The sequence below is a fragment of the Heloderma suspectum genome, chromosome 4 (assembly GCF_057233095.1).
Source record: "Heloderma suspectum isolate Gila_16-S chromosome 4, 16-S_ref, whole genome shotgun sequence".
Lineage (NCBI taxonomy): Eukaryota > Metazoa > Chordata > Lepidosauria > Squamata > Helodermatidae > Heloderma > Heloderma suspectum.
Window position 1 is genome coordinate 180,638,368 of NC_139461.1, and position 288,358 is coordinate 180,926,725.

At 45.6% G+C, this 288,358-nt stretch overlaps 1 protein-coding gene, 2 long non-coding RNA genes and 1 other non-coding gene across 6 annotated transcripts; 2 read left to right on the forward strand and 2 right to left on the reverse strand.

Moving 5' to 3' along the window:
• The first annotated feature begins 62,672 nt into the window (after window positions 1–62,672).
• On the forward strand, window positions 62,673–72,779 carry LOC146347814 (uncharacterized). Its single transcript, XR_014789900.1, has 4 exons — window positions 62,673–62,748; window positions 63,941–64,006; window positions 70,130–70,237; window positions 70,520–72,779. It is a non-coding gene; the product is annotated as an uncharacterized LOC146347814 (long non-coding RNA).
• Window positions 72,780–94,892: 22,113 nt separating this feature from the next.
• Window positions 94,893–190,392, reverse strand: LOC146347815 (uncharacterized). Its single transcript, XR_014790428.1, has 5 exons — window positions 190,226–190,392; window positions 148,512–148,574; window positions 117,406–117,481; window positions 101,373–101,536; window positions 94,893–99,954 (listed from the first exon to the last, which is right to left on the reverse strand). It is a non-coding gene; the product is annotated as an uncharacterized LOC146347815 (long non-coding RNA).
• A 52,569-nt stretch (window positions 190,393–242,961) lies between these two features.
• RGS18 (regulator of G protein signaling 18) lies at window positions 242,962–261,100 on the forward strand. 3 transcript variants are annotated; one of them, XR_014790430.1, is made up of 7 exons: window positions 242,962–243,143; window positions 243,926–244,024; window positions 247,276–247,337; window positions 251,971–252,137; window positions 256,173–256,504; window positions 257,860–257,954; window positions 260,123–261,100. XR_014790430.1 is itself a non-coding variant. In XM_084851412.1 (5 exons), the coding sequence occupies exons 1-5, from the start codon at window positions 243,028–243,030 to the stop codon at window positions 256,428–256,430; spliced, it is 702 nt and encodes a 233-aa protein (XP_084707538.1). In that variant the 5' UTR covers window positions 242,962–243,027; the 3' UTR covers window positions 256,431–256,877. The 3 variants fall into 3 exon arrangements, 1 of the variants encoding a protein (XP_084707538.1); XR_014790429.1 differs by lacking the exon at window positions 260,123–261,100 and having other exon boundaries at window positions 257,860–259,949; XM_084851412.1 differs by lacking the exons at window positions 257,860–257,954; window positions 260,123–261,100 and having other exon boundaries at window positions 256,173–256,877.
• A 25,329-nt stretch (window positions 261,101–286,429) lies between these two features.
• On the reverse strand, window positions 286,430–286,498 carry TRNAA-UGC (transfer RNA alanine (anticodon UGC)). The gene has a single exon. It is a non-coding gene; the product is annotated as a tRNA-Ala (tRNA).
• Window positions 286,499–288,358: the final 1,860 nt, after the last annotated feature.

Sequence of the window (288,358 nt, forward strand, 5' to 3'; positions counted from 1 at the left end):
AAGTAATGGGCCACCTCTGGCTTAAAATCATGCTGATCCATCGTTCTGCTAGAATCAGCTACCCACATGGATTTTTTAAAATACTGCATTTATAATCATGACTATAATTGTTATCCAGTTCCCAAGCAGTTATATTTGGTTAGGGATATATACACACACACACACACACACACACTCGGGGCCAATGGGTATCTGCAGCAAAAGTTTGTAGTTTTGTATTAATTAGCATACAAGTCAGCTCCCAGTAGGCAGTTCGGCAGTGAATCAAGTTGCAGTAGGCAGTGAGCTATAAAAAGAGATGCTATTGCTTTCTTCTTTGTGTTTCACTCTGCAATATAAAGAAAAAAGGAATATCGTTAATAATTTCTAAGCAAATTTATTTATAGAGCAATCCTATGTCCCCTAGACAGCATCGGGGGGAGATAGGATGTTTTGGTTTCCCAACTCTGAGCTCGTAGACAGCGCTTTGAGCTCGCGGCTGGGAAACCGTGGTCCCCACCCCCTCCCCCTCATAGTCAGGGCAGAGAGAACCACAGCGGCTGCCCCTCCGTGCCTATCCATGCTTGTAACATGGAGCACAGACAGGGTGGAAAGGGAGCGTTCCTAGGGGAGGGGAGGAGACCACGGAAGCTGTTCTAGACAGCTTCCTATGTGGTCTCCAGCCCTGTTCCTCCCCCCCCCCCCAGCTGTGTTTAGATGCCTGAAATCAGGCATCTAAGGAAAACTGCACAGCAGCTGGAACATGGAGGGGATCTTCTCTGTTCTTCAGCTGCCCTGCATTGGATAAGTAGTCACCTCTGATTTCAGCAAGGTCAGAGGTGACTGTGTCCATCTCAATAGGATTGTGCCCTTATTTATTTACTTACTTACTTACTTACTTACTTACTTACTTACTTACACTGCTCCCCATCTAAAACAGATTCTCGAGCAGTGAACAGAAGGAGTATAATAGTAAAAAAAGATAGAAGATTAAAACACCATATAAAAATTATTCAAAATTTATTTAAGGTGAGATATTCTGTGCATGATGAATATGAACTTGAGCACGCTCCGGGAGAGAGCGGAGGACAGGAAGGCCTGGCGTGCTATGGTCCATGGGGTCACGAAGAGTCGGACACGACTTAACGACCGAACAACAACAACAATTCTGTGCATGAGCAAATCCTACACAGCTTGTTAAATGGGCTTAATCTATAGCTCTGAACGCCTTACAGCCACCCATATAATGAACTTCTGTAAGGCAATTGGCATTGCTCTCTCTCGCCTGCAAGACCCAGGTGAGTCATGGGCCTCTTTCTCATTTATTTATTTAACTAACTAACTAACTAACTAACCAACTAACCAACCAACTTCTATACTGCCTAATAGCCAAAGCTCTCTGGGCAGTTCACAAAAATTAAAACCACAAAGTGCAGCATAAAACAATATAAAATATGAAAGCTTAAAACCACAATATAACAGTACAACCAGAATAAAACCTAGCAGCAATTCAGAGATTTGAAAAATAGATTTAAAACACTAGAGCTAGAAGACTAGGAAGCTAAAATGTTGGAAAAATAAAAAGGTCTTCTCCTGGTGCTGAAAGGAATACCAGGTGAAATTTAGGCACCAGGCGAAACTTTGTCGGGCGCTTATGCCACAGCTGGGGTGCCACAGCAGAAAAGGCCCTCTTCCTGGTAGCCACCTGCCTCACTTCCTTTGGTGGGGGCTCATGGAGAAAGGCACCTGAAGATGATCTTAGGGCCCAGGAAGGCACATATGGGAGGAGGAGATTCTTTGAATATTAATACCAGCACTTTGAGTCGGTCCCGGAAATAGACTGGCAGCCAGTGCAGCTGGAAAAGTACTGGCACAATGTGATCTCATTGGCCAGTCCCTTTTAATAATCTCACTGCCCTGTTTTGGACCAGCTGAAGTTTCCAGACCATTTTCAAAGGCAGCCCCACATATAACTCACTGCAGTAATCCAAACAGGAGGTTATTGTAGTATGGATAACTGTAGCTAGGCTATCTCTGTCCATCTCTCTCATGCCGTTCATGTCCCAGTTGGGGTGCAAGCAATGGGGGAAAGGACTCAGCCATGGCTTGCAGGACCTGTTCCTGCAAGCCCCAGCTGGGTTGTGCAGGGGAATCCCCATGTTATCTCTGATGGGAGATAACAAAGGGATTCCCCTTCATGCTATTCACCCTCCAATCGGAGATATTCCTCTTCCGAGCCTCCTACCCATCTCCAGGCCAGAGGTTGGGGAGGAGAGGGAGTGGGGCCTGTAGCGAATGTGCAACCTTCCACACCCCCCCCCCAGATCTATGAATATCAATTGCAAAGGAATATGAGGGTCCTATTTCACTCACGCATCTGGGAAGCCCACAAGCAGGACATCTGGCTGGCCACTAAAATGATCAGGGGGCTGGAGCATCTCCCCTATGAGAGAAGGTTACAACAGCTGGGATTGCTTAGCTTGGAAAAAAAGAGGCTAAAGGGAGACATGAATGAGGCATACAAAATTATGCATGGTGTGGAGAATGTGGACCAGAACACATTTTTCTCCCTCTCTCACAATACTAGAGCCTGGGGTCATCCCATGAAGCTGATTAGTGGGAGATTCAGGACAGATAAAAGGAAGGACTTCTTCACACAGTACATAGTTAAACTATGGAATTCACTTTCACAAGATGTAGTGATGGCCACCCATTTGGATGGCTTTAAAAGAGGACTGGACAAATTTCTGGAGGAAAGGATATCAATGGCTACTAATCCTGATGGCTATATTCTACCTCCATTATCAGGAGCAGTAAGCCTATGTACACTAGTTGCTGGTGAAGATGGGCAGGAGGGGTCTGTTGCACTCATCTGCTTGTGGGTTGTGGGCAGCTGGTTGGCCACTGTGTGAACAGAATGCTGGACTAGGTGGACCATTGGCTTGCACCAGTTGCTGGGGAACATGGGTGGGAGGGTGCTGCTGCACTCATGCCCGGCTTGTGGGTTCCTGGTCAACAGCTTGTTGGCCACTGTAAGAACAGAATGCTGGACTAGGTGGACTCTTGGTCTGATCCAGCAGGGCTCTTCTTATATTCTTATCCAGCATGGTTCTTCTTTTGTTTGTATGTTCACTGTGGGAATTGAATTCTGAACTAGATAGGTCTTTGGTCTAATTCAGCATGACTATTCATATGTATTTACATTTTGTCTGCACATTTGCCTACCTCTCCTGAGCTGGTAGACCTGAGGCAATAACATCCCCAAGTATGGTATGTGGGCTGCATATTTATTTTATTGTACACTAATTCTTTCTCTCCGGGAGAGAGCGCAGGACAGGAAGGCCTGGCGTGCTATGGTCCATGGGGTCACGAAGAGTCGGACACGACTGAACGACTGAACAACAACAACAACAACAAATTCTTTCTCATATTCTGGAGTTTATTTGTCCAAAAGAAAGAAAAAGTTTGCCCATCCCTGGGACAAAATGTATGATGTTTTATGATTACTTCCTAGATGATACATGATCAGTCTTTGTTATCTAGCCATGGGGAATGATTAGCTTTCTAATTAATTATTTTCAATATAACTTCTGTGTTGAGACACAGCATGATTAATTTTAACTCATTGATTAATCAGCTGCAAGCAATGCATTTAATTGACTTAGAAACTTTATCTGATGGCCTTTTCATTTTTAGAGCTGAACCAACTATTTACAACAAAGTTCCAATCTCTCCAATTGTACTAAATCAATTAGCCTGACATCAAAGGATATGGTAGTCTTTGCTTTTGTTTCCAGAGTTACTAGACAAAACAAAACTCATTTCCTATTTCAATGGCTTAATGTAGATACATCAGCCAAACACAATGGATTGTGTCCATCCGCCTCAGGGTGATTTGGGTGGTCTCTGGAGCAGATGTGCAAGTGCAGGGGGTTCAAAGGGATAAGAGAAGAAGAGGAAATCCCACCCTGCAAGCAGCATGCTGTTCGATGGAGCCCAATGTGAAAGGGTCCCAATACCAAAACAAAGACTGCACTTGATGTTATAACATTAATGATGCAGTTGGTCAGGGGCCATCAATCAAAGCAGTTTGAGCAAATTCTCACTCAGATCATAATAAACACTTTCGAAAGCTTTGGCATTGTGAATAGGGATGGCCAGATGCCTCCTCACCCAGTTCTGGTCCCCCTAGCTGCTGATGCATATGGAATAGAGAGAGAAAACACACAGGGCACCCTTGCCCACTTCTCAGTGATTCGGTAAGTCTCAAAAATACCACCAAAAGAACTTCACAATTCTGCCTCCGAAAAGTGGAGGCCTCAACACAGTTCATGCTGTTGTCACTTACAGAAGCAGTGCAATAATAAATCAAAAATCTTTAGTAAAAAAGACAGAAGCTGTGCTACAACCCCTGCCAACAGTGAGCCCTATCTGTGAGAAACTGTTGAAGAATTTCTCCTCCCTTAGGAGAAATTCAGTGAAACTGTCCCCCCAATTTCTCTGCCCACAAAAAAGCTGGAGAATTTTGAGAGGCCATTTGTGCACAGATCTACTACATTTACATGATTTCTGAGTTTTTTGTGAACCCCTTATTGAAACTTTTACCATTTCCTTGAACGTCCTTGGATGTTTCACCTGAGCAAAATGTGAATCTAGAGCCTGACTCCGAACCTGAATCTGTGGAAATGTGCCGTGGATTGTTCCAACCAGTCCATGAACTGACAATGCAGACTTCAGACTGTAAATTGTCAGCCTGGTGTTCTGAAAATGGCTAAAACCTTCTGTTGGGGCATAGCAGCAGCATCTCTTTGCATCTTGCCCCAGAATGTCCATGTAGCGCAAGGGGTGGGCAACATGCGGTCCTCCAGATCTTTTGGCTTATAACTCCCAACAACCCTAGCCAGCAGAGCCAGTGGTGAGGGATCATGGGGCTTGCAGGCCAAAACATCTGGAGGGCCACAAGTTGCCCACCCCCATAGAGCTATGCACTTGCTGAATGCTTTGCGTTTGGTGTTACAAAAGAGACTAAAGAAGCAAACAGGAAGATGTGCAGCATTGCTCCAAGGGACAGCCAGTGTTGGGTGCTTTGAGCACTGTGCCAGGATACTATATTGACAATATTTTATCAATAATCAATTTCATCAATAATAAACCAATAATATGTAATCAAGCTGGTCTGGCAACCTCACATTTCCACTGAACTTACAAGACGTTCTGCCAAGCATAATGACTTCCTGTAACCTCCTGCTAAAATAAGATGTCCGTAATCAACCTCGGATGTCAGACTATATTTTAAGTTTGAACCCTAAGACCCACACTTGTCATACAAGTAAAGATTTTGTGTCTGTGAAGTCAGCATCAATTTATTTAAGAGAACAAAGGGGCAATAATAGGCTTTTCAAATACATTTTTTTAAAAGCACCTCTTCAGCCCCTGCCCCAGTGAAGTATTTATAGAACTGAAGGAACTTCTTTAGGGTAGCGTTTAGAGATTGTAAAGTTGACTATAGTTTCTTCCTGTTATTACTGTGCCACAGGCAAATGAGTACCAAGTAAGAATTAATCCCTGCCGAATTAAGCTATCTTTGCAGCAGTGAATGGTAGTAAATAAATATGGTCTGTATGCAGCTGACAGCAGTAGCACAGCGTAGCAGAAGATTAAGCTAGAAAACCAGCAACCTTGTTCTGGTGCTGAGATCTGCCCACCTTCTCCCCAGTGGTGACACTGCTCTGGTCAGATGTCAACTGCTTGCTCAGACTGCCTCTCAGGACTGCACCACCTTAGAATGCAGATAGGGATGTTCAGAGTGTGTAAAATCCTCTTTTGTCTGTGTTTCACAAATCGTTAGGTGCCTTTTGTTCCATCATCTACCCACAGACAGATGCAGATATTATTTTTTTCATCATGTGGAAAAATACGCAAATAATTACACGACAGGTTTCATAAGAATTTACACAATTTACCTTAATACATAGCGTTTAGCCTATTGTCTGCCATTCCATTCCACTTTTCCTCAGCAGAAACGTCCATATTTTCCTAGAAATAAATATGCATAAATTTCAGGAAGGTAAAAAAATCATCCAAAAGTCCATGGACTCCGTGCGGCCTGAGGGGGCCGCTCTGCTGCAGATTCCGCAGGTCAGATTGTTAGAAATCCAAGCTCATTTTAGTCCATCTCAATTTTCTCCAGCATCTCTAACAGGTTGGAGACCACATGGTGGAACATGACTGAATGTTCCACCATGTCAAAGATTCCCTTGATATCAAAGCCTACCATATCGGGGAGCAGAGTTCTCTCAGAGAGAAGAGTTCTAACTTTGCCCACTTCCTGTTGTGCTAGATTTGTGAAGCAGGTCCATGGGTCACATTCAACCCACCTGGGGTTCCCAATCTGGGCCACCCCAGATGTCCATGCCCCCACTCGCTTTCCTCAACTGCCAATAGTTTGGTGGTTTCCTGGCTTTGATGCAGTTTTTTCCCCTTTCTCAAAGATTGAAATGCCTCTTCTAAAGTTTAGTTACTGGGAGTAAGACCTTTAGACTAAAATATGCTCCTAGTTTTGGTAGTTTTGATATTTCGCCCCCACCCCTGTTACCTTTGATCCCATCTCAATTTGAATTCAGCCCTGCCCACCACTGGAATACACCATCCCAAGAAGTTTGCTGAAATTTGGCCCTTGGGTTGAAAGAGGTTCAACACTTCTGGTGTAAAGAATTATGTATGGGGAGTAGGGATGGGGGAGAATTTCTCCCCGAAACTTCAGGGGGCCGAGCGCCAACACATTCGTCCCCCCAAAATTGGCAGTGAAATTCTCCGCCCCCTGCCCCCCCCCCCGAGATGGGACTTACCTTTCACGAATGTCCCTCCGGGCGGCGGGTCCCAGCGGCGGTTTGTCGGGTCTTCGTCAGGGGCGGGGGCGGTAGCCAGTCTTCCGACCGGCTGCTGCCGCCACCATTACAAGAAAAGTTTTAAAAAAAAAACACCCCCGTGATAGGCTACGTAACGATTAACGTGGCCTATCACGGCTAGATTTGCAAAGTCAGCTGTGATAGGCTACGTTAATCGTTATGTAGCCTATCACGGGGGTGGGGGTTTTGGGGGTTTTTTTCGCGTCCGGGTAGACGGGGCACTTCTACCCAGCCTGACTTTCGCCGGCGAGGGATGGGGCGCCTTCCGCCTGGCCTGAATTTCGGCCGGGCGAGGCGGGAAGCCTCCCCCCCCTCGCATGAACTTCGGGGGGAGAAGCGAAGCGCCTCCCCCCCACCGCGAAAAAAGCTGCGGGACAAGGTAAGTCCCTTTCGTACATCCCTAATGGGAAGTAGAGCTGTGCACAGATGGCCTGTTGAAATTCTCCACCTTATTTGTGGCCAGAGAAATTTGGGAGACAATTTCACCAAATTTCTCCAGGGGCAGGACAAATTCTCATCAGTTTCTCACACGTAGGGCTCCCCATTGACAGGGCTTGCAGCCCATCTTATTTCATTTTTCCTAAGGGGTTTGGGAGTTGTCATGTTGCAACAGCATCAACTATGTTGGCAGGCTGGCCCCCATTTTGCATCCATCACAATGCAGGGGGGGCAGTGTTGTGTCAAGCTCCAGGGATGAGGTGGAGTTAATGCTTTGCCAAAGTCTGTCCTCCAATTTCCAGAAAGTTTTCTTTCCCTCATTCTCAGACAGTCTCAAGGCTAGGGATGTATGAAAGTCACTTACCTGTTCGCGGATTATGTTGATGGTGGGGGGGAGTAGGGATGTACGAAAGGCACTTACCTGGTCCTGCAGCTTGCTTCGCGGTGGGGGGGAGGTGCTTCCTTTCTCCCCCCGAAGTTCAGGCTGGGGGGGATGGCGCCCCGCCTCGCCTGGCCAAAATTCAGGCTGGGGAGAAGCGCCCCGTCTCCCCGGCCGCGAAATACAAAAGTGAAAAAAACACCCACCCACACACCCGTGATATGCTACGTAACGATTTACGTAGCCTATCACATGTTTTTTGGGGTTTTTTTACTTTATTTTGTAATGGCGGCGGTTGTAGCCGCCCCCCACGAACCGCCGACGGGACCCGCTGCCGAGAGGGACATTCGAGGGAGGTACGTCCCATCCCAGGGGGGCGGGGGGGCAGAGAATTTCACTGCCAATTTCGGGGGGATGAATGCGTTGGCATTTGGCCTCCCCGAGATTCGTGGAGAAATTCTCCGCCATCCCTAGGGGGAGGCATTCCATCCCTCCCCCCAGAATCTTTGCTGGGGGGGGGAGGTGCTCTGTGCCTCCCCCCCCGGAATCCTGGCCGGCTGACTCCGCTCCACAGGGATTCTGCAGAGCCGCCAGCCAGTTCTGCCAGCAGCTGGACATCCGGCCGCTGGCTAGCAGGGATGCAAATGGCGACGGCCATAGCCGCCACCCTTTGCGTCCCTACAGTCAGCCATGATATGACACATAAATGTATACGTAGCCTATCACTTCTGACTTAAAAAAAAATAAAAATGCGCGTACGCAAATGGCGGCGGCCACGGCCGCTACGCCATTTGCGTTCCCCTTATTTTTGCCGTCTTAGTCTACGTAAATCTTGACGTAGACTAAGACATGCCAAAATAAGGAACACAAATGGCGGCGGCCGTAGCCGCCGCCATTTGCATATGCGCGGGATTTTTTTAAAAAAATAGTCAGACGTGATAGGCTATGTAAAGATTTATGTAGCCTATCACTTTTTTTTTTTAAACCTAGCCATGATAGGCTACATAAATCTTTACGTAGCCTATCACATCTTTTTTTTTTTTTTAACTGGAAATGGCGGCGGCAGCAGCTGGTCAGAAGACTGGCCACCGCAGCCGCCGCCGAACCGCCGCCGGAACCACCTCTGGAGTCGCCACCGCCCAGAAGATCCGCCCCAGGTAAGCCTCGTCCCAGGGGGGCGGGGGGGACGGGCCGTTCCACCACCGATTTCGGGGGGCCGAATGCACTGGCATTCGGCCTCCCCGAGATCCGTGGCGGAATTCTCTGACATCCCTACTCAAGACAGTCTATAATTTATGTTGAATTTCTTTTGGTGGTGTTTTTCAGGTTACCTAATCACAGCTAGCTTCCCAGGCTGCCTACATGTCCTGATCTGAAAAAGCCCCAAGGGAGGAATTAGCTCATAGTGCCTTAATCTGGGCTTTCACTGAAGTGTGGGACGCTGAGGAGGCTACTAGGGATGTCAGAGAAATCCACTGTGGATTCAGATGAGGCCAGATTCTTTGGAATCCAGCCTCGGGAATCCTCAGCAGATCGGGACCACTTACCTCCACTCCAGGAGGACTGGAGGTAGAACGGCACACAGCGGCTTCTTGCCAGCCAGAGCCGTTTGTTTCCTCCCCGTCCCTGCCAATGGCCATGTCTTAAAAAAAAAAAAAAGGCAATCAGGAGGATGTACCCATAGACTTATACGCAAATAGAGTCATGAATCTTACGTATAAGTCTATGTGTCCATAGGCTTATACGCAAGATTCATGGCTCTATTTTGCGTATAAGTCTATGGGCACATGCAATCAGCAGGATGTGCCCATAGACTTATATGCAAAATAGAGCTGTGAATCTTGCATATAAGCCTATGGACACGTAGACGTATACGTAAGATTCATGACTCTATTTACGTATAAGTCTATGGGCACATCCTCCCGATCACCATTTTTTTTTTTTTTTAAGACATGGCAATCAGCGGGGACAGGGAGGCGGCGAACGGCTCTGGCTGGCAGGAGGGAAGGTAAGCACCCCCAAGCCAGATCACAACACACACACACACACACACACACGGAATCCGAGCAGAGCGGAACTGCTCTGGAGGATTCCGGAAGGGAGGAATGGATCGCCTCACCCTCCCCCCATGGATTCCCCACCGGAACAGTCAGTGGGGAATCCATACACCCCTAGAGGCTACAGGCTGCCAGATAGACGATTGTACGATGAAAGACAGGACAGTTGTGCTCACTCCTTAGCCACCTGCTAAGTAAGGTAAGCCCAAGAAACCCAAACCCAACCCTTGAGAATTTCTCCGAAATTTCTTCAGTATTGACTTTCTTTTTGAAAGCTATTTTTCTTCTATCAAATTGAATGAGAATGGTTGAAAAAAAATCCAGGACAAATTTTTGGCACAGCACTAAAGGGGAGCATTCAAAAATGGGCTCCCCATCTACAATGAGAAAGGGCTGGGTGGGTGGCAGGTGTACTCGAAAGGTTTCCACTGATGTTTCCAACACAGTGTAGGAATAAACAAGTCATAGCTGGAACAGAACCTGTAAATGAATTTCACAATGGGATTCCACATTAGCAGATCTTTTATATTATTTTCAGCAGAGATTCCTGAAGCACTAACTGATCCAAATCACTGAAGGGTTATTTACATTTCAGTTGGCTTTAGTCCAGGGAAACCCGCACAAATGATCTTATAGAGTGGGATAGTTACAACCTAACGTTCTGTTTGAGATCATCATGAATAGTCCCTGAGGGCACATTCAAATATCACTAGGCCACCTGCAACCTAGAAAGGCTTGCTTTTTTGACAGGCTTTGGACAGCACATTGAATAGCTACATGATTATTGGGAGAGGCTATGTATGTATGCTGCCTCACTGTGCCTCTGTTTAACATCTGCAGAGGAAGTTGTGAATTTTGTGTCCGGAGCTCACCCATAGTTTATGCAAATGTGTGCAGCGCATTTCATTTGGGTGTGCACCCAGGTGATTTTTTTTTTAAGCAAACATTTATTGAATACTCAGTCATAAAGGACATTGTTTTTATTCATCAAACAAGCTAAAGAAACTAAAACTTAACTATTTTTTTTTAAATTTACAACTAAACTCGACTTTAAAAATACAAACTTAAAACATGAGACATGTGAAGGATGGCTGGCCCTAAACCCAACAACCCTGCAAGGTAGGACAGGTCAAACTTGGCCACAAAAACCCAGTAGCCTTCCACCCTGACCAGTAGGCACTGAAATTATGCAGAACACACCAACTAAAAGTTGGAGAAAGTTTTTTGAGAGACAAGGAACAATGGGGAAGGGAAGGGGAGAGGTGGTAGGTTGTACAGAAAATTGCAAGCAAGATTACAAGTGCAGAAAAACTCAGAAATGCTGAGAGCATTTATACGCACCCCCAATAACAAAACAATAAAGCTAGCTAGTCTATCCTATACATACCAAAGTATGGGCCTTCCAGGATAGCCTTCAGACTGCAACATGCCCCAGAATCATCAGGGCAAAAGAAGATGGGCTGCCTCTTCCTCAGCCCCCCTATTTAAGGCCCAGCCCTAGCAACTCAAGCCAGAATTCGAATAGCCAATCAAAGCTCAGTCCCAGGACACACCACCCTCACCTCAGAAGGGGCAGGATCTTCCCACCAAACCCAGCTGTTCTCTCTTTCAATTGACATTAACATGGGCTGAGCCTGGCCTTGAGCTGCAGAGCCGAGAAACGGATAGATGACACCCAGCTCCAGGTGGTTGATTTGGACGCGACAGCCTGGCCTATTCCCGTGGCAGAAAGCAGGCCTTCATTCTTGACAAGACGCAGAAGACTGTTTTTGTTTGGGGTTGTTGGGGGGGGGGGGTTTGCAGCCACTTATATAGGTCAAAGAATTTTCTAGAATAGTCATCAGAGGGTGAGGGGAGGACCACTGGTAATGCAGCACAGTAGTGGAGACGCGTGCTGCGAGCGAAGGATACATCCTATACATTTCTGCAGTATCTATATTACGCAATTAGGTGCTTATTCCATAATACAGCAATCCATACTTTAAAACCAAGAGCGTATCATGCGATTGAATTAAAATGCAAAGCCACTTTTGGGGGGCCTGGGGAGACATTAGGGTCTGCCTGGGCATACCCTGTACGCGCACCCATGGTAGGTGCACCGCAACTTTTCTTTTAGAACAAGAGGGTTTGTTGCACCCCTATCATAATCCACCTCTTGCCACAGTGTCAAGCCACTTTTGAAGCCAGACCACATGTTCAAGTACATCAGTAGCCCTGTGTTCAGGTGTCCTGTTTCAGGATTTAATTAGGGGTGTACAAAACCCCGCTTACCTGGCTCCGCTGGAGTCCGCAGGTGGGGGGAGGTGATCCATTCCTCCCCCCGGAATCCTGCCCAGCTGCCTCCGCTCCGCAGCCAGTCCGTGGAGCCGCTGGCTGGGCCTACCCATAGCAGGGCCTCCAGCCGCTGCCACCGCCGCTTCATCCACTGCCGGAGCCGCTGCCAGAGCCGCAGCCAGGTAGGCTCTGTTTCGCGGGGCTTTCGCAGGGTGGTGGGGCAGGTTGCTCCGTTCTGCCACGGATTCCGGGGGGCTGAATTCACTGGAATTCGGCCTCCCTGGGATCCGTGGTGGAATTCTCTAACACCCCTAGATTTAATGAATAAGCAAGGTGGGAGATCAAGGACGAGCACACTAATCCTCCCCCCCTCCAGTGTCATTCTTGGTGCCCTCCTCATGTTGAGAGACAATTTCTGCAGTGGGGAGCTTTTTCTACCACTGCATGACTTAGAACCCTGATTTTTCCAGGATTCTTAATCTCCCCTCTTGTGTGTTCATTAAGCTCTGAAACAGAATGACTAATCTGTTTAGGGCTAATGAATGACTCATCACTTGATTACTCAAGTCATAGGGCATCTCTACACCAGCCTAAAATCCTGCAGTTAAAATGGGGTTTTCTGCTTCCATCTTAAATGCAGGATCACAAGGACTCCCTTGTTCCCCCCGCTTCCTTCCTTTCCCCCTCCTTCTCCCTGTATCTGAGTCTTCCATTAGACTGTCATTGATCTCACTCCTCTTGCTGTTTTTCCTCTCTTCACAGAGGCAGCTCCAGTGGAACACAGAGGGGTAATTTGGGCACACTGTGTCCCCAATGTAATTTTATTATTAGAAGCAGGGCAAATTTCTGTAGAAGCTCATGCATGGGTTTATAAGATAAATCTTTGGTTGAAGATTATTTTCTTTCCTGTGAGATTGGCCCCATTAACTTTAATTGATGCCTTTCAGACAAAATGCATAAGGACATTTAATGAGAAGTTACGAAATCTGGGATTCTCCTCTAATGCCCTTGTAGCTCTCGGATACGAAAAAGCCAAAGTTACTATCCATCAGCAAATTTGGGATATTGAATTGCAAAAGCTTTTAGATTTGGCCATACTATACCCTGATTTCAGGGACAATGGGAGGGCACTCTTGCCCACAAAGTATTTGTCAAATCTGATTATTCCCAAATTCAGAAAGGCTTTTACGTTGGCCAGATTCAATGTTTTGCCATCTGCACTCTTGGAAGGAAGATTTATGAGGGTCCCATATCAAGAACACTTATTCCCTTGTGAAGCGGGGGAAGTGGAGACAGTTGGACACATTTTGTTTTATTGTTCTTTTTATCGAGATCTTCGATGCACTTTTATTACCCCAATTTTACAACAAATCCCTGGCAGATCTGTATTATCTTATTTATCATATTTTTTATCTGATCAGAATCCCCATGTAACAGCAAAAGTGGCTAGCTTTTGTGCAGCTGCTATCACTTGCCAGAGGGTGTTGACAAAAGAATTTTATTTTAACATTGTAATAATTTTTTATATTGGGATTGTATGTTTATGATCATGTTGTTTTATGGTTATGTGGTCTAACAGCATGAGTTTTGTATGTTTGTTATTATTTATGCACTGGTCTTGGTCCGAAATAAAATATTCAAATAGGGAAATTTGATTGCTCATTATCTGTGATCTTTTTCAAAATGGAACAAAGGGCATTTAGTGCAGGAGACGCCCTGGAGATTCACGGCATCATGCAAAGAGCCCATGAAGTAGCAATCTTAATCACAGAATAAAAGCTCCATGTGAAGAAAGCCATAGTGATGCACAGAGCTAGATGAATGCACTGACTCCACTAGGGATGTCAGAGAAATCCACTGCGGATTCAAATGAGGCCAGATTCTTTGGAATCCGGGCTCAGGAATCTGCAGTGGATCAGGACTACTTACCTCTGCTCCAGGAGGACTGGAGGCAGAACGGCACTGTGCTGTTTCTTCCAGCAAGAGCCGTTTGCCTCCTCCCTGTCCCTGCCAATTGCCTTTAAAAAAAGTCTTTAAAAAGAAAAAAGGCGATCGGCAGGATGTACCCATAGACTTATACGCAAATAGTCACGAATCTTGCATATAAGTCTATGAGTCCATAGGCTTATATGCAAGATTCACCGCTCTATTTTGCGTATAAGTCTATAGGCACATGCAATCAGCAGGATGTGCCCATAGACTTATACGCAAAATAGACTGGTGAATCTAGGGGTGTACGAAACCCCGCTTGCCTGGCTCTGCCAGGTTCCGCTGGGGGGGAAGGCGCTCCGTCCCTCCCCCCAGAATCCTCGACGGGGGGGAGGCGATCCGGTCCTCCCCCATGGAATCCTCGAAAGCTGGCTGTGCTCCGCGGCGGCTCCGCAGAGCAGCTGGCCAGGCCCAGGCCAGGGCCGTCCGCAGCCAGATTTCTGGCCACGGAGGGCTCTGGGTAAGGGGGGGGGGAAATGCGTACGCAAATGGCGGCGGCTACAGCCGCCACCATTTGCGTACGCTTTTTTTTTTTACCCAGACGTTTTAGGCTACGTAAAAACTTACATAGCCTATCACGTCTGGGTATTAAAAAAAAAAAATGCATACGCAAATGGCGGCGGCTACGGCCGCCGCCATTTGCGTTCCTTATTTTTCTTTGTCTTCTTTTTTTTTAACAGAGACGTGATAGGCTACGTAAAAACTTACGTAGCCTATCACGTCTCTGTAAAAAGAAAAAAAAAAGACAAGACAAGACTGCAACTGGTGGCAGCAGCAGCCGGTCGGAAGACCAGCCGCCGCAGCCGCCGCCGCCCAGAACAGCTGCTCCAGGTAAGTCTCATCCCGGGGGGGATCCGCAGGGTGGCGGGGTAGTGGCAGGCCATTCTGCCACAGAGTTCGAGGGGCCAAATGCACTGGCATTCGGCCTCACCGAGATCCGTAGTGGAATTCTCTGACATCCCTAGGTGATTCTTGTGTATAAGCCTATGGACACATAGATGTATTCGCAAGATTCATGACTCTATTTGCATATAAGTCTATGAGCACATCCTCCCGATCACCTTAAAAAAAAAGAAAGACTTTTTTTAAGGCAATCAGCAGGGACAGGGAGGAGGCGAATGGCTCTGGCTGGCAGGAGGGAAGCTAAGCGCCCTCAAGCCAGTCCCCCCCCCCCGAATCCGAGTGGAGCGGAACCACTCTGGAGGATTCCGGGGCGGGAAGAACGGATTGCCTCCCCCCCATGGATTCCCCACCAGAACAGACGGTGGGGGATCTGTACACCCCTAGACTCCACTGGAGATAATGTTTTATTCATGGTGTTGGATTAGCAGTGATTGATTCACACATGCAAGTCACTACTTGGGGCTGTACACGTCAGCTGACAAACTTGCCCTCAGAGCCTTTTACAAAAACATTATGTATTTAGGGCGCAATCCTATGGGGATAGGCAGCCGCCTCCAAACTCGGAGGTGACCGCCTATCCAATGCAGGGCAGGAGAAGCACGGAGGGCATCGTCTTCTCTGTGCTTTAGCCACCCTGCATTTGCAGCTAGATAGCCAATTTCGGCTGTCTAGCCACTGGAAGGTGGAGTGGGGAAAGCGGGTGCCAGACAACACATAGGATGTGTCGTACCCGCATTTCCGCCTTCCCCACCCCGGAACACCCCCCAGAACGCCCCATTTTGGCCACTCTGCACCCCTCTTCCAAGTGTGGAGTGTGGGGCCATTCCTTGCTGCCTGCAAGGCAGCATGGCGGGGGGGAGGTCGGTTCTCCAGGAACTGACCTCGGAGTGCGGACTCCAAGGTCGGTTCTTGGAAACTGACATATCCTATGTAGGAGTGCTCGAAAGTCACTTACCTCGTCTCGCAGCTTGCTTCGCGATGGGGGGGAGGTGCTTCGCTTCTCCCCCCGAAATTCAGGCTGGGGGGGGAGGCGCCTCGCCTTGCCCGGCCACGAAATAAAAAGTAAAAAAAAAAACGCCCCCGTGATAGGCTACGTGACGATTTACGTAGCCTATCACAGCTAGATCTGCAAAGTCAGCTGTGATAGGCTACGTTAATCGTCACATAGCCTATCACGGGTGACTTAAAAAAAAAAAAGCGCGTACGCAAATGGCGGCCCCTATAGGGAGCCGCCATTCGTGTTCCTTATTTGGTCGCTATAGTCTATATAAATCTTTACGTAGACTACGGCGAAAATAATGGCAACGCAAATAGCGTTGCCCTTATTTTCGCCGTAGTCTACGTAATCTTTACGTAGACTAAAGCGACCAAATAAAGAACGCAAATGGCGGCTCCCTATGGGGGCCGCCATTAGCCGTACGCGCTTTTTTTTTTTCAAGTCACCCGTAATAGGCTACGTGACAATTTACGTAGCCTATCACGGCTGACTTTGCAAATCTAGCCGTGATAGGCTACGTTAATCGTCATGTAGCCTATCACGGGGGCGTGGGGTTTTTTTTACTTTTCTTGGAATGGTGGCGGCGGCAGCCAGTCAAAAGACCGGCTGCCGCCCCCGCCCCTGTCAAAGCCCTGCCGAACCGCCGCTGCGACCCGCCACCGGGAGCGACATTCGGGAAAGGTAAGTCCCATCCGGGGGGGGGTGCGGGGGCAGGGGGGAGAATTTCTTCCCGAAACTACTTCGGGGGGCCGAATACGTTGGCGAGAAATTCTCTGACACCCCTAATCCTATGGCCAAATAGCCACTGGCTAGCGGTCATAGGATTGCTTCCTTAATGTATTATTTATTTTATTATTAAAGCTATTTTAGGCTGCCTTCAGGGGTTAAAAAAACAAAACAAAACCCTCTCAAGGTGGTTTCATAGATAAAAATATAAATAAGGCCACTTCAAGTAATTAATAAAAGCAAATGCATATAATGAAATCCTGAAGGCCTCCCCTAGGGATGGCAGAGAATTCCACTACGGACCCCAATGAGGCCAGATTCAAGAGAATCTGGCCCCCCAGAGTCCATGGCAGAATGGAGCACTTGCCTCCGCCTCCCTGCGGAATCCTCTTCAGCCAGATCCTCTGACTCCGGAGCGCCAGCAATACAGCCACCATGCCGTATCGCTGGCTGAGGGGGATTGACTGTGGACGCAAATGGCATCCAGTAGGCCATTTGCAGCCATAAAGGTCTTAGTTTAAGTTAAATGCAGCCGTAAATGGCTGCCTTTATCTTAAAGTAAGACCTTTATGGCTGCAACTCGTGTAGTGGACTCCATTGGTATCTGCATTCAATCCCCCTCAGCCAGCAATATGGCATGGCGGCCGTATCGCTGGTGCTTCAGAGCCGGCCAGCGGCTCCGCAGAATCACAGTGGAGCGGAGCCGGCCGAAGAGGATTCCAGGAGGAGGAAAGGATCACCTCCCCTGAAGGGCGGATTCCCGGCTGGAACGACAGGTAGGGAATCTTCCCATCTCTAGCCTCCCCCACAAATGAAAGCAGCTTTGAGAGGTACTGATTTAGAATGGAAATGCAGCAGAGGGAGTGGATACCCTTTCCTTGTTTGCCGCTTCTCCATTCTAAATCTCCCACACACACACATCTCCACCGCCAAGCTGTTCTTTTCCCAACAGGTTTCCAAAGAATTGATTTGCATGGTTCCGCTTTCTTTTGGAACCTTATGGGAAGAAAGGGGCTTGGGAGAGTAGACCTGGAGTGAAGGCTTCATGGAGGATCTAAGTCTTTTCCTTGCCCCCTACCCCAAAAGCAGAAAAGGCCATGAAACTGTAGGTGGGCAGCTAACAGCCTTTACAGAAGTATGAGTCTGGCTGACTTTCTCGGGGATTATACAGCTCCATCCCCACCCCCTTGAGGCTGGACTTGCATATGGCGGTGGTATTTTATAAGCTTTGTTTGAGCAGCAGTTGGCGCCCAGGACATCTGAGGGAAATAACATTAAGATTTGTATTGCATCCAAGGATTATGAGCTAGGCATATTTATATTAAGAACCAGATGGTTACAATGCTTGGTGACACCTCTAGGTGGGACATCTGACTTTGCTTTGAATTTCATGTTAGGCAAAATTTAGTGGCATTCTAGAAAGACACAGGACTTGCAGTGAAATCTTGCTAATGTTACTAAAAATGTAAAATGTTCTATACTTCCCTTTAAGTTCCTCGGATGTTTTGACTGATCTGGAACTTCCATATTAATGTGAAATTTGCTGGCAGCATTGCACTGTGTAATGCTTACCAGTAGGGATGCTGGAGAAATTTGAGATGGACTAAAATGAGCTCGGATTTCTAAGAATCCAGCCTGCAGAATCCTCTGTGGAGTGACCCCCTCTGGCCGTGCGGCATCTAGGGATGTACGAAAGGGATTTACCTTGTCCCACAGCTTTTTTCGCGGTGGGAGGGAGGCGCTTCGCTTCTCTCCCCGAAGTTCATGCGAGGGGGGGGTGTCTTCCCGCCTTGCCCGGCTGAAATTCAGGCCGGGGAGAAGCGCCCCGTCTCCCCAGCTGCAAACTTCAAAAGAAAAGTAAAAAAAAAAAGAAAAGCCCCGTGATAGACTACGTAACGATTTACGTAGCCTATCACGGCTAGATCTGCAAAGTCAGCCGTGATAGGCTACATTAATCGTCACGTAGCCTATCACGGGTTACTTTGGAAAAAAAAAAGCACGTACCCAAATGGCGGACCCCATAGGGAGCCGCCATTCGCGTTCCTTATTTGGTCCCTGTAGTCTACGTAAAGATTTACGTAGACTACGGTGAAAATAAGGGCAACGCTATTTGCGTTGCACTTATTTTCGCCGTAGTCTACATAAATCTTTACGTAGACTACAGGGACCAAATAAGGAACGCGAATGGTGGCTCCCTATGGGGGCCGCCATTTGCGTACGCGCTTTTTTTTTTTTTTCAAAGTCACCCGTGATAGGCTACGTGACGATTAACGTAGCCTATCACGGCTGACTTTGCAAATCTAGCCATGATAGGCTACGTTAATCGTTACATAGCCTATCACAGGGGCGTTTGTTTGTTTTTTACTTTTCTTGTAATGGCGGTGGCAGCCGGTCGAAAGACCGGCTGCCGCCCCCGCCCCTGACGAAGACCTGCTGAACCGCCGCCGGGACCCGCCACCGGGAGCGACATTTGTAAAAGGTAAGTCCCATCCCGGGGGGGCGGGGGGGCAGGGGGGGGAGAATTTCTCCCCAAACCTTCAGAGGACCGAATGCATTAGCACTTGGCCCCCCGAAGTTTCGGGGAGAAATTCTCCCCCATCCCTAGTGGCGTCCGCGGACTTTCGGATTTTTTTACTTCCCTGAAATTTACACATATAAATTCATTGGAAAATACGTATGTTTCTCCTGAGGAAATATTGAATGGGATGGCGGACAATACACTAAATGTTACATACTAGGGTAAATTATGTAAATATTAATGTAAATACTTACGTAATCATTTGCGCATTTTTCTGCATGACAAAAAATACTAATCAATTCACATCCGTCTGTGAGCAGATGACAGAACAAAAGGCACCTGACAATCCAAGAAACACAGACAGAGTGGATTTTAAACAGTCCGTACATCCGTACTTACCAGTACTTCTCGCGATACTGCTGTTTCCTCTACATCACCTAGTGACTCTGTTTCTTCTGTAGGCAAGGATTAAAGGTGAGGTCCCCACTAGGATACCTCTCTTAGTGCCACCATGCTCCCTGCCACTCCTGATGGTTCATCATGATGATGATAAATATATTTTTCTTAATTAAAACTTAAAAAAAAAAACCTGGGAGGCTAGCATGCCGCAAAGTGAAGTCCTGGCCTCCAGTACCAACAATATTTCCAATAGTAACTCTGGGCCCTAGAGGCATTCTTAGAAAATAAAAATTAGGGGTGTATGGATTCCCCACCATCTGTTCCAGTGGGGAATCCATGGGGGGGAGGTGATCTGTTCCTCCCCCCCGGAATCCTGCCCAGCCAGCTCCACTCCACGGCCAAGCTGCGGAGTCGCTGGCCGACTCCGGCCGCTTGCAGCCGGACATCCGGCCGCTGGGCAGCCCTGCAGGGACGCAAATGGCGGCTGTCGTAGCCACCGCCATTTGCGTCCCTGTATTGAGCCATGATAGGCTACGTAAATACTTACATAGCTGATCATGGCAGGGGCAAAAAAAACCCAGCATATGCAAATGGCGGTAGCCACTGCCATTTGCGTATGCTGGGTTCCCCCCCCCCCCGCTGTGATAGGCTATGTAAATACGTAGCCTATCACGGCCTCCGCAGGGACTCAAATGGTGTCCCTGCATTAGCCATGATAGGCTACGTAAGTATTTACGTAGCCTATCACAGCTTGAAGTGGAGGAAGCGAATGGCGGCCACAGGATGGCCGCCATTCGCAAAGCAGCACAGACGGGAGCAGGTAAGTGCTCCATTTCACACGCCTGTTGTGGGGTGGGGACAGTGGGGACATCGTCCCGCATGCCTTTCATGGGGGGGGGGCGGGGGCTTCATTCCACAACAGATTTCGGGGGGCCGAATGCACTGGCATTCGGCCTTACTGAGATCTGTCATGGAATTCTCTGACATCCCTAGTAGTATTTCTGTGTATGGCTTTCTCTGAGTTTCATCAGTTTGCCTCATTAAAGAGTTGGATAAATGCATTCATGCCTCAAAGGAAAGAGGGCATATCACATCCAAAAATCAAAAATAGCTGAGTTGTTGCTGAGTGGACACCTTATCCATCCCATTTCACTTTCAGGGCCCATGAATACTAGGCCATGAAAGTGAGGGCGGGGGGATCAATGGCAAAAATCAGAAAACTGGGCAGGGGAGAGCTTAGCAAGACATGCAATGCTGGATGCAGTCTCTCTCTCTTTCATGCCCAACCTCCAGTCCCTTTTGTGATCCATCAGAGAAGTCGAAGTGCAAAAAAACTGCTTTTATTACGCAAATTACAGTCAGATCAGCAGTGCCTCAGGTTACAACTGCAATTCACAAATGGCAGCAAAGTTCTAAGTCTCCAGGCAGCTTTGCATAATACAGGACCACTTAGGCTACAAGCAACTCCCTGTGGTTAATGCCCTGTGTTAGATAGTTGCATTGAAAACTGGTGCCGGCTGTCTCTTCAACAACCTGAGTGGCTGGTTAAGCCCCTCCCCTAGGGTGGGTCTTTCCAGGGGGCCTTTCTTGTGCAGCCAGCCTTTTGGAATGTCTCATGAGTTGACATTGCTCCTCTCTCCTAGCCCGACAGCTCACCCTGGGATCTTGTATTTCTAACTCCTCCTCCTCCAGCTCTGGCATTCCCATGGTAGAGGGCCTTGGCTGGCATGGCACCTTTCCAAATGATTAGTTTGCAGCTGGACAACCTCCACACTGAGACTGTTAGTCTCATGAAATCTTGGTGCTTCAGCAAACTCTTCCATTGCCTCCCCCTCTGACTCCAAATCAGTTCCTAGGTCTTGGGGGGGGGGTCCTGGGGAGGTGCTGGGCCAAAACTCTACACACTCTCTCCCTTTTAAAGCTTAGCAACAAGTTCTGATGGCCTTCCTATTGGTAGCTACCTTTTTCTTTTTTTTTTACCAATAATGCTTCACTTGGAAATACACAACGTCGGGACTGAGCATTGTTCAAGAGGCATTATAAGGCATAGGGATGGTGTGGGCGCTCAGCTGAGTCTGGGAGTCCAACGGACTCTCCCCCTCTCATGCCTCTGGGTTGCATCCACTGAACTGCTGCCCCCGCTTGGTACTGCCTTGCTCGCTGAGCTGCTCACACCTACCCTGAGCCGTTTGCGAGCACCAGTCGTTCCCACGGTCACCATTTTAAGAAAAAAAAATATGGCGATTCAGGAACTTCCATAAATCTAAAATTGTGCACATAGCCATAAAGGACACATCTTTGCAATATTACAGGTGTAAATGGCCCGTTTACTGTTGGGCTGTCATAAGCAGGGGTGCTGCTGCTTGTGATATAATGGCCAACCGTTCTTGTTTTTAAAGCAAGGAGAAAAAAAAACACAGCCAGAACCACCCTGCCCCTTGATATTTTTTTTTTCCTCTTCCTCCCCTTCTCACTGCCCCATGCCCATTTTTTCCTATCTCAACTTTAATTTCTGCTATAAGATTTTGACCAGCACAATACTTACCTATCATCTGGAACTTAAAAGAAAACAAGGGGGTCCCTTGAGGGAAATTTATTTTATTTTCATCCTCACATGGATAACTCAGTTATAAATATTATTTTTTATAAACTTCCACAATGACTGACCAACACCTGTCTTCAATGTTATCTTGTATTCAGAAATTTTAGAGAAAGCCTTTTTTATGGGCCATCAACCAGAGTATATGGTACAGACTTGTTGATAAAACAGTATCACTGTCACGGTGAACCGTTCCCCATAAATTGTGAAAATATGTAATAAAGAAGACCTGCATGCTTTTCTTTCCTTTTTCTTTCCTTTCCACCCCCACCTTGACTAGAAATACAAAAAAGTATATAGACCTTTGGGGAACTAAATTAAATTTCTAGCACTGAACTGTCAAACTCAGAACAGGTATGAATCAAAATGTATATATTATAATGTTCACTCTTGTTTTATGGAGGTGTTTTATTTATGATTTATGGTTGAATGTGCAAATGGAATATTTTGGAAGCTGCTTTTTCCCTATTTGTCAGGTTTCAAAAATAAATATTGATTTTTCTTTTGTCTCACCATTTATGTTCAAATTAACAATTTTGGGGGTTTATTTTCTTTGTTGCTATAAACTTTTGGTTGGTTTCTCTTCCCTATCACAATGAAATCTTTTAAGTGCGGTTTGGGTTTTTGTTTTGTTTTTCTAAGAAAAAAAGTAAATCCCCTCAGGAAGTGTTAGACTGTGGTGAGCTCACTCAGCAGGCAAACAAACAAAATTATTCTACCCCATGAACACGAATGTTGCCGTACAAAATAATAGAAATTATGGGACTGACAATTGGAGAAAATTATTAGTGATGCACGGTCTCATCCAAAAGTTCGATGCAACATCATCATAGAATATTCTTCTTTCAACAAATCATTATTCTACATTTTCAGAGGTAGTCGATATTGGGCAGTATCCAATGTAGGGATGTACGAAAGTCACTTACCTTTTTTGCAGCTTTGATTCGCGGTGGGGGGGAGGTGCTCCGTCCCTCCCCCCGGAATCCTCCCTGGGCCAGCTCTGCTCCGCAGCGGCTCCGCAGAGCCGCTGGCCAGGGCCATCCGCAGCCGAAGTTTCCGCCACAGCCGGCTGCTGTGGCCGCCATTTGCGGCCGCAGCAGCCAGCCGAGAGACCAGCTGCCAGCGCCGGAGCTGCCGGAGCTGCCGCCGTCGCCGGAACATCCGCCCCAGTTAAGCTTCATCCCGGGGGGGATTCCATGGGGTGGCGGGGGGTGGGAGGCTGTTCTGCCACGGGTTTCGGGGGGCCAAATGCCAGTGCATTCAGCCTCACTGAAATCTCCACCATCCCTAATCCAATGCTGCCCGCACACCAGGAGGAACCACCACTAGCACAACAGGGAACTGGCATTTTCTAAAGGAACCAGAAATGAGCAAAAATACTAGTTTCTAGAACAGTGCAAGTCAGCAGAGCTCCCAGGAGCTCTACTGATTGGTCCCGATCTGGAAACAAGTGCTTCTGCACATTTCTGGGGTCCTTTATGAAGTGGTAACTTCCCATTGCACAGTGGGCCCTGCTGGCACAACAGAATGAGCAAGATTGCAGCAGCGGTATAGGATACAGCCCAGTACATGCTCTCGTAAGTGTTTATTCGCTGGGATAGGAAGATTAGGCTGAAATCCTATACCCATTTACCAGGGAGTAAGGCCCACTGAACTCCATGGGACTTACTTCTGAGTATACATATATAGAATTGTATGGTTAGGCTCTATCACATTGTTCACATGGTTAACTTACATAGTGGATCAATAATAAAATTATTGTTGGTAATATTCATTACTGCTGATATAGGTGTAGGGATGGGAAAATCAGTGAAGCTCAAGCTTATTGAGGTTTCCCAAGTTCTTCCCTGATGCTATCCATTTCCGTTCCCAACTGTAAGCATTTCCTGTCCTTGTTCAAAGGGGAAAACTACACATTTGGGTGCCCTTTTTTTAAAAAAAGTGCACACTCAGATATGTAATTTTCCCCATTGGCTAAAGCGTAAAAATGTGTGTGTATCAAGGTTCCCCTTCTAACCTGGACCCCTTGAGCAACTCCTTAAGGGTCTCTTGCCTCCTTAAGAGTCCCACCTTCCTTCTTTAAACTCCCCCTTCCCAGTAATGTGGGATTTAGGTAGGGATGTCAGAGAATTCCGCCATGGATCTCGGTGAGGCCGAATGCCAGTGCATTTGGCCCCCCGAACTCCGTGGCGGAATGGCCTGCCACCCCCCCACCCCCTGCGGATCCCCCCAGGACGAGACTTACCTGGGGCGGATGTTCCGGACAGCGGCGGCTCCAGCGGCAGCTTCAGCGGAGGCGGCAGCGGCGGCTGGTCTTCCAACCAGCTGCTGCCGCCGCCACCGCCATTTGCAGTCTGTTTCCCCCCCCCCCATTCATGATAGGCTACGTAAAGACATACATAGCCTATCACATCTGGGTTAAAAAAAAAACGCGTACTCAAATGGCGGCAGCTACGGCTGCCACCTTTTGCGTTCCTTATTTTTGGCCGTCTTAGTCTACGTAAATATTTACGTAGACTAAGACGGCGAACATAAGGGGAACGCAAATAGCGTCCGCTACACTATTTGCATTCCCCCTTAGTTTGGCCGTCTTAGTCTACGTAAATATTTACGTAGACTGAGATGGCCAAAAATAAGGAACGCAAATGGCGGCAGCTGTAGCCGCTGCCATTTGTGTACGCGTTTTTGTTTTTTTGTTTTAACCCAGACGTGATAGGCTATGTAAGTCTTTACTTAGCCTATCATGGCTGACTACAGGGACGCAAACGGCGGCGGCTACAGCTGCCGCCATTTGCGTCCCTGCTAGCCAGCAGCCAGATGTCCGGCTGCTGGCGGAGCCGGACGGCGGCTCCACGGAATCCCTGCGGAGCGGAGCTGGCCAGCCAGGATTCCAGGGGGAGGGACGGAGCGCTTCCCCCCCAGCAGAACCCAGCGGAGCCAGGTAAGCGGGGTTTCATACACCCCTAGATTTAGGCTATAGATATGGGGTGACTGACATGCTAGACACAGGGTTTAACCACAACAGTTTACTAGTAAATTAAAAGCAAACAAATTACAGCTAAAAGTATTTACACAATATTGCTGAGTGATACAAAAGGCATAAAAAGAAAATAAAAGTTGCAAAATGCAAGTTCCTTTACGCTATATGTCCTTTGAATTTTCTAGGCTGTTTCTTCCTGCTCATTCTTCAGACTCTTCTCTCACTTCAGGCTCTGGCTGCCTCTCTCTTGCTCTTGCTCTGGCTCCATCCTGCTCTTTCTGACTTTTGGCTCTCTCCCTCTCTCTCTCTATATATATATATACCTTCCTCCTGCAAAACCGAAAGTACTGCTTCAAATCTGAAGAAATGAAACTTAAGTGGAGAATTGAAACTGACACTTAACTGGAGAAATGAAACTATTCCTCTCAGGGTTACCCACTCCCAGCAGAAAGCTCCAGGCGCCATTTTCCCTTTGCCTCTGTAGGTCTCAAGCCTTTACAGCATGTTTCCAAAATGAAATTTTAAAGTTCACATTTTTCTAAAGTATGCATTTGCAAACCAACATCTCAAGCTAAAGAATGTGTCAGCTTTATCTGCAAAATAAACTCACATTCACAAGAGGAGGAAAGATATGGTCTTAAACAAATGGAAACAAAATGCTCATACATCACTATGTAGGAGCCAGAGAATTTTACTAGGAGCCAAAGAGAAATAGTCTTCCTCCTGAGGTGTGCAGCAACCCTGGTGTCACTAGGTGCTGGTGGCTACAGGGCACCTGGTGTTTTGCACCCCTGAATGTGATTTTTCAGCTTATCCTAGACCTTGCTTACCCTTATAGCTTACAAAAGTTACTTGGTGATCCACTGTGACTCACCACAGTGTCTGTAAAATCAAATATTATTGTAAAATAAAGGTTTATTTTCTGGCCTAATCATTTTTTAAATAAATAATATTTCAGAAACATGAAAAGTAGTTGGGGATAAGGTCAAAAAGCTCTTGAACTTTCTTTAGGGATCTTTGTATTAAAAAAAACCCCAAGCCATAAACATTTTTTTTAAAAAAAAACCTAGACTTTGTATCTGAAGTCTCTGGCTCAGAGTTGTCAAGAAACGTCCAATAAGGTTATAATGGGAAGAGACAAAGTGCATGGCCTGCGGCATTCTTCTACTGACCAAACTACTGAAGGAAGACTAAAAGAAGACTTAAGCTAGTCTCCAGAATAATCAGCTTCCGAGATCTCAGCAATTCTGGGAAAAAAAACATATATCCTCCCTATATTGTGAAGTGTTTGATGTGTGCATGTAATTCCACTGGGGAACCAGCACCAGATGGAAGGGGAAGGTTTCTGCTCTTCCTCGTGCATGCATGAGATTTGAATAGAATAAAGGCCTTGGCAGTTCCCAATGTCTATTTCTTGCTTTGCTGTCTGCACTGTTCAGCAGTCCAAACATGATGAGGAATGGTGCTGCTGACAAGGACTGGGTTCCCAGGGCAGTCCTGTCAGGGGCAGGAGGAAGGCCTCACCTCAGTCAGTAAACTTGGGCTGCCATGTAAGGATGAAGATTTCTGGGACAAATTTTCTTTGAAATATGCAAACCTTGGTGCCCTAATCACATCTGCAGCCGTGTTTGGGGGGGTGTGTGTCAGGGGAGAAGTCTCAGGTGTCTGTGGTGAAAAGGCAATGTCAGCCTTAATGAGGTTCTTCTCCCCTCCCGTCCCCAACTAAAGTTGGCCTCTTTCAATTGCTTCCCACTCACTGCCATATCAGCTTTGTGTCTTCCAACTCTGTTGAAGGAGACAGACCTTCACAATGGTGAGTGGAATGCATATTGCATGCCAGTTTCCTAGAACTGTTGTTCTAGGGTGCCACCATCTTGTCCAACATGGCACACCCTCCAGTAACCTTTCTCAAAAGTCTTTCTGGAGTGCAAATGCCATCTTGGAGACGCTTCTCCCCTGCTTATGTTTCCAGCAGGGCTGGGGCAAGAAATCTGGCCCAGCTATTTTGTGAGTGTGTAAATTTTAGGGATGGTGGGGATGATGCAAAAAATGCCCTGACATTCAAAGGAGCAGAAATGTTGGGGGGGGGGTGAAGTTTGGACATGAACTTCACCATCCCACTCAGAACTCAAATGACCTAAAAAAAACAAAAAAAAACCCTAAAAATCCTCACCACCACCACCACCACGCCCCCTTTGCAAGGGACAAGTCTTCAATGCAATGGGAACTTTGACTGGCCTTAATTGCTAGCATGGCCAAAGGTGGTGTAGGGGGTCATCTATTTGATGCGCTGCCAGAGGATTGTCTTCCATTTTGAATGCATCCTCTATTTGAAGGGTTGTCCAGTCCCCCTCCAATAAAAAGATACCACCAGACAAAGAACCATCAGAAGGAAGAGCTGGGCTTTAAAATTGCTCAACAACAGCACCTGAACAGCAGACTGAGCAAGGCACACAGGTCACCTGGTCACATTCTTCCACACTGTGGTGAGACGTGAGATGTAGTGTATTTCTGTTGAAATTATTATAATAATTTCTAAATTTGCATCTACCTATCATATATCTATAAATTAGCAATGCAAATTTTATGCAAATTGGTGTCCTCTTCTGTCCTCTTTTTGGTGATTCACAAATTGCCACCCTAGATATAGGACAAGGAAGACAGGCAGGCAGGAGGAGGGGAGTGAGGAGACAAGGCTTGTCCAAGTATCCTACTATTGTCTACTTTGACTGAAGGCTCTCCAAGGCTTCAGGCAGAGGCCTTTCTTGTGACATGATCCTGTTAACCAGAGCTTCCAGAGACTGAACCTGGGACATTCTGAATGCAAAGTAGGTGCTCTACCACTGAGCTACAGCCCTTAGTTTCTTCGCTCTTTAGCAAAAAGGCTATGCTTGGACTATGGTTAGATCTACACTACTGCTTTATAGTGGTATTGAACAGCACTGATAACTGTTGGGGCACATTACGTGTTCTATATACCACTGCCATAGAGTTACTTCCTGCTTTTTATTCCATTATCCAAAATACCACAACAGATGTCATTGTGTGACTTACGAGGTAAAAATGCACAAGAGGGATATAACGTTACCATGATGGGCTCTTAATGATACAACACAAGGCGCAGATCTGGCCTTGGTGAACCCCCATACTCTTTGGCACACTGAAGAGACTCTGTCAGCAAGGCCAGCTCTAACTACAGGGCAGTGTTCTGAGCACTACTGGGAAGGTGGGTCTGGCCACCCTTTTTTATTGCATATGCTGCCCCAGGGCAAAATCCAATGGGAGGCCTACACCCCCACCATTTCCATCCATGAGTGCAGTGCCCACTGCTTGTGGAATGGAGATTTAATGCTTCTGGGGGCAACCAGAAATGAGCAGAAATGCTCATTTCTGGAATGCAGCAGCTTGGCAGAGTTCACATAAGGGAGTTCCACCAACCTCCCCTGACCCCAAAACTAGAGTTTCTATTCATTTCAGGGCTTTCTCTAGGAAGCATTAAATCGCCGTTGCACAAGTGGTGGGTCCTACTTGTGCAACGGAATTGGTTTGCACAACAGAATCTGCAGGGCGCAAGAGAACTGGTGGGGACATTGGTGCCCCATTGAATCTGCCCCCAGTGTCCAGCCACCTGGTGATGCTTAGTATGTCAAGCCAGAAAGGGGGGGAAGGATGGCCCTGGCAAGCATCTGCAATGGGGCCTTCCAGAGCCATGGCAGTTGCCCAAGTATGCCAGGTGCTAACGCTGGCCCCAACTGTCAGGCTTATGTGAGCTGACAGAGAAATTCCTGGATGCCACATGCAGCAGTTCTAGAGCATTTGCCCAAGAATGTTAGGACCAAAGGTCAGCTGTATCTGATTGTTATATTGGGATTTTGTGCATTTTTCCCATAGTGGCAAAAAGTCGCTTTTTAGCTAGGCTCTCCCTTGTCTGATCTGCCTCAAATTTTGCACATAGATAGATACGTAAATTTCCAGTGGACAAGCCAGGTTTGGTGCATAACAAAGCTTATTATAGGATGTTATCGGGGGGAAAGTTTTCACCCATCATGTAAGGCTTCATGGACAGAAATTAGTGTTCCCCTTTCAGATATAAGTCCATGGGGAGTTCTTCTAGTGCATAGGCTATGACAGATTTATTTATTTGTTTGTTTGTTTGTTTATTTATTTATTTATTTTTGAGGTGTTCATTTCAACCATAACTCACAAACCACTATAGGTTTTGCCACTCATGCACAGCATTTAGACCTTGAAAACATCCACTTTCATATAACAAAACTAGAAAAATATATTTATTTGTTACATTTCTAGATCTCCCAATAGCCAAAGCTCTCTGGGCAATTCACAAATCTTGCTTTCATAGTGTAGCACATGTGATGGGTGGTGTTTCAGAAAAGGCCCTGAATCCAGCTGCCAGTGTCCAAGGATGGACTTCCTATTGGTATAAATTACTCTACCACTTGAGGGCCTGACACTCACTTTGAGATTAAAAGCAGTGATGGCCAATCCCTGAAAACAAGGTTAAAGTATGATATGTTAGCTGTGTCCATTGCTCATGGGGATGGAAGCTCCTGTCTGTGGAAGGGACTCATATGAGCTCTCACTTCGAACTGTCAGTCTGAATACATGCAGGTTAGGACAAGACTTGATACTGGTACAAAATTTGACAGTGTTTCTTCAACTCTTTGTCATGAATCCAAAGCTCCACTGGCATTTAATTAACCTTTGGTGATCTATCATTGGCTATTATAGTGGCAATTTTTTTTAATGTGCATATAGAACTAAGGAAGAGCAGTTGTTAGGACTGTGAATTGTGAGCCATGAACTAGAATTCCCCTGTCACTTCTGCCATGAACTCACTTGCTGGTCTTTTTCTCTCAGCCCTGCCTTAGAGTAGCGTGAAGTGACCTGCTTCAGATGGCAACATAAGGGTAGGATGTTAAATGAGAGTGGGAATTGGTGTCTGAATGGTGCAGTAAGACTTTTTAAAGCAGAAATGAAAAAAAAGGATGGATTAATCTGTCCGTTTTGCTTTCTATAACATTTGCATTTTATTTCAAGCACACATTTGTTCCATCCTGCTTCTGCATACGTTTGCAATTTCTTTAAACAAGAAATCCACATGAAAATACATATGCATTTTTCTGAGTGAACAATCATACACATTTCTGTATGCAATTTCCCCTGATACACAATTTTTTTTCAAGCACTTTCCTGTAACATACACATCTTCTTTCTATCTTTCTATCTTTCATTCGTTCTTTCTTTCTACATTTTTTTCTACATTTCCACCATGCCTTTCTTCTAAAAAGAACAAAGTAGCATATATGAGGAGAGAGACTGAAAGAACTGGGCATGTTTAGCCTTGAGAAGAGAAGACTGAGGGGAGATCTTCAAAGCTTGCCACAGACAGGAAGGCCAGGGCTGTGTTTCCACCACTGATTTACTCCAACCTGGCTGTGCAGTGAGGTCTCTGTGTTTCCACGGCATTGTGGCCATTCAGCCCCAGCCCCGCATTTTATTGCTGAAAAAACACTTCTTCTGAGACTGGTTATAGTCCAACTTTTCCTGCTTACTTCGGCTAGGGATGTAGGAAAGTCACTTACCTTTCCGCAGATTCTGTTCATGGTGGGGGGGAGGCATTCCGTCCCTCCCCCCAGAATCCTCGACGGGGGGGAGGCGATCCGGTCCTCCCCCCCGGAATCCTGGACGGCCAGCTGTGCTCCGCAGTGGCTCCATGGAGCAGCCGGCCAGGCCAGAGCCGTCCACAGCTGGATTTCCGGCCGCGGTGGCTGCTGGGTTAAAACAACAACAACAACGGCGTATGCAAATGGCGGCGGCTACGGCCACCGCCATTTGCGTTCCTTATTTTTGGCCATCTTAGTCTACGTAAAGATTTATGTACACTATTACAGCGAAAATAAAGGGGAACGCAAATAACGTAGTGGGCGCTATTTGCATCGCTTCTTGATTTGCCGTTTTAGCCTACGTAAATATTTACGTAGGCTAAAATGGTGAATCAAAAAGGGACGCAAATAGCACCCACTACGCTATTTGCGTTCCCCTTTATTTTCACCGTAATACTCTACATAAATATTTACGTAGACTAAGACGGTGAAAAATAAGGAACGCAAATGGCGGCGGCTCTAGCCGCCACCATTTGCATACGCGTTTTGTTTTGTTTTTACCAGGATGTGATAGGCTACGTAAGTCTTTACGTAGCCTATCACATCTCTGTAAAAAAACAAAAAAAACAAATGCCAGACTGCAAATGGCGGTGGCGGCGGCAGCTGGTCGGAAGACCAGCTGCTGAAGCCGCCACCGCCAGATCCGTCGCCAGGGCCTCCGCCGCCAAGAACATCCACCCCAGGTAAGTCTCATCCTGGGGGGGATCCGCGGGGGGGCAGGGGGGGCAAGCTATTCCACCACAGATTTCGGGGGGCCGAATGCACTGGCATTTGGCCTCACCGAGATCCGTGGAGGAATTCTCTGACATCCCTAACTTCAGCTCCATTACTGAGCTGTTTCCACGACCGCACTGTAGGGGTGTACGAAACCCCGCTTACCTGGCTCCACCGGGTTCCGCAGGTGGGGGGAGGTGATCTCTTCCTCCCCCCCGCCAGAATCCTGCCCGGCTGGCTCCGCTCCGCGGCCAGGCCGCGGAGCTGCCAGCCAGGCCAACCTGCAGCGGGGCCTCCAGCTGCTGCCGGGCTACTGCAGACGCAAATGGCGTCCTGTGTAGGGGACGCCATTTCCGTCCCTATGCCGGCCCATGATAGACGACGTAAATATTTACATAGCCTATCATGGCTAAAGCAGGGACGCAAATGGCATTCCCTACGCATTTGTGTTTCCGCTTTAGCCATGATAGGCTACGTAAATATTTACGTAGCCCATCACGGCAAAAAAAAAGGGAATGCACATGGCGGCCGCCGTAGCCACCGCCATTTGCGTTCCCTTTTTTTTTGCCATGATAGGCTACATAAATATTTACGTAGCCTATCACAGCCTCTGCAGGGATGCAAATGGCGTCCCTGTGTTACCCATGATAGGCTACATAAGTATTTACATAGCCTATCACGGCCATTCCAAAGACGTGAATGGCGGCTGCAAACGCAGATGCCAATCGAGGAGCACCAGAACAGCTGACAAAGGTAGGATCCGTTCTGGGCCCATTTCGCGGGGTGGAGGGGCGGGTGACTTCATTCTGCCACAGATTTCGAGGGGCCGAATGTGCTGGCATTCAGCCTCACCAAAATCTGTGGCAGAATTCTCCACCATGCCTACTGTACTGGGTTCGGTATCATAGTCCTGCCCCTGGGGCGCTTAGCCCAGCCTTTGTGGGTGTGTCACTCATCTGCCCCTGTCCTCACCAGAAGCAGCTGCATGTGAAGAATTGGGGGAGATGATACTGGAGGGACCAATCAGGCAGAGATGAAGAGATGCACACATAAGCACCCTTGGCATACAAGTGCAGTGTCTGCCCACCCTGGGAATCCCTATGAAGTTCCCAGTCAAGGTGGTGGCAGGGAAATCAGGAGATCTGCAAAGATGGCTTCATGGATAGATGGAGAGTCATTAAGTCATTAAGGTGCATCCCCAGTTTAGGGGAAGATGATACTGGAAGGGGCAGTCAGGCAGAGATGAAGAGATGCACTCATAAGCACCCCTGGCATACAAGTGCAGTGTCCGCCTGCCCTGGGTATCCCTATGAAGTTCTCAGTCAAGGTGATGGCAGGGAAATCAGGAGAGCTGCAAAAACGGCTTCACAGAGAGTCGTAAAGTTCTTAAGGTGGCTTCACGGAGAGTGGGAGAGTCATCGAGAGTCATTAAGTCCTTACGTTGCATCCCCGCTTTAGGGGAAGAAAGGGTTGAAAAAGGGAGGCGATGCTGCACACAGCTTTTTCACTCCTTCATTAAAGTGAATGTGCAATTTAAAACTCACTTTAAAGTGGGGGAAAACAAAAGGGCTGGAGTGGAGCAGAAGGGGGGGCAAGGGAGGCAGAGCCATCCACTGGCTCTGTTTGCCATTTCCCCCCTGTGTTCCCTTTTAGTGCTTTGTCCCACTTTGTGTGGGCATGTGCTAGGGGTTGTTTGTTGTTGTTGTTCAGTCGTTCAGTCATGTCCGACTCTTCGTGACCCCATGGACCATAGCACGCCAGGCCTTCCTGTCCTGCGCTCTCTCCCGGAGTGTGCTCAAGTTCATATTCATTGCATCGGTGATGCTATCTAGCCATCTCATCCTCTGCCATCCCCTTCTCCTTTTGCCTTCAGGCTTTCCCAGCATCAGGGTCTTTTCCAGAAAGTTTTCTCTTCGCATTAGGTGGCCAAAATATTGGAGCTTCAGCTTCAGTATCTGTCCTTCCAATGAGCACTCAGGGTTGATTTCCTTTAGGATGGACTGACTTGACCTCCTTGCAGTCCAGGGGACTCGTAAGAGTCTTCTCCAGCACCACAGTTCAAAACCATCAATTCTCCAGCGCTCAGCCTTCCTTATAGTCCAGCTCTCACAGCCATACATTACTACTGGGAAAACCATAGCTTTGATTAGACAGACCTTTGTTGGCAAGGTGATGTCTCTGCTTCTTACTATGCTGTCTAAGTTTGCCATAGCTTTCCTCCCAAGGAGCAAGCGTCTTTTAATTTCATGGCTACAGTCACCGTCTGCGGTGATCTTGGAGCCCAAGAAAGTAAAATCTGCTTCCATTTCTTCCCCTTCTATATGCCAGGAAGTGATGGAGCCAGATGCCATGATCTTTGTTTTTTTAATGTTGAGTTTCAAACCAGCTTTTGCACTCTCCTCTTTCACCCTCAACTAGAGGCTCTTTAGATCCTCTTCGCTTACTGCCATTAGGGTGGTATCTTCTGCATATCGGAGGTCGTTGATAATTCTCCCAGCAATCTTAATTCCAAGCTGTGATTCATCCAAGCCGGCGTTTCTCATGATGTACTCTGCATATAAGTTAAATAAGCAGGGTGACAATATGCAGCCTTGTCGTACTCCTTTCCCAATTTTGAACCACTCGGTTGTTCCATGTCTGGTTCTTACTGTTGCTTCTTGACCCTCGTACAGGTTTCTCAGGAGACATGTAAGGTGGTCTGGTACTCCCATCACTTTAAGAATTTGCCACAGTTTGTTGTGATTCACACAATCAAAGGCTTTAGCATAGTCAATGAAGCAGAAATAGATGTTTTCCTGGAATTCTCTTGCTTTCTCCATGATCCAGCGAATCTTGGCGATTTGATCTCTAGTTCCTCTGCCTCTTCGAAACCCAGCTTGTACTTCCAGTAGTTCTCGGTTCGCATACTGCTGAAGCCTAGCTTGTAGGATTTTGAGCATCACCTTGCTGGCATGTGAAATGAGCGCAATTGTGCAGTAGTTTGAACACTCTTTGGTGTTGTCCTTCTTTGGAATTGGAATGTAAACTGACCTTTTCCAGTCTTGCGGCCATTGTTGAGTGTTCCAAATTTGTTGGCATATTGAATGCAGCACTTTAACAGCATAATCTTTTAGGATTTTAAATAGCTCAGCTGGAATACTGTCATCTCCGCTAGCTTTGTTGTTACTAATGCTTCCTAAGGCCCACTTGACTTCACTCTCTAGGATGTCCGGCTCAAGTTCAGTGACCGCACTATCATGGCTATCAGGGACATTCAGATCTTTCCTGTATAGTTCTTCTGTGTATTCTTGCCACCTCTTCTTAATCTCATCTGCTTCGGTTAGGTCCCTGCCTTCTTTGTCCTTTATCATGCCCGTCTTTGCACAAAATGTTCCCTTGAGATCTCCAATTTTGTTGAAGAGATCTCTAGTCTTTCCCATTCTGTTGTTTTCCTCGATTTCTTTGCATTGTTCATTTAAGAAGGCCTTCTTGTCTCTCCTTGCTGTTCTCTGGAACTCTGCATTCAGTTGGATAGATCTTCCCCTTTCTCCCTTGCTTTTCGCTTCCCTTCTTTCCTCAGCTACTTGTAAAGCCTCATCAGACAGCCACTTTGCTTTCTTGCATTTCTTTTTCTTTGGGATGGATTTTGTTGCTGCCTCCTGAACAATGTTACGGACCTCCGTCTATAGTTCCTCAGGCACTCTGTCTATCAGGTCTAATCCCTTAAATCTATTCCTCACCTCCACTGTATATTCATAAGGGATATGATTTAGGTCATACCTGAATGGTTTAGTGGTTTTCCCTATGTTCTTCAATTTAAGCTGAAATTTTGCAACAAGAAGCTCATGATCTGAGCCACAGTCAGCTCCAGGTCTTGTTTTTACTGACTGTATAGAACTTCTCCATCTTTGGCTGCAAAGGACATAATCAATCTGATTTCGATATTGACCATCTGGTGATGTCCATGTGTAGAGTCGCCTCTTGTGCTGTTGGAAAAGAGTGTTTGCTATGATCAGCATGTTCTCTTGGCAAAACTCTATTAGCCTTTGTCCTGCTTCATTTTGTACACCAAGGCCATGCCTGCCTGTTATCCTGGTGATTTCTTGACTTCCTACTTTAGCATTCCAATCCCCTATGATGAAGAGGACATCTTTTTTTGTGTTAGTTCTAGAAGGTGTTGGAGGTCTTCATAGAACTGATCAACCTCAGCTTCTTCAGCCTCAGTGGTTGGGGCATAGACTGTGATGTTGAATGGTTTACCTTGGATTCGTACTGAGATCATTCTATCGTTTTGGAGATTGTACCCCAGTACTGCTTTTCCCACCCTTTTGTTGACTATGAGTGCTACTGCATTTCTTCTAAGGGATTCTTGCCCACAGTAGTAGATATGATGGTCACCTGAATTAAATTCGCCCATGCCTGTCCATTTTAGTTCGCTGATTCCCAAGATGTCGATGTTCAATCTTGCCATCTCATGTTTGACCACCTCCAGCTTACCTTGATTCATTGATCTGACATTCCAGGTTCCTAAACAATATTGTTCTTTACAGCATCGGATTTTCTTTTCACCACCAGACACATCCACAGCTGAGTGTCCTTTTGGCTTTGGCCCAGCCGCTTCACTCTTTCTGGTGCTACTTGGAAATACCCTCTGCTCTTCCCCAGTGGTATATTGGACACCTTCCGACCTGAGGGGCTCATCTTCCGGCGTCATCACTTTTAGCCTTGTGATACGTTCTATGGGGTTTTCTTGGCAAGAATACTGGAGTGGGTTGCCATTTCCTTCTCCAGTGGACCACATTTTGTCAGAACTCTCTGCCATGACCTGTCCGTCTTGGGTGGCCCTGCACGGCATAGCTTATGGCTTCACTGAGTTACGCAAGCCCCTTCTCCACAACAAAGCAGTGATCCATGAAGGGGAGGGGTTGTTACTTCTGAGTAAACTCATTGGCTGTACAGCTTTCCTTTCCTGGGAGTAAAGGCCATTGAAATCTGTGTGGCTTGCTTCTGAGTAGGCATGCCTAGGAGTGCTTCCCCTTCAATGCATTTACTTGGGGTCTCCCTTGTCAGCCATGCAGGAGAAAGGCTTGACAGTTAGGATTTCAATGGGTATTAAAAGTGCCTTCGATTGGAAAGCCAGCCAGCCACTACTTCTTCTAGCCCACCTTGCAGTGTTGTTGGGAAGCCAGAATAAGCGGCGAGAGCAACAACAGCAAGGGCGGGGGGAGGTAGGCACTAACTGGAGTGTAGCACAAGGGGTGAGGGAGGGGGATTTGGCAAGAGGAGGAGGCGGGAACACTGATGAGATAATCAGACCCAACCTAGACGCCACCCAGCCATCAAGACAATAAGTCAATTAGAGCTCAGTGGAAACAGCACAGAGCCCCTTGCTACCGCGATGATAAACCGGGTCTTTAAGGACTGTGGAAACAGGAAAAGGAGAAGATGTGATTGGTGAAACATCACAATGAAGTTGCAAACAAAGTGAAGCCGATAGCGTGGAAACACACCCCAGGACCTCTTCTTGATCATCCCAGAGTGCAGGACTCAGAATCATGGGCTCAAGCTACAGGAAGCCAGATTCCAGCTGAACATCAGGAAAAACTTCCTGAGTGTTAGATAGGAGTGCTCGAAAGTCACTTACCTCGTCTCGCACCTTGCTTCGCGGTGGGGGGGAGGCGCTTTGCTTCTCCCCCCGAAATTCAGGCTGGGGGGGGAGGCGCCTCGCCTCGCCCAGCCTAAATTCAGGCCGGGGGGGAGGCGCCTCGCCTTGCCCGGCCGAAATTCAGGCCGGGGAGGAGGCGCCTCGCCTCGCCCAGCCGCGAAATAAAAAGTAAAAAAAAAAACACGCCCCCGTGATAGGCTACGTGACGATTTACGTAGCCTATCACGGCTAGATCTCCAAAGTCAGCCATGATAGGCTACGTTTATCGTCACGTAGCCTATCACGGGTGACTTAAAAAAAAAAAGTGCGTACGCAAATGGCGGCCCCCATAGGGAGCCGCCATTCGTGTTCCTTATTTGGTCGCTGTAGTCTACGTAAAGATTTACGTAGACCATGGAGAAAATAAGGGCAACGCAAATAGCGTTGCCCTTATTTTCGCCGTAGTCTACGTAATCTTTATGTAGACTACAGCGACAAATAAGGAACACGAATGGCGGCTCCCTATGGGGGCCGCCATTAGCCGTACGCGCTTTTTTTTTTAAGTCACCCATAATAGGCTACGTGACGATTTACGTAGCCTATCACGGCTGACTTTGCAAATCTAGCCGTGATAGGCTACGTTAATCGTCACGTAGCCTATCACGGGGGTGTGGTTTTTTTTTTACTTTTCTTGGGCTGCCGCCCCCGCCCCTGTCAAAGCCCTGCCGAAGCACCGCTGCGACCCGCCACCGGGAGCGACATTCGGGAAAGGTAAGTCCCATCCCGGGGGGGGGGGGTGCGGGGGCGGGGGGTGCGGAGAATTTCTCCCCGAAACTACTTCGGGGGGCCGAATATGTTGGCATTCGGCCCCCCGATGTTTCGGCGAGAAATTCTCGGACACCCCTAGTGTTAGAGCAATACAACAATGGAACCAATTACCTACGGAGGTGTTGGGCTCTCCCACAGTGGAGGCGTTCAAGACAAGGCTGGACAGCCACCTGTCAGGGATGCTTTGTCCTGGATTCCTACATTGAGCCTGGGGTTGGATTCAATGGTCTTATAGGCCCTCCCAACTAGGGATGTCAGAGAATTCCGTGACGGATCTCAGTGAGGCCGAATGCCAGTGCATTCGGCCCCCCAAAATCTATTGCGGAACGGCCTGCCACCCCCCCGCCCCCTGCGGATCCCCTCCGGGACTAGACTTACCTGGGGCGGATGTTCTGGATGGCGGCGGCTCCGGTGGCGGCTTCGGTGGTGGCGGCGGCAGCTGGTCTTCCGAACGGCTGCCGCCGCCACCATTTGCAGTCTGGTCTTTTTCTTTTTTTTCCCACATAGACGTGATAGGCTACGTAAAGACTTACGTAGCCTATCACGTCTGGGTTTTTTTTAAAAAAAGTGTACGCAAATGGCGGTGGCTACGGCCGCCGCCATTTGTGTTCCTTATTTTTTGCCATCTTAGTCTATGTCAATATTTATGTAGACTAAGATGAAGAAAAGAAAGGGGAACACAAATAGCGCCCACTACGCTATTTGCGTTCCCCTTTGTTTTCTTTGTCTTAGTCTACGTAAATATTGACGTAGACTAAGATGGCGAAAAATAAGGAACGCAAATGGCGGCAGCCGTAGCCACCGCCATTTGGGTATGCATTTTTGTTGTTGTTGTTGTTACCCAGAGCCCTCGGTGGCCGGAAATCTGGAATTTTGAACCAAATGAATTTTGCTCCCATTCCTACTGGGAAACCTGTGGCCTGCCAGATGTTGTTGGATATCAACTCCCATCAGTCCCAGCAAGCATGGCCAATGGTCATGAATGATAGGTAGGGATGTACGAATCCCTTACCTTGTTCCAGGTGGGGGTATCCACGGTGGGGGGGGGAGGCAATTCATCCCTCCCCCCAAAATCCTCCCCAGCCAGCTCCACTCTGCAGCAAGGCCGGGGCTGGCCACTGCCTGACTTCTGGCCACTGCCGGTCTTCGGATGTAAATGGTGTCCAGCATAGCAGACATCATTTGTGTCACCTGCCTTTTGTCATGGTAGGCTACATAATGTAGCCTATCACGGCAAAAGACAGGGATGCAAATGGCATAGCGGCCGCCATTTGCGTCCCTGCTCTTTGCCATAATAGGCTACGTAAGTATCTGTGTATCCTATCATGGCAAAAGACAGGGATGCAAATGGCATAGCAGCCGCCATTTGCATCCCTGCCTTTTGCCATGATAGGCTACGTAGATACTTACGTAGCCTATCATGGCTTTGCAGGGACACAAATGGCAGCTGGCCAATTGTGGCCACAGTCCGGCAGTGACCAGAAGAAGACCCAGAGCCGCCACCAGAGCCGCCACCAGGTAGGTCCGTTCTGGGGGGGATTTTGGGGGTGGCGGGGTGTCGTCCATTCCACTACGGTCTCCAGGGGCCCGGATTCTAAAGAATCTGGCCTCACTGGAGTCCGTGGCGGAATTCTCCAACATCCCTATTCCCTGCCCATTTTGAAACAATGGTGGGGTCATTTGGGCTCTGCTTTTAGGGAGCAAATTGTCTTGGCCTGGCACTGCTCAGCTGCAGCCTTCACCTGCAATAGAGGGAATCAAAATACTGGCCTACCTTACAAGGCTGTTTTAAGGGTTACTGCTATAAGGTGCAAAAAAACAGTCTAAGGGCACAACCCTATGTAGATGGTCAGCAGTCTCCAAACTCTGAGGCTGCCAAGTCTCCAGTGCAGGGTGGGAGGACTGTAGAGGCGATCTTTGCCTCCATGCTCCAGATGCCCTGCATTTCTGCTAGATGCCCTGCATTTCTGCTAGATGGATGATTTCACCCATCCAGCAGTGGCACTTCGGAGGGAGAGGGAAGGAGGCTGGGGTGACCATAGGATGCATTGTACTGCTTCCGCCCCGTCTCCTCCCCTCCCTGCCCCCAGGAATGGCCCCTTTCCCCTCATTAACACGTCTGCTGATGCACAATGCTTTGGGGGGAGTCTCTGCATGATCTCAAAAGCAGCAAGTGCTCACAAACAACTGCAAGTCAAAATGTTCCCAAGCTAAGCAATGCTATTCCTGTGCAGGATTGCTGAGAACAAGAGGTGCTGTAACATTAACAGCCATGCCCGTCAAAGGGAAGCAAGCAAGAAGCAAAGATAATAAGAGTTTTATCGCAGAGAGAGGCAAGAAATCAGGGATGGAAATAGCCTTGTTATGAAAGAGGGTTTATTCCACTGCTGAGGTCAGCAACAGCATTTGTGTGCTCACCTGTTTACTGCTTTTAATAGAAGCCAGAAGACTTAACTGCTGATTTGCAAAGAACTAATTTGCTAAGAGTTATTTCTGAATAACAAAGAATGGTTTGAAGACCTCAGATCGCTTTAAGGACATGTTTCTAATCTTCCAGACTCAGAACTAAATAGACGATTTCTAGGGGTGTAAGTATTCGAGGCTGATCTAAAATGAGGGCACATTTACCACTGTAGGGGTGGAAGGACAAGCGACGTTCAGGCTTGCTGAGGTTCAGTTTTTTTCTACTTGATGCTTGCTTTGGCTCCGTCTCACTCCCAGATGTGAGCTGATGCTGCTTCTCCTTCTCCTCCTTCCCCTCCTTCTCCTCCTCCTTCTTCTTCTCAGAAAAAGTGCACATTTTCAAAGAGGAACATGTGCATTTTCCCCAAGTATGCACTGATATGCACACTTTCTCCCCATTGATTAAAGTGTGAAAATGAGTCCATTCTTTTTAATGTGCGCTTTAAAATGAGTCCATTCTTTTTAATGTGCGCTTTAAAATGCCCAATTTTCAAATAGGACACATTCTGTGAATGTGATTGGAAGCTTGAGGAATGCACACATTTTAGAAAAAGTGGCCGCACTCATTTTGGGGGTTGTGAGCAGGGCATGTTCAGCTGTTTTTCAGACAGCAGTGAAATTCTTGTACATCCCTACTTTTAGCACTCCCGTTTCAGTGATCTTTCGCTATAGGCTAAGAATGGGGGTGAGAGGGTTCACCCACTGTGCAGGGGCATCCTTTGTTCTGAATGGGGAGAGGGAACACATCTCCATTATTGAGGCAGCCAGGCCAATGCTCAAGTTGTGCAGTGTTGCAGTGACAGTGAGGGCGGGCAATTAAGGGTGTCTCTACAGGAGCGAGTTATTGCACACTCATGACTGGTCACTCAAGGAAGTTTGCGGGTCCTTTACACAATGTTATCAACCTCCAGGGTGTCTCCCACACATTTTCCCCTTTATCCCACTTTCAAAAAGATTGGAGATAAGATAGTAATAAAATTTAATGGTGCCATAGTGGTGCCATAGCACCAGCGTATTGCTATGAACTTGCTGAGGAAGGACTTTCCTCAATTCAAACCATGTGTCTACCATGTAAATGCTTGAGCACATTTCTCAATCACAGGCTGATCAGAGGGAGAAGAGGGGAAGAGGGCGAAATGTCTCCCTGCAATGAAGGGAGACAGATCTGATCCCCCACCTCACCAAGCTCAGAATCAATGTCCTCTGTTGATTCAGAGCACCCCATTTATTTCAATGGGGCTTACTCCCAAGTAAGTGTGCCTAGGCTTGCAGGCTTGCAGCACAATCTTACATCTACTCAGAAATAAGTTGTAGCTTTCCTGGGGGCTGCGAGGAAACAGTACAGCACAAGTTAAGTGATGAAAACAGGACTCCCCTCACCTCTCCTTTGCATGCATGCCAAGAAGGGAGGGACGGAGGCACTCCCTCGATTCAAACCACGTGTCTGCCATGTAAAGGAGCTCATCCTAATCCCATAAGAAAACAAAATCAGAAATCCCAGGAAGGATGCATGTTTCTTCCTTAATGTAGAAACACCCTAAAACAGTCGGTGCTGGACAGGGGCCACCAGCTCAGTAGCCTTCACTGTTAGGACATATTCAAGTCCCTCACCCCCATTCTCAGAGTGAAGTCAGAACGGCAATGGCTTTGCTTGCCCTCAGTGATGTCATCATATAGCCAGACCTAATGGATTACATCATGCCGTGGCATCATCATTCTCCTCCTCTGCCACTTCATCTTTGGACTCTGAACATGTAGACACAGTGATTTCACTATCAAGTCAGCTTGCTTTTATTTTTCTTGCCATTTGCCCCTCCCACCCCACCCTGCCAAACCTACTTTTGTAACATCTTGCCTGAAAAAGTGCTCTGGAGATCTTGAAAGCTTGGACATTTTTTGTGATCTTTTGGTTGGCCTAATAAACTACGCTAATACGTTGTTTATTGATTACTGAATAAACCTCCTTGGGAGGATAATCTATCCTAAGGGGTGGTTTAAAACACCATGAAATACATAACTACATAAATACATAAAGCAAAGGGAGGGGGGAAAAAACCCTCTGGCCCGGGGCATTAGAAGAGAGGGGAAAGAAACAAAACAAAACAGGACATCTCTGACTCCTTTCTAAATTCATGTCCTGGGAAGCATCAGTGGAACAAAGCAGAAGATTTTCTTAAATCAGGTTGGGATGATGAGGCAATTGGAGGAATAATACATCCAAAATGGATCAGTGGGGATCTTCTGCTGGGGAACATTCAATCTAGCTGTGTCTTGGCTAGAGGGCCGAGGGAGGCTCCACCTTCCTCTAAGTCCTTTCTCTTAAATATTGTGCCCACTATAGTAATTGCAAGCCCTTCCGGGGGGAGAAAAACATGTACCGAGTTGGGGAAGAATATATTGCTGAGTGTGTGTCTGAGCTGCAGCTATGGTATAGTAAGTAGAATCATATCCACTGTGAGATTAAACATGTTTACATCTTGAAAGAAGGAAAGCGTTATGGTCAGCCTATTAACACTTCTGCCCGGCCTGATGTCAGCATCTGGCATCCTAGGTTGTTGAATCCCAGTGCACAGGCAGGGTATACCTGCCCTGACCCCGCATGCTAGCCTGCTGTGTTTGTGAGCGGCCATTTTAATTTTCCACAATGCCCCAGAGTGAAGCTGCATTAGGCACTCTGGGGCATTGTGGGAAATTCCAGCGGTGGTTCCTTGCTATCCTCAGAGTGCTACTGCTGACCAGCAGAGTCCAAGGGAGCCCCTGTTGTGGGAAGAGTCCCACCAGAGAGCACACACTGTGCCCATGATTTCCTCACCTCCAGAGCCAGCTGCTTCAGATCCAGTGGGGGACAGACTATGACAAAGCGAATGAATACAGACCACAACAGAACAGAGCAGAACATCCACCAGCACATAACACTGGGGTAAAATGAGGGTGCTTTTAGGGACAGAGGAGAAAAACGTTCAGTTCACATTTTAATGCAAATGTAACTAATTTCTCATTTTTGAACTGCGATGTAAGCCAAAACTCAGTTATCCTTTCAGTTTCACCTCTTTCTGAATTTTGCAATGGAGTTCTCTCCGATGAAAAAAACAATGCATACAAAAATGTGTATCTCAGAGAAAATAATGTTCAAAATATGCATTACATTAGGGAAATAGGTTGCCCAGAATGTGTATATAGGCAAAAATGCATGTATTAGGAGAAAGGTGCATAAAAATGCTTATGAACCTTCATGCAAACTTTTTAAAAAAAATTGGGATTTTTCAGTTCAGGAAGATCTGAACTCAAGATTGGAAAAATGAGAAACAGAAACTGATGGATTCATCTATCCTTTATGCTACATATACACTGTGCAATTGCTGGAGGATGTGATTTCATATATGCATCCATTGCACACAAGTATACCCAAGGTGCCTTTAAATCTACCTTCTTTGGTTCTGAAGATCTAAAGCAAAGGCATGATATGGTGACTACTCACTTCCTCTCCTTTCTTCCAGCTGTCCTGATTGGATTTCCAAGCTGGCTGTTCAGGCTGACTTCTAGTACAAGGGGTAGGCCCTTACAAGTGAGAAGCAAACAAATCCCAGGCTTTGTAAAAGACTTCATAAGGTCTGCGCACCGTATTAGAATACACAATGTTTTCAGGATGTCAGATTAGCTGCCGTCGGCTTCAGCGAAGCACATTTCTGCTACGGGCTTCTGGCACCCTGCCACAACTGACTTGCTTTTCATTCATCAAGTTCTACGGCATAGACTCTCGCTGGGCAACTGCTCTGCGTTGCTGCTGAAATCTCTTTATCACAGATTTGGGTGCCTTTCTAAGAGTCTATAATGCAGGAAAGGGTTTGCAATGCAAGGGGGGCGGGGAGAGAGGAGAGAAACAATGCTATTTATCAGCACGGGCAAGTCGCCTGCCAGAAAATGATACATTTCCTTATATGTAGCTGGAGTTTATCACCAGTTGATTTTAACTTCACCTTGCACTTATGCTGTGGTTTAGGATGACAGGCACACTTTTAATGTGTCTGCTCCATTTTATTCCATAAATACTTTGAGGATTTTTTTAACTGAAGTTGCAAAGTACATTGCCCCATGATTTAACAGTCAAAGCTTTGTTGTTGTTACAGTTCGATCCTCTCCGCCACACACACATTTTAATCAGTTTGGAAACATCATTAGCAGAAGGAATGCATATTTCAGGGACAAATTGTTTATATTAAGAGCGGTTTTTTTAAGGGATATTAGGTAATTCACAATGCAATCCTACATACATGTCTACTTCGAAGTAGGGATGGCATGGGTGCCCGATTCCATCTGGGAATCCAATGGAAACCCCCCTGCCTGCACTCCCAAGCCCCAGTCACTGAGGCCCGCTCCAGCTCACCCCCTGCCCACACTCGGTGAGTGGCTGCACTCAACCTGGCAGCCTTGTTGAGCTCTGTGGTCACCATTTTGGGGAAAATACAGTGTCAATCACAAAGAATACTCATATTCATGTATGTACGAAAATGCATATTTTTACAAAAATGCATTTTCATGCATATGCAAATGTGTACATTCACAAAAATGTGCACTTTCGTGTATACGCAAGTATGTGCATTCTGCGATTGTCATTTTATTTTTCCAAAAATGGCAACAGCAGAGCTCTACGAGGCTGCTGGGGTGAGTGTGGGCTGCTCGCCAAGCACAGGAGGGGCTTGAGCATGCTCCGGGGAATGGCGAGTGGGGGCAGGGCCTGGGCAGGCACCCAGATAACCTGGACAGGGGTGGGTTCGCACATCCCTACTTAGAAGTAGGTGTTTACCCCCTGGTAAGTGGCTGTAGAATTGCAGCTTTAATAACCACATTATTGTTATACACACCCAATCCAACACCATATATATGTATGTGTGGATGCATGTGTAGATAGAGAGATTAATTTTTAAAATAGTTTGAATTTTAATTTCAGAGAAGAAGTATGGGTTTCTCAAATTCTTATTGACATCTGAATATGCCCCTCTATCATTCTTCACAGGGGATGCCTCCATGAGTCATACTTTGACTTCCCTTGGAGCTCAGTTTGGTAGCTTAATGCACTTCAAAGCAATCTTAAGAGAGAGGTTCCCATAACCCATGGACAAGCAGAACAGCAATCCATTGCAGAATCCAGAATGAATGCAGCAACCCACTCTAAACATGCCCAGATGGTCTTCTCTACATCCTCCCCAAGGCCTCCACTGTGGTGTGGTGTCACTACCATCACTGCCCCCTCAACTCCACCTAACCACTAAATGGCTAAACAAACAGGTGAGCCTTGGATTTCTTTCAAAAACTTTAAGGCACCCGGAGGGGTTTCAAATTAGGGTACTCAGACTCAGGCTCCACTGCCTTACCTCCTGTGCTCTATTCAGCCACAAGACTTGCAAACAGTTCTGTGGTGCAGAGGTGCTTCCTAGGCTGCAGTACCAGGCTGGCTACCTGACTCAATTAGGGAACAATCTTATGCATGTTTAGACAGAAAAAAGTCCTACAACTCCCAGTATTTCCCAGCTAGCCATGCTGGCTGGGGAATGCTTGGAGTCATAGGACTTTTTCTGTCTAAACATGCATAGGATTGCACCCTTAGCTAATCCCAAGGATCAATCTCTACCAAACAGGCCCTAAAAGTCCCAGACTTGGGGCAATGTGTCTTACTAAAGGAGACTCTGCTTGGCTAAAACAAAGCCTAGGAACTTTCTCCTGCACAGCTGGCTTCTTGAATTTGCATCCTACCTGTCCATGCTCCAAGGCCTCCTGTCTGCCCTTGAATGTGGCTTTCTGCCTTGACTGTGTTACCTGCATCTGGCCTTCCTGCCCATTACTTGCTGCATTCTTGGAATATGACCTCAAGCCAATCTTGACTATTGACTTCTGGCTAGGGATGGCGCGGGTGCCCTATTCAGTCCAGGAATCCGGTGGAACCACCCCCGCCCACACCCCCAAGCCCTGCTTGCCGAGCCCCTGCCCTTGCCCAGCCCTTGCCCACGCTCGGCAAATGGCCTGCACTCACCCCAGTGGCCTTGTTGAGCTTTGTGGTTGCCATTTTTTGAGAAATAAAATGGCGATCGCAAAAATGCTCGTATTTGCGCACACACGAAAATGCACATTTTTCAACAAAAAGGCATTTTTGCACACACACAAATATGCACCTTCACAAAAATACTCATTTCACACATGCGAATATGCTCATTCACAAAATGTGCATTTTCATGCATACAAAGCCATGTGCATTTTTGTGATTGCCATTTTATTTTATTTTTTTTAAAAAATGGCAACCATGGAGCTTGACGCGGCCACTGGGGCGAGTGTGGTCTGCTCACTGAGCACTGGAGGAGCTTGAATGTGGTCTGGGGACTGGCAAGAAGGGATAGGGGCTGGGCGGGCATCCGGAGAACCCGGACAGGGGTGAGTTCACACAACCCTACCTCTGGCCCTTCTGACCTTTGGTTGACTCTTTCCTGCCCTGGGTCATGTCACTTGTATCTGGTCCCAACAGACTGACAAAGAGCTATCTGATGGACCTTGGAACCTGACTACTTGGGGAATGTGTTGGCAACATAAGAGGAAATGCATCACAAACAAAAGAGGAAGCAGATTGGCATAAAATCTGCATATACTGATTTATATGTATAGAGGCAAATTTAGAAATAATTACTATAATTTAAATCAAAATACAATACAGCTCTCCATAGTGGGGAAGACCATGACCAGGTGACCTTGTGCCTGCAGTCTGCTGCCTGAAGCTGATGGGCAACTTCAAGGCCCCTGTTCTTTTTACTTACGGGATTTTATCTGTAAACTGGACTTGGACTGGTGAGTCCTGACAGACCTTCAACTAGAGGACTGTCCTCTGTAAAGTAGGATGTTTGGCTACCCTGTTTGACTGTAACAAAGACCAGCACAGAACAGTTATGAATCCCCTCTTGGATGCTATTCAAGAGCCTCAGGGCTACTACTGAAGGCACTGCTTGTTGCCACTGCAATGGCAGATGTTACAGCTGATAAGCCCCTGTCTCACAATCTTCATCGGCGTAAAGATTCATATGGGGGAGGTGCTTTCTGAAGCATTCTTTCTTTTGAATTGAAACATGTGGTCTCTGATAGTCAGCATTAGACTAACTCTAATCAAGATGGCAGCCTTTAACTTATCAGCAACATTGTAGACTAGCAAGTGATATTTATTTGTTATTATTTATATGCTGTCCTTTATTGAAAAAGGTCCCCAAGGGAGTTTACATTAAAAAAGTCAATAAAAACATGAAATACGATCAGCATAAATACAAAGAGAACAAAACATTAATTAACAGTGCAATCGTATCCATGTTTATTCAGAGGTAGACTACACTGAGGTGAATGGACTTACTCCCAGGTAAATATGCATAGAAATGCAGCCTCAAACATCAGACTGAAGAACTGAATGAACAAGCTAACTCTTAAGTAAAATTATGGAAATTCAGATGTCAGTACTGTTACATGATAATGCAACCTTTATTATTCTCAATAAGCACAATATTACTAAGGTAATAACATGCAAAAGTATGTCTAATAGAGAGACATCAAATATATGAAAACTAGAACCTAGTTTAAAATAACACAGTGGAGTTGTATTCAGGCATACTAGTACATATTGAACCAAAGGGTTATGGGCGACTGTCTTCTTTGTCCATTGATTGTAAGCCGCTCCAGGAGCCTTTTTTGGCTGAGGAGTGGGATAAAAATACAATAAATAAATAAATAAATAAAGTAAGCGGGAACAGAATGCTTCACTTCTAGTCTTGATTTAAATAACTATTTGGATTAGAATACTTTCCTGACAGATTGCTATGGTAACTGGCTGGTAGTTATTAGCAACTTCCCTTATTTGACTATCTTGTGATACAGAAAGCGAGATGTGCAACACAAAATTAATTCCTATGTTAAGCCAAGTAGTTTCTGCACTGGTGCAAAACTAAACAGCAGAATGTCCCATGATCTGTATTTAATGGGCTTGCTAATGATCTAGCAAAAGAGTAAACAGCAAGGCAGTGGCAAAATTTGAGGATGGAAAAAAAATCAGGATAGTTAAGCACAAAATCATATGTGAAAAAGTATAGAAGGATTTTGCAAAATGAAGTGCCTGGGAAATTAAATAGCAGACAATATTCAACCTTGATAAGAGCTACACTTCAGGAAACTGAATTGATATTGGCAAAGAATACATTAGGACTAGGATGAATTTTCATGTGTTTCAATTTCCGTATTAACATTTGTCCTTTTGATGAGGGAAACTTTTCTTTAGAAATATAAGGGAACCTATGTGAAAAGAAGGGGGGGTTGAGGGTGTTTCATGGAGCTGTGGAGGAGCCAATAGATAGAGCCTAGAGAGGGATGAAACTGTCAATTTTGGGTTCTTACAGTTTTTCATTTCTATAATGTCAAGTTCTGTTCATCCTGAACTTTGATTAAAAAAAAAATCACATGTAAATTAGTACAAGTTTTTGGTGTTCAGTTCTCCAAATGCATGCATTTTTGTACTAAATTTTACCCAATATGCACATAGTTTACAAGCACTTTTCCTAACGTAAACCATGTTAGGCTCATGGTACCAGATGAGAGCAGAAGATAGTACCTGGCCAGCCAGAAGAAGTCTCTGGAGGTGCTTCAGAATGTGCAAGAAGGGTATGCAAGAATGTGCAAGAACGTGCAAGATGGGTATGACCTCAGCATGACTTGGTGAGACTTTATAAACTTTATGACACAGCACAAAGAGGTAAATCAACCACCATAGTCACATGGTCTTTTATGGAAAGATTTATTGGGTTAACAGAGTATAAACTGATAAAGAGACGAGATCAGACAAGCAACATAGTTATATGTAACAAGGTTCAAGAGAAAGATGTATGGATGCTGTAATTGGTATCTCATGTCATTAAGTCCTTTAGGGTAGGGGTGTTCATTGGAAGGACAGATACTGAAGCTGCAGCTCAAATATTTTGGCCACCTAATGAGAAGAGAAAACTCCCTGGAAAAGACCCTGATGCTGGGAACGATTGAAGGCAAAAGGAGAAGGGGATGGCCGAGGATGAGATGGCTAGACAGCATCACTGATGCAATGAATATGAACTTGAGTACACCCTGGGAGAGAGCGGAGGACAGGAAGGCCTGGCGTGCTATGGTCCATGGGGTCATGAAGAGTCGGACATGACTTAATGACTGAACAACAACAAAGTACGAAATACCCCGTTCCAGTTCAGGTGTCTGCAGGGTGGGGGGAGGCGATCCATCCCTTCCCCTGGAATCCTCCCCAACTGGCTCTGCTCCATGGCGAGTCCATGGAGCCACCGGCCGGGCCCATCCGCAGTCAGACTTCTGTCCGCTGCTGGGCTGCAGACGCAAATGGTGTCCAGCATAGCTGATGCCATTTGCATCCCTGCTGTTTGCCGTGATAGGCAAAGAGCAGGGATATTTGCCATAATAAATATTTACATAGCCTATCACGGCAAAGAGCAGGGACGCAGATGGCATAGCCATTTACGGCTGCATTTACCTTAAACTAAGGCCTTTACGGACGCAAATGGTGTCCCGGATGCCATTTGCAGCCGCAGTCAATCCGCCCATCCAGTGATACAGCAATGGCGGCCGTATCGCTGGCACTCCAGAGCTGGCCGGCAGGGAGGATCCAGCCGGCGAGGATTTCTCCAGGAGGTGGAGGTAAGTCTTCCAATCCTCCACAGACTCCAGTGGGGGGATTCTTTTGAATCCGGCCTCACTGAGGTCCATGGAGGACTCCTCCCCCATCCCTAGAAGGGGCCTGGAGAACTGATAGAAAGCTACATAACACCGGTTCATTGGTCTCCTCCTCTCCCTGCCCCTGGGATTGCCTCCTTTTCCCCATCTCCATGCACCATTGCCGAGCGTGAAGACAAAGCTGCCACAGACAGAACCACACTGGCTACGAGAGGGGGTGGGGGAGCGGGTGAGAACATGGTTTTGGGGAACTGAGGGCAGAGCACTGGCTCTGACCTCAGTTCCCAGAAACTGAATGATCCTATGGCCCTCCAAACAGTGTCTAGCGACCATAGATTTGTTCCCTCCAGGTGCAACCCTATGCATGTTAAGACAGAAAAAAGTCCTACAACTCCCAGCATTCCCCAGCCAGTATGTCTGGCTGGGGATTGCTGGGATTTGGAGGACTTCTTTCTGTCTAAACATGTATTTGATTGTACCCTTAATATATTGTTAAATTTGAAAAACCAATATAAATAGATGATGATGATGATGATAGACAGACAGACAGACAGACAGACAGAAACATGATGGGCATGGCAAAACCTCTCAAGCGAAGCAGAAAATAACGTCCCGCTGATTCTGGTTGTCACACTGATTTTTTACACCTTCCTCTGGGGACCCTGAGAAAAGGCTTATCTAATTAAGGGCATGTTTGTTTTGTTGTTCAGGCTCTTCCTTGTTGTTATGTCATCATTAAACAACGAGAGAGAAAATATAAAAGACGGTCTTTGTTTCAAACAGCAAATGGTAGCTTTGTTGATTGCATTGTAAGTGATCATACACAACCTTCTGGCAGGCACATTTATACTGAGGTTTTGCCAAATACAAATCTCTTTAAATCTGTAGTTGATAAATCAGTTAAAGATAGTAGATTAATTGGTCAAAAAGTAGTCCATTGAAAAGCTAAAGATGCAACACCCTATGCATGTTTAAACAGAAAGAAGTCTTACAACTCTCAGCATTCCCCAGACAGCATATATTGTTAATATATATATATTATTGCTTTTTTAAAATTTAACAATACATTAAGGGCGCAATCCTATCCAGGTTTAGACAGAAAAAAAGTCCTACAACTCCCAGCATTCCCCATCCAGTCATGCTAAACCTGTCTAAACCTGAATAGGATTGTGCCCTAAATGACATAACAACGTGAGATATCCATAAGAACATCCATACCTCTTTGTCTTGATCCATACAATTGTGTTGCTTTGCTTGTCTTTGCTCAGCTTTCCCCAATCCATTGCCCTCCAGATGTTTAGGACTGCAGCTGCCACCATTCCTAACCATTGGCCATGATGGCTGGGGATGATGGGAGTTGTAGTCCAAAACATTTGGAGAGCGACTGGTTGGGGAATGGTGTTTTAAATGGTGATAGCACATATCAGCTGAAGGAAAACCAGCTAGAAAGTCATCAAGCTGTTTTCTAGAGCCTTGCATAATAAAACCAACAATGACACTGAGGTGTGAGCTGTGCAGAAGTTCTTTAGAACAGTAACTCTTTACTTCTTTTGATTCAGTGTGTCCAAGCTTGAAGCAGGAGGTAGTTGCTGTAGCCTTGATGCTTATGTGAACTGCAGCACAGCAGTGCCCCTGGGAAGAGCGGCAGCTCAGATGCAGCCTGAAGTCACTGACAGTGTGGAGGCTGCACAATAGCCACTCGCCTTAGCATTGCTGCATTTTTATAAACCGGGACCTTGAGAGTAACTAATACATGACGGACAGCCATCTGCTTATTCTGTAGGTCAGGCTCTATCTCACTACCGCCTGCCACAACCTTGGCACTCATTGTCCTTTTCTGTCTTTCATTCTTTCCTCTGCTGTGTGACATCTTGCAAAATGGAGAGATGCTGCAAGAAATAAATGAAGCAGGAAAGAAGTGTGACGTATATGCTGCAGGGCATGAAAATCTCTTTGTGCCATGCCAAATATATGGCTTTCGGGGCCAATAAAGCTGTGACATCTCCCCCACCCCCTGCCAAGAAAAGCTGGGCATGATTGCTATGTCTGGACACCAGTGAAAATGTAATGCGTGAACCACTTCCAGGGGTGGAGGGAATATTTGCAGGGCCCAGTGGAAGCTGGTGGTCCGATTTTAGTGGGGCTGTGAATCCATTCTGGGTTCATGTCAGAACCAGCCAGAACCCTAAAGGACCTATCCATGGTGCTGAAACTTATACCCCAAATAGGTTCCATACCACAGATAGCTCAGTGGTGGAGCACATGCTTTGTATACTGCCAGAGGCCTCAGGTTCAATCCCTCTCATCACCAATTGAAAAATAAATCTGGTAGTAGATGATAAGAATCATATCTGCTGGTGACCCTGGACAGTTGCTGCCTGTCAAAGTAAATTATATTGCCCTTGATGGACAAATAGACTGGATTAGTATATGGTGCCTTCCTATTTTTCTAAGCATATGAGGCCCACTTTCCCAATCCTCTCCCTAGATCAGTCTTCCCCAACCTGCTGCTCTTCATATATTTGGACTTCACCTCCCATCAGCCCATTCCAGCATGGCCAGTGTTCAGAAATTATGGCAGTTGCAGTCCAAAACAGCTGGAGGACACCAGGTAGGAGAAAGCTGCCCTAGATCCTTAGGTCAGAAAGAAGGAAGTGAACTGTTCAGTCTTCTCCTTCTCCCTCCCAACAACAGCCTACCTGGTTTCTGAGGGACCATGGAGGACTCCTCAGCTTGTCCTGAATGATGGATGAGAATTCCAATTTCGCTCACAAAACATGTGAGCATGCTCTGTTTAAAGCCCTTAATGTAATCACAAGCAGATGTCCACCAAAAATGTTTGTAAATTGCTGGACATATGCTCGCATAGGATTTGCACAACTTACACAGTTTGATTTGGCACAAATGTCCTGATTTGTGAAAATCTTCCCCTGCAGACTGAATCAGCCCCACTTTAGTCTATGGAGGAAAGTTGCGCAGATTAGGAAATGTGTGCAAATTTGAGGAAATTCATGCAAATTTCATGTTCAATCGCTGCTCAATTTGTGCAACTTTCCCTTCAAACAGAGCTAGCAGCAATCGCAAACATGAACAGGAATTGGGCAGGGGACAAGCGGTGAGGGGATGTTTGGAGAATAACAGCAATCTCAAACATCACTCATTCACCCATCCCTACCTGTTCTCATAACTCTTGTCCATTACAGCCCCTTTCTTCCTAGTTCTCAAAGCAGGAGCCCAGAACCTCTTTCAGCCCAAGGGCTGAATTGAATTTTGAATAGGAATATCAGAGAATTCCGCCACAGATCTCGGTGAGGCTGAATGCCAGTGCATTCGGCCCCCCGAAATATGTGGCAGAACAAAGCCCCCCACCCCCTCCACCCCACAAAATGGGCCCGGAACAGAGCACCTACCTGCTGCCGTCCGCACTGCATTCTGAATGGTGGCCGCGTCTGCGGCCGCCATTCGCTTCTTCCATATAGCCGTGATAGGCTACGTAAATATTTACGTAACCTATCACAGCTAATGCAAGGATGCCATTTGCGTCCCTGCGGAAGCCGTGATAGGCTACATAAGTATTTACGTAGCCTATCACGGCAAAACTAAGGGAACGCAAATGGCGGCGGCTATGGCCTCCACCATTTGCATTCCCTTTTTTTTGCTGTGTGATAGGCTACATAAATATTTACGTAGCCTATTACGACAAAAGAGAGGGGCGCAGATGGCGTAGTGGCTGTCATTTGTGTTCCCTTTTTTTTGCCGTAATAGGCTACGTAAATATTTACGTAGCCTATCAAAGCAAAATACAGGGACACAAATGGCGGCAGCTACGGCAGCCGCCATTTGCATCCCTGTGCAGGCTGCCCAGCAGCCAGATGTCTGGCTGTGGGTGGCCCCGGCCAGTGGCTCTGCAGAATCTCCGTGGAGCGGAGCCAGACGGAGAGAATTTTGGGGGGAGGAAAGGAGCGCCTCTCCCCCACCGCGAATGTCACCCTTCGGAAGGTAAGTGACTTTGGTACATCCCTAATTTTGAAGAAACTCTTGGGGCCTGCATTAAGAACATGAGAAGAGCCATGCTGGATCAGACCAAGGGTCCATCTAGTCCAGAATTCTGTTCACACAGTGGCCAACCAGCTGTCGACCAGGAAACCACAAGCAGGACACAAGCACAACAGCACACTCCCACCCATGTTCCCCAGCAACTGGTATACATAGGCTCACTGCCTCTGTGACTGGAGGGAGCACGTAGCCATCAAGACTAGTAGCTATTGATAGCCTTTTCCTCCAAGAATTTGTCCAACCCCCTTTTAAAGCCATCCAAATTGGTGGCCATCACTACATCCTGTGGTAGCGAATTCCATAGTTTAACTATGCACTGTGTGAAGAAGTCCCTGCTTTTGTCTGTCCTGAGTCTCTCACCAATCAGCTTCATGGAACAATAGGGATGGCGGAGAATTTCTCCCCGAATCTTCGGGGGGCCGAGTGCCAACGCACTCGGCCCCCCCGAAATTGGCGGTGAAATTCTCCGCCCCCCCGCCCCTCCCGGGATGGGACTTACCTTTGGCGAATGTCCCTCCCGGCGGCGGGGCCCGGCGGCGGTTCGTCAGCCTTTCGTCGGGGGCGGCAGCCGGTCTTCCAACTGGCTGCTGCCTCCGCCATTACAAAGTAAAGTGTAAAAAAACAAACAAACCCATGATAGGCTACGTAATGATTAACGTAGCCTATCACAGGTTTTTGTTTTTTTTTTACTTTTTGTTTCGTGGCCGGGGAGACGGGGCGCTTCTCCCCGGCCTGAATTTTGGCCGGGTGAGGCGGGACGCCTCCCTCCCCTCGCCTGAACTTCGGGGGGAAAAGTGAAGCGCCTCCCCCCCACCGCGAAGCACCCCTGCAAAAAGGTAAGTGACTTTCGTACATCCCTATGGAACAACCTCAGGTTCCAGTATTTTGAGAGAGGGAGAAAAGTGTCTCCCTCTCCACATTCTCCACACCATGCATTATTTTGTACACCTCTATCATGTCACCCATTAGCCTCCTTTTTTCCAAGCTGAGCAATCCCAGCTGTTGTAACCTTCTCTCACAGGGGAGATGCTCCAGCCCCTTAATCATTTTAGTTGCTCCTTTCTGCACTTTTTCCAGCTCCACAATACCCCCTTTTTTGTTTTTAGGTGCAGTAACCAGAACTGTACACAGTATTCCAAGTGTGGTCTCACCATAGATTTGCAAAGGGGCAGTATGATATTGAGTGTTTTTCTCTTCCTTTTCTAATGCTGACGGACTAAGGGGTGGAACAAAACTTCCGCAATACTAGCATATTGTAGCTTGAAGCCCTTATTGCCAGTAACTAAGTCTTGGGAGTGGTATTTCAGCCTTTTAGACTCAAATTGCCAATTATCAGTGGCTTGGGCGAAAGGGATGGGGCCAGGGAAAGGGGACATGGCCTTCTGAGGAACCCCAGAGGGCTGGGACCCCAGAAGAGCTGGATCTGACCGTTCTGCTTCAGGTTCCACACCCTTTTCTTAAATGATCTGTGTTAACCAGGCATGCTTGCCCACTATTATTTCCCCTCCCTCCTTCTTGCAGCATCTTTGAGCTAAAATCTCAACTCAGATTCCCATGAAATTAAAATTATTTCCCAGAAGGCCTGAAGGGTGCCTTGGCTCCCTCCGAGTTGCAGTGGTTTTCCTCCAGCTTCCAGAAAACCTCTTTAAAGCATGCCTGACAACTGCCAGTCCACATTTGTTTGTTTCTGATAAGACTTTACCAAGATTCACCAAGTTCTTCATATTCAGGACAGAAAGAATTCAAGATTTAAAACAATGTGAATGTGGGAGAAAGTGAAACAGACAGATTCACCCATCCCTAATAGCTTAGTGGGTTGCCTAAGACAGCTCAGTAAATTTGCAGCCAAGGCCACGTTAACTCATTTCACATTTTCAGTCTTATTATTCTATGTACAGTTCAATCTAGAGCTGTGTGCAAATGGCCTCTTGAAATTCTCCATCTTACTTGTGGCTTGTGGGCAGAGAAATTTGGGAGACAATTTCACCAAATTTATCCAGGGGGAGGAGATATTCTCAACAGTTTCTCCCAAGTAGGGCTCCCCATTGGCAGGGCTTATAGCATAGCTTCTTTCTTTTTTGGTAATTTTTTTTTGGGGGGCGGGGTTCATGCTGCAACAGCATCAGCTGTGCTGGCAGGCTGGCCCTAGTTTGCATCCACAGCAATGCAGGTGGGAGCAGTGTTGTGTCTAGCTCCAGGGATGAGGTGGAGTTACTGCTCTGTCAAAATCTGTCCTCCCATTTCCTGAATTTTTCTCCCCCCATGAAAGAGGCTTCCATCGTTCTGCCTCATTCAGGATTTTTTATAATTTATTTTTGTGGTGTTCTTGAGCTTACCTAATCATGGCTAGCCTCCCAGGCTGCCTCCATGTTCTGATCTGAAAAAGCCCTGTGGGAGGAATTACCTCATGGTGCCTTAAACTTGGCTTTAATTGAAGTGTAGGAAGCTGAGGAGGCTACAGGCTGCTGGAGAGATGATTGTACAATGAAAAACAGGACATTTGCATTCACTCTTTGGTGACTTCCTGAGTAAGGTAAGCCCAAGAAACCCAACCCCAACCCAAAAGAATTTTTCTGAAATTTCTTCACCACTGAATTTATTTTCAAAAGCAATTTCTCTTTTATTAATTTGAATGAGAATGGTCAGGAAAAGTGTGAGAGAAATTTTTGCACTAGTTTAATCCTATAGATGCAGACTTGGACTTAAGTTCTACACTGTTCCAGCTTCCTCCCAGGTGAGTATACACAGGATTGTGGCTTATCTCACTAAAACGATGTTGTTCTGGCAATCTTGTTGTGCAACTCCACTGAAGTATCGGGCCTGCACCTTAGTGGGTTGGTGCCTTACCTGAGCTTTCCCTTTCCCTTTATTGTATAGGGTTGTTTTTTTAATGTGCTTGGTCAGCAGAGAGATGGTGGATGTTCTAGCAGAAAGAGTACCAAGCAAAACATGGGCAAAAAAAAAGAAAGAAATGAAAACAAAAACTGTCAGTCACATAGGAAATGTATAATGTAGAGTAAATAATTCATAGCAAGACAAGGGAGATCTAAACATAAAAATTTACACCGGAGCTTAGAAGCCCTAGCTCAGTAGTAGAACTTTGCTTTGAACATATGAAGGATGCCAGACTAAATCCCTTGCATCTTCTGTTAAGGAATCTCTCTGGTTAGGAAGATATCTGTCATACAGATAGATCCTAGGCCAATTGACAGCAATGGGCTAACTTAGAGTAAGGCAGTTTGTTAATTTTTGTTAAAGGAATTTAGATTACAGTTGAGAAACTTTGATAAGGACCGGGTCCAGCTCTTTTGGGAGTGGGGGGAAGAACTCCATCTCTTTTGGAGGGGCAACTTAACACGGGGGCACTCATAACTACCTGGGGGATGGAGGATAAAGGGTGGAAGAATGTGAAGGGAAGAAAAAAGAGGTGGCTTGTGCTAAACCACCTGCTAGATGGGTTGATCTGTTTTGTTGTATTAATATTAATGTATTTAGCTTTACAGGGAAACTGTATACAGATAAGATGGGGTTAACTGTGAGCAGGATGGGGCTTTTGGCTATTTTAGTTCTACCTGGGGGAGGATGAGTGTGGGATGTCTGAGGAGGGTTTGATTTTCAGTTTAGTCAGAGGAGTTAGTTTTAGGGGTAGATAGGGTTTGGAGTTCAACAGAGTACCATCTTGGATGGGGAGGGGGGATTTAGAAGGGTAGTGAGGCAGATTTAAGCTAATTAACAAGACCTATGTAAAATAAATTATAACCTCAGTAACACCAAAAGAACATCTCGAAAATAATAAACTTTTAGTTTCCTGAGTTAAATCCCTGTGCCAGTTTGGTCTTTGTTTACACTACCTCATTCATGAACTCATAATAGCCAGCACTAGGGATGTCAGAGAATTCCACCATGGGTCTCAGTGAGGGCGAATGCCAGGCTATTCGGCCCCCCGAACTCCGTGGCGGAATGGCCTGCCACCCCCCCGCCACCCCGCAGATCCCCCCCAGGATGAGACTTACCTGGGGCAGATGTTCCAGACGGTGGTGGCTCCAGCGTAAATATTTACGCTACATAAATATTTACGTAGGCTAAAACAGTGAATCAAAAAGGGACGCAAATAGTGCCCGCTACACTATTTGCGTTCCCCTTTATTTTCGCCGTCATAGTCTACGTAAATATTTATGTAGACTAAGACGGCCAAAAATAAGGAACGCAAATGGCGGCAGCCATAGCCGCCGCTATTTGCATACGCAGTTTTTTGTGTGGTTTTTTTTACCCAGATCCCTGTGCAGCCGGAAATCCGGCTGCAGATGGCTCTGGCCTGGGCCTGGCTGGCTGCTCCGTGGAGCTGCCGCAGAACACAGCCAGCCATGGAGGATTCTGGGGCGGGAGGAACAGATCACCTCCCCCACCATCAAGGATTCCGGTGGGAGGGATGGAACGCCTCCCCCCCACCATCAACATAATCCCGTGGAAAGGTAAGTGACTTTCGTACATCCCTAGCCAGCACTCACTTCCCAAATTAGAAGTAACAGTATCAGTGATAGAATCAACACGTACGATGGAGGGACTCACCCATGGCCAACTTCGTTGGGCATTCACTGAGCTGTCACTGCCTGCCCCTGCTGGCGACACTGCTCAAGCTTCTTGTTGCCTCAGTGAGTGCCCAATGAGGCCATGGGGCCATCTGCCCTCATTGAGAGTGGCCATTTTGTGCAACCATGGAGCTCAGACTCTTCCAGGAAGGGAATGTTGTGGAAATGGCAGCCGTAAAGGGGCCATTGATGCAACATTTCAGGCATGAATTCACGCCTGTGATGTTGCAGTGGGGGCAGGCAGCTGCCAAGCACTTGCTGAGGCCCAGGGCACTCGCCAAGCAGGTCTGTGAGCAACCCGTTGCTCAGCAAGCAGGGTCTGGGGGGCAGGGGAGTCTGTCGGACTCCACCCCCCATCTCCCAAGAATGCTCACAACATCCCTATCAACATACTTGGCATTAATTTGGCTGGGTAAGAGGTTAGAGAAGTCCATGGGTACAGCTGACATGGCAGTTCTGTCCCACTCCTTTCGGCTTCTTATCCTAGGTATGAAGGGATAATAGGGGAAAGCCTGAGTGAGAGGAGGGGCGGATGTCACATGAGTCTTCAGGCGTTGTCTAAATGGGGGGGGGGGGTACTTGCAGAATTCAGTGTTTTGCAAATTCTGATATGAATTGAATGTGATCTACACTTCCTGAGGTGATGTAATTATTTCTGATTTATTAAGTTCTGAACTGGAACTTAGTTATACAGCAGGTGCATTTATTTTATTTATTTATTACATTTCTAATCCTCTGAATAAGTAATATTGTCTAGGCAGATTACAGACAGATTTCACACTTCCTGAATGTTCCATCACAATTTCGGCCATATCTATCTATCGATCATCTATCTATCTATCTATCTATCTATCTATCTATCTATTTATTTTGAGAGGAAATACATCTAGAAATGCATATCTCAATCTGTATCTCAACACAAAAGTTTGTTCATATCTGTTTAAAGAAAAGTTTACAGATGACTGTAGAAACAAGAAGGAAAGGATTTATGGGTGAACGCTTGTGAAAATGACATGGACCATAATTACACTGAATAAACAAGCCCTAGTTTAAATATGAGGTCAGGTAAAGGCCCAATCATTTTCTTCAATTTTGCAAGTGGGTGAAGGACAAAAAATGGCCCCAGGATCAGAATAATCTTCAGGGACATGCTGAAATAATGTAAATTGTGGCGGTGGGGGTTCCATTCCACTGAGGCAGCCAAGCTTTTTCCTCACAATAAAGGCACTGCTGCTGCTTGAAGCAGTTGCCGTGCAGGATGTCAGCAATTCTTCATTATTAAGAGAATGCTGCATGGAAATGCCACTATGTCATGACATATCATTGATCCTAGGTGCATTCTTGGGGAGTTGGGGAAGCTGGCTGCCCATTGGCCAATTTTGGCAAGACCCTCAAAGTTTTATTTTTTTACTTATTTTTATTTTATTATTATATTTATATCCCGCCTTGCAAGGAGCCCAAGTTGGTTCACATTGTCCTCCCCCTTTCCATTTTATCCTCACAACAACCCTGTGAGATTGATCTGTGGTGGTGCCCCCTTCTCTGGAATTCACACCCTAGAGAGGTATACCCAGTATCTAATTGACAATCTTTTCGGCATCAGTTTAAAATAAATAACTTTTTTTGTGTGTGGTGTGTTGTTAATGTATTAGAGTTCATGTGCCCATTGATACAACACTGTATAAAAAAGAAGCTCGATGCAAGTTTCTATTTTCTCCTGCTCACCCCTGCCCCATCTTCATTCATTCATTCATTCATTCATCATATTACATTACATTTATATCCGTGTTTTTCTTCTTGCAAGGAACCCAAGGTAGCTTACATGGTCTTCTTCCTCTCCATTTTATCCTCACAACAACCCTGTGAGGTAGGTCAGGCTGAGAGTCAGTGACTAGCCCAAAGTCACCCAGTGAGCTTCATGGCTGAGTGGGGACTAGAACCCAGGTCTTCTGAGTCCCAGTCCAATGCTTTAACCACTAAACCACACTGGCTCTCAAGTTGCTGAAAATCCCTCCCCCACTTTTGCAAGGGGAGAAATGTGAGAGGAATATTCAGCCTAGCCACTCTAGGTCACATAAAGATGTCTCTGTGTTAAGAAGTTGGGTGTTCCACAAGAATGGAACTTGGGGCCAAATTAAACATTCTGCTTACTTACTTGAGTGTAAGCATGAGAGGGCCTGATTTGGATTGGTGATTTGGATTCCCCTCCCATTTTTATCCCACATTTCTGTATTACCCTGGCTGTGGGCTTTGAAGTCTTAGGTTAGAATTGCCAAGATAGTGATAAATCAGATCCAGGTTTACTTACAAGGAGTACTTTATTGAGTAACTTACAGCACACAGGCGTACCCAATAGTTGGATCAGACAGCTTCTCTGAACCCAGAGCCATGGGGTACAATGGGTTTTATACCATATATGTTAGCAATGAGGCAGCATGACAGCAGCAAGCGCTACCTAGCATTCAATCCCAGCATAGACTAACAGTGCTTGGTTCTCAGCACAGGCACCTGCAGCTCAGCATAAACACATAGCTTCATTTCTCAGGCACAGCCTGATAAGGCCTTCTACTCATTAGTAAGGAATGTGCTGAGGCAGCTATTATCGACCTTTGAGTCATCTTCACATGATCAGAGGCTTACTAGCAAAGGAATTGCACTAATAATGAACTTAAGCAAGGCATTATGGATCTCTAGTCCCCTCTAACACTACAGGTGACTTGGTTACACTCCTGGGGCCAATACAATTCCACACACACCCTAATGGGGTGGGAGAGAGAAAAACCTTCCTGATTGGAATCAATAGGGACATTTTTTAACTCAGGGGTAGGGATGGATGGATTCACCTGAGTCTGCACTTGGTGAGCACTCGAGGAGCCCCCACTGCCACTTGCCCACGTGAGCTGGGCTGCATGAGCCCCTGGAGGCCTTGGCGTGTGGCCCAGGAGCATCCCACAGCTGCCCACTGCTCCATGACAGCCACCATTTTTATGGAAGGTGAGGGCTCTAGATTTTCATATATCTAATATTGCACACAATGGTGGCTGTAAAGGGCCATTTCCAGAACATTAGATATATGAAAAGGGCAGAAATTGCCCTTTATGGCCACCATTGTGCATAACATTAGATATATGAAAATCTGGAGCCCCCATCTTCCATAAAAATGGTGGCTTCCATGGAGGACGGGTGGCTGCCTGTTGCAAGCAGATGGGTCCGGTAAGTCCTGGCCACTGATGTGGCTCGCGGGGAGGCTGCTCACTGAGACAGGTGAGGGGGGTGGTGAGGGGGGGAGTCCAATGGACTCCCAAATCCAGTGGGGCACCTGCAAAAACCCTACTTGGGTGGGGATTAAAAAAATATTAGCAGATTGTTTAGTTTGGCCCAAAGAGAGCAAATGAAGGGAGTTGGAAGAAGAGCTCTTAAGTAGAGGTGTGTGACTCAGCAAAACTCGAGCTCATTGAAATCCTCCAAATTCTACATCAAAGCTTGTTCCAGCTTGTGTCTGTATCAGATTGTGAGATTATTTTTTCTATTCGCAGGAAAATGTGTGTGTCTTTTCACGCAGGATTTCCCAAAGGTATGCATGAATTGTGTGTGTATGTGTGTGTGTGTGTGTTTTAAATGGATTCATTTTCTCCCATTGATTAAGGTGCACAATTCTCAAAAGTATGCATTTTTACACATGCACTCTTCAAATGCATGTATCTTTTGAGCTGAGTTTTTTGTTTCATGAATTGCAACGGAAGCATGGAAACTTTGACCACATATTGCATGGGTCCATGTTCAGTTCTAAACTGAACTGAAATTCTTATACCTCCCTAATTTTAGGCTTGAAGAGTGCCTGCAGAGCAGGGAGAATGTGAAGAGACAAAAAGCAAGGCATGAGAAAGAGTGATATTGAGAGGTGAGATCATGTACAGTACACTAGGGATGGGCAAAGTCCCCAACATCTGATCTGGGAGTGGCGGTGTCCGCCACAGGGTAATTTGGGCCGCTTGGGGCCCTGTGGACATCTCTGGAGCCCTGCTGCATCTGCCATGGTTGGCAGAGTGGATCTTCAGCTTTCTAAAAGACGTGGTAGAGATCACGGGAAAATTCCAGCCATAAAGGGCATATCTTATGCCATTTGCAGCTATGAAGTACTTACTTTTACATAAATTCCAGCTCTTTACAGTTGTATTTATGTAAAAGTCAATGCTTTCCAACCACAAATGGTGTACAATAGGCCATTTTCGGCTAGAATTTTCCTGCGATACGCTAATGGCACTTGCCATTAGCGCATCACTTTTTTAGGGAGCTGGAGACCCGCCCCATGGGAACTCCTCTGGAGCCAGAGGAAGCGCAGCAGGTCTGCTGTGGACTCCAGAGGTCAGATCCTTTGAAATCCAGCCTCATTTGAGTCTGTGGCAGATTTCTCCAGCATCCCTAATGTACACTCCTGAAAAGGAAGAGGATGTGTTTGGCTATTTTAAAAATAGACCCTTTTCACTGCCACTGCCACTGCCACCACCATCCTGCAATTCTATTTTGTATGACTACTTGCTTTCTTTTTCTGAAGCCAGAATATTTTCATCTTCCCCTGGACACCTTGCTCTCTCACAAATCTCTGAGAAATGTCAGGCCCTGCTCTTACATTATCAAGAAATAGCATGGCCACGGCCTTTCCCAAGCTATTTCTGAAGCGATGATTGTGTTATTTCCAACTTTGGAAGGCAAATAGTTTGAGAGAGGCCATACTGACACACTCTCTTTTTTTTCCTTTTGAAGACAGCACAGCCTTAAGACTCTAAAAGACTCTGGGCAGATTGGATTTACTACCATCTTCAGATCAGAGTTAAAGTGAGAGATAAAAGTTTTGAAAATATTTCAAGATCTGTGCGATAAGATTATTTTTTAGGCCTTCTTCAGGCAGTTTTAACATTAATGGTAATAAAAAATAACAAATAGGACAACACATAACATTAAAACATTACTAAAATACAAATTGCCACAGGGGCTTACATATTATAACATTCCTATAAATCTTCTTCTTAAAGAATCTTCTTTGTGATTTACTTTGGATGCTCACCTCCTTCTGTTTTCTTTGTTTTTCATAGAAAAGATGGAAGAGGCGCCATAATCAGTGAACAATATATAGCTGGGTCCAGAAACAAATGGGACAAGTAAGTCATGACTAGAACGTAGTTTAGGAGAAAGATCTATAGCTGTATTGGAAGCTTTGGGGAGGAGTGTTAGCCAAGCATGGGCATATTTCAAAAAAATTGCAATGACTACCTGTTTGGTCTTGGCTAAGTGGTCAATATTGTACATGTTCCAGCTTTCCAAAGTTACCACAGACAGTGCCGATTTTCTTGCATCAGGCCATGGTATAACATGACCTATATTTTGCCTATGTCAAAGATATCAGGAATGGGTATACACACACGCATGCACGCACGCACACGCACGCACGCACACACATGTGTACATTTTTCAGGTTTCAGCACCACCATGACCAATTCTCTGAAATTCAGGGGTAGTATCCAATGCTGTCATTCCATAAATTCAGATAGCAGTAGCTAGGGATGGTGCAGGCACCCGATTCCATCCAGGAATCTATCAGAACCTAGGGATGTCAGAGAAATCTGCTGCGGATTCAAATGAGGCCAGATTCCAAGGAATCTGGCCTCAGGAATCCACCGCGGATTGAGATGACTTACCTCCGCTCCAGGAGGACTGGAGGCAGAACAGCACTCGGCTGCTTCTTGCCAGCAAAAGCCGTTCGCCTCCTCCCTGTCCCTGCTGATTGCCATGTCTTTAAAAAAAAAATTAAAAACATGGTGATCGGCAGGATGTGCCCATAGACTTATATGCAAATAGAGTCATGAATCTTGCATATAAGTCTATGTGTCCATAGGCTTATACGCAAGATTCACCGCTCTATTTTGTATATAAGTCTATGGGCACATGCGTTCAGCAGGATGTGCCCATAGACTTATACGCAAAATAGAGCCATGAATCTCGCGTATAAGCCTATGGACACATAGACTTATACGCAAGATTCATGACTCTATTTGCATATAAGTCTATGGGCACATCCTCCTGATCACCATGTTTTTAATTTATTTTTTAAAGACATAGCAATCGGCAGGGACAGGGAGGAGGCGAACGGCTTTGGCTGGCAGGAGGGAAGGTAAGCACCCCCCAAGCCAGTCCCCCCCCCCGGAATCCGAGCGGAGTGGAACCACTCTGGAGGATTCCAGGGGCGAGGAACGGATCGCCTCCCCCCTACACAGATTCCCCACTGGAACAGACAGTGGGGAATCCGTACACCCCTATCGGAACCTCCCCTTCCTGCACCCCTGAGCCCTGCTCGCCAAGCCCCTGCCCCCACTCGCCCCCTGCCAATGCTCGGCGAATGGTCTGCACTCACCCCGGTGGCCTTGTTGAGCTTTGCGGTCACCATTTTTTGAGAAATAAAATGGCAATCACAAGAATGTGTGTATTTCAGGCATACACACCTTATTCTCTCCCACCTATCACTTCTCTGCTCTCTTCCCTGTCTTCATCTCTCTTTCTCTCTCCTCCTAGGGATGTCACGAGCGCCCAAGGAAGCCAGCAAAATCCCCCATGCCTGGCTCCCCAGCCCCCACTCATTGAACTCCAGGGCACTGTCGGGCCTGGCTAATGAGAGACCTGGAGCTCAGCAAGCAGCCAGGAACAAGACTTGGCCTCTACCGGCACCCTGGCCTCTAGCTGTCTCCTGCTCATGAGCAAGAGAGGCTAGGGGCTGTGGCATGCGCCACGCCTCCTCCTGCTACTGGCCAATGCTGGGATGTTGCAGGCACCCTCCCAGATGCTCCCCACACTCTCCCAAGCCCCATCCAGTGAGCACCAGCCAGCCATTTTGCTGACTAGTTTTTTTATGAAAAAAGGAGCTAAAAGGAACTGCACATATTTAAATGTGCAGATTTTAAAGCTTTTTTCATTTTAAAAAAAGGCAAAATGGCAGGTGGTCGCCGGACGGGCTCGGGTGTGGGTGACTTGCTGAGCTCCTGGGGGCTTGAGCACAGGTCTGGGGTGGAGACAGGTGTGGGCGGCACTTCAGGAGGCACCTGGAGAACCAGGATGGGTTCTCATATCCCTATCTCCTCCTTTTTCAGCATTCCCATTAGAGCTTTGCAATACAAGTGCAATACAACTAGGGATGGCAGAGAATTCCACCACGGATCTCAGTGAGGCCAAATGCCAGTGCATTCGGCCCCCCAAAATCTGTGGCGGAACGGCCTGCCACCCCCCGCCCCCCCGCGGATCCCCCCCAAGACTTACCTGGGGCGGATCTTCCGGGTGGCGGCGGCTGCGGCAGCGGTGGCTGCGGCAGCGGCGGCTGGTCTTCCAACCAGCCGCCGCCATTTGCAGTCTTGTAGGTTGGGTTTTTTTACAAGACGTGATAGGCTACGTAAAGACTTACGTAGCCTATCACGTCTGGCTTTAAAAAAAAAAACGCATACGCAAATGGCGGCGGCTACGGCTGCCGCCATTTGTGTTCCTTATTTTTGGCTGTCTTAGTCTACGTAAATATTTACATAGACTAAGACAGCGAAAATAAGGGAAACGCAAATAGCGTAGCGGATGCCATTTGCGTACACGCGTTTTGTTTTGGGGTTTTTTAAGCCAGACGTGATAGGCTACGTAAGTCTTTACGTAGCCTATCACAGCTGACTACAGGGACTCAAACGGCGGCAGCTACAGCCGCCGCCATTTGCGTCCCTGCTAGCCAGCGGCCGGATGTCTGGCTGCTGGTGGAGCCGGCCGGTGGCTCTGCGGAATCCCCGCGGAGCGGAGCTGGCCAGCCAGGATTCCGAGGCGAGGGACGGAGCGCCTCCCCCCCCCAGCGGAACCCGGCGGAGCCAGGTAAGGGGACTTTCGTACATCACTAAATACAACATCAAATGGGCATTGCTTTCCATTTGTATACTTTTAGTGCTGATGATATTGTATCTCATTTTATACACAATAGGAATGAGGCTGACCTAACAAGAGCTGTATCTATTTTGTGAAAAATTCATGAGGCCTTATTGACAAACATGTGTTTGATCTGAGTTTCCAAAACTATCGAAGTCTGTCCGCAGAATTCCCAATGAATCCATTGATTTTTTTAACATCTCACAGTGTGAAGTAGTCATGAATATTAAGATGTAATGTGTAAAAAAGAGAGAGAGAGAGAAACCTTTAATTTTTAAAAAAGTCTGTAATGCAGCAAGATCAATGAAACAAGGGTGATGTTTACTCATTGTATTGAATGGAGGACAGCGATCCAACCCACCTTTCTAATTCTAATGAACCAGATAACTCTGGGAAGCAGGACATGTTTGACCTGCCTCTGAGCACAGAGAATTCATTTAGCTACCATGGGCCATGGCTAGAGATGCTGGAGAGTTTTGTTTGGTCTGCATTTTTAAGCAAACAGACCTCATTTGTATTTCCTGGGCCAGACCTACATGGTAATGCATATCCCTCTTGTGCATTTATACCTCATAGGACACACAGTGACATTTGTTGTAGTATATTGGATAATGTGGAATGAAAAGCAGGAAATAACACTACAGAAGCGGTATATCAAACGTGCAATGTGCCCCGACAGTTATTAGCGCACTTCTATACCGCTATAAAGCAATTGTGGGATCTAGCCTTAGACTAATACACAGATCGGAATGCAGTTATCCTTCAGATTGAACAGTTCTCTGGATTTTGCGCTGCAATACTCGGCTCAAAAAGATGAACATAAAATGTGGGAAACAGCATGCAAAAAAAGAGAAGTGTCCTTTATAGACGAATGTGTGCAATTTAAATGCAATGTTTATAAATTTGTTTCATAAATATTTGTTATAAATATGCAATGTTCATAAAAAAAAAAAAAAACCAGCAACGACCAGGGATGGGTTTAGGGATGGATGGACTCACCCACACCTAGCTTCATTGGGTGACCACTGAGCGGCTGCCACCTCCCACCCCTACTCACAGCGCTGAGCAAGCTTCGTCATGTCCCAGTGTGCACCTAGCGAAGCCCTGGAGCTGCCCGTCCTCCTGGCGAGCCACCATTGTGCTCAACAACGGTGGCTCAGGCACCCCCAGGTAGGTAATGTTGCATCATTGGTGGCAATACGGGGCCCATTTCCGCAATTTTACCTACCCGGAAGCGCCCGAGCTGCCATTGCTTCACACAATGGTGGCTCGCTAGGAGGATGGGGCAGCTGCTGGGTGCTCACCGAGCTGTGGGGCATTGGCCAAGGGGGTCCACGAGCACCCCAAGAGGGGTTCAGGAGGGTAGGTGAGGGGAAGTCTGTGGGATTCCACACACACGCGTGAGGACTCTTGCGACACCCCTAGATGGGATAGACTTATAATTAGTGATGGGCAGACTTACCCCAACAGAAATCAGAACTTGATCATCAAGGTACGCATTCCTATTTCCAATCTCAAATGAGAGTCCTCCGTTATTCTGAGAACTCACTGCGCATATACAAATTGTTGCACATAGGCATCAACACAATGCATCATGGGAACTGTAGTATGGCATCATGATGTCATACATCACTAGGCTATGTTCCCCTCTCTGACTGTTTTCATGTGCCCCAATGTCTGCCCTACAATCAGCATGACAAGCTAGAGCCGGAGGGAGTGACTGTGGCACAAGTAGTGCAAATAGGAGCTACTGAAGAGGTACGTCTATTTGCTGAAGCCCAGATCTTCTCCTCACTCACCAGTGCCCTGAGTTGCACTGCTCCCCTCCTGACCTCCTCCTCCTTGGATTCCTTTTCCAGTATTACCTCACAGTGCCACCTAACAGCACTCAGGTCTAAAATGACCTTTCCATTACCAAGTGGTGGATATTAAGCTATATGGCTGTTCCTTCAGATATGATTAGTTTGTTGCAGGATGTCAAATCCACACTTCTGCACTGATTGATTTGGGAAACAGTAACTAAAGGGTTAAAGTGACATCATTCCATCTTCAGAAAGTAAAGGATTAAACCAACCAATAACAGGATATGGACAGATACAGCAGAATTTAGATGCGTAGTCATGTAGGCCATGCAGGCACAAAACACAGATACAAACTCGTAATCAACCTTGTTTCCTTGGATAGCCGCTCAGACTCATTACACATATGGGCATTATGAATGGAATAGATTCTACCAATGAATCACCTAATTTCAAGTTTTGGCAGCATCTCTACTTACAAAAGAATAAATGAGAAACTGACACAGACTGGAAATAGACTGATCCATCCATCCCTAATCATGGTTAATCCCTAATCACTGATTGTTTTATCATCCATGAATTTGTCTAATCCCCTTTTAAAACCACCTAAACCATCAGCCATTGCTGTAAATTGTGGCAGCCAAGTCCACGTTAATTCTGCATTTTCTAAAAGTAGAGAAAACTCCCTGGAAAAGACCCTGATGCTGGGAAAGACTGAAGGCAAAAGGAGAAGGGGACGGCAGAGGACGAGATGGCTAGATAGCATCACCGATGCATAGGGATGTACGAAAGTGACTTACTTTTCGCAGATTATGTTGATGGGGGGGAGGCATTCTGTCCCTCCCCCCAGAATCCTGGCCGGGGGGGAGGCGCTCCGTTCCTCCCCCCGGAATCCTCGAACGGCCAGCTGTGCTCCGCGGCAGCTCCGCAGAGCAGCCGGCCAGGCCCGGCCCGGCCAGGCCAGAGCTGTCCGCAGCTGGATTTCCGGCCGCGGAGGGCTCTGGGTAAAAACACACACACACACACACATAAACCGCATATGCAAATGGCGGCGGCTATGGCTGCCGCCATTTATGTTCCTTCTTTTTGGCCATCTTAATCTACGTAAATATTTACGTAGACTATGACGGCAAAAATAAAGGGGAACGCAAATAGCGTAGTGGGCACTATTTGCGTCCCTTTTTGATTCCCCGTTTTAGCCTACATAAATCTTTACGTAGGCTAAAACAGGGAATCAAAAGGGGATGCAAATAGCGCCCGCTACGCTATTTGCGTTCCCCTTTATTTTTGCTGTCATAGTCTACGTAAATATTTACGTAGATTAAGATGGTAAAAAGAAGAAACGAAAATGGCGGCGGCCGTAGCTGCCGCCATTTGCGTACGCAGTGGTTTTTTTTTTTTACCAACCCAGCCGTGATAGGCTACATAAACATTTACGTAGCCTATCACATCTTTTTTTAAAAAAAAACCTAGCCATGATAGGCTACGTAAATCTTTACGTAGCCTATCACGTCTTTTTTTTTCTTTTCTTTTTTACACAAGGCAAGCCTGGAAATGGCGGTGGCAGCAGCCGGTCGGAAGACCGGCCGACGGAGCCGCCACCACCGGAGCCACCACTGGAGCCACCGCCGCTCGGAAGATCCGCCCCAGGTGAGTCTCGTCCTGGGGGGGATCCACGGGGGGGCGGGGGAGCAGGCCGTTCCGCCACAGAGTTCGGGGGGCCGAATGCACTGGCATTCGGCCTCATCAAGATCCGTGGCAGAATTCTCTAACATCCCTATGATGCAATGAATATGAACTTGAGCACACTCGGGGAGAGAGCGGAGGACAGGAAGGCCTGGCATGCTATGGTCCATGGGGTCATGAACAGTTGGACATGACTTAATGACTGAACAACAAATCTGCACATGCATTTCTTTCTTTCTTTTGCAGAATGCATCACCAGCCCAGTACTCCCATCTCTTAAAAATTTGCCACAGTTTGTTGTGATCCACACAATCAAAGGCTGAAGAGACCATAGCCTTTCTTATACAACTAGAGTCTCCAGGATTCGCTACAGACAAGGAATGACTATAAACCAGTTTAAGCCTTGAGTACAGATGTCAGCTCTGGCAAACCTAGACAGCATAGTAAGAAGCAGTGACATCACCTTGCTGACAAAGATTCATATAATCAAAGCTATGGTTTTCCCAGTAGTAACGTATGGCTGTGAGAGCTGGACTATAAGGAAGGCTGAGCACCGAAGAATTGATGCTTTCAAACTGTGGTGCTGGAGAAGACTCTTACGAGTCCCCTGGACTGCAAGGAGGTCAAGTCAGTCCATCCTAAAGGAAATCAACCCTGAGTGCTCATTGGAAGGACAGATCCTGAAGCTGAAGCTCCAATATTTTGGCCACCTAATGCGAAGAGAAAACTCTCTGGAAAAGACCCTGATGCTGGGAAAGATTGAAGGCAAAAGGAGAAGGGGACAGCAGAGGATGAGATGGCTAGATAGCATCACCGATGCAATGAATACGAACTTGAGCACACTGCGGGAGAGAGCAGAGGACAGGAAGGACTGGCGTGCTATGGTCCATGGGGTCACGAAGAGTGGGACACGACTTAACAACTGAACAACAACAAAAGTCTTGCTAAATTTCCTTCTGATCAATTTCATGGGGTGACAGTGAATTCTATTGTAATAAAAGAGGGAGAATAATGTATATCAATTCTCTTCATATTTTTTTCCAGCTCTATAGTATCCTTTTTAAGATGAGAACTGTGCACTGAGGTGTGAGGGTGGGGGTCAAATATGGCAGCACCATACATGAGGGCCATATGATACTGACCATTTTATTTTCAATTAGAGCTGTGCAAAAATGGCCTCCTGAAGTTCTCCACCTTATTTGTGGTCAAAAAAATTGGTGGGGACAATTTCACCAATTTCTCCAGAGGAAACAGAAATTCTCAAACAGTTTCTCACATATAGTTCTCCAACAGTTTCTTGCCATTGGAAGGGGTTGTAGCACAGCTTCTTTCTTTTTCCACAAGGGTTTTTTTGGGGGGGAGTTATGCTGCCACTGCAAGTTGCAGCAGCAGCAACTGTGTTGATAGAGAGGCCCTCATTTTGCAACCACCACAATTCAGGTGTGAGGGGGGCAGTGTTGTGTCTAGCTTCAGGGAAGAGGTGGAGCTAGTGCTGGGCCAAAATCTGTCCTCCAATGTTTTGAAAGTATTCTTCTTCCATAAGGGAGGCTTCCATTGTTCTGCCTAATTCTCATTTTCTAATTATTTTTTTTGGGGGGGGGTTGAGCTTGCCATCACTGTGAGATGGCTGAGGGTGTTGTGTGTGTGTTCCTTTTTATTACACATGTCTCCATTGCCCTGCAGCCTCCCAGGCTGCCTGCACTTCCTGATTTGAAAAAGCCCTATGGGAGGAACTGCTTCATAATGTCTTCACCTGGGCTTTAATTGAAGTGCAGGAAGCCGAGGAGACTACAGGCTGCCAGAGAGATGATTGTACATTGACAGACAGGACACTTCCATCCATTCCTTCGCCACCTCCTAAGTAAGGTAAACACAAGAAACCCAAACCTATCCCATTAGAATTTTTCATGAATTTTCTTCACCACTGAATTTGTTTTCAAAAGAAAAAGAATTTTGAGAGGCCTTTGCACACAGCTCTAATTTAAATGCAGATTTCCATGCAGATTTAAAAAAAATAATAATAAATCACAGCTCAATGCAGAAAATGTGATAGCATGGGCTAATGAGTGAACATACATATGCAAAAGTGGAATGGACTGGAAATAGCTTCAAGTCAGAACATGGGCTAAAGTTATCTCAACATTGTTGGGAGGGGGCTGAACTTTTTGGCAGCTGCCCCATAGTGCTTGAAATATGTAGTTCCTCCCTGTAATGTCCGGTATTGTGCAGTGAAAAATTATTTGGTTCATACCAGGTTGCACATCATTGTATTATTGTTTATAGTCATAAACTATGATTTAAGGGAGACTGAAAGTTACACTGTAGAACAGATTGAACAATGTTATAGTTTGTAGATGTTGCCAAATGTTCATACAGTAACATTCATTGTACAGAAGTATGTGCTCTGAGGAAGTCACACTCAAAGAAACAAAGCTACATGAGAAGACATCTGGCATTTGTATTAGAACTTTCTAAATTTAGAGCAACAGTCTGTAGACGTCTGTATAAAAGCAAATGTTTTTTTTTGTGTGTGTTTTTTACAGCATTTCATACATTGTCTACAGTGGTAGACACTACATTCTCAGACAGGAGTCTTCTGGGATGAGAAGTCATGGTGATGACCCCCATGCCCCAATATGAAGAGCTGGAAAGTAAGTTATACAGCTATGAGGAAAAGAGGTCCTCGGGGACCCAGAAGAGGAAGTAATCTCTGTGCCTGGGTGGAAGGTGAAGCTTTAGGCTATTGGTGGAGAGGGAAAGAGAAGAGAGGAAACTGGAAACAAACCACCTGAGAAAAAGGAGGAAGAGGAAGATCCGGTGTTGACACTGAAGACTTATAGTGTTATAATAAACATTCCCTTTTGACTGGGAAGCTTGTGAGGTGGCCTACAAATAGGATTGTTGGAGAAATACCTAACAGAATAACATGGGTTTGGATTTCTCTTAATCTGACCCATGGATTCTCCAGTGGACTGGCCTTTCCAGAGTTGCATACCTTCCACAGACCTGCAGACCAGTTTTACTTTCTGGAATTTTACACAAATTTAGTCGTAGACAAAAATACATAAAATAAAAACCTCAGCCAAAAATGTGAATTTCCCCTATAGGCTAAAGCATGAAAATGCATAGTTTGGGGGGAGTTGCACATCGGGGGGGGGGAGTTGCACATTTTTGGAAGTATGAATTTGCACAAATGCAAATTCATGCAAATTTGGGAAACAAAAATCCAATTCCATTAATGAGCGAACCATGAAACGAAAGGCATCTGACAATCCATGAAATGCAGATGGAACATATTTTACAAACTCCATACACCCCTAGCTACAAATCTTGACAATGAATTCTCAGCCTCTACACCAAACTATAATTCCCAGGATTCTTTGGGAGAAGCTAAAATGGTTAAGCTGATTTAAATCTGATATATTTGCAGTACAGAGATGCCTAAGATGCCATCTCCTGGTTTTCCTTTAGCACTTTAATATATTCCTGGGTTCTTGCCCTATTTAACAGCACAGAACATATTCACATGTCTTTTTGTAATAACCTATATTTTCAAGAAATTGCTGTATTGTTTGGCTCCGAAATAGCAACCTGTTTTCTCTTTTGACCTCTGCTGTTTCCAGGAGCTTTTTAAACAGTGTGCATCCATTAATGTCTCTTCAGCTTTCTGTGTGCCAGAGTTGCAGAAAAGGTTGTTGCCAGAGTGGATAAAGAGTTCTTCCCTTAGTTCTCTTTGTCACCTGTTAAAGAACCCAATACCTGGTTAATCAATCTCTGTCTTAACACAACTCCGTTGCTGAATGTTTAAAAAAAACTCACACATCCCCAACAACTTCAGTGGGCATGGGGCAAGGTTAATCTTTCAGTACTACCTTACTGCAGAAGTCTTTAATCCCAACCTGCTACACACACACACACACACACACACACACTTTTACCATGTTATAATTCTTGTTTTGAGTCACATCATTAAGATTGTCTAAAAGCTAGTAAAAGTTGGTATCACACAACCAGTAATATCTCTATTTCTCCTTCACTCTTTCTCTTTCTCCTGCTCTTAAAAATAAATGTAAACAGTGGCAATATAAAACAGTGGTACTCGTAGGGATGTCGGAGAATTTCTCCACGAATCTCCGGGAGGCCAAATGCCAACGCATTCGGCCCACCGAAATTGGTGGAGAAACGGTCTGCAACCCCCCCGCCACCCCCCGGGATGGGACTTACCTTTGTCGAATGTCCCTGGCGGTGGTGGCTCCCGGCGGTGGTTCGGCGGCAGGTCGGCGGCAGCGGCAGCGGCCGGTCTTCTGACCGGCTGCTGCCGCTGCCATTTCCAAGGTGAAAAACAAACAAACAAACAAACGTGATAGGCTACGTAAAGATTTACGTAGCCTATCACAGCTACATTTTCAAAAAACACCGTGATAGGCTACGTAAATCCTTACGTAGCCTATGACGGCTGACTTTGGGGGGGGGGAAGCGCGTACGCAAATGGCGGCACCCATAAGCGCTGCTATTTGCGTACATGCTTTTCTTTTTTTTTCCCAAAGTCAGCCATGATAGGCTACATAAGGATTTACGTAGCCTATCATGGCTGACTGCAGGGACGCAAATGGCGGCGGCTACAGCCGCCGCCATTTGCGTCCCGGCAGGAGACGAGATTCGCGGCCAGAGGGACAGGGCGCCTCCCCCCCGGCCAGAATTTCGGCCAGAGGGATGGGGCGCCTCCCCCCTGGCCAGAATTTCAGGGAGAGGGACGGAGCGCCTCCCCCCCACCGCGAAGCAAGCTGCGGGACCAGGTAAGGGACTTTCATCCATCCCTAAGTGGCAGTACTTCTGGAATGATTGCTTCAAGTAGAGCCCTCCCATGCTCGGTGACCAGCTTGAGGCTTTACTGAACCCGTTCACCTCTGCGCCATGTTTTTTAAACACATGGCAATCAGCAGTATGCGCCCATAGACGTATATGCAAAATAGAGCCGTGAATCTCGCATATTAGTCTATGTGTCCATAGATCGTTCCACTCGCCCCCTCCCAGACCAGCTATGTGAATGCACCAGCTTGACATGAGGAGGCTATTGCTCCTGTCAAGCATCTGCATTCACATAGCCGGGATGAGAGGAGGAGAGTGGATCTTTCCAGTCACCACCACCACAACATCCTGGGCCAGCTACATGTGGGCAGGAGCTTGACAAGAGGCGGAAGGCAAGAGGGAAACGCCTCTTGCCTTTCTCCTCTTGTCAAACTGCTGCCCCCATGTAGCTGGCCTGGAATGGGAAGGGGAGACTGGAACGATCTACAGACACATAGACTGAAATGCAAGATTCACGGCTCTATTTTGCATATAAGTCTATGGGCACATACTGCCGATCACCATGTTTTTAAAAAACATGGTCATCGGCACAGAGCTGAACAGGTCCAGGTAAGCCTCGAGCCAGTTGCCGAACACAGGGGGTGGGTGGACTGGGCCCCAGCCAGCTGGGGGGGGGGGTCGGAGGGTGCAGCTTGGGGAGCACGGGTGCCAGCAGTTCAGCAAATTTGCAAACCAAATTGGGAGCCCACGACATCCCTATCCTCAGGTACAATGAAGCAACTAAAAAGTGCTTATTCTATAGGTTAAGAGTATAAACAAATCTGAGAGTACATTTATGCAACCCATAATTAAACCCAAACTAGACATATGCAGCATCATACTAAGCAGAAAGATTCTTAGGGCAGCAGTCCTCTGAGGTACTAAAAATATCTTCACGGCTACTCCTAATCAACATGCATGCAAGCATGTCCCTCAATGCTCTGTAGTGTTGTCTCACTGGAAATCAGTTCGATAAATGATTAGACGGACCTCGTTAGTGCAATGAGGGGCAGACTTAGCCCACCAAGAAACCACTTACGCTGCCTTTTTGTGCAAATAAACTTTAAACATTTATCCATTGGCGACATGGAGTACACAGCGCAGTGTTCACCTTGCCTGTCCTTTTTCATTGTGAAAGATGCCTAGGAGAACATTTTTCTTCATGTTCCAGTTATAGGCATAAAGCCTGCAGATCCATAGCTACCAGTGAGAGGGACAGAAACATTTTAATCTACTTTGCTTCAAGGGGATGAAATACTAGATCTTTCAGAATCACAGTGGCCCTCCTCCTTATTCTTTCACTTACACCAGAGACCTACAGCCATTCTTTTTATATGGGGGGGCGGGGAGAGAGATTATTTCAGATCTGTGCATGAACTTCAGGCTTCCTCATTCCTTAAGCTCCGAATCATATACTACATAGGAACATAGGAAGCTGCTTTATACTGAGTTAACCCCTTGGCGATCTAGCCCAGTAGTATTGTCAACACTGACTGGCAGCAGCTCTCACTGGTTTCAGGCAGGAGTCTTCTGGAGATGCCAGGGATCGAACCTGGGTCATTCTGCATGCAAAGCATACTCTCTACCACTGAGCTATGGTCCTTCCCCATAGTCAAAGTAGGGATGGGTGAATCTGTCTATTTCATTTTATCCCACATTTGAATTTTTAAAATCTCAAGTTCTTTCTCTCCCAGATATGAAGCACGTTGCAAGGATTGGTATATTCATATTAAAAATGAACTGATAACAAATTCTCGCCCATCTGCATTGGCCAAATTCAACAGGTACAGATATGTCCAGCATGGAGGGGACCGTGATGTATCTGCCTGCCATGTAGCTGTTGAAGAGAAGAAGCCTTTCAGAAAAAATGAGGTGGCAACCGTAATTAAGAACTACAATTGTGGAATGCACAGGGATTCAAACTCAGACTGTTATGAGCAATCTATTCAATGGGCCTGGATGGACAGATCTGACAGTTCTGGTTTCTCCCGCATTCAGTTTTTGTTTTAATCTCAAGTTCTTTTTGCCCCAAATATGGAGAACTTTGCATATTTTAGTAAATCCTTATCAAAACTGAACTGAAACAAAATTCTCACCAATCCCTGATATGAAGTAAGATTCCAGTCCTCATCATTCTGAATAAAGGGCTTATTTAAACAGGAACATGGAGAGCTGCCTTAGACCAAGCCAGAACATTGGTCCATCTCTGCCTGACCAGTGGTGACTGGTACCAGACAGGGATCTTCCCAGTCCTACCTGAAGATGTCAAGGATTAAACCTGGGACTTTTTGCATGTAAAGCAGATGCTGTGCCAGTCCTCCCCCTATTGCCCTTCTCTCTATCCATTCTCAATCCCAGTTTTCCTTCCCATCTCTCACCCTTTTCTTTGGCCTTCTTTTCCCCTTATTTTTCTGGACCAGTCCCTATTGCAACCTTTCTTTCCTCAACAAACCAGCTTCTCTTTGAAAGAGGGCTCATCAGCCTGAAGGAAATATGACCATTGCCTTAAATACGCTTTTTCTTTTCTTTTTTGCATTTGCAGCCCCCTTCATCTACACACACGCACGTGCGCGTGTGCACACACACACTGTTACAAAGTCAGAATGACTCAGAATTCTGAGTTTCAAAAACTGTTATTTTTATGCTGTTTTAAAGTGAAGCCTGGCCTAATATTTAACTCTGCATCAAATGGTCTTTCTTGAGAGTCAGTGTTAGTATTTTGCAATTTGGAAGCAGTTTATGAATCCTTCTGTTCTTTGAACTATGCTTTAATTATGCTCTTCCTTTCCTGTTTTTATGGTTAACCTTTTTTTTTATGGTGTTTGCAGGCAAAAGCCATTTTTAATCATTCTAACTAATTAACTAATTTTCTACTGTATACATTGAAAAATTGTAAACTTTCCCCCCATTCCCTCAGTCACTTTATTCACCTTGTTTCCAATATAAGCTCACATATTTGCTATGGTCTCTATATCTACACTGTTCATTATTGCCCTCCCCCCCCACACACACACACACACAATCCACCTACAACATTTCCAACACCCTGTCTGTGTTTCATCTGCTGCTGCTGTGACCCATAGACTTTTTGCATGTGGATACTTCCTTGATTCTATTGTTGCCATGTGCTGGTTGTTATCTTGAGATAAGTTCCTCACTGGGGGGAAATCTGGATACGCTGATAGCAGCTAGTTTGAGAAGCAATTGAATTGACACAGTCTGATGTTCCACTGCTACAAATACAGCAGAGTCCTTTTGCAGCACTGTACTTCCCACATTAAAAAAAAATCACATCTTGCTCAGGCAATGTTTTGGTGCCTTAGACCAAGTACTGTTAACTGTGACAGGGTCACGGACCAAACATTGGTTGTTGATATGGTAACTGTTGTGGTCTTGGGGCAATTGGTACTCAGTTCCAATTGGGGAACTGGTCTTACATAACGGTTCTGGAACATTTTGGTAGGTCAGCTTGCACCTATTCAACAATTGGAAGGTATTCCCATACTGGTTAACATACAATTTCAAAAGTTCTCACTTGCATCAACTTTAAAATCCCTGCTTCCCAGACAAAGACAGATTCCCAATGGAGACATTTTCCCCACCCTTTTTTAACCACCCCACATGAAGGGGAGGGGATTTCCTCTTGAAAAATCAGAAAGGAAAGTTAAACTCCCCTCCCCCAAATCACCATGATCCTGATCCATATCGGGCTCAGGCACTCTTACACTAAAGTAAGTAAGGCAATCACACATACCTGTGCTAGGCGTGATTAGCAGAATGTTTAGGTTGGTCCTGAAGGCTTCCATCTTGGGTTGTGATTATGAGGTGGAGATCTAACAAAGTGCTTTGGCTGTGCTGAATCCTTGCCTCACATGCATGAACCCTTGCCTCGCTGAGGCATGAACGGTGAGGCAAAATGGTTGTTTCTATGTGTCCAACTTACAGAGGAAGGAAAGTTACCTGTTTGAAGCATTGTCAGAGGACACTCCTCTATTTCAAGGTGTCCTCTATTTGAAGAGGTGTCCAGGCCAAAGCCTTTTTAAAGATAAAGAACAATAAGAAGGAAGCATAAGAGTTAGTACCTGGACAGCAGACTGAGCAGCGGACACCCAGGTCATCTGATCACAGCCTCTCCCCTTATGGTGAGAGGCATTTGTATTTCTATTTACATTGTAGTAATTATTTCCATAGTTGTATCTATACATAAGCATATGGAATGTCATGCAAATCTGCATCCTCTTTTGTCCTCTTTTTTTTGGTGATGCCTAAGCAAAATACCGCCCCCGCCCCTTCAGCATTGGGCTTTCCATCAATTCTGGAGTGGATCTGGAACCCACAGGAAAACAGTGGGTTCTAGGTCCTGTTAAGAAATACCTCGGCGCCTATCAGAAGCCATGTTTCCCTTGTGGATTCCAGTGGGGAGCGCCAGTTCACCAGATCCCTATTTAAAGGTGATTTTCTTGCCACAGGTGACCACCCTAGTGGCTATTTACAAGCATGTCACAGTATTGATTTGGATTTTTAAAACATAGCTAATTGTATTGATAAACAATAATTTGGTCAATCAACATTTTTTCACTGTAGGGTAGGCCTGTTTCATACAGGAAATAAAGTGCCAGTATGAGCAGCTTTCTTACCTTTGTGCCAATACATAAATTGGACAAATGCTAAATAAGTAACAAACACCCCTTTGAGCTGACACATTGGATTTATTTTTGTTTGGCAAGCTGAGCAAGCAGTTATTAACACTGTTGTGTTCAGCCTTATTTGAATATTATTATGGCGGAGAAAATGGTCTTTCATTTTCTCCCCAAGAGAAGGATTATAAGAAGGAGTAATGATGGTCATTGTTGTTGTTTTTTTTAAAAAAAAATCCTTTTGAAGATTGCAAACACTTAATTTTGTGCTTGCAATTTATCAAAAATACAGCAGACAACTTTGATATCCATTTTCTTCTCAGGAAATCAGTGTCACATAGAGTTCCATTACTTGTTTAACAGGCAATAATTATCTTCAGTCCTAGAACTGTTAAATTTGTCACATGGCATACATAAGCAGGAGATGAAGAAGGATGAAGTTCATGCTAGATCTGAAATAATCTACCAAATATTTGGCTGCAGATCTCCTTTTTCTTTCTCTTTCTTTACACTTTGTTTACTTGCTGCCAACAAAATAAAGTCAGCAGCAAATCAAATTACTACAGTTAGCTGAACCAAATAATTGGGATGGGTAGTCAGAAGAATCTGAGTATGTCTCCATTCATACCTGCCATTCATGGCCACCACCACCGTGTGATCACTAGCCAAAGGACTGGCAGCAGATCTCCGATATAAATGGGAGGAGGAAGAGGAGCCATTGTGATTCTGAAAGGATCTAGTATTTCATCTTCTCCTATGCAAAAGTAAATAAAAATGGCATCTCAAAAAACAGGGCTGCCATGATCATGCAAACTGCGTGGCCAACTCCTCACATGGAGATGCAGTTCATACAGTCAGCACCTCCATACGATCTCAGTTAGTAGCATGCCTGGTGACTGCTCCACACATCCAAAAAGGCCATAGCATAATGGTTGCCGGCTGTATGAACTGGCTCACAGAAAGGCCTCAACTAAAGTTCATCTCATGCAGCCAGGGTATCAGGAGCACCCTAGCGGCCTCTTTCAGTACACTCCAATAGCCAACTCAAGACACAGACGAAAGGATTCTTTTCAAGGCTTTAATCCAATTACAACTTAATGACTCTTTCAGATGCTAATCACCAGCGACTAAGCAATGAACAGCACAGTAGCCTATGCTCCGGGTAGGCAGTTGGTCCCCGTTTGAAGGAGAATCACTTGAAGACCCTGAACTTATGGGCTAGGGAGAGATTCTCCCTCTTTCCCTTGGGTCCTCGGGACGCGGCTGTTGCTTGCGCACCAAACGGGCGCTACGCCTCCTTTCCGCGCCCTCCATTGCTCGTTGCTCTTTGCATCTGTGTCGAGCGTCTAGCAAGCCCCGTTCCCGCACTTTCTCACTGATAGGATCACTATCTATCTCAGGAATGCCGGCAGGAGGAATCTCTGCCAGCTGCTGTGCCTGTGAGGGATGAGCTGGCTCCTCTCCTACGGATTGCTGATCCTCCTCAGAATCAGAACTGCTCTGGGGTTCTATCAGCTCAGTTTCCACCCTGACACAGGGAGTCTTTCCACTGATTCACCAGTGGAAGAGAGGAATGGTGGGAGTGCTGTACAAGAGATGTCCTGCATGCATGCCTTTGGATGCTGGAAGCAGAAGAGGGTGTTCAGGGAGCCGCCTCCTATGCACAGAAGCAACATGTGGTTGGAGAGGTGCAACGTTGCAAGCTCTTCTTTCTAGTGGCTTGACTGAATTTTAATTTAATAGCTATGGAAGCTATGGAGGGGCTGCAGCTCAGTTACAGGGGCCATAGCTTGGTGGCAGAGCACATGCTTTGCATCCAGAAGATCCCAGGTTCAGTCATCAGCATCTCCAGGTTGGGCTGGGAAAACTACTACCTGAAACCCTGGAAAGCTGCTGCCAGTCAGTGTCAACAACACTGGGCTAGGTGGACCAATGGTCTGAGTCAGTATAAGGCAGCGTCCTACGTTTCCAATTCAACTGTGGTATAGTCAGGAATGGAAAGGAAGCAAAGACATTCTGTAATGATCTTATCAAACTGTTCTTGAATTACTGTCCTGTGCACATCCTGGAAAGGCAAAAGAGTACATTCATTCTCAGTTGTCCAGTAAACAGCTATCTACCATGTGAGTGCACGCTGCATGGGTGAATCAATCTGTTTCCAGTGTATGTTGCTTTCGCATAAGTTTACCCATAAGTTTGTTCCATGACTTCCATCCCATTTCTGCATCCATGTGGCTTTTTGTTTAATCCACACAGAAAGTCATATTTAAATATGTATTTTAATCAATTTTCTCTCAAAATACATGTTTCTAAGTGCATTTTCTCTCAAAATATGACTTTCTAAATGTCTTTTTTTGACACATTTTTGAGACCAGAACATTGAGGAAGTGTGAAAGTCAGCAGATAACTGGGTTCCAATCTGCATGTTAGCCCATTCAAATTGGAATTCAGAAATACAGAATTCCTCAAGCATCCCTAAGTGCACATGGTCCATTCTTGTGAAACTCTTAGTACTAGTTTGTGCCAATTTTAATATAAATCCTGACCACCCATGGCAGATAGTTCTGGCTCCTGGACTAATGTCTGGAAGCTACAGTGGACCCTGAAAAAACATAACAGTTGACTATCCCTTCTCTATACTATACTTTGCCTTGCCATTAATGCCGTCCACCATGTTGTGGGGTATCCATCTTGAGCCCACCCTGCTCGAAATGAGAAGATAATTGGCTTGGTTGTTGATAACAAATAGAAATGGTTGCAACTGGATTCTTTCCCCACTAGGACACAGAAAAGGATGCACCTGAGATATGCCATATGGCCTGGAACTGATTTTCCTTCCCACAGGGTTTAGAAATTATCCGATAACATGCCCCTTCCTTGATGTTTAGTGTACCTGGACAAGCATTTCACAGTGTCTTAAAAAAAAAAAAAAATCCAGGCAACCAACTCTTTTCTGCTCTGTGATTGTGAGTGCCTTGCCTTTGATCCAGTTGCAGAGCATACACACTTCTGAACCACCAGAAAAGCTACTTCTAATCTATCAGCCCCCACAGCTGATAAATCATGGATCAAATGCACACTCAGATTATAAAGTATCTGTGGTTCTAAAACAGCCTATCAATAAGTTAACTCGGTTCTGACAGATGTTTTTATCAGCCTCGCTATTCCTCATTGTTTAAGATGTGAAGCTATTTACACAGAGTGCTATGTGTTAAACCATGCCTTTCTTCTCCATCCTCTGTGCTGCCATCTCTCCCTGAGACCCTCAAAGAGGTCAGAAGCAAAGGCATTTGGGTTTTACTGTTGTGTAGATAGTAAAATAATAATAATAATAATAATAATATAATTTTTAGAATGATCATAGAGGCTACAGTCCTGTATCAAGCTGAAATGAAAGCATACACAAAAAGATGCAGGATTGCAAGAAAAATAAATGAAATTAATATTCTAATGTGAGGCATTGTTATTTTCCATTGCTCTTTTGTAACGTTTCGTGATGAGCTTGTGAAGAAAAAGATATGGAGTTATTTCAAAGGAAAATAATAAGCTTAGCATGCATATAGTGCTTTTTGAGTGTTCACAGCTTTTCACATGAAATGTATTGCAGTAATTTTTTGAAGCCTAACAACAATCCTGTATAGCTAGTATTATTGAGGGAGAACCTGGGGGCCCACAGAGCAGGAGAGATATAAGCCATTAGCAGAATCATGCAAGACTGCTGATTCCTGGGGACAGATGTGTTGCTTCCTGCTCATCTAATCCTGAACCTTTTTGTTACAGGCTGCTGTTAAAGGAGCAGAGCGACACACATCCAGTGGGGGCAAGAGAAGATCAGTTGGCGTTAAGAACCAGCAAGACTCAGGTTACTTGAGATTCTCCACTTTTCTCCTCAAAGCTCATTTTGCCTCATTCCCATTCTCAAACACAAGCATTTTTTTTCTTACTTTTTTCCAACAGGAAACATTTTTGGAAGAGAACAGTGTGTATTTTTTAAAAGCATGCACCCAAGGGCACACTTTCCCCCCATTGACTAAAGTGTGAAATTCATTTAAAAAAAAAAAAATCACATTTTAAAGAGCACATTTTCCCCACATGACACATTTTTTGATCCCAAGCTTGAGCATGTGTATTTTTTTCAAGAAATGTGCTCCTGTTCATGTTCGCACTTGGGTTGCATGTTCATGGTCTGATTTGTGAACCGATATTTATTTATCTGTTTATTTATTGCATTTGTATTATGCCCTTTTCCTTCAAGGAATTCAAGGCAGCGTACATAATCCTCCTCCTCTCCATTTTATCCTCACAACAGCAACCCTGTGAGATGGGTTGGGCTGAGAGTCTGTGACTGGCCCAAAGTCTTATGGTGAGCTTCCATGGCCAAGTGGGGACTAGAACCCGTATCTCCCAACTTCCAGTCCAACACTCTAGCCACTACACCACACTGGCTCTTGAGAAAGGGCATTCTTGAGTTGGCTTGTTCTAGTTAGGAACAGGTGTCTGGGGAGCATTACACTGTTTTGTCCAGCCCAACTTTAGCCAGTACGTCCAAGGGCTCTCACATGGGGTTACTTCCAAGGAGTATGCTTTACACTGTAATGTGAGATCGGATTTCCTGGCTAATTCTTCAGCCCATTCAAATACATCTGGGAGGTGTTGGTGACTTCTCAGATAACTTCAGTCACTTTGATGCTCAACATTCCACATATACCATTTTTTTCTTTCCTTTTTTTTTTCTTCTAACAGGAGCCACCATACTCTCTTGACAAACCCCCCCCCCCCAAGTGCTAACTGGGGAGTTAATGTTTTCTTGAGATTTCTTTCAACACTGATCAACATGTATTTCCCTCCAATACTAATCCATCCCACATGCAATCCTTTAATGCCCTTGGAAGATGAGAATGAGATTTCCCAGCAGAAATCCTTCTCATTCCCATTTTCAGGGTTGTAGCATCTGCTGCCTGGCTATAACCACTGTGAATTGCTGAATTATCAGATGCAGTTCTAATGCTCTGTAAAAAGCACCCAGCACTTATATAACAGCAAAGAACAAAGGGAATAAGTGTTTTGCACTCTATCTTGTTGGTGCAAATCCAAAAACCGTGTACATCACCCATTTCATACAAAGAACTCCTGATTTATGCTTTGTGGAGATTTAGACTTGCCAACCACTAAGTTCAAATCACTAAGTTGAACTAGTGTTACTGGGTTCTTTCAGGTTTTGTCTCTCATAGGTAATATGATTAATTCAGGCCAAAGGGATCATTCAGTCAGGTAGCTTTTACAAGCCTTTGAGCAGCAGTACAAAGCCTAAAATCCCACATTTACAATGGGGCTTTCTGCTTCTGTTTTAAATGCAGGATCTCAACGGACTCCCTTTACATGTGCTTCCTTCTCCCCCTTCTCTGAGTCGGCCATATGTTTCATTGGTCTACCTCCTCTTCTTGTGGCTTTTCCTTTTTCATGGCGGGAACTCAAGCAGAACACAAGCAGGGTAATTTGATAGCTCATTATCTCCTATCTATTTAAAAACAGAACAAAGGGCATTTAGTGCAGGAGACGCCCTGGAGGTTGATGTCATCTAAAGTTTGCCAGCAAACTTCTGTGAGGGAGCAATCTCAATAGCAGGATTAAAGCTCCGTGTGAAGAAGCCCAGAATCATCTTAATAGAAATGGAATGACGATGATTATTATGATGATGGTGATGACGACAACAACAACAGCAGCAGCAGCAGCACATGTAAAATTAATAGGGATCCTGACAAAGTTCACCAGGTTAAACCCAGAAATGAGCATGGAGGCTTATAATCACCGCTAGGGAGGGGAAAGCTTTAGAAGCTCCCAAATTCTTCCAGGTCTTGGATTAAAATCTGAGCCAGAGAAAACCTCCCAGCATATCCTCCATTCCCAAAACAATTGGTGGGGGCAAACAGCAACCTACCACTGAAGAACCTTGGACCAAGAGGATCTCCTGCAGTAGGTTGCTATTTGTACCTGTCAGCCATTTTGTAGACTGTAGCCTCTATAAACACCACACTGAAACCCATGGAGACATCAATGTCTCCATGGATTTCAATAGGAATTTCAGATGAGCTCAGAAATAGGTCAGGCTATTTCCTGATTTATTTTTTTTTGGGACGTAACTCAGCTTATCTATGAACCCATCCAACGCAAGCCATGGGGAGCTTGTCCGTCGCCATACATTAATTGACTCAGTTTGAAACTATTTGATGTACAGATAACATTCTCTCTAGGTCATGATTGTGCCGTGAATAGTGGGGAAGATAAGCACTGTGTTCTCTGCCACATCGTAGCTCACTCCCCTGCTGAGAACTGTAGAAATTGACTGCAAAACTAAACTCCATACTGTGGACACCTGAACAATAAGAGTAAAGTAGGCAAGGCAAACAGGCGCACTGTTTCCACTGCAGCAATATATATGAGTGCTATATATCAGTTTCTATTTCCATTTAGGCACATCCCCTACAGCTTCCGGAAGGCGTTTTCTTTTCAATGTAAACCAAATAGACTTCATTTTGAATGACAGATTCTGTGGAGAGGAAACCAAGTTTGCCAAGGGGTATTCTTCCAGGTGCTGTTGATGCAATAAAGCCACAAGCTGTTCAATGCAGCATTGTTAGCATCGCATGATCCAAGATTGGGGCACTATTGGGTAAACAACAATGAATTCTTGAACTGTAGTCCAGCACTGAGATTGGAGTGTGACATTTGAACCATCTTGTATAGTTGAAAACTATCCTGATGGTCACATAGTTCTTCAGACATTTCATACTGTCAGGGTCCCCCACACCCTCTCTTTTTCTGGAGGAAAAGGATAGAGGAAGAATTTTTTCCCAATGCTTCACCTGGCAAAGCTTCATCAGTTGGATTTCTGTTTTGTCACACAGCTGTTCTGGTGAAGGAAGATGTAACCTTGGGACCAGGATACCTGAGCAAGCGCCTTCTTCTTCACCAATCTGCCCAGTCACTGAAGTCATTGGAGGACTTGCTTCTGGTGGTTCCAGATGGACGTATGGCCTGGTAGGAGTCCACCAGGAAGAGAGCCTTCAGCATAGTGGCACCCTTCCTGTGGAACTCCCTGCCTTTAGAGGTCAGGCAGGCGCCAACCTTGTGTTGCTTTCAGGACCTCCTGAAGACGTTATTATTTTGAAAGGCTTTCCCTGAGTGACCAGCCACGATTTATTATGTTCAGAATCTGTTCTTTTAAAATGTTTGTTTGTTTATTTATTTATTACATTTCTATACCGCCCCATAGCCGAAGCTCTCTGGGCAGTTTACAATTACAACCATAAAAAAATGATAAAATACAATATAAAAGTGTAAAACTACAGTATGAAATAACAATAATAACCAAATAAAAACTAGCAACAGTGCAAAGATTTAAAATACAGCAACAGATTTAAAATAACAGAAACCGAAAGACCAAGGCTACAATCCTATGCACGTTCAGACAGAGAAACGTCCCACAACTCCCAGCATTCACCAGCCAGCCATACTGGCTGGGGAATGGGGAGAGCTGCAGTGTCCCTGTCCATCCAAAGATGCATAGGATTGTGCCCTAAAATGCCTGGGAAAATAAAAAAGGTCTTTGCCTGGTGACGAAAGGAGCACAACACAAGCCTCTCTGGAAAGCTCATTCTACAACAGCTATGTTCAAAATATTGTGAGGGAGTTTATCTTTTGTAATCTTTCTCTCTTTTACCAAGTTCTTAGACTTGCAAAAATACATGTTGATTTTGGGACAGTGGTATATACAAATTGAAAATAGAATTTTTAAAGATTGCAATGTGTGTTAAAAAAAACCTCTCTGTTTTTAGAGAGAGAAATAATGGCTCTCAAGTTATATGTGGTGTAGTGGCAAGAGTGTTGGACTGGGAGCTGGGAGATCCGGGTTCTAGTCCCCACTCAGTCATGGAAGCTCACTGGGTGACTTTGGGCCAGTCATACACTCTCAGCCCAAACTACTTCACAGGGTTGTTGTTGTGAGGATAAAATGGAGAGGAGGAGGATAATGTAAGCCGCCTTGGGTTCCTTGCAAGTGGAAAAAAGGCGGGATATAAATGCAATAAATAAATAAATAAATAAATATATCATCAGATACATCTGTTTTGCATTAGTGTATTAATTGTCTTGAAAAAGGTATGATGTATGTAGCCTCTTAGGGCCTTTTCAAATAGACCACTATGAACCTATGTTTGGATTAGCTTTAAAGTGGTTTAAAAATGCTTAAATCTGCCTTAGTTCAGTGAACTACAGTGGGGTTGCCCACATGTGACTATTAAAAGTAGCTATTAAAAGTAGCTGTGACATAAACTTACATTAAAATTTCTATACACCTGAAAAATAATCAATTTCTCAAATACAAAGTGGCAAGACTCACTTGTCTAGAAGTGCGCCCATGTACTCTCAAAAGGAGGAGACAAAAAAATAACAGTAATGAGTGACTCATAAACTTTATTTATTGTTGGCAATACATTTACCCAAGACTTACACAATAAACTACACATCCTTGCATGCCTTTTGGAGTGCCAGGTCTCCCAGCCTCCCATGTATTTAATGGAGGGAGCAATCCTATGGCCTCTAGATAGCAGCTAGACAGCCATGAGATATCTGGGTTTCTGGGAACCGACCTCCCCCCATTTCTGCACTGCCTCGGAGGCAGAGTGGAACAGCCCCATGTTCCGTGCTCTGAAGAGGAGTGCAGAGTGGCCGAAAAGGGGCATTCCCAGAGGGCCTTCTGGGTGAGGAGGGTGGAAATGCCTGTACGACACATCCAATGTTTCGTACAGCAGCTTCCTCCCCCACTCCGTCCTCCTGCAGCTACACAGCCGCAATCGGCTGTCTAGCTGAAAACGCAGGGCAGGAGAAGCGTGGAGAGAACGATCCCCTCTGTGCTTTGCCTGCCCTGCTTAGGATAGGCGGCTGCCTCTGAGTTCAGCAGCAGCAGCCTAGGGATGTCAGAGAATTCCGCCACGGATCTCGGTGAGGCCGAATGCCAGTGCATTCGACCCCCCGAACTCCGTGGCGGAACGGCCTGCCACCCCCCACCCCCAGCGGATCCCCCCCGGGATGAGACTTACCTGGGGCGGATGTTTCGGACGGCGGCGGCTCCAGCGGCTCCAGCGGCAGCTTCGGCAGAGATGGCGGCGGCGGCTGGTCTTCTGAACGGCCACCGCCATTTTCAGTCTGTTCCCCCCCCCATTCATGATAGGCTACGTAAAGACTTACGTAGCCTATCACGTCTGGCTTAAAAAAACAAAACAAAATGCATGTACACAAATGGCGGCGGCTACGGCCGCCGCCATTTGCATTCCTTATTTTTGGCCGTCTTAGTCTACGTAAATATTTACGTAGACTAAGACGGCGAATATAAGGGGAACGCAAGTAGTGTAGCGGACGCTATTTGTGTTCCCCCTTATTTTTGCCGTAGAGTTTACGTAGACTAAGAAAATTTACGTAGACTAAGACGGCCAAAAATAAGGAACGCAAATGGTGGTGGCCATAGCCGCCACCATTTGCATACGTGCGTTGTTGTTTTTTTTAAGCCAGACGTGATAGGCTACGTAAGTGTTTATGTAGTAGGGATGGCTACTATTTATGTAGTAGGGATGTAAAAAAGATTTACGTAGACTACAGCGAAAATAAGGGCAACGCTATTTGCATTGCCCTTATTTTCGCCGTAGTCTACGTAAACATTTACGTAGACTACAGCGACTAAATAAGGAACACGAATGGCGGCTCCCTATGGGGGCCGCCATTAGCGTACGTGCTTTTTTTTTTTTTTAAAGTCACCCGTGATAGGCTACGTGACGATTGACGTAGCCTATCACGGCTGACTTTGCAGATCTAGCCATGATAGGCTATGTTAATCGTCACGTAGCCTATCAGGGGGCGTTTGTTTTTTAAAAAAACTGTCACGTTCGCGGCTGGGCGAGGCGGGAAGCCTCCTCCCCGGCCTGAATTTCGGCCGGGGCGAGGCGGGAAGCCTCCCCCCCCCGGCCTGAACTTCACAGGGGGAGCAGCGAAGCGCTTCCCCCCCACCACGAACATCCTTCGACGACAGGTAAGGGACTTTCATCCACCCCTATTATGTAGCCTATCATGGCTGACTACAGGGACGCAAACAGCGGTGGCTATGGCAGCCGCCATTTGTGTCCCTGCTAGCCAGTGGCCGGATGTCCAGCTGCTGACAGAGCCAGCCGGCAGCTCCATGGAATCCCCGCGGAGCGGAGCCGGCCAGCCAGGATTCCGGGGGGGGGGAGGCGCAGAGCTCCCCCCCCATTGAGGATTCCCGGGGGAGGGAGGGAGCGCCTCCTCCCCCAGCGGAACCCAGCAGAGCCAGGTAAGGGGAGTTTCGTACATCCTTACAACAGCCTATCTGAATAGGATTGTGCTCTAAATTAATTAAAATAGTGGCTTGGTAAGGAAACCCCTTTAAATACTGCTGACTTGCTAAGTTGATATGGCTGCCTTCTTTTAATTGTTTTAGTTACGGGTTTTTATTCATTTATCTCGCTGTTCACCGCCCCAAGATCTTTGATGTAGAGCGGTATCTAAATATTGTAAACAAATAAACCTTTGTAGAGAAGGGGGGCCAATCTGGAACTGCCCTCCCCACGCTCAGTACAAACTAGGGGCACTCCGAAAATTTCTTCTTGTCAGAAGAAATGGCATTCTTCTTGGCATTCAAAATTGCACAGTCCTCTTTCCAATGTAGAACTAATGGACTGGGAACCTAAGGTTGCTCCTGGAATTTCTTCTCATCTGAATTTCTTCCAACCAGATGTTGGCATTCAAAATTACAAGGTCTTCTTTCTAAAGCAGAAAGTTAAAAAGTTTTTTACAAGAGTTTAAAAAGTAGAACTGATGCACTATGAATATTCCATTTTTCCATTTTTTTTATCTTTGAAAGTTGCACAGAACACTGTGTATGTCAGTTTGCTGAAGTGTTCAGTTCCTTCAAAACACCCCCCCGCCCCAATGCATACACACAAAACAGCCATTTGTTAGTATGATTGCATCTGTGGCGGTGCCCCCTTCTCTGGAATTCACTTCCTAGAGAGGTACACCAAGCCCTAAATTTACAATCTTTTCGGCATCTGGTTAAGACATATCTATCTAAGCGAGCATTTTAATTTATATAGTTTCTCAGTCTGCCTTTGTAACTGAAATGTTTTTCTATGTTTTTCTGGGCCAGAGTGAGAGGCAGGTTGCCATGGTGAAGAGGAGCATGGGACTCTTGTTAGTGGACCACTGCTGGGGTGTGGGCCACTGCTGGGGTGTGGGCCTTCAGCAGGTGCCTGGCCTTGCCTACCCTTGATACCAGCCATGCTGTGGAGACATATCATTGTTTCTCCAATGTTATAGGTGAGTTTCTGAGACAGAAAGATCAAGTCCACCACCTCTGCTAGAGTCAAGCATTGAACCTGTTTCCAAATGCAGCACTCTAGCAGCCCACCAACCTCCCTTCGCCCAGCCCACCAACATTTGCCTTTAGAATTTACTGTTCACCTGTTACAGAACAGTGAACCATCACTGACTGGGCAGGAAAAACATTCTGGAAGATGCCACCATTGTGCTTGTTCCTATTTAGTGTGTGTGTGTGTGCGTGTATGTGTGTGTGTGTGTGTGTGTGAGAGGGAGGGAGGGAGGGAGGGAGAGAGAGAGAGAGAGAGAGAAGTAGGAATTCATAAAAATCTGTACCAAGAAAGTTGCTTAGCAAGGAAACTGAACGGAAAATTATCTCCATACTTGTCGGCCTTAGGAGAGCTCAATTAAAGCTAATTGATGCTCCTTTGAAATAGACCCCATTCCCTTGCTGAAGCTTCTTTGAGGTTCCTGCTGTGTCAATACAGCAGGTATGAAAAAGTATTGCTTCTTTGCCCCCCCCCCCACTTGCCTCCCGGAATACAAATCCCCAATGTGCTAAACACATTGATTTATTTTAAATGAAAACAGGGATGTAGCTTCGTCCTCCTTAGATGTCCAGCATCATCTCATCCCTGATTAGCATAGGTATTGATTTAAACAATCCCAACAGGGAATGAAAACTCCTAACCTTTTTGTCTCCTAGAGTCTTCACTGTACCAATACACCTTTAATCATAGAAGAGTTATCTTTTAAGGGCAGTGGGAGGGGGGCTTAAGGGGTGTGGGGATTATGTTTCTTTTATTTCAGTTTCCAGATCTCATCATTCCACTGCAGTCGATAATGCAACAGTTCTGTGCGCTGCAACCTCTCTTGTGGGGCACCTTTAACTATATAATAGGGGTGGACGAAAGTCCCTTACCTGTCCTCGAAGGTTGTTCGCGGTGGGGGGGAGGCGCTTCGCTGCTCCCCCTGCGAAGTTCAGGCTGGGGGGGGGAGGCTTCCCGCCTCGCCCGGCCGAAATTCAGGCCAGGGGGGAGGCTTCCCGCCTCGCCCCGGCCGAAATTCAGGCCGGGGGGGAGGCTTCCCGCCACGCCCGGCCGCGAACTCGAAAGTTTTTTTTTAAAAAAAAAAACGCCCCCTGATAGGCTATGTGACGATTAACGTAGCCTATCACGGCTGACTTTGCAAATCTAGCCGTGATAGGCTACGTTAATCGTCACGTAGCCTATCAGGGGGCGTGGTTTTTTTTTCTTTCATTGGAATGGCAGCGGCGGCAGCCGGTCAAAAGACCGGCTGCCGCTCCCGCCCCGCACGAACACCCGACGAACCGCCGGCCGGACCTGCCGCCAGGAGGGACATTCGGCGAAGGTAAGTCCCGTCCCGGGGCGGGGGTGCGGGGGGTGGGGGGGTGCGGAGGATTTCTCCCCGAAACTTGTTCGGGGGGCCGAACACGTTGGCGCTCGGCCCCCCGAAGTTTCGGGGAGAAATTCTCTGCCATTTCTACTATATAAGCATCTTAAACCAAGGACCCAACCTGTGTTTAAATGCCAGTCAGTTCTATCTCCAGGGGTTGTGGGGGGGAGTCGGGGGGGGGAGGCTTCAGCAAGACACCTTTAATGGGTTCCCTCCCGTAGTGCATTTACCTTTTCAGAACCATCGTCATCAGCTGCTGCTGCCACCCCTACTCCTTTTCCTCATAGTTGCTATCATCTGCTTGCTTGTCAGGCAGAGAGCCAGTAGGCCGTGGCACCTCCTGCTCCTCCTTCTCACCACCACCATTGTTTGGGCCAGAGCAAGAGGCAGGTGAAGAAGAAGGTTGCAATGGTGAGGAGGATGGGCTCTTGTCAGTCTGCCCCCTGCTGGAGTGTGGGTCCTGGGCAAGTGCTCCACCATACCAACCACTGACGACCTGATGCCAGTGAAGAATAGTTAGGCTGGAAGCAGACATTACAGCAGATGTGGGGTGCTGCTGCAACAGTAGGGATGTAAGAAAGTCACTTACCTTTTCGCAGCTTGGATTCGCGGTGGGGGGGAGTCCCTCCCCCCGGAATCCTTCCTGGGCCGACTCTGCTCCACTGCGGCTCCACGGAGCCGCCAGCCAGGGCCGTCCGCAGCCGGAGTTCCAGCCACGACCAGCTGCTGTGGATGCAAATGGCGGCCGCCATAGCGGCCGCCATTTGCATCCTGCCAGGCTGCCATGATAGGCTACGTAAGTATTTACGTAGCCTATCACAGCAAAGAGCACGGGCGCAAACGGCGGCCGCTACACTGTTTGCGCTGCTGATCTTTCCATGATAGGCTACGTAAGTATTTATGTAGCCTATCACAGCAAAGGCAGCTACGCAAATGGCGTAGCGGCCACCGTTTGCACCCCTGCTCTTTGCCGTGATAGGCTACGTAAATACTTACATAGCCTATCACGGCAACCTGGCAGGACGCAAATGGTGGCCGCTACGGCGGCCGCCATTTGCGGCCGCAGCAGCCAGCCGAGAGACCAGCTGCCGCCTCCAGAGCTATTTGCGTTGCCCTTATTTTCGCCGTAGTCTACGTAAATCTTTACGCAGACTACAGGGACCAAATAAGGAACGCGAATGGCGGCTCCCTATGGGGGCCGCCATTTGCGTATGCGCTTTTTTTTTTTTTAAAGTCACCCGTGATAGGCTACGTGACGATTTACGTAGCCTATCACGGCTGACTTTGCAGATCTAGCCGTGATAGGCTACGTTAATCGTCACGTAGCCTATCACGGGGGCGTTTGTTTGTTTTTTTACTTCTAATTTCGCAGCCGGGCGAGGCGAGGCGCCTCCTCCCCGGCCTGAATTTCGGCCGGGCGAGGTGGGAAGCCTCCCCCCCCGGCCTGAACTTCGGGGGGAGAGCAGCGAAGCGCCTCCCCCCCCACCGCGAAAAGCTGCGAGACCAGGTAAGTGACTTTCGTGCACCCCTAGTTTTAGCCTACGTAAATATTTACATAGGCTATTACGGTGAAAAAAAAGGGGAACGCAAATGGCAGCCACTATGCCATTTGCGTTCCCCTTTTTTTCACCATAATAGCCTATGTAAATATTTACATAGGCTAAAACGGTGAAAAAAAGGGAATGAAAATGGCAGCCGCCATAGCCACCGCCATTTGCGTCCGCTGTTTTGTTTTTCCGTGATAGGCTACGTAACTATTTACGTAGCCTATCATAGCTATAATGAGTAAGCAAATGGCGGCCACAGACGCGGCCGCCATTAGCAAGTCAGCGCGGACAGCAGCAGGTAAGTGCTCCATTTTGCGCACCTTTCGTAGGGGGGGCTTCGTTCTGCCAAGGATTTGAGGGGGCCGAATACACTGGCATTCGGTTTCAGCGAGATCCATGGGGGAATTCTCTTACATCCCTATTAGAGTCACTTGCCATGGGACCTTACTTATCATTGTTCAGAGTTTATTAAAACTGGCTTTCCTAAAATTAGGGATGTACGAAAGTCACTTACCTTTTCGCAGCTTGGCTTCACGGTGGGGGGGAGGCGCTTCGCTTCTCCCCCTGAAATTTAGGCGAGGGGGGGAGGCGTCCCGCCTCGCCCGGCCGAAATTCAGGCTGGGGAGAAGCGCCCCGTCTCCCCAGCCGTGAAACAAAGTGTAAAAAAAAAAAAAAGTGGTAGGCTACGTAACAATTAACGTAGCCTATCACAGCTAGATTTCCAAAGTCAGCCATGATAGGCTATGTAAATCATTACGTAGCCTATCACGGGTGACTTTGAAAAAAAAAAAGGGGCGTATGCAAACGGCGTAGTCTACATAAATCTTTACGTAGACTACCGGGACCAAATAAGGAACACAAATGGCGGCGCCTATAGGGTGCCGCCATTTGCGTACACTTTTTTTTTTTTTTCAGAGTCACCCGTGATAGGCTACGTAACGATTTACGTAGCCTATCACGGCTGACTTTGGAAATCTAGCCGTGATAGGCTACATTAATCGTTATGTATCCTCTCATGGGGTTTGGGGGTTTTTTTACACTTTGTAATGGCTGCTGCCCCTGCCCCTGACGAAAGGCCGACGAACCGCCGCCGGGACCCGCCGCCGGGAGGGACATTCGCCAAAGGTAAGTCCCATCCCGGGGGGGCAGGGGGACGGAGAATTTCACCTCCAATTTCGGGGGGCCGAATGCGTTGGCGCTCGGCCTCCTGAAGATTCAGGGAGAAATTCTCCGCCATCCCTACCATCCAGGGTATGCATTTGGCTACACTCAGCTTTTGCTTCCTTTAGAACCAAGAACTCAAGTATAACATGGTCACTTTCCCCCAGAGTTCCTGTAACTGCTACTTTGTCCCCTAAGTCATCTCTGATGGTTAGGATCAAGTCAAGGATAGCCAATCCTCCAGTTCCTTCCTCCACTTTCTGTAGGACGAAGTTATCAGCAACACAAGTCAGGAATTTCCTGGAGGGGCCATGTTTTGCTGAATTTGTCTCCCAACAAATACCGGGGAAATTGAAGTCCCCCATTACTACTACATCATCCTTCCTTTAAACATTGGCAATTTGATTTTCAAAAGTTTCATCCTCATCTTCTCCTTGATTGGGTGGCCAGTAGTAGACTCCGACCACCAGGTTCCTTTTATTCTTTGCTCCATTTATTTTGATCCAGATGCTCTCGATGGGGCAACCAAGCTCATCCTCCTGTATTTCTGTGCAGAGATATGTATTTTAAACATACAGTGCAACTCCACCTCCATTTCTGTTCATCCTATCAAGTGAAATGAAGCCCATCAACAATGTATTGTGACCTGTCAGCTGCTTGACAACCCTTCTGTTGTTGCAGTCCTAGGCAACAGTAAAAAAAGGGAAGATTACGAACTCCTGGTGGACCACCACCATACATAGAGGGTTTGGCTGTAATGGTCACAAGTTGAAGAGGAGCTGCTCTGCAGGACTGGCCATCTAATATTCAGGATGCAATTATCATCTGGGTCCAAAAAATCTACAGTTCCTTTTTCTGGCCAGCTGTCATGGTGTGTTCGGAGTTTTGTAACTGGAGACTCGTTGTAGCTGAAAAGGGGTCTTCACATCAGTTGCATTGAGAATGTATATGAATTTGCCCTTCTGTTGCTGTTCCAAATAGCTGTCCATAGCTTTACATTTCCCAACCCCTTTTCATGACTCTCGGAAAGAAAAATGCTAGAATGGGCTTCACAGCTCAGTGAGTTTATTGCTGAACACATTGCACCCATGGGTTCTTCATTCCATCCATTGTTCTGTACTTCAAAACGCACAAAAATAGTACTTTTGTTGTTACTGTGAAATAAAAACCTGAATCAATATCTGAAATTGGCAGATGGTGCCCAACACTGGACATTTTGGAGGGCTTGCCCTTCTTGTTCAATGGAATATATAGGTTGAATATTCTAGAACTAAATCTCACTCACACAGAGACACTTACTAGATTAACTGATACTCCATTTCAAGAAGATCCCACAAACCCTGTGATCCCTCTATACTCCCATAGGTTCAAACTAGGGGTGCGCACTGACCCCCAGATTTGATTTGGACCCTGATTTGGTGCTTTGGACAATGGCTGAATTCTGCTCAGACAGATTTGGAGGCTGCCTGCATTGACTTGAGCACCAAACCCAAATCGAGATTTGGAAACCCGAGGCTTTGTGCCTCCCATTGACTATCATGGGGCATTTTAAAAAATGGGTATAACTTTTTTCTGTTGCTTATGACTGGACAATATTTGCATATATAGTAGCCCCTTGGTATGGGATCACACCTGCCAAATGTTAAAAAGAAAACGTGGAGGAGTTTTTGTGCTTTACATTTACATTTACATTTTTTTATTATTTAAAGGGAACTGCTGATAGCTTTTTTAAAAAGTGTCCTTGTTTCCCTTTCTAAAAGAATGTAACCTGTCAGATTTGAAAATGATAGCTGCATCAATGTTTGTGCAAGAGCATCTGTGACATTTTGAGGGTATCCAAAAGAGGATGCACTTGTCCCCTTATGTTCCTTGTGGACTATTGTTCTGAAAATGACAGACTGTCTAGAGATATCCCTAAGTTTAAAAAAAAAAAAAAACTGCAAAGTTTCAGAAGGATGGGTCCCTGCTGATTTTGCAGGGGAAATTTGTATGAAATTGGCACACATCATAGAAGTGTCCTGAGGCACAAAACCTGCAAAGTTTTAGAAGAATAGGTGCAGGGGCTAGGAAGTTCTGAAGACTAAAAATCAGTTTAAGCCTTTTTTCATAGTGAAGCCTGGTGACATTGGAACAATGACCACCTTTTGGTCCCATCATTGCCTTCTCCCAAAGCCCAGTGATTGGAGAGCCTCTGGTAAAATGTATCATAAGATTAGAAGGTAGACCTGTCAGTCACCAGCTGCACTCCCTCCCCCCACCCTTATAATCAGTGTTTTAGAGAGATGAAACCAAAAGACACTAGTTGGAGAGGAAACATTGGGGGATAATATAAGCCGCCTTGAGTTCCTTGCGAGAGGGAGAAAGGCGGGGTATAAATGCAATAAATAAATAAATAAATAAATAAACAAACAAACATTGGGCACTATCCAATGGTGTCATTCTGCAAACTCAAATAGCATTAACAAAGCTGTGCTGAATATTTCCCTTACACAAGCACTACCATTCTGGTGACTTTGCAGGGAAGCCAGCTTCAGTGCCGGAAGCAACAGAAATGGTCCAGAAGGGCCCAATTCAGCTTATGCTTTGGACTTTGGCCAAATCAGACACATTTCCCTAGTAGCTCTGTTTACTTACTGCATCTGAGCTCTTTTAATAATAATTAAAAGGGCACTTATCTCTCTCTGACTGCAAACTACAGGATCTTCCATTAAGTTAGGATGGTTTAGTAATACATCTTATGAAGCAAGGCTTTGCCCATGTGGTTCGAGAACTATTGAGGAGCTTGTTTATTATCATGTATTGTTTTGTTTGCTTCACAGAGCTCCTAGAGAGGGGTGGGGATTTCTTGTAATCCTCATCGATACCAGTCCCATAATTGCACTTAATTTCATACTCAATTGGTAGAAGAACGGGAATTGCTGTTATTGTTTCCAAGAGAACTATTATAATTTCCAAGAAAATGTTCTTTAAAGTTTGCCCAGTGACACCCCCCAAATCCTGTCCTGTCAGGATCTTAAGTTGAAGTTCTTGGGATGGGGAAGCTGTTTATCCAGCCACTGCTACTGTGCTGGATTTTCAGTGTGCCTCTCCCCTGTCTCTCATCAAGCGCAGAAAACATTTGTATATAGATTTAGGTTTATTTTGTATCTATTAAGACTCCACCAAAAACTTTTGATGAAGCGGGTATGTATGTATGTCTGTATGTATACATGAAAAAATACATGAAAAATGCATGTACCGTACTATCCCTTTATGGTATGCCAGTAAATTAGGGACAATGAATTATGGAAGTGATTTTATACCAAAGCAGACCATTGATCCAGCTGGCTAATTTGGTGTAGAGCTTTTCTACATGAGGCTGTTAAATGCTGTACCTACTCTCAGTTTTGTTGCAGAACTGAGATCTACTCGAAGAGCTTTTCCTTTCTTGCTTGTCGACTACATAGCCTCTACGTGGCACTGTGCTATAGCAGAATAGCACAATACACAAGTAGTTCTTTCACTTTCAAAAATAATACCCCATTTTCCCCACTCTGAAAAAAAACACACCCAGGAGCGTGCTCTTAAAAAACTGAAGCAAAACTGGAGGATCACAAGTCATGACATTGTCTAAATAGCCCATAAACAACTGTAAGTAAGCACACAATAAATGCCTCATATAGAAAAGCTTGTAGTTGTTAGTGTGTCGCATTAGGACTGGGGAGATTGAGGTTCAAATCCCCACTCAGCCATGAAGCCACCTGGGTAACTATCCCTCAGCCTAACTTACCTCACAGGGTTGTCTGGAGGATAAAATGAGAGGAACCATGTAAACTGACACTGCCTTGAGCTCCTTGAGTAAAAGGCGGGAAATAAGCAAATTAAATAGCTCAGTATTGTCAATGCTGCCTGGGAGCAACTCCCCTGGCTTTCACATGAGAGAGTCTTTTCCAGCCATACCTGAGGATGTCAGAGAACAAACCTGAGTCCTTCTTTAGGCAAAGCATGTGCTCTACCACTGAGCTACAGCCCTTGCCTTTGTGGGTAGCTCTTGTTAGATACAGGATCCAGCAGAGTTTTTCTCATGTTCTTAGATATGGCCTACTGTGACTGGGCAGGGACCTGATAAAAAACCAATTAAGAGGAGCCCTTGGAGAGTTGCAAGAAGCCAGCTGGAAAAGGTGAAGGTATGTTCTGACTCTTGGCCAAGGGCTGGAAACACCTCCCCTGTGTCCCAAAACAAATGTTATGTTGCATTTCTTTTTTAAATATTTTGACTTATTTATGAAACGAGCAATCATTGCAGAGTACTGCCAGCCATGGCAATACGATAAACAGATGGTTAACACAAGAGAGCTTCCCTAGATGTAACTTCCATAAAACTAGTGTTTGCGTTCAGCCTGAACATTAGCCCATTTGCCCCCTCATTATCCCTCTGACCCCTACAGATCAACATTAATGGAACCATTACCCCCAGTGCTGTAGCCACCATTCCTGTTTCCGCAGTGTCTCAGTAATGATGTAACTGTTAAGTGCAATTATATTACTAAACTATGCATTACATACCCACAGCATCAGTCCTACACAGTTGCCGGCTTTTGACTTGTGTTGGTAAAGTTCTGGAATGAACTGTGCTTATTAAAGCCCACCAGGAAAGCAAACTTCGTAGTCTAATTAGATCCCCTGAGCATGTTGGATGGCTTCACAGCTGGAGAATTAAAAGAAAATCATTCCAGAGTGTGGTTAGGACTGCAAATGTACCTGTAATTACATCTATTTCCCCCCTGCTAGAAGATCAGTGGAATGGAAAAGAACATTGATTATGCTGAAAGAGATCCTGAACACACACATCACCAGCACTGCATCCTCTTCTGCATTCAGGACTCAGGTATTTGACATGGAAACCGGGGGCTCGAAGTTAGCCTAGTACTGGGGTGGGCAACCTATGGCCCCCTAGAAGTTGTCGGAATGCAACTTCCATCAGCCCTAGCCAGTATAGCCAATGGGGAGGGATGGGCCTGTAGCCAGGGGTGACCTAGGCGGGCTGTCCCCCCCTTTACAAACAAATAATTAAAAAACAGTTTACAATATCTATTTTTATTGCATTCATATCCCACCTTCTTCCCTCTTGCAAGGAACCCAAGTCAGCTTACATTATCCCACTCCCCACCATTTTATCCTCACAACAACAACAACCCTGTGAGGTAGGTTGGGCTGATAGTCTGTGACTGGCCCAAAGTCACCCAGTGAGCTTCCATGGCAGAGTGTGGACTAGAACTCCCCAGTCCCAATCCAACACTCTCGCCACTATACCACACTGGCAAGACTTTTACATATTGTCTTTAAAAGTCATGCAAACGAGTTGAACTGCACCCTACTCTCCCCCCTTCATTTTTAGGCTGGCTATGGACCTGGTGAAGGATCATGGGAGTTGTAGGCCAAAACATCTGGAGAGCAACAAGTTGCCCACACCCTGGCCTAGTGAAATACTTGGGACTCTGTATGCAGCAGTCTCACTGCTCTCTTCAGGTTGAGAAGGGAATAGGTGTGTGTATAGCATCCACCCCTGTGATTGGCAGAGAGTATGGAGCCTCTCCACTGGGCAGGCCTTTTATAAGTACTAGAAGTCTAAACTTCTGTCTCTATCTGTGCAACAGAGTAGCACCTGCATGCTTCAGGCTCTTAGAGCATCTCTACACCAGCCTAAAATCCGGCATTTAAAAGGGGGCGTTCTGCTTCTGTTTTAAATGCAGGATCACAACAGACCCCCTTGGCACACGCTTCCTTCTCCCGCTCCCCTTTCCCCCTCCTTCTCCCCCTTCTCTGAGTCTTCCATATGTTTCATTGGTCCAGCTCCTCTTCTTGTGGCTTTTCCTTTTGCATGGAGGGAACTCAAGCGGAACACAAGTGGGGTAATTTGATGGCTCATTATCTCTGATTTATTTAAACAACAGAATAAGCATTTAGCACAGGAGACACCCTGGAGGTTAACGACATCATCTAAAGGGCCCACAAACTTCCATGAGTGACCAATCTCAATAGCAGGATAAAAGTTCCATGTGAAGAAGCCCTTGGTTACAGCTCAAAACCCAGTTACAGTAGAACTCATACTCAGAGAACACATACTCAAGAAAGGTTGGACAAAGCAGTCTATTTCCAGTCCATGTCAGTTCCTCATGTGTTTATTCCTAAATTCATTCTGTCCCAGTGCTGCCTTCCACATCCTTGGCCTGGTATTATAGCTACCCTTGTTACAGCACAACATTTTCTTCTGTGCAAGAACGTCATGCCTGAAATGCAAGACAAAAATAACAGCCAGCTCCTAGACATTGCTCACATAGGCTGCCTCTGCTGAGACTCCTCAATCTCTTTGACACCACCACCCCCCTCCTGTTGCAGGACCCAGTTCTACATCCCAGGCTTTTCAGGGTCCCCCAGTCTGTCAGGACTCAGGATGGGCTTTTATGGAGGCTGCAGTGAAGAGGAGGGGGACCAGGATTCTGCTTGCAAAAGAATCTACCTAAAATCCAGAGGTTTCCTTGTGGATTATTATAAGCCCCCTTTTTCCAGATGGGGAGTAGAGATATGTGTCAATAGCATTATTCCAAACTAGGGGAATGACTCTTGTTTTTCAAATAGGACTTAGAATGAATTTAGGCTTGGAAAAAGGCTTATTTTCTCAAACTTCGAATTATATGTGTAGAGATTTGTATGTCCAAGTCTAGATTTCAAATGTTGAAAACTGACCTGAAAGTGACATTATATAGAACAAGTAAACCTATGAAAACAAAACAAAAAAATCATAGTGTGTATATTTATCTTTTTTAAAAAATATCCCAGAGGTTCCTTTTTCACTATAAATTAAACACAATCTTGTTTTGATTTATAAGGCAGCAATCCTACGGCTGCTAGACAGCGGCTAGACGGCCATAGGATATGCTGTTTTCTGGGAACTGACCTCGGAGCCCACGCTCCGAAGTCGGTTCCTGGAAAAACAACCTCCCCCCACATCCGCACTGCCTCGGAGGCAGTGTGGAGAAGCCCTATCCTCCACACTCAGAAGAGGAGTGCGGGGCAGCTGAAAAGGGGCAAGGCTGGGGGCGTTCTTGGGCAAGGAGAGTGGATCTACAAGAATGACACATCCTGTGTCGTACAGCAGCCTCCTCTCCCACCCCCACCTCCACCCCCACGGCTACACAGCTGAAATCGGCTGTCTAGCAGAAAAAGCAAGGCAGGATAGGCACGGAGGGAACAATCCCCCCATGCCTCTCCTGCCTTGCTTTGGATAGGCGGTTGCCTCCGAGGTCAGAGGTGGCCACCTATCTAGATAGGATTGCGCCCTAAGTGTGTCTGTGTGCTTTTGGTTGTTCTGTGAACAACTTTTTTATGCTTTAGGGTACAATCCTATGCATGTTTAGACAAGAAAAAACCTACAACTCCCAGCATTCCTCAGCCAGCCATACTTGAACTGAACACCTCACTTTGAAAACAACAACAGAAACAGAAACACCATATTGTTGGCTTTGATTTGTTCCTGATTTTCTTTTTCCTCTTTTTCGATTTCTTTGTTATATAAACATATTTCTATTCTGTTCTCTTTCATTCTTTCACTTTATTCTATATTCCAAAATGGTTAGCTGTCTCTTTGTTGTGAACATTTTTTCCTCAGAGGTTCTTTTTGTGCAGTCACACTGAGGTCTTTCATCTCCTGATTTAATTTCTTCAGTTTGTTTTCTGACTGTTATTAATTGCTGTTGTCAAAACTTAGACACCTTATCTACAGTTTTCTAACTGCCACTGCCTTATTTTCTTCTCTCTCTTTTTCTTAATATACAGTGTTTCCATCTGTATTCCTCTTATAATTTTGCTCCCTATCATTCTATTTTTATGAATTTTTCCTCTTCCCTATGGACTGTTGTCTACTTTATGCAACTCTTTCTTTATGCAGGAAAGAAATATGGGAGGTGGAAAAGCATGGAACCTGGGCAAAAATGTAATAGAAGCATTTTTCTACTCAGAAATGATAGCTGGTTAGCATATCCAAAATCTGCCAAAATTGAAGCATGCAAACACCTTCAACTTTGCATTTCAAAATGGTGGCTACATGCTAATTTGCAGCTAAGTGTAATTTCTCATTAAACTTATATTTTACAATTTTGCAGTGTCCCAGTGACTGATAATTAATTGTGAAGGCCTACAAAATAACCACTGCAGCAGGCCCAGGAAAATGGAATTGCATTTTTATACATAAAATAAACTACAATCATGTAATAGCTGCAGTTTATCCTCATACCACTGGATGCAGTTCATCCTCATACCATTGCCCTAGAATAAGTGTGTGTGTGTGTGTGTGTGTGTTCATTCCTAAGTCTCTGAAACTGATCTCTGGTTCAGCCCATACTTGTCCTTTCTCTCAGCTTTCCAAATATATGTAACAGCGAAGCCAACGGTCACGTTCCCACCCTTCTAATCTTTGCCAAAACTTCCTTGCCATCATTTTTTTTTCTTTCTGAGCTCCTCAGATGCTATAAACTTACTTTACAAAGTAAAGTAAACGGATTGGGACCAAGGCACTTGAAGGACCGCCTTCACCCATATCAGCCTGCCTGAGCTTTAAGATCAGAAAGAGAGGCCCTTCTCATTTGACCACCCGTGAGAGCAGTCAGGTGGGTGATCACACATGAGATGGCCTTCTCTGCAGTGGCCCCACACCTTTGGAACAAGTTGCCATTGGAAGTCTGCCATGCTCCATCATTGCAGGCTTTTAAGAAGGCCTTGAAAACGTATTACTTTACCATGAGCTTCTCTTGCTGTGACTGCTATTATTGCTGTTACTGCCGTTGAAATTGTTGCTGGTTTTATTGTTGGCTTTTATTGCTGTTTTTATTGTTTTTATAGCTTTTAATATTTTAACTGTTTTTATGAATTTTTTTGCTGTAAGCCGCCTTGGGAGGGCTTCTGCCCTGAAAAAGTGGCCAAGAAATGTTTAAAATAATAATAATAAAAAAGAATTATTCCTCCATGCATGTTCAGAAACGTGGACATGCTTTTTGTTATATCCCTTTGCTCTAGGTTTTGTTGCTGTTGTTAAAATACAATTTAAAATAATAAAAAATGAAACTTGTGCATAAACACTCCAGATGTTCTGGTAATGTTGTGTTTCCCCTTTTAAAAAATGTGCAAACACTACAGATAGCATTGAAAATGACACCTTGACTTGCATGGGCTGTGGTTTCAAAATGGAATAGCTAGCTGGAATGATCTCTTTGCTTGCAATCCACTCAACCTCCTTTCCCTTCAACCTATTGTGAGGGTGAGCAGAATATGAATGAGGCAATGTATTTTGATCATTTTCTTACCTTTCCTTCCCACCCATGTTTCTTCACCTGTGCCAGTGCACTTCACTCAAATGCTGTTGTTCATCCCTCAGAAGCCACCAACTGCTCATTTGCAAACAAATGTTTCCCCTATTTTTCTAGGGATGTCAGAGAATTCCACCACGGATCTCGGTGAGGCCGAATGCCAGTGCATTCGGCCCCCCGAAATCCGTGGCGGAATGGCCTGCCACCCCGCGGATCCCCCCCGGGACGAGACTTACCTGGGGCGGATCGGATGTTCTGGATGGCGGTGGCTCCGGTGGCGGCAGCTGGTCTTCCGACCGGCTACCACCACTGCCACCATTTGCAGTCTGGTTGTTTGTGTTGTGTTTTTTTTTACATAGACGTGATAGGCTATGTAAAGACTTACGTAGCCTATCACGTCTGGGTTAAAAAAAAAACGCGTACGCAAATGGCAGCGGCGTAGTGGGCGCTATTTGCGTTCCTTTTTGATTCGCCGTTTTAACCTACGTAAATATTTTCGCGGATCTGCTTTGCAGTGGGGGGGAGGTGCTCCGTCCCTCCCCCCGGAATCCTTGATGGGGCGGGGAGGCGCTCCGTCCCTCCCCCCCGGAGTCCTGCCCGGCCGACTCGGCTCTGTGGGGATTCCACGGAGCCGCCGGCCGGCTCCGCCAGCGTATTTAAATATTTACATATTTACATAGGCTAAAACGGCGAATCAAAAAGGAACGCAAATAGTGCCCACTACGCTATTTGCGTTACCCTTTATTTCCGCTGTAATAGTCTACGTAAATATTTACGTAGACTAAGACGGTGAAAAATAAGGAACACAAATGGCGGCAGCCGTAGCCGCTGCCATTTGCGTACATGTTTTTTTTTACATAGACGTGATAGGCTATGTAAAGACTTACGTAGCCTATCACGTCTGGGTTAAAAAAAACAACGCGTATGCAAATGGCAGCGGCTACGGCTGCCGCCATTTGCGTTCCTTATTTTTCACCGTCTTAGTCTACGTAAATATTTACGTAGACTATTACAGCGGAAATAAAGGGGAACGCAAATAGCGTAGTGGGCGCTATTTGCGTTCCTTTTTGATTCGCCATTTTAACCTACGTAAATATTTACATAGACTAAGACGACGAAAAATAAGGAACACAAATGGCGGTGGCCGTAGCCGCCGCCATTTGCATACGTGTTTGTGTGTTTTTTTAACCCAGACGTGATAGGCTACGTAAGTCTTTACGTAGCCTATCATGGTTGAATACAGGGACGCAAACGGCGGTTTGGTATTCAACATTTACCATTTGGTAAATGGTGGTATGGCAGCCACCATTTGCGTCCTTGCTACCCAGCGGCCGGATGTCCGGCTGCTGGTGGAGCCGGCCGGCAGCTCCGTGGAATCCCCACGGAGCCGAGCCAGCCAGGCAGGACTCCGGGGGGAGGGACGGAGCACCTCCCCCCCCATCGAGGATTCTGAGGGGAGGGACGGAGCACCTCCCCCCCCACTGCGAAGCAGATCCGCGAAAAGGTAAGTGACTTTCGTACATCCCTATATTTTTCTTTCTTTTTGTGGAGTGGGGGGACACAAAGGGTTTTTTAAAAAAATCCTTAATTTTGCAGCTGCATACTTTAGACTCCTCCTCCCCTCCATCAACAAGAATCCACTCCTGTCTTGGATACCTTAAGACAGGACACATCCCTGTTTTAGTGCCCAATCAGTGTGTATATACTTGGAATGTGCCAGAATTTTATTTTGTTTCCAAGTCATGCACGTGTTCCATTTGCAATCCCGAACAGGAACGCAAAAAATAACTGTATTTTTTTCTTCAAGAAATGTTCGCAAGTTCCCAAATTTGAAACTGCATTCCGAACATATGGTGTGTTTTTTAAAACAACAGCAGCAGCACTTTGAAATGCATATTTTCCCCAAAGCGCACATTTTAATACTTTAGTCAATGGAAGGAAAGAAGTGCGCACTTATGAAAAATATACCCAAAAATGCACACTTCCACCATTCTAAATGCCCACTTTCCCCATGTGGACAAGTCAAAAAACAGGTCAAAAATGAAAATGGGAGTGACCTGAAATGTACTCCAAAGTAATTTTTTGGAGAATTTAGGCAAGCTTGAAAATCACTGCTTCTCATCCCTAATCCATATGCAACCTACTTTACTATTTCAGAGAGTGATTTTTCATCAACTGCCGTATTTTTCCCCATCCCCAGTGTCTTCTATTGCAGTGAGCAGTCATAAAATTAGAGGGAAATGCTCTCTTGGAACCTGGGGGATAATACAACCTTGAGCATCTGACCATCTTTGACATGCAAACCTGGAAACACAGGGGATGGGGGGAGGGAAGAAACCAGGACACTACTAGTTTTAGGCACATGGGGTAGCTTTGGACTTTTGTTTCTCAACCAGCAGCTCCTCATACTACATGGCACCCCGCTTTTGAGAGGATGAGATTGGGGTTTGAAAGCATTGGGGTCTCAGTTGATTTGAAAAAGTCAAATATCCATTGGGTGCACCTCATGCAATTCTTTCCTCCTGGTCCAGGATTCCACTCCACTTACCCCAGAGTTTCTATCAGCACTTGATTTAATTAAAATGAGCAAATCATAAGGAAAAGAATGAGTTCCTGACTCCATTACAGTAGCTATGAGATTGTCCCATGTTCCTGAAAACAAGGGCATAGTACAAATCTATCTTTTAATATTTCTCTGTTTGCTGTTCCCTGTCGCTGGCTGCTTCTGGGGCATTTTGACTCAGACTCTGATATAATTCTCTCTCCAGACTTTTCTTCTTTATTTACATCTTCATTGTAGCTTGCATGTTGATTTTGGACAACGTGTTAGCTCTTGCCATGAACAAATTATTCTGTGGTTGTAAGAGTGGCTATCTTCTCTCCAGTGACCTTGTGTGTCATTAAAGCAATCTAAGCCAGAGACACATTCATTCCAGTATACCGAGGGTTCTTGATGATCTGATGGGCTGCTGTACTTGGCATTCCTGAGTTGCTCTTTAAATAACAGCATGTGCTATAGCCTCCCTTTGTGTGATATCTATCAGGAGATGGTTCTGTCTGGTGCTGAATAAACGGGTTTCATGAGCTTGTTTAGCCTTGGTGTGATTAGTGGAGCGCTTTGAGTGTTGTGGTTTTGAAAAGATGCACTTCATCCATCAAGGCCTGTGTAGGACTGGAGGAGGAATTACGGGGGGGGGGGGGCGTTAAATGTTAGCAAACACAAGAAATCTAACCTGTATGGGACTGGGCTGCATGCAGCCCCCATCACCCCCCAGACCCTAAAAAATATTAGCAGGACGTCCCTACTTTTACATGATAGGCTACACAGATATTTGCGTAGCCTATTGCGTTAATTAAAAGCATGGAAGCAAATGGCATCCCAGACGCCATTTGCGTCCGTAAAGACCTTAGTTTAAGGTAAATGCAGCCATTTACGGTTGCATTTACCTTAAACTAAGGCCTTTACGGCCACAAATGGCGTCCGGGATGCCATTTGCGGCCGCAGTTAATTTGCCCAGCCAGCAATATGGCAATGGCGGCCACATCGCTGGCACTCCGGAGCCAGCTGGCAGGGAGGATCCGGCCAGCGAGGATTTCTCCAGGAGGCGGAGGTAAGTCTTCCGATCCTCCACGGACTCTGGGGGGCCGGATTCTTTTGAATCTGGCCTCACTGGGGTCCGTGAAGGATTTCTCCCCCATCCCTAAATTTGACCTTTTTCTTGCTCTGTAGTGCTACCGACACTATCTATCTATCTACCTATCTATCTACACACATACTTTTAAAAATCAGTTTTGTGTCACCTGGCAGTCTGAGGCCTGGGTGGGGTGGGGGACACTCAACCTCCTGAAGTTGCTCATCCCCGGATTGATGGGATTTAATTGGTATTGCTGCTTCCTGGTAAAAAGGCAGTTAGCAGAGTAAGAATAAAAGGCAGAACAGAATGAGCATTTATCAGTCCCACAAAGGCTAAAAAAAAAGGACACCACACCTTTCTTTGATGAAGCAAAGACAAAAATGGTTTACCCACAATATTCTTGCATATAATATGCAGGTACAGCTTACAGTTTCAAGGAAGAGTTTGTTCAGTCCATTTCTTTGTTCTACTACACTGGAAGGAGGGACGGAGGGAGAGCACATTATGTGCTCCCAGCAATGGTGGAAGGCGCGGGGGGGGGGGAGGGGAGGAGTAGGAAGCAGCACTGTAGGCTATAGAGATTCTAAGGCTAGCTATGCCCCAAATTGCCATGCAATAACTAGATAACTGCAACACTGCCCCCTTCCTGCAACTTGCAGATCAGGTTGTAATATTCCCAACATAGATGAGGTGGGTGACCACATACAGGCCCTTAAACTTGTAGGAATGTGCATATCAGTCTATTTCCAGTCCGTGCAAACTTTCCATAAATTGGTTCTGTCCCATTTCCACATTCATCTGTGAATTTTTAATAATCCACAGGAACATTGCATTTAAATGCGCATTTAAATGTGTATTTCTCAACATATTTTCTCTCAAAATAAGTATTAACAAGGTTAAATGCTACTACAAGATTTAAAAGGCCAGGGAAAATAAATGGTCTTTGCCTGGCATCCAAACCCGGACCTCCCGCAGTTGTCCGCCACTGTGATGGGAAAGAAAAATGGCCAATCCTGTTTAAAAATGATATACTCTGAGCATGTGCAGTTTGTACTTTAAAGTCGCTTAAATCAAAGCACCATCATGACTACATGAATAGAATGCAGTTTGCTTCTAGGTATGGATGAGCCCATCTCCGTCCAGGACCAGGGAGGTTGACAAACTGCCCCCCGCAGCTCCCGCAGCCCTATCTGCCTGTGAGCTGCGCAGGCTGCCCCTCTTCCTCGTGCCGGCTGTCAAAGGCCAGTGCGGGGAAAGAGGGCCTCGGCACAGCCACCCCCAGCCTCTCGCTCTTCCCTTCTCTAGAGGAGGCCAGGGAGAGAGCTCTGGGGTGCCACCGTCGCCCCTCTTCTGTGCGCCGGCTGTCAAGGGCTGGCGCAAGGAAAAGGGCTTGGGCAGCCAGCCCCCAGCCTTTCGCCCTGGCCTCCAGCAGGTGGGGGGGGGAGAGGATAGGTGTCTCCTTCTTCCCTCCATCCCCACCTGCTACAGCAGCGGCTGCAAGGGACAAGCTGGTCATTTTCTGTAAGGCCAGGAAAACGTACAGAAAACGACCAGCCTGTCCCGCGCCACTGCCGCTGTAGCAAGAATGGGGGAAGGAGAGGCGCTGCCTTCTTCCCCTCTCCTGGCTGAGGGAGCAGGCGCCCTAACTCTTGCCCAACTCAGCACACTGCAAGTCGGGCATGAGCTCAGGTCAGCGAGCTGGTGTCCAGGGGGCTGAACCAGCAACTTCTCACCAGGCTTCGAGCCCCAACTGGACACTCGCGACATCCCTATTTGCTTCTGCTTCCCTAATGCTAAACATGTTTTCTTGGGAATAAACACCATTTTGTTTTAGAAAAGGATAATATATATTTAAAGTAAACAAAATAAATCTGTGGTCAATCATATACGTGCTCAGCCAGCTGGCCCCTGACTATAAAATGTTTTTTAAACATAAGAAAGGATGCTTCAGTGAGCAACATCAGCCCCGACGGGTCCTCGATATGCTGATGCCAGCCCAGGTGTTGCTGCCTGACCCAATTGCCACTGCTTCCATCACTTGCCTCTTTCTGGGAGCTCCCCTGGAGTATGGACACCTGGTCCTCTGCCCAGAAGTCCTGCCCTAGCTGCACCACTGGAGCTACAGGCCCTATTCATTGGAACTATCTCTTGGATTTTTACAAAAGCTGTTATGTAGAGAAGCTCTGTGCACAAAGCCTGATTGAAACATGGAAGATGGAGGCCAGACCTGTTGTGGTGATTCCAGGGCTCCCTCCACACATGAATTGCATTCATTTTAAAGATGTCTGCATGGCACTTGTGTATATACAGAATTGGAAGGATCTACGCTGGCTGCCCATGTACTACCGAGCTTGGTTTAAGATCTCGGCATTAGTATACAAATCCCTTTACAACTCAGGCCCAGGTTACCTCAAGGAACGTCTCCTCCTAGACCAATCCCTCAGGCCTCTATGGTGTTCAGGGGAGGCCCTGCTGTCTGTGCTGAGGCCTAGAGATTCCCATTTGGCCACGACATGGTGATGGCCTTGTCTGCAGTGGCGGCCATCCTACGAAATGATTTCTCCTCTGAGGTATGTCAGGCCCCAAACAGTGGCATGTTTTAGGTGTTTATTGAAAATTTATATGTTTGATCTAGCTTTCCTCCAGCCGTGAGCTGACAGCTGGACTATAAGGAAGGCTGAGCACCGAAGAATTGATGCTTTCGAACTGTGGTACTGGAGAAGACTCTTATGAGTCCCCTGGACTGCAAGGAGGTCAAATCAGTCAATCCTAAAGGAAATCAACCCTGAGTGCTCATTGGAAGGACAGATACTGAAGCTGAAGCTCCAATATTTTGGCCACCTAATGCGAAGAGAAAACTCTCTGGAAAAGACCCTGATGCTGGGAAAGACTGAAGGCAAAAGGAGAAGGGGACAGCAGAGGATGAGATGGATAGATAGCGTCACCGATGCAATGAATATGAACTTGAGCATGCTCCGGGAGAGAAGGCAGGACAGGAAGGCCTGGCGTGCTGTGGTCCATGGGGTCACGAAGAGTCGGACACGACTGAGCGACTGAACAACAACAACATGATACCAGTTTGCGCGTGTGTGTGCAGCGTGCACGTAACCCCCTGGTATATTTTCCCTTTAAGAATTTCAGAGGGGGAATATTCCTGCACATGCTCAGTAAGGGAGTGAGATGGGGAGTGGCCACCATTTTAGGCAGTTACCAAAATTGCAGCGTGGAAGAAGCTTGCTTTCTTCTCCCTGCAGGACCCTGAACCCTTGAGACAGGTTAGTAGGGTGGTTTCCTTTTGAATTTTTTTTAATGAGTCATGATTTTTTTTTTCAAGCATGATGAGTTCCTTGTTGTTATGTTCTTTTATGTTGTATAAAGGGCTATTTACAAAGTTTGCTCCTGTGTTATTGGACTCATCCACCCTGAGAAGATTGCTGTGGAGCTGGAGTGAACTGAGTAGAGACTGTTTTCTTTCTTCGGCCAGCAGAAAAATCAAGCTTCACAGAGAAGTTTTATTTATACTTCTGCTGTGGACTCAAGCTAAAGACAGAACTTTGAGACAGCTGTGCTCTGTTTTATTGTTTTAGTGATAAGTGAACTGTTATGCATGTAAAATTATTGCATGTGCATTATTATTGATTTAATTAAGAAATTAAAATTATATATGTTAATTGTCCCTGTTCAAGGCCTTTGCTGTGAGTCCTTTAGATGTGCAGCCTTTTTTGCTGATCGCTTTTGCTTTGTTTGTTTTTAGACTTTTGTAAACCACTTTGGGATTTGTTTCAAATGAGAATGGTATATAAATATTGTGAGTATATAATAAATTAATAATAATGATGATAATAATGATCCAGCTTGCACTGTAAAAGAACAACAGCAACTCATCTCTTGTAATGCAGCACTCTGTTCTCTTTCCAATCCCAGTGTGTCTGGTATGTTATCTATACAAGCTAGATCAAGTTTATACAGCACAGCTCCATCTGGATATGGGTAAATCGAAAGCTTTACATTCTTTAGAAGAACCTCCCTCCCCGCCCCCCCACAACCTCCTCCTCCTTCCAGCCCCGAAGGAAACCAGCCTCCTGCATTCCTCTCTAGAAATGAATGGGATAATATTATATACTGCTTGCTTTCCCTCTATGTAGGACAGAGATATTCCAAGGGGTGACTCTGCCTCCCAGACATAAAACTCCATTATACACAGAGCTGCCGTCTAATGCGAAGCCAAAGATATTCAAAGGAGAAAACTTGGCTGCCACTAGGGATGTCAGAGAATTCTGCCACCAATCTCAGCCCCCCGAAATCCGTGGTGGAACAAAGCCCCCCGCCCCCCCACCCCACGAAAGGTGCGCGAAACGGAGCACTTACCTGCTGCCGTCCGCACTGACTTGTGAATGGCGGCCGCGTCTGCGGCTGCCATTCACTTCCTCATCATAGTCGTGATAGGCTACGTAAATAATTACGTAGCCTATCACAGCTAACGCAGAGACGCCATTTGCGTCCCTGCAGAGGCCGTGATAGGCTACGTAAGTATTTACGTAGCCTACCACGGCAAAAAAAACCACAAAAAAACAGTGAATGCAAATGGCGGCAGCTACGGCGGCCGCCATTTGCGTTCCTTTTTTTTTTGCCGTTTTAGCCTATGTAAATATTTACGTAGGCTATTACAGCAAAAAAAAAAGGGAACGCAAATGGTGGCCGCTGTAGCCGCCATTTCCGTTTGCTGTTTTGTTTTGTTTTTTTGCCGTGATAGGCTACGTAAATACTTACGTAGCCTATCACAGCAAAATACAGGGACGCAAATGGCGGCAGCTATGGCAGCTGCCATTTGTGTCCCTACAGGTTGCCCAGCGGCTGGGTGTCCGGCTGTGGGCGGCCCCGGCCGGCGGCTCTGCGGAATCTCCGCAGAGCGGAGCTGGCCAGAGAGAATTTCGGGGGGAGGGACGGAGCGCCTCCCCCCCACCGCGAATGTCACCCTTCAAAAAGGTAAGTAACTTTTTTTTGTACATCCCTAGCTGCCACCTCAGGAACTTTGAGACAAAAGCTCCGCGCAGTTCACTTTCAGGAAAGAAAAATGCATGAGCGCACTTTTTTTGGTCCCATTTCCCTGGCAAGCCTCTCTTTGGAGTGCCACGCTGGCATCAGTGTGGCTGCAGGGTGCTGTTCTGATGGCTGTGAAGAACATTTACATTTTGATTAAGGAACAAGACTGAGTCAAGCATCTTCGTCAGTATTGTCGTCAGGTATATACAGAACATGACTCAACTGTGTGTAGGGACGGGAAGCATCAAGAAACCCTGAAGGAAGATGGATAATTTGTATATGTCAGTGCAGATAATGTTAAGCTAAATTGTGGCTGAGTATTTTCAATATAGTTTTGTTTTGTTTTTCTGCACCAATGTAAAAATGGGCTGAAGCCCTCTTGTCATGCTCTCTTATCAGTTGTTGTTCAGTTGTTCAGTCATGTCCGACTCTTTGTGACCCCATGGACCATAGCACGCCAGGCCTTCCTGTCCTGCGCTCTCTCCCAGAGCGTGCTCAAGTCCATATTCATTGCATCAGTGATGCTATCTATCCACCTCATCCTCTGCCGTCCCCTTCTCCTTTTGCCTTCAGTCTTTCCCAGCATCAGGGTCTTTTCCAGAGAGTTTTCTCTTCGCATTAGGTGGCCAAAATATTGGAGCTTCAGCTTCAGTATCTGCCCTTCCAATGAGCACTCAGGGTTGATTTCCTTTAGGATTGACTGATTTGACCTCCTTGCAGTCCAGGGGACTCGTAAGAGTCTTCTCCAGCACCACAGTTCGAAAGCATCAATTCTTCGGCGCTCAGCCTTCCTTATAGTCCAGCTCTCACAGCCATACGTTACTACTGGGAAAACCATGGTTTGATTAGATGGACCTTTGTCGGCAAGGTGATGTCTCTGCTTCTTACTATGCTGTCTAGGTGTGCCATAGCTTTCCTCCCAAGGAGCATGTGTCTTTTAATTTCATGGCTACAGTCACCCTCTGCTGTGATCTTGGAGCCCAAGAAAATAAAAATCTGTCACTGCTTCCATTTCTTCCCCTTCCATATGCCAGGAAGTGATGGGGCCAGATGCCATGATCTTCGTTTTTTTAATGCTGAGTTTCAAACCAGCTTTTGCACTCTCCTCTTTCACCCTCAACAAGAGGCTCTTTAGATCCTCTTCGCTTTCTGCCATTAGGGTGGTATCATCTGCGTATATGAGGTTGTTGATAATTCTCCCAGCAATCTTAATTCCGACCTGTGATTCATCCAACCCGGCATTTCTCATGATGATCTCTGCATATAAGTTAAATAAGCAGGGCGACAATATGCAGCCTTGTCATACTCCTTTCCCAATTTTGAACCACTCGGTTGTTCCATGTCTGGTTCTTACTGTTGCTTCTTGACTCTTGTACAGGTTTCTCAGGAGACAGGTAAGGTAGTCTGGTACCCCCATCTCTTTCAGAATTTGCCAGTTTGTTGTGATCCACACAATCAAAGGCTTTAGCGTAGTCAATGAAGAAGAAATAGACATTTTTCTGGAATTCTCTTGCTTTCTCCATGATCCAGCGAACGTTGGCGATTTGATCTCTAGTTCCTCTGCCTCTTCGAAACCCAGCTTGTACTTCCGGTAGTTCTCGGTTCGCATACTGCTGAAGCCTAGCTTGTAGGATTTTGAGCATAACCTTGCTGGCATGTGAAATGAGCGCAATTGTACGGTAGTTTGAACACTCTTTGGCGTTGCCCTTCTTTGGAATTGTAACGTAAACTGACCTTTTCCAGTCTTGTGGCCACTGTTGAGTGTTCCAAATTTGTTGGCATATTGAGTGCAGCACTTTAACAGCATCATCTTTTAGGATTTTAAATAGCTCCGCTGGAATACTGTCCTCTCCGCTAGCTTTGTTGTTATTAATGCTTCCTAAGGCCCACTTGACTTCACTCTCTAGGATGTCCAGCTCAAGTTCAGTGACCGCACTATCATGGCTATCAGGGACATTCAGATCTTTCCTGTATAGTTCTTCTGTGTATTCTTGCCACCTCTTCTTAATCTCATCTGCTTCTGTTAGGTCCCTGCCTTCTTTGTCCTTTATCATGCCCGTCTTTGCACAAAACGTTCCCTTGATATCCCTGGTTTTCTTGAAGAGATCTCTAGTCTTTCCCATTCTGTTGTTTTCCTCGATTTCTTTGCATTGTTCATTTAAGAAGGCCTTCTTGTCTCTCCTTTCTATTCTCTGGAACTCTGCATTCAGTTGGATATATCTTCCCCTTTCTCCCTTGCTTTTCACTTCCCTTCTTTCCTCAGCTTCTTGTAAAGCCTCATCAGACAGCCACTTGGCTTTCTTGCATTTCTTTTTCTTTGGGATGGATTGAGTTGCTGCCTCCTGAACAATGTTACAGACCTCCGTCCATGGTTCCTCAGGCACTCTGTCTATCAGGTCTAATCCCTGAAATATATTCCTCACCTCCACTGTATATTCAGAAGGGATATGATTTAGGTCATACCTGAATGGTTTAGTGGTTTTCCCTACATTCTTCAATTTAAGCTGAAATTTTGCAACAAGCAGCTCATGATCTGAGCCACAGTCAGCTCCAGGTCTTGTTTTTACTGACTGTATAGAGCTTCTCCATTTTTAGCTGCAAAGGACATAATCAATCTGATTTCGATATTGACCATCTGGTGATGTCCATGTGTAGAGTCGCCTCTTGTGCTGTTGGAAAAGAGTGTTTGCTATGATCAGTGTGTTCTCTTGGCAAAACTCTATTAGCCTTTGTCCTGCTTCATTTTGTACACCAAGGCCATGCTTGCCTGTTATCCCGGTGATTTCTTGACTTCCTACTTTAGCATTCCAATCCCCTATGATGAAGAGGACATCTTTTTTGGTGTTAGTTCTAGAAGGTGTTGTAGGTCTTCACAGAACTGATCAACCTCAGCTTCTTCGGCCTCAGTGTTTGGGGCATAGACTTGAATTACTGCGATGTTGAATGGTTTGCCTTGGATTCATACTGAGATCATTCTATCATTTTTGAGATTGTACCCCAGTACTGCTTTTCCCACCCTTTTGTTGACTATGAGTGCTACTCCATTTCTTTTAAGGGATTCTTGCCCACAATAGTAGATACGATGGTCACCTGAATTAAATTCGCCCATGCCTGTCCATTTTAGTTGGCTGATTCCCAAGATGTCGATGTTCAATCTTGCCATCTCATGTTTGACCACCTCCAGTTTACCTTGATTTATTGATCTTACATTCCAGGTTCCTAAACAATATTGTTCTTTACAGCATCGGACTTTCTTTTTACCACCAGACACATCCACAGCTGAGTGTCCTTTCGGCTTTGGCCCAGCCGCTTCACTCTTTCTGGAGCTACTTGGAAATACCCTCTGCTCTTCCCCAGTAGTATATTGGACACCTTCCGACCTGAGGGGCTCATCTTCCGGCATCATATCTTTTAGCCTTGTGATACATTCTATGGGGTTTTCTTGGCAAGAATACTGGAGTGGGTTGCCATTTCCTTCTCCAGTGGACCACATTTTGTCAGAACTCTCTGCCATGACCTGTCTGTCTTGGGTGGCCCTGCATGGCATAGCTTATGGCTTCACTGAGTTACGCAAGCCCCTTTGCCACAATAAGGCAGTGATCCATGAAGGGGCTCTTATCAGTTAGCTTTATTTTATTTATTTATTTCAATAATGCATTTTCTACAGTAGTTTCCAATTATGATTTTGAAACCTCAGGGTAATATTTAGAGCTGTGTGCAAATGGCTACTCAAAATTCTCCAGCTTATTTGTGGACAGAGAAATTGGGCGGACAGTTTCACCGAATTTCTCCTAGGGGAGGAGAAATTCTCCAACAGTTTCTCACAGATAGGGCTCACTAATGGTGGGGCTTGTAGGACAGGTTCGTTGTTATTTTCTGAGTGTTTTCAGTTTATTGCACTGCTCCTGCAAGTGGCAACAGCATCAACTATGTTGAGGCTTCCACTTTTCTGAGGCAGAATTTGAAATTTCTTTTAGGTTTTTTAGCTCACCTAATCACTGCGAGGTGGCCAAGGGTGCTGTGTGTGTTTTCTCTCTCTAGTACACAGCTTTCCATTGCTCTGCAGCCTCCCAGGCCACCTGCCATTCCTGAATTGAAAAGCCCCATGGAAGGAATTACCTTATGATGTCTTCCTCACGATGGCTTTGACTGAAGTGTGGGAAGCCGAGGAGGCTACAGGCTGCCACAGAGATTCCTATACAATGACAGACAGGACAGTCATGCACACTCCTCAGCCACCTCATAAGGTAAGCACAAGAACCCCAGCCTATGAGAATTTCTCTGAAATTTCTTCTCCTTTGAATTTCTTTTCAAAAGCAATTTCTTTTCTATCAAATTGAATGATAATGGTAAACAATAATATGGGGAATGTTTTTTGGCACAGCACTAGTAATATTATTATTTATTACTACCATGGCTTACCCACCTTTTAGAACTTTCCATTTTCCAAAGCCAGGTTAAAGTTAACTTACAGAGCAATCCTATGGTACCTAGGAGAGCATCCCAGGGGCCATAAGATGTGTCAGATTTCCTCCTCCTGAAGCTGTAGACACTTCTATGTCTTCAGGAGGGGTAATCCAATATTAGGGTGTTCCCCTGCCCCTGCCTGTAGCCAGCATGGAAAGAACGGCAGCAGCTGCTCTTCTGAGGTTGCAACAGTGACCTTGGAAGACAACAGGGAGAGAGGAAAGGGGGCATTCTGATAGGCAGAGGAGGAAGAGACAGGAGAAGACAGGATCCTTACCTCTCTCCATTGCCGCCCCCCCCCCCCACTGCCAGTAAGTCAGTGAGACAGGTTCATTAAAACAAAATTGAGGAGGAGGAATGGGAGGCAAAATTGTTCCTCCTGCCCTGCCTGGCTTTTGCTGGTAGGGCGTAGGATAGATGTGGGGCGCCAATCTTGGAGCTCTCCATCTATCAGGAGCACAATCGGCCCAGAGAGCTTCAGCTGTGGGGCGGTATAGAAATATAATAAATGAAAAGAATGAAACAAAACGAAATCCGTAGGACTACAGTCTTAAAAATATCTTGTAGAGTAATGGTATTTGCCAGCATTTTCCTCTCATTTCTGAACCCCCAAAAGAGCTTCAGCTATGGGGTGGTATAAAAATGTGATTAATTAATTAATTAATTTCCTTTGGGTTCCCCCCCCCGCTTATTCTAGATTGTACACTGCTTGGGAGCATGGACATGTCTGTGTTGCTTATGTAAGTCCATTTATTAGCTTAGTGGTAGAGCTTTACATGCAGAAGGTTCCAGGCTCAATTCCTAGCAACTCCAGGTAGAATCCTGTCTGAAACCCTGGCAAGCTGCTATCAGTCAATCCCGACAATGAATGAACAATGGTATAGTGGAGCCAGGGCTCCAGGGATGCAGCACCGGGACTGTTTTTATTAGCAGGGATGCTGATGTTATCTCCCACCCCAGTCAGAATCCCCTGTTTCCTCTAAGCTTAGCTGCAGTTCTCACAGGAGCTGGGGAGAAATGGAGTTCCTCAGCAACAATATCTCATTCCTTGTAATGCAAAGGGATTTCGGGATAGTGTAGCTTTGAATGGGCAGGTAAGACCCATTAGCTTTACAAAAGACTTGCTCCTGGTGAAGATGAAAATTACTAGAACTGGTTTATTGATGTGGATCAGCATAGCAGCAAGAATTTTTGGACTCCCCTTGGAGAGTAACTTCAACATATACACTTCAACATATACACTTCAACATATACCACTTCAGCAGTGTAAATGCACCAATGTTCTGACACAGTAGGAGGCAGCTTCCTGTGTTCCTACTGCGCTTGCCCTTACAACAATCCTGAGAGAGAGGACGCTGGTGGACATTCACCACAAGGGATGTTACCGTGCTGTGCAGGAACCCACTTGGGAAGCTGCTTATCCGTAAGGCAGGGTGGAGAGAACACAATCCCTTGCTTCCCCAGATTACTGATAAGCCGCAGAAGTGCAGTCAGCTCTCCTCACACTTTGGCAGAATAGGGCCTATGACTTGCATACCCTCAAGGATACACCATTGTGGTAACGCTACTACCACTTAGCATTTAGCACACGTTCAGTGTGCTTCACATACATAGGTTGTTTCAATTCATGTTTTTAAAAAAGCCCAACCTCATAAGATTTTTTTTCCTTATTAAAGATTTGGGTCAGTGAGTGGGGGATTGTGGTTTGCTGGTCTACCAACTGAATTTGATCAAAGAGGAGAGATTAGACATGGAAACTTCCTGATCCAGTCACTTAGCCACTATGCAACACCAGCTCACAAGTTCCCACTCTGAACCCATGTAGGTGGCCAGGCTTTCCCCTTGTGGTGAGCTACCTTATTCTGAGGTAGCGTGGCTGTCTGTATTATCTGTCAGGAGAATTTTGCTATTCATCACATGCAGATGCATGGTAAAATGGTGGTCTGCAACCGCTTTGGCAAATGTTTGCCAGATTTACCAACTATTATTCTCATTTCAGAGAAGAGGATGTGAAGCTGAAAGATAGTGACATGTTCAAGGCCATAAAATGTCAGTGTCAAGTTCAGTGTGAGCCATAAATCAGTTACTCATTAATTTAGATGGGACTACTTAAAGTATTGTATTCACTCAGACACCTTGCACACACCGCCATGGGGCTCTTTCTATTTCCTGGATCAATCTGGACTGTGGCTGTAACCTTCTCAGCCTTTCCTTAGCACACCCTCTCATGACTTGGGTGTTGTTCTGATATCATACTCAAGCACTGAAGGACACTCCTTACTTGATTACTATCCATAAACTTGTCCCAGTGATTCCATTCATCTGAAGAACCGACTGCTCAGGCCTATACAGCATCTTCAAAAAATTCAGCGAAGTACTAAACTATTACAGACACCATCATATAGAAAAGAATATCATTGCCTTCTATTATTATTCTTAAACTCACCAGAATGTACTTATGCTAGCTTCTTTGTTGCCTTTTCATAGCTGGCTGTGCCTGGTCTCTTCTGATCTCGGAAGCTAAGCAGGGTCACCCCTGGTTAGTACTTGGATGGGAGACCTCCTGGGAATCAGGCTTCCTACACTGAGCAGGGGGTTGGACTCGATGGTCTTGTGGGCCCCTTTCAACCCTATGAGTCTGTGAGGCTTCTGTGGGTCTTTATCTGCAGTTTACACAAAGGATTATTATGGAACCAAAATGCAATAGGCATAGTCATCATTCATCCTACTGTTAAAATCAAGTGACTGCCAACAACTATATGGCACATCTACTCCTGGCTTTTTTTCTGTGGGTGTCAGTTTTGTCAAGGAAAATGTCACTTTATAATATAAACAAATTAGCAACAAAGCTACGGCAGCATGGATCTGCAGGTTGCTTTTCTTCTTTCCCTGGAAAAGAACATTCAGCAACAACTGTTTTACCAGGGCCAAAGCCACATGCTATGCGTATGTGGCACAACTATATTTAATTGCTGCCATTTGCAGCCTGTTAAAAGGATCTCTGCTTGAGGAGTTGGGAAAGATGTCTACTTGACAGCTGCTGCTAGTCAGAGAATATAGTAGTGAGGAAGATAGGCTAATGGCGTGACTCAGTATGAGGCAACTTTTTAGGAGAGGGGTGTTGCACCTCATGTCCAGAAGCCAAATCCAGCCAATCTGGCGGCCCAGTTCAGCCCTCTAGAGTTCGCTAGATGGCCATGCCCACTGCCCCACATCACCAGGTTTCCGCTTCCTCTGCAGTTGCCGATCATTGGCTGTTTTCCTGGCTTTCACAGGATTTCTTCCCCATTCACCAAGGTTGAAATGCCTCTCCTAAGGCTTAGTTGCTGGCAGTAAGAGCTTCAAGCTAAAATATGCTGGGCTTTAGTGTCTTGATCCCACCCCTTTATCTTCAGCCACACCCACCACTGGCATGCACCTCCACTGCTACCCAACCCCGAGAGCTCCTCCAACATTGAATTTGGCCCTTGGTCTGGAAGAGGTTAAACACCCCTGCTTTAGGGGGCACATGCATGAATGAACATGCAGTGGAGGCCATGGGCCTACGTGGGTTAGCCCCACTCAGTGTCATTGCTGCACACTACTGACATGTTCCCCTGATGAATGTCCATAGAAGGAGTTCTCCATGCATACAGGTGTACATGCAGACAACTCCTACATGCAAAGAGGGGCCCTGGCAAATTAGAATCCTTCCTCATGTCACTCTGAACATGCAGAACACTTCCCCTGATGAACATCAAATAGATGCTCATTGGGGGAGCATGGCAGTGGTTTGTGGTGACATTGGTGGATGGGACTAGCCTGTGCAGCCCCATAATCCCCTTCACCTATTTATTCAATGCATGGAGGGGGACATGTGTACCTCTCTTTTATATCCGTATCTCAGATATTATCAGCTGGTGTCCCACAGCCTAGATCCAGACACTGAAGCAGTTTCATTTAGCCCATTGTGGTCCTACTAAATTTTGATTAAGATGTGTCCCTTGCAAGGGAAGGAAAAACGCTTTCAAATGGTAAGAGATTGGAATAACCTCTTTTTTTAGACTTTGCATATAACATTCTGGCTATGCCTGGATTTACATTCCCCATTACTGCTAGGTGACACTAAGTTTATTATAGAGCTTGACCATCTGGGAGGAGATCATGTTGTGTGGCTGTATACACTTCTGGTCCCTGTCTGACATATAGAATGGCCTCCAAAAGTGCAGAAGTTGGCCTTAGCCAGTGGTTTGGATGATGTTCATCATGGACTTGGAGTTTAGTCCAGTCCATTTCTATTGCTCTGTTCAAGACTCTTTGTCACAATTTCTGTGAGGTAAGTCTCTTATTTTCGCTCTCCATGTTTTGGATGGGGAACAGAGACTGAGAGATGATCACTAGGGCATGGAAGTCATGATGTTACATGTTAGGTGAAACAAAAAATGAGATATAAAATGGTCAAAAATACAGCTGTGTTTTTTTATTATTATTATTCACAGAACAAGAGGCTACCCTGAAAAGTCCCCAGGGGCCCAGTTCTGTGGTATCATAGTTTCATACTGTTGGTAGGTTTAGATTTATAGAAAATTTGATTTCTTGCATTTGGCTTTTAAGGAAAAAACCTTTTGGATGACTGAAAAGATATAGCAATAAACATGTACACACCTCCACAAACAGCTGTTAGGTCAATAAAAAAGTAGAATTCAACTGTGCAGTAACTGGAGAATATGTATTTGCACTGTTATCTCAGGTCATTCTGACCTTCTTTCGTTCTCTGCTGCTGTTCCATCTATTTAAAGTTACTGATGCTCTCCAGCATGGGTCCATTATTTAAAGTTACCCTGACTTAACTCTTTTACTATGTACATAATCTTTTCTTTAGAGAAAGAAAAGAAATAATGATATTTAATCTCCATCTCTCCATACCAGGTGCTCTCTCTCATTTAATTATTACTAGCAAAATGGCCCAGTGGTCCTATCATGAACCAATGATGCCGTGTTCCATGTGTGGAAGGGAACCCCAGCAACATAGTGTGCCCCACTCTTTTTTGCCCTTCCCTTCTGGTGGCCTTTTCCACTGCCACCAGATGGAAATATTTTCTTTTGGCCACCTTCACCCAACCTCCTTGGGTATCAAATGTCCACTTTTAGGTAGTGATGAGGATTGGCTATTAGATGTGAGGTGGGTAACCCAACAAAAAGAGACCGAAAAGTTTAAACAACAAAGTTTAAAAGCTTCCTGAAAAAATGCTAATAAGAAAAAGGTTTTTTTTTTAAATCTCTGAATAGACCAATACAACACAGAGATAGTTGTTGTTCAGTCGTGTCCGACTCTTCGTGACCCCATGGACCATAGCACGCCAGGCCTTCCTGTCCTGCGCTCTCTCCCGGAGCGTGCTCAAGTTCATATTCATTGCATCCGTGATGCAAATAGGGTAATATAATAAGCAGGGATAATAAACACATCCACCAAACCTAACTAGACTGTGTCCCTATTTTATCCAAGTCCCTTCCCACCAATATCTTACTGTCCTGGCTCCAACATTCTCTTAACCAGTTCTCCAGTTTCATCAGCTCTTTCCTCCCTATAGGACTCTGGGCTTCTCTCTGTCTCTCTCTCTGTCTCTCTCTCTCTCCCTTCTGCCTTTTGCCTAGGGATGTTCGAAAGTGACTTACCTTTCTGCGGATTATGTTGATGGTGGGGGGGAGGCGTTCCGTCCCTCCCCCCGGAATTCTGGCGAGCCGGCTGTGCTCCGCAGCAATTCTGCGGAGCCGCCAGCTGGCTCCACCAGCAGCCGGACATCTGGCCGCTGGCTAGCAGGGACGCAAATGGCAGTGGGCATAGCCGCTGCCGTTTGCATCCCTGCAGTCAGCCGTGATAGGCTACGTAAATGTTTACATAGCCTATCACGGCTGATTAAAAAAAAAAAGCGCGTACGCAAATGGCGGCAGCCATGGCCACCGCCATTTGCGTTCTTTATTTTGGCATGTCTTAGTCTACGTAAACATTTACGTAGACTAAGACGACAGAAAAAAGGGGAACGCAAATAGCGTAGCGTCTACGCTATTTGCGTTCCCCTTATTTTCGCCGTCTTAGTCTACATAAATGTTTACGTAGACTAAGACGTGCCAAAATAAGGAACGCAAATGGTGGCAGCCATGGCTGCCGCCATTTCCATACGTGCATTTTTTTTTTTTTTTAAGTCAGCCGTGATAGGCTACGTAAACATTTACGTAGCCTATCACGGTGTTTTTTTTAAAATCTAGCCGTGATAGGCTACGTAAATCTTTACGTAGCCTATCACTTTTTTTGTTTGTTCATTTTTTTTAACTGGAAATGGTGGCGGCGGCAGCCGGTCGGAAGACCGGCCGCCGCTGCCGCCGAACCGCCGCCAGAGCCGCTGCTGCCAGGAAGATCTGCCCAAGTTAAGTCCCGTCCCGGGGGGGCGGGCCGTTCCGCCACCGCTTTTGGGGGGCCGAATGCGCTGGCATTCGGCCTCCCCGAGATCCGTGGCGGAACTTTCGTACATCCCTACTTTTTCCTCACATTTTATATCTAAAAAAAGCCTGCTCCTTCCCCTCTCCAACCAATTAGAAGATTAGTTTCTTGTTCACCTTTGCCTTAAATTCCTATCTCCTTCTCCTGACCTTTAGTTGCTTGCTGTAAACCTGTTTTTCCTTCTTCCTCTACAGACATTCTGGCACCAACATCCATGTAAAACTTTTTGCAAACCTCATTGTCTCTCTGACCTTCTGTTGAACCTCCTGCTCACTTCCTTTTTTCCCTCTTCTTCTCAGACTCCCTGGATCCATTCACCTCCTGCAAGCCCTCAGCCTCCTGAGCCAACTTCCTAATTTCAATAATCTTTAAATAAGAAGAGCTATCCTGGATCAGACCAAGGATCCAACTAATCCAGCATTCTGTTCACACAGTGGCCAACCAGCTGTCAACCAGGAACCCACAAGCAGGACATGAGTGCAAGAGCATCCTCCTGCCCTTGTTCCCCAGCAACTGGTGTACATAAGCTTACTGCCTCTGGTACTGGAAGTAGCACATAGCCTTCAGGACTAGTAGCCATTGATAGTCCTCCTCCAGGTATTTAACCCCCTTTTAAAGCCATTTCAATTGGTGGCCATTCCTACATCCTGAGGTAGCAAATTCCATAATTTAACTATGTGCTGTGTGAAGAAGTACTTTCTTTTATCATCCTGAGTCTCCCACCAATCAGCTTCATGGGATGACCCTGGGTTCTAGTATTTTGAGAGACGGAGGGGGTTGACTTTTTGGCAAAAACTGACCAGCACACGCGCACGCACATGCACACACACATGATTTAAACCCATAACATGCAAAAAGGTAAAGCAGTTCTGTTCCTTCACAGCAATCCCATTATGAAAAGCAAGGTGTAGAGAGATCCAACCAGTGCCAGTATCCTATTGATCTCAGTGGAAGACTTAAGTGTGTGCTTTTATGCTTAACTTTCATTGGAAAGGAAAAGGAAAGGTTCCTCCTTTGCAAGCACCAAGTCATCGCTGACTCCTAGAGGGATGCCACTTTCGCTGGCGTTTTCTTGGCAGACTGTAGCGGGGTGGTTTGCCATTGCCTTCCCCAGTCGTGACTACCTTTCCCCCAGCAAGCTGGGTACTCATTTTACCGACCTCGGAAGGATGGAAGGCTGAGTCGACCTGAGCCAGCTACCCGAGACCCGGCTTCTGCTGGGATCGAACTCAGGTCGTGGGGAGAGTTTCAGCTGCAATACTGCCGCCTACCACTCTGCGCCACACGAGGCTCTTTAACTTTCATTGGACTATGGCCATATTGTACCTCTGCCAAAAGATGCTCAGGTCTGAGCCATGATTTCAAAGCTGAAATGCAGCCAATCAGATGTGGGCCTGTTAGGTTTGTACTTGCTTCAAGAGGGTGCCACCAAACATCCTCCAACCTCCATTGGCTGACTATTGACTTCACACAAGAGGGCATTGGAAAAGATGCATGTAGTCTCTGAAGATATTAAGCATGCAGTATATCATCTACTTGACCCCAAGGGAAAGCTGAGGCTATAAGATGAAATGCACAAGTAAATAAATTCAGCCTAACAATTCATTGAGGGTTAAAATTATAGGAAGTTAACAACATGGTCTCATATTTATAGAAGCCCACAACTCTTAGTAACACTCAGTGAAATAATACCATGGATAATTATGGGGAGAAAGTGTTGTAGAAATTATCTATGAAAATGTGTCAAGATTTATGGAATGCCTTCTTATTCTTTTTTAGCTTTTCTTGTCATTGTAATCCCATTTATGTCTCCTGGTAGTACAATGGAGAAGAGAAAAAGATGGGAATTTACATTGGTTAAAACCTGTAAAAAGGCATAGATTAGCTTCCTGATTAGGCAGGAATCTGATAGCATTACTTATTCATAAGAATTCTGTCAAAATATTATGCTGGAGAATTCACAGTGAAGGCAGACTGAATGCTATCTTTAAATTGCTGCATTTTCTGCAATAAGCAGAATATGAAATAACTGGAAAAGGTTGCAAGCTATTCTATTGAAAGAAGCAAAATTGAAGCCATACTTCCAAACTCCTTCTGAGCACTTGTGTAGCATCAAGGGAAAGGCTTGTACATCCTACATAGGGCTAATTTTAGTAGGTGCATGGCAACGGGGAGTAGAGACCCTAGTAATTATAGAAGCTAGTAACACTTAGCAGTTATATAGCACTATATCATGCATGAAGAGCTTAATATACCCTTACAACAGCAGTGGGCAACCTGTTCCCCTCCAAATATTTTGGCCTACAACTCAAATCAGCCCTAGCCCCCACAGCCAATGGTGAGGAATAATGGGCCAAAACATCTGGATAGCCACAAGTTGTCCCCTGCCGTACAACACCCCTATACAGTAGTATTTGTTATCTATATTTGTTATCTTGTCAGGCTGCTGACAAGACAGTGACTTATTTGGGGCCATTTAGAGCACAGTCCTATGGGGATAGGTGTCCGCCTCCGAACTCGGAGGCAACCACCTATCCAATGTAGGGCAGGAGAAGCCCAGAGGGGATCATTCCCTCTGTGCTTCTCCTGCCCTATATTTGCAGCTAGATAGACGATTTCGGCTGTCTAGCCGCAGGGAGGCAGAGCGCAGGAGGAGGCTGCCGGACGACACATAGGATGCTCCGAAATTTCCAAAAATGCACAAAATGCCCAGAAAAACCGCAAATTGGCCTGACTAGCTGCAGACCAGTTTGGACGCTGCAGCAGGAACCAGAGGCCGAACCTAGGAAAACTCATCTAACGCCACCCCCCAAAACATTTCTCTAACATCCCTACTGTTAGGGAGAAGTGATATAAACACAACTTCCATGATGAGAAAAATGTTCTTGAGGCATCAGGAGTCTGTAATAGGAAAGGCAGCAGACCCTTTCTTTTGCTAACAGATGGTGCTATAATACATTGTACCTGTGATGGTGAGCCACATGTATAAGTTAAAAAACAACATCTGTTTTAATATATTCAGTTCATGCAAAACTTAAACTGATATTGTCTGTGCCAGAGCTATTGAAATTAACCATTATTCATGTATACATTTAACTCACACCTGCCATTCATTGTTGTCTTCTGTTAGAAAAGACATTATTCATTCCACCTTATCCACAGTGGAGAAGTTGATTGGTTTCTCGAAGTGATATTGAAGAAGGTTAGCAAGCTAGAGGAAACAGACTACTCTGTGATTATTATCTTACCAGTAAAATGTAAAGCTGTGTGCAAATGGCTTCTTGAAATTCTTCACCTTACTTGTGGCAGATGACAATTTCACTGAATTTCTCCAGCAGGAGGTGATATTCTCAACAGTTTCTCCCAGGTAGGACTCCTCATTGGCAGGGCTTATAGCATAGCTTCTTTCTTTTTTGGTAAGGGCTTTGGGGGGTTTTGTGCTGCAACAGCATCACCTGACTTGGCAGGCCGGCCCCCAGTTTGCTTCCACTGCAATTCAGGTGGGGACCATGTTATATCCTGCTCCAAGGATGAGGTGGAGTTAGTGATCTGCTGAAATACGTCCTCTGATTTCCTGAAAGTTTTCTCCCCCCATGAAAGAGGCTTTCATTGTTCTGCCTCATTCAGGATGTTTTATAATTTATTTTTGTGGTGTTTTGACCTCACCTAATCAGAGCTAGCCTCCCAAGCCGCCTGTATGTCCTGATCTGAAAATGCCCTGTGGGAGAAATTACCTCATGGTGCCTTAAACTGGACATTAATTGAAGTGTAGGAAGCTGAGGTGGTTACAGGCTGCCAGAGAGATGATCGATGGTACAATGAAAAACGGGACATTTGCACTCACTTCTCGGCCACCTCCTAAGTAAGGTAATCCCAAGAAACCTAACCCCAACCCATGAGAATTTCTCCTAAATTTCTTCAACATTGAATTTATTTTTGAAAGCAATTTCTCTTCTATCAAATTGAATGAGAATCGTCAGAAAAATGTGTAGGAGAAATTTTCAGTACAGCACTAGTAAAAAGTCATGGGGATGATGATGGTGGTGGTGGTGGGAGAGAGTGTGTGGAGGAAAGACTGTATCCCTGTGGCATCACCGTCAGCAGGGATGGGAGAAGCAGGAATGTTCAGCTTGCTTTCATTTTCAGCCTGTTTTCCACTTCCTTCAAACAGGAAAAGTGCACATGATTTCAGACTGGATTAGTGCATTTTTCTGTGTGAATTTTTCAAAAGTGTGCACCTCCCCCCATTGGAAAAAAATGCACATTTCTTTTAAAATGAGCATTTCAACATGAAGATTTCCCCCTTGAAATTCACATTTTTCAAATGTGAACGCAACTTCAGGAACGCGTGAACGTTTTAAAAAAAATGCATTCCTGTTCACACATTCACGTTTGGGGTTGTAAATGGGGCAAGTTTAGGTGATTTGTGAACTGAAAGGTAGCAAGGCAGGTTTTGTCCCCACCACAATATTGTTCCTAGAGATGGGTGAACAAGTGATGTTTGTTTGCATTATTTTTGTTCATTTTGCTTGAATGGGAAAACTGCATTTCAAACTGGGAAAATGCTTTTGCTTTTGCTTTTTAACACTACAGCAAAAAAATGTACAATTTTTAGTGCACATTGAGAGAGCGCAAGACAGGAAGGCCTGGCGTGCTGTGGTCCATGGGGTCACGAAGAGTTGGACACGACTGAATGACTGAACAACAACAACAACAACAATGCACATTTGGGAATTTGTGAGCAATTTCAGAGAACATGTTCTCCTACTCATGTTCAAGTCCACGGTTGTGAATGGGACGTGTTTGCATGATTTGTGAACATAAACAAAATTCCCATACATCCCTAAACCTTTACTTCCCCCCGCCCCAGAAGGATGGGTGTCTTAAGAGGCCATCCCTGATTCTGCCAGCTAGCTCTTGCTCCAGTCACCCACCCCCTGCCTGACCAAGAAAGCTGGGTGCTTGCAAGCCATTTCACCCTAGCCCCATTGTTAGAGGAAGAGTAGGTGGAGGAGGACAAGGAGAAGGAACCAGCAGCAGCTAGCTATGTTGTGGGAGGGGAAGAAGGAGGCGGATCCAGCGACGCATGGAGTGTACAGTAGAAGGGGGAGGAAGCATGAAGTGGGTGTCCTCCTGTGCATGCCCCCATCCACTTCAGAAGTTCAAAACCAAGGCCCTGCTTCAGATCTGGGTGGATAATGAATTTGGGGGCAATTGATTTGGGGTAGGATATCTTGGTAGGATATTATTCTGGAAACAAATTAATTGAAGAGGAGTTTATTTAGAGATGATTCATCATATGGGTGTAATGATGATTGGGGATAATTAAATGAAGGGGAATGTATTTGTAATTAGATCAGGCTCAGTGTGTGGTAAATTAATTGGGGATCAAGTCATTGAAGGACTGCAATGAATTAAGCTTGGGAGGGGATGAAGGGAGCTAGGGAAAGAACAGGTAGTTTCAACTGTGGGTGGATACATGGACAGAAGGTCTACACACTTAGAAACGATGGAGGGATAGAACTGGAATTCAGGTTTCCCAGAGGCATGGACTACTCAACTTCATAAATCTGGTGCCCAGGACTCACTTGGCATTCAGTCACCAGATCTACCAGAATAGTAGACCTGTTTTCTGATGCTGTTCATTTGTTTTGTTTGTTTGTTTGTTTGTTTGTTACATTTATATCACACCTCTTTTCTCACGGAACCCAAGGTGGCATATGTCAGGAATTATTCTGAGCATGTGGAGATAGCAGCACAGATTCAGATTGGGAATAGTCAGAACTGGGGGAGGTTTCTTGTTCAAACTGATTCAAACTTCTCTGATTCCCACTTGGCTCCTCTATTGATATTCGTAATTATATGGAGTAGCTGTTTTCCTTTGTAGTCTGACAGTCTCCGAGGATTTGCATTTGTAAGGAACCTGGTAGCTAACTAATAAAGTAGTGAGTCTGAAGCCTGATGCCTTGGAGTATGTGATTGCCAACGGAGAGAACCAAGGGACCTAGGGATGTCAGAGAATTCCGCGATGGATCTCGGTGAGGCCAGTGCATTTGGCCCCCCGAAATCCATCACAGAATGAAGCCCCCACTCCAACCCACGAAAGGCGCACGTGATGAAGTCCCTGCCACCCCCAACCCACAAAAGGCACACAAAACAGAGCACTTAACTGCTTCCGTCCGCACTGCTTTGCAAATGGCGGCCGTCCTGCGGCCGCCATTCGCTTCATCTTCATAGCCATGATAGGCTACGTAAATACTTACGTAGCCTATCATTGCTAATGCAGGGACGCCATTTGCGTCCCTGCAGAGGCCATGATAGGCTACGTAAGTATTTACGTAGCCTATCATGGCGGGGGGGGGGAAAACCCAGCGTACACAAATGGTGGCGGCTACCGCCATTTGCATATGCTGGGTTTTTCCCCTCTGCCATGATAGGCTACGTAAATATTTACGTAGCCTATCATGGCTCAATACAGGGATGCAAATGGCGGTGGCTATGACAGCCGCCATTTGTGTCCCTGTAGGGCTGCCCAGCGGCCGGATGTCCAGCTGCGGGCGATTAGAGCCGGCCGGCAGCTCCACAGCTTGGCCGCGGAGCACAGCTGGCTGGGCAGGATTCCGGGGGGGGAGGACCGGATCACCTCCCCCCCTTGAGGATTCTGGAGGGAGGGACGGAGCGCCTCCCCCCCACTGTGGATTGCCTGGCACGGAGCCAGGTAGGTGTTTCGTACATCCCTAAAGGGACCTGACAGCGTACATAATCCTTCTCCTCTCCATTTTATCCTCATAACAACAACCCTGTGAGGTTGGTTGGGCTGAGAGTCTCTGACTGGCCCAAAGTCACCCAGTGAGCTTCCATGGCTGCGTGGGGACTAGAACACAGATGTCCTGACTCCCAGTATACGACACTGGTAGTCATGTATGTATATATTTTGACTCCAACCCCACCAGGAAAAATTCCTATGGAGGTCCATTGTGACATAGCCCTCCCTCAGGTCCATCTGCCTCCACTTTGGGACAGCTGTCCTCACTGTCCCACAAGCTTCAGACCCTAAATTCACCAGGTAAAAGGTCTCTCACCCAATATGCCCAATTGGTTCCCTTTACCCAACCAGGAGAAGTACTCAGGAAATATGATCACTATTGGTAGTGCAGAAAGATGAATGAGACATGGGATTTTATAATTCAGAAACAATCCATGAAAATTATTTAATACAGGAGATGTTATACCTTATAATTAATCATTCACACACACACACAATCCCCTCCCACCTTTCACTCAATTACTGCCAATCAGTTAAGGCAGTAAAGCAGCCTTCCCCAACCCAGTGCCCTCCAGATATTTTGGGCTACAACTCCCAGTATTCCTGAACATTGCCCATGCTGGCTGGGGCTGACGGGAGTTGAAGTCCGAAACATCTGGAGAGCACCATGTTGGGGGAGAGGCTGCTTGAAAGGGGTGCACATTTACTTGAGGACAAAATTGGGCTGAGAGTTAAACCTGTCCTATTTCCCAATGGCCCACAATGTCTGAGCTGAGGGAAAAGTTTTGTTCCTTCTCAATGGTGCCTTAGATTGCAGCCCAGCTACATTGTCCCACATAATTCATTGGGAGCCACTGAGCTTGCTTCTATGTACCTACGTGGTCTCAACTCCTCATCTGCACAGTTGCACCCTGGTGTTGTTGTTTTTAATCACATTAGCAAGTGGCAGAAGAACCCAGGAAGCTGACTTTATGTTATAAATCCTAATACTCTGATGACATTAAGAGAGTCCCCCACTTACAAGATTTCCAAGCTAGTTTTAGCATTTGCTTTTGATGATACTTTGTAAATAAGTCTTGATTTGACTAGATGCTTTATGGAAAGAGGAGAGATATTTATACACTGATGTCTGTCTCAAGAGCCTTGAGCGAGCGAGCAAGTTGATGGAAAGAAAATCATCTTCTTTTCCCCTCAAGTGTGGATAGTGATGGAAATCTTTTTTTCATTCCATGTTCATCTCAAAATGGTCACATGTTTTTTATCGTGTGTGTGTTGTTTTGTGGATTTATAAGCAGATATCTGGAATCACCATGGGCCATTTTAAACAAAACAACTTATAAGCAAATGCCTTGTCGCTTTCGGTTAGAATCCCAACGATGATTAAAGAGGCAGCTGTAATTGTTTGCCACTTGTTGTCTGAGAGAACAATTATTTAGAAGCTATTAATGAGAATATAAAACGAGTCCACGAAGCATCATATCATCAAATTAAGTTCTCTTGCCAAAACCTGGACTCACTTAACAATTATTGCCCAGGGCGTTCTTGAACTTACGCTAATTTAAAATTAGTTTGATATAACAGAGTGTGATATTTAAAAAAAGAAAAAGAAAGTAATGAAGGTGCATCACTTGCTCTATATTTTGTTCATTGGCTTCTTACCCAGATTATCCATCATTATCAGGACTTAACCTTATGACCTGAATGAGGAAAGCATATTTCCAGACACTTGAAATATCATCTGTTGCAACTAATATTTAAGTTACCTAGGGAGGTTGTGGGCTCTCCCACACTGGAGGCATTCAGGACGAGGCTGGACAGCCATCTGTCAGGGATGCTCTGACTTGGATTCCTGCACTGAGCAGGGGTTAGACTCGATGGCCTTGTAGGCCCCTTCCAACCCTACTGTTCTATGATTCTATGATTCTAAGTTGCATCCATCAAAATGTCAGTGAGCTGGGTAAAAAGTAGAAACTAACATCCTCTCATTCTTAGGGAAGTTTCGTGGGAAAATGCCAACTTCCTAAAGGAGACAAGAAGCAGTGAAACTCAGAATCCAAAGGCATCTCTATTGTTGTTCAGTCGTTAAGTTGTGTTTGATTCTTCGTGACCCAATGGACCATAGCACGCCAGGCCTTCCTGTCCTCTGCTGTCTCCCAGAGTGTGCTCAAGTTCATATTCATTGCATCAGTGATGCTATCTAGCCATCTCATCCTCTGCCGTGCCCGTCTCCTTTTGTCTTCAATCTTTCCCAGCATCAGGGTCTTTTCCAGTGACTTTTCTCTTTGCATTAGGTAGGGATGTGCGAAAGTCACTTACCTTTTCGACGAGGTGATTCGCGGTAGGGGGAGGCGCTCGGCACCTCCCCCCGAAATCCTTCTCGGGCCAGCTCCGCTCCACAGAGATTCTGCGGAGCCACCAGCCGGGGCCACCCACAGCCAGAAATCCGGCCGCTGGGCAGCCTTCCTTCCGGAAGAAGGGGAAAAAAACCACATACGCAAATGGCGGCGGCGATGGCTGCCGCCATTTGTGTTCCCTTTTTTTCGCAGTTTTAACCTACGTAAATATTTACGTAAGCTATTACGGCAAAAAAAAGGAACACAAATGGTGCCCACTACGCTATTTGCATTGCCTTTTTTCGCCGTAATAGCTTACGTCAATATTTACGTAGACTAAAACTGCGAAAAAAAGGGAATTCAAATGGTGGCCGCCGTAGCCGCCACCATTTGCGTATGCGGGTTTGGGGGGTTTTTTTCTTGGCTTGCCGTAATAGGCTACGTAAATACTTACGTAGCCTATCACGGCAAAGGGCAGATGGCAATGGTGGCCACGGCAGCCAGTCGAAAGACCAGCCGCCCCCAGAGCCGGAGCCACCGCCATCCGGAACATCCGCCCCAGGTAAGCCTCGTCCCAGGGGGAATCCGGCCGTTCCACCACGGATTTCGAGGGGCCGAATGCCAGTGCATTATCCGCCATCCCTAGCATTAGGTGGCCAAAATATTTGAGTTTCAGCTTCAGTATCTGTCCTTCCAATGAGCAGTCAGGGTTGATTTCGTTTAGGATGGACTGATTTGACCTCCTTGCAGTCCAGGGGACTTGTAAGAGTCTTCTCCAGCACCACAGTTCGAAAGCATCAATTCTTTGGCACTCAGCCTTCCTTATAGTCCAGCTCTCACAGCCATATGTTGCTACTGGGAAAACCATAGCTTTGATTATACGAATCTTTGTTGGCAAGGTGGTGTCACTGTTTCTTACTATGCTGTCTAGGTTTGCCATAGCTGGCATCTCTGTACTCAAGGCTTAGACTGGTTTATAGTCATTCCTTGTCTGTAGCGAATCCTGGAGACTCTAGTTCTATAAGAAAGGCTGTGGGTCTCTTAAGCCTTTGATTGTGTGGATCACAACAAACTGTGGCAAATTCTTAAAGAGATGGGAGTACCAGACCACCTTACCTGTCTCCTGAGAAACCTGTACGAGGGTCAAGAAGCAACAGTAAGAACCAGACATGGAACAACCGAGTGGTTCAAATTTGGGAAAGGAGTACGACAAGGCTATATATTGTGGCCTTGCTTATTTAACTTATATGCAGAGTACATCATAAGAAACACCGGGTTGGATGAATCACAGGTCAGAATTAAGATTGCCGGGAGAATTATCAACAACCTCAGATACGCAGACGATACCACCCTAATGGCAGAAAGCAAAGAGGATCTAAAGAGCCTCTTGTTGAGGGTGGAAGTGGAGAGTGCAAAAGCTGGTTTGAAACTCAACATTAAAAAAACGAAGATCATGGCATCTGGCCCCATCACTTCCTGGCATATAGAAGGGGAAGAAATGGAAGCAGTGACAGATTTTATTTTCGTGGGCTCCAAGATCACCGCAGACGGTGACTGTAGCCATGAAATTAAAAGACACATGCTCCTTGGGAGGAAAGCTATGGCAAACCTAGAAAGCATAGTAAGAAGTAGGGATGTCAGAGAATTTCACCACGGATCTCGGGGAGGCCGAATGCCAGCGCATTCGGCCCCCCGAAATCGGTGGCGGACGGGACTTACCTTGGGCGGATCTTCCTGGCGGCGGTGGCTCCAGCGGCAGTGCAGCGGCGGCCGGTCTTCCGATCGGCTTCCACTGCCGCCATTTCCAGTTAAAAAAACAAAAAAACAAAAAACGTGATAGGCTACGTAAAGATTTACGTAGCCTATCATGGCTAGATTTTTAAAAAACACCATGATAGGCTATGTAAATGTTTACGTAGCCTATCACGGCTGATTTAAAAGAGAGAGAAAAAAAGTGCATACACAAATGGCGGCGCCCATGGGCGCCTCCATTTGCGTTCCTTATTTCGGCACATCTTAGTCTACATAAACATTTACATAGACTAAGATGGCGAAAATAAGGAGAATGCAAATAGCGTAGACGCTACGCTATTTGCGTTTCCCTTATTTTCGCCGTCTTAGTCTACGTAAATGTTTATGTAGACTAAGACGTGCCAAAATAAGGAACGCAAATGGCGGCCCCCATGGGCGCCGCCATTTCCGTACACGCGTGGTTTTTTTTTTCTTTTAAATCAGCCGTTATAGGCTACATTAACATTTACGTAGCCTATCACAGCTGACTGCAGGGACGCAAACGGCGGTGGCTACGGCCGCCGCCGTTTGCATCCCTCCTAGCCAGCAGCCGGATGTCCGGCCACCAGCGGAGCCGGCCGGCGGCTCCACAGAATCCCTGCAGAGCAGAGCCAGCCAGCCAGAATTTCAGGGGGAGGGACGGAGCGCCCCCCCCCTGCACCGCGAATGTCACCTTTCGAAAAGTTAAGTGGCTTTCGTACATCCCTAGTAAGAAGCAGAGACATCACCTTGCCAACAAAGGTCCATATAATCAAAGCTATGGTTTTCCCAGTAGTAATGTATGGCTGTGAGAGCTGGACTATAAGGAAGGCTGAGCGCCGAAGAATTGATGCTTTCAAACTGTGGTGCTGGAGAATACACTTACGAGTCCCCTGGACTGCAAGGAGGTCAAATCAGTCAATCCTAAAGGAAATCAACCCTGACTGCTCACTGGAAGGGCAGATACTGAAGCTGAAGCTCAAATATTTTGGCCACCTAATGCGAAGAGAAAACTCCCTGGAAAAGACCCTGATGCTGGGAAAGATTGAAGGCAAAAGGAGAAGGGGACGGCAGAGGATGAGATGGCTAGATAGCATCACCGATGCAATGAATATGAACTTGAGCACACTCCAGGAGAGAGCGGGGGACAGGAAGGCCTGGCATGCTATGGTCCATGGCGTCACGAAGAGTCGGACACGACTTAACGACTGAACAACAACTCTTACAGAACATTCTCACCAAATGACAATTCCCAAAACTCAGTGTTGGATGAAACCATAACACTGTAAACTGACATAAAACCTATATAAGTTTGTAATGTAGATGTCCTCCACTGTTGGGTTACGTCCAATGTTAGTCTAGAGTAGACCCATTGAAATGAATGGGACTTCAGTTACATTAGCATTATATATAACCCTTTGTTTTGCCTAATAATTTCTGAGAAGGACTAAGTTGTGATGAAATGAACTCTGGGCTAGATTGTTACCTACCAGCATTTCGCTAGTTCTCAGTAATCAATAGTGATAACTGCCACTCATTGGAGTCCAGAAGCATTAATGATCAAGAAGCAACAAAATACTCACAATCATGATGAGTGGGGTGTGACAACTGAGGGCTTCACAAATCCCTGTTAGTGCAGGCTAGGCCATTCAGAGTCATAAATAGAAATGCCCCATTTGCCTCCCTAGATATGTGCTTGGACAAATGAGTACCTGATCTGTGATCACAAGTCAATATATGATAATGATATGTTTCTAAATAGGTTTCATATTAACACACACACACATTGAGTATTTACATGGTTCCTGACACATTTTTTTCAGATATGGTGACAGTCTAGGGACAACTTCCTTACAGAGATTCCAAGAAACTTAGAAAGGGTGTAAGGAAATTGAGAAGTGACTATTTCATGGGAAGTCTCTCATCATTCCACAGGCTTTGCTTTACACTATATAGGTATGGAAATGGCACTGATTACAGTTATAAAGGATACCACCGCTATTTACATGCAATAGAAGTTAGGGATGTCAGAGAATTCCGCCACGGATCTCAGTGAGGCCAAATGCCAGTGCATTCGGCCCCCCGAAATCTGTGGCGGAACGGCCTGCCGCCCCCCTGCAGATCCCCCCCAGGACGAGACTTACCTGGGGCGGACGTTCTGGTGGCGGCGGCGGCTGGTCTTCCAACCAGCTGCTGCCGCCGCTGCCATTTGCAGTCTTGTCATGTTCTTTTTTTTTTTTTTTTTACAAGACATGATAGGCTACGTAAAGATTTCCATAGCCTATCATGGCTGGGTAAAAAAAAAAAAAAACCGCCTACGCAAATGGCGGTGGCTACGGCCGCCGCCATTTGCGTTCCTTATTTTTGGCCATCGTAGTCTACGTAAATATTTACGTAGGCTAAAACGGGGAATCAAAAAGGGACGCAAATAGCACCCGCTACGCTATTTGCGTTCCCCTTTATTTTTGCCGTCATAGTCTACGTAAATATTTACGTAGACTAAGATGGCCAAAAATAAGGAATGCAAATGGCGGCGGCCATAGCCGCCATTTATGTACGCAGTTGTTGTTTTTACACAGAGCCCTCTGCGGCCGGAAATCCGGCTGTGGACAGCTCTGGCCTGGGCCTGGCCGGCTGCTCCGCAGAGCTGCCGCGGAGCACAGCCGGCCGTGGAGGATTCAGGGGGGGAGGAACGGATCGCCTCCCCCCCGTCGAGGATTCCAGTGGGAGGGATGGAACGCCTCCCCCCCACCATCAACAAAATCCGCGGAAAGGTAAGTGACTTTTGTACATCCCTAACAGAAGTATGCCTTTCATTCTGAAATGCTAGGCACTCTTTTTAGCAAAGGTAATATTAAACTTGTCCTGTGTTTCCTGTAGGATGTTAAAGCAATTTATACATTCTAAACCTTGCAAGAAAATAAAGATTGACACTAGGTTCACTTTACATATCTGACCCCTGCTGAGACTGGAATACATATTTCTCAGATTATTTAATAAATTTATTATATTTTTTATCCACTGTTAAGTAGAGATATATGGACTGTGTAAAATCCGTTCCATCTGCATTTCTCAGATTGTCAGGTGCCTTTTGTTCCGTCACCCACCCATTGATGGAATTAGATATTTTTTCCAAATTTGTGCAAATGTGCACATGCAAAATGCAGAAATTTCCCCGAAATGTGCATTTTCATGCTTTAGCCTATGGGAAAAATGCACATTTTGGCCCAGGGTTTTGTATTTTGCATATTTCTCAGTGATGACATTTGTGCAAAATTTGGGAAAGTTAGAAAACCAGTTAGCAAGCCCACGGAATCTGCCTGACAGGGGAAAAACCGGTCCACTGCAGAATCCACTGTTTAGATTCATGAAAATCCAAACTAATTTGATTCCGTTGCGGGTTTCTCTGAAATCCCTACTACATCCCTACTTTTAAGAATGTATGAAGAGCATTACTAGACCAGACTAAATGTCTTTAGTTTAATATTCCCCACACACCGCAAAGTGGCCAACCAGTTACTTCAGGAAGTCCACAAGCAACTATGAAGGCAATAGCCATCCTTTGCTGTTTTCCTCCAGCAACTAGCATTCAGCAGCATATTGATGGCCTCGACAATTGCTGGCTCCAGATTTCAGAGGGCCTGGGCTTTCTGTTAAGCCCCTTCTGCATCACTAAGCCTATCAGATTTACTTGGCAGCAGCAACAGTTCAAGAGCAACATACATTTATTTATTTATTTATTTATTTAGTGCCCCACCTTTCTACCAAAAAATGGCACTCAAGGCAGCTTACAGAATCAATTACATTGATTAAAGCAATATATTGAAATACAATAAACACATAAGAATTATAGAAAAAAAATCTTAAAACAGTGCCCAACCCACTTACAGGCTAAAGGCTTTCTTGAATAAAGTGGTCTTTCCTTGCTGGCAGAAGGACATCAAAAAGGGAGCAAACCAAACCTCCCTTGGTTCCACAGCCTGGGAGCAGCCACCAAAAAGGCCCTCTCTCGAGTCACCACCAAACCTGCCTTGGAAGGCAGCAGTCTCAAAAGTACCACCTCTCCAGAAGATCTTAGGAACTGGGTGGTAAGGATGGGCGGATTCCCTACCTGCTGGTTTGGCCGAGAATCCATCCTTGGAGGGAGGCAATCCATTCCTCCCCCCGGAATCCTCTTCGGATGGCTCTGCTCCACGGCAATTCCACGGAGCCACCGGCCAGCTCCAAAGTGCCAGCGATACGGCCGCCATTACCGTATTGCTGGCTGAGGGGGATTGACTGTGGATGCAAATGACGTCCAGGCAGTAAATGACATTTGCGGCAGTAAAATTCTTAGCTTAAGGTAAATGCAGCCGTAAATGGTTGCATTTAGCTTAAACGAAGACCTTTACGGCCACAAATGGTGTACAGGGTGCCATTTGTGTCCCTGCTTTTTTTTTCATGCGATAGGCTACGCAAACATTTGTGTAGCCTATCGCATGAAAAAAAAGCAGGGATGCAAATGGCACCTCATACACCATTTGTGGCCGTAAAGGTCTTCGTTTAAGCTAAATGCAAATATTTGCATAGCCTATCGCGTGAAAAAAAAGCAGGGTCGCAAATGGTGTCCAGGACACCATTTGTGGATGTAAAGGTCTTCTTTTAAGCTAACTGCAGCCATTTACAGCTGCATTTACCTTAAACTAAGACCTTTACGGCCGCATATGGTGTCCTGGATGCCATTTGCGTCCGCAGTCAATCCCTCTCAGCCAGCAATACGGCATGGCAGCCGTATCCCTGGCGCTCCGGAGCTGGAGGATCCGGCCAAAGAGGATTCCGCAGGGAGGCGGAGGTAGGTGTTCCATTCCGCTACGGACTCCAGGGTGGGCAGATTCTAAATCCGGCCTCATTGGGGTCCATGGAATTCTCCACCATCCTACTGGGCAGGTTCATATGGGAGAAAGCGGTCTCTCAGACACCTGGTCCTAAGCCATATAGTACTTTATAGATCACGACCAGCACTGTGAATTCTGCCTGGAAATACACCAGTAGCCAGTAAAGCAGTTGTAACAAGAAAGTCACTTTAAGTGGCCCCAGTCAACAGTCTGGCTGCAGCATTCTGGAGCGGCTGAAGTTTCTGAACAGTTTTCAAAGGCAGCCCTACATAGAGTGTGCACTGGTTACCAGTTGTTTTCCGGGCCAAATTCAAGGTGTTGGTTTTGACCTTTAAAACCCTATATGGTTCCGGCCCAGCCTATCTTAAGGAGCGCCTCCAGCAGCACCAGACAGGCCGCTTAACAAGATCAGCCTCGGATGGCCTTCTCTCTGTCCCATCAGCCAGGACAGCTAGACGAGGGAGAGGGCCTTTTCTGTGGTGGCCCCCACTCTGTGGAACTCCCTCCCTAGGGAACTCCATCATGCCCCTTCTTTAATGAGCTTCCGTCGTGCATTAAAAACGTGGTTGTTCAGGCAGGCATTTGGGGTGGGTTAGGGTATTTTAGGAAATGTTTTTATTGTAGAATTTTATTGTTTAAAACTGTTTTATTGTATGTTGTACATCACCCAGAGTGGCTGGGTGACCAGCCAGATGTGTGATTAATAAATTTAATAATAAATAAATAAAATAAAGAGTGTGTTACTACTGTCCAAAGAGGATGTAACTAAGGCGTGTGTGACCACGGCTAGATCAGATGTTTGTAGAAATGGTCGCAGTGGGTGCACTAGCTCAGCTCTGCAAACACTCCTGGCCCCTGCCGAGACCTGCAGAGCTCCCATTTAAAATTCCCACAATCCACTGGATTGTCTGATGAGAATACCCCAGAGAATTCTGGGAAATATGTCTTATTTTTATTGATCTCATGGAAGCTGCTCTGGGAACCTTTTTGGCTGAAAAGTGAGGTAAAAATGTTTTAAAGAAAGAAAACAGTGGGGTCCTACAGTTTGGCAGCAGCATTAATAGTTATTGTGCATTTCTGAGCAAACAGCTTGTCTTGAAGCAATCTGTAAACATCTTGTTATCTGCAGTATGAAGAAATAGCCAGCAGGCGGCATTCCTGCTTAAAGTCTCTGAGATGCTTTTGTTGTTGTTTTGCTATCACCTAAAATTCTCCCTCTTCAATGGACACTAACCTTTCCAAACTCCCCATTTTCCTTGGGGTTGTCTTAACAATCTCCCCAGCTAATGCTTTTCTTTACCTCTTGATTTTTCTTGGACTTGATCTGTTAAAAAAAAGAAGACAGCAAAGACGCAAGGGAAAAAAAATGTCCATAAACAAAGAGACTGGACTTGACTAAATTGCAATTGCTGCAGGTTTCAGTATTGTTCCCTTATAGCTTATAGCAGAAAGTTGTAGGCTGGTTGAGATGTTAAACATAAAGAGAATTTTAAAGGGAGAGTCGGGGAGAAAGAGCCACTTTCACACCGCATTTTGAATTTATATTCTCTTTAAAAACCTCCTCCCGCTGCATCTGCTATGTTCTGAGGCTGTGGACTTAGCAGTGTTAAGCCCAAGGAGGGAAGCTTTGCTTTCCGTCTGACATCCAAGAATGACACAAGGCAGATCTCCACCATGACTTGTACCAGCTTTCACCTTTAGCCAGTCCACACTAAATAGCTTCAGGGAATGAGCTGTTCAAAGCAGTTAGTACTCCCCAGAGTCTTGCCTGTTTATCACACTTCATTAGGAATGGGGAGGGGGGAGCTTTATCATTACATTTCTGGGGAGGCTACGAGGTGTCTACCTGGTCCCTTTCCCCGAGTTTTGTTTTTGTTTTGTTTTTTGTCTAGGGTTTGCTAGGCCTTCCCTACATTGCATGACGAGATTATCATGGTGTTGACATCCCAGAAGAAAGAACCTCCCAAGAATCCAGAAATCAAGTCCACTGCCCCCTGTCATTGTCAAATGGAATTCTGTGTTTTCATTTGATGCACATTTGCTTGCTTCACTGTATGCAAGCATCATTAGATTAGTCCTTGCTGGGTACAAAACAGATTTGAAGTTACGTCAAGGGCTACTGGGACAAAGAAACAATCATGGCTGTTTGTCCCAGCAAACTCAACAGGTTCTTTGTGTCAGCAGCCATCAGTGCAACCTGAAATCCATTTTTGTACCTAGCAGACACTAATATAATTAAGGCTGTAATCTTATGCATGTTTAGACAGAAAAAAAAGCATGGCTGGCTGGAGGAATGCTGGGAGCTGTAGGACTTCTTTTTGTCTAAAATTGTGCTAAGTCTGCTTAACACTTCCTGTTAATACTTCCACCATAAGACTGTTACAAATATTTAGGTTGGATCCAGACTTAGTCATACTTAGAGTAGACTCTTTTAAGTCAATGGGACTTAAGTTAGCCACGACTAACTTAAGCCCCACTGATTTCAGTGGATTTACTCTGACCATGACTAGGTCTGGATCCAACCCATAGACCTTTGGGTTCCATGCCCAGATTTCTCTCTCTCTCATGAGCACGTGTGTGCGCACACACACACACACACACACACTTCTGCTTATCCAGGCTGAAGAACTCAGCAAAATTCAAAAGCTTGTTCACCATTTTGTGACATCCTGTAGTTGCTCAGATGATGGAATTGCACCTGAAAGGCCAAAATGGAGAGACTCTTCTGGAAGACATCTGTGCTGTGCTACCTACCTTACAGCTCCATTGGGCATGTGGCAGGACCCAAACACCCCTGTGTCTGCTGCACCCAATGATCATTCCAAGCAATGAAGATCTGGAATTTCAACAGAAGTAATCCTAAAGGACAACAACCATCTGTAGGTCATCCTGATGCCAATTTGGTAGGGGAGATTAGTTACTACAGAAATGAACAGTATTATACCTGAAATGTGCATAATATAAGCTGCCATGCAAAAGCTGTTCAGCAATAGCCTTCATGCAGTAAGATGTAGTAAGACTTAAGGGAGGAGGGAGTTGTAGGAGCAGGTGAACAGCAGACGGGGGAAGCAGAACATAGTCATGTTCAGCAAGTTACCAAAGAATGAAAGCTACTCATGCTACATTCACAATGGGGATCGTCATCCCAATGGTGAGTTTCATGCTCCCCAGCTTACCACTGTGAGAACCTGCACATGGTGTTGTGAGTTTCCTTACCCACTGTTCACACCAGTGATACTCACAGGGAAACTCACTCCGTGATGGCCCCCAAGCACAGTAGGTTGAATCCAGACTTAGATCTGAGGTTCAGAATCCTAAACTTCAACAGGCGTGTAACCATGTCAGCTAAAGACTTATCCAATGGTGGGAACGGAACTGGAAACAAGAGAAAACACTGTGGGCAGTTGCCCCATTGTACTAAAAATATTAATTCGGCTCTGCTAATGGTTGGTGTGACAAAAACTGTACAGGTTGGGGAGGGAAGCTAAAAAATGAGAGCAAAATATCCTAGAATGTTAAGTACTACCCAGTGAAATGGAGACCTTTGGAAATGCATAAATGTGTATTCCTCCCTCCCACAATATCTTGTTTGTACTCCCTGCTCAGCTTGTCTCAGCTTATAGCCACACACCATTCACCCACCTTTTTATGTATTTATATATTTATTTAAAATATTTCTGTCCTACATAATTTACACATTTGCGTAAATACATAACGGCACACATAACAGCACACATGCCTGATTCACATACGTACTTCTATACATATCTAGTTCATATACTCAACCCCTCCCTCCCAATTAAAACACACTTCCCATTCACATAATCAGCCTAATAGTGGATAATTGCTGTGATCAAATTGCCTCCTTGGTTCTCTATACTTCTTCCCCCAACAGTTCACAGATTCTTTTGTCCCCTTGGCCACTTATGCTGACACGTTTAGCAGTTACCTTGCTCAAGAGCATTTCACGACACTACAGCATTTTGGCCAATGGCTATGTGGGTTTGTTTCTCTGATCCCCAGACTTCTGTGACATTACAGCATCTCAGCCAATGGCTTGGAAATGGAAGTCTTAAAGATACAACCTACATTTACCTCAGGCTTTGACCTTTTTTAAAAAAATAATTCTTTTCCCCACCCACCCCAATTAGAAATGGGTTCCTAGGGTAATTAGGAACAAATTGTCAAAACAGCAACTCTGCTTTGGCAAATCTGTGTGCTGCTCTGTGCTTTAATTTGATCCCTCAATACTCAAAACAGCAGCCATGGAGTGGGATCCTACCTCTGTATAAGAGGGAGTCCGCTTGAGCAACAGGACTTCCACTCATGCAATGGGTCCCCCCAACTCTGGGGCAGATTTGCAGGGGGGAGCCTGCAGGTGGGGAGAGGAAATCTATTCTGCAAGTGGCTCCCTTCAGCTGGTGGAATGGCACCATGGGATAGAACCCGTAATATGTAAGAGGAGACCAGAAATATAGATGTGTTAAGTCTCCCTGAATGTTTTTAATTGACAATAGACACTAGCCTACACATGTGTAGATCTAATGCAGGGGTGCAGAACCTCAGACTCAGGGGCCAAATCTGGCCCTCCTGGGGACCCAATCTGTGAAGAGCTTCTCTGAAATGGAATTTGGCCCTCCAGCTGAAAGTGGTTCAACCCCGCTGCTCTAATGCCTAAATAGAAAATGAGAATGCCTAAATATGAGAATTCAGCCCACAGGTTGAGAGAGGTTCAACACCACTGGTCTAATGCCTAAATATGAGTCCAATTCTCCAAATGTAATGATAGGGACACAACAACAGGAATCTAAATGGTCCACATGTGGTTGTGCATACAGCATCACTTTTTGAGAGCACCAAGCAAGGACTAGAAACCTCAAGGCAAGCAGCAGCCATTTTAGTTTTTCAGTCTTAGGCTTATTTGCTCTACACTCCAGTCTCATGTTTTCATAATTCATCTAGTTTATGGCAGCAAATACTACAATACTGTGATTTCCAGTATTATATAACTACATAAAAGCAGCCAGCTGCCTTTTGGGTTCTACCTGCAAATATTAATGATTCCTAACAATGCTGTTAATTATTGTTGATTTTTTTCTCTTCCTGATTCTTCCTTTGAGCAAATAATAGCACTTACATTTTCTATATAGAGAAGTGTCTTACATGGCTAATTTCTGAGTTCCATTCCAAAAAAAAAAAAAAAGCAACAACTTTTCTTTCTGTTTTGACTTTGGGGATGCTGTGAAATAAAATAGCAAACTTCTTTTCAAAGCACACACGCGCACACATGAATCAACGAATCCACATTTTTGTTTGTTACTAGTTTCATTTGACAAGAATTCTGGATGAGGGGGAGATCCCAGTGCCTTAAGCAAACTCTTCTGGAGTTGCATGCTTCAGAGCCTTGCTTAACAGATTTCAAAACCCCTGTGTTCCTCACTCCAGCTTTACTACACATTGTGTCTTACTGCCAAAAGTGCTAATGCAAGCACGGGGGTGGGGGGGGGGCAGGGAGGTGCATCTGTCAGCATTTCAGTGGATCATTGAACAAAGGCTGAAAGATGAGCAGAGGGGGAAAGCTTTGATTTCCATTCTTATGGAGCTTCACTTTCATTTCCCTTCTGCTTTCAGAGTTCTCAGAGAATATAGAGAATATCCAGGGGCTCCTTAATGAGGCTATGTCTACGGATGGCACAAAACATCTCGATAGCAACCACCCCAATGCCATTTTTGTATGGTGTGGTATGGTATTGTATCAAGCTGCCTGATGATTTTGAAGTTCTTAGCGGAATAATCACTTGCCTTTTCACTGATTAATTCAGTGTTTCCCAAACATCTGATAGCAAAGTCATATGTCTGCTGTGATTCAAAACTGGAGGCACATTGTACTAGGGATGTACGAAATGTACTTACTTTTCAGCGGATTATGTTTATTGGGGGGGAGGCGCTCCGTCCCTCCCCCCCAGAATCCTCGATGGCCAGCTGTGCTCCGCGGCAGCTCCGCAGAGCAGCTGGCCAGGCCCAGGCCAGAGCCGTCTGCAGCCGGATTTCTGGCCGCGGAGGGCTCTGGGTAAAAAAACAAAACAAAACCGCATACGCAAATGGCGGCGGCTAAGGCCGCCGCCATTTGCATTCCTTATTTTTGGCCGTCTTAGTCTACGTAAATATTTACGTAGACTATGACGGCGAAAATAAAGGGGAACGCAAATAGCGTAGTGGGCACTATTTGCGTCCCTTTTTGATTTGCCTTTTTAGCCTATGTAAATATTTACGTAGGCTAAAATGGCAAATCAAACAAGGACGCAAATAGCGCCCGCTGCGCTATTTGCGTTCCCCTTATTTTCGCTGTCTTAGTCTACGTAAATATTTACGTAGACTAAGACACCAAAAATAAGGAACGCAAATGGCGGCAGCCGTAGCTGCCACCATTTGCGTACGCGGTTGTTGTTGTTTTTTACCCAGCCATGATAGGCTACGTAAATCTTTACGTAGCCTATCATGTCTTGAAAAAAAAAAAAAAACACAAGTCTGCAAATGGTGGTGGCAGCAGCCGGTCGGAAGACCAGCTGCCGCAGCAGCCGCCGCCGCAGCCGCCGCCGCCCGGAAGATCCGCTCCAGGTAAGTCTCGTCCCGGGGGGGATCCACAGAGGGGGCGGGGGGTTGGCAGGCCATTCCACCATATTCGGCCTCACCGAGATCCATGGCGGAATTCTCTGCCATCCCTACACTGTACACTTACAGCCCAAAGGCTTGTTTTTAGTGTGTGTCTGTCCTCATAGGAACCCATCTCTGATGGGTCTGCATGTGTCACTGATCTGGGTAAGCTGCCTGATTGTAATAGAAATGCCTCTTCCTAGTACTCATGCAGAGATAAAATGGGCAGCCTCCACTGAGAGCAGGAAATTCTAATATATTCCTGTACCTAAGAGAGAGGAGTTCTCTCTCTCTCTCTCTCTCCGTATCCATTTATTTTGTTATTTGTCTTGTCATTAATTTCTTAAAATTGTCATGCATTTGTTCTATTACTTACATTAATGATGCTGATGCTGATGATGATTTATAAAGCGCTTTGTTACGAAGTGCTGTACATAAAAGAAATAACCCAACAATTTAAAATACATAATTACATAGATTCAGACGATACCACCCTAATGGCAGAAAGCGAAGAGGATCTCAAGAGCCTCTTGTTGAGGGTGAAAGAGGAGAGTGCAAAAGCTGGTTTGAAACTCAACATTAAAAAAACTAAGATCATGTCATCTGGCCCTATCACTTCCTGGCATATAGAAGGGGAAGAAATGGAAGCAGTGACAGATTTTACTTTCTTGGGCTCCAAGATCACCGCAGACGGTGACTGTAGCCATGAAATTAAAAGACGCTTGCTCCTTGGGAGGAAAGCTATGGCAAACCTAGACAGCATAGTAAGAAGCAGAGACATCACCTTGCCGACAAAGGTCTGTTTAATCAAAGCTATGGTTTTCCCAGTAGTAATGTATGGCTGTGAGAGCTGGACTATAAGGAAGGCTGAGCGCCGAAGAATTGATGCTTTCGAACTGTGGTGCTGGAGAAGACTCTTACGAGTCCCCTGGACTGCAAGGAGGTCAAATCAGTCCATCCTAAAGGAAATCAACCCTGAGTGCTCATTGGAAGGACAGATAATGAAGCTGAAGCTCCAATATTTTGGCCACCTAATGCGAAGAGAAAACTCCCTGGAAAAGACCCTGATGCTGGGAAAGACTGAAGGCAAAAGGAGAAGGGGACGGCAGAGGATGAGATGGCTAGATAGCATCACGGATGCAATGAATATGAACTTGAGCACGCTCCGGGAGAGAGCGCAGGACAGGAAGGCCTGGCGTGCTATGGTCCATGGGGTCACGAAGAGTCGGACACGACTGAACGACTGAACAACAACAAATGTGTCAAGGGAGAGTGTATGCTTGAAAATGATGAATTAGAAGTGTGTGTGTGTGTGTGTGTGTGTGTGTGAATAAATTGCATTAAATGTGTATTCAATTTCATTAAAGCAAATCAGAGTTGAGCTACATATTGCTCAGAGACATTTATCAGGCATCTGTGGATTCTTTCTTCTGCTTCTGCTTCTTCCTCCTCTTCCTCTTCCCTCTCCTTCTCCTGCTCCATGGCCATAATCTAGCACCCCACACCCAAAGGACAGGGTGCAGATTTAACACATACCTCTCTTCTTCCCACTATGTGGGCCACAACACAGTACACCAGGCTATGGCACAGCAACATCATGTGGTTTGGCATCTTCATATTGTGTCCATGAATGTGGCAAACAATATACAAATAAATTATAAATTTAGTTCCTCTGGTTTGGGCCATTGGGATGAAACAAGATTTCTATCTCCTGAATGTGTGGTCCTGATTTTCAACTCTGCACTCAGTTCCCAACCTCTTTTATTATCAGATCAATGATACTTTCAACATCTAAGCCATGGTTATCTACAGCCTTGTTCACCTATGCCTTCATTGCATGCCTGGACTCCATGGTCCAGAGGCTACCATGTTTGGTCCTTTACCTGGGTTCAAGTCCAATTCATCTGCAGGAGATGCTGGGTAAATTTCTCCAGTCTTCATATCTCCTGTAAAATATGGATAAATGTTATCCTACTTCATAAGCCTTAATGTGCAGATAAATGAAGTAGGGACTGTAAAGTAATCTATAAAGTATTATTATTAGTAAAGGACTGTAAAGTAATCTATATAGTATTATTATTAACAACAAATAATGATAATAATAAATGTTTTAATGATAATAAATGTAATAAAAATGACACTGCTCCAGATACAGCACTGTCCCAGACACAACAAAGCAGTTATTTTAGCACGAAATGTAACAAGCTAAATGTTATTTGTGTTTCTCCCCGTTCCTGGAAGTGTCAAGAGCAGAGATCTATCTATCCAAGGTGGAAATCAAAGTTTCTTCTTTCCTAGCTTTCCCCATGCTAGAGATGACAGCTGCTTCAGCAATAGGCAGCAAGATAAACTCCCTGCTTTCAACCCAAGTCATCTTTGCCTAGAAGACAGTAAGGAAAGTTCACATCTATCGAGGGACTACCGTATCACAGAAAATGAGAGGCTTGTTTAAATCAGGTGGTTCTCCTACTCCGATATGGAGAAAAAAAAGCTCCATCCCTCCTAGACTTGCCATTGTGTTCTACCTGCTAGTAATGACATCACCTTCAGAAAGAAGCAGATTTGAAAATTCATTGATTTCAGCCTGAGGCTTTGAGGGGGCTCTGAGCAAATTTCTTCCCTGGCTTTCCACAACTGCTTCTAGTCAGAAGCCAGTCCACAGCCCGCCATTTTTAATTAACACATATGTGTGTTTTTTTCATGTTTGAGTAACCATGATCTGAACCAATTAGATGCTGTCTCTGGGATAACATGGCCAATGAAGGCACAGGAGCAGTGAAGGGCCGCTTCCTACATTGTTCCTGTGCCCTCGTCGGCCATGTACCCCCAAAGGTGGTGTCTGATTGGTTCAGCTTGCTGCTAGTCAAATGTTAAGGGGAAAACCCTGCTCATTTAAAATGGCATGTTGTGGTGTAGCCAAGTAAGGAGGAGCAGTTGTGGCTGTCACTTTTGCCACTTTCAGGGGGACAAGTTGGAGACCCTCCTGGTCCATTGGGCCAGGCCCTGGAACTTCACCCCATGGTTCAGGCCTAGTGGTGCAACTGCTGGCTTGTTAATAAGTACTACTGAATTCAGTGGAATGTAATTCTGAGTAGACATGTATAGATTTGGCCCACTCCAGTGGCCTCCTCCTTTTTGTAACATGAGTACAAACTGAAGAATAATCATCTCTTTTCCAGTATGCAGTGTAAGGTGATACATTGATGCATTTCTCTCCCCTTCCAAGAAAAGCATAGTTGCACCCCTACTTGAAGGTGGAATAGGAGTTGATTTTGTGAAACAACAAGGGTCACTGGGAACATACAAGGTGGCATCCAAAGTTGTCCTTTGGGTCCTGGATCTTAACTGGGTAAGGGAATACAATCTAATCATTTGGCTGTGGCAGAGCTAATCATTTTCACAAATATAGTCCAACTAGTGGCCATTTACACAGTGCCAAAGAAGAGGAAAAAGTGGACACTGATCAGTATAAAATTTGCATATGCTAATTTATTTGTATAGATGCACATTTTGAAACATGTACTACAATTGAAATTAGAGCTGTGCACAAATGGCATCTTGAAATTTTCCATCCTATTTGCGGGCAGAGACATTGGGGAAACTATTTCACCAAATTTCTCCAGGAGGAGAAGAAATTCTCCAATAATTTTTCACAGATAGGGCTCACTATTGACAAAGTATCACAGCTTCTTTCTTTGTTCCTAAGGGCTTTGGGGTTGTTTGTTGTTGTTGTTGCTGCTGCTGTTGTTTTGCACTGCCACTGCAAGTGGCAACATCATCAACTGTGATGGCAGCCTTGTTCCCATTTTGAATTTTCCACAGTACTTCACACATTTCTGAAAAATTTTGGCTCAGTTCTAGTTGTCACCCCTCAGGGTTTAGCACCTTCCCCAGGATCTTCCAAATGTTAAATTTCTGAGAGGCGATTGTGGATACATCTTGTCTCTAATAATGCTATGCTAGACCTTCCCTGAAAGCCCTGTAGTAGTAGATGCGAGCGGGTCAGTGTTGTGTCCAGCTCCAGAGAAGAGGGGGAGCCAGTGCTGTACCAAAATCTGACCTCCAATTTCTTGAAAATTTGCTTCCCCCATGAAATCGGGTCCTGGGATTTTTTATCGTTGATTGTTAAAATTGTTAGGTGTGTGTGTTGTCTGTTTATATGTTTGGATGTAAATAGTTTTTAATAATACAGGCAATGTTGTCTTTTATGGTTTTACTTCTTGTGAACCGCCCACAGAGCTTTAGCTGTCGGGCGGTATAGAAACGTAATAAATAAAATGAAATGAGATCTCTTTTTTTGCCTCCTTCTCAGCACATTTTATAATTTCTTTTGAATTTCTTTTGGTAGTGTTTTTGACATTACCTAATTACTGTGAGGCAGCTGTGTGTGTGTGTTTCTTCTTCTTCTTTGTATTACAGACCTCTCCATTGCTCTGCAATCTCCCAGGCTCCCTGCACTTCCAGATCTGGGGGCGGGGAGAAGCCCTATGGGCGGAATTGCCTCATGATGTCTTCCCCTGAGTTTTAATTGAAGTGCAGGAAGCCAAGGAGGCTACACGCTGCCAGACTTTCGTACATTGAAAGACAGGACCCTTGTGCACACTCCTTGGTCACCTCATAAGTAAAGTAAGCACAAGAACCCTGAACCCAACCCATGAGAATTTCTCTGAAGTTTCTTCTCCCTTGAATTTCTTTTTGGAAGTAATTTATTTTCTTGAATGAGAATGGTTGAAAAAATGTGGAAGAAATTTTCAGCACAGCGGTAATTGAAATAGAAACATGTCTGTTCATAGTGGGGAAGACTGTAGCCAGGCAACTTGTTATGCCTGCTCAGTCTGGTGTCCAAGTGTTAACAGTTGATGGGCAACTTCAAGGCCCCTGCTGTCCTTTCTTAGGGTTTCTTATCTTTAAGCCAAACATGGAGTAGGCAGCCCTTCATATATAGTACACCTTCAAATAGAGAACTGGCCTCCAACAGTCCTTCAAATAGGGGACTGGCCTCTGTGAAGTAGGATATATGACCACCCTAAATCTAACTATGCTGTAGGCCTCACTCAACTTGCTCCCCTCGCCCCTTCATACTGGTAGTGGAAGCAGAAGGTTTAACTTGAAATGCAACCTACTGGTAATTAAAAGAACAAAGAAGACTTGGTAAAAATGCTCTGCTTATATTAGCTGTGGTGCTAATTAAGAAATTATGAACTAGGAGCCCATCTATAATTATTTATAAAATAGATTGCATTAAAGTTTTGTTTTTTCTAGCTGGATGAATTATCATGAACTATAATTATTAGTCCTAGCTTTGGACCTCAAACTGGAAAATTAATTTTAACCTACTTTTATTATGCACCATAATATAAATTAATTACTCTTGTGGCTGGTACATTGTGGAATGAAAAGGCACACTTTTCATTAACTGGCACTAATTTATTATAGGTTTTTGATACTGGGTTGCAGTAAGTGGACATACATTCTAATTAAAAAGGCGACAAAGGGTTCACTTTAATTCAGACATTTACATGACCAGCCCTCCCTCAGCCTCTGTGGGAATTAAAAAGAACAGTTGATACATAAAATGAATTCTTCAAGCCTTCTGCATTTTAAAAACATGGTTGTTCAGGCAGGCGTTTGGGGTGGGTTAGGGTATTTTGAGAAATATGATGTTTTTACTGTAGAATTTTATTGTTTTTAACTGTTTTATTACACACCCTGTACATCGCCCAGAGTGGCTGGGTGACCAGCCAGATGGGCAATTAATAAATTTAATAAATAAATAAATTTTCTTCGGTGTGTGATTAAAGAAAACAAAAAGCTTACAATACGTTCTTGTTCTCAATTCCCCTATTAAGCATTGAAATTTGTAGCTAGCTTTCAAACATTTTAAAAATTAGTTTGTAGGTAGCTTGCTTTGTTTGTTTGTTTGTTTGTTTAATAATCAGTAAAACCTGCTACTGAGCAGCAGCCCCAGCAGCTCAAGCTCTTCCGCCACCTGAGGCAGGAGGGTACACATGTGTATACACCACTGCATGCCCCCCAGCGCCCTTGCCATTCCCACCCCACCCCATTTCCGCCACCACCTGACCTCTGGAGTGCCATGATGGCTGGAGAAAGCAGCTTCCTCAGCTCCAGTCCTTGTGGAAGGGGAGTCCCAGGAGACTGCCCATGGTACAGTCTCCTGGGACACCCTTCCCATAATGCTTGGCTCTGAGGAAGGACCCCCTCAGAGCCAGGCATTTGGGCATGGCTGGCTCTCTGAAGAGCCACACAAGCTGCTTCCTCTAGCCAGTGCTGGTCTCCAGAGCCTTCTGGCTTATGCTGAGACGACTCTTGTCAAATCATGATTGTGGATCATGTTCATAGCTTGGATTGTATGACAAAATACCATGGTCACGAAGAGTCGGAAGCGACTGACCGAATAAACAACAAATATTCATTATATACTCATCATCAGTAAGTTCTGATTCATGCACGGAATTTGCAACATGGAAGCCCCTTGAAATGGAATCATGTTGGCACAACAACAACAGCAGCAACGTGAGTCGATATGACATTATTCCGATACGGCAGGTGTGGGGCCTATGGCTAGGAGACAATAGCTTGCTGTAAGGGCCTCACTGTTAGTTTGTGGCTGAGGGGGGATTTGAATCAAGAACTTCCTGTTTCAGATCTCAGAATCTTAAGATGGGGAGGGGGGTCACTCATGTTAAACTCCCAGCCACCTGAGTGGTGGCCTCATGTCTCTCATGGTGCCCTGTTCTACTCTTAACCACTATACAACATTAGCTCTGTCATGAGCTACACCAGACATAGGATGATGAGGTTCAAACTGTAAATGTTTTGGTGAGAAGAAAGGCTTGAAGAGTTTGTATTTGAGACAGAGAGCGTAGGAAATAAATAGATAAAGAACTAATCATGCGTATACACTCATTTGATGAACAGCTTAAGGAATTTCCAGGTATGTATTAAGAAAATCCTTTCTGCCATTACTCATGGATACTGTTTTTCCAACATTTCACCAAGTGAGCAGAGCAGAGGCAGTTAAATGCAGATAAACGCTGCAGATGTGGACACTGCCATCAATATGAAGCTGTGCTCAGTATAAAGCAGTGGAGTTTTGTTTTCCTCTCCGTTTTGGTTTTGATAAGGATCATTAAAAAAATTTAGTCAGCATTTTTCTTCACAAACTCCATCGCACTCCATCTTTCCAAGTGAGGAATGCTCAGTCATTAGCTGTGCAAGACAATCAGATTAAAGTAGAGGACACCAGCATTATCAAGGTCACAGGCCTAATTCCTGCCTTGTTTGTGCTGTGCCTCTGAAACAAAAGAGTAACTTCACTGGTTTTCCAAGAAGTTGGCTGAATATGAAAACTAGGTTTCTAAGGATATTCGTGGCAGGATCCTCTCACAAAATGTCCTCTTCTGAAGAGAGTGGAATTCTTTACTACCTGAAGATGCTTGCTCAGTGACCTTTGTTGGCTGCTAACTGGAGAGCATACTGCACCTGCTTGGGTGGGGGGCTGGAGAGAGAGAAGAAAGTGATTTGGAATGTAACCAGTGAAGGAGACAGAGGGTTGTATTCAATGGTGTCAGCCTGCTGATCGAAGCAGCTCCATTAGTGGAACTGGGAGGGAGGTAATTTCCACTCTCCCCTTTCAGCCCCCACCCCTCCCTTCAAAATCTGCTGGGGGGGGGGCTGGGAAACCATCCAGAGCAGATTTGGGGACAGTGCAGAGGGCTCCAAGTAAGAGGAGAAAGGGAGAGCGTCACATCATACTAGCGGACACCCACTAGCATGATGTTGGATGTAATGCAGAATTTAGAGTTTTGTGGCTGCCTACAAAAAAAAAGAGCCTTGGGAACTCCCAGTGGGAGGATCTGGTGGTGCATTAGATACTAGCACTGGTGATCTGGGTGTTTTCTGCTAAAAGCATACTCAATTTGGAGGAGGAGGAGTTGTTGTTTTGTAATAAGTCTCCAGTATATTATTATCACAAGGGAGTGACCCTGTAGAAGACTACCCTTGAAACCGAGGAAAATAGGGGACATTTTATTTATTTAAAATATTTCGAGGCCACCTTTCAGGGCAAGAGCCCTCCCAAGGTCACGCGCAACAATAACATTCACATAATATAAACTGATACAATAAAAAACCAGCAAACATTCCTAAAAGCAATGAATACCAGCATAGGACAAAGCCTACAACACACAATTGAAGCTACAACCCAATAAAGCATAATCAGTGGAAGGCCAGGGTAAACAAGTACATTTTCAGGGCCTTCCTAAAAGCCTGCAATGGGGCCTGGCGGACTCCTGATGACAACCTATTCCAGAGGTGTGGGTCCACTGAAGAAAAGGCCGTCTCTCATGTACTCACCCACTGCAAAGGTGTGCATGGGAGAAGGGCCTCTGTTGCTGTTCTTAAAGCATGGCAGGCTGATATGGATGAAGGTGGTCCTTCAAGTCATTTGGTTCCAAACCACTTAAGGCTTTAAAGGTCAACCCACAGTTTAAATTGGGCTCCAAAATACACCAGTAACCTGTGCAGCTGGTGCACTATAGGTATTGTATGATCTAGTCTCCTCTCTCCCACCAACATTCAGGCAGCTGCATGATGCACCAGGGGAAGTTTCCAGACCACCTTCAAAGGCAGCTCTATGTACAGTGCATCACTGTAGTCCAGCCTGGACCTCACTAGTGCCTGGATAACTGAGGGAAAAGCCGTCCTTTGTAGATAAGGACACAGATAGCATACCAGCCTAAGCTGGTAAAATGCGCTCCTGGGCTTCCCCAGTCAGATCAGAGATAGATAGCAGTGGGGATGAGAGAGGCAGCAGGACTCACCCATGCAGGGGGAAGAGTGAATGCTCTTCCCTGCACGTGGGCGAGTGCCAACCCCCACCCTCTCATCCCCACTGTCATCTCTGATATCAGGGATCAACTTGCACATTGCCCCACATCCCTGCTGCAGCAGTGGGGGTGTGGGGTGACCTGGGCTTTCCCCATCCTGGGAGGGGACACCATTATGTGCCTCCTTCCAGTGCAAAGAAAGGGGGGAGTAGGATGACTTCATCCAGTTCATGGTGGGATGCAGTCTACCTCCAGCCCAAAACTGTTCTCCACCCTTGTGGTAGACATTGTGCAGAGGAGGGTGTTTTGGTGGGCATAGTTGGTCATGTAGGTGGGGCAAAAATGGCACCTGGTCAAATTGTTATCTTCTGGACAACTTTTAAAGGTCTCCCTTCCCAGTGGGTCACTGTAATTTTAGGGATGCTAGCACTCTCCTGCTTACATGCGTTGCCTTAAAGACAAGACCCCTATCCTTTATGTGAAATCAAGACTGCAGGGAAGGTTTCCATGCCACTGCTTCTATCAAACCTGTATTTTGCCTTCTCGCTCAGCTGTAATCTTTACAGCTTCTCTCTCTTCATGGCTCTACGGCAGGCTTCCCCCAACCTGGCACCCTCCAGAGGTGTTGGATTGCAACTTCCATCATCCTCATCCAGCATGGCTGGCTGCTTGTGGTGGGAGTTGTATTCCAAAATATCTGGAGTTAGGGAAGGCTGCCACCATGAACCAAATTTTGCTAGGGGCCGGGCAGCTGTATTTCAGAGATGGGGGAACCAATGTGATCCATTTAGTACTAGGGTTGCCGTGTGTCCTACTTTACAGAGGACAAAGGGCTGTCCTGCGTAAAGAGCCTGCAGAGGAACATACTCTATTTGATGGTGTTTTCTGTTTGGAGAGCTGGCCTATCCAAGTCTGGTTTAAAGATAAAGAACTAAGGAGGGAGTGCAGGGGCGTTGAAGTTGCCCATCAGCAGACAGAGCAGGTCACATGGTCCCAGTCTTCCCCACTACAGGGAGATGTATTTCTATTTCAATTGTAGGAATTAATTTCTACAATTGCATCTATAAATACGAATGAGCATGGGCAAATTCTATGCAACTCTGTGTCCTTTCTTGGTGCTCTTTTTGGAGGGTGCATTTCTTCCTTTTCAGCAATGCATAATGGCCATCCGTTTGAGTAGAATGGGTTCTTATTGGCATCCTCTTTGGATATTCAAAATGATCATCTCTCATATAGTTTGCTAGCAGAAGGAGCTTTGATAGTTGGTGACTATGACCACCTGGAACTTCCTGTTTGGACAGGGGCCAAAGGAAACCAGTTTCCTGTTTGAATGTGGCTACTACGGAGAGAAAGATAAACCAGCCTGATTTTTTGCAGCCTCTGGGCAGAGGTGCAAGGGGCATGCTGTTGTTTTGTGGAACTGATGCTGCTTAATAGACTGTCTGTGAACCTGTCTGCTCAACTTGCAGGTAAAACAATATTACAAAAACTCTCCCTGTGTCCACAGCACCATCTCCTCACAGGAACATTCCCTTTGTCAACGGCTGTCCTTGGAATTTTGGGGTAGTGGGAAGCCTAAAACAAACAATATATTTTGCTGTTCTGCAGACCACTCTGAAGTCCCATAGAAATCTCTATGTAAATTAATAGCAAAGTATCCCTATCCATCTCTAATGCCAATAAAAGGAGAGCATTCTTTGGGAAATCAATGCCTTATTTGATAGGTTTAGGCTTTAAGGAAGCTATAAATTGATGTGATATATTCCTGATCTAACAAAAGGGCGGGGGGAGAAAGAGAGAGCATAGATGGACCTTTTTCTCTTTTCTGATACTTGTATGAAATAGTTGTAAAGTAGTCCCCCCTTTCTACCCTCTTCTATATTGCTCACAAGGAGTTTTTTGACCATTTAAAAGCATTGCTATTCATTACTATTTGCACCAGGCCTATGGGCACACTGATCCTCTTAGAAGAGAAAGCCAGTTAAATCCGAACTGCCAAGGATTTTGCACTCCAGAATTCAGGCTTGAAGTAATTGAAAATGAGTGTCCAAGTCTGATGCATTTGGACAGGAATAAGATATATTGGTTTGTTTAATCATCTGTCTCACCGGAACTGTGGCCGGAACGGTGACTCGAGGCATGATCGTTCATTTTCTAGCTCTCTTTTTTATTTGGACAAAATAAAAGACCCTACATGAGGGTAAATAAATTGAAATTGAATTCAGATAAGGAAGAGATGTTGATGGGATAGTGGTGGGGAGGGGTATCCTTGTTATTTTGGAATGATGAGACTGTCTGTTGTGGATTGGATCACACACTTCCTAACGAACAGGTTTGCAACGGATTTACTAGATACTTGTGCTTAACCCATAGATGGAAGGAGAGCTTGTGCAGTGTAGTGGCTTGCTTTGTGAATTCCAATACAAACGGACCTGATCTGCACTTCTTGGGCTAATGTGCAGATCAGGACTTAGTTATCCATCGGATTTCACATTTTTCCAAATGCTGCAACTCTGTTGGCATCTCAAAATCCATGTAGAAATACATCTTTTTGAGAAAACAAATACATATTAAATGCAAAGGTTTGCACAGATTATGTAAATGGCAGATTAATATAAAATGGAGCAGAACAAACATATGGGTGAAGACATCTGAAAAATGACACAGACTGCAAATACTGATTTGCCCATCCTTACTAGCTGCTCCCTGACACACACACACACACACACTCCTCTCTCTCTCTCTCTCTCACACACACACACACACACACACCCTTCTCCTGCCCAAATAGGCTGGAGAAAGCAGACACATGTTAGGACATGGGGCAAGCTGAATGAGATGTTTTAAGAATGTAAGAACCTTGCTGGATCAGACCAAGAGTTCATCTAATCCAGCATTCTGTTCACACTGTGGCTGACGACCACCTGTCAACGAGAAACTCACAAGCAGAACATAAGTGCAACAGCACCCTCCCGCCCATGTTCCCCAGCAACTGGTGTATGTAGGCTTACTGCCTCTGATCCTGGAGGTAGAAATGGGAGGACAGGGCAGTTGACAAAGGGTTGCCATTTTTGGTGCCAGCCTCATGTTGTTTGTAACATGCAGTTCCGCTATCACAGCGCTGCAATGAATATTATATGGAGAAACCCCATGTGTCCTTCCCTGAGCAGCATGGAAGAAGGATGGGGGCCCAAAACAGTGAATAAATGCCCATGAAAGACCAAATGCACTTACTAGGGCACAAATCCCATCGACCTCCACAGAGTGAGTAAACATGTTTAATATTGTGCTGCAGGTAAGCATATTGACTACTTAAACATCACCCAAAAAAGGGCACAGCTTTTCATAACATTTGCTTATGATAATTCATTTCTATAGATGCACATTTTGAAATAATTACTTTTCCTTAAATAGAAATATATATCCCCATAGTGGGGAAGGCTGTGGCCCGGTGGCCTACGTGCCTGCTCAGTTTGCTGTCTAAGTGCTGTGGATGACAACTTCAAGGCCCAGGTCCTCCTTCTAATGCCTCCTTATATTTAAACTGGATTTGGACTAGATAGCCTTTCAAGTAGAGGATGCTTTCAAATAAAGGACTGTCCATTGTAAAGTAGGGCACTATTACAGGGTTGAATTAGATGCTGCACTGGATAGTACTCTTCCTAATGCTTCAGTGCATTAAAATGAATTGTGCATGTGCTTTGGGCACTATGTACCTTATATTTAGCTCTTAGTAGATACAAGCACTGAATTAATTACTGTGAACTGCTGTGAACTGCTGGGAGGAACAGTCAGGGGTTGCCATGCAAAACCACAAGTGTTCTCTGGTTTACAGTGAGAAGAGTCTACAACAATTAAGGCTAAGTGAACAGAACATATAGGACAAGGGCTCTTTAAAAAGGCTCAGTGACTCTGAGAGATGGAGAAGGTGGGGCAGAGGCAAAGGATAAAAGGCTGGATGCAGGTGAAGTGAGGGGAGGAAATGAAGAAGCTGAGCAGGGGGAACTCAGCTTGAGTGAAGAGGCCCAAAGGCAGTGGGTCTATAAAAACACCTTTTTTCCCCAGGGAAAAGCAAAGGGCTGAAACAGATACCTGGAGACTGGGGAAGACCTATCCGTGTAGACAGTAGTGAGGGATCCAATAAAAAGAGGCTTGGATATGGAGGGAACTTACTGCAATCAACTTGGTGAACATTAGGCCTGATCTGGCAATTACTAACCAATGGCTTACTCTAGGATGCAGGCAATCAGTCTGATTCTGCATGTACTTGACCATATTGCCTTTTGGGTATTCAACTAGATCCTGTGTACAGTTCCATCATCCAGTGAGTATGCATCCTGGTCCTGCTAGTACTAACCTGTATGAGCTCCAGGGGTGGAGCCTGATCCTGCATTAACTTACCTTGCCTTGGTGAACATCCAGCCTGGTCCTGCAGGTACTTACCAGTAGCAGCACACCGATAATCAGCCTGGTCCTGTGAGTACTTACATAGTAAGGGCAAGGAGTGGTTCTGATTCTGCAACAACTGACTTTAATGGCCCTGTGAGGTAACAAGGACCAATAACGTTTATAGTGGCTATATTCAAGTGGTCAAGTTGTTTTTTTTCTCTTTTAGATGGAAGTCATGGGAAATGACCCGTTCCCCCCAGAGGGAGGGAACGCATTTTGCAACAACTGCCCAGAGAGCTTCAACTACTGGGCAGTATGGAAATGTGATTTTAAAAATTAATGAACACGTATTCTAGAAAATTTGCAAGAATATCATGGTAAATGGTCCCTTTTGGTCATGTTGAATGATTTATGGCCTATTCTCTGTGGCCAGGGAAGGAAAAGTAACCAGAAAAAAACATAAAACAGTCTTGCACATGAGCTGTTGTTGTAGGCTTTCAGTGTCAGGAATTCTGGGATGCATTTCCTGGGCTAAGCATGCCTGGCAGATCAATTTGGGTGGAGCCTGATGGGGTGGGGACAACTGGTTCCTGGGAAAGACAGGAGGTAATGCTAATGTAACACTCTTCTTCAGGGTCTCTAAAGGGATTCACAGCAAAGGCCTTGTACAGGGACAATTCACATATCCCTTTTTAATTAATTAATTCAAAATAATAATGCACATGTAATAATTTTCCATGCATAACAATTCACTTATTGTCACAACAATAAAACAGAGCACAACCCTCCAAGGTTCTGTCCTTTTTTCAGCTTGAGTGCACTCCACAACAAAAATATAAATAACACTTCTCTCTGAAGCTTGATTTTTTTTTTTTCTTCTGCTGGCTGAAGAAGGAAAACTCTCTCTACTCAGTTTACTCTAGCTCTGCAGCAATCTTCTCAAAAATTAAAGGCAGCCTGTGGCAAACCGGTTTTGTGGGATAGGTTCCAGCTTCTTCCTCCTGATGAAGTAGACAAGGTGCTTTCATCTGTAAGGCCGACCACCTGCTTACTTCATCCTTGCCCATCTTGGCTCATTATGAGCTGCAGAGAGAGGCTGGGTGAGGGGATCAAGGTGGTGGTAAACACTTCCCTTGAGGGGGGGGTGATGCCATCAGCCCTCAAGGAGGCAGTGATAAGACCGCTCTTAAAGAAGCCCTCCTTGGATCCTCAAGTTCTGAACAACTTTCGCCCAGTCTCAAATCTGCCATTTTTGGGCAAGGTGATTGAGCGGGTGGTGGCGATGCAGTTGAAGGCACACTTGGAAGAAACTGATTATCTAGACTCATTTCAGTCAGGCTTCAGGCTTGGGCATGGGACAGAAATGGCCTTGGTCACCTTGTTGGATGATATGAGGAGGGCTTTGGACAGGGGTGAATGCTCCTTCCTTGTTCTCCTCGACCTCTCAGCAGCTTTTGATACCGTCGGTATCCTCCTGGACCGCCTGGAGGGGTTGGGCATTGGAGACACCGTATTGGTTCTGGTCCTTCCTCTCTGGCAGGTACAGAGGGTATCACTGGGAGAGGAGGTTTTGGACCTGTGGCCACTCACTTGTGGGGTGCCACAGGGTTCCATCCTCTCCCCGATGCTATTTAACATCTATGTGAAGCTGCTGGGCTATCATCAGGAGGTTTGGGGTGCGGTGTCATCAGTATGCAGATGACACGCAGCTCCACCTCTCATTCAAATCTTCACCAAGGTTGGCCATAGAATCCCTGTCCAAATGTCTGGAGACGGTGAGTGGCTGGATGGGGAGGAATAAGCTGAACCCTGACAAGACTGAGGTACTTTTGGTGGGAGACAAGAGGAGGCTGGGGGATGTTGACCTAGTGTTGAATGGTGTACGGTTACCCTTGAAAGACCAGGTCCACAGCCAGGTCCATGGAGGCTCAGGTGTCAGCTGTGAGCCGGACAGCGCTGTATCAACTCTATCTGATACGGCGGTTGAGCCCCTTCCTTCCCAACCATCTGCTCCCATCGGTAGTACATGCCCTGGTCTCCCCTCGTTTAGACTACTGTAATGCGCTCTACGTGGGGTTACCCTTGAAGACGGTTCGGAAGCTGCAGCTGGTACAGAACGCGGCGGCTCGCCTGATTAAAGGCAGCCGCCGGCGAGATCACATCACTCCAGTGCTGAAGGAGTTGCACTGGTTACCAGTTGTTTTCCGGGCCAAATTCAAGGTGTTGGTTTTGACCTTTAAAACCCTATATGGTTCCGGCCCAGCCTATCTTAAGGAGCGCCTCCAGCAGCACCAGACAGGCCGCTTAACAAGATCAGCCTCGGATGGCCTTCTCTCTGTCCCATCAGCCAGGACAGCTAGACTGGTGGGGACGAGGGAGAGGGTCTTTTCTGTGGTGGCCGTGGCCCCCACTCTGTGGAACTCCCTCCCTAGGGAACTCCGTCATGCCCCCTCTTTAATGAGCTTCCGCTGTGCATTAAAAACGTGGTTGTTCAGGCAGGCATTTGGGGCGAGGGTTAGGGTATTTTAGTAAATGTTTTTATTGTAGAATTTTATTGTTTTAAACAGTTTTATTATATGTTGTACATTGCCCAGAGTGGCTGGGTGACCAGCCAGATGGGCAATTAATAAATTTAATAAATAAATAAATAAATAAATAAATAATGGGTCAGGATCCAGCAACACACAATGTAAACAGCCCTTTATACAATATAAAAGAACATAAACAAACAAGGAACTCATAGTGTTTTTGGGGGGGAAACATGACTCTTAAAAAAAAAAAAATTCAAAAGGAAACCTCCCTACTACCCTGTCTCAAGGGTTCAGGGTCTTACACGGCTCAGAAAGCAAGCTTCTTCCATGCTGCAATTTTGGTAACTGCCTAAAATGGTGGCCACTCTCACTCCTTTCCTGAGCATGTGCAGGAATATTCTCACTCAGAATTCTTAAAGAAAAATATACCAGCCGGTTATACTAACAGCAAAAGCTCCCGCAAAGTGGGAAGTAGCCTAGCCTTTGATTCTGACTCCTGAAGGGGCTCAAACCCTCAAATATAGGGATGTACGAAAGTCACTTACCTTTCACGGATTATGTTGATGGTGGGGGAGGGAGGCGCTCCGTTCCTCCCCCCTGGAATCCTCTGTGGCCGGCGATGTTCCACAGCAGCTCCGCAGAGCAGCCGGTCAGGCCCAGCCAGGCCAGAGCCGTCCGCAGCTGGATTTCTGGCCACGGAGGGCTCTGGGGGGAAAAAAGAAATCTTAATCTACATAAATATTTACATAGACTAAGACGGCGAAAATAAGGGGAATGCAAATAGCGTAGCGGACGCTATTTGCTTTCCCTTTATTTTCGCCATCTTAGTCTACGTAATTATTTACGTAGACTAAGACAGCCCAAAATAAGGAACGCAAATGGCGACGGCCATAGCCGCCGCCATTTGCGTATCCCTTTTTTTTTTTTTACCCAGTTGTTTTAGGCTACGTAAAAACATATGTAGCCTATCACGTCTCCGTAAAAAAAAAAAAAACTGCAAATGGCGGCAGTGGCAGCCGATTGGAAGACCAACCACAGACGCCCGGAAGATCCGCCCCAGGTAAGTCTCGTCCCCGGGGGGGACCCACAGGAGGTGGCAGGCCGTTCCGCCATGGAGTTCGGGGGGCTGAATGCGCTGGCATTTGGCCTCACCAAGATCCGTGGCGGAATTGTCTGCCATCCCTACTCAAATATCAAATTAAACCCTTAGACCCTAGTTGCTCCTTGACAGGGGATGCTCTTTTTGAAGCAGGGTATTGCTAAGCTAGGGATGTCAGAGAATTCCCCCTGAAATCCCCCTGAAATCCATGGCGGAATGAAGCCTCCCTGCCCCACCACCCCGCGAAAGGCGCGCGAAATGGGACAATTACCTGGTGCCATTCGCAATGCTTTGTGAATGGTGGCCGCATCTGCGGCCGCCATTCGCTTCCCTATTTTTGCCGTGATAGGCTACTTAAATACTTATGTAGCCTATCACAGCTAACACAGCGACACCATTTGCATCCCTGCGGAGGCTGTGATAGGCTACGTAAATATTTACGTAGCCTATCACGGCGAAAGATAGGGGCGCAAATGGTGTAGCAGCCGCCATTTGCGCCCCTGGTTTTTTTTTGCCGTGATAGGCTACATAAATATTTATGTAGCCTATTACAGCCAAAAAACAGGAACACAAATGGCGGTCGCCGTAGCTGCCACCATTTGTGTCCGCAGGCTCTACACAGTGCCTGCGAATGCACTTGGCCGGCAGCTCCACAGTGCTGCCGGGTTAGGATTTCGGGGTGAGGTGCGGAGCACCTGCCCCCCTCCCGCGAATCACCCCATCGAAAAGGTAAGTGACTTTCATACATCCCTATGCCAAGACTGGGCCCATGAGTATCCAGTCCCAAATCTATTTCCCTGTGCCCCAGACCTACTCCACAGAGCCCTGAGTGTCCATTGGTGCCAATGGAAGGGGGGGTTCAGTGTAATTGCCAAGTAGGGGGTCACTTTCAAGGCAGATTGCTGGTGGGGGGGAAAGGGTTAACTCTCGCCTGCCCACATGCCGCAACAATCTGCCCCCCCTCCCAATTTTCCTAGCAATTAAGCTTAAAAATATTTTCCATTGGTTTAGTATATTCTGGGTCAGGGTGCAAATGAGTGGAAAAATTTGTTTTATTTGAGATAATTTAGATGAGAATTAATTGACTGGCTTTGCCTCTTGTTAAATTTAAATACAACCTAATTTATAAATTTACATATATAGATATAAATTAGCATATGCAGATTTTTCGCAGATGTGTGTCCCGCTATCTGGGTCCCGCATCTTTTAAGTGCCTAACAATGCTTCTGTTTGGAAGGTAAATTGATTAAAGCATTTGGACTCTGGATCACCCTGATGCTTCATGAAACAGAGTCATGTATCTCCATCAGCTGACCTGCTGTGAGAGCATCATGTTTACATGGTAACTGACTCAGCTAACCACCCCTAGCAATTTTGCAGAGCCAGCAGGGGACTGAGATGCCTTTAGAAACATATTGGGTGTATGCGGGGTGGGTGGGCGGGTGGAATCAAAGTGCTTCAGAGATTAAATGAAACCTGGCATCCACTTTGAGCACTGGAATATGTTTGAGAAATGCAGCCATTTAATTTGGTGCATTCGGCCTCCCCGAGATTTGTGGCGAAATTCTCTGACAACCCTAGTATGGGTAGATGATAGTGTGTGTGTGCTCATGCATTCCTTAGCGTTGTTCCTTCTACTTCTTTGATTTTGATGGCCATTAGGCTTTCCTCAATATTTAAATTAAAAGGAAACATCTTGGTTGTAGTGAGATCATTCCGTCACTCCTTGCTTGACCTTCCCCTTTGGGATGGTGTCTTTTGCAGCACCCCTTCCAGCTGCCTTCTCCTATTTCTACCTCTGACTCATTTCTAATTTGTATTAGATATACAGTCAGGGCCAGAAATATTGGAGCAAGGATAACTATTTTGGCAGTTGGCCTCTGTGCACCACTACATTGAAGTTGAAAGGAAACACACCCAGATGGGAGCGAAGTCAGGACTTTCAGCTGTAATTCAAGGGGTTTGACAAAAGTGGGGCACTAACCATTCAGGAAGGACAGCCAGTGGCATACACACGACCCCATCGTTGGTGGCTCATAAGTAATGGAATGAATGGCTGACAAGCAGCTGCATGGCCAGGTATGGCCTGTTTCCTGGGTACCCCATGACCAATTCAGCAGATAAAAGGCCTGGAGGTGGTTCTGAGTGTTACATTTGCATGTGGTAGCTTTTCACTGGAACTCCCAACATGAGGTCCAAAGAGGTTCCATGCGAGTGAAGGAGGCCATCATTAGGCTGAGGAAACAAAAGAAACCCATCAGAGAGATAGCAAAAACAGTGGGAGTGGCCAATACAGCAGTTTGGAACATCCTGCAAAAGACGGAATTAATGGCAAGCTCAGCAACAGCAATAGGCCTGGAAGACCACGGAAGACAACTAAAGTGGATGACCGCAGAATTCTGCTCATGGTGAAGAGGAACCCTTTCACAACATCTAGCCAGGTCAAGAATGCTCTTGTGGAGGTAGGCATGTCATTGTCAACATCTGCAGTCAAGAGACGGCTTTATGAATGTAAATACAGAGGCTTCGCAACAAGGTGCAAACCACTGGTAAGGCTCAAGAACAGAAAGGCCAGATTAGCCTTTGCCAGCAAACACCTAAAAAAGTCTGCCCAGCTCTGGAATAAGATTCTTTGGACTGATGAAACCAAGATTAACTTGTACCAGAATGATGGGAAGAGAAAAGTATGGAGAAGGAAAGGAACAGCTCATGATCCAAAGCACACCACATCATCTGTCAAACATGGTGGAGGCAGTGCTATGGCATGGGCATGTATGGCTGCCCATGGAACCGGGTCACTGGTGTTTATTGATGACCTGACTGCTGAGAAAAGCAGCAGGATGAATTCTGAAGTGTATAGGACTATACTTTCTGCTCAGATTCAGCTGAATGCTGCCAAACTGATAGGACACCGCTTCATATTGCAGATGGATAATGACCCAAAACATACAGCAAAAGCTACCCAAGAGTTTCTGAAGGCAAAGAAGTGGGATGTTTTTCAATGACCAAGTCAGTCACCTGATCTCAACCCAATAGAGCATGCTTTTCACTTACTGAAGGCAGAAAAACCTACAAAAAAGCAGCAGCTGAAGGCAGCTGCAGTAAAGGCCTGGCAAAGCATCTCAAGGGAGGAAACTCAGCATTTGGTCATGTCCATGGGTTCCAGACTTCAGGCAGTCATTGACTGGAAAGGATTTTCATCCAGGTATTAAAGGCGATTCTCCAGCAAAGGAGATCGTAACCTTGTCGTGGTGCTGGAGCTTGAGCACCTCAATGACGTCATGAGCTAAACCATGAAGGGACACCCAAGACGGGAAGGTCATGGCAGAGAGGTCAGACTAAATACAATCCCTGGGGAAGGAAACGGCAACCCACGCCAGTATTCTTGCCATGAAAACTAAATGGATCAGTACAACCAGAGATATGTCGGTATACCATCGGAAGATGGGACTCCCAGGTCGGAAGATGGTCAAAATGCTACTGGGGAAGAACAGAGGATAAGTTCAACTAGCCCCAGATGTGATGGAGCTAGCCCAACTAGCCCCAGATGTGATTTTGAGCTAGCTCAAAGCTGAAAGGACGGCTAGCAGCTGATGGTGCTGGTGGTGAACGACGAATCAAATGTTCTAAAGATCAACACACCATAGGAACCTGGAATGTAAGATCTATGAGCCAGGGCAAATTGGATGTGGTTATTGGGGAGATGTCAAGATTAAATATAGACATTCTGGGTGTCAGTGAACTGAAATGGACTGGAATGGGCCACTCTGTGGAACTCCCTCCCTAGGGAACTCTGCCATGCCCCCTCTTTAATGAGCTTCCGTCGTGCATTAAAAATGTGGTTGTTCAGGCAGGCATTTGGGGTGGGTTAGGGTATTTTAGAAAATGTTTTTATTGTAGAATTTTATTGTTTTAAACTGTTTTATTATATGTTGTATATCGCCCAGAGTGGCTGGGTGACCAGCCAGATGGGCGATTAATAAACTTAATAATAATAATAATAATAATAATAATACTTCACATCAAATGAAAACCAGATCTACTACTGTGGACAAGAGGACCACAGAAGAAATGGAGTAGCCTTCATAATTAATAATAAAGTGGCTAAAGCAGTGCTTGGATACAATCCAAAAAATGACAGAATGATCTCAATTCGAATTCAGGGTAAGCCATTTAACATCACAGTGATCCAAATATACACCCCAACCACAGATGCTGAAGAAGCAGAAGTAGATCAGTTCTATGAGGATCTGCAGCACCTACTGGATAGAACGCCAAAGATGTTATTTTCATTACAGGAGACTGGAATGCTAAGGTGAGTAGTCAAACGACATCTGGAATTACAGGCAAGCATGGTCTGGGAGAACAAAATGAAGCAGGACATAGGCTGATAGAATTTTGCCAAGACAACTCACTGTGCATAACAAACACTCTCTTCCAACAACCTAAGAGATGACTTTATACATGGACTTCACCAAATGGTCGACACCGAAATCAGATTGACTATATCCTTTGTAGCCAAAGGTGGCGGACATCTATGCAGTCGGTAAAAACAAGACCTGGAGCTGATTGTAGTTCAGATCACGAACTTCTTATTGCACAATTTAGAATCAGACTAAAGAGAATAGGGAAGACCCACAGATCAGCTAGATATGAGCTCACTAATATTCCTCATGAATATGCAGTGGAGGTGAAGAATAGATTTAAGGGACTAGATTTAGTAGATAGGGTCCCGGAAGAACTATGGACAGAAGTTCGCAACATTGTTCAGGAGGCGGCAACAGAAAACGTCCCAAAGAAAAAGAAAATGAAGAAGGCAAGATGGCTGTCTGCTGAGATACTGGAAGCAGCCCAAGAAAGAAGGAAAGCAAAAGGCAACAGTGATCGGAGATATGCCCAATTAAATGCAAAATTCCAGAGGTTAGCCAGAAGAGATAAGGAATTATTTTTAAACAAGCAATGCGCAGAAGCAGAAAAAGGTAATAGAATAGGAAGGATAAGAGACCTCTTCCAGAAAATTAGAAACATCGGAGGTAAATTCCAGGCAAAAATGGGTATGATCAAAAGCAACGATGGCAAGGACCTAACAGAAGCAGAAGAGATCAAGAAAAGGTGGCAAAAATATATGGAAGATCTGTATAGGAAGGATAATAATATCGGGGACAGATTTGACAGTGTGGTCAGTGAGCTAGAGCCAGACATCCTGAAGAGTGAGGTTGAATGGGCCTTAAGAAGCATTGCTAATAACAAGGCAGCAGGAGATGACGGTATCCCAGCTGAACTGCTTAAAATCTTGCAAGAGAATGCTGTCAAGGTGATGCATGCCATATGCCAGCAAATTTGGAAAACACAAGAATGGCCAACAGATTGGAAAAGATCAACTTATATCCCCATACCAAAAAAGGGAAGCACCAAAGAATGTTCAAACTATCCAACAGTGGCACTTATTTCACATGCCAGTAAGGTAAGGTGAGAGCCAGTGTGGTGTAGTGGCAAGAGTGTTGGACTAGGAGCTGGGAGATCCGGGTTCTAGTCCCCACTCAGCCATGGAAGCTCACTGGGTGACTTTGGGCCAGTCACAGACTCTCAGCCCAACCCACCTCACAGGGTTGTTGTTGTGAGGATAAAATGGAGAGGAGGAGGATAATGTAAGCCGCCTTGGGCTCCTTGCAAGAGGAAAAAAGGCAGGGTATAAATTCAATAAATAAATAAGTAAGTAATGCTCAAGATCTTGCAAGGTCGACTCCAGCAATTCATGGAACGAGAATTGCCAGATGTACAAGCTGGGTTTCGAAAAGGCAGAGGAACTAGAGACCAAATTGCCAATATCCGCTGCATAATGGAGAAAGCCAGGGAGTTTCAGAAAAACATCTATTTCTGTTTCATTGACTATTCTAAAACCTTTGACTGTGTGGATCATCACAAATTGTGGCAAGTTCTTGGTGGTATGGGTAGGGGTGCACGAAACCCACTTACCTGGTCTCGCAGCTTTTCGCGGTGGGGGGGAGGTGCTTCGCTGCTCTCCCCCCGAAGCTCAGGATGGGGGGGGAGGCTTCCCGCCTCGCCCGGCCGAAATTCAGGCCGGGGGGGAGGCTTCCCGCCTCGCCCGGCCGCGAAATTAAAAGTTAAAAAAAAAACACCCCCGTGATAGGCTACGTGACGATTAACGTAGCCTATCATGGCTAGATCTGCAAAGTCAGCCATGATAGGCTACGTAAATCGTCACGTAGCCTATCACGGGTGACTTTAAAAAAAAAGAAGAAGCTCGTACTCAAATGGCGGCCCCCATAGGGAGCCGCCATTCGCATTCCTTATTTGGTCGCTGTAGTCTACGTAAATCTTTACGTAGACTACAGCAACCAAATAAGGAATGGGAATGGCGGCTCCCTATGGGGGCCGCCATTATCCGTATGCGCTTTTTTTTTTTTTTAAGTCACCCGTGATAGGCTACGTGATGATTTACGTAGCCTATCACGGCTGACTTTGCAAATCTAGCCATGATACGCTACGTTAATCGTCACGTAGCCTATCACGGGGGCGGGGTTTTTTTTTTTAGTTTTATTGGAATGGCGGCGGCGGCAGCCGGTCAAAAGATCGGCTGCCGCCCCCGCCCCTGACGAAGACCCGACGAACCACCACCGGGATCCACCGCCGGGAGGGACATTCGGCAAAGGTAAGTCCCATCCCAGGTGGGGTGCGGGGGGTGGGGGGGTGAGGAGAATTTCTCCCCGAAACTTGTTCGGGGGGCCGAACACGTTGGAGCTTGGCCCCCCGAAGTTTCGGGGAGAAATTCTCTGCCAACCCTAGGTATGGGGATACCAAGTCATCTTGTCTGCCTCCTGAGGGATCTGTGTAACGACCAAGGAGCAATGTTAAGAACAGACCACAGAACAACGGACTGGTTTAAGATTGGGAAAGGAGTACGGCAGGGTTGTATACTCTCACCCTACCTATTCAACCTGTACACAGAACACATCATGCGACATGCTGGGCTTGATGAAGCCAAGGCTGGAGTTAAAATCATTGGAAGAAACATTAACAGTCTCAGATATGCAGATGATACCACTTTGACGGCTGAAAGCAAGGAGGGGCTGAGGAACCTCATGACGAAGGTGAAAGAAGAAAGTGCAAAAGCTGGGTTGCAGTTAAACTTCAAAAAAACCAAGATTATGGCAACCAGCTTGATTGATAACTGGCAAGTAGAGGGAGAAAATGTGGAGGCAGTGACAGACTTTGTCTTTCTAGGCGCAAAGATTACTGCAGACGCTGACTGCAGCCCGGAAATCAGAATATGTTTACTTCTTGGGAGGACAGCAATGACAAATGTTGATAAAATAATTAAGAGCAGAGACATCACACTGACAACAAAGGTCCGCATAGTTCAAGCAATGGTATTCCCCGTAGTAACCTATGGCTGCAAGAGCTGGGCCATAAGGAAGGCTGAGCAAAGGAAGACAGATGCTTTTGAACTGTGGTGCTGGAGGAAAATTCAGAGAGTGCCTTGGACTGCAAGAAGATCAAACCAGTCCATCCTCCAGGAAATAAAGCCAGACTGCTCACTTGAGGGAATGATATTAAAGGCAAAACTGAAGTAGTTTGGCCACATAATGAGAAGACAGGATACCCTGGAGAAGATGCTGATTCTAGGGAAAGTGGAAGGCAAAAGGAAGAGGGGCCGACCAAGGGGAAGATGGATGGATGATATTCTGGATGTGACAGACTTGACCTTGGGGGAGCTCGGGGTGGTGACGGCCAACAGGAAGCTCTGGCGTGGGCTGGTCCATGAAGTCACGAAGAGTCGGAAGCAACTGATCAAATAAACAACAAAATTAAAGGCGATCCTTAAGTTTGAAATAATGTTGGTTTGTTCTATTACTTATGAGCCACCAATGATGGGGGTGGGTGTATGCCACTGGCTGTACTTCCCAAATGGTTAGTGCCCCAATTTTGTCAAACCCCTTGAATTACAGCTGAAAGTCCTGACTTCGCTCCCATCTGGGTGTGTTTCCTTTAGGGATGGACGAAAGGGACTTACCTTGTCCCGCAGCTTGCTTCGCGGTGGGGAGGAGGCGCTTTGGTTCTCCCCCAGAAGTTCAGGTGAGGGGGGGGAGGCGCCCCGCCTCACCCGGCCAAAATTCAGGCCGGGGGGGGAGGTGCCCCATCCCTCACCAGCGAAATTCAGGCCAGGGAGGAGTGCCCCGTCTCCCCGGCCGTGAAAAAAAAAAGTAAAAAAAACCCACACACCCGTGATAGGCTACGTAACGATTTGCTTAGCCTATCACGGCTAGATTTCCAAAGTCAGCCGTGATAGGCTACATAAATCATCACGTAGCCTATCACGGGTGACTTTGGGGGGAAAAAAGCGCGTACGCAAATGGCGGCGCCCCATGGGCGCCGCCATTTGCATTCCTTATTTTGGCATGTCTAGTCTACGTAAAGATTTACGTAGACTACAGTGAAAATAAGGGCAACGCAAATAGCCTTCCTTTATTTTTGCCGTAGTCTACGTAAATCTTTACGTAGACTACCCCGTCCAAATAAGGAACGCAAATGGCGGCGCCCATGGGGCGCCGCCATTTGTGTACACGCTTTTTTTTTCCAAAGTCACCCGTGATAGGCTACGTGATGATTTATGTAGCCTATCATGGCTGACTTTGGAAATCTAGCCATGATAGGCTACGTAAATCGTCATGTAGCCTATCACGGGTGTGTTTGTTTTTTTTACTGTACTTTTTTATTTTGTAATGGCGGCGGCAGCAGCCGGTCAGGAGACCGGCCGCCGCCCTCGCCGAAACGCCGCCGGGACCTGCCGCCGGGAGGGACATTCACCGAAGGTAAGTCCCATCCCGGGGGGGGGGGGCGGGGGGCCGGTGGAGAATTTCCCCAACACTTTCGGGGGTCCGAATGCATCGGCACTCGGCCTCCCGAAGATTCGTGGAGAAATTCTCCGCCATCCCTGGTTTCCTTTCAACTTCAATGTGGTGGTGTACAGAGGCCAACTGCCAAAACAGTTATCCTTATTCCAGTATTTCTGGCCCTGACTGTAATCATCTCTCCTTTCCATATTTTTTAAATGAACATAGCTTATCCTTGCTTGTTGCTGCTACGTTCCCTCCTCCCCCACCATTCCTGTGTTTGTTTATGTCACTTTTGGACTCTGGAAAAGGCTGTGTTTGTTGTTTAAGGTCACCCCTCACTTCTGCTTTCTCCATTCTATTTCCTTGTTGTTTTTGTCAGTCAACTCTGTCTGTTTTAGTTTTTTAAAAACCCAGTCTTATTTTGATTTTTAAAAGCAAACATTGACTTCTGGGCATATCCATCCCCCCACCTTTTAAGTCATATTCAAGCATTTAGTCTTTTCTTACTTTCTAAATTCTTAAAGAAAGGCATATTATAGCAGCCTATGTGTGTAGTGTAGGGATGTCGGAGAAATCTTCCACAGACCCCAATGAGGCTGGGTTCTATTGAATCCAGCCCCCCAAAGTCTGTGGTGGATCGGATCTCTTACCTCCACCTCCCCACAAAGTCCTCGGAATCGCCGCGGAGCCGGCCGGCAAGGTTTCCGGGGGGAGGGACAGATCGCCTCCCCCCCCCACGGATGCCAGAATGGCAGGTAAGTAATTTGTACATCCCTAGTGTAGTGTTTGGTTCCACCCTGCACCACCACCACCACCACCGTGCTGAAGTGAACCATCTGTGTCTTCTCTGTGTTGATCGTCCCAAAACAGAAATTAAAGAAGGTGGTTTTTTTATTATTGTTGTCGTTGTTTGCTTGCTCTTGGCTCTTATCTTATTGCCTCTGCTGTCATCCTGTATTTCTTGAAGTTAACCTGCCTTCCATAAAAGAACATGAAATATAAAACAATAAATTAAAGACACTCATTTGCTTTGGTAGTTCTGCTTTCCTTTAGCTCTTGTGTGTCTTTGTCCATGTGTGTGTACATGCTAGGTTGTTGTTCCACCAACACTATACGTCCAAATTTCAAGACAGTGTTGAAAAAGCACAAGACACATAGTATTTATATTAATTACCTTCTTAGTCCAATAACACTCCACTGTGTGGCAAAGCAATCCAGCACAATATGAGGCATCTTCGGGGTGTTGACAGGGCAGAGGTGGGCGAGGTGCTGCTGTCAGTAGCAGCACCGTTAGGCAAGTTGTCTGTCCCCTAGTCCAGATAGTGAATCCCGGTGCAGTAGGGCAGCAGAGTGCAGAGTCCAGCTGCAGTGCTCAGAGATCACTGTTCGAGGAGGCTGGCATGGGCAGGTGCAGTAGTCACCCTCTTGCCCAAGGCAGAGCAGCATCTTCTTCTGTAGTGGAAGAGGGGAGCCCACTGATGGACATTAGGTCAGAGGTGTCTGATGTCCTCAGCATGGTAGAGAGCAAAGAGGAGGAGATTCTCCAGGGTGTTTTGGAGGAGGAGCAGCAGGTAGAGGCTCCAGCACCCAACCCCTCTTCCATTGTTCCCCCCACTCGTGTGGTGCCCAGCCAGACTCAAGGCAGGCAATCTGCATCTCCTTTTCCCCAAAAACTTCAGGGCAGCATTGTGTGGGAGCACTTTGAGTTGGGAGTGGATCCCAGCACTGCCATGTACTGCCACTGCAAGGCATTTCTGAGCATGGGGAAAGCAGCCAGGGAACTACAGCACCATCAGCCTGCTCCTGTACTTAAGGAGGCAGCACCAAGCAGTCTTGCTCAGGGAAGAGGCCCCGACATCCCAGCAGGCCACCAGCAGGGGCGAACATAAGGCTGGTAGTGCTGCCTGAACTCCTGCAAGCTCTCTGTCTCTCACCCCCAAGAGGCTTAGGCAGGCCACCATGGAGGAGATGGGTTGGGGGAAGTATGGGTCCACCAGGTGGAGGTTTCCAGCATTCAAAAATCAGTGGCCCCTCTGGGCTAGGCACTGACCATGTTCATTCAAGATACATTCAAAATACCCATTTAGTGTGTGCTAGAAATAAACAAAAGCAGATTAAAAAATTACCTCTTCCGGCCTGCCTGCCAGGTAATGTGTGTATTCAGCCATAGAGAGGCTGAGCTGGTGATTCTTCTGAATGACTGTCAGTTTGCACTTCAGAGAAACCTGCAGCAGAGATTAGGGATAATGACCTCTGCCTCAACACACTTTCCCTTCTGAGTTTGGTCTGAGTTTCTGGGACTATCCAATTCAACCTGCACCTAGCACACAAGCCAGTGGGCCAAAGTGCCTGGAATTTGGTGGGTGGGATGCCCTTGAGGGATGCTGGGAGGGACACAGGTTTCGCACACATCCATGGAAACAGGGAGAAGTTACAGCTCTTTGCTTTGGGAGTTTTTGTGGAAAAGATTGAATTTCACCAGCACTGTGCACACAAGCCAGTGGGCCAAACTGCCTGTACTTTGGTGGGTGGGATGCCCTCGAGGGATGCTGGGAGGGGGCCAGGTTTCACACACATCCATGGAAAGAGGGAAAAGTTACAGCTCTTTGCTTTTGGAGTTTTCCTGGAAAAGCTCAAATTTCAGCTGTGCCTAGCACACAAGCCAGTGGGCCAAACTGCCTGGGCTGTGGGGGTTGCAATGCCCTCAAGGGGGGCTGGGAGAGGCCAAAGTGTCACGTGCTTGTGTGGAAACAAGGAGAAGTTACAGCTCTTTGCAAGTTTCTGTGGAAAACATCAGAATGTAACTCTGCCTAGCACAAAAACCACTGGGCCCAACTGTCTGAAATTGTGCAGGTAGCCTCCAGGGAGGTGGAGAGGCCCCCAAATTCTATGCCTGCATCATGAAAACTAAAAAAAAGTAATGACTGTGTTTTCCCATACAAGTCAATGGGAAAATGCCAGAAACAGGTGATCTGGATATCTGAATCTTGCTTCAGATTCGGATCTGAGTCAAAGTGGAGGGGGTCTGAGTTAATCCACAGCAGATAGGGGTCACTTCAGAGGATCCAAAGCAGCATACGAAGTGGATTGGGGGGGTCTGTGTACAGCTGTATTAGATATTACTTCAGGGTGGGGGTGGAAGGAGGAACATGGCCAGAAGTCAATGTTCATTTTTAAAAATCCAAATAATACTGGATTTTAAAAAGCTAGAAAATACAGAGTTGGACGATGAAAAGGACATGAATGGAATGGAATGGAATGAATGGAACCAGAAGCTGTGAGGGTCTAATTAACAGGTAACTTTATGGAGTCCCGAGGTGGGTGCCTCGTAAAATGGTGGAAAGGCGGTGGAGGGAAGCGTAGCAATGAATGAAGAAAAGCTATGTTTGTAAAAATATTGAAAAGAGATGAATACACGCAACAAAACAGTCAGAGGACGACAGAAATAGAAGGAAGCTTCAAAGGGGGCCCAAGCAGAAAACAAACACTCCCAAAGGGGCAGCTTATGCCCAGAGCAAAGGACCGATCCCAGGACAAACGTAGCTGTTTTGCTTTTAGAAATCTAGGAAAGCCTGGCTGATAGCAGTCGAGGACAAAGGAATAGAAGGAGGAGGAATTACAAGGACTGCACACACGTGCACGCACCAGATCAGCAAACCATACGCCAGCTGTCTCCCAAGACACAGCTTGTGCAATAAACAAATGCAGGTGTTCACTGAACTATATATACCCCCCTCCTCCACCATTCTCTCTGATTGGAGACTGCTGGTGTCAGTTCTGCCCAAGAATTCCCATTTGCCAAAGCACACCCCCTTCTCCTCCTCTGCTTGCCTATCCTCCCGCCTCCTCCTGCCTCCAGCCTCCACTCGCCTTTTATTTATTTATTTATTTTATTTATTTATTTATTACATTTATATCCCGCCTTTTTTCCTCCAAGGAACTCAAGGTGGCGTACATAATCCTCCTCCTCCTCCATTTTATCCTCACAACAACAACCCTGTGAGGTAGGTTGGGCTGAGAGTATGTGACTGGCCCAAAGTCACCCAGTGAGCTTCCATGGCTGAGTGGGGACTAGAACCCGGATCTCCCGACTCCCAGTCCAGCACTCTAGCCACTACACCATGCTGGCTCCCTCCCTCCTCCTCCTCCTCCTGTCCCTCCACATGAGCATTGAGAAGGTGATACATTTTGGAGACAGCCTGCTCAGGCATTCAAAAGAGTTCCGAATATATGAGGCAGAGGAGGCATTTCATGGGGGGAGGTGCCTCGCAGAGCCTTGGTTCTGCTCTGATCCACTTCGTATCATGAGGAGGGTCCTCTGAATCAGCCTGCTTCACTTCATTATTTGGGCTTCATAATGAGGTGGTGCACAGCCCTACTTTTATCACATAAAATGGCAGTCAGTGCGAAATAAGGCAGGAAACAATAGGCTTATTCAGCCAGAGCCAGTGTGATGTGGTGGTTACAGTGTTGGACTGGGGAGCTATGTAGCTCACTGAGTAACTTTGGGCCTGTCACTGATTCTCGGCCTACACTACCTCACAGGGTTGTTGTAAGAATATAATAGCGATTGTCTTGGGTTCCATGGGGGATCAACCATCATTTGTTTCTTTTTCCCAGCAACCCTTAGGAGGGTCACACAGATGCAACTGAAAACCATTTCAATAACTGGTAGAACTTAAAATGAATGTCTTCAACCTGCTTTCACTTTCCATATTAAAACCATAACCAAATGGTAGGGATGTGCAAAACACTTACCCCGTTCTGGCCGGCAGTCCGCAGTGGGGGGGGGAGGTGATCTGTCCCTCCCCCCCCGGAATCCTCCCCGGCCGCATCCTGACTTCTGGCTGCTGCCAAGCTGCGGCCGCAAATGGCAGCCGCTACGCCGCCACCATTTGCGTCCCTGCCAAGCCATGATAGGCTATGTAAGTATCTATGTAGCCTATCACGGCAAAAGGCAGGGACGCAAATGGCGGCCACTACGCCATTTGCATCCCTGTCTTTTGCCGTGATAGGCTACATAGATACTTAGGTAACCTATTACGGCAAAGAGCAGGGGCGCAAATGGTGCAGTGGCCGCCATTTGCGTCCCTGCTCTTTGCCGTAATAGGCTATGTAAGTAGCCTATTACAGCTACTTACTGCCAGGTAGGTAGGTCCGTTCTGGCACCGCCAGGTAGGTCCGTTCCGGGGGGGGATTTGGGGGAGGTAGCCCATTCCGCCACAGACTCCGGGGGGCCAGATTTTAGAATCCGGCCTCACTGGAGTTCGTGGTGGAATTCTCCAACATCCCTACCAAAGGGAGACTGCATTGCTTGAACATCAGCCACCCTTTTTCCTCCTTGCCTCCCACATTTACTTTATTTACAATCTTGCCTGATGAAGAGTTCTGAAGAACTTGTAAGCTACTTTGTAACCTCTGAGTTGGCCAAGTAAAAGGTTTATGCTAATATGGATTTTAGCATTTTTCTTCTGGACTTTTTCTTTGATTCAACCTTCACTTTCAATTTGGATCACATTAACTAAGGTTGGGTGAGAATTTCATTTCATTTTAGTTTTGTTAGGTTTTCCATATTCAGGTAAACAAGACTTTCAGAAAGTCGTTTACAGTGCCCTGTAGTTGAGACATACAAGTAATGGTACTTCAAAGTCATCATTCAAATCAGATTGCTACTCTTCTTTTAAATCTTAAGAGAATGTTGTCTAGCAGTTCACCAAAGTGGCTATAAGTCTTTGCTGTCATTCTAAATTTGGTGGGGAGGGGCTGAAAATGTTAAGAATAGATGTGCTCAGTCATCAAACATAGAACCTGTCATGTAAAATAGATATTCAATAGTCTTGTGGAGGTCTTTGCAAAAAAAATGTGGTCCAAAAAGTTCATAAATAATTTGATTTCATTTCATTTTTGTTTTAATAGGTTTTCCATAGTCAGGACAAAAAGAATTTGAGATGTTTTAAAAAATGGGGAAAACAAACATGGGAAAAACTGAAACTTTACAGATTCCCTCATCCAGGCTCACAGCTTTGAGTGTTTAGTCCTTAAGGGAGCAATCCTATGGCCGCTAGTCAGTGGCTAGATGGCCATAGGATATCTGGTATTCTGGGAACTGACGTCGGAGCCCATGCTCTGAGGCTGGTTCCCGGAGAACCAACCTTCCCCCCTCCCATGCTGCCTCGTAGGCAGCACGGAACAGGTCCGTGCTCCAAAGAGGAGCATGGAGCAGCCAAAATGGGGCTTTCTGGGGCAGGGGAGGCGGAAATGCTGGTACGATACATCCTATGTGTCATCCGGGAGCCTCCTCCCCCACTCCACCTTCCCGCATCTATACGGCCAAAATCAGCTGTCTAGTCGCAAATTCAGGGCAGGAGAAGCACTGAAGAAATAATCCCCTCAGTGCTTCTCCTGCCCTGTATTGTATAGGCAGTCACCTCTGAGTTCAGAGGTGGCCACCTATCTCCGTAGGATTGTGCCCTACAAGTCTGTGTTTTAATTTCAACCATGTTTATGGGGCTGGATTAGGATTGCCACCTCCTTTCTGTCCAGGCTCCCCATCTTTAACAGCTATGTAGCAAGCAAGTACATCTGGGTCCTCTCCATGCTAGGAAGAGCTGTATCTATTGAATTTGACTTATGGAGAATTTCACTTCAGTTAATTTTTGATATGAATTTACCAAAATCCACAAAGGTCTTTATATTTGGGAGAGAAAGAAGTTGAGATTTTGAGAAGTTGAATGTGGGAAAACACAATACTGACAGATTCGCACATCTCTAATGTTAACTATTTTTGTTAAATTTCCCCATGCTTTATAATATTTATTTATTTATTTATTTATGTACAATATTTATATAAGGTTCCACATCAAGATATTTTGGAGTGGTGAACAGCAAAGATTAAAAAAAAATTAAACACCATGTTAAAACAATTAGAATATTTTTAAAAGAAACAAGTTCTGATAAGACTGAATTTAATAAACCAGAATATTTTAGTCAACCATTGGCTGATCACTCCAAGAAGGCTTCCCAAAATGACGATGTCTTCAGGAGAAACCAGAAGCAATACAACGTTGGTGCCTGCCTCACCTCCAAAGGCAGGGAGTTCCACAGGAAGGGGGCTACCACACTGAAGGCTGTTTTCATGGTGGACTCCAATGGGTCCATGTGGAACCACCAGGAATATATTTCTCATATTGCCTTATCTTGCTAGATACTGGCCTTTAAAGAAGAAATTCAAGGGGAAGGGATAATCTCCAGTGGATAGCTTAATGTTATTGTACTGTTCTGATGATTGACAGACCCTAAAAAATTGCTTTGCTAATATTTCACATTAGCACTTTCCATTAATGCACTGTAAACGATTAGCTGCATTTCATAAGTGTTATCTTTTTCTATGGATAAAAGCTTTTTAATAAACGATCAATATGTGAGTGAGCATCACACAAAGAGCTACCAAAGTCATCATTTCCAGCTGTAGCCATTTTTAAAATTGGGTTTTCATGCATGCCAATGTCAGCAGTTACAACTTACAAGAAAGTGCGCACGAGTAAACAGGATATTCAGAAAGCAGTTTACAATGCCCCTTAGTTGAGGCATACAAGTAATGGTACTTTGAAGTCATCACTCAAGTCAGGTTGCTATTGTTGTTTTAAATCTTAAGAGAATGTTGTCTAGCAGTTCACCAAAGCAACTGTTAGTCTTTGCTGTCATTCGAAATTTGGTGGGGAGGGCTGAACATGTTAAAAATAGATGTGCTCAGGCATCAAACATAGAAACTGTCTTGTAAAATAGATATTCAATAATCTTGAATTAGGTGTTTGCAACAAGATATGTGATCCAAAAAAGTTCATAAAGATGATGAGTACAGTCATGGATTCAAAGACTCTAATCTAAGAGATAATACCCCCACACAAACTAAGTGCAGCAGGGGGAGATTGTTGTGGGGGAAGAGGCCGCACCAGCTGAACCACACTGAGCTTAGCAGCTGCCACAGCTTGGCGCTTGGTAGGGATGTTGGAGAATTCCGTCACGGACTCCAGTGAGGCCAGATTCTTTAGAATCTGGCCCCCCGGAGTCTGTGGCAGAATGGGGCAATCCCCACCACCACCCCGCAGAATTCCCCCAGGACGGAGCCTACCTGGCTGCAGCAGTGTCTCCAGGTGATCTGGCTGCTGCCGGACTGTGGCCGCAAATGGCGGCCGCTATGCCGGCCGCCATTTGCGTCCCTGCCAAGCCATGATAGGCTACGTAAGTATCTATGTAGCCCATCACAGCTAACGCGGGGACACCATTTCCATCCCTGTCTTTTGCCTTGAATGGCTACGTAAATATATACGTAGCCTATCATGGCTACGGCAGGGACGCAAATGGTGGCCGGCATAGCGGAGGTCCGGCTGCGGGTAGGAATGTCGGAGAATTTCTCCACGAATCTCCGGGAGGCCAAATGCCAACGCATTCGGCCCCCCGAAATTGGTGGAGAAACGGTCCACCACTCCCCCGCCACCCCCGGGATGGGACTTACCTTGTGTGAATGTCCCTGGCGGTGGCGGCTCCCGGCGGCGGTGCGGCGGCGGTGCAGTGGTGGCGGCTGCGGCAGCCAGTCTTCCGACCGGCTGCCGCCGCCGCCATTTCCAAGTAAAACAACAACAACAACAAACGTGATAGGCTACGTAAAGATTTACGTAGCCTATCACGGCTAGATTTTCAAAAAACACAGTTATAGGCTACGTAAATGTTTACGTAGCATATCACGGCTGACTTGGGGGGGGGGAAGCGCGTATGCAAATGGCGGCGCCCATGGGTGCCACCATTTGCATTCCTTATTTGGGCGCGTGTAGTTTACATAAACATTTACGTAGACTATGGCGAAAATAAGGGCACCGCCATTTGCGTATGCGTTTTTTTTTTCAAAGTCAGCTGTGATAGGCTACGTAAACATTTACGTAGCCTATCACGGCTGACTGCAGGGACGCAAACAGCGGAGGCTATGGCCGCCGCTATTTGCGTCCCGGCAGGAGAAGAGGTTTCACGGCTGGAGGGACGGAGCACCTCCCCCCCACTGCGAAGCAAGCTGTGGGATCAGGTAAGGGACTTTCGTCCATCCCTAGCTGCGGGCGGCCCCAGCTGGCAGCTCTGTGGAGTTGCCGTGGAGCAGAGCCGGCCAGGGAGGATTCCAGGGGGGGGAGATGGAGTGCCTCCCCCCCCCAAGGATGGCCCCAGTGGAACAAGGTAAGTGTTTCGTACACCCCTAGTGCTAGGGAAGGCAGCCAAATTTCATGATGGCTAGAACCATGGCAATCACGAGATTTGGTAAAGAAAATCATGTGAGATGCAGAGATTGCATCTTGCAAGTAAAGACTGGGCCATAGCAACGGTGCAAGATATATATCCCACCTCCTAAGGCAGGAGGATGTGCACCGCTGTTCCCCGCATTGCCACGCCACCACTACCCCGTCCCTCCGTCCCCCGCCTTGCCACCAGTCTCCCAGAGTGACAAAGCAGGTAGGCAGGCTCTCTGGAGGGCAATCCAGACTGAATGCCTCACTCTGAGAGTTCCTTCCTCAAAGCACGGCATAGAAATTCCCACAGTGCATCACTGCAGGGGAAGTACTCAGAATGAGAAATCAAGTGGCAACTGCTTTGGAGAAACCACCCGCCTGATCTCTCCCTCTAAGGACCCCCTTAGAGGGAGAGATTGGTAGGGCAGCTGCTTTGGGGAGCCTGCTGGCTGCTCTCCCACTTTGGTATTTGCCACAGTGGAAGATGGGGGTCGATTTAGCAGCAGTGCCCATGGGGGACCCTCCCAGCTGGGGTGTATGATCCCCTGCCCGTCCTGAACTGCCAACTGAAGAGGGGATTCACCCTGCCTCATGGGAGAGCCAGACCTGTTTGGGCAAGGCCAGTGGTGTCTGCCTCTTCATTCTCAGATGCAAAATGTGTACACAAAGAAAGAGGGGTGTTTGTAATTTATTGAGCTGAAATCCCAATTTAGGTAAATACAGTGGTGGCTGGTGATTCCAGTTCTGGAAGGGCAATGATTCTATGCAGGATCTTAGTAACCACCAGCCAAAATGCTAACAGTGTATCCAAGGTGCTGAACACATTTTGGGGATAGGGTTCAGCACCTTGGATAGCACCATTAGGATTTTGGCTGATGGTAACAACAACCCTGAGAATGGAATCACAGCCCCTCCGGAATTGGAGTCACCAGCCACCACAGGGTACATGTGAAAACAGATGACATTCTCTTCTTTCCCTGTCTCCACCATTCCATGCTTGACAACTACTTCGACATTCCTGGAGAGCAAAGAAAGACACATCAAAAAACCCTAGTTTGACAACCCTGATTAAAAATAAGAACAAGGGCATGTGCAGTTTTGCATTTTAAACTCACTTAAGATCATAGTAGTATCATGCTTGCAGAAATAAAATATTTGCTTCTGCTGTCCTGATGTTAAACACATTAGTGATAGAAAAGGATAATGTATTTTTCAAGGAAAATAAAGTGAGCATCTGTATCCATATACATTGTCAGCCATCCACAGCTATCAAATCATTTTGTCAGCTATCAAATCGTTTTGAAAATGACAAGAAAGACAGGTCACTGCAGCAAGTGGTGCCAGCCTCAGGGGGTCCCTCCCAGCATGCCCAGCTCAGGTGTTGATGGCGGTCCTGTTTGCTGCTGCCTCCCTTACCTGCTGTTCTCTGGGTGGTCATTTGAGAGCCAAACTACACATTCCAGTAATCGTGGAGTATGTAACTCAATGTTATATTTTTATCGACTCTAGTGTAAGCATGTGTGGTCCCAATTCACACTGGGACCACCACTCTGGGAGAGAGGGATTAAACCTCCCCTACCCACCATTTCCCTCTAACCCCCGTCCCTGCAGGGGGATTAGCAAAAGAAAAAAGCTTCCATTGGCATCTGCAAGGGTTCCCCTTATGACCTGGACCCTCCCTGAGCAACTCCCTAAGGATCTCTTGCCTCCTTAAGAGTTCCACCTTCCTTCTTTTCAACTTCTTCTTTCCAGTAATGCGGGATTCAGACTGTATACGTGGGGTGATTTGCACTCTAAACACAGGGTTTAACCACAACAGTTTACTGGTAAATTTAAAGCTAGCAAATCAAAACTAAAGGTATTTTTACAATAGAGATGAGTGATACAAAAGGCATTAAGAGAAAATAAAAGGTGCAAAGCACAAGTTCCTTTACCCTAGCTGTACTTAGACTTCTCCAGGCTGCTTCTTCCTGCTCCCTCTTCAGGCTCTGGTCTCCCCAGCTCTGCTCTTACAGGCTCTCTCACTCTCTTTATATACCCTCCTCCCTCAAAACCAAAAGTACTGTTTCAGATCTGAAGCAATGAAATTTAACTGGGGAAATGAAAATGAAAACTGGGAAATGAAACTACTCCTCTCAAGGATACATCCTCCCAACAATAACACCAACAACCCAGGCCTTTAAGCCTGCCCATTTTTCCCTTTGCTTCTGTAGGTCTTGAACCTTCACAGCATCAATGGGAGCTTCTTCTTTTTCCTTTTGTTAATTTCAGGAAGCAAATATTGGCTGTAGGTATAATCCTCCTCTACTGGGGCACAGTAGCCCTGATCCAAATTGGGTCCATGCATGCTTACAATAAAGTCAATGAAAGGAGAACCCTGAGCGACACACTATATGATTAGCGTAACGTGTGGGTTGCCTCTGAAAGTAGGGTGGCCAGGTGTCCTCGTTTACAGAGTACAGTGTAACACTATTTTGAAGAGCTGGCAGAGGACACTCCTGTGTTTGAAGGTCTGCCCTTTTTGATGGGCTGTCCAGTCCAAATATGGTTTAACATCAAGGAACCACAAGAAGGTAAAGCAAAAGGGGCCTTGAAGTTGCCCATCAATAGTTAGCACCCGAAGGGCCAACTGAGGGCCACATGGGTCACCTGGTTCCAGTCTTCCCCCATGCGGTGAGATGTATTCCAATTTATATTATAGTTATTATTTCTAAATGTGTGTCTATACACATAAATGTCCATATGTAACTGGTATGCAAATTGGTACCCACCGCCCTTCAACCTGACCCGCCTCACAGGTTTGTTATTGGGACAGAAGGGAGGAATCTATGTACAGTATGCCATCCTGAGCTCCTTGGTGGATGGACAGGATAATGTTTTTATTATAATTATAATTTATCCTGCCCATCCCCCAAGAAACTCAGGATGGTGTTCATCAGCATCATTATAAATAAATATGTATGAATCACCTTACAGATAAGGCTCAGCATTGTGTGCTTCCACCTCCTGGGAAAATGTCCAAAATGTGTATTGGAGAATGGGAAAGGAAGGGTGAGTCAAGCTTCCTCCTCTCTATACATAAATTTAGACTGTTTATGCTGAATTATTTCTCTGCTACTTTCCTCTGCAGTCTGCCAACAGTGGGGGGGAGGCCTTGTTTTTCTACTGCTCTACAGGCATAATACAAATCAAAAAGAGGAAAGACAAGAAGCATACAGGGAAAAATAATAGCATTACTTGAAGTCCAGAGGGAATATTTCCATAAGAGCGTCCTTTATACCTTTAATTTTCACATACTGATCTAATTATCCAGCCACTAGATTCCAAGTGTCATCTAAAGAAACCAATTACTGCTTATCATTCCGAATACCAGAAAGTGACTTAAACAATATTTAAATTAAAAAATACCACCATTGCTGGATTGCTTGATAATAATAATTTTAAAAGGTGCAGTAATGTAATTACGGCTAAGTAAGGTTTGATTCTCCAGACGGCTCATGAGAATTTCACTTCACAATAATTCAGGAAATGTACACAGAAAGCCCCAGTCTGTAGCACATTAAAGGATGCTAAGGGAAAAATACTTGATACTTGCTGTTTATGACTGATAAAAATAACAGCTGTCTTAAATGCTCTTAACACATCCACAAGTCCTCCAGGAAATGTTGCAAACTTTCAACACTTCCATCATTTTAATGGTCAATTACCAAAGAGGATGCAAGTTTTTAATGTGTGGTACTTTTACAGAATGCAGTCAGAGCAACTTTGACACAAAGTTTTCTCCCATTTATTTCTCGAACAGGTTTGGATTTTGCAAGGCATTCTGCATTATTCTAAGGCTGAATCTACATATAGTATTTCTACCATTATCATACTGCAGTGATAACTATTGGTGCCCACTGGTGTCATGTGCACCAATAGTTACCATTGCAGTATGATAACAGTAAAACTGCTGTGTGTAGATTCAGCCTAAGACAGCCTTCTTCGACATGGCGCCCTCCAGAGGTTTTAGACTTCAACTCCCATCAGCTCCAGCCAGCATGGCTAATGATCAGGAATTCTGAGAGTGGTCCAAAACATCTGGAGGACACCAGGTTGGAAAGGCTGTTCGAAGACATTGCCATTGGGCAAGAAGAACAGGATGTCTTACAGCCAGGAGAAGTGCTAATTAACATAACAAGGGTTTATATGCTGAGATGCTCAGAGTTCTTACACGTGTTTTCCAGGTGGCCACACATTTAGGCAGCTTATAGTACCAAATCTGCTCAGCTTCTGCAGAAGAACTGCATCATACACCTTTAGATCATTGCATGGACCAAGAGAATGTGCTCCATACTCTCCTGTGTGATAGGAAGTTCTGTGAGCACCCTTTTAGGGAGCCAGTTTCCTTGCAAGGAGAAACTAAGCCTTATACTGTTGCTTTTTATATTTCTTTAACTGAAAATATGCATGTTATATATGGAGTAACAGGCAACCACCCAAACAGATAGTGCTAGTCCTCTTACAGCAACGTTCCCCAACCAGTTGCTTTTCTGATGTTTTTGGAGTTCAAACCCCACCCACTCCACTCAGTATCAGGAATTCTCCAGCTGGTCAGGAATTGTCCTGTCCAGCTTCGTTTCCAAAGTGCATACAGGCAAGGACCTGGCAAGTCAGGTCAGGGCAAGGCTAGGGGTGGATGAAAGTCCCTTACCTGTCATCGAAGGACGTTCACGGTGGGGGGGAGGCGCTTCGCTGCTCCCCCCGCGAAGTTCAGGCCAGGGGGGGAGGCTTCCCACCTCGCCCTGGCCGAAATTCAGGCCGAGGAGGAGGCTTCCCGCCTCGCCCGGCCAAAATTCAGGCTGGGGAGGAGGCGTCCCACCTCGCCCGGCCAAAATTCAGGCCGGGGAGGAGGCTTCCCACCTTGCCCGGCCGCGAACGCGAAAGTTTAAAAAAAAAAAAGCCCCCTGATAGGCTACGTGACGATTCACATAGCCTATCATGGCTAGATCTGCAAAGTCAGCTGTGATAGGCTACATCAATCATCATGTAGCCTATCACGGGTGACTTTAAAAAAAAAAAGCGCGTATGCTAATGGCGGCCCCCATAGGGAGCCACCATTCGCGTTCCTTATTTAGTCACTGTAATCTACGTAAATCTTTACGTAGACTACAGCAACCAAATAAGGAATGGGAATGGCGGCTCCCTATGGGGGCCGCCATTATCCGTACGCTTTTTTTTTTTTAAGTCACCCGTGATAGGCTACGTGACGATTGACGTAGCCTATCACGGCTGACTTTGCAAATCTAGCCGTGATAGGCTACGTGAATCGTCACGTAGCCTATCAGGGGGCTTTTTTTTTTCTTTCTTTTATTGCAATGGCGGTGGCGGCAGCCGGTCAAAAGACCGGCTGCCGCTCCCGCCCCGCTCGAACACCCGCCGAACCGCCGGCCGGACCCGCCGCCGGGAGGGACATTCGGCGAAGGTAAGTCCCATCCCGGGGGGGGGGGTGCAGGGGGCGGGGGGGTTCGGAGGATTTCTCCCCGAAACTTGTTCGGGGGGCCGAACACGTTGGCGCTCGGCCCCCCGAAGTTTCGGGGAGAAATTCTCCGCCATAAGGCCAGTCTGGCATAACGGTGCTGAAGGTCAGGCAAGTTAGACCAGGTTGGGTCTTCCAGACCTTGGCTAGCTCCCCGTAGGGATGTACGGACTATGTAAAATCCTCTCCGTCTGTGTTTCGAAGATTGTCAGGTGCCTTTTGTTCCATCTAGGGATGGCAGATAATTCCACCACGGATTTCAGTGAGGCCAAATGCACTGGCATTCGGCCCCCCGAAATCCATGGTGGAACGGCCTGCCACCCCCCGCCACCCTGGGGATTCCCCCCAGGATGAGGCTTACATGGGGCTGATGTTCCGGACTGCAGCAGCTCCAGCGGCGGCTCCGGGAGCGGCTGGTCTTTTAACCGGCTGCCACAGCTGCCATTTGCATCCTGGTCTTTGCCGTGATAGACTATGTAAGTATTTACGTAGCCTATCACGGCAAGCCATTCCAAAAAAAAAAAAAGGCGTACACAAATGGCGGCAGCTACGGCAGCTGCCATTTGCATTCCCTATTTTTTGCCGTTCTAGCCTACGTAAATAAAAAAAAAAAGTGATAGGCTACATAACGATTAACGTAGCCTATCACGGCTAGATTTCCAAAGTCAGCCGTGATAGGCTACGTTAATCGTTATGTAGCCTATCACGGGTGACTTTGGGGGGGGGAAGCACGTATGCTTTTTTTTTTTCAAAGTCACCCGTGATAGGCTACGTAACGATTAACGTAGCCTATCACGACTGACTTTGGAAATCTAGCCATGATAGGCTACGTTAATCGTTATGTAGCCTATCACAGGGTTTTGTTTGTTTGTTTGTTTTTTACACTTTGTTTTGCGGCCAGGGAGACGGGGCGCTTCTCCCCGGCCTGAATTTCGGCCGGGCGAGGCAGGAAGCCTCCCCCCCCGGCCTGAATTTTGGCCGGGCGAGGCGGGACGGCTCCCCCCCCTCGCCTGAACTTTGAGGGGTGAAGCGAAGCACCTCCCCCCCACCGCGAAGCACCCCTGCGAAAAGGTAAGTGACTTTCATACATCCCTACATAACATTTAGTGTATTTCCCCCCATTCCATTTAATATTTCCTCAGCCACAACTTATGTATTTTCCTATGAATTTATATGCGTACATTTTGGGAAAGTAAAAAAATCATCCAAAAGTCCACAGACTCCACACAGGCTGTGGGTGTCGCTCCGCAGCAAATTCCGCAGGTCATATTCTTAGAAATCTGACCTCATTTTAGTCCATCTTGAATTTCTCCAGCATCCCTAGCTCCCAGTTAGCTGAGATTCAAGCAAGGAGAACTGTTCACTCAGCAACAGTCAAAGGCTTTCTGAAGCCTAATAAAGGCCAGCAGCTCAAGACCTGCAGTTACGGTTGTTGGAGAATCCCACCATGGACTCCAGTGAGGAGAGATTCTTTAAAATCTGCCCCCCCACCAGAGTTCGTGGCGGAATGGACTACCCCCCCCCCAAATCCCTGGAACAGACCTACCTGGCAGTGGCTCCAGCGGCAGAGGCTCCAGCAGAGGCTCCAGGTCATCTTCCGGGCTGCTGCAGCTGCAAATGGCGGCCATCGTAGCGGCTGCCATTTGTGTCCCCGCTTTAGCCGTGATAGGCTACGCAAATATTTACGTAGCCTATCACGGATAAAGCAGGGACCCAAATGGCATAGGGGACGCCATTTGCATCCCTGCTTTAGCCTTGATATGCTACATAAATATATACGTAGCCTATCACGGCCTAGCGTAGGGACGCAAATGGCGTCCCCTAAGCAGGACACCATTTGCATCCGCAGCCGCCCAGCAGAGGATGGAGGCCCCGCTGCAGATCGGCCCAGCTGTAATGGGGCTGTAATGGGGGAGTGTCTTCTGCACCAGAGGAGTCGGGCAGAGGCACATCCTCTGGTCTGGGAGGCCCTGGCCTAGTGGGGACTGGATTAATGGATGAAGTCTGCTCTGCCTCTGAGTCATCTTCAGAGCCAGAGGACAGGTCAAGGCTGGGGAACATGACAGTAATCCTGGAAGTTGTCTTTCAAAATCAAAACATCTGGAGGATACCAGGTTGATAAAGGTTGCTTTAAAGCATTAGTTCTCCCAGGGCAGCAACATACCAGTGGAGAACCCAAGGCACTTTCTTGACAAAGCTGCAAAATGGTGTGACTCCAAGGTGATCTTGCATCCAAATAACCCCGCCAACTTTCAGACTATCCCCTCCTATTCCAGCTTCCACAGAAGTCTCAGATTCACATGATACATCCAAATAGATTTGTGATCATGCAACCAAAGTATCCCTTCATGGTTTCGATTATCATGTGAGAACCAGAGTCATGCAGTTCAGACCAAGGAATTATTGCATTTGTCTTCCCCTCATATTGTGATTATTCTTACACTGAGACAATGTCCCAGGCTGCAGAAGCTTTGCAAACGGTCCCAGGCTGTTGCAAACAAGAAAAAAAATGGACTTTCGGAGCTTTAAAAAAAATTATCTTGCTTGCTCTATGTTGCTGCAAGGAAGAAGATAATTTTTCTAAAACTCTAAAAGCCCCATTTGTTCTTGCTCTGCAGAGCTTCTGCAGCCTGGGAGCCCTTCCTGAATGTCTGTACGAGAGGGCATGGTCATGTGGTCTCCTGGGACTTCAGAAAGAGCTGCTCGGCTGGAGCATCTTCTCTCTAAAAAGAACTGGGCAGCTGCAAGTGCGGAGGTGGGGGGTTAAAGTAAACAAAAATGGAAAGGAGATCCTTAGCCACCACCTACACTTAAAATGGTCAGAGGAAATCCTGCCCTCTTCCCCAAGAAAAAAGTTACTTGAAATTCTCACCTCCCCAGCCTCTTTTGCCAGAATTTTTATTTGGCCCTCACCCCTCCACGAAATGCCAAAAATGGAAGAACTGAATTTTTCAGCACAGCACTAATTAGACGGTTGAAGAAGGAAGGATTAAGGGCCTGCAGAAAGAGCTGGAAGGAGAGTTGGGGCGCTGGCCTGTGATATATTTTTTTCTAAGCTACCGCTGAAAGAGAGAGAATTACCTGTGCAGCCATGGCTAGGTTCTGCTGTACAGCTGAGCAAGGAGACGGCACTGAAGGAATGAGAAGAATGGTAGCTGCTGGAGGCAGGTTTTGGAGTTCCTTGCTGAGTAGGACAAGCATAAGTCAAGGTCTGTGTCTGACTCTGTACAGGGTGGCTTTTAGAGAGGAAAAATGGTTTTCCTGTTTTCCTTTAAACTATAAGTATGCTTGTCACCCCTGAGCCCACAAACACCCAAACAAGAATACCATATGGTGTCAAGTGATACCCTGTTTCCTCTAGGGATGTGAGAACTCACCCCCGTCTGGGTTCTTTGGACTCCTGCCTAGCCCCTGCTCCTGCTTGCCGGTCACTGGATCGTGCTTGAGCCCCTCTCACACTCGTCGAGCAGCCTGCACTCACCCCAGCAGCCTTGTGGAGCTCCGCAGTTGCCATTTCTAAAAAAAAAAAATGGCAATCAGAAAAATGTGCATGTTTTTGCATGCGTGAAAATGTACATTTTTGGAAATGCGCATATTCTCATGTGTGAAATACATATTTTTGTGAAGGCACCCATTAGTCTGTGTACAAAAATGTGAATTTTTCATAAAATACGCATTTTCACACATATGCAAATAGGCACATTCGAAAAGTGTGCTTTTTCGTACACGCAAATATGTGCAGACGCAAAATGTACATTTTCGCGTGTGTGGAAATTTGCACATTTTTGCGATTGCCACTTTATTTCTCAGAAAATGGCGACCGTGAAACTCGATAAGGCTGTCGGGGGTGAGTGCAGGCCATTCACCGAGTGCAGGTAGAGGGTGAGCAGGGACAGGGCCTCGGCGAGCAGAGCTCGGGGGTGCAGGCAGGAGCAGGTCCACCAGATTCCCAAACTGAATCAGGTGCCTGTGCTACTCCTAGTTTCCTCTGCGAGTTAACAGCAGCCAGAACTGAAACTCTGCAGCCACTATTGATGGCAGTGCAAAATGGGCCAGTTTACACAACCCAGTGCCAGCTCCAGGCTTTTGAGTGCTCTTGGGCAAGACACCCTCAATGGGCCCCCTCCCTGAGTCTACATTCTCACTGCTACTGTCACCAGTTGCTATTGCTTCTCATTCTCTTCCTCATCATTGCACCCACTTGCTTGCTTGACAGGCAGAGAGCCAGTGTGCAAGCGGAAGTAGCATCTACTGCCCCTCCTTCTCACCACCACCATTGCCTGAGCAGGTGAACAAGTAGGTTGCAATTATGAAGAGGAGCAACTCACAGGGGCTCTTGTCAATGGGCCCCTGTTGGGGTGTGGGCCCTTGACAGGTGCCCAACTATGCCTACCCTTAATGCTGGCCCTGCTGTCACCAGCTGAGTTATGCTTAACAGGCAATCTTGGCAAAACCGGAGAAGGTGGGAGCAGAAGGTTCAGCTGTACTTAACAGTCACCAAAACAAATCACTCAGCCTGAAGGTATTATAATTGCCCATATGCTTCATTTCATTGGGGATAGGGCATTGGGACAGAAATTTATAACATTATGAGCTTGCAAAAAACCCTGCAGAATCTTAAAAGCATTCAAGGATAAGGTGGCCACTCGCACATCATCAAAAAAAGAGGACAGGCATCACAAAAAAGAGGGCAGAGAGGATACAGGTTTGCATAATATTTGCAGATGCTTATTTATATGTATAAATGCACATTTTGAAAGAATTACTATAATTTAAATAAACATACAGACTGCTGTCCAGGTGGCAGTTAGTGATGGGCTATGTCAAGTCCTCTTACTTCTCCCTTGTTTTATATTGATTGATTGATTGATTGATTGCCAGACTTGAACTTGACAGGTCATCAAACAGAAGATGTCTTCAAATAGTCGACTGTCCTCTTTAAAGTAAGACACATGGCCATCCTATCAAGAATTATTTTGAACCTAGAGGGGAAAAAATATATTGAGAGATACCAGTTTTGGCAGCACCAATTTGATGAGGCAGCAGGAATCAATAGATAACTTGGTTACTGAACTAAGGCAGATTCATAAATGAATTTTTTGCTGTACCGTAGCTAAGAACTACTGACTGCTGTGAGAAACTGACACTGATACAGGGTGCAAGCAAGGAGCAAAGTATGCTTTGTGTTTGTTTGATGCTTTTTTGTTTGTTTGTTTTTTAGTGTGGGGTGTCTGATGGGGCATTTGTGCAGCTGGAAAATCTGCTTTAAAAAAAACTCTGGTTCATAGCTCTATCCCCCACAAGCAAGGTTGAAGGAGCTTGAATAGGACCATTTTCAGTGCTGGGGCTGGTGTGACTGCATCACCTATAGGCTGCTTCTAGAAAAAGAATGCAACCCTTAGGACTCCAGGTAAACTTCTTGCTACCCTATAACTACTTGTGTTCCAAAATCAAAGTTATTTTGTTTTTCCTCAAATTTTGTTGTTCAGTCAGTCGTTCAGTCATGTCCGACTCTTCGTGACCCCATGTACCATAGCACGCCAGGCCTTCCTCTCCTGCGCTCTCTCCCAGAGCATGCTCAAGTCCATATTCATTGCATCAGTGATGCTATCTACCCATCTCATCCTCTGCCGTCCCCTTCTCCTTTTACCTTCAGTCTTTCCCAGCATCAGGGTCTTTTCCAGAAAGTTTTCTCTTCGCATTAGGTGGCCAAAATATTTCAGCTTCAGCTTCAGTATCTGTCTTTCCAAGGCGCACTCAGGGTTGATTTCCTTTAGTATTGACTGGTTTGACCTCCTTGCAGTCCAGGGGACTCATAAGAGTCTTCTCCAGCACCACAGTTCGAAAGCATCAATTCTTCGGCGCTCAGCCTTCCTTATAGTCCAGCTCTCCCAGCCATACGTTACTACTGGGAAAACCATAGCTTTGATTAGACGGACCTTTGTCGGCAAGGTGGTGTCTCTGCTTCTTACTATGCTGTCTAGGTTTGCCATAGCTTTCCTCCCAAGGAGCAAGCGTCTTTTAATTTCATGGCTACAGTCACCATCTGCGGTGATCTTGGAGCCCAAGAAAATAAAATCTGTCACTGTTTCCTCAAATAGCCAACGTGTATTATAATCCCCCCCCCCATAGCCTACACATATAACAGAGGTTGTGAAAAGAACATAAGAAAAGCCGTGCTGGATCAGTCCCAAACCATATCTAGTTCAGCATCTTGTTTCCCACAGTGGCCAACTAGATGCCTATGAGAATTCCACGAAGAGGGCATGAATGCAATAGTAGCCACCTCCGACTCATGTTCCCCAGGAACTCACATTCATAGGCATACTGCTTCTGATGCTGGAGGTAAAATACTGCTATCATGACTAATAACCATTGATAGCCTTATCCTCCATGAATGTTTTTTTTTAATTATTATTATTATTATTATTATTAACAATAACAACAACATCTGTATACCACTCCATATCTAAAGCAGATTCTGGAGCAGTACATATAAAAGTAAAATAGTAAAAAAATTAAAACACCATTATTACAATTATTCTTTTGTACAACAGGGATTTGGAGAACCAGGGATGGTCAAGCATGCTGAAATTCTTTGAACTTCACTCCAAGGTCCAGTTTCACTTGCTCCCATTCTCATTTGCAACCTGCTTTTTCAGTTCATTCAAACAGGAGAAGTGCACATTTTGAATGGGGAAAGTGCATTTTTCAAAAGTGCAAAAATGCCATTGACTAAGGAATGAAAACACAATTTTTTTTTAGAGTGTGCATTTGTTAAAGTACGAATTTTTTAAGTGCAGGTTTCCCAAATGCAAGTTCAGGAATTTGTGAAGATTTTCAGAGAATGTGTTTCTGTTTTTGTTCACGGTTGCCAACAGGGCATTTTTGAGTGTTTTGCGAACTGAACTGAAATTCTCATACATCTCTACTCTAATCCCCTTTCGAAGCTATCCATGTTTTTAACCATCACTTACATTTTCTGATAACAAATTTCATAGCTTAACTGTGTGAAGAAGTACTTCCTTTTGTCTGTCCGCTATTCAGCTTCACTGGATGACCCGGGGTTCTAGTGTGAAGACAGAGAGAGAAAAGCTTCTCCCTGTCCACTTTCTCCACACCAATTGTATATATCTGTCATATCCATCCCCATTACTTGTCTTTTTTCTAAGCTAAAAAGCCCCAGACATTTGAAGCTTTCCTCATAGAGGAGTTGCTCCAGCCCCTCGATCATTTTGGTTGCCTTTTTCTGCACCTTTTCCAGCTGAAATCCTATACCAATTTACCTGAGAGTAAGCTGCATTGAATTCAGTGGGGCTTACTGCCAAATGGTCATGTATAGGACTGAGCTGTTAATCTGCTTTCTCTCCCTTTTTATATGTTTATTTTTCAAACTCCCAATACACACATCTCACCCTTGATAGAAAATATTGAGCTAATGCAAATCTCCCCTGCCATTCAGGCCCCTTTTATCCTTTCTCAAAAAGGATATATAGCACAAAATAATGTCAAACTTACTTCCTGCGGAGCCTTTGCAAGTTTCCCTGGGGGTGAAAAGGAATGTTTCCAAAAATCAGATTGATATTTACTCTGTTTGGTCCAAATTGCATTTTGTAACATTTAGGAGGCACAGAGTCTGATGTCAGATTCCACTCAGGCAGCTTGTTTTGATGAAAAGAAATGGACAAAGCTAGATCAGAGGAGGCTGTAACTATGGGTTAGATGAGTCTGTTATAATGCCCCCTAGAGTTAGGGATGGCAGAGAATTCCACCATGGATTTCAGTGAGGCCGAATGCACTGGCATTCGGCCCCCCGAAACCTGTGGCGGAATGGCCTCCCACCCCCTGCCCCCCCCACGGAATCCCCCCGGGACAAAGCTTACCTGGAGCAGATGTTCTGGCAGCAGCGGCAGCTGGTCTTTTGGATGGCTGCTGTGGACTCAAATGGCGGCCACCACACCATTTGCGTAGCTGCCTTTGCCGTGATAGGCTACGTAAATACTTACGTAGCCTATCACAGCAAGCTAAAAAAAAAAAAAAAAACAGTGTACCCAAATGGCGGTGGCTACGGCAGCCGCCAATTGTGTTCCATTTTTTTTTTTTTGCTGTTTTAGCCTACGTAAATATTTATGTAAGCTATTACGGTGGGGAAAAAAAGGGAATGCAAATAGCGTAGTGGGCGCTATTTGCATTCCCTTTTTTCCCACCAAATAGCTTACATATTACATAAGCTAAAACGGCAGGGGGGGGGGAAGGAACGCAAATAGCGCCCACTACGCTATTTGCGTTCCCCTTTTTTTCACCAAAATAGCTTACGTAAAAATTTATGTAGGCTAAAACAGCAAAAAAAAGGGAAGGCAAATGGCAGTCGCTGTAGCCACTACCATTTGCGTATGCTGTTGTTGTTTTTTTCCGGAAGACTGCCCAGTGGCCGGATGTCCGGCTGCGGGCGGCCCCGGCCAGCGGCTCTACGGAATTTCCGCGGAGTGGAGCCGGCCGGATTAGGATTTGGGGGGGAGGTCCTGAGTGCCTCCCCCCCACCACGAATCACCCCGTCGAAAAGGTAAGTGACTTTCGTACATCCCTACCTAGAGTAGATTGGATGGAGACAGATGGAATCCAAGTAGGCTTTTAAAAAAGAATGTTATTGTAAATGCTGCAAAAGAAAGAGCAATTGGCAGAAAATAAATTACTTGTTAAACCAATTTTCACCAAACGTTATATCCAGCCTAAATTCTCTTAGCATGTGGGGAATTTGAAAAGATTTTAGAAGAGATGGGGTGGGGGGTGAACATTTATCTGTTTACCTGTTTTAGAAATGACTGCTAACCTATATAATGTTTTTGGTGGGGGTGTTTTGTTTTGTTTTAAGCTATACTTGTGTGGCTGAGCTAAAAGTGCTGTGTTTACTGACATGCTATCTAGGGCAGCAAACATCCCATGTTGAGTAATTTCTCTTGATTTGAATAGAACTTTACCACACTTACGAGCCTCTTGTGGCGCAGAGTGGTAGGCGGCAGTATTGCAATCAAAACTCTCCCCACGACCTGAGTTCGATCCCAGTGGAAGCTGGGTCTCGGGTAGCCGGCTCAGGTCAACTCAGCCCTCCATCCTCCCAAGGTCGGTAAAATGAGTACCCAGCTTGCTGGGGGAAAGGTAGTCACAACTGGGGAAGGCAACGGCAAGCCACCCCGCTATAGTCTGCCATGAAAATGCCAGCGCAAGCGGCGTCCCTCTAGGGGTCAGTAATGACCCGGTGCTTGCACAGGAGGAACTTCTCCTTTCCTTTACCACGCTTACCTCTGGAGCCCAATCGCAATCTAATGCAATAGAAGAAGATTCAGTAGCGAATAGGGAAATACATGGCTCTCCCTATAACAGGACACTGAGTAGGGGAATGTTTTTCCTAGTAGAACACTTCAAGAATTTTCCATTTGAAATTCTTTCATTTAAAAGTGTTGCTTGTTCTTAATCTCAATCTGGATAGATTTCTCCAGATTGAAAAAAAAAATACTTCTTTGGCTTTCCTTGGAATGCCTCACTTTTTTAAAAAAAATTGAGTGAGGAAGGACATCAAATTTGCCTCTGATTTTTTTTTTTTTAAATGTGATCTGTTGATAAGGTAGGACTATAGGTTTGGACTATAACTCCCACCATCCCTGACCATTGACCACGTTGGCTGAGGCTGATGGGAGTTGTAGTCCCAAATATCTGGAGGGCACCAGGTTGCCTACCCATGGCAGAGTAGGTGGACCCCTCCCCCCAGACTTCCTCTGCTTTTATAGAAACTGTTTCAGATTCTCTCAGCACACATCTGATGTTTCACACAAAGAGGAAACTCCACTTTTGCCTCTAATTTTGTTTTAGGTGAAATGTTAGTGGCAACTCAAACATCATGACCAGAATTCCTGATGACATGGAGAGAACTTTTCCATGTACAACTGCAGGCACAGGGGGTCATTTGTACTTTATAAAGGACATGTGGAGGTCAGGCATGCATGATCCTGTTCTGCCCAACTCTCCCACTCACATTCATATCATGTTGATTTTAATTTTAAAATAGGAACAAAAATATCACTAAACTATCAAAACAATATAACAGCATAGCAGGAAACACCGTCAAAAGCAATGCAAATTAAGAATAGTGTCTGAATAGAGGTAACGCTGGGGTCTCGAACATGGTGCCTGTGGGTCCTGCCCCTCCAGATAGATCTTTATTTTATTTCTTAACATCTTTTTAATTAAAAGAAAGTAATGAGGAGGCTGGCAAAGTGAGGGGCTGCACTTCAATGCCATCTTTATTTGGATGCAAAAGAGTGGTTTTGTGTTTTGGAGCTCTGCCTTGTACTTAAATTCTTGGGCAAGTTTGTTTTCTTTTAATCTCACCAGTTCTCCTTCTGGGAAAGGACTGTTTTCTGAACAGCTATTCCCACAACAGCAGCCATTTTATGAATGGGCAAGTGGGCAAGTGGCCATGTCAGCCATTTTGTGAGAGCACCCACAACATTCTCAAAATACCAAATGTGCCCACTGACTGAAAAATGTTCTGGACCCCTAGGAATAAGGTCTTGGGGGGGGGAAAGTGTGGAGAACCAGTGCAGGTGCCAGCATCCAAGATGGTGGCAATTGCTTAACCATGAGCTATGTCAGTTAGCGTTTTTCTGAGCATGTGCACTTCACCCTTCCTGCACGTTGCCGCTAGGTTCTTCTGACCATGCTTTCAATGTTGGCTGTCATCCTACCCGAAATGAGGAAGAGGCCCTAAAGGTGCAGGGCTTGGTTGGCCAATCTGCCACTGCTGAGGCCATCAGAGGGAGAGGAAGCAGCAGCCCAATGTGCATAGATCCCACTCTATGACCTGCTGAACTTTGCAATGAATAATCTAATGCCTGCATTCACCTTTTTTCTTCCCCCCTCCCAATACCCTTTTGTGTCATGTCTTTTAGACTACAAGCCCGCAAGCAAAGGCTGTCTTATTTCTGATCTTTGTAAGTTGCTTGCTCTGGGAGCCGTTAGGCCAAAAGAGAAGGGTAATGCTTTGAACTGGTTACTGGTCTGCAGAACTTGCCCATCAAATCTGATGCAAGCCATGAGCCATACTGTGGCCTGTCAAATGCCTGACAGCCCCCTTGTTTTCTGCAATTCCTGGGAGACAGGGAAAAAAAACCTGGTTTACTGAGTGCCTGTTGGGTAGTCGTATGTGACAAGTGGGCTGGATTTGACGGCCTGCCTGTCTAGCTCTAATCCTAATCCTAGCTCCTAGTTTGCTGCCCTAATCTGATTGTTCCAGCTCTAATCTGAACCCTCTTTAGCATCCATTTGGAATGATATAACGACTGTGATAGGAATATCACTTGTTTTAAGAGCCAGTTTTCACTGATTTTGTGATGGAATAATTCAGCTATTTTTTATGACTTGGACTCCCCAGGCAACAAACCTGGGGACCTTGTCATAATTTGAACAGTTGCAGTAACTGTATCATTCCCTCTATTTCTGAAGTTTGGGGATGAGTGCTGGTCTGTCTGTAAACAAAATGGCACCAGCCACACACAAGAGAGGGGCATTGGCAGGCTTGGGAGAATCCCTCAGTTTGCAGAAGGAGAAAGAATCTTTGTGGGGGGGGACTATAAAGGGGCACACACCTTCAAACCAGCTCAGTGAGAAGAGTGGGAGAATGGAAAACTGGGAGGAGGGCTAATGGAATGGAGCATCCAGAAAAAGGCCATAGCTCGCTAACTGGTTGGAACACTGAACAGGAGCACACCATATTGTTGCAGATCCCACCTGTCATTGCTTATTGACCAAATCTCAGTAAACACAGATGCAACTGCAAGCTTAGCAACCAGTCCTCTGACACTGCAAGACCTCCATGTGAGTAACCCATATTTGCTTACAAGTTCAGCTCTTAGTCTATCCAGGGAGACTCACTTGCTCACTTGCTTTCACTCAAATGAGTACCTGTGAGAGGAGGTCCTTCATCATTGTCATCACAGCTGCAAACTGGGAGAAGTTCCCTGTTTGGTCTACCCAGGAGACTCTCCTGTAGAAGAAGCTATCAATCTTTGTGCCACTGAAATACATGCTATTTTCAGCAGGGGTGCAACAAAGGGAGTAATAAAGAAAATCTTTTACTAACTTTCATCACTACAAAGTTTCTTCTTACCCTGGTTACTGTGACTTGTATCCAGTGATGTTCTTCCAGCAAAGCTTCTCCTGCTTACACAAGTGTCAAATCCAGTATGTTGATTCCACTCGTGCAACCATAGCACAAGCTATTCCACAACCCATTACAATTTCAATAGGCTAGGTGTTGCTTGTGCCAGTTGTTCTGCTAACACTTGCGTGACTGCTAGCAGAACAATGCCACCTCTTGTACTTTTCCCACTAGTGTAACACTGAACACAACTCAGCAGATTAAAGAGGAAATACAAGTACACCATTTATTGAGCTTCAATCACTTCACAGATGACCAGCCAATTAGGCAAATCCAAAATGTATGTAGCCCAAGAAGGATAACTAAAAGTATGATCCATCCTCATGAAGAGATTAGCAGAGGGCTCAGTGCGGCCTCCTTGCCTCTTTCAGAGAGTGACAGCTGGAAAAGCATAAGGAAATGTGAGTGGGCCTCATGGTCTATGCAATCTCTAGAGCATTTGCCGAGGGCCAGCTGGTGAGATGGCAGCAGAGAAGAGGGTTCCACTAAGGTCTTTGCAAATCCCTCTCCATGTGCACAGCTGTGCTTGTACAAGGATGGATCATGCCCTTACTGATATGGTACAAATCCACAGAAGATTCTGGAAGATATCTGTTAAAGTAAACTGCAGAGCTTGGTTCTGTAAACCCTTGATCATCTTAATCAAGGATGATTTTACCCATACCACTGATCTGAAACATTTACAGCTTGGTCCTACATAAAATTGCACCAGAAGTGGCATCTGAGATGATCCACTACCAGCAAGTTGCCACTGTGTTCCTGAATAGGCAACTTGCCTTCTCTTACTGTGTCCTACCAGTATGGTGTTGTATAAGTTTTTCTTGTCCTCAGAAGCCACAGAAGAGAGCTAGAACTTAGTCTGGTATGTTAAACAAGTTAAGAAATGGGAGAGGTGGGGGCATCCTGTGAAGCAAAACAATGTTGTAGATCTCTTTTCTCTTCCTTGTCTAGCTGCAGTTTCTTTCACTTCTCTTCTGGCCTGTCTCTTTTCTCCCTTCTTCAGTTCTAAGGTCTTGCTGTTTCATCAGTTTCTGTTTATTTGTTCGTTTGGATACAGTTATGGTGGCCATTTATACATTTCCAAAAAAGGAGTAAATGTATCACCCAAAAACAGCAAAAGAGGATATAGATTTACCATCGTGGGAAGGGCATGAGCAGGTTAGCAGATGCTAACTGTTGACGGGCAACTTCAAGCCCCCTGCTGTCCCTTGTTATGGTTCATCTTCCTTAAACCAAACGTAAACTTAAGTCACTTAGCCCTTCAGTTAATGCTCACCTTCAAATGAAGGACAGCCCTTTGTAAAAGTGGACTCATGGAACAGTTCTTCCTTTCTTCTTTTCTTACCCTCCTGCCTTTTCTTAGGAGCAGAGTATAGCATATGTGGAATTCCCATGCAACAACATTGTCAGGTATATTATGGGATGGGAGAAAATGACTGAGTCAAGTCAGCTTCCTGTATGAGCAAGAATTTGAACTCATGTCTTTCTGGCCAAAGGCCAAGATTGCATCCATACTAAACCTTCTAGGCCAATTCCTCCAGAATTTGGCCACGTGTTTAACATGCTAACGGTGTCCCTCCTGTTTAACATTTATATAGAATTCGGGCAAGTGGAAACCCTCTTGCCTCAGCTGACACTTTGATAAATTCCACTGTTGCAGCTCAGTCAGAAATTGTTACGGCGTTGACAGAACACCTAAAGTGGCTACACATTTTACATGCAGTTCAACAACCACCTTTTTTGAGCTCCAAGATTTTAGTGTTGTTCTTATTTCAACATGCTTGGTATTAACAGTGAAGATACATAGAATCATAAATGGAATTTGCAGAAGTGATAATGGCTCCTGGATTAGTACATTTATGGAACAGAATTGGCATAAGGAGAAATTATATTTGTCAAGGGTTCAAAGTTTAGAGTTTTCCATCTCAAGCACAGTCGATGAGACTTCTTACAGGCTTATTAAAAGAGTGTTCTTGAATTACCCATTAAACTGGTCTACTTGAATTTAATCCAATTTAATCATACTAAAATGAATATAAACTGGGTTCAGTTCATATTAGTGTGTCTTAAGTGGGACCATCTTTGAAGATGGTTCAGAAACTGGGGACACTTCAAAATACAATGGTCAGATTACTGTTTGAGACCAGCCAAGTGGAATGCATCATATCAGTCTACTTAACTACTCTGGTTCCATTTCTAAGCACAAATGGTAGGTCTTATTTTTAAACTTCAGCACTTGAAGCTTGGGCCTAGGTAGCTTGAGGATCTTTTCTCCCACACAAATCTGTCTGAATTTTGAGACCTGCCTCAGACCCTTTCATTGGATCCATGTACTAGAAGTGACTCTGGTGAGCAGTGATCCTTCTCTGTGGTGGCCCCCTAGTTTTGGAACTCCCTCCTCAGTAAGGTCAGTTAGGCACCAAACCTGTTGCCTTTTCAGTGTCAGATAAAAACCCATGCCTTTAATTTTCTCAGGCCTTTTAGCTCTGTCATTTTTAACTCTGCTTTTGAATAGTTCTAAGCTGTTTGGGGGGCCTTCAATCAGAAAAATGGCCTGTACATTCAAATATAAATATGTAATTAAATGCTTAGCCCATGGAAGCCAAAATGAAAAGGTGTTATAGTTTACAACGTAATGGCATGAGGTGGTGTGTATTTTTGCCCGCAAAATGAATAAACACAATCCATCAAAAGTTTGTTGCAACTAAATTCCATTGAAAGCAACAGAGAGCCACAGCTAACATAGGTTCCATTGGTTTCTTTCTATGGGAGTGATTATTAATTTTTGCTGGATTGTACCCTGCCAAAAGTGTTTTCTCAAAGGGAATTTTTCTGCTATAATAGCAAAACATTCTTCCTGGAACACCTTGAACTAAATTTGCTGATCATTTATGGAAGGGAGGACTTCCAAGTGTGGTCTTGATCAAGAAACCGTGTGACCGCCCATATCTTTTTCCTCTTTTTTGGCAATGCATAAGTGAGCCACCCTACATCAAAGTCCATTGTGTGGCACAGCATCTACTTGTGTCCATGTGGCGGATGAAAGGAACAAACCAGAGACACCAGCTTAAATGGGTTATTAAATTGGCCACAATTTTATTAATTTTTGAATAGGATTGGCAGAGGCATAGTGTGTGGATCCTGCCATCAGGCCGCCTGACTGCTCTCTGATTTTCCTTCCTGGCCCACCTGCCAGGAGCATTAGTTGCGGGTGAAAGGGTCAGAGGCCCACCACCGTGCAGACTGCTAACGTGAACCCTTTCCCTCCGCCCTGGATGTGGTGCACTTGCAGCCACTGTGTTGGCCTGGTCTTGGTGCCACACCCACCCAGATCCCTTAAGAGGATCCCACCGCAGGGAAGTGGGGAGCCCAATCCCGCTCTCCCTCCCAAATCGATCCAGCCCAATGCCTATCTCGCCCCACAAACACCACAATTCCACCAGGACAGCACACAAAGAAATAGTTCAACTTATTTACACACGAGCTAACCTTGCAGTGAGGAAGGCGAAAACCCTCCCCTCCCCCTTCCTTGACAATTAGAAGGCAGGTAAAATCCCTTCCCAGCCCTGTTAACTGGTGACTGACTTCTGTCCACTGCAAGATCTACTGTTACCAGGTGTAGGTGGGCAGGGAAGCCAGCAATGGCAATGATGCCAGCCGACGCACAAGCCCCGCTCTTTTGTGCGCCAGGCAGACCAGAGAGGAAACTGCCTGCCACTGCTCCCATTTAGCTCGTCTCCTCATGGCCGCACCCTGGCTGAGCCAATCAGCCTTTCGATTTGGTCGGTGCTATCAGACTGCAGGGAGGCGCCGCTGCTGCCACACAGACTCCTGCCAGCTGCCTTCCTTTCCTGCTACAGGACCCCTGCGCGCCCACAATGGTGGCTCCTCGGGAAGCAGGGAACTCGATTTCAAGAAGCATGTTAAGGTAACAACCTCTATAAAAGCATTGTGAGGTATCAGGAGTTGTAGTGAAGATATATTCAGTGCCAGTAAAGTCATCCAACTTTACCACTGAATTTTGGTTAGGGATGTTAGAGAATTCTGCCACGGATCCCAAGGGGGGCGAATTCCAGTGAATTCGGCCCCCCAGAATCCATGGCGGAATGGATCCCCCTGCCCCTCCACCCCACAGAAGCCCCGCGAAACGGAGTCTACCTTGCTGCGGCTCCAGCTGTGGCTTCGGCTCCAGTGGCGGCGGCAGCTCCGGCTGCTGCCAGGCTGGTGTGGATGCAAATGGCATCCTGAGTAGGGGATGCCATTTGCGTCCCTATGGTAGCCCGTAATAGGCTACATAAATATTTACGTAGCCTATCACGGCTAAAGCAGGGACACAAATGGTGTCCCCTACGCCATTTGCGTTCCCATTTTATCCGTGATAGGCTACGTAAATATTTACATAGCATATGACGGCTAAAGCGGGAACACAAATGGCGTAGGGCCCATTTGCGTCCCTATGGTAGCCCGTGATAGGCTACGTAAATATTTACGTAGCCTATCACGGCTAAAAGAGGAATGCAAATGGCATCCCCTACTCAGGACGCCATTTGCGTCCGCACCAGCCCAGCAGCGGCTGGAGGCCCCACTGCGGGTTGGCCTGGCCGGTGGCTCCGTAGCCTGGCCACAGAGCGGAGCCGGCCAGGCAGGATTCCAGGGGGGAGGAACAGATTGCCTCCCCCACCTGCAGAACCTGGCAGAGCCAGGTAAGCGGGGTTTCGTACACCCCTAATTCTGGTCTTAGGCCCAAAGGAACTACAGTCAGATCCTTTGCATGCTTGCCCAGAAGTAACTCCCACCACGTTCAATGTGACTGTCTCCCAAATAAGTGTTCACAGCCTTGCAGCCTTTAGTCTTTCACATCTTGAAATCACATCCTAATAACAGTAAATATTTTCACAATGCTCAATTCCACCTCCAGCAATGGAGTCAGCAAGTTAAAGCATTAAGAAGCCTGACATGAACAGATATTGTAGCAGCAACAGCAATCCAGTGCTTGTTTCTTGGAGTCGTGATGTATCACTGCCAGTCTTTCAGTGCTTTATAGTTTATCTTTTATCACAGATGGTGACATTCAAATTATATCTGTCACATTGCAGCAATGCCAAGGAATACAAACTTCAAAGTGAATTAATCCCATTAATGGGGAGGCTGCAATGACAAAAGACAAACAGGAGTGCCAAAGAAAATCCTTGACTCACCACACCCCATCTGCCTTTCCAGTTCCACAGCAGGTGGCAGGACCAGTCAAACAGATTGCATCTCCGCACTAACTCAATCTTACTTCTTGCCCTTATTCAATTTGGTGGAGAATCCTTGTCAGTCTGGATAATTATATAAAAGAAAATCTAACTTTGCATTTGGGTGGGATGGGAGTTGGAGGAGATAAACTTTCAGAAAGTATGCGTCACTTCAGGAGACATCTTCCTTGGGACAACCTCACTCGATGTTTTTCATTAGAGTCCTTATTTTATCCTTCATTGTTGTTGTTGTTGTTGTTCAGTCGTTCAGTCGTGTCCGACTCTTCGTGACCCCATGGACCATAGCACGCCAGGCCTTCCTGTCCTGCGCTGTCTCCCGGAGCGTGCTCAAGTTCATATTCATTGCATCCGTGATGCTATCTAGCCATCTCATCCTCTGCCGTCCCCTTCTCCTTTTGCCTTCAGTCTTTCCCAGCATCAGGGTCTTTTCCAGGGAGTTTTCTCTTCGCATTAGGTGGCCAAAATATTGGAGCTTCAGCTTCATTATCTGTCCTTCCAATGAGCACTCAGGGTTGATTTCCTTTAGGATGGACTGATTTGACCTCCTTGCAGTCCAGGGGACTCGTAAGAGTCTTCTCCAGCACCACAGTTCGAAAGCATTTATCCTTCATACTGAGAAGCAAAGAGAGTTTTTCCAACCTCTGGAACCTCCAGGTAGGACTGGGAAAGACATCTGTCTGAAAGCCTGGAGAGCCACAACCAGTCAGTTTAGACGATAATCAGCTACACAGACCAATGGTCTCACTCAGTGTAAGGCAAGTTGTGAGGTTCATTTAATGAAAGTCCACCAACCAACTTCCTTTCAGCTTAATTATGCAGCACTGAAATAGGCCTTCTACTAAATAAATAAATATTTATGATTGAATCATGAACATTATATGACATTGAACAGATATGAATGGCAATAATGAAGGTTGTGCTACACAAACAGGGCCCTAACAAGAACCGATCATCAACTATTAATCTGCTTACTGTTGTAGCGAAGGAGCTCAGTTTTCACACCATCTTCAAATGTTTCCCTACCACCTTGACTCCAAAAAGCTTCCATTTGCCTGAAACGGTGAGCCAGTAGAGAACTGGCCATGTAGGGCACATTAGGTTGTTTGTTTGTTTGTTTGTTTATATGCCACCCCATAGCCGAAGCTCTCTGGGTGGTTTACTGAAGTTAAAACATTAAAATACAATATGCAAAGTTTAAAAGCCATTTACATAAAAACACACAGACAATATACACAAACAATATATAACATTGTAGATGTACTAAAACTTTCCTCTACTGGCATATACAAACTTTACTGGCATATACCAGCCTCTGCTGGCATATACAAACTTTCCTCTACTGGCATATACAAACAGAGTGGCTCCTGCCCTCTATCCAGCTGGAATGGGACCTCCTGAAAGTATAAATTCCCTATTCTCCACCTGCTTCGAATCTAAACAGCTTACACAGTACACCTACTGAATGGGCATTAAGAGCCCTAAAGAAGTAAACTGCACCATACAGGAAGCACTGCGACTCCAGGTTAAAGGTTCCAACAAATGTCGTTTGGGTATATGTGTGTTGTCCTATCCACCTGTAGATGAGGACAGGTGGTAACACCATCCTTTATTTTTCCCTCCCCAGGTGGGTTTGCAACTTCACATCCCATTACTCCTTGAGAAGATAAGGTTTAAAGGTGTTTTGTATCTGTTTAAAGTAATCTCCCCCTCCCCAATTTCTGGTTATTGGCCTGGAAGATATATGTGTAACATGCCAAAGAAATTGCATGTGGAAGACTCAAAACACTGTGATATTTTTTTAAAAAAAGATATCGAGAAACAAGTTTTCTGTTTTAAAACCATCTATCTGAAGTCGATTGGATTCTTTTCAAATGGCAATACCTTTGCTCTTCAAAGGGATTTTTTTTAATGAGGCATGAGTAATGTTTGGCAGAGGAAGCGTAATGTGATTTCAGTAGGAGATACTTTAGAGAAGCTCCAGAAAGCTCCTTTCAGCACTTTTCACTGGGGCAGTTGCCAGATGGGGTGATAGGTTCTGCTCAGGCTGGAGCTGGGGGCATGTTTGTTCAAAGAGAACCTATCAGGCCATTGGGTGGGCATGACATTTGAGATTCTGTACAGTGACTAGACCTAACATACAATCTCCATGATGCCAGTAGAGTGAAAACATTTCAAATAGCTGAGAATCAGATTTACAGTTCCTAGGATGGCCAGAGGTCCTACTTTACAGAGGACAATCCTCTATTTGAAGGTGTCCTTACTTGATGAGCTGTCCAGTCCAATCCACGTTTGGTTTAAAGACCAAGAACCATGAGGAGAGAGAGCAAACAGAGGCCTTAACCAATCAAGATGGTTTTTAATGCTCTTCCAGTAAATGCGTTATGAAAAAAAATTGACGAAGTCACGTGTCTAACTTGAGCCCTGGTCCAGATTGAGGTCCCATTCAGTTCCTGTTTGTGGCTGGAACTAGACACTATGATGAGGGAGGCAAAAGCAGAAGCCCTGCATTCAAACCTCCTGTATTCCTGGCATATGAGCAGAGAAACAAAACGTGCGATGATAACGTTGCTTTCCAAATCTCCCCCATCACCACCTACAAAAGTAGCCAATGAAGTAAAGTGAGACTAGGGAAACATGAAGTGCAATGACAACAATTCACATGTTTTGTTTTTCTACAAATTACTGAAAGAACAAGGTGGAAGGCAAGCACTTTCGGTGGCAACTACTCAACTCTTGTATTGTAGTTCGGCCCTGTTTCTCTCCGTCAATTTCTCTTCCCCTTCAGGAAATCACTGTTTGGACTCCACGCCCCCTTTTGAAACCTGTTCTGCTTTCAATATTCATGTACAACCAGGACTTCTGTCATTTGTAATTCTAAAAATGGATTTCATTTGGAGGGAGGGCTGGAGACACCAAATGCTTTTGGCTAATTATTTTTCTAACTGACTCCCACCAGGTCAACAAATCAGTGGAAAAGCCAAGGATCTCTCTACAACTCCAACTGACCCTTTCAAAATCATAACAGCAAATGCAAAAGAACTCTGTTCAAAGGTTTAATTACTCTAACAGCTGTAACTAGGCGAAAGCATACAAGTTACCTTAAATCCCAGCATACCAAACAATGGAACCACCTGAATCAGGCATGACATAATCTCTCCTGCTTTGGGCATTATTAATCTCAAAGAAGCAAATGAATAAATGCAGCTCCAGACAGGATATATCCCAAGGTGGTAATAACTATCCAGATTAAAAGAAATATTCTACCTTCAGTATTAAGGTTTGCTAGCACTGCAAAGCTGTAAGGTTTAATTAAGAATAAACCATCTTTAGCTAGTTCCAAGCAGACAGGTATGTTTATACTCAACTATATAGTGCAGAATTGGGGAACTTCTTTCAGCCTGGGGCTGAATTCAATTTTTGAGAAGCACTCAGGGGTCACATTCCAGTGGTGGGTGAGGCAAAAGGGACAGGGCCAAACATACCAGTGTGCAGTAACTTAAAGCTCTTACTGTCAATACCTCAGCCTTAGGAGAGGCACTTCAACCTTTTAGAATTGAGAAAAACTGCACAAGAGCCAGGAAACCACCAAATTATATGTGGTTGGGAGAAAGGTGGTGGGGCCCTCTGGGACACCCAGAGAGCCAGACTGGGAGCCCAGGAGGGCCAGATTTGGCCCCAGAGCCTGAGGTTCCCCACCCCTGATACAGTAGTTCTCAAACAATTGAAATGCCACAAGTTGAGTTAACCCAATTGGGGGGTGGAGGGGTGGGGGGACATATTGAAGCTCCCCAATAATTGCTTAAATATAGAACCAGGACAAACATCTCTCTGCTCTCTCTCTCTGTCTTCTTCTCAGTTTTGAGGTAAGCAAATCAAGGAATACTGAAGACTGGAGAACCGTTTGGCATAAAATCCTATCTACTGCCCACACAAATTCAAGTGGCTCTGTGCCCACCCCGCACTGAAACACAGATTCATAAAGCAGCTACCTCTGTGGGATCCTGACTGGCCTGCAAGCCCACCAAGAGCACTGCACACTCTTGCAAATAGTCATGGGAGAGAGCCGCTGAACGTCTGAACTGGCATAGAGTTATTAGGGCTACCAATAATAATAAAAAGCTCAAAGTAAAAAAAAAAATCATAATCATCAAGGTTTAAAAACTAGATGGAATAATAATTGTGGGGTTACAATATAATTATTGTGATTAGTGGCAGTATATGAGCAGCTATATGTCTGCAAGTGTGCTTAGGCTGCAGTGCTACAGCTGGCCAGAAAAAAGGTGCATAAATGACACTAGGAATTCCGCCAGTGCCATGGCAATGTCACCCTGGAGAAGTCCCCATAGGCCTGCTTGTGTGGGTGTAGATCAAGGGCTGCAGATCCTCAGGCCAAATCCCTAGGTGGGATTACCTTGATGGCCATGCCCCTTCCCTTGACCCCTTTCCTTTCCCCTAAGCAATGATCTTCTAGCAATTTCCCAGCTATTGTGCAATTTATTTCCCAGTCTAAAGGGTTGAAATGAGTGTTGTGCTGAAAATTTCTCCCACATTATTTTGAGCATTCTCATTCAATTTGATAGAAGAGAAATTGCTTTTGAAACGAAATGCGATGGTGAAGAAATTTCTGAGAGATTCTTATGGGTTGGGGTTGGGTTTCTTGGGCTTACCTTACTGAGGAGGTGGCCAAGGAGTGAGCAGAAGGGTCCTGTTTTTCATTCCACAATCATCTCTCTGGCAGCCTGTAGCCTTCTCAGCTTCCTAAACTTCAATTAAAGCCCAGGTTAAGGCACTATGAGGTAATTCTTCCCACAGGGCTTTTTCAGAACAGAATGTGCAGGCAGCCTGGGAGGCTAGCTAAGTAAGCTCAAAAACACGACAAAAAATTATAAAACATCCTGAATGAGGCAGAACAATGGAAGCCTCTTTCATGGGTGGAGAAAACTGCCAGGAAATTGGAAGACAGATTTTGGTGCAGCACTAACTCCACCTCATCCCTGGAGCTCAACACAACACTACCCCCACCTTCATTGCAGTGGATGCAAAATGGGGGCCAGCCTGCCTAGACAGGTGATGCTGTTGCAGCACCCCCTCCCCGAATACTTAATAAAACAAGAAAGAAGCTGTACTACAAGCCCTGCCAAAGTGGAGCCCTACCTGGGAGAAACTGATGAGAATCCCCCCCCCCTGAGAAATTCAGTGAAATTGTCTCCCAAAGTTCTCTGCCTACAAGTAAGGTGGAGAATTTCAAGAGGACGTTTGCGCAGAGCTCTAGTTGAAATGTCTCTCCTAAGGCTTCATGACTGGTAGTAAAAACTTCAAGTTAAAATATGCTGGGATTTGGGGCATTTTGGTCCCGCCCCATTTTGTCTTTGACCCCCCTGCCACTGGAATGCAGCCCCTGAGAGTTTCTCTGAAATTGAATTCAGTGCTTGGGCTGAAAGAGGTTCAACACCTCTGGCATAGATGTACCTTTGGTGATGTTATGTCAGCGGTGGGGGAACGTAGGGATGTACGAAAGTCACTTACCTTCTTACAAAATTGATTCGCGGTGGGGGGGAGGCGCTCCGTCCCTCCCCCCGAAATTCTGGCCGGGGGGGTAGGCGCCCCATCCCTCCTAGGGATGGGGGAGAATTTCTCCCCGAAACTTCGGGGGGCCGAGTGCCAACGCATTCGGCCCCCCAAAATCGGCGGTGAAATTCTCCGCCGCCCCCCCCGGGATGGGACTTACCTTTCACGAATGCCCCTCCCGGTGGTGGGTCCCGGCGGCGGTTCGTCGGGTCTTTGTCAGGGGCGGGGGCGGCAGCCAGTCTTTTGACCGGCTGCCGCCGCCGCCATTACCAGGAAAGTAAAAAAAAAAACCGTGATAGGCTACGTAATGATTAACGTAGCCTATCATGGCTAGATTTCCAAAGTCAGCCGTGATAGGCTATGTTAATCGTCACGTAGCCTATCACGGGTGACTTTGGGGGGAAAAAAAAAGCGCGTACGCAAATGGCAGCCCCCATAGGGAGCCACCATTTGCGTTCCTTATTTGGTCCCTGTAGTCTACGTAAAGATTTACATAGACTACGGCGAAAATAAGGGCAACGCTATTTGCGTTGCCCTTATTTTCGCCATAGTCTACATAAATCTTTACGTAGACTACAGGGACCAAATAAGGAACGCAAATGGCGGCACCCTATGGGGGCCGCCATTTGTGTACGCGCTTTTTTTTTTTCTAAGTCACCCGTGATAGGCTTCGTGACCATTTACGTAGCCTATCACAGCTGACTTTGGAAATCTAGCCGTGATAGGCTACATAAATCGTTACGTAGCCTATCACGGGGGTGTTTTTTTGTTTGTTTGTTTTTTTCGCGGCCGGGTAGATGGGGCGCTTCTACCCGGCCTGAATTTCGACGGCGAGGGATGGGGCGCCTCCCCCACGGCCTGAATTTCAGCCGGGCGAGGCGGGGCGCCTCCCCCCCCTCGCATGAACTTCAGGGGGAGAACCAAAGTGCCTCCCCCCACCGCGAAGCAAGCTTCGAGGACAGGTAAGGGACTTTTGTCCATCCCTAGTCCCCCCCCCCGAAATTCTGGCTGGGTGGGAGACGCCCCGTCCCTTCCCCCCGAAATTCTGGCCGGGGGGGGAGGCGCCCCGTCCTTCCCCCTCCGAATCCTGGCCGGCCGGGTCTGCAAATGGCGGCGGCTGTAGCCGCCGCCGTTTGCGTCCCTGCAGTCAGCCATGATAGGCTACGTAAATGTTTATGTAGCCTATCACGGCTGAGTAAAAAAAAAAAAGATGCGCATACACAAATTGCGTGTACACAAATTGCGTGTATATTTTGGCACGTGTAGTCTACGTAAACATTTACTTAGACTACGGCGAAAATAAGGGGAACGCAAATAGCATAGACGCTAGGCTATTTACGTTCCCCTTATTTTCACCGTAGTCTAAGTAAATGTTTATGTAGACTACATGTGCCAAAATAAGGAACACAAATGGCGCCACCATGGGCGCCGCCATTTGCGTACGTACGGTTTTTGTTTTTGTTTTTTTACTCAGCCGTGATAGGCTACGTAAACATTTACGTAGCCTATCACGGTATTTTTTAAAAATCTAGCCGTGATAGGCTACGTAAATTTTACGTAGCCTATCACTTTTTTTGTTTGTTTGTTTGTTTGTTTGTTTTACTGGAAATGGCGGCGGTGGCAGCCGGTCGGAAGACCAGCCGCCGCAGCCGCCGCCGCTGAACCGCTGCCAATCTGCCGCCAAACCGCAGTTGGAGCCACCGCCGCCAGGAAGATTCACCCAAGGTAAGTCCCGTCCCGGGGGGGCGGGGGGGGCAGACCGTTTCGCCACCGATTTCGGGGTGAAATTCTCTGACATCCCTAGGGGGAAGGAACTTGTTGGGGGGGGGGAATCAGCCTAGAATCCATAGGATCCAAGGCTTCCTTGTTCCACTGAAATGTAACCCTCCACCCCTGCCAAGAACAGCTCCAGCTCTGGAGCTGGAGAAGTTAATTCCTCTCCCATGAGTGTTACTGGGAGGAGAAAGGGGACAAAATACACATTTGTGCAAGGAACAAAAAATAGAAAAAACCCTCGCCATCATCTCCTACCCTGGCTGCATCAAATTACCAGGACATAGGAGGAGGCTTTAGCTTAGCTCCTGCATGGATTCTCCATAGGATTACTCTTTTAAAGTCTCCATTTGTGGGGAAATCAGTTTAAAGTTTTATATAACTGGTGTTTTAACACCTTAAAAACAAAAGCAAAATGAATAGGTTAATTGACAGTTATGTGCTGGAAATGTGCTTTACCTGGAGCAAATGACTTTCATATGTGGTGTGGATGTATAAAAACCCAAACACAATGGAAGGAAATTGTAGACATTATTAGAAGAATTACTAGGCACGTGTGACCCTTATTACCATTAAGATTTGTTCTGGGATACATTGAGGATGTAATACCAGCAGAAAAAGAATATTTGGTAGGCAACTTAATCATTCACAGCTCAAATTGCAGTGACAAATAAATGGAAAAATGCACATGTTTTACAGATAAAGGATGGGCTGAAAAGAGTAAGGAATATAGTGTATATGATAAAGCTTACATATTCAGTTCCGTTTAGTGAAAGCGTTATCAGTATTTATTTGAAAGTGAAATTTATTTGTCAGTTTGGGGAATGAATGTTATCAATGTTCAGTGATATAGCTACTAATATTTTAGCAGCTACTGATATTTTACATTTTTGAGGTAAAAATCAGTAAAATGAGGAGGATTGTATTTTTATTTATTATTGCGTTATTACCATTATTAGCTTGCATCTCCCTTCTCTTCTCTCTCTCTGTAATTGTAATTGCAACTGAGGACTTTGCAATAAAAGCTTGGCAGCCATAAAGGGGCTATTTATGCAATGTTACAGGCGTGAAAGGCCTACAATGTTGCGTAAATGGGCCCTTTACAGCCGCCAATTATGCAATGTTACCTATACGGAAGTGCCTGAGCCACCACTGTTGCACACAGTGGTGGTTCGCTAGGGAGGATGGGTGGCCCCATGGCTGTGTCAGGCGTTTGCTGTACTGTGACGAAGCTCGTATGGTACCATGAGCAGGGGTGAGTGGCAGCGGCAGCTCGGCAAGTGCCTGACGAAACCGGGCACAGGTGAGTCCATCTTTCCTTCCACTTCAGTCAATGGGAGAAAGTATGCACTTGGGTGGGCACTTAAAAAAAAGCTGTGCACCTAAATGCACACTTTCCCCATTTGAACAGCAAGTTCTCATTCATGAATGGGAATGAGGTGGACTGAGCTTTGAGGTGGAACTCATAGAACCTCAACAAGCTTGAGCCTCACTGATTCTCCCATCCCTAGTATCTTCATCACCTACCAGCTGCCTTTCCCCTGTGAAGGCTATTCTCAGCAGACTCAGAGGGACCATTCATGGGGGCCTAGAGAGGAACTGGCAACAGAACAGCTGCGACTGAATGGCTAAGAGTAGTAGTGCACAGAGGCAACTGGTAGCAGCCACTCTGCACCCTGCACTCCGAAAGCAAAGGATGCAGAATTGCATCCAACGCAGATGAGAAAGCTGGCCTCTTCTTCTAGAATGAGTGGCAGCATTTGGATTTAGGATTATAAGATAACTTATCTTTCAGTGGATCATAGCCAATGTTAGTCTAACGTAAGTCCCATTTATTTCAATAGGGCTAATCTAAATAAGACTAACATTGGATACAACCCAATATTTCAAAAAAGGCGCCCATGAAGAGGTTTTGTGGTTATGGCAAATATGGAGAGGAGCTGCAGGATGGGATGAGTGATGGAGCATTGCCCAGGAGACAGGTAGTTCTTCACTCTCTGGTCCTGGAATGCTCCTCCTCTCCAGCAGCAGTGCCAGCTGTCAGTGTTGACTGTTGGAAAGGGCACTGCAGAGTAAGTTTGACTGAACATTTAAACTCACAAAAGAGTGAAACAGAAAGCAGAAGGCCATAGCTCAGTTGTAGAGCACAAGATTTGCATGCAGAAGGTCTCAGGTTCAATCCCCAGTATTTCCAGGTAGAAAAAGTCCTGCCTGAAACTTTGGAGAGCTGCAGCTAAGTAGTGTTGACAATACTGGGCTAGATGGACCATTGATCCAACTCAATATAAGGCAGCTTCCTATGTTCCTATGATCTGGTTGCACTTATTACAGAGCAGATATAATTCAAATATAGTCAGCAACCTTTGCTATCTCAATAGGCAGTTAGAGGTGTGCTCTGGAAGAGAGACAATGCACAGTAGGAATCGGTATGCAATCTTTTATAAAGGCACCTCCAGCATCTCCCAAGGAACAGGGAACTGAAAATACTAAGTAAAATACCAGGATATTAGGACAGTTGGAGCATATGGGATGTCAAACCATTTGTGTTCCTTCATTTGCTCAACAGAACGTTGAGAGAGCCCAGCCACATAATATGCAAGACATTAATCAGACAGTTGAAATGCAGTTTATTACAAACTTTTATTTCCAGCCCCTTATAGGCGAAATCTGCCACCTTCCCCAGCTACATGGCTAAAAATAGTTGGCATTTTAGAGAGTTTCTATAGAAACAAAGATAATAGTATCACATAATAGCCCTACTCCAGCAGAGTTTAATGTTGCCTTTAGATTGCCTACACAACTCAGTCTCAGTCTTAATGATATGGCTCCTGTTGTTTCAAAAGAAGACTAGGCCCTCTCCTGTTTCTGAAGAGTTAACATTTCCCAGAGTAGCTTAGGCTAATCCTTCAAGTACTCCTACTGCTGCAGTCCTGGAAGGAATTAATAGCAAGGCCCATTTTCCAGAACTGCTAGCCACTAACAGGTAGCATGTCAAAGCCTTAAGCCAGTAAAAAACCAATGAAATTTGGATGATATTTTAGAAAATGGGATTTAGGTCTGCAGTGGTATCAACCCACTAAACTCAATGAGATTACTTTGGAGTAATACTTTTGAGGATTGCAAGCATAGGTAGGGTGCGATCCTATGCATGTTTAGACATAAAAAAGTCCTACAACTCGCATCATGCCCCAGCCAGTTTGGGGCATGCTGGGAGTTGTAGGACTTTTTTCTGTCTAAACATGCATAGGATTGCGCCATTAGTTTCAAAGGGCTGGATTCAGTTTTGTGCTGGATCAACTGCAGTGGCAGAAGTGGACTTCCCCACTCCTTCCTTCCTTCTTGCCACCTGAAAATACTACACAGAGGGTCAGGAGTCCCTGCTGAATGTGGTCAGCTGTGGTGTGTGTGGGGAGGTATCCCCCCAAACCAGGCAGGGGCAGTGGAGGCTGGTGGCTCTGATGTCATGAGGCGGTGAATCCGCTCTGGGTTTCAGTCTGAACCAGTCAGAACTCTAAGGGAGCTATCCAAGGTGCTGAACCATTCACTGGCCCACTGACATCAGAGCCACCAGCCCCCATTGGCAGAGGGAGCCCTTCCTCTCATGGAAGTTCCCTTCCTCATACAGAAGGCAGATCTTGGATCCAAGCCAATATGTTTGCTTGAAGTCCATATAAGATTTTTTTTTATAGGAAAAGTAACTGTAACAAAGCCTCTGACATTGGTCTGGTGAAAATATGTTTACCTGAGAGAGTAACAGTGGAACAGAAAGCAAGCAGTGAGAACAAGATGTGGTTGTGATTAGGGGTGATTCACACATTGCATATACATTCCTTGATTAGTTTACACTCAATGATCACTGGCTTTGAAGTGTACTGCATTTGATGTGATATCAGGTATTATAAACATTCTGTCCATAGGTTTAAAGCAGGGGTGGGCAACGTGTGGCCCTCCAGATGTTTTGGCCTACAACTCCCCTTGCCATTAGCTATGCTGGCATGGAATAACGAAGTCTGGATCCAACCTGGTCACTTGCACTGGAGTCCCACCATTACATTTTCTGTATACATAATTAATGTGACCTCATAACATTTTCATAAATATATGGCAGGAGTGTAGACCCTATTTTAAAATATCCTTATTCTAAAATTGGTGCACAGAAATGAAAACCCTTGATGTGTCATCTTATGAATCATGAGTTGGGAGGTATAATGAAGTTTTCCTACTTTTTAATTTGCCACTTTGGTTTTGTTTCTTTTAATATTTTAGCCATCATAATGTCAAGCTTATTTCCATAATAATAATGAGTAGGATCTTGCAGCTGGCATTCTCAGAATTCTGACTCTGCTGCCAAGAAAAAGGCTCACTGACATAATATTATCATACATATAAGAATGATTCGATATTATTTATGCTTTCATAATTATATAAGTAAAGCAAAATGTATACCACATGCTTCATCATAATGTATTTGGCATTGTCTAAGTCACCCAAAAAGCAAAGGTAGCCATGCTGGCCACCTCCAGGTGACAGCTGGATTTTATATTTTCAAAAATGGGGGATAAACCATCATTTAATTATTGCTTCATCCCAGCAGCCCTCAGGGACAGTCCTAGGTGCAAACTCAAAATGCAGAACCTGATCTGAAGGTCTGCTACTACCTCCTCCCACATTCCATCTTAAGACGGTAACAAAATGCAAACTCCATGGCTTCAACACTAACTTTACTTCTCCGCCCCCTGCCCATTGTCAACTTTTTACCATCTAGCCTGATGGAGAGTTCTGGAGAACTCAAAAGCTTGCACACTATGTTGTGACATTTTGGTTGACCTAATAAAATATTGTCCTAATATGGATTTTGGAATAATTGTGACTTCTTAATGTGTAAATTCTGTACATGGAGGGAGCAATCCTATGGGGATAGTCGGCCACCTCCAAACTTGGAGGTGACCGCCTAGCCAATGCACGGTGGGAGAAGAATTGTCTCCTCCAGGCTCCAGCAACCTTGCATTTGTGGCTAGATGGCCGATTCCTGCTGTCCAGCCGTGGAACAGAATAGCGCAGGGTGGGGAGGCCGGACGACACATAGGAAGTGTTGTACCAGCGATTACCAACTCCACACCCCACCCCTGGGAATGTCCCCCTTTCCCCCGCTCCGTGCTCCTCTTACAAGCATGGAGTACAGGGATGATCCATGCTGCCTATGAGGCAACGGGGGAGGAGGTGGGGAGGCAGTGCTCCGAGAACCAACCAATCCTATGGCAGTCTAGCCGCTGTCTAGTGGCCATAGGATCGCACCCTTATTTCCTTCCTTCCTTCCTTCCTTCCTTACTGCAAGGTTGATTTTAAATGCTAGAATTCATGGGGACTTGTATGCAACCAGTATTCTACTTGAAAGGATATTGAAAGTATCTCAGAATACGCTTCATGTGTGTGTGTAAGTTTGTGTGTATACTAAGAACACAAAGCAAACAAACAAACAAAACACTTCTGGATATACAGACTGAATACTCTAATACCCCATTGGCTTTATCTTAGAGGTTAATGCAGCTTTTGTCTTTGCTTTTAATTTAATTGGGGGGGGGGGTTGTTTGTTTGTTTGTTTTAAAAAACCTTTCTTGCAGTCTGTCAGAAACAACAGCCTGTTTCCCACCATGAAACCAGGCCTGGGCATCACATCCCAGGCACCCTCCTGGGATGGTGTGTGTTATCTGCCAGCTCCTTGGCCCTGCTGCTCAAGGCCAGGCTCAGTCCCCACAAATTGGGAAATAGATAACAGCTGGTGGGAAGATCCAGTTGTTCTGGATGAAGGTGGTCTCTTTGGAGGCTGAGCTGGTGATTGGCTAAGAGAGCTCTGCCCTGGGGTTGTGGGGCTGGGCCTTAAAAGTAGTTCGAGGGCTAGGTGTGGTGTCTCCTTTCACTATGGTGGTTTGGGACCTTCTGTCAGCTGGATGCTATCCTGGGAGGCCCATACCTAGGTATGTGAAAGGATAGGCTTGATAGTTTGGTTATTTTGCTTGGGGGTGTGGTATAAAGGCTCTCTGTGTATGTTTGGGTTTCCTTGCAAGTTTTCAGCTTTGTAACCCTTTGTACAACCTATCATCTCTAACCCTCCCATTCCCTCTATCTCTCTCCCTACATTAAATGGATATCCCAGTTGGTGTGATCCTTTCTGCTCAACCACAGTGCTAAATTCGGTGCCTCTTGGCAGGAGAGGGTGGTTACTGGGTGCTTTGGGGGCTTGAGGCCAGGTCTGGCCTGTCCTACCTTGCAGGCACATTGGGGTTAGCTCCAGCGCTCCTTCACACAGTCTTATACTGTTACATGGCAACTTCTAGAAAAGTATCTCCATCCTCAAAATTCATAGCACTGTTCACCTTGGATTGGATCCTGATTTAGTCATACTTAGAGTAGTCACATTGAAATCAATAGGACTTAAGTTAGACATGATTAATAAGCTCCATTTATTTCAGTGGGTCTACTTCAATTAGATCTGGATCTAGCCTCTTGACCCTCAGTGCCTGTTTTGAAATTCAGCACCTCAGCATTACTAATAGATTCAGAAGCTGAAAAACATGTAATAAATAATGTTAAACTTACCTCTGTTTTCCAAGTCATCTCTCTCTCTCTCTCTCTCTCTCGCACGCACACACACACACACACACACACACACACAAATTGAGCTTTCCATTGTTATTTGTAGCCCTCCCTTGCTAAAAACTTAATAACTTGTATGCAAGAATGCTTCCTGGGGCTATAGAAAAGGTTAATAGCAGTAATTTTCAATTGAATTCTGTAAGCAGTAATTTGTGAATACAGCAAATTTGTGTAAGCTTCAAGTATCTTTGCCTCAAGAACAAAATGTCTGGATGATTTATTTTATTTATTGCATTTATACCCCGCCTTTTTTCCTCTTGCAAGGAACCCAAGGCGGCTTACATGATCCTCCTCCTCTCCCTTTTATCCTCACAACAACAACCCTGTGAGGTAGGTTGGGCTGAGAGTCTGTGACTGGCCCAAAGTCACCCAGTGAGCTTCCATGGCCGAGTGGGGACTAGAACCCGGATCTCTGGGCTCCCAGTCCAACACTCTAGCCACTACGCCACACTGGCTCTCTCGAAAAAAAGGCCCCAGGCCTTACAGTGGTATATCAACAGAACTCTGCTTCCACTAGAAAAGAGAACTGTTGCACAGGAAAAGAAGTACCATTTGCTTGTACCAGACTATGGCATATCTACTCTGAAGCCAATTATTTGATTATTGCAGGTCAGATTTCCACAACAATCAACACAGCTATATAGTCTATGTCCATGATTATCCCAGCAGCATCTTTGTTTAATGCATCCTAGAATGCAATTTGGAGCTCACTAAAAAAAGAGTTTGCTCTAACAAATCATCAAAGTTCTCCTCTGTGGATTTTGCTGCCAAATACATGGCCTTTGTCTGAATATTTCATATCTTTATTTTTCATCCTAGGGGCAGTATCCAAGTCAACATGAGCAATATCTGACATCTTATAGGTTTTAAATATATTAAGTATTGCCAAAGTATAAATAATTGAGAGATGTCAATGTCTAAGGCATGCAAATGTCAGTGTACAATTAAAAAAAATGTGAATTTCAACTTCATTTGTTAATTATAGTAATACATGAGAATCAAAATTGTTGTTGTTTTCAGGGCTCAGTTCAAGGTGTTGGCATTGACCTTTAAAACTCTATATAGTTCTGGCCCAGTCTGTCTTAAGGAGCGCCTCCAGCAACACCAGGGATGCCACTCAATGAGATCGGCCTCAATAGGCCTTCTGCCTGTCCCATCAGCCAGGACAGCTAGGCTGGTGAACACTAGGGACAGGGCCTTTTCTGTGGTGGCCCCCACTCTGCAGAATTCTCTCCCTAGTGACCTCCACCATGCCCACTCTTTGATGAGCTTTCTCCAGGCTTTAAAAACCTGGCTGTTCAGGTGGGCATTAGGGATTTTTAGAGCAATGTTGGTTTGTTGATTGTTGTATTTTGTGTTATTAGTATTGTACGCCACCTAGAGTGTCAAGGTAGCTGGCCAGATGGGCGGCTAATAAATCAATCAAATAAATAAATAAATAAAATTGTCTCAAGAATAAATGAGTGTGCTCACAGTTTAAATTTTCTTTCACCAATTCATATTGGCTTCCATTGATTAATCACCTAACATTTTCGGAGATCATTTTCGGATTGTCTATTCTATGCCCTTCCAGCAAGAGTCAGGCAGTGTGGGAGGAAGACAGAGGCAATTTTGCCTCCCATTCTTCCTTTAAAAAAACAATTTCAGCTAGATGGGCCTCTTACCAGTGGTAGGCAGGGACAGCAGCAGAGAGGCTGTGGGGTCCTGTGGATCCATGCTTCCTTTCTCCCCTCCACTGCCTGCCCCACCCACCCACCATTTTCTGCCTTCCTCAAGCTCTTTTGAGGTTGCTGTTGCAGCCTCAGAAGGGTAACTGCTGTGGTGTCTTCCACAGCGCCTCTGAGGGAGACGAGAACTGGTCCAGTCTTGGATTCCCCCTCCTGAGGTTGTAGCAGTGTCTACAGCCTTAGGGGCGGGGGGGGGGGATCTGCTATATCTTATGATCCCTGTGACACTCTCCCAGGGACCATAGGATTGTTCTCAGATTATTATACTTCCAATTAAACTGATTTACAATTGTGTTCCTTGTTCATCCCAGTTTTCTGGTCCAAATAAAAGGCTGTTATCTGGTGATAAATTAGATACATATTATTTTCTGACTTTTCTTTTGTTAATTTTTTGTTAAATCTTCACATTTTGCCTTGCTAAGACATTTTGTATTCTTTATAAATCAATTCTCTTCTGCATTTCCTGCCAAAGTATCATATTGCATCACATGTTTAGGGCACTCAACCAATCAGAATTTGATCCCTGGCAGGTGTAAGTTAGTTACTTCATTTCGTCATTTGATCATGTTATCTAGTGTGCTTGGCTGACATTCAAGAGAGGCCCTGGAGAATTGTGCTTGTGTGAAGCATGCAAAATAGGAAAGGATCTTCCCAGACAGATTCAAGACACTGAAATTTGGTACATTGGAGGGATATGAGCTTCCTTGCAAATATTTGGCTCGGCTCTACTAAAAATTTGCTTGTTGTTGTTCAGTCGTTAAGTCTTGTCCGACTCTTTGTGACCCCATGGACCATAGCACGCCAGGCCTTCCTGTCCTCTGCTGTCTCCCGGAGTGTGCTTAAGTTCATCTTCATTGCATTTGTGATGCTATCTAGCCATCTCATCCTCTGCCATCCCCTTCTCCTTTTGCCTTCAATCTTTCCCAGCATCAGGGTCTTTTCCAGAGAGTTTTCTCTTCGCATTAGGTGGCCAAAATATTTGAGCTTCAGCTTCAGTATCTGTCCTTCCAATGAGCACGCAGGGTTGATTTCCTTTAGGATGGACTGATTTGACCTCCTTGCAGTCCAGGGGATTTGTAAGAGTCTTGTCCAGCACCACAGTTCGAAAGCATCAATTCTTTGGCGCTCAGCCTTCCTTATAGTCCAGCTCTCACAGTCATACGTTACTACTGGGAAAACCATACCTTTGATTATGCGGACCTTTGTTGGCAAGGTGATGTCTCTGCTTCTTACTATGCTGTCTAGGTTTGCCATAGCTTTCCTCCCAAGGAGCAAGAGTCTTTTAATTTCATGGCTACAGTCTCCGTATGCGGTGATCTTGGAGCCCAAGAAAATATAATCTGTCACAGCTTCCATTTCTTCCCCTTCTATATGCCAGGAAGTGATGGGACCAGATGCCATGATCTTCGTTTTTTTAATGTTGAGTTTCAAACCAGCTTTTGCACTCTCCTCTTTCACCCTCAACAAGAGGCTCTTTAGATCCTCTTCGTTTTCTGCCATTAGGGTGGTATCGTCTGCGTATCTGAGGTTGTTGATAATTCTCCCAGCAATCTTAATTCTGACCTGTGATTCATCCAACCCGGCGTTTCTCATGATGTACTCTGCATATAAATTAAATAAGCAGGGTGACAATATACAGCCTTGTCATACTCCTTTCCCAATTTTGAACCAATCGGTTGTTCCATGTCTGGTTCTTACTGTTGCTTCTTGACCCTCGTACAGGTTTCTCAGGAGACAGGTAAGGTGGTCTCGTACCCCCATCTCTTTCAGAATTTGCCACAGTTTGTTGTGATACACACAATCAAAGGCTTTAGTGTAGTCAATGATGCAGAAATAGACGTTTTTCTGGAATTCTCTTGCTTTCTCCATGATCCAGTGAATGTTGGAGATTTGATCTCTAGTTCCTCTGCCTCTTCGAAACCCAGCTTGTACTTCCGGTAGTTCTCGGTTCACATACTGCTGAAGCCTAGCTTGTAGGATTTTGAGCATCACCTTGCTGGCATGTGAAATGAGCGCAATTGTACGGTAGTTTGAACACTCTTTGGCATTGACCTTCTTTGGAATTGGAATGTAAACTGACCTTTTCCAGTCTTGTGGCCACTGCTGAGTGTTCCAAATTTGTTGGCATATTGAGTGCAGCACTTTAACAGCATCATCCTTTAGGATTTTAAATAGCTCAGCTGGAATACTGTCCTCTCCGCTAGCTTTGTTGTTAGTAATGCTTCCTAAGGCCCACTTGACTTCACTCTCTAGGATGTCTGGCTCAAGTTCAGTGACCACACTATCATGGCTATCAGGGATATTAAGATCTTTCCTGTATAGTTCTTTTGTGTATTCTTTCCACCTCTTCTTAATCTCATCTGCTTCTGTTAGGTCCCTGCCTTCTTTGTCCTTTATCATGCCCATCTTTGCACAAAACGTTCCCTTGAGATCTCCGATTTTCTTGAAAAGATCTCTAGTCTTTCCCATTCTATTGTTTTCCTCGATTTCTTTGCTTTGTTCATTTAAGAAGGCTTCTTGTCTCTCCTTGCTATGCATTCAGTTGGATATATCTTCCCCTTTCTCCCTTGATTTTCGCTCCGTTCTTTCCTCAGCGACTTGTAAAGCCTCATCAGACAGCCACTTGGCTTTCTTGCATTTCTTTTTCTTTGGGATGGATTGAGTTGCTGCCTCCTGAACAATGTTACAGACCTCCGTCCAGAGTTCCTCAGGCACTCTGTCTATCAGGTCTAATCCCTTAAATCTATTCCTCACCTCCACTGTATATTCATAAGGGATATGATTTAGGTCATACCTAAATGGTTTAGTGGTTTTCCCTACATTCTTCAATTTAAGCCGAAATTTTGCAACAAGCAGCTCATGATCTGAGCCACAGTCAGCTCCAGGTCTTGTTTTACTGACTGTATGGAGCTTCTCCATCTTTGGCTGCAAAGGACATAATCAATCTGATTTCAATATTGACCATGTGGTGATGTCCATGTGTGGAGTCGCCTCTTGTGCTGTTGGAAAAGTGTGTTTGCTATGATCAGCGTGTTCTCTTGGCAAAACTCTATTAGCCTTTGTCCTGCTTCATTTTGTACACCAAGGCCATGCTTGCCTGTTATCCCGGTGATTTCTTGACTTCCTACTTTAGCATTTCAATCCCCTATTATGAAGAGGACATCTTTTTTTGGTGTTAGTTCTAGAAGGTATTGTTGGTCTTCATAGAACCGATCAACCTCAGCTTCTTCGGCCTCAGTGGTTGGGGCGTAGACTTGAATTACTGTGATATTGAGTGGTTTGCCTTGGATTCGTACTGAGATCATTCTATCGTTTTGGAGATTGTACCCCAGTACTACTTTTCCCACCCTTTTGTTGACTATGAGTGCTACTGCATTTCTTCTAAGGGATTCTTGCCCACAGTAGTAGATATGATGGTCACCTGAATTAAATTCACCCATGCTTGTCCATTTTAGTTGGCTGATTCCTAAGATGTCGATGTTCAGTCTTGCCATTTCATGTTTGACCACCTCCAGTTTACCTTGATTCAATTAGGGATGGGGGAGAATTTCTCCCCGAAACTTCAGGGGGCCGAGTGCCAACACATTCGGTCCTCCGAAGGTTGTTCGGGGAGAAATTCTCCGCCCCCCCCGCCCCCCGCCCCCCCCCCCGGGATGGGACTTATCTTTCACGAATGTCCCTCCTGGCGGCAGTTCCCGGCAGCGGTTCGGCAGGTCTTCGTCAGGGGCGGGGGCGGCAGCCGGTCTTTTGACCGGCTGCCACCGCCGCCATTACAAGAAAAGTTTAAAAAAAAAAACGCCCCCCTTGATAGGCTACGTGACGATTAACATAGCCTATCACGGCTGACTTTGCAGATCTAGCCGTGATAGGCTACGTTAATCGTTACGTAGCCTATCACAGGGGTGTGTTTTTTTTTCTTTTGAAGTTCGCAGCCGGGGAGACGGGGCGCTTCTCCCCAGCCTGAATTTTGGCCGGGCGAGGCAGGAAGCCTCCCCCCCGGCCTGAACTTCAGGGGGAGCAGCGAAGCGCATCCCCCCCACCGCGAAGCAAGCTGCGAGACCAGGTAAGTGACTTTCGTGCATCCCTAATTGATCTTACATTCCAAGTTCTTAAACAATATTGTTCTTTACAGCATCGGACTTTCTTTTCACCACCGGACACATCCACAGCTGAGTGTTCTTTCGGCTTTGGCCCAGCCACTTCACTCTTTCTGGCGCTACTTGGAAATTCCCTCTGCTCTTCCCCAGTAGTATATTGGACACCTTCCGACCTGAGGGGCTCATCTTCCTGCATCATATATTTTAGCCTTGTGATACTTTCCATGGGGTTTTCTTGGCAAGAATACTGGAGTGGGTTGCCATTTCCTTCTCCAGTGGACTACATTTTGTCAGAACTCTCCACCATGACCTGTCCCTCTTGGGTGGCCCCGCATGGCATAGCTTATATGGCTTCACTGAGTTACGCAAGCCCCTTCGCCACAACAAGGCAGTGATCCATGAAGGGGAAAAATCTGCTTATATTATTTCAAATTGTGGTAAGCTGGCTTGATATAAAAGTTCATATGCATTCCTGCAAACATAATTTGCAGTTCAAGCCTGTGATTAAACAAAGTGAACTGAAAAACAAAGATCTGGAGGGAGTTTTGCACATCTGGTTTGGAACTCAGAGCTGCCTCATAGACTGCAGCATCAAGTGGTACCTTGCATGTGTAAAGAAGGATGGATGGATCTCCATTTTCCTTTCTATCTATGTTTCACAGTTTTCATGTTAAATTCCATCGAAATAGTTTTTCTAAATTGCATATAATAATTTGGAGTTATACATGCAGTATTTATACAGTCCATTATACTCTTTCCTCAGTGTTTGCAGCATGCCATTCTGGCTTGTGACAAACTATTTCTGAGAGATTACCCACACCAGCTGAGAGAAGAGATAGTATTTGCATCCTGATCTCTTCCCTCAACCCAATTTGGCTTCCTCCTTGCCTTTGTAACTTCCTTCTCTCCTCTTATCTCCTTCTTTGGGGCACCATCTTTAACTCGCATGAATAATTGTCTCTATCTTTCTCTATGTTTTTAACCCAATCATTGCTGGTCTAACTTAAGCACTGTAAATACACTTTCTTTCATATCTCCCTGCCTGGCCAGCTGAGGCATCTGCTTTCTCTATGGCTGTACTAGTTGCTGGTCTAACCTAAGCAACTGCATCTAAGGATTTGATGTGGCAAGTAAATTTATGGGAAGAGATAGTCTGATCTATTCATCATTCTGTGTAGCGTGAAAATGATTTCATCCTGCACAGCTTCCTCCAGCGTCCCTGTGTGTGAACATATCATAACAGAGCATACATCACAGACAGAAATGTCTGTCATCTCACATGGCCTCAGATGCAATCTTTTTCAATTGGGCCAGCATGAATCATCATGTGCTGCATAATCCTGTGACGCCTATACATGTGTGAACCAGCCCTGCAGTAGAGCAGTTTGGAAAATGTCTCCCCATCTTCACAGTCCCATTTTATACTCCTCTATCATGTCTCCATTCACTCACCTTTTTTACAAGCTAAACAGTCCCAGATATTGTAACCTTTCCTCATAGGACAGGGACAGGAGTTGCTCCAGTCCCTTGATCATTTTAGTTGCCCTTTTCTGTGCCTTTTCCAACTCTACAATATTGTTTTTTAGGTGTGGTGACCACAACTGTGCACAGTATTCAAAGTGTGATTTCCCAATAGATTTGTATAAGGACAGTGTGATACTGGCAGTGTTATTTTCCTTTCCTTTCCTAATTATGCCTAACATGGAATTTGGCTTTTTCACAGAAGCTACACACTGGGTTGACATTTTTAGGGCTTGTTGGACCAATGGTCTAATTCAGTATAAGACAGCTTCCTATGTTCTTCAATCACCTAGAAATCCACCAGTACATCCAGATCTACCTTCTACTCATCCCTGTTCTAGACCAGGCCATTAGCAGTCAAGGGTGCTCAGCACCATGGCTGAGAGAGGCTGAAGAATTTGCTGGTAACTGTCTAATTTGTCTGTTTCATTAACACCTCACAAGAGATGGATGGCTTCACATGTTGAAATGCTAATGGGCCACGTAGTTGTAGTGCAACCGACTGTGAAATCCCCCAATAAAAGGCTGCTTGTTGCCAATGCAAGCTATATTTAACTGTACACTGAACCATAACCATGGCTTTCACAATCACTCAGCCATAACAACTTTGTTCAAAATGATAGCTATCAAAACAACTGGCTTTTTGTTTACATCAGAGTCAGGTTCTTATAACATGAATGACGCTGGTTCATCTTGATGGATTTCTGCCTTCAGAAGCTGCCAAAATAATTCTGTCTTATCAACTGAAGCCCCATGAATCTCTCAAAGGCACTGCTGAAAAAAAGTCACCAACTGTGCCGAATTAGGGCTACCAACTCTTGAAAGGAAACAAGATCTGACTCCTAGATGGAATCTCTAGGTAGAGCCCTCTGGTTAGGGGCTGGAGACAACAGCAAGAGGTGGAGCTAGGGAGTAGGGACAAATGCCAGCATGAAAGCTACGTATGATGTACAGCTAAAAGAAGGCTAAGAGAAGTAGAAAAATCCCAGTCTTGGCAGTAGGGATGGAGTATCTGTCTAATACATTTCCACAGATGTCCTCCTTTTCCCGCCTCCAAGTTCATTCTGTGCCATTTCCATGCAGATCATTTCTTAACAGGAAAATACAGTTTTCTTAACGGAAAAACCCTATACAGATTTTTGTGCACATTTTTCACATAGACACATGTGCTCATTGACTAAAGCATGCTTGTGCACATTTTAGAAATGAATGCGGGGGGGTTGCACATTTTTCAAATTTACACATGTTGTCAAACACTTCTTTCTCTTTTTCACAAAATGCATTGCAAGCCTGGAAATGTATGAATTTCCACCTGCAAACTGTTTCTATTTCCACATTCAGTTCAAGGAGGCATGGACTGGGGAAATTAGTAAAACAAACAAACAAACAAACAAAAAAACACTTGGTGCAGCAAATTTCTCACCAAACCCTAATTAGCAACTGACCCAAAAGTATAAAGCAAAAATATTAGCTAGGTCATTTTATTTTCCTGGTTGGTTGGCAAACTTGCATCAAGTGTTCTCATTTGGATATACAATAACACTATTTATTTTTCACACAGGCATCGCTCTGTGAAGTAGAAATGGCTTTCCTCCGAAGATTAAATAAAGCAGCCATATGCTGGCAGAACATTGCTTATCGTATCATTACAAAATAGTTGGTCCAATTACAGTTCCTTCCAAGAGTGAGCAAACCCATCATAAATATTCATCCAATTTTGATAAATTGTGGAAACGTTTCTCGCGAGCCGCCAAATTAATTTTTACATGCAAATGCATTCAAAATATGCCGTTTTAATTTTCAACTCTTCACCTCCCACTGCAGCAAGAAGGGGGAAAGAAAAAGAACTCTTGATGCTCATCCTTCATAACATCTCTAAATGAAACTGCTTGATGAGATGATGAGAGGTCTGTGTCCTCACCTAGGCAACACGGCATTTAATGAAATGTAGTTAGAGAGCATGCTTCAGTGGGGGGTATCTCAAATATTACACCACATTTTGTTAACTGTGCATTACAGACCTCTTTTAAAATACAGCCATTGTGGGAAAAACTGCCCTGCATACATGCCTTCAGATTCTCTCTAACAACTTACAAGAGATACATTTATTTATTTATTTAGCTAGCTAGCTAGCTATCTCCTGCCTTTCAGCCAAAGAATGGCAAGGAGGCTTACAATACAAATTGAATTAAAACAAAATTGTAATTAAAACATAGCATACAAACAAATAAATCAAAGGCACAATTAAAACACAATGATCGAAGAAATTAGTAACACCAGCGAATTAAAAACAACAACACAGCAACAGACCAGTTTCTATGCCAAAGGCCTGCCTAAATGAAAAGGCCTTTTGCCTGTTGATGTAAAGACAACAGAGAGGGAACCAAGCTGGAGCTTTGCTCTGCAAGGCATTTATTGTGCACTCATCATTCCTTACTCACAGTTGTTTACAGATTCTCTAGACAATGGCATGACCCTCCAGTTTCGTTTTTGTTTTTAAGAGCACTTTTGCAGGGGGGGTTAGGTTGGAATGGAGTATTATTTGCAAAAGTGAAAGAAAATGTATTTTCCTACTTGTCTGATTTCATTATTCCACTACAGCACAGAGCTACCTAGAGGTTATGTAGCATGAAAGGAAAATATCTTTGTGTAGAGCTACTATCTCAGTTCTGTGACAGAACCTAAAGTGGGTACAGTGGATTAACAGCCTCATGTAGAAAAGCTCCTAGCCTTCCCTCGGCAGGGAATTCCAGTGCCTGGGTGCAGCCACTGAGAAGGCCTTCTCTCACATCCCCACCAAATGTGCCTCCAGTTGTGGAGGTACCAAGAGAAGGGTCTACCCCAAAGATCTTAAAACCTGGGCAGGCTCGTATGGGAGAAGGCAGTCTTTCAGGTAGCCTGGTCCCAAGCCATATTGGGCTTTATCCTGGACTAGCTGCACTGACCTGTCCTCTACAATGTCAGGACTCAAGGCTACAGTGGGTATTGACCTGAGGGATGTCCAATGCAGATTCAACATAGGAATCACCAATTGGCTCTCAGCAAAGGAGAGAACTGCAAGGAAACACATCAGCTATAGAAGCCACCTTCCACCAAGACACAAGTGTGGATCAGCTGATATTCCCTGATTCCCGTCCTCCACCCTCATCTGTAGGATTCCTGAACAAAGTGGGGTTCTTCCAACAACTGCACACATTCCAGCCCACAATGCTTGGGGTAGGTGCCCCTCAGTCCTATGGAGATGCTAGGCTGGCCATTTATGGATCAACCAAAAAGAGGAAACGCGTCACCAAAAACAGAGAACAAAAGGGATAAATTCACATATGCAAATGTATATGTATAGATGCAAATTTAGCAATAATGGTTATAATTCAAATAGAAATATAATACATCTCATCACAGGGTGGAAGTCTGTGACCTGTGCACCTTGCTCAATCTGCTGACCAGGTGCTAGCTTTTGACAGACAACTTCAAGGCCCCTGTTGCTCCCCCCTTCTTGTAGTTGTTTGACTTTAAACCAGACTAGACACCTGTTCAAACAGAGGACACCTTCAAATACAGCTCTCCAATTTATTTATTTTTATTTATTAAATTTATTAATCGCCCATCTGGCTGGTCACTCCAAAACAGAGGTCCTCTGTGAAGTAGTTCACTTGACTTGACCACTCTCAGAGATGCTAATAGCAGCAGGAAAACACAACAGTGATCTTCATCAGGATCATTGGGGGATTTATCCTCCCCCCACCCCCGCCAACTGATCCTGGTGCAGCCACAGTGCACAATCACTGTGTGTATATGCGTGCATGGATGAGTCTCTCTCTCTCCCCATCTGCATGCACGTGGATGAGTGTGTGTTTGAGGGGGGTGGAAGGAAGAGTGTGTGTGTTCACCTGCATGCATATCTGCATGAGTATGTGTAGTCCCTGACCCATGGCCTATTTGGCCCTTTGGGGGGAGGAAGGTTGCCCCCTGATTTAGAGTTTCCTCATCTGGTGGAATACCTTGAGAATTTTGAAGGTAACCAAACAAGTTTCAGAAAGGTGAGAAATATTCCTCAGGACAGGAGAGATTGCACATCCCTAGAATGAATGATCATCTGGAGCTGCAAACAGCAGAGGGATAACCATCACCAGAAACAGAGAACAAAAGTAATGAAGAACTATGTTTACCTGCACTCATATACAAGTACAACCTGGGGAATATCCTGTGTATTTTAGCAATTCAAAGGTTGAATATATTGACATTCTGTTTATGTGGGATAACATTCAGGCAAAATGACTGGCAGTGGGTGTACCCAAAGATTTCATGAGGTAAAAAAATTCCTACAATTAAGATTGAAGTGGGATTTATTGAAATTATGTGCTATCTGGCAAAAATGATCAGCTGCCCTTTAAAATGATGAGAATGACAGTGCAATCCTTTGAAATACATACCTGTGCAATACAGTGCAATACATATCTACTCAAAAGTAAGCCCTACTGAGTTCAATGGGACTTACTCTCAGATAGGTTTGCAGTCTTAAACTTGGTTCATGAAGAGAGCTTCTTTTCTGCACTTAATTACTGTATCGTTGACTTGGAGATTGAATGTGCAAACTGACTCTGTTCAAGAGCATTGCATTCAAGCCTGACATCTCTCTCTGTGGTAGCTGATGTGTGATCACGCATTCACACATGCATGCCACCACTTCATGCTGCAGTCATTAAGCGATAAACATGCGTATGTGAACCAGTGTTGTTACATGAAGAACCCTGCCCTCATATAATATATTATTTCACTCTGCTTTTTATCAAAGATTTTACTGGCTTGATTTTTGGTCCTGCTGTATTTGAATTTTAAATCACTTTTATTTTCATTGTTTGTTTTTAATGGTTGTCTTTTAGTGTTTTTAGACACCTTGTGAGGTTCCTCCCTAAGTGGGATATAGATTTATGCAATGAAATAAAATAAAAATGCACTGCCACATACTTACTTGGGAAGAAATATCACTGAATTGAGCCAGACTTCCAAGTAAACACATTCAGCAGCCTTCCCCAACCTTGTGCCCACTAGATGTTTTGGACTACAACACCCAGGATTCCTGCCCATTGGACATGCTGGCTGGGGCTGATGGAAGTTGAAGTCCAAAACATCTGGGGGGCACCAGGTTGTGAAAGGATGACCTACAGGATCAAAATGCTCATCTCATTCCAATGCTTTTATTGGAACTTCAGATGCAATCCTAAGCACATTTTACTTGGAAGTTAATCCCATTGAAATCAGTGGGACTTACTTCTAAATAAACATGGAGATAATCAGGCTGCACATCAAGATTATGTTCTCCTTGAATAGACTCCCTGTATTGTTACATCTTGGAAATAAGAGATTGAACTAAACCACCTTGGAATTAAATGCTGGTACAACTGCACCCCAGTCCTGCAATTAAATTCATCAAGACAACCTCCTGTGCTTATGGGAAACCCTGCTATGCATCTCACTGCAGGACTGAAGCATTATTATATGTTCAGAAATGATAACCATGAAATGCTGGCAGTACATAAGCATGTCTCTCTGGAATAATTGAAATACTCAGAGGATAAGAAACTTCAATGGTTGTAACTCAATAGCTAGTGCCCAGAGACCATGCAATTGACAAGTTAGCATCACTGATAACCAATGGTATTACTGCATGACCATTGGGGATGTGTGGATTTTGTTAAATCCATTCTGTCCGTGTTTCACGGATTGCCAGGCATCTTTCATTATGTTGTCTGCTCATTGACGGCATCGGATTTCCCCCTCCCCCAGAATTTAATTCTACTTGCGCAGATTTGCATTAGGGCTAAATTTGTATTAGTGTTAATGCACACTTACGCAAATGTATTAATGTACATAAGTCAATGCGAATCCATGCTAATGTGCACTTCCGCTAATGTACATTAGCGCAAATCCCCCCACAGATGAAAAACTGGTCCACAAGTCCATGGAATCCATGTGACTCAGAAAAAACTGATCTGTGGGATCTGCAAGTCGGATTCATAGAAATACAAACTCATTTGAATATGTTGCAGATTTCTTTGACATTTCTAAGGACCATAGATGAGGCTGAAGATAAATTATAGATTTGTAGACTGGTAAACAGACTGATGTGGTGATCAGACGCCTGATAATTGAACAAAACACTCAATTACTGACAGAGTGAGAATAGTCCTAGTCTTCTCAGTAATCAGGAAAAAAAAAACCCTTACCTTAGTAATACATGAAGAAGAATATAAGAGGAATTGCTCTTCTCATTTTGTTTTCTGAGCCCCAAGCAATCAATTTCTAATGGAAATTAGTGGTCCAATTCTCATTTCAGCCAGTTCCATACTTCAGTACTTTCTTAACTGGAGTCTTCATTCAGTCAGATGAGTGTTTTTGATTGCAAGCATAGAGCATCATTGGACTATAAGACATCCCATCTGCATTGGATCTTCTGCCTTGGTCTGTTTTGTAATCTTCTTGATGGGTTCCTCTCTCTAAATGGATGGTATTAGGTTCTAGATATGCAAGAAAGCATAGGGTTCCTCCCACATCTGGCGTATAATGTCATGTTAGTTACACTACACATAGCAGTTATACCGTTATCATACCATTATCATAACTATTGGTACACATGACACCAATGGGCACCAATAGTTATGATAACAGTACGATAATAGTATAACTGCTATGTGTAGATTCAGCCCAAGTGTAACTAACATGACATTATACACCACATGTGGGAGAAACCCTATACTGTTCCATTCTTTCTTTTCCCCCACACCTTTTTTTTGGGGGGGGAGGGATAATCTGAATTGTTTTAAATGGCTTTGACTACACAATGACCGAGTGCATAATTTGTACTCATTTCAATCACCTTTATGCAGTGAGTGACAGTGAACTTCAACAAGAGTGTCTTGTTAATCTTCACACAATAACTGCAAGAGGATTGAAAGATAATGCAAGCACTCCAAAGTAACCTATGGAAAGCATCAGAAAGGCAGCCTTAATGTGTGAAGTCAGTTTTAAAGGCTTGGTTTCTAACACCAAGATCTGGATGATAATTGCATCCCAATCTAAAACGTGGAGTGGGACATAAGAGGTGAATGAATCAGGAACACGCAGTGGAGCTGCTCTCCTCAAGGAGACTCTGTATATTGCCATGAAATACATTTTGCTTTCTCTCGGAAAAAGGAAAAGGAAAAAAAGAAGAGAAAACCTGTGGGTACACTCAGATCTGAATAAAAACATCTGCAGGTCTCCGCTGTTCATAAATAAGTTGCTGATAAGCAGTGCAGGCATGGGGATAAAGGAAATGAAGCTGTTGCGCTGGCTTGCGGGGTAGATGCCTGCTCAGCAGGAAACAAAAAGCTGGGGACTCAATGCTAGCAAACTAACTGTAGAAACAGATGATGGCTCACTGCTAATCTAACACAAGATCCAACTTCTTGTGCAGAAGTCTAGCTAGAAAAGTTGCATTGAGGATAGATAAGCATCTCCATACTTAACAAATTTGAAGCCCCAGGAGAGTGGGAGCCTGCCCATTTCCTAAGATCATCTTCAGAGGTTCTTCTCTGAGTGCTGCTGCCTACAATGGTGCAAAGGATGACTACCAGGCAAAGAGCCTTCTCTGTAATGGCCCCCCTGTCTGTGGAATGCTCTTTCTAGGGAGATCCAGCTGGGGGTTTCACTATTGATGTTTAGACTAGAGCTGTGCAAAGATGGTTGCTCAAAATTCTCCACCGTATTTGCAGGCAGAGAAATTTCACCAAATTTCTCCAAGGGGAGGAGAAATTCTCAACAGTTTCTCAGAGGTAGGGTTCATCAATGGGAGGGGGTATAGCTTCTTTCTTTTTTCATAGGGTTTTTTTTTGGGGGGTGAGGTGCAACTGCAAGTGGCAACAGCATCCATTGTTTGCATCCACTACAATGCTGGTATGAGGAGGGCAGTGTTGTGTTCAGTTCCTGGGAAGAGGTGGAGCTACTGCTGAGCCAAAATCTGACCTCCAACATCCTGAAAGTTTTCTTCCCCATGAAAGAAGCTACCATTGTTCTGCCTCATTTGTGGTGTTTTTGAGCTCACCTAATCACTGTGAGGCAGCCAAGGGTGCTGTGTGTGTGTGGTTTCTTTTTTCTATTTCATATCTCTCCATTGCTGCACTTCCTGATCTGAAAAAGCCGCATGGGAGGAATTACTTCATGATGTCTTCTCCTGGGCTTTAACTGAAGTTTTGCGATCTGAGGAGTCTACAGGCTGCCGGAGAGATGATTGTACAACGAAAAAATGACACTCGTGCACACTCCCTAGCCACCTCCTAAGTAAGGTAGCACAAGAAACCCAAATCAAACCCGTGAGAATTTCTTCAAAGTTTTCTTCACCATTCAATTTCTTTTCAAAAGCAATTTCTTTTCTATCAATTTGAAAGACAATGGTAACAAAAAGTGAGGGAGAAACTTTTGGCACAGCACTAGTTTAGACACCAGGTTAATATCTTCCTCTTCCAGCTGGCATTTAATTTTGAATCTGTTGCTCTGATTATAAACTTTACTGCTGGCTCTTTAATATTTGGAGGGAGCAATCCTATGGCTGCTAGACAGAGGCTAGACAGCCATAGGATATGGTGTTTTCTGGGAGCAGACCTTGGAGCCCGCACTCCGAGGTCGGTTCCCGGAGAACCAACCTCCCCTGACTTCAGTGTTGCCTCGGAGGCAGAACAGAACAGCCCCATCCTCCGCGCTTGCAAGAGGAGCGTGGATTGGCCGGAAATAGGTGTGCCTGGGGGCGTTCTGGGGCGGGGAGAGTGTAACTGCCTTACGACTCATCCTACAGCAGCCTACTTCCCCGCTCTGTGCTCCCGTGGCTAGACAGCCACAATCAGCCGTCTAGCTGAAAAAGCAAGGCAGGAGAAGCACAGAAGGAACGATCCCCTCTGTGCTTCTCCTGCCCTGCTTTGGATAGGGGGTCCCCTCCGAGTTCGGAGGCGGCCACCTATCTAGATAGGATTGCTCCCTAAATTTTTTAATATTTTTACATTATATTTGTATTGTTGTATTTATTGTTTTGGCTGTTACTGTATTGTTGCTTTGATTTTTTATGATTGCAAACCACCCTGAGGTCATCTGACAGTTGGGAGATATATGCATTTGATAAATAAATGAATAAAATAAACCAGGACTACTATTTAGAGTGGGCAAAGGGATCCCCCAACTCTGTATAGGGATGGCCAAACTCACCTCCATCTGCACCACATGCTGCTTGCTGGACCCTCGCCAGCCAGGTGACCTTGTTCGCCACACACAGTGAGTCACTAGGCAGTCTGTAGGCAAGCAGTGTGCAGCTGCCTTGCCAAGCTGCCATTTTGCATAAAAATGGTGGCTCAGCCTTTTTCATAAATGCCCATTTATGCAAAGGGCGGCCATAAAATGGCCATTTATGCAAGATTACAGGCGTAAGTGGTCCATTTACGCCTGTAATCTTGTGCAAATGGCCCCTTTATGCAAATCTTGGCCAGATGGCTGCTTTATGGCTTCCATTTGCATAAATAGCCAGTTATGAAAAAGGCCAAGCTGCCATTTTTATGCAAAATGGCAACTTGGCAGACCAGCAGGGACCATTGTGCAAGCATGGCAGTCTGAGGACTGGAGTCCGGAAGGCCAAGCGGGGGGATGTCCACCAGACGCCACTCCATTCCTGGACTCCCACAACATCTCTATCTCTGTGTTTCAGAGCCCATATGATTCCTAGGAACTTCCATTGCCAACTTGTTCTACATACAGATTTCTACATACAGTTCTAAATAATGAAAAGGGCCTGTTCTCTGGGTATTCATTCCAAAAGCACCAAATATTTCTCTTTAAAAAGAAGGTATTGACTTTTTTGACTAATGTGTGAGAACTACAGTGATGAGATACAAACAGGACTCGATCCGCTCAAAAGACACTGTTCCTTAGCAATTTACTATGCAATCCTATGTATGTCTACTCAGACATAACTCCCGTTGAGTTCAATGGGACTGATCATGTCAGTGCATATTAGATTGCAACCTCAGTTTCAGATATAGAGAGAGCCAGTGTGGTGTAGTGGAGAGAGTGTTGGACTGGGAGTCGGGAGATCGGAGTTCTAGTCCCCACAGTCAGCCATGGAAGCTCACTGGCTGACTTTGGGCCAGACTCTCAGCCCAACCCACCTGATAGGGTTGTTGTTGTGAGGATAAAATGGAGGAGGAGGAGGATTATGTACACTGCCTTGGATTCCTAAGGAGGAAAAAAGTGGGATATGAATGAAATGAATGAATATATCCAGGAGCAGGTCTTTAAACCTTGCAGAGCAGCTTGATCTTCCTTAAGTCTCTTCAACCGCCACCACCCCTTTTTGCCACTGTAATACGATATGGCACCCCTGTTGTCAACCAATTAAAGTTAGTTAATCATCTGAGATTTATCTGATCAATATATTCTATTTCAATGAATATGGATATTTCCAAAAACTCAATATAGGTACCTTGCTGAGATACTGAGGAAAGGGTGAGTTACCTATAATTTTAAAAGCAAAGGATAGGATCCTGGTTTAGTCATAACAGACCAGCAGCAGGAAGGCAAGCAGTCAGCAGGGGAATCCCCTCACAGTGGGAAGGCAGGATGTGAGTAGGGTAATCCCCTTGTTGTCCCCAATTATAGATCAGGGTATGCCCAGAGTAGGTCCAGAGAAATCAGTGGCACAAGTTAACTTAATTCATGTCATAATTAACTTAAGTCCCATTGATTTCAACCTGGGTGAGAATTGTGAAGGGTGAATGGCCTTACAACATGCCTACAGGGGAAATATCTGAGAAAAGAGGCAGCAGCACTATCCCCAGGTATTTTTCTAAGTTAAAGTGGATTAAGGAGCTCCTGTAAGAAAGTCAGGATAGATGTGGGAGAAAACTAAAATTGGAGTTTCTCACCCAGCATTATGATAATTCTGAATAAAAATAAAACCAAGGATTTTGCAGCTCTAGGATGAAGATTCAGAACTGCTGAATCTTCAGTAGGCATGATGAATTACCTCAGACTAGAGTGGCCACTGAATTGCCAAAGAAGAGGAAATGCATCACCAAAAAAGAGGACAAAAGAGGACACCAATTTTCATAATATTTGCATATGCTAATTTATACGGATAGATGCAAATTTAGAAATAATGGTTATAATTCAAATAGAAATACAGTACACCTCACCATAGTGTGGAAGTCTGTGACCAGGTGACCTTGCTCAGTCTGCCGTCCAAGTGCTATTGATGGGTAGTTTCTGTATCTTTAAACTGGACTTGGACTGGCTGGCCCTTCAAATACAGGATGCCTTCAAACTAAACGACAGTCCTCTGGCAGCCCTTCAAAGAGAGGACTGTCCTCTGTAAAAGAGGACACATGACCACCCTACCTCAGATACCATGACCACCCTACCTCAGGGATTGAATCTTTGCATGTTCCCACATGTAAAGCAAAACTTTGCTTGTTGTATCCTAGAGCTTTCTCCCTGACTTTTTTTTGTTTTGTTGTGTTGTGGCTTTTTGTGTAGGGTGACGGTCTGCATGTGTGTTCAGGGCCAGCATCAGGGGTTGGCTTCATTTGGCATGCGATGAGGCCTACACCCAGCTTGGGCTCCACTGCCACCCCATGAGCCCCTGGACCTCCTCCCCTTTGCTGTTACTTCCTGTTATTTACCTGCCCTCTCCGAGAGTACGAAGCAGTAACAAGCAAGGAGAAGGAGCAGCAACCTCCACTTGTCGTGCTCTTTCCCTGTGGTTGGCCGTGCAGATTAGGCCCAGAGGAAAAGGGCAAGTGAGTGGGCAACCAAGAGATGGGCCCCCTCAGGCAGAAGAGCCCACTTTCCTAATTTTTCAAACCACTATGTGAACTGAAACTGAGTTATCCTTCAAAATTTGCACTTTCCTTAATTTTGTAATAGAGTTCTTCAGTCAAAAACGGCATCCAAAAATGTGTATATTAGTGGAAATAATATTCAAATATGCATAATATTAGGAAAATGGCTTGCAAAAACTGTGTATATCAGGCAAAAATGCATGTATTAGGGGAAATGTGCACAAAAATGCTTATGAATGTTCATACCAAAAAAAAAAAAAAAAAACTTTTAAAGAAATTCTCAATGTTCGGGACAAACCGGACTTAAGTTGGAGAAATTCTCAAAGTTCGAGACTGGAAAATGTGGAAGTGAGAAAACTGAAATTGTCAGATTCATCCATCCCTAGTTAAGACATGTTTCAGAATATACTCTCCTTGTTCACCAGACTTAAATGGCATCGTTTTACTTCTCACTCAGCTCCAAAACACTGACATGAAATCAATGTTAAATCTTATAATTCATGTTCCATGTGTGAAAACGGGGAATATATATATTATGGACTATTTCTCAGTAGCATTGCTCCTCAATTGAGACAAATGAACATGGGAAAGACTATTATCACCTGGACAAGTGTGTGTGTGTGTGTGTGTGTGTGTGTGTGTTTAAACCCTCTCTAATCCACATTTTCCCTCATTCAAATTCACACATGGATAGAAAGCAAGAAATAACAGGCAAGGGGCCTGTATCTATCAAGTATTATTAGAGCTGCATGTTTGGGAATGAATTGATTAACAAATTCTTCATTTTTAGCCAGTCATCTCTAACATCGCTTTTACAAAGTGAGATGATGTGAAGGCAACATAGTCTACAAATTATCTAAGAGGATATAAGCAGAGGGCAGTTGATATCATGATTCAAGCACTGTTGTTATTTGGAAAAAGTGATTTAAATTAGATTTGCTTCATTCAAGGAAATTAGAGGCTGAGAGCAGATAACACTCTGCCATATACAAAAATATGAAGCTAGTATGGGAAGAAGAGACAATTCAAGGCCATCTCTTTGGAGTGCAAAGGTGTAACAGAAAGCAGGAGGCTGTAGCACTGGCAGAACACCTGCTTTGCTTGCACAAGGTCCCATGTTCAATCCCCAGCATCTCCAGGTAAGGCTGGAAAAACTCATGCCTGAAAACCCTGGAGAGCCGCTGCCAGTCAGTGTCTATAATACAGGGCTAAACAGAACAATCGTTGGATTTAGTATAAGACAGCTTCCTATGTTCCTATATTCCTTCAACAGCATGGGTACTTTTTCTTAGCACAAAGGAGACCTAATATTCCAGAAAAATGCAGCATAACTGCATTTGCTCACATTATTTCCGTTGTTAACTCTTCTTTCTCCCTGTTTCAGGCGCCTTCTGTGTTATGTTGTTGTCTCTTCCTTCCTGTGGTTAAATACACAATGCTATTTCTGATATAAGCTTGGTCTGTTGTCTCATTCCCCGCCACTGCCACCATCCATCACTACTGTCTTTGTTTAGCTTTTAAGTCTTCCAGGATCTGCTTTGTTTTTTTACTAGAACCCTGAAGTCCACTGACTAGAACCAGGTACATAGAAGCGGCCCAGGGCACCTTCTGTACACTTAGAATGAAGGACCAGGAACCCCCTGAGCACCTGTTTCGCCCAGGAATTTGTGCTCCCAGCTGCAAGTCAGAAATCCTTGCCAATCAACTGCCAATTGCCTAGAAATCTATTAGTCAATCCCAGTCTACCTTCTGCCCTGTTTTAAGACCTAGGCAAGGGTATTAAACCTAGGTATTGCTTAAGTTGCTCTGTAAATGCTCTGTACAGTCATGGTGTTCAATTAATTAGTAATAGCCACCCAAAATCCTTGACTTCCAGCCTTAATTGTTTCACCTGCCAAGTTGTATATATCTGCCATAGACATGTCTGCTAGTTTAAATGAAATAGTTTTGAAATCTTGACCGTAAATTTGGCAATAGCTTTTCAGAAAGATTTTTTTTAGTTCACAGATTAATATGGAGATGTAATGGAATGGAACTGCGTGTAAAAAAACAAAAACGTGCAAGAGTGACATGGACTGGAAATATACCAGTTTGCCTATCCCTAGTACAGAGTGGATTATTAGAACTGAGTCAGGTTGCCCAGATTATCTTTGAAAATACAGCTGCTGGTTCACAGTTGGAAAATAAAAAGCCCAACTAAAAGAAAAAGAGAGAGGAAAAGGAGTTTAACAGGCATGCATATAGGGGTGCACAGCTCATGTCGTGTAAATTTTATATGCAGGAAGGAACACCAAAAATGTCAGTGTGTGAAAAACGTAAATATGAGAAATTCTAAAAGATATATCCAGACAGCAAGCAACAAAGTGAAATGTAGAGGGAATAGGAGAAGGGAGAGGAGCTTCTTTTTATCTCTCTGTTAGATGCATGTCTGTGGCTAAATTTGAGTTCCAGGATATGAAACAGACACGAACACCAAGACTGAGGTTAAACATGTGATGCTGTTTCTCATATATTCACTTCTCAAAACTGGCTTTCTACTGGATATCCCCCAGCTCATCTAAAGCTAAAGTTAATGTAAATATTCAGAGATAATACTAGATATTGCCTTAGATACAGACTTTGTCATACTTAGAATAATAAACTCACTGAACTCATTGGGAGATAAGTTAGTCATGACTAATTATGAATAAGTCTGGATCCAACCCATTAATTATCCAAGGGCTCCAAATGGCAACTACTATTTATTTATTTATTATTTATTTCCTTTTTATACTGCCCAATAGCCAAGACTCTCTGGGCAGTTCACAAAACCATAAAATACAACTCGACAAGACATAATATACATTTATTTATTTATTTAAAATATTTATTGGCCACCTTTCAGGGCAGAAGCCCTCCCGAGGCAGCTTACAGCAATAAAATACATAAAAACAGTTAAAATACTAAAAGTGATAAAAACATAAGAACAATAAAAACAACAGTAAATGCCAAAAGTAAAACCAGCAGCAATGTAGGGATGTACGAAAGACTTACCTGGCTCCATTCCGGGGTATCCATGGTGGGGGAGAAGCACTCCGTCCCTCCCCCCAGAATCCTCCCTGGCCAGCTTTGCTCCACGGCAGCTCCGTGGAGCCACCAGCCGGGGCCGGCTGCAGCCAGAGTTTCAGCCACTGCTGGACTGCTGTGGCCACAAATGGCAGCCGTCGTAGTGGCCGCCATTTGCAACCTTGCAGTAAGCCATGATAGGCTACGTAAGTATTTATGGAGGCTATCACGGCAAAAGCCAGCCATGCAAATGGTGGCTGCTATGCCATTTGCGTGGCTGGCTTTTGCCATGATAGGCTATGTAAATACTTACGTAGCCTATTACAGCAAAGAGCAGGGGCGCAAATGGCGTAGCAACTGCCATTTGTGCCCCTGCTCTTTGCCGTGATAGGCTACGTAAGTATTTACATAGCCTATCACGGCAAAAGCCAGCCACACAAATGGCAGCCACTACGATGGCCTCCATTTGCGGCCACAGCAGCCCAGCAGTGGCCGGGACACCAGCCGGAGCCGCCACCACCAGCGCATCCACCGGAGCCGCCGCTGGAGCTGGAGCCGCATCCGCTGCCAGGTAAGCTTCGTCCCGGGGGCATTCCGCAGGGTGGCGGGGGCTGTTCCACCATGGATTCCGGGGGGGGCGGATTCTTTAGAATCCGGCCTCACTGAAGTCCGTGGCAGAATTCTCTGACATCCCTACAGCAATGTTAACAGCAGTAACAACAACAATAGCAGTCATATCACAAGAAGGCCAAGGTAAAATAATATGTTTTCATCAAGGCCTTCTTAAAAGTCTGCAATGATGGAGCATGGCAGACCGCTGATGGCAGCTTGTTCCAAAGATGTGAGGCCATGGCAGAGAAGGCCCTCTCATGTGTGATCACCCACCTGACTTTTAAAAGTTTAAAAGCACCATGTAAAACCAAAAAAAAACAGCAGCAGTTACAGCCCAGGGAAAGCCAGTGTGAAAAGGTGTGTTTTCAGGAGGCATTTAAAAGATGTTACATTTTCTGCCTCCCAATCTGCACAAGGGAGGGTTTTCCAGAGGGCAGGTGCCACTACAGAGCAGTGTATGAGTGTATGAATTGCCCCACACCCAAAGCTCCCAGGGCAAAATACATAATAATAAAAACAAATGCAATAAAACCAATGGTAAAGTACATTGACAGCACAATCCTATGCATATCTATTCAGAAGTAGGCCCCACCAAGTTAAATGCGACTTACTCCCAGGTAAATGTGTATAGGACTGCAGCCTAAAAGAATTTAAAAGTGGCCTACATTCCACCAGCCTGGACTGTGTATGCTCATGCTGTTCTTCTGACGAAGTGGTGGTTAGTGGTGGTGGAGGATGTCAGGTTGATTATGTTCCTGTCATACAATAGGGACTTGAAGGAGATGTCAATAAAAGCCACTGTATTGAACAGAGTTCTGGGGAGGTAGAATTCAAATCCCCAACTGCCAAAAAGCTCACTGGCTGAGAGCTAATTGTTCTCTCTCTCTCTCTGTCTCTCAGCCTCACCTACCTCACAAGGTTTTTGTCCATAGAAAAGCTGTTTGGAGAAATGTCTACATACAAATTCAAGGAGTCCCTGAAGCTGTAGCATGGCTGAAGCTTAGACGGTATAATCCCCATCATTGCATGAAAGGAAGACCACTGTCCGTCCATGTAAGCCATTCTGAGCTTTGGAAAGGGAATCAATACATAGGAAATAATACCATTTCCCTCTTTCTTCCAGCTCTGTGACTCCATTTTGCTGTTTTGTTTTGTTTCCAGTACATGTTATACCAAATGCCATCCTGTGTTTGACAGAAGATCATGTTCTAACCACAAGCTACATCTAACCACAAGCTACAGCTGTGGGAAGGCCTATGTTTATCTTTATGACTTGCAAAACATTGTCCAGCCTATTACTGATCTTGCCTTAAAAAGAAACGACAGCTGAAAGAAGGCTTCTCTGAAAGACTGAATGTACTTGCCACTTTAGCTGGGCCAATGGGGAAAAACCTTCTTCCCACAAACTCAGCCAGCCTCTAACCAATACCGAATCGAGCTTCAGCTGAGTGAGAAACTGCATATAGGAAACCAGACTTGGAGGGTGCGTTATGCACAACTGAAGAAAGGGAAGAGTGAACTACAATCTGACGGAGCCTGTCAAGAGGGGAGAAAAAATGGAGAATCCTCTGCTTTTATCCCCTCAGCTGAATACTGCTTCAAAAGTGAAATCGCTGTATAAAATCATGAAATCTATGAACAAAGAGGGGGCAAAGCCAGAAACGAAAAGCAGGTAAGAAACGGAGGGGGGTGCTTTTAAAGGTTTATTATTTTGTTACTTGTATCTTAAATATGAAAAAAAGAGAAGATACTTGGGCCAGGATGCATCCCCCATGCTCTGAGCACCACTAACTTGTCTGAGGCTCTCTCTGGGAGAGCAAAGGGAAGCTGGGTACATATAAGGCAGCTGTACATTGACCTTCTGTTGCAAATGTTGGGCAAGCCAGTGACGGAGGGTGAAGTATTCCATGGGGCCTAATGCTGAACTGTTCTCCTGCATCCAGGTGCAGCTATGGGGAGGACAAACCTTCTTTCCTCAAGACATCATAGGGCAGTGGGTGGGGAGAAAGAGAGAAGAGAAGAGAAATAGCTCCTTTCAGTGGAAGCCACAGGCCTACTTTAACGTCTCCAGAGTCAAGAAAGAAATTTCAGCTGCAGAGATTCATGGCACATTTTATTTTTAAAAAATATCACCAGAAGACCTTGACCCTCTCTTTTGGCTCACTAACATTAACTTCTTTTCCCGCGCTAGCCTATAAACCAAATGTGAGTGTCAAAATGAAAAGACTTTCATTTACCCTTTGCAGATGGTTTGGCATGTAAATCTGTGCAAAGGTGTAAGTGAGAAATTCATTATTCTCTATAGCAAACGTGGGAGAAATAACAGCAACATTAGTGCAATTGCATGTGAGAGGGATATGATCAGTTTTTCAGCGATGTTATGCACTGGCAAAAAGGGAAGTCTTTGAAAAACCTTTGCAGCAATGATATGTGATGGCTTAAATTCTCTCCTAGGACTGAGGAAAAGAGGAACCGGTTGAGTCTTCTGCAGAAGCCAGAATTGCACCCAAATGTCGACTTTGACAAATTTGAGAAATTGACAAAGGCTTCAAGGTGAGCACTGTTTATATATATGTATGTATGTATGTATGTATATATATTCCAGAGAGTAGCCAGCTCTAATCCAGAAACTTTCCAGCATGTGTATCTTATACATTGTTTTGCATTATGCACCTTTCTGAGCAATGGGAAGTGCCATGGGGTCAGTTTCCCTGTGAGAAGATTACTGGAGCCCTATGATATTTTTAAAATATCTTCTTTGTTTACAAATGTACAGGTTGAACAGGTGGGAAGCAAAGAGATACTTAAACAGGCTATTTAGTCCTAAATAAGCCCCAAAACAGGGGTGGGCAACCTGTGGCCCGCCAGACGTTTTGGCCTGTCAGCCCTAGCCAGAATAGCCAATGGTGAGAGAGCATGGGAGTTGTAGGCCAAAACATCTGGAGGAGTTCACAAGTTGCCTACTCCTGCCCTAAAGCAATAGCACATCACTGCAATTTTCCAGCACTGCTTTTTGCAGCAAGCACTAACATTCGGACCTTCTCTCTTTTTTGGCCTCTTTCAAACCTGCCTTGACAGCCCTCGCAGATCAGAGTTTCACTTCCCACCTAACCATATGTGTGTGACATTTCTTGATTTTCCTAGATAACATTGATGTGTGGAATTTATTTTATTTATTGATTTATTTAAAACATTTGTATTCCACCCTATATCATTAGGATCTCAGGCCAGCGTACAGAAAAAATCAATTTAAACAGTCTAAAACAATAAATAATTTAAATAGTTAAAATATATATTAAATCATTGAGCTAGTTAATACCAATTTAAAATCTAAAACAATAAAACAGTTAAAAAAGTGTGCAAACTCAGGGAACCCAGTTAGCCCTCGAAGGCTTTGATAAAAAGTTGTGTTTTAACTTGGCACCGAAATGAAACCAGTGTCTGTGCCAATCAAGTCTCCAAGGGGTGGCCATTCCACAACCAAGGTGCCACAGCTGAGAAGGCCCTCTCCCACGTCCCATCATAGTGTATGTCTTACACTGGTGGGACGCAGAGGAGAGCTCCTTCAACAGATCTCAGTTCTCGGGCAGGCATATATAGGGGGAGGCACTCCCTCAAATATCGAGGTCTCAAGCTGCTTAGGGCTTTAAATGTCATCACTTGCACCTTGAATTCCAACCGGAAATGTATTGGCACTTGGCAGCCAGTGCAATTCCTTTAAGACAGTTAAAACTAAACTGTCCCTTAAGAATATAGCTGAACCAAGACAGGGGCTGCCTTTTGGGAACACTTTCACACCCCAAGCACCTCTCTGCAATGTTGAGAAGCTTCATGGTCTGCGAAAATATTAAAGCGTGCAAACTGAGGGCAATATGAGGAAGAAAGCATACACCTATTTGTATGCCCTCAGTGATGTCATCATATAGCCAGACCTGACTGGCTACATGCTAAAATCACTGTTGCCAGGAGGAAGAAAAAGGAACGGAAACAGTGGTGCTGAAGCAGGAGCCAATGGGAGAGCAGCCGATAAGCAGACAATCTAAAAGCAAGGTGATGAAGAAGAGATGGGTATGTTGCATGGCTGCCTGCTCTAAAGCCCAACAATATTCATGGGCGATCACCCAGTGCAGTTATTATGAGGGCTGGGGGTCGCATTTCCATTTCAAAGGGCCTGCTCCAACTGGACTGACTCCCCCTCATCCCACCCCTGGGAGATGAGGGGGGAAGCAGGGCCATTCCACCACCCCTGCTGAGAGTCTACCTCATTTTTTTCCTCTTCCCTCCCCATCCATTTTTCCTTGTGCATCATGTCTTTTTAGATTGTAAGCATGCAGGCAGGGACTGTATTTTTTGCTGGTCGATTGGAAGCTACACTGGGAGTCTTTTTTTGGCTGAGGAATGGAATAAAACTACAATAGATAGATAGATAGACAGACAGACAGACAGACAGCTGTTTACAGGCTTATCCTCAAGAATGTGACTAAACCCCTTTTAAAGCTGTTCAACTTGGTGGCCATCACTGTGGTGGTGGACTTAACAGATTAACTATGTGCTGTGTGAAGAAGTACTTCCTTTTATCTGTCCTGAATTTTCCACCAATCAGCTTCATGAGATGACTCTGCGAATGTCTCCCTATCCACTTTCTCCACACCATGCATATTTTTGTACACCTGTATCATGTCTCGCCTTACTCACCTTTATTCTAAACTAAACAGTCCCAGATGTTGTAACCTTTCCTCACAAGGGAGTTTCTCCAGCCTTTTGATCATTTTAGTTGTCCAGATCTTTAAGAACCCACTGATCTGTGTTTGCCATCGCATTTCTGTAAGTGCTGTTCTCTTTCCCCCTGCCTGCTTCCCTTCTTATCCTCTCTGTTGTCTCCTCCTGCCAAAAATGTCTAAATTTATATTTTAAGCTCCTTGTGGATTGTGGTCTGTATTTTGCTGACGTTACTTTATGAAGTCCCATATAATAATTTATCTTAATCATAGTTCCACAGCTACCTAAAATGCAATCAAGCAAATATTCTAAAAGGTTATTTCCCAAACTTTTATTTAGTCAGAAGAAGGAATGAGAATTTTCTGCTTACCTTCCTGTGAAATACAATATCAGAGATCAATAAACACAATTCACAATATATTTGATAAAAAATACACCCTCTTTCCACCACCACCACCCTAAATAAAATAAAATCCAGTGCTTCAAAAATTGCTTGACATCTGAAAAAAAAAAGTTCTTTTTCCTGTAAACAAAACAACAGACTATATGTTGGGGTATCATTGCTTTCTCATCTTTGTTTCCGTATACCATAGAGCTTCCTGTACGCTGTTAAAAATAGCCTGTGGTCACCGAGTCTTGAGACTGCTGTATTTGAAACCTCAGCTCAGTGCAAGTAGTTCACTATAGCTCCCAAGCTTTTGTGTTTTCAACATTTCCAAAAGAAAAGACAGCTGACCTCTTTGTCTTATGATCTTTACCATACAGAATGGTTTAATTTTTCTTGAAAGACCAGGGGATACAACAAAAATACCTAAGGGACAATGCTTCCTTTCAATCCGGGATGGGGGGAGAGGGAGGGGGAGGGAGAAAACTCTTTGTATAATTCAATAAGAAAAATGCCAGCAAAATTAGACCAGCTGTTTTTGAAGGCTCAAGAGAAAGAGCTTTCTTCTGTAAAGTAATCTAATTCAGTACCCTGTGAAATATGACAAACTGAAAGCAACAGGAGGTAACATGTGTTAGGAAAAGCCTCAAAAATATACACAACACATGATGACTTCTTTGTTTTTTTTGGTCTGGTGCAGTGAGTCCCCCGAAACTGTAAAGAAGTGGGGTGAATCTTTTGACAAGCTGATTTCACAGAAAGGTTTGTATTCATATTTTCACCAGGAAGTATGTTTCATTAAAGTTCTATGTCTTCTCTTTCCTTTCTACAAGTGGACTCAAAACTTTTGCATGCTGCAATGTCTCGTTATGATTATTCTTCTGTGGTTATGGACTAACCATGTGTAAAGTGAAGGAGTCTATTAAGTTCAGCTTCCGACGATAAATGGATTGCTGTGTGGGAAATGGTCTTGAATTTTGATCAGAAAACAGACCTGAGAAAACTGAGAAGTAACTGAATTTCTCCAGAGGAGAAAATGATTCAATGGGCCATATTGCTCAAAGATGAAGGTGGGGAGGTGTTATGTAGTGCTGACGGAAAAGTGAATCATACATCATATGTGTTTTATAACGCACTATAAACAGTTAGATATTAGAACCTGTGACTTTTCACCTCAGAGAGAACCTTCAAAAGATTGTAAACCATATCAACTAGATCAGTCAACTAATACCCACTGGTATGCATATATAATTGTCTAGGGACAGTATGTAGGGTGGCCACTTATGCATCCCCAAAAAGAGGACAAAAAAGGGCACCAATTTGCATAACATTTGCTTATGCAAATTTGTGTAGGTGCAAATTTAGAAATAACAATGAAAATTTAAACAGCAATACAGTACATTTCACCATAATGGAGAAGATGGACCAAGTGACCTGTGTGACTGACGGCTCAGGCTGCTGTGTGCTAATGGCCAGCTTCAAGGCCCCTGTTCCTCTCCCTCCTTATGATCCTTTGACATTAAACCAGACTTGGCCTGGACACCCCTTCAAATAAAGGACTGCCCTCTGTCAGCTATCTAAAACAGAAGACTGTCTTTTGTGGACATATAATCACCATAATTTAAATGTCAACATTATCACACAGAAATAGAATTGACTTATGTTTCTAAGAAACACTGAAGTGGGCATCCCTATAATGCCATCAACATAATTTCATTGATTAATCTACAAGAGGGGGGAAATCATAAAGTTTCTTTCTTGTTTCCCCCTTAGATTTCAATTTTTCCCATAATAAGCAGCAAAAAAGGGGACACTCTCTCGCTGAGGTTATAAATCTGTGTCTGAACTATACCTCTTCATATAGCAGGTGGGGTTCATACAATTGAATGCTTTTCAGTATAAAACAAAATTCCCTCCACATAAAAAAGTTGATATCAGGGAGAAGGATCCTGGACTGTCTTTCTTCTAATTTCCCTTTACCCTTGTGGGGGCATTCCATCATGTGAGTCTTCACTTGCCAGCTAAAGTGATACAGTCCAAACTGGAGATTCTCGAAGATTTTGTTAGGTCTGCATTTTGAAATGAATTAACCTGATCTGCACTTCCCAGACTAATGTGCAGATGAGAAAGCAGTTATCAAGAAGTTATCAATATTTGGATTTCACACCTTTTCTGAATTTCCCAGTGCAGTTCTTGGCTCAAAAACATTCCAACAAGAATTTAAAAAATTAGAAATTTGCACTTTCAGCAAGAAAATATGTTCGGAATTGTGCATTTGTTTTGAAATATATAATTAAGCATGGATTTAAATATGAATTTCCATGTGGATTTTTTTTTTTAATGCAGATTCATCCAGAAATAGCACGTTATAGATGTATGAATGTGATACTGATATGGACCAGAAATAGACCGATCCATTAATCCCTAGCCCAAACAAAGGGCACGTTGGAAAGGATGCTGACCATGTGCTATTTTTATTTTTAAAAGCTGTAAATGTTTCCATCTGGGTTGGTTTTTTTTCCAGGATAGCTTTTTAAAATAAAGAGCCACTTCTGGAAGTTTTGTCCTAGATTTTCTCAGGTCATTTAACCATGTAAACTAGGGGTCCCTAATGTTTTTTTGCCTGAGGGTTCATTTAGAATCCTGACAAAGTGCCATGGGTGCCAGTGACAAAATGGCTGCCATGGAGGGGGCATGGCCACTCATAAAATGGCCACCATGGAGTGTGTGGCTACTCACAAAATGACCACCATGGGGGTGGTTCAGGGCAGAAAGGAGTCAGGTGGGCAAGCAAGCAAGGAAAGGCTCTGGCTTCCCCCCTCCCACATAAAAGTTCTGACTGGCACTGCACATCACAAACAACAAACAAACAGGGCTGGGGGGGGGGGCAGCCAGCAAGCCCAGAAATGATGAAATCTAGCATGCAAAATGAAGAAAAATAGCAAAGGTGTGTGAGCAAGCATACAGCAAAATATTTAACTTTGCACATGCTCCCCATATATGCACCAAACATCATCCAGAGTGCCATAGCAAACACAAGGCAGGCAGCCATGGGGGAGAATGGGAAATGTCCCCACATCACCACCTCCCCAAACACAAACGCCTGGATGCAAAGCAACTAGGGGTGGACGAAAGTCACTTACCTGTCCTCGAAGGATGTTCGCGGTGGGGGGGAGGTGCTTCGCTGGTCCCCCCGCGAAGTTCCGGCCGGGGGGGGAGGCTTCCCGCCTCGGCCCGGCCGAAATTCAGGCCGGGGGGGAGGCTTCCCGCCTCGGCCCGGCCGAAATTCAGGCCGAGGGGGAGGCTTCCCGCCTCGGCCCGGCCAAAATTCAGGCTGGGGAGGAGGCTTCCCACCTCGCCCAGCCGCGAACGCGAAAATTAAAAAAAAAAAAACCACGCCCCCTGATAGGCTACGTGACGATTCACGTAGCCTATCACGGCTAGATCTGCAAAGTCAGCCGTGATAGGCTACGTCAATCGTCACGTAGCCTATCACGGGTGACTTTAAAAAAAAAACAAAAAACGCGTACGCTAATGGCGGCCCCCATAGGGAGCCGCCATTCGCGTTCCTTATTTAGTCGCTGTAGTCTACGTAAATGTTTACGTAGACTACGGCGAAAATAAGGGCAACGCAAATAGCGTTGCCCTTATTTTTGCCATAGTCTACGTAAATCTTTACGTAGACTACAGCGACCAAATAAGGAACGGGAATGGCGGCTCCCTATGGGGGCCGCCATTATCCGTACACACTTTTTTTTTTTTTTAAAGTCACCCGTGATAGGCTACGTGACAATTGACCTAGCCTATCACGGCTGACTTTGCAAATCTAGCCGTGATAGGCTACGTGAATCGTCACGTAGCCTATCAGGGGGCGGGTTTTTTTTTTCTTTCATTGCAATGGCGGCGGCGGCAGCCAGTCAAAAGACCGGCTGCCGCTCCCGCCCCGCTCGAACACCCGCCGAACCGCCGGCCGGACCCGCCGCCGGGAGGGACATTCGGCGAAGGTAAGTCCCGTCCCGGGGGGGGGTGCGGGGGGCAGGGGGGGTTCGGAGGATTTCTCCACGAAACTTGTTTGGGGAGCCGAACACGTTGGCGCTCGGCCCCCCGAAGTTTCGGGGAGGAATTCTCCGCCAACCCTAAAAGCAACGTGGGTGGATGAGTGAACGTGCTGGAAATTCTATTGCTTTACTGACCCACCCCCAACAAACAAACAGAAGGGCACCGAGGACATGCACCGCATATCCCAACATATAAAAATAAAGGGCTGGAAACCAAGCATCACTGCCTCACCCCAAAAAATACAGACAGGAAGATGAGAAAGCAAGCAGGAAATGCCCTCCCTTTGCCTGTGCTCCTCTCTCAGATGGAAAAGACCTCAGCCCACTCAGTCCCATCCCCGTACTGCCAGTTTACATTCAAAGGGAACACATACCATTCCCTTCCAGCACAGCCACCCACCACTCACTCCCACTCCTAGCAGGAACAGAACGGGAGTAAGGAGGACAATGGTTTGTAACCTATTACTCTGGCCAATCAGCAAGGGGACATGTCAAAACAGCAAGCTGAGGTACATAGTCTTAAAATTATAGAGAAATCAAATCCATAGACTTAAAAATATAGAGCAACCAGGAAATTAGTAGACATGCTTTGTGTATACATAGAAATCACCATGAGGGCACAATTAAAGGCCTCAAGGGCACACCTGTGCCCTTGGAATCCCTGTTAGGAACCCCTGATGTAAACTGAAGCTATTGCTCCTAAATTTAACTTAGGGTGCAATCCTATCAGGATTGGGAGGCGATATCAGAGGCAACCGCCTATCCAATGCAGGGCAGGCAGAGTGCAGAGGGGATCTTCTCCTCCATGTGCCAGCCGCCCTACATTTGCGGCTAGACAGCCAATTTTTGATGTCTAGCCATGGGACTTCGGAGCGGAGGGAGGAGGCCAGACGATGCATAGGAAGTGTTAAACCAGCACATCTGCACTCCCTGCCCCTCCCTACCCCAGGAACGCCCCCTTTTGGCCCAATCCTTGCTGCTCTTCTGAGCATGGGGACAATCTGTGCTGCCTATGAGGCAGCGGGGGAGGGGAGGGGAGGGGAGGCGGTTTTCCGGGAACTGACCTTGGAGCACAGGCTCCAACATTGGTTCCGAAAACCCAAACGATCCTTTGGCTGTCCAGCCGCTGTCTAGTGTCCATAGGATTGCGCCCTTAGAAACATAGCAAAAAAGCATGCTCTAAGAAGAACTCCAGTAGTTTGATGTTGCTAAAAGCAAATCTGAAAACAGATGTGTTTGCATTAAAATTGTGACTGGGAAAATGTCACTGTGTATTATTGTCTAGTAAGCTTTTGCTATGTATTTGACAATGTTGTTTGTTTGTTTTTCCTTTGTAGCTGGATTAGATGCATTCACAAGGTTCCTAAGAAGTGAGTTTAGTGAAGAGAACATTGAGTTTTGGATGGCATGTGAAGATTACAAGAAAAACAAAGACACTTCTCAACTTTCACAGAAAGCAAAGACAATTTATGAGACGTTCATTGAAAAAGAGGCTCCAAAAGAGGTACAGTGAAAATGGTCCTATTGGCACAATCTAAACACATGTATCGAAATGTCATCTAACATGCTGGAGAGTAACCACCATTCAACACAGCGAGACGTATTTCTAAATAAACATCATAGCATGGTGCTGCACACGGCTTAAACTTTGGATTGTACCTGTTGTTTCAAAACATTCAAACGTGTCAGGAAAATTATAGCACATGCTACCACAACAGCATCAATGGCAAGTAGAAATATTCTTTCCCGTCCCAAGAACTGGATCTGCCTATATTTGATGCTAGCATGTTACAATTACTCTTCATCAGTCTGCTAAACCAATAATTACAGGTGCAATTACGACTACTATTCCATTGGCAAGATTTCAGATAATAAGCCAAATGAATAAAACAAATCACCAGTTTAAACACACCTTCGGAGTAATAATCATAATACTTTAAGCAGCTAAAAAAGATGGATTGCTGATTTGTTCCCAAAGGCAGCATTAGGGATGGCATATTAGTGATATATCACATGTAAACAAATGAACACATGCTTGACATATTAGTCTAGGTTTTCACTTACATTTTACGAACAAAATGCCTATCATTATGTCAGGCAGGGTGTATGTGAAGGGAGGACCTGTACATTTGGGTATTTCAAGGACATAGGGATGGATGGGCGACCCCCTTTCCAGGTTCTCTGGGCTCCTGGCCAGTCCCTGCCCCTATTTGCATGCCCCCAGACTCATGCTCCAGCCAAACACCCTCTCGCCAAGCTGCCTGCACTCACCCAGGCCCCATCCTCCTGCACCACAATTGTCATGTGGCAAAAAAACATGGCGATCGCAAAAATGTGCACGTGGACATTTGCAAATTGGTGCCGTGAATTGCTCATATAAGCAAGATTACAGGTGTAAATGGGCTATTTACACCTGTAATCTTGTGTATAAGGGCGATTCACAGCGCCATTTTGCATATAAGTCTATGTGCGCATTTTTGCAATCGCCATGTTTGCCTGCAACATGGCGATCGTGGTGCAGGAGGACGGGGCCCAGGTGAGTGCAGGCAGCTCAGCAAGCGTGAGGAGGTCAAGCAGGGCAGGGGCTCGGCGGGAACCACTCAGAGCACACAAGCTGGACCCCCGGACTGAAACGGCTGCCTTACACTATCCCTAGACCAGCTCCATCGCTATGTTCCACTATGACCAGGAAGTCCCTATGCACTAATCAGATCAGGGAAAGAAGTGTTCTTTGACATTCTCTTCTCCTGAAGTTGCACCCAAACTCATGCCTATTCATCTTTCAGAAACTGTGTAAGACTGTTTTCTTTCAAACTGGCTTTTGGTTGGTGTGGATCAAGAGTGGGGAGTTTCAGGCCTGGGACCCAGATCTGGCCCTCCTGGGGTCACACTCCAGTCCTTCCAGGTTCAGCAGATAACCATGCCCCATTCCCCTGGCTCCACTCCCTTTCCCACAATGACCAATTGTTTGGTGGTTTCCTAGCTTTTGTGTAGGTTTTTCACCCATTCTAAAAAGTTGACCTTCCTCTCCTAAGGCTGTCAGGAAGAGCTTTAAGTTAAAATATGCTGGTATTTTTGGCCCAACCCCTTTTTCCTTAGCCCCCACCTACCACTGGAATGTGGCCACCAAGTGCTTCTCCAAAATTGAATTTGGCCTTCAGGCTGAAAGAGGTTCTCCATCCCTGGTGTGGAAAGTGTCAAATAATTACCTGTCCAAGCTCTGGGGATAGTGTCAGTTAGCTGTCCAATGTATAAACAGCTCTCTCTCACACACCACATGGTCCTTACGAAGAAAATGTATTTCTGTGCCACTTCCCGGCCAAAGCACCTGAAGTAGCTTACAATTAGTGCTGTGAAGAAAATTTCTCCCACATTTTTTCGACCATTCTCATTCAATTCAATAGAAAATAAATTGCTTTCAAAAAGAAATTCAAAGGTGGATAAATTTTGGAGAAATTCTCATGGGTTGGGTTTGGAGTTCTTGTGCTTACCTTACTTAGGAGGTGGCTGAGGAGTGTGCATGAGTGTCCTGTCTGTCATTGTACAATAATCTCTGTGGCAGCCTGTAGCCTCCTTGGCTTCCTGCACTTCAGTTAAAGCCATTATGAGGAAGACATCATGCGGCAATTCCTGACATGGAATGGGGGGGGGGTTCAGTTCAGGAAATGCAGGTGGCCTGGGAAGCTGCACAGCAATGGAAAGATGTGTAATAGAAAGAGAAAACACACAGAGCACCCTCGGCCACTTCACACTGATTGGGTAAGCTCAAAAATACCACCAAAAGAAATTCAACATTCTGCCTCAGAGAAGTGGAAGCCTCAATATAGTTGATGCTGTTGCCACTTTCAGGAGCAATGCAATAAACCAAAAGCCTTTAGGAAAAAAAGAAAGAAGTTGTGCTACAACCCCCTGCCAATAGTGAGCCCTACCTGTGAGAAACTTTCGGAAAATTTCTCCTCCCCTAGGAGAAATTCGGTGAAGTTGTCCCCCCAGTTTCTCTGCCCACAAATAGGCTGGAGAATTTTGAGAGGTCATTTGTGCACAGCTCTGCTTACAATCATAAAGCAGAATAAATTGCTACACTTGGGAATAACTTTGAGTTGGAGGGAAACCCTCTTAGTACACCTGATCAGAGGATGGGGAAGTGGTGCACTGTGGTTGTTTGTGATGGTTAACCTAAAGCCAATCCACACATGCCTGTGATAGGTCACATGACCCCTTCAGCATTTACTGCTGAGAGGGTCGGAATTTTCCAGCAGTAGCCATACACAGCAAAAAAGATGGTCATTTTAATAAAAGGGAGAATAGAATGATTCATTTATTCATCCATCCATCCATCCAGGAGAAATCCCATAAAAACTGGTGACACAATTTTAATAGTATTTTACCCTTCCTACATACTATCCTAAAGGCCCAGATCATATCACCATATGTTCTCCAATTTTAAACTCACAGAAACCTTTTGTAGTACATTAGATGGAGAGGTAGTGATTTCCCTAGTCACCAAATGACTTTGAAAAGGACATACAGTAGAACCTGAGTGTAGCAGACCACCAAAAAATAAATTTCATGGGACTATATGTTGCCCATCATCCAAAGGTTTTTAAAACAAAAATGTCATTGGCCATATGCAGAAAATCTAGTGTATGGCCATATTTGTGTGTGTGTGTGTGTGTGTGTGTGTATATATATTTGGCCACACACGCACACACTTCTTTTTTGACAATTTGTTTGGGAGCATGGTGGTGAAAAGAAACCCCACTGAAAGTTCATTGGGGAGAAAAGAAGAATTTTCTCTGATTCTTCAAGGAGAGTACCACTTACTTTACTTCACCTTACAAGGTGGCCAAGCATTTCCCATTTTACCCGTGACTCTTTAATTACAAAAAGGCCTAGCACCAGCCTAGCATGAGGCTATCTCTGCAGTTTCCTGCTGGTCACAGTTCCTAGAATTATTTGGGAGCAACACCATGTCACACCACATTGTGTCATTCCCAAGGCATTCCTGGAAGTGCAACCAGCAGGAAGTGGTGTGAGGCTTCTCCACAGCTTCCCACCCACCACACTTCCTGGAATGCCTCAGGTCAGGAGTGACAAGATGTCACATCACTCCCAAGGCATTCCAGGAAGTGCAGCCAGTAGAGAGCTGTGGAGAGAGCCATGTACCACTGGGAATGGGGCATCTTTTAAAAGGGTTTGTTTTTTAAGAAAAAGGGGGGGAAAGGAAAACCCTTGTCCATCTCATAAGGCTAAACAAGATAAATGGTGCCACCCCCTGATAATCTCAGCAAAATTTCTCCCCCCTCAAAGAAATTAGTAGAAATCCCCCCCCCTTTCCATAAGTAGTGAATATTTTCAGAAAACTGCAGGGGGTGGGAGTCATTTTGGCCCAGCCTTAAAAATATTACACAAGTGCCCATTTGTACATGCTGCCTGGGTCCACAGAACCTGGGTAAGAATTCCTAGCTTAAGCCACCCACATATCACAAGCTTGAGAAACATCATCACATTTCTTTGTTTCTTTGTTGTTACTTTCTAGGTCAACCTTGACTTTAACACCAAAGTCTGCACCAGTCAGAGCATGAATCACCCAACACTCAACACCTTTGATGCTGCACAGACCAAAATCTATGCCCTGATGGAGCAAGACTGTTACCCACGCTTCCTGAGGTCCAGCCTTTACATTGACTTGGTCCATGGCAGACCTCATGGCTGTGCTGCTCTTAGAAGGCGATCACGCTCTTTTACCTTCAACGAATTCAAAGATGCCCAGCCAGATTTTGCCATCTGGCTGTGAAATGTTAATCCCCCTTTTTGACTCTGCCAGTTTGGGAACATCGTCACACCAGCCGAGGGGCATCATTGCATCAGGTGACTTGCCATGGAATTGTGACCAGTTTCACATGTTGATGATCCAATCCAAAAGTCTTTAGTTTCATTCATTGCATGGATGGCCAACAGCTTTTGTTTATTCTCAGATCCACTCTATCCTCCAGACAGTGGTTTGGGGCCCACAGGTGGTCAGATACCTAATAAAGCTGGAGGCATCATTTAGAAAGAAAGGCCTCACAGAGTGCCTGCACTCAGATATAATGTTTTAAATACAAATATGTATAATTGCTTATCACAATCAAAATCCAAATAAGAGGTGTAACATTAAAGTAGTGAATCTCTATTTCTTACAACGTCAAAACATTTTTCTAGGGGACCAAATAAATTCCCAGGTAGATTGTGAGTGCGCGTCACTATCTGCTGTCTGTCTGCTTCTACAGAGAGATTCGTGTTTTGCCTCTTAGAGGGACCCAGGCTTGTCTGCGGACTTAAGTTCCTGCTAGATTGCACCAGCTTGCAGGCTCACTGCTGGCAGGGACACCACTGAAGGGACCACACCAAAGGAAGTCAACCCCTTTGAGGGTGAAAAAGGGAGAGGGCCACCCCACTTTTCACATGGAAGGAAGGAAGGAATTGATATTCTTTGATTATTTATAGGTTAAAAAAAAAACCTGTCTGTATTTTACATCTTTATCAGCTGACAGAGCTGTGGGGCTATTGCCTGCTGCTTGCAGGAGAGATGTGTTTTAAAAGAGATGGAGTGACGCAGGGAGCATCTGGTGGGAGGGCAGAAGTTGAAAGGTCATTATAGAGGAAAGGAGTCCAGCAAGTTGTTGATTGCTCCCAGAAATGCAAGGGATCTCACTGGCCTTGGTGACAGCCCCCCTGGGCTGAAGGCATTGCTATTGAATGGGAGGTTCCTGAATGGGAAGACAACAGCCATTCAGGCATTGACGCTGCATGGGTGAGCTGACCTGGCTTGTATCTTGGACACCTTGTTTGATGAGAAGCTTTGCCTACCTAGCTTCTCTGGGAAGCAACAGGCAAGCCCTGGGGGATAGAGAGGCAGTGATACTGTAGTCTATCATGACTCTATTCACGTGACCAAGTTGCCCATCTCCCATTCTTCCAGTTTTGAGCGTGTGTATCTGAAAGTGTGTGTTCGGGACAAAATGGGGATTCTGTTGATGTGCAGGCCATCCCACAGCCCAACAGTCTCCCTTTCTAAACTAATGATGGTGATCTGGGGGTGGGGGGTGGAATTCCCCCCAGCTTGTTTTGCTGGGCAACTCCAACATACACGCTGAGGCTACCCTTTTGGGAATAGCTCAGGACTTCATGAGCTCCATGGTGACCCTGAATCTGTCCCATGTCTTGCCTCACTTATTCTGCAGGGCATACTCTGGATCTGGTTTTCTGTGTTGGATGATGGTTATCTGGATTGGAAGAATTTTCTGTAGTTTCATCATCATGGATAGATCACTACCTGGTGAGAACTTACTGGAACTCAGAGCCTCTGCAAGGTTGGGGGACCAATTAAGATGGTCTGGCCCGGAGATTGATGGATCCAAATGGTTTCCTTACAGATCTTGGGGATTTTCCTTTCACCTCAGAAAACAATTCTGTCAAAGCCCTGGTTGACCTCATGGCTAGGGAAATGGCCCAGATGTTTGGCATGATCGCTTCTGACAATCAGTGTGACAATGGCTATAGTGGCATTGACAGAAAACTCAAAATGAGTCTGACTGAACATGGGCTAGAACTTGAAGCCATTTGAAGGTCCACTCCTAGAATTTCACTGTATTAGATAATTTCTGGCCAGTCTCCTATATTCTGTTCTTCATCAAGCTACTATGGCATGTGGTAGCATTTAATTTCCAGGGTTTCTGGATAAGACAGATTATCTAGGCCCATTTCAATCTGAATTCAGGCTTGGTTATGGGACAGAGACTGCTTTGGACACCTTGGTGGATCATTTACACTGGGAACCAGACAAGGAGAGTGTGTCCCTGTTGGTTTTTCTGGACCACTTGATGGCTTTCAGTTGACCATGGTATCTGTCTGGACCACCTGGCTGGCATGGGACTTGGATTCACTGGCTCCAGTCCTTCTTTTTAAGTTGATTTCAGAAGGTGGTTCTGGGAGATACATGTTCAATGCCAAGGGCATTGGCCTGTGCTGTTCAAGGTGGAATCCTGATATTCCCCATGCTATTTAATGTATACATGGAATCACTGGGAAAGGTGTCTGGAATTTTGGGGTTTGATGCCACCAGTATGCTGATGACATTCAACTTTATCTCTCCTTTCCATCTAAATCCAAGAAAGCTGTTCAAGTACTAAATCAGTGTCTGATATCAGTAATGGACTGGGTGGGGACAAATAAATTGAAGCTTAATCCAGAGAGAGTTGCTCTTGGTCAGTCAAAAGGCAGATCACGGAATCTGTGCTAGATGGGCTTACACACACACACACACACTTGCAAAGTTCAGGTTTGCAGTCTGGTGTACTCCTGGATTCAGCCCTGAAGCTGGTTGCCCAGGTTTCAGCAGTGGTCAAGAGTGTGTTTGCACAGCTAAGTCTAGTGCACTAGCTGCACCCATTCCTGGAGATGTTGGATCTAGCCATGGTTACATCCCATTTGAACTACTGTAATGTGCTCTACATGGACCTGCCTTTGAAAAATCTGCAGAAACTTCAGCTGGTCCAGAATGCTGTGGCCAGACTGGGGAGTTATGGCCTGGGCTAGTTATGGGGAGTGTGTGAGGCCCTTGTTAGAGTAGCTTCACTGGCTATCAGTCTATTTCTGGGCACAATTAAAACTGCTGGCTATATAAAGCCCTATACAAGTTCAGCCCAGGTTATTTGAAAGACCACTTTCTCCCATATGAGCCTGCCCAGGTTTTAAGATTCTTAGGAGACACCTATCTCTGTGTCCCACCACTATCAGAGGCACATTTTGTGGAAATGTGAGAGGTCTCCCCAGTGGCTGCTCCCAGGCTCTAGAACTCTTGGCCAAGGGAGGCCAGGCAAACCCCATCTCAGTTGTCCTTCCATTGGCAAGCAAATATATTTTTATTCATGCAGGTTTTGACTTTTACACTGACTGGTTTGCCAAAGTTGGTTATTTCCTTTTATTAATGTGTTTTAAAAGGCTGTTTCCCTTTATTAATATGTTTTCCTTTTATTAATGTGTTTAGTTATAATTTTGTTATTTTATCTTCTATTTCATTGTTGTTGGCTGCCTTTAGCATTATTTTGTAGTGGAAAGCAGGATATAAATTCAGTTGTTCAAGGATGGATAGATAGATAGATAGATAGATAGATAGATAGATAGATAGATACTCATTCAGCCGAAGGGCTACCAGTTCACCCTCCCTTGTGTATTACAAAGTGATGCACCACCTCTTTTTAAGAGGTGCTGTATGCAAACATATTCATGTTCAACATTTTGCTTTTTAATATAGACAAAATAGTTCATCCTTCCAAAATGGCTTATGCTAGCTTCCTTTGCATGCCACATGTGGCTAGGACAAATATGGCTGCAATCCTATTGGACACAGTAAGCCTGACATTTGAGTAACCTGTTGAGTGCTGTTCAGTAAAGTGAGTAGAGGTCAATGGAGTACAAGATTTTCCATCTCCTTTTGTGTTTCAGGCCCACATTTTATCAGGATACTGTTGTAAGATTGGACAGTTGGACAGGAGACTGTTCATGAGCCAGAAAGACTGCTTGGTCAAGCCTGCTGGCCAGATCTTGCCAGGCACATCCTTTTCTTAGGTAAACCAGGGTGCCGGCTGTCTCCTTGGAGGGTCAGATATGGGGCAGCAGACTTTGGCTGTCTGTTGGAGTGTTTAAGCTGTGCCTCCACCTGTGCTCAACCTATCAGTAAACTCAACTACTGCAAAATGCCAGTAAGCCTCCAGTGACCTCCTTCCAAAGGAAACCAAACCTGCCCCTAGAACTCTCACTGCCCAGAAAACTGGTTGATTGATTTCATTTCTATACTACCCAACAGCTGAAGCTCCCTGGGAGGTTCACAACATCGCCGTTCACAGAATTAGGGTGGGCATAACAATACAAAAGTACCCAAGTGCTGATGTGTCCCCTGTCTTTAAGCATCTGTCTTTACGTGCAGAGCGGCCCCGAATCCTCTATTTTTTCTCTCTCTTCCCAAGGGTGAATGCTAGCCATTCCCTTGTATGGTAGGAAGTAAGGAGGTTCACATGCACTTGCATCTGTAAACTGAGGAAGAAGCTAGCACTTCCTCTTGTCCCAGGTTGACACCAGTATCTGGGACAAGGTGCAGGTTCTACCCTCTCTTAGCTGTGTCTCCTTCTTTCTTTTCAGCCACTTTATTCTATTGCCCCTCTCACCTGATTGTCAGTCTCCTCTCAGTCTCTCAACATTCCATTCCATGTTGACTCCTTATGGGACTGTTTGGGAGTCCCCTGCTTTAGGGTCCCCTTTCGAAGATTGTTTGTACATCTGCAGTCATGGGGTTCCCCTGAATCTGACAATACCTCCCTCTTGTGAATGGGTACTTCTGTCTTGTCTACATAATGGCAGACACTTTCCCATGAATTTCAGAAATAGAATACATATGAGATACATACTCAATAAACAAATTACATTAAACAAACAATATATCCTCCTTTCCTTCCAGGGGTGCTGCTAGATACCTAAAAGATCCAGAGCAGAGGCAAAGAGCACAGGATGGGTCACTAGAGGCAGGGCCAAGGGGTCATGGGAAGCAAAGGGCTGATCCATAGAACTACACCGGAAAATATTCCTTTTTGCCCACAATATCCTGGTCCACCAGCAGCAAACCATTGCACAGCATCCAAAATCCACCTCTTGGAAGCATTCTCACCAATTTAAAATCATGAAGGCAAAACATTGGGGGAGAAACCATACAGTCACACAAGATGATGATATTCTCAGAGCCACACAGAGATGCAGACTTTGGAACCAAGGAGCAACCCATTGCAAAAGGTCCACAGAGGTGGGAGGAGGAAGGGGAGGAGGATAATATCCCCAGAGCCACACACAATGTCATCCAAATTGCTGGTAAGCATGGCCAGCGGTTTCTGAGCATCCCTTTACATGGACATCCCCCTCTCCAGACCTCCTGAAAAGCAACAGCAAGAAGCAGCACACACTGTCTAAAAAAAATAAATCCATCTTATAAATGCCTACTCTGAAGCAAGAAGGACTGGATTACTCAGGAGCAAGCATGGCCACAAGTTCTGACTGCATCAAAAATGCACCCACCCTGCAAGCAACCACAAGCAGATGTGGTCCAGGCACACGTTCTGGCGTGCAATTCCCAGTAACAGGCATGAAAGGGCTTGCGGGGTGGGGGGGAGGCCACCAACCAGCACAAAACGGCTTGGGGGGGGAATTAAATGATTTCCCCTAGCTGCAGAAATGGCTTCAAATTATCTTTAACATGGCAATAAAACAGCAAGACCCCCAGAATAAAAGCAATTAAGGAAGATACACACACCTGGGAGTAAGTCTTATTGGATTCAAGTGGGCTTACTTCTGAGTAGACATACATAGAATTGCACTGTACATTTAAGTTGTATACAGTTGCTGCAAAAACATCCAAAGCCATGCCACCAGAGACTGTTTTTGCTGTTTTGACCCTTCCAAGCTGTGGACTGTTACTTACATAAAACTAACAAGGAGAGAAGAAAGGTGATCAACGTGCTCAATTTTTAAGCTTTCTTTTCCTTTCTTATGCATGAAAACTTGCTGAAACTAATCCAGGGCTTTCTTCCCATGGAGCTGATATCCTGCAATTGAGATTGCTCCTTCACGGAAGTTTGTGGGCTCTTTACATGACACCGTGACCCTCTCGGGTGTCTCCTGCACTAAATGCCCTTTGTTCCATTTTTAAATAGATCTCAGATAATGAGCTGTCAAATCACCCTGTTGCATTCCACTTGAGTTCTCTCCGTGAAAAGCGGAAAAGCGGTAAGAAGAGGAGGGAGATCAATGAAAGATAATGGAAGACTCAGCTATGGGGAGAAGGAGGGAGAAAGGGGAGTGGGGAAAGGAAGCGGATGAAAAAGGGAGTCGTGAACCTGCATTTAAACCAGAAGCAGACAGCCCCATTTTAAATGCAGGATTTTAGGCTAGTGTAGAGATGCCCCAAGTGAAACACTTACAGACACAAAGAAGAAAAATCTGCTTGAATCTAATCTTCTTCATCTCTTAAGAATATACAAGATAACTTATCTATATTAGGGATGTACAAAACTCACTTACCTTTTTGCAGAATCTTTTGCGGTGGGGGGGGATGTGCTCCGTCCCTCCCCCTGGAATCCTCGACCGGGGGGGGGAGGCGATCCAGTCCTCCCCCCCAGAATCCTCGACAGCCGGCGGATTCAGTGGCGGCAGCTCCAGTGGCTGGTCTCCTGGCCAGCCGCGGCTGGGCTCCTGCCGCCACCATTACCATCCTTGCAGCCGTGATAGGCTACATAAGAATTTACGTAACCTATCACGGCTGGGTAAAAAAAAAAAAACAGCGTATGCAAATGGCGGCAGCTACAGCAGCCACCATTTGCGTTCCCTATTTTTCGCCGATTTATCTTAAGTAAATATTTCATTAGATAAAACGGCGGAAAAATAGGGAACGCAAATAGCGTAGTGGGCGCTATTTGCGTTCCTTTATTTTTCGCTGTTCTAGGCTAATATATTATTATACGTATATTATACGTATAATAATACGTAAATATTTACGTAGGCTAGAATGGCGAAAAATGAAGGAACGCACATAGCGCCCACTACGCTATTTGCGTTCCCCTTTTTTTTGCCGTTTTATCTTACGTAAATATTTACATAAGATAAATCGGCGAAAAATAGGGAATGCAATGCTGGGTTTTTTTGTTTTTTGTTTTACCCAGCCGTGATAGGCTACGTAAATTCTTACGTAGCCTATCATGGCTGCAAGGATGACAATGGCGGCAGCAGCAGCCCAGCCATGGCCGGCCAGGAGACCAGCCACCGGAGCTGCCGCTGCCGCCGAATCCGCCACAGGTAAGTACTGTCCCGGGGGGATTCCGTGGGGGGGCGGGGGGCAGGAGGCCGTTCCGCCATGGATTCCGGGGGGCCGGATTCTTTAGAATCTGGCCTCACTGGAATCCGTGGCAGAATTCTCTGCCGTCCCTAGTCTATATCCTATTTGACTACATGTATGCAATTTCTTATGTGTCAGATGAACTGACTAAAGAGCGTATTCCTTATGCTCACTTCAACATGAGTGATAGAAGTAGAATCATAGAATCATAGCGTTGGAAGGGGCCTATAAGACCATCGAGTCAACCCCCTGCTCAAAGCATCCCTGAAAGATGGCTGTCCAGCCTCATCTTGAATCCTTCCAGTGTGGAAGAGCCCACCACCTCCCTAGGTAATTGGTTCCAATGTGAGTAGTATATCTATAATGCACACATGAATTAATCACTGGGCTACATTACAGCAGCCACATAAGAACATAAGGAAAACTAGGCTGGATCAGACCAAGGTCCATCTAGTCCAGCATTCTGTACACACAGTGGCCAATCACCTGCCCATGGGAAACCCACAAGCAGGACAGGAGTGCGATAACACCCTCCCACCCATGTTCTCCAGCAACTGGTGTTCATGAGCATACTGCTTCTGATACTGGAGGTAGCATATAGCCATCAGGACTAGTAGCCATTGGTAGCCTTATCTTCCTGGATTTGTCTAATCCCCTTTTAAAGCTGTTCAACTTGGTGGCCTTCACTGTGGCAGTAACCTCCATAGATTAACCATGTGCTGTGTAAAGGAGTACTTCCTTCTGTCTCTCCTGAATCTCCCACCACTTCACTTCATGGGATGACCCCCCGTTCTAGCATTATGAGGGAGGGAGAAAAAGTCTCCCTAACCACTTTCTCCACATCATGCATAATTGTGTACACCTCTATCATCCCTTGCCTCACTCAGCTTTCCTCTAAGCTAAGCAGTCCCAGGTGCTGTAGCCTTTCCTCATAGGGGAGCTGCTCCAGCCCATTTAAGGTACTTTAAATTCCTCCACAGGGAACAGTGTGATCATGAAGCACACCATTCACATGGAACCATCCACTACTATTGGCACATTTTTCTTACGGATCATTTTCAGCACTCTGAAAAACACTCAGCTGCATAGAAAGACACTCTGCATGAATAGCTTGCCATCCTACATGGCACCAGCTTAATTATAGATAGAAGTGAAACCAGGGATGCCTCTACACTGGACTTTTACTCCGGGGTGGGTGTGAGTTGAGGTCGCTCATGATAGATGATGCAGTCACGACTTCACAGCCATCCGTGGGTTTTGCCCGGAAAAAGCAGAGTTCCAAGGAGTCATTTACCTGCAATTTTGGGGGTTTGCTGCGGGTTCCCCCATGGATGCGGGCCATCTGTTCGTTACCTGACCTGACTTCGCATCATACAGTGGGCGTGTTATAGGCATGCGTAGTGCCTGTGTCACTCTGTGACACCCCTTTGCTCCCCCATCCCTTTGCAGCTGCGCAGTTACAGAGGCACAGAGGGGTGTTTTCATCTATTTAATCACACTTTCACACAGTTTTGCAGCTTTGTATCTTCGCAACGGTTGCTTTTGGACTCATTACCCAAGGGCCAGGGGGTCTTGGGGGAGGAACAACATCGCTCTGGCCACTATTTCGGAGCGATGGCTAGGCACGTATTGCTCACGCATGTGAGTGCGAACCATCGCGAGAGTCTCGGGCTGGGGAACTGTCAAACTGATGGTGTGGAAATGAAGGAGCACAAAACATCCACTTTTTACCTAAAAAGGGATGGAAAGACACAGCAGAGCCCCTCAAATACAAACAGCCACTGATTTGTCGCACGCCCACACTCACGGGACTGCACAGCTGCACATTTCAGTATAATGGCCAAAAAAAGAGGGCATGGCGAGTCTGTTAGGGAAGCACGCAGTACATCCTGAGTGTATTTCAGGGCATGCTAACTCGAAGCTGCATTGCTGCGCAGTTGCAACGGGGTGGGGAGTCAAAGCAGTGGCATATAGATGGGGCCCAGGGTACGGATGACTACAAAGCAGATTGCAAATACATGACTTACGCAAGCCTTAAAAAAAAAAAAAAAAGTACACACCATCAAATTCCTTAAAAAATGAAATAATTAATGTGGCCACTGGCCACTGTGAGAAAAATATCGTTAAAATTATAATAATCAGTTTTGGCCACACAGAACCAAATAGATCGTTTTCCTTTAAAAAAGAAAAAAGGATCTGGCTAGACTGCGCCTCCTTCAGCCAATTTTCAGCAGGTAGAGGCTTTCTCGCTCCCGATGTAAGTCTAAGGATGCATCACTCCTCTGACTTACATAGGGAAGGAGACAGCCCCAGCTTCCATAAATTGGCTGGAGGGGGACATCGCCCACCACACCAAGGACCCTATTGCCCTGCATAACTCTGCATAAAATCATATGTTTTCTCTCTCTCTCTCTCTCTCTCTCTCTCTCTCTCTCTGTTCCTTTCTCCTCAAGACAAGAGGGTTGAGCAATAAACTAAAACAATCAGCTGCTCTGAGAAGGTCAACACCTGCTGCTCTGTTCTGGGGTGCCTCCCATGCAACCATGCCAGTTTTTCTCTCCTTCCTTCCTTCCTTCCTTCCTTCCTTCCTTCCTTCCTCCTGGCTTTTACCTCATTGCCCAAGTTGGTCACATGTGGAATCTGTGACCACCTCACAACAATCTGGGTGCCCCTCAGCGACATCTTTTACCAGCTCTGGTAGAGGCAGCCCCTCCCTTGCGTTTCACTTTGCTTTTGGAATGGGAGTGGGGGGCAGACGGCTCTCCAGAGACCAGGGCCACACAGCAAAGATCTCCTGGGCCATAGCGGGCCCTCCCCCTCCCCCTCTGTCTCTCCTTCCTTCCTTCCTTCCTCCCTAATGTGGCAGTAGCACTATATTATAACTCCAGTATACAATTAACCCAGCTACTAACTTTTAATTAATTAGCCTTTTAAAATTAATTAAAATTAATTTTATTTTTTTTTCTTCCAGCATTGGGGGGAAAAATACCTCATCAACTACAGTCCTATTCCCCCAAAATTAAATCTGCCTTCCCTAATTCTCAGTAGATAAGTGAGGTTTAACTAAAAACAAAACAAAACAGCATTTCAATTCCCACAACAGACTTGATGGAATTTACACCTTTTCCCAATACTGGGCAAATAGGATTCTTGCTGCCATCAGCAACAGCAGCCCTTCCAAACACCCCCAAACAACCATTACTGGGCCCAACGGTATTGTTTTCATGCTACCTTTTGTATTTTAGCTCATATTTGATTCCAAAATCCTTAATGTCTGGGCATGAACACCATATGTGCAAATGATCTTCTCTGGAATGATTACAGTGTCAGCAATGGAAGATGCTGAAAAATATATTTTAAAAAATCTCCAGAGGGTTAGATACTGACAACACACCATAGTCATATAATTATCGTCTATAAGTGTCATACATGAAGACATTTTCATCTCTTACTCCTGTATATGGCCAAATCTGATAATCTGTTTCTCTATACAGATCTTTATTCCCTTGTAAATAAAAAAATATTATTATTACTTTTGATTTCCATCAACAGATACATCCTAGAAACATTCCCTTGTTTGTACCTGTACCTAGTTGTTATTGTTTCCCTTTTTCCTAGTATTTTTTTAACCACCTCTTCAGTGAGTGTTAATAATTTCTTTTTCCATGTTACAGCATTGTAGGAGATGACTTTTCATTCATTCAATATAAGTGAATCAAGAAGATGGTGTATTTTTTTGATCATAGGCTTGATGATATATGCTGAGGCATTTGAAAATAAAGTAAAGATGCTGAAACTAAGAGAGAGAATTACTCAGAAACTGTGACCACAGGAACCCTGCCATTCTCGTTTTCAAATTAAGCTGTTTGCTGAATATGCTGTCTACAGAGAACTGGCAGCAGGGAGGGAGAGTTCCCTCTCTTTAAATATTTACCATTCAAGTCATGCTTCCAATCCCAGAGTCAGCATGTGTCAATTACTCAGGCTTTTTGCTGCAGGGTGTCTGGTAAGGATATCTTGTACTGCAAGGCAATTCCTAAAATATTAAATGTGTGTTTCATTCAATAATTTAAACAATGACAGGATTTAATAAGTATGACTGGTATAATCAACAGCACTGGATAGAAATTGGATCTCTCCCCCCCCCCTTCAAAAACCAATCCAAGTGAAAAGAAGCCATTCATGAGGACGTTAGTTTGTGTATATTATCCATACAGCCTGTAAGTAGGTCTTGGCGCCAAGAAGACTTACAGTACCTTTACGTCAAAAAAGAAAGAGGAAAAAAAGGCCGGTTGAGAAGCTAGGCTGGTGGTATATTCTTCCGGTTTTGTAAGGCATGGCGTATTCAGTGCCCATGAGACCATAACTCCGTGGTTCAAACTGGATATTGTAATAATCACACAGCTGTAACCAAAACCAGCAGTGTGTCTAGTGATGCGGGCTACAGGTTTTTGAGGCAGCATACCTTGGGCAGCACATCTTCAATGGGCCCCCTCCCTCAGTGAGTCTACTTTCCCAACGCCATTGTCGCCAGCTGCTATTGTGCGCCTCGCTCTCTCTTGCTGCCACTTGCTTGCTTGGCAGGCAGAGGGCCAGCGAGCAAGGAGGCCGTGGCATCTCCTGCTCCTCCTCCTCACCCACCACCATTTTCTGGGCCAGGGTGAGAGGCAGGTGACCAACAGGCTGCAATGATGAAAAAGAAAAGCAAGTCCAGGGGGCTCTTGTCAGAAGGACTCTGCTGGGGTGTGGGCCCTCCAGGGGAGGCCAGTGGCTCCAATTGTGGTGGAGCAGAGATTCCATCCTGGGTTTTAGTTACAACCAGCCAGAATTATCATCATCATCATCTCTATACCACCCCATAGCCAAAGCTCTCTGGGTGGTTTACAGAAGTTAAAACATTAAATACAATATAAAAAGTTTAAAAGCCATTTACATGAAAACACACAGACCATATACACAAACAACATATGACTAAAAACAACTTTGAACAGTCAGTCATAACTGAAGACACATCCAGGACCGATTAAAACTCATCATGTGCTGCCAAATGCCTGGAAAAAGAGATAGGTCTTACCCTGGCACCTAAAAGATAATAATGTTGGCACCAGGTGGACCTCATTGGGGAGCTCGTTCCACAGATGGTGGGGGGCACCACTGAGAAGTCCTCCCCTTTGCTGCCACCTTCCCTTGGAGGAGGCACCCAGAGGAGGACCTTAGATGCTAAACATAGCGTACGGGTTCATTTCAGGAAAGGCGTGCCATCAGGTATTGTGGTCCCAAGCCAAGTAGGGCTTTATAGGTTAAAACCAGCACCTTGAATTGAGCTCAGAAAGCATATAGGCTTCTAGCTGTAAAGGAGCTATCACGTTGCTGGACCCTATCCCCAAAATGGGTCCAGCCCCTCAGATAGCTCCTTTAGACTTCTGGCTGTAACTAAAACCCAGAATGGAGTCTCTGCCCCACTGAAATTGGAGCAACCAGCCTCCCCTGGGGCCCTCAGCTGGGGCCCATCCATGCCTACCCTGGTGTCTAGTTTGCCCCTCCACCTCTATAGTTGTATCCTGGCTCCTCTACCTCAGGGACCCTCACCAATTATCCCAGCTGCAGTGATCTAAGTGACTTCAGAGTACAGCCAGCCAGCCACTTCAGCCAAGCCCTTGCCTGGATGGCCCCAGCCTAACATCCCACAGCCACATGGCTGAGGTAAATGAGGCTGACCTACCCAGTGCTGGGGAACAATTGAATAGGGTGGCCAGAGCAGCAGGGAGAGAGCAGGGCCCATCGGCGTATGAGGGGAGGGGAGTGCAGGGCCTTTAAATCCCCTCTGCCTTCTTCCCAGCACCTGAGGGAGGGCTGGAGAGCAGCCATGGAGGTGGCAGAGGGAAGGCAAGAGATGGGCATACGTCAGTACTAGGGGTGTACAAAACCCCGCTTACCTGGCTCCGCCGGGTTCCGCTAGGGGGGGAGGCACTCCGTCCCTCCCCCCAGAATCCTCAAGCGCCTCCCCCCGGAATCCTGGCCAGCCGCCTCCGCTCCTCGGCCAAGCCGCAGAGCCGAACCAGCTCCGGCCGCCCGCAGCCGAACATCCGGCCGCTGGGCAGCCCTGCGGGACGCAAATGGCGGCTGTCATAGCCGCTGTCATTTGCATCCCTTTCTTTCACCGTGATAGGCTACGTAAGTATTTACGTAGCCTATCACGGCAGGGGGGAAACCCGAGCATACGCAAATGGCGGTAGCGCGGCGGCTACCGCCATTTGCATACGCTGGGTTTTTTTTCCCCCTGCTGTGATAGGCTACGTAAATACTTACGTAGCCTATCACAGCCTCCGCAGGGACGCAAATGGTGTCCCTGCATTAGCCATGATAGGCTACATAAGTATTTATGTAGCGTATCACGGCTGTAAAGGAGCAAGTGAATGGCAGCCGCAGGATGGCTGCCATTCACACAGCAGCGCGGACGGGAGCAGGTAAGTGCTCCATTTCGCATGTCTTTCGTGGGGTGGGGGCAGCGGGCACTTTGTCCTGTGCGCCTTTCATGGGTTGGGAGGGTGGGGGCTTCGTTCCGCGACAGGTTTCGGGGGGCCAAATGCACTGGCATTCGGCCTCACCGAGATCCATCGCGGAATTCTCTGACATCCCTATTCAGTACTGCAGCAAGAGCTTGAGCAAGAGTCGGGGGCTGGATCTACACTACTGCTTTATAGCGGTTTTGAAGTGCACTGATAACTGTTGGGGCACATTACACATTTGGTATTCCACTTTTGTAGTGTTGTTTCCTGCTTTTTATTCCACGTTATCCAAAACACCGCAACAAATGTCATTGTGTGTCCTACGAGGTATAAACACAACAGGGGGATTATAGTGTTACCATAATGGGATCGTAATGGTATGACCCAAGGTGGAAGTCTGGCCTGAGTGAGTCCTGGCAACCCAGGTGGGAAGAGACTGTGCGGACCTGGCTGCTCATGCCCTTTCCTGCCTTGTTGAGCCCGATTAAGGGCACCAAAACAGGGCATGTGGAGTTCCCTCACTTCAGGTACTGAGCCAAGGAGGCTTCCTTTGTCCTTTGAGTTAGACTGGAGGGAACGTCTCCCTTTTCCTACTCTCAGGAAAGGTGTTCTGTATTTGAAGAGGTGTCCAGTCCATGTCTGGTTTAATGTTGAAGCACCAAAAGGTGGGAGATTAGCCAGGGCCTTGAAGTTGTCCGTCGGCACTTAGCACCTGAACAGCGGACAGAGCAGGCACACAGGTTGCCTAGTCAGTCCTTTCCACTATGGCGGGATGTATTGCCTTTCCATTTAAGGGCACAATCCTATGGGGATAGTCAGCTGCCTCTGGACTCAGAGGCAGCCGACTATCCAATGCAGGGTAGGCGGGGCACAGAGGGGATCCTCTCCTCCATGCTCCGGCCGCCCTGCATTTGTGGCTAGACAGCCGATTTTGGCTGTCTAGCCGGGACACGTTGGAGCGGGAGAGGGGGAAGCTGGATGGTGCATAGGAAGTGTCATAACGGCATTTCCATGGTCTCCTCCCCGCCCCGCCCCTGGGAATACCCCCTTTTCACCCGTTCCATGCTGCTCTTACAAGCATGGAGCTGGGGACAAACTGTGCTGCCTATAAGGCAGTGGGAGAGGGGGTGGGGAGTCAGGTTTCTGGGAACCGAGCTTGGAGCCCTGGCTCCGAGGTCAGTTCCTAGAAACTGAAAAATCTTATGGCCTTCTAGACACTGTCTAGTGGCCATAGGATTGCACCTTAAATTATAGTAATTATTTCTAAGTTTTCACCTAGACAGATATATTTGCATATGCAAATGTTATGCATTTGTTCACACCCAAGCCTTGTTAGCTTTTCATGTCCCTCCTTTCCTTTTGTTGTCTTGCCCACTGCTGAAATGTAAACTGTAAGCTATTTGGGGCAGGGAGCTGACTTTTTCTTTTTCTTTGCTTTTACTTAGGTTACTTCATAAAGTATCTTGAACACTGATGATGCCATACAGTTAAATGAAGGAATCGTAACAGCCAGACAAATAGAGGGGGGGGGGTATATGGGCTCCCACTTTGAATGATCAAAGTTCTCAGCAAAACCATCTCAATCCATATGGGGAGAACCATATAGATCCATGCTAAATATTAATGTGCGTAAGCTTATGCTCTTGAAAAATATATTATTTCAGCTATTTCCGAACAAGATTGCATTATTTATGTAGTACACATGGAAATCAAGGTTAGTTCCTAGTTTTCCTGACATCATGATGACCTCTTACATTAGCAAGTCCCAGAGAATTTAAACTGAAAAACTGCTGATATATTTTATCTATGTTTATTCACTTAAGTTTTACATCATCTGAACCTAACCTGTGCATGTCTAAACGTACTCAGATATAAATATCTGCAAAGAGCATTTCCACATGAGGCTTTTATTGCACTCTCATGTCATTCATGGAAGTTCAGAGATAATTTAGTATTTAAATGTAAATCCATTTGATTGGCCATGTGAAATTGTGCACTTTCACTATAACCACGGCACCCTGAGGTAAATATAGGGTGGCTCCATACGATAAGCTAATCCATCATGAAAGAAGGAGAGATACTGGGCTAGTCTACCCCCTGCCCTCCTCTGCCAAAGCAACCTTGCAGGGTTGTTCTTTAATAGAAGGAGACGATGATGCTCTGAGCTCTTTGGAAGAAGGGCAGGATAAACAAGTAATATGGAGTTGATGGAGTTACATATTCTGGGTGGTCCCTCTGACTGGGTAAATTGGGGTGCCCTGTATGCTACATCAGTGGAGTCAGCAGGATGAGGAGAAAGGAGAAAGCAAATTCTGACAAAGCATCCCCCCTCTCAGCATTTTCTCTCCCCCTCCCCCCACTCCACCCAATTCCTAGACCAAGCAGAGAGAGGCAGCAAATTCTGAGGAGGTGGTGGTGAAGAGGCTGCAGAGAACTTGCTGAGAAAGACAGCCCCGAAAAAACAGCGTCTGTCAACCCATGTAAGGAGCTGATCTTAATCCCACAAAGAAACAGAAGCTCCAGTAAACTTGGGGATTAAAAAAAAACAAAAAACCCTGGTGAAGGCCTTACACGAGGCTTTTATTGCAGTGATTGGTCACTCACAGAAGTTTGTGGGTCCTTTACATGATGTTGTCAACCTCCAGAGCATCTCCCACACTTTTTGAGCTTTTTTATCCTGCTTTTTCAAAAATTGGAGATTAGCTAATAAGAAACATTAATGAAAGATATTGGCAGTGTGTAATGACAATGTTGCGCTATAATACAGCCCCTAGATGGTACTGTATAATGAAACATATAGAACATTGTTGAGAAAGAAAGTTTTCAATTCAAATCATGTCCCTCAGGTAAAGGAGCCCATCATAATCCTGCAAAGAAACCAGAAGCAGAGAACCCTGGTAAGGATGTGGGATTTCAGCTTCATGTGGTGAACCTCAAAGACAAAAAGAACATTGATGCATAGGTGTTTGTTTACGAACCCTCCCTTAGTAGTGATGCGATTCATATCTGTAGTTTTCCAATCTCAAAGTAATAAAACAGACTTGCTTCTATCGATAAGTGTTCTGAATAAGCAGCAGATTTGCTAATAATTTCCAGTAGATCTGCAAGAAAAATGTAGCAGATTGAGAATCAAACTAAAGTGAATTCTTATAACTACTTCCTCTCTTCCTTTCACACAAAGCAGCTGGAAGGGAGATGCCCAGATCAGAGCTATGGCATCTAGAAAGGGGGTTAGCTGTTTTTGCTCTGTACTATTTTCTCACTGAAAATTGCCCCGTGATGCTGCTATCTGCACCCAAAGGTACTTTTTACTGCAAATAGTGCCTTCCAGGGCAATTAGCAGCACCAGGGGGCAATTTTCAGTGGGAAAACATTACATAGAGAAAAGAGTTAACCAATGTGAAATGAAACCAACAGAACATAAACTGCACAACAGAGATAATACTGTGCTTTCCAATGGGCAAGGAAGAGCAATCCAGTCAGTTGTGCATGCAATCCCCAATAATGGTTTGGTTATAAGAAAAAGTCACGTATCCACTTTTTTAGTGGAAACAGTGTCCCAAATCTGTGTCACCAGTGATCAGGAAAACAGATATGATGTATCTGAAAGTTGTCATGCGAGTCCAGAACAAACAATTGTATATTTCACATTTAAACTGGAGCACCATTCCTAAATCAGCTTTCAGGAGGAATAGGAATCGGGGTGTGCTTTACTAGACTTTTGTGCTTCCACATAATTAGGGTGTTCTCTGTTTACTACAGCTCTCAAATGATTATTTGGTAAGGAAGCAAAAAAGCCAGTGCCCCACAACAAAAACTTTGGGTAGAAAATGTTAAAAGTCAAAGTCTGATGGGTTCACATTTACAAATTTCTGATGGGTTTCCAACCACATCCTCTTCTTGTAAGTTTAGTCCAGATATATACAAAGAAATTAGAATCACAGTCCTTTTACCAAAGGGCCACAACCACCCTGTTAAGCATGTTCCACCCCCTAGAAATCAATGTGCTTGAGCATACCTTGTGGCAAGGTCTTTTTTTAATTGGCAGCCCCTCTTAGAAAATACAGACATTTGCAGAACATGTTGAAGACCAGCCATTTCAAACCATCCAATTTTTGCTTGCAGGAATTGCTTAATGAATAACAGAGTCAGGAGAAACCGAGAAACTCAAATGAAAAATGTGATATAAGGGTGAAGTTAGATTACATTTTTGGCTGGGGAAACTATACTGCTGACTGCATTCCTGCACAAGCATTGAGATCACCATGTAAAATGTATGAACTTTGGTAAGCAGAGGATGATCCTTGAGAATACAAGATTAAAAAAGTAAGCCAGACTTGCTTCTGCTCCCATGAGATTTCACCATGGAGTGTGAAATGAACAGATCATGGCAAGGGGGAGATAATGGGGGAGAAAAGAAACAAGAAGCACTGCACAACTAAATAAAACCAATATAGATATATTATTAATAGCTAAATGCACAAATATAACAACTTGTCACAGAAAGGTCAGAAAAAACGATCCATCTCTTCCAGTTACAATAGTGGATAGCAGAAGCACGAACAAAAACAGCTACAGACAGACATGAGATTTTAGCTTTCTGGCAAAGAGAAACCCTAATACTTAGGGATGGACAGAACACTTACCTTCCGTTCCATTTTGTTTCCGCTGGGGGGAGGTGCTCCGTCCCTCCTCCCAGAATCCTCGACGGGGGGGGAGGCAATCCAGTCCTCCCCCCCAGAATCCTGCCTGGCCAGCTCCGCTCCGTGGCCAAGCCGCAGAGCCGCCGGCCAGCTCCGGCCGCCCGCAGCTGGACATCTGGCCGCTGGGCAGCCCTGCAGGGACGCAAATGGCGGCTGTTGTAGCCACTGCCATTTGCATCCCTGTATTTAGCTGTGATAGGCTATGTAAGTATTTACATAGCCTATCACGGCAGGGGGAAAAAAACCCAGCGTATGCAAATGGCGGCGGCTACAGCGGCCGCCATTTGCGTTCCCCTTTTTTTCGCCGTAATTGCTTACGTAAATATTTACGTAGGCTAAAAACGGCGAAAAAAAGGGAACGCAAATGGCGGCCGCCGTAGCCACCGCCATTTGCATATGCTGGGTTTTTTTCCCCCTGCCGTGATAGGCTATGTAAATACTTACATAGCCTATCACAGCCTCCGCAGGGACGCAAATGACGTCCCTGCATTAGCCGTGATAGGCTACGTAAGTATTTACGTAGCCTATCACAGCTATGAAGAGGAAGCGAATGGTGGCCGCGGGACGGCCGTCATTTGCAAAGCAGCACGGACAGCAGCAGGTAAGTGCTCCATTTCGCACACCTTTCGTGGGTTGGGGGGGCGGGGGCTTCGTTCCGCAATGGATTTGGGGGGGCCGATGCACTGGCATTCGGCCTCACTGAGATCCGTTGCAGAATTCTCTGACATCCCTACTAATATTGTGATAACATTTTCAGTTTAACCCACATGACTAGTATCCACTCGTTCAGTATTGAATCAGTACATTGATTACTGAAATGCTTCTATGTATGGCTACTCTTACAGATGATGAGTGCTGAACGTGGCCTCTTTACTGATACCTGAATGCAACTGGGCATGGTTTAAAGCAGTGGGAATAAACTTTGAAGCCCCAAATTCAGGGGTGGGCAACTTGTGGCCCTCCAGATGTTGTTGGACTGCAACCCCCATCATCCATTAAAAATTGCTATGCAGGCTGATGGGAACTGCAGTCCAACTGTTGGACTGCAGTGGCTGTTTTGTATCTGAAGGGCTCTGCTGTGTCTTTCCATCCCCTTTTAGGTAAAAAGTAAGTGTTTTGTGCTCCTTCATTTCCACACCATCAGTTTATCAGTTCCCCCGCCCGAGACTCTTGTGATGGTTTGCACTCACAAGCATGAGTGCTCCATGTCATCACTCCAAAATGGTGGCAGGAGCAACGTTGGTCCTCCCTCAAGACTTCCCCCCAACCCTTCGGTACTGAGTCCACAACCGTTGCGATGATACGAAGCTGCAAAACTGTGCAGAAGTGTGATTAAATAGATGAAAACACCCCTCTGTGCCTCTGTGACTGCGCAGCTGTGAAGGGATGGGGGAGTAAAGGGGCATCACAGAGTGACACAGGCACTACACACGCCTACAATACGCCCACTGCAAAATGTGAAGTTGGTTCGGGGAAGGGACAGACGGCCCACAACTGCAGGGAAACCCACAGCAAACCCTCTAAATCGCAGCAAAATGACTCCTTGGAACTCCACATTTTCCAGGCAAAAAACATGGATGGCTGCAAAGTGGCGACTATGTCATCTATCACGAGGGACCTCGACTTGCACCTGCCCCAGAGTAAAAGCTGGGTGTAGATGTGGCCTGAGACTCACCAGATCAAGAGAGAATACAACAGCTTTAAGGACAGACTCCACACCGTGATAGATTTACAACTCCTTACCAAGTGCTTTGGTTTTCAAGTAGGGACGGCGGAGAATTTCTCCCTGAATCTTCGGGGGGCCGAGCGCCAATGCATTCGGCCCCCTGAAATTGGCGGTGAAATTCTCCGCCACCCCCCCGCCACCCCCGGGATGGGACTTACCTTTGGCAAATGTCCCTCCCGGCGGCGGGTCCCGGCGGCAGTTCGTCGGCCTTTCGGCGGGGGCGGGGGCGGCAGCCAGTCTTCCGACCGGCTGCCGCCGCCACCATTACAAGGTAAAGTGTTAAAAAAAAAAAACGTGATAGGCTACGTAACGATTTATGTAGCCTATCATGGCTGACTTTGGAAATCTAGCCGTGATAGGCTACGTTAATCGTTACATAGCCTATCACGGGGTTTTTTTGTTTTTGTTCTTTACACTTTCGCGGCCGGGGAGACGGGGCGCTTCTCCCCAGCCTGAATTTTGGCTGGGCGAGGCGGGAAGCCTCCCCCCCTGGGCTGAATTTCAGCCGGGCGAGGCAGGACGGCTCCCCCCCCTCGCCTGAACTTCGGGGGGAGAAGCGAAGCGCCTCCCCCCACCGCGAACCACCCCTGCGAAAAGGTGACTTTCGTACATCCCTAGTTTCAAGAATTAAAGTATGGGTAGTGGTCCTTGGAACTTCTCTCAAAGTAGACAACACAAAGCTGGTATTAAAGAATATATATTTATTGCTCAAACAGTCTAAGAAAATAACTTTAACTAAAATGAGACTGATTACAAACATATCTAAATACACACAGGTTATGATGGTTCAAAGTATAATAAAAATAGTAGCCAGCATATTGTTAACGTAATAAACTTACGTTCCTCTCAATCTAACAGTCAATCACAAAGTTTCATAATTACCTAAATGGAAGGCATGGTGGGCAAAGCCACCCTCAACACATATGGCAGGTGTCTTGGTCTCCCAGGATCTCTCTGCTAAGCAAATCTAACCCTGGTCTATTATAACTCTTACAATGTCGATGACCTCCATTTCAGACCTGGCTGTACCAGCATTCTCATTGTTCTCAATGCAGCCAGGTTTTCCAGCAACACCAGCAACACCTAGATAAGGGCTTTCTTGGTAAGCTAAGCAGCTTACTGCTTTCTCTACTTGACCGACCCACACATGGCAGCCTTCCTTCATTTCCAAGAAGACAAGCCATTACTCATAGTTAAGACCATAAGAACAGCCCTGCTGGATCAGACTGAGGGTCCATCTAGTCCAGCATTCCATTCACACAGTGGCCAACCAGCTGTCAACCAGGAACCCACAAGACGGGCATGAGTGCAACAGCACCCTCCCACCCATGATCCCCAGCAACTGGTGTACATAGGCTCACTGCCTCTGGGACTGGACGTAGCACATAGCCATCAAGACTAGTAGCCATTGATAGCCTTTTCCTCCAGGAATTTGTCTAACCCCCTAAAGCCATCCAAATTGGTGGCCATCACTACATCCTGTGGTAGCGAGTTCCATAGTTTAACTATGTGCTGCGTGAAGAAGTCCTTCCTTGTATCTGTCCTGAATGTCCCACAAATCTTCTTCATAGAATGACCTCGAGTTCTAGTATTTTTAGAGGGGGAGAAACATCTCTAACAAACTCACACGCATCTGGCTTGGCCCTTAGTCTAATAAGAGCATTGATTTTCCATAGAAACAAGTGTGTTATCTCACAACACACACATAGAACTAGTCATGTCTACAAAATGATGGTTCTGGAAGCCTTAACAACTTGCCCTCAGGTCTGGTGCTGCTGCTGCTGAATGCCAGGTTGGTCCAAATTAAAATTTCCCTCATCCATGATTTGATTGTGGATGAGGGGGCTGACCTGGTATATATTACTGAGACCTGGGAGGGGGAACTGGGAAGGGTCACTCTCTCCCAGCTGTGCCCTCCTGGGTACTCAGTGCAGCACCAACACCGACTCGAGGGTCGGGGAGGGGGGTTGCCATGGTATATACGAATTCGATCCCTCTCTCTAGGTTTCCTGCTCACTCGAGTGCAGATCTTGAGTACTTGTACCTTGTGTTGGGTACCTGGGACAGATTAGGGATTCTGGATTCCAGAGGACTCTGGGGGATTTTCCTGCTGGTATGGCTGGTGCTCCTGTCGAAGCCCAGGTCGCTCTGTGGAATCCAGAGATGACTTGGGCAGTTGACACAATCGTGCCCAAGCCCCCTCTCCCTCTGAGCAGAGCCTGGCCAGCTCCTTGGTATACACTAGGGATGTACGAATCCCTTACCTTGTTCCATTCCGGGGATCCGCGGTGGGGGGGGAGGTGATCCATCCCTCCCTCCGGAATCCTCCCCAGCCAGATCCACTCCGCAGCAAGGACACGGAGCTGCCGGCTGGGACCAGCCGCAGCTGGACTTCCGGCCGCTGCCAGGCTGCTGCGGCCGCAAATGGCAGCCATCGTAGCGGCCGCCATTTGCATCCTTGCATTAGGCCATGATAGGCTATGTAAGTATTTATGTAGCCTATCACGGCAAAAGGCAGGGACGCAAATGGCGGCTGCTACGCCATTTGCGTCCCTGCCTTTTTCTGTGATAGGCTACGTAAATACTTACATAGCCTATCACAGCAAAGAGCAGGGGCGGAAATGGCGTAGCGGCCGCCATTTACGCCCCTGCTCTTTGCTGTGATAGGCTACGTAAATATTTACATAGTCTATCATGGCCTAATATAGGCATGCAAATGGTGGCTGCTACGACGGGGGGGGGATTTCAGGGGGTGGCGGGGGGGAGGCCATTCCACCATGGCCTTACTGGACTCCGTGGCGGATTTCTCCAACATCCCTAGTATACACCCAAGCTGAGGGCAATGAAGCAAGGAGGGAGACGGCTAGAATGCAGGTGGAGGAAAACTTGTGCTGAGTCTGACCAAACACAGGTTAGAAGTCATTACTGGGCCTACTCTGTAGCAGTGAGGGTGGCAAAGAGACAGTGCTTTTCCACCAGCATTGCATCTTCTCAGTGTCGTCCAGCAGAGCTTTTCCGAGTGGTTCGCGGCCTGTTACATTCTGGGCCAGGGAGAGAGACTGTGGAACCCATGGTTGCATGCTGTGATGAGTTTGCACGGCACTTTGAAGATAAAGTCACTCAGATTCGTCATGAATTGGACACAGAGCACCGTCTGGTCCAGTTTCATTGGATGAGTTTCAGTTACTGAGGCCTGAGGATGCGGACAAGGTGCTTGGCCAAGTCTGATCAACCACTTGTGTGCTTGACCCTTGTTCTTCATGGCTTATTAAATCAAACAAGGAGGGGATGTCTGGCTGGGTCCAGGAGGTTGTAAATTCCTCCTTCAGAGAGGGAGTGGTGCTGGCCGCTTTAAAAGAAGCGGTAATCAGACCACTCCTGAAAAAGCCTAACCTGGACCCAGAGGACGTTAACAATTATAGGCCAGTGGCCAACATCCCCTTCCTGGGCAAGGTGCTTGAGTGGGTGGTTGCAGGACAGCTCCAGGCACTCTTGAATGAAACAGATTATCTAGATCCATTTCAATCGGGCTTCAGGCCTGGTTTTGGAACGGAAACTGCCTTGGTCGCCCTGTGGGATGACCTCTGCCAGGAGAGGGACAGGGGGAGTGCGACCCTGTTGATTCTCCTGGACCTCTCAGCGGCTTTCGATACCATTAACCATGGTATCCTTCTGGATAGGTTGACTGGGTTGGGAGTTGGAGGCACTGCACTGCAGTGGTTCCGCTCCTACTTGGATGGCTGATTCCAGAAGGTGGTACTGGGGGATGATTGCTCTCTGCCATGGCAATAGTGCCATGGGGCTCCACAGGGCTTTGTTTTATCCCCCATGCTGTTTAACTTCTACATGAAACTGCTGGGGGAGGTTATCCAGAGGTGTGGGCTGAGGTGCCATCAATATGCGGATGATACCCAGCTCTACCTCTCTTTCTCATCAAACCCAGGTGAGGCAGTCGCTGTTCTGAATCAGTGCCTGGGCATGGTAATGGACTGGATGAGGGCCAATAAACTGAAACACAATCCAGACAAGATGGAGGTACTGTTAGTGGGTGGTTTGTCTGCCCAGCTAGGTGATATTCAACCTGTTCTGGAGGGGGTTGCACTCCCCCTAAAGGATCACGTTCATAGTTTGGGGGTGCTCTTGGACCCAGAACTGTCACCTCAAGTGAACTTGAGCACAGGTGAACTCAGTGGCATGGATCACTTTTTATCATCTTAGGCTAAGGATGGACGAAAGTCCCTTACCTGGTCCCGCAGCTGTTTTCAGTGGGGGAGGGAGGCGCTTCGGTTCTCCCCCCGAAATTCTTGGCGGGGGGAGAGGCGCCCCGCCCCTCCCGGCCGGAATTCAGGCTGGGGGGGAGGTGGCCCATCCCTCGCTGCCGAAATTCTGCCTGGGGGGAAGTGCCCCATCTCCCCGGCCGCAAAATAAAAAAGTTATGGGCGGGGGAAACTTGATAGGCTACGTAATGATTTACGTAGCCTATCGCGGCTAGATTTTCAGTCAGCCGTGATAGGCTACGTAAATCTTTATGTAGCCTATCACGGGTGATTTTGGGGGGGGGAAGCGCGTATGCAAATGGCGGCGCCCATGGGCGCCATTTGCCTTCCTTATTTAGGCACGGGTAGTCTACGTAAAGATTTACGTAGACAACGGCGAAAATAAGGGCAACGCAAATAGCGTTGCCCTTATTTTCGCTGTAGTCTATTTAAATCTTTATGTAGACTACCCGTGCCCAAATAAGGAACGCAAATGGCGGCGCCCATGGGTGCCGCCATTTGCGTACGAGCTTTTTTTTTTTCAAAGTCACCTGTGATAGGCTATGTAAAGATTTATGTAGCCCATCACGGCTGACTTTGAAAATCTAGCCGTGATAGGCTACATAAATCGTTACGTAGCCTATCACTTTTTTTTTTTTTAACTTTACTGGGAAATGGCGGCGGCGGCAGCCGGTCGGAAGACCAGCCGCCGCTGCCGCCCCCCCCCGCCGAAACGCCGCCGAAACACCGCCGGGACCCGCCGCCGAGGGGGACATTTGACAGAGGTAAGTCCCATCCCGGGGGGGGGGGAGAATTTCCCCACCAATTTTGGGGGGCCGAATGCGTTGGCATTCAGCCTCCCGGAGATTCATGGAAAAATTCTCGGCCATCCCTATCTTAGGCTGGTATACCAACTACGCCCTTATCTGGACAAAGATAGCCTAGCTACAGTTACACATGCTCTGACCACTTCTCATCTGGATTACTGCAATGCATTATACATGGGGCTGCCTTTGAGAATGGTCCGGAAATTTCAGCTGGTCCAAAATAGGGCAGCAAGATTGTTAACAGTGACTGGTCAGCGAGCTCATATTACCATATTACTGCACTGGCTGCCAGTCCATTTCCGGGCCCAATTCAAAGTGCTGGTATTAACATTCAAAGCCCTTAACAGCTTGGGGCCAAGTTATCTGAAGGATCGCCTCCTCCCATATGTGCCCGCTTGGACCTTAAGATCATCCTCAGCAGCCCTTTCGTGAGCCCCTGCCAAAGGAAGTGAGGTGGGTGGCTACTAGGAGGAGGGCCTTTTCTTCAGTGGCACCATGGCTGTGGAATGAGCTCCCTAGTGAGGTTCACCTGGCACTTACTAGGGATGTTAGAGAATTCTGCCACGGATCCCGGGGGGGCCAAATTGCAGTGAATTTGGCCCCTCAGAATCCGTGGCGGAACGGAGCCCCCCACCCCACCACCCCGCAAAAGCCCCACGGAACGGAGCCTACCTGGCTGAGGCTCCGGTTCCAGCGGCGCTGGCGCCGGTGGCGGCGGCTCTGGCCGCTGCCAGGCTGCTGCAGTTGCAAATGGCGGCGGTCGTAGCGGCCACCATTTGCATCCCTATGCCGGCCCGTGATAGGCTACTTATATATTTATGTAGCCTATCACGGCTAAAGCAGGGACTCAAATGCTGTCCCCTACGCCATTTGCGTTCCCGCTTTAGCTGTGATAGGCTACGTAAATATTTACATAGCCTATCACGGGCTTGCGAAGGGACGCAAATGGCATCCCCTACTAGGGATGGCGGAGAATTTCTCCCCGAAACTTCGGGGGGCCAAGCACCAACGTGTTCGGCCCCCCGAACAAGTTTTGGGGAGAAATTATCCGCACCCCCCCTGCCCCCCGCACCCCCCTGGGATGGGATTTACCTTTGGCGAATGTCCCTCCCGGCGGCGGGTCCAGCCGGCAGTTCGGCAGGTGTTCGTCCGGGGCGGGAGCGGCAGCCGGTCTTTCGACCGGCTGCCACCGCCGCCATTCCAATCAAAGAAAAAAAAAAAACGCCCCCGTGATAGGCTACGTGACAATTAACGTAGCCTATCACAGCTAGATTTGCAAAGTCAGCCGTGATAGGCTACGTTAATCGTCACGTAGCCTATCACGGGTGACTTAAAAAAAAAAAAAAAAAGCGCGTACGGATAACGGTGGCCCGCATAGGGAGCCGCCATTCCCGTTCCTTATTTGGTCGCTGTAGTCTACGTAAAGATTTACGTAGACTACGGCGAAAATAGACTACAGCGACCAAATAAGGAACGGGAATGGCAGCTCCCTATGGAGGCCGCCATTTGCGTACGTGCTTTTTTTTTTTTTTTAAGTCACCCATGATAGGCTACATGTCGATTAACGTAGCCTATCACGGCTGACTTTGCAGATCTAGCCGTGATAGGCTACGTTAATCGTCACGTAGCCTATCAAGGGGGCGTTTTTGTTTTTTAAAAAAAACTTTTGAGTTCGCGGCCGGGTGAGGCGAGGCGCCTCCTCCCTGGCCTGAATTTCGGCCGGGGTGAGGCGGGAAGCCTCCCCCCCGGCCTGAATTTCAGCTGGGCGAGGCGGGAAGCCTCCCCCCCGGCCTGAACTTCGCGGGGGGAGCAGCGAAGCACCTCCCCCCCACCGCGAAAAGCTTCGAGGACAGGTAAGTGAGTTTCGTCCACCTCTATCCCCTACGCAGGATGCCATTTGCGTCCATAGCAGCCCGGCAGCGGCTGGAGGCCCCGCTGCGGGTTGGCCCGGCCAGTGGCTCTGCAGCCTGGCCGCAGAGCAGAACCAGCCGGGCAGGATTCTGGAGGGGAGGAACGGATTGCCTCCCGCCCCCATCGAGGATTCCGGGGGGAGGAACGGATCGCCTCCCCCCACCTGCGGAACCCAGTGGAGCCAGGTAAGCAGGGTTTCATACACCCCTAGCACTTACATTGTATTCCTTCCGGTGCCAGGTTTTTATTTTTTTTTATTTTCCCAGGCATTTTAGCTTCCTAGTCTTTTACCTTTGCTGTTTTAAATCTGTATTTTAAATCTCTGCATTGTTGCTAGGTTTTACTCTGGTTTTATTCTGGTTCAATTGTTATATTGTGGTTTTAATGTTTTTTATATTTTATATTCTTTTACTGTGTGCTTTTGGGGTTTAATTTTTGTGAACCGCCCAGAGAGCTTCAGCTATTGGGGGGGTATAGAAATAAATAAATAAATAAATAAAATGCCATACATTCTTATCAATTCTACACGCTATAGGGCATATTCTGCTACAGTGCCAAAACACAGGTCAATGGGTTCCTTTTTTGACAAACTGCCATTGCTGTCCAGAGAGTTGGGTGTGGCTGTCAGAGTCCTGGTTTTTTTCCCTACCATATCTGTCCATTGGGGTGGGGGGTGGGGAACCACAAATCATTTCCCTGCATTGAATATGCATGTTGAACTTTGTACTTCATTTCCCCCCCTCTCTTTTTGAGATCACTGTGCATGGTAATGTGTTGTTAATTGCTTGTCATATGGTGGCGGGTAGGAATACATGAATATAATTAATCCCCACTCATTTTAATTTTGAATCCATAATTATATTTATTGTTTCACTTGATTGGATATACCTAGATTAACCTAAGTAGAGACACAGTATTAGAAATCGTGAATAAGATTAAAATATATTAAGAGGCAGCACACAAGTCATGTTTAATGGGTTTATCACTGAATAGTATGTTACTGTAAAACATGAAAATGCTGCTTTTCTTAAATAATTACACAGAGTCACTATATCTAGAAGGCCTATTTTCATCCTAGGACATTTTCACACGTAGTTTATAAGTCACTTTAATTAACATCCCTGCACTTTTGCTGATATCTGTTCTGTTAATTTCTGTTAAGAAGTAAGGCTTATCTTGCTCTAAAGGTCACAACAAAAGTGCAGGAGCCATGAAAAGTCTGGAAAGTTTGTATACAACTGTGTGATCAGTAATCACCCCAGATAGAATATAATGCCCTTTAGGGAGAGAACCTCACAATAGGAGGTGTCTTTACATGAGCAATTTATTGCACACTGGTGATTGCACATTCCCTGCTTTATCCCGCTTTCAAAAATATTGGAAATAAGCTAGTAATAAAAGTTAATGGCACCATATTGGCAGCATACAATGCCAATGTAATGCTATGAACTTGCTAAGGAAGGACTTTCTTCCATTCAGATCGTGTGTCTGCCATGCAAATACATGAGCAAACTGCCTCCCTGCAATGAAGATCTGATTCCCCACCCCACCAAGTTCAGAATCAATGTCCTCTATTGATTCAGAGCATCCCATTAAGTTCAGTGGGGTTTACTCCCAAGTAAGTGTGCCAAGTGTTGCAGACTTACAGCGTGATCTTACGTCCACTCAGAAGTAAGTCCTACTGAATTCAATGGGGCTTACTCCCAAGTGAATGTGCCAAGGGCTGCAGACTTACCGCACAATGTTACATCTACACAAGTCGTCACTTTCCTGGGGGCTGCGAGGAAACAGTACAGTGCACATTAAGCAATGAAAACAAGATTCCCCCCCCCTTTGCATGCATGCCAGGGAGGGAGGGATGCACTCCCTCAGTTGACACTGCCATGTAAAGGAACCCATCCTAATCCCCCCCCCCACACACACACACGAAAGCAGAAAGCCCCAGTAGAATTAACAAGCAGACACACAGGTCACATTGTCACACTCTTCCACACTATGGTGAGATGTACTGTATGTGTATTTAAATTAAAAATAACTGTTTCTAAATGTGCATGTATAAATATAAATTTGCATATGCAAATCACTTCCCCCTCTTTTGGTGTTTCGTAAGTGGCGATACTATGTGCAGTTCTCACTCCCTTTCAAAAGTGGATTCCTGAGCATTCAATACTTCTGGCGCAACTGATATATTACAACAGCCACCAAGGAAGCATGTGGGGGCCCTTCCAGACTCACAGTTTGGCAGCACTCAAAGGGGGGCACCCTTCTTGAAAACTGGCACATGGGGGCTTTCTACATGGCCTTGTCACCACGATTTGAGCAATTGTGTGTGTCCCCCCCCCCCCGCCATTTTTGACTCACCGATATTCTCACAGATCGTACCTCCCTGTGTGGACTGCCAGACTGCAGGGTTGGTTTCATGATTGCCACCATTAATCGGCACTGGGTCTTACTTACAGTCATTTGATCATCTGCAGAAATAGTGAAAACAAGGCTCAAAGCCACTTTTACACCGCAGTCCTAAGCCTGCTTACTCAGATGTCAGTCACAAAGACTGCAGTGGGACAGATCTCCAAGTATACATGCTTTGGATTGCCACCATGCAGGCTGATTTTATATGTGTTTACTCAGAAGTATATCCCACTGGATTCAATGGAGCTTAGCCCCACATAAGTGTGCATGGCAACCTTAAGCTAAAGGGATTTTTAAGTTTATTGTGAAAATCCCTTAGCCTGCTATTCTGTGCATACTTACCTGAGAGTAAGCCCCAACCAAGTAAACTTGCATACAATGGGGTGATATGTGTCACCTTTGACAATGTCACATAGGAACATAGGAAGCTGCCTTATACCGAGTCAGACCCTTGGTCCATGTAGCCCAGTATTGTCGACACTGACTGGCAGCAGCTCTCCAGGCTTTCAGGAAGGAGTTTTTCCTGCCCTACTTGGTGATGCCGGGGATTGAACCCGGGACCTTCTGCATGCAAAGCAGATGCTCTACCACTGAGCTACGGCCCCTCCCTGTAGCTCAGGAAGGAGCATAGCTGAGTGGTTGAGAAGATAGTTTGCATGCAGATGGTCCCAGGTTCAATTCAGTTCCCAGGTTCAATTCCTGGCATCTCCAGGAAATGGATCAGTTGACAGTAGGGATGTATGAAACACCTACCTGGCTCTGCGCCAGGCAATCCGCGGTGGGGGGGAGGTGCTCCGTCCCTCCCCCCGGAATCCTCGATGGGGGGAGGCTATCCAGTCCTCCCCCCCCAGAATCCTGCCTGGCCGGCTCCGCTCCACGGCCAAGCCGCGGAGTTGCCCGCCAGCTCCGGCTGCCTGCAGCCGAACATCCGGCTGCTGGGCAGCCCTGCAGGGATGCAAATGGCGGCTGTTGTAGCCACCGCCATTTGCGTCCCTGTATTGAGCCATGATAGGCTACGTAAATATTTACGTAGCCTATCACAGCAGGGGGGGGGAAACCCAGCATATGCAAATGGCGGTAGCATTTTTAGGTAAAGTAACGTCCCTGCGTTAGCCGTGATAGGCTATGTAAGTATTTATGTGGCCTATCACGGCTATGAAGAGGAGGATGCGACAGGAGCAGGTAAGTGCTCCATTTGCAAAGCAGCGCAGACGGGAGCAGGTAAGTGCTCCATTTCGCGAGCCTCTTGTGGGTTGGGGGCGGCGGGGGCTTTGTTCCACGACGGATTTCGGGGGGCCGAATGCGTCGCGGAATTCTCTGACATCCCTAGTTGACAGGTGGTCTGAAAGACCTCAGGCTCAGATCCTGGAAAACCATTGCCTGTCACTTGTGACAATACTGAGCAATGTGGACCTGGTTGGAGGCAGCAACCTATGTCCACCCCTTTTTTTTTTGACCCTGAGGTGAGCTATCTTTAGGCTGGCCATGTCAAAGCATCCCGGGCCTAGACTGTGGTTGCTAACCCTGATTGCTAATAGCCAACCTCTGGCCCATTTACTTCACATAAAATAGGGGTGCACAACTACAAAACCTTTTCAACCCCATGGACCACATCAGGTGTCTGCTGGTGTGGTAGTGGGCGCGCATGCACATATTCATAGACATACAACACTCTCTCTCCTACACACACACACATACAGGGGTTGCTGGAGAAGGCTGCAGACTGCTCCAAACCCCAGCCACCCCAGCTCAATCACTGCTTTACTGATCCCTGCTTGAGGTGGAAAATGCCAGCTGTTTCCTGGGATCTTTTTAGGTAGGGAAAAAATGCTCTGAGAACAGGCTCTATGGTTCCTGCCACAGAAACCCTGTTCCTAGAGTGTCCTAGGAGACAGGAAAGAGTCTTCAAGCACAGCTTCCCAGGAAGCTCTGGGATGCTGTAGGAATTATACTTGTATGGCAAGAACCATAGAGCCTGTTCCTAGAGCGGCTTTCCTTTTTCTTTCTTTCTTAGTGCCCCCATTGGTTTTTTGTTTGTTTGTTGTTGTTCGTTTGTTTTTTTTGCAGTGGCAGATGCTGGGGCCTGGGGATGACTAGACAAAACTTGGGGAAGTGCCTGGAAGCCTTACATTTTGCACCCCTAACATAAATGATTGGTAAATTATTTTCACCATTGTTTAAATTGTTGTTGTTTTTAACAAGCTTAAGGAGTTTCACCGGGGGAAATGGCTCAGGCTATATAGTATCAAATCACAGCATGCCGGATCCATTTATGTGATACATGTAAGCATGCATTTGCCATGTCATTCAATCCCAGCTGCCATCAGGCCCAGCTTAGAGATCAAACTCTGTGCCCAGCAGGATCAGTGTTTTCAAAATGGTCTTGAGATCAGGGGCTATTGCTCAGATCCATTTGAGTTAATGACGTATTTGTTCCAGGACTGGCTCATCACTTTTATGCA

Excerpts from the sequence above, each read along its gene's own strand:
- RGS18 (XM_084851412.1), top strand. The coding sequence starts at position 243,028 with ATGGAGAATCCTCTGCTTTTATCCCCTCAGCTGAATACTGCTTCAAAA. Across the intron at positions 243,144-243,925 it reads AAGCCAGAAACGAAAAGCAG|GACTGAGGAAAAGAGGAACC; the intron begins GTAAGAAACGGA and ends ATTCTCTCCTAG. Across the intron at positions 247,338-251,970 it reads CAAGCTGATTTCACAGAAAG|CTGGATTAGATGCATTCACA; the intron begins GTTTGTATTCAT and ends TTTCCTTTGTAG.